Raw genomic sequence first — 288,358 nt, 5'->3', positions numbered from 1 at the left:
GTTTGTTTTTTTTAAAAAAAAATGAGTCCTCAACTGCACACTTGTGTTAAATGTTTGTCCCATGTCTTATTGAAGACCGTTTGTCCCATGTCTTATTGAAGACTTATTGAAGACTGCTGGCTTTTACAATAATCTTAGTGTCTTTTACCCTTAATATTCCAGACCAGAGGCTATGTTCACCTCTTCCAACCTCATCTCTTGCTAAATAAAGCACAGAATTGCACCAGAGAAGCCTGTGATGTTTGTGCTGACTTGCATACAGGTGGCTGTAGTAGTTCATAGTGTTCAAACCTTTTTTGGGGAGTTCCCTGCCGCCTTAATGACAATGGCGATAGATTTTGCACATGCACAGATCCAAGTTAGGACTCCTCTCTTCCACGCCAACAGGTGCTTTGTCAAGGCTCCCCTAACACATACTCAGGACAGAGGAAAAACTGCAAAACGTCCCAGCCTTGCTCCGGGGTGGAGAGAGACGCGCGCCCGCGAGAGCGCGGTCTGAGGCTGCGAGCGGAACCAGGAGCGAAGGAGGCAGCGGCAGGGAAACAGGCGCCGCTTCCTCGATCATTTTTTAAAAGAGGGCTTCCCCCCTCGCCCGCCACCCGCCGCCCCTGGCCCAGCCCGCAGCTGCCTACCTCGTCGTCGCCTCAACGCAGCAGCCAGCAGCCTTCCGAGAGGAACCGCGGCCAGCCCTCCCCCGCGGTCCCACGACCCAGCCGAGGAGTCCTGGCCTCCAGTGCCCGTGCGGGGACGCGTCTGAAGGCCCCCTTCCTGCCCCCATCCCGTCCCGCCTCCCAGCTGCCTCTGGATGCCGCGGGGTCCCACATACCCGCCGACCCCGGAGCTCCCCTGTCCGCCCCAAGGCCGCCTCCCACGCTAGGAAGACCCCCGGAGCTGGGCAGGGTTGGTCCCGCCAGGCAGGCTCGGGGGGCGGCCTCTCCCATGGGCGCCTGCTTCAGAGGCGGAGGCGGGGTCTTCAAAGTTCCCCCTCCCGCTCGCCCAGCTCCATCTCTTCCCGAAGGAGCGTGCGCGCCTCAGGCGCACTCCCCGCCAGAGCCCTCGGCTGAGCTGCGCCACCTCTACTGCGTCCCCACCGCCTCTGAGCCCCGCTATTCAAGGCCAGGTGATCCTGGGTACGCCCCTGAGCAGCGCCCTCAGCCTCCGGAGGGCGGGCCGCCGGCCAGCTGGAGAGCGGTCGCTGCCAGCTGGATAAGTGGGCGGGCGTATCCGCCCCGGAGCCGCGGCAGCCGTGTAAAAGAGCCGCATGCGGCTCCGGAGCCGCAGGTTGCTGACCCCCGGTCTAGACAATGCTAAATAATGTCAAATAGGAGATTCCCATTCATGAAGAAATGCAGCTGTATTTCTGCTTTCTTCAAACAAGCAAATGAAAAGGTGGATGGAAGTCTTGAAGCGGATTCTCCTTCGCCTTAAATGATCGGCTCTGTTTAACTATTCAGGACTATCCATTTCAACACTTCATACATTTTCAGGGTTTTACATATATAGGAGTTAGGTTTGCTTGAAATAGAGATCGGCCCCTGCTAGGAGAAGGGACGCTCTCCCCAAGGAGGCAGTTTCTGTGTTCAGCAGCACAAGGGGACCCTGGAAGGGTCATTGTCTGAGTCTGCTTGCTTTGTGCCTGCTGAACCCAAACAGGAGGAGCTGGGGAACATTTTGCCTCCGCAGATGCATGATGTCCACGGCCGGTGCAGGAAACACTGATGAAATGAAGACAGGAGACTGGCATTGGGATGGACTAGGCCACACCTTTCTGGATTGCTGGTAAGGGTGGGTTTGGCTAAGGCACTGGGTATGTATCCAGCATCAGACAGCCTGCCTGCTACTTCAAAGGACACCTGGCCGCCCTCTTCAACATGGCAGGTGTGGGCCCCCTTGCCTCTGCCTCGATTGGCTTTGTGGGCGATGGCCGCCCCAAATGGAGGGTCTGGCACGGCCAAAAGTGGGTGTTGCCAATTGCCCATCCCCTCCCCTGGCCACACAGGAAGATGGCAGCCCCCAAGACCAGCTGCAGCCATTTCATGTGGCAATCACCACTCCCCCAGAGCCCCAGGTGAGCAGATATTATAATGTTAATTTGCATGCATGCAAATGTCAGGTTGCAATCCTATAAAGAGTCACTTACTGAAGAAATGGGACTTCCTTCTGAGCAAGTTTGATTTAGGGTTGCACAGTTAGAGTATCCATACTAAGGGAAGGAAAGGAATGTAAGTGCAGAAATGAAAAATAGCAGACAACTTGAAAACAGAAAAAGAATGTTAAAAAAAACGGGGGGGGGGGGAGAGAATCAGCAAAAAAAAAATACCGTAGATAAAGAAAAGGAGAAATCTTGCATTCCAGAAAGAATAGATGAAATATAGAAATGCTCCACTTCCCCAATGTGAGGGGTTCAAAGGGTTCTATTCAATATGGCAAAGAAAAGGTTGTGTAACTTGAGACATACTTAATAAATGTTAAACATTCATTTCTGCTTTAATTTTAATAATTATTTCACTGAATGGGTTTTGTCTGATGACAGGATAACAAGAAAGAGCTACAGAAGTAGTGGCACAATGCAAGAAATGCTAGTCTTTAGCATGCCCTAAAATGTTAGGGTCAAACAGGAACCAAAATTTAATGGCACAGCTGAATCATTAGAGATTCAGAATGAACAGTTATGCAACTATTAAAAACTAGGCCATTCTTAGTCAAGAATGTTTGACCTAACATTCATTTATAGTGGGGAAGATTGCCTGCTCTGCCCTGGGATTTGCTTGCAACAGAATGTAAGATTCTTAGAATTTAAAGGACCCCAAGAATATAGACCTTGCTGATTTGCAGACTCTCTGCGATTAACATTTTCATTCATTTGACATCAGCCTGATTCAAAACATCCCATGTGTTCATTTCTGTACTTGGTCAGGCTAGACATGGCCAATAAATATTGCTTCTTGGTGAATAAAGGCTGACTCAAAACAGCAGAGGTCAGGTGATAGCCTACTCCAAAACAGAAACACTCTACTTGCTGTGTCTCTGTTGATGCTTAGCTTGATCTGGTTTGGCATGGTTGGCAGGAGACAGATTTTGTACTGATTTAAACATAAATTATATAGGTTGCCACAGTACCTTAAACTGAAGACGCAAGATCATACTGAGAAACTTCAGAGCAGGAAGGGCAGGGGCTTAATTCTTGCTGGTGTAGAGAATGAGTCTGGATCTTGTCTCTTCTGTGTGCTTTTGTGATGGAACCCAAACCCTCGTGTAATATGTGAGTTACCTGTATACAAATGTGTGTTTAATAATAATGATAATGATAATGATAATGATAATGATAATGATAATAATTTATATGCCACCCATCTGACTGGGTTGCCCCAGCCACTCTGGGCAGCTTCCAACAAATTAAAATATCAAGCACAGTAAAGCACCAAACATTAAAAACTTCCTTACACAGGGCTGCTTTCAAGTGTCTTCTAAAAGTCAGGTGGTTGTTTATCTCCTTGACATCTGTTGGGAGAGTGTTCCACAGGGCTGGCGCCACCACCAAGAAGGCCCTCCACCTGGTTTCCTATAACCTCACTTCTTGCAGGGAGGAAACTGTCACAAGCCCCTCAGAGCTGAATTATGGGGGTGGGGACACCAGACCCTCCAAGTGTCCCTATTTTCCAGGGATAGTCCTGGATTTACAGAAGTCATCCCAGTTTCTGATTTGATCCTAGAGTGCCCCGCTTTTTCTTAGGATGTCTCCATTTTCATTGGAGAAATGTTAGCAGGTATGGAATTGTGTGACTCCCGAGTCAAGTAGATAAGTAACCATACAACCTTTAGAAGACATCTGAATGCAGCCCTGTAAAGGGAAGTTTTTTAAAAAATGTTTAATGCTTTATTATGTTTTTATGTTGTTAGTTGTCCAGAGTGGCTGAGGCAACCCATTCAGTTGGGTGAGGAATAATAATGGAATAGGAGGTCCCTATTGGAGAAATGTTGGGAGGTATGAGACCTTCCTTCAGGTAGCACAACAGTGCTCTTCTTCCGATTCTTGTTCTTTGTTGGGTGCCATCCAGGAGCCTCAAGCACGTGTGCTGCTTATAAACCCAAGTCAGAATTTCAGGAATGTCCCGGATAGTCACAGGCTAGCCTATCCCAGGATTAAGAGGGGATTTTAGGAATATTGGAGAGTCTAGTTGTGGAGACAGAAACTGAGCAATACTTTCTGCATCTGTTAAGCCTATTCTTCACCTTTATTCCAATCACTGAGAGCCTCATCCCCTCTGTCTTCTGCAACTGATGGCAGGAAGCAGAAGAGACAACCCAAGATCACGAGAACTTAACCTCCTCCCTTTCTCTGCTCCCTTTCCTGGCTGTTTCCACACAGTGGCTCCTAGCATTTGTTTTCCATTGTAAGCTAGAAATATTGCATCAGGCGCATTGCACTTTTTCTGTGCGTACATCCCTCTCAGTGGTCTCTGTTGAGCTAGATGGGCCAGTGGTCTGGCACAACTGGGATATTGATATTATTCTTTTGTATAGTTATGTTAGTTCTTATTATGATTTATGTGGAAATTATTCAATTTTGTTGTGTACTTTTTGATGTTTTATTTATTGTTTATGACTACTTTTGGTTATGTTTGTTATTACGTAATTTTTTTCTTGTAAGCTGCCTTACGCGTGGTTTGAAATATGGAAAGGTGACATGCAAATAAAATGATATATTTATGTATGTAGAAAGCAACTTACACATAGATTGTAAATAGATTTGCTCATGTATTTCCTACAACATGAGACAGAGCATTTGGTCCCAGTCCTTTTGCAGCTATTTAAGAAAAACATTTTCATTCAAACTGCTGACATTCCTAACTACTTGCATAACTTTACTCTATGAGCTGCTAGATAACTAAGCAAATATGATTCCTATGATGAAGAGCAGTTAAAGATAGAAAGGGGTTGTGTGTGTTGGGGGGAGAAATATGTGAAACTAGTGCAAGACTTGCAGGTTAAAGATGGGAGAGGTTAGCAAAATATTATCCAGGTAATGCAGTAAGACATGGAAGATTTCTTGAGTGGAAGAAGGAACATTTGGCTGCGTTACTAAATATTACATGTAACAACCTAAAAAAAATTGTTCTGGCTTGAACATAGGCAGGAAAATTAGATGTTAGGCACGAACTAACCTCTCCCATAACATAACTGTTTCTTTAGCTCAGTTTGTGTAGAACAAAGGGCTGGAACCAAGGTCCCTGGTGTCTTCCCAGTGTAGAAGCACAATTCTCATTGATAAGCCAAAAATGCTAATTCTTTGTCAGACATGTTTCCTCCTATTAGACTGAAGCTTAGCTGAGCATCCTGCAGGCCAGTCTCACTTCCTGACAAAGAGGTGCAAGGCTTTGGACATGGAGGTGCCAGTGGTGTTTTGGGGTTAGGAGAAGCAGTCATTTGCGTGCAAGAACTGCTGCGGAGGGGAGGAAATAGTAATTAAAAAGTTGAATAGTATATACATCCAACTATATCAAAATCCTATAGGGAAACAAGACAGCTTCACTCTTTGTGATCAGAGACGCCTTCAAAGTTCCATGAATTTGTAGTCCTGTTGCTCTTCTTACATTATCTGTGGAGTGGCATGGAAGAGGCAGGTGCCTAAGACACTCTGGCACGCCCCACAATGCCCTCACCTCCACTCCTTGGGGAGCAGCAGTGGCACTTCAAACAGATTTCTCCCCCTGCAACGCCAACTTGTTCCAGGTTTCCACCCCCAGACTCTCTTCTCCACCTTTTCACCTCACACTTGGATGCGCTTTGTCTTTGGCGAAGGCCAAGATTTCGCTCCATCAACTTCACCGCACAAGTTTCTCCGTGGTGTTCTCCACAGCCACCCAATGTCTTTCCCCCACTAGACAGAGTCCCATAATTGTGGTCCTCCTCACAGCCTTCTTCCTCTGTCACCGTGGTCTCTACCGGAGTCATCCTTCTCTTTTCCTTTCTTCATGGTGGGTGGCAACCGCTGCAGGTGCTGTCAGAGATCCTCACTTAGAGAGCAGCTCAACAAAGGATTGATTTAAATAAGGCTCACACATACGATCTCCGCCTCCAGCTCTTCCCTATCGGTTAGTGCAAGTCCCCTTTGAAACAACAGATTCAAAGTAAGTACCTAATCTGCCTTATCCTAGGCCTAGCTAGGATATTAAATTGTACTTTCCATGTTCCCTGGGCAAGAAAATCCATCTACTTTACTCCTTTTGAATGGTTCTGATTACTGCCTTATTGATTCTGAATTTTTGTTGGTCCCTTCCCCTGGAGGCAACCTTGCAAAATCAGCTAATTAGTGGGGGGGGGGGATAAAGCATACTTTAAAAGTTATGCCTTTTAACATAATTCCATCTCTGTTTTCAATTAAAGGTGAGCGGGTCAGACCTTAAGAGAAGATAGCTATGAAAATACAAGAGGCAAATCCAATTCTGAGCAGCTTTCTGAAGCCGCAGCCATCTCCCTTCCCCTGCAGTGTTTCTATTGCTGCAGCTCTGGAGCCAAGGAAATCTGGTCCTGTGTGATTATTCTACACACCTACCGTGAAAGTGCCAGGACCAGCCCTTGCCATTCGTCTATCTATTTTGTATCCAGAAATGCAACTAAGCACCTATGGCTCTTTTGGTATAGAGCTGAGCTTGGAAAGTTTATTTTAAGAAGGAACAAGTACCAGTTCAGTATGTCCCAAAAGGAACTAATTCCAGCTCAGTTCACTTTTTTACAAAACAAAGTAGCTCAATTCAAGTCCATCCAAATGATTAATGGCAAAAAACAGCATTCAGAATATTACAATCTGCTACGCTGAAGTAAAAAAATATATACTTAAGAAGACTAAGAAAACATCAAAGCACAGACACAGCATCTTTATCCCAGTGTTCAGCCAAAAATATTTCAAGAGCTGCTGAGAGAAGAAGGGAAGGTATTTTTATTGTATTGCTTGGCTCTCTGCTTTTCTTTGCAATAGGCAACACTATGTAATTGTTGTGCTGCTACAGAATCATTCCCCCTCCCTCCCTCCCCCCCCTCTCTCATACAGCCACTGCTACCCTGCACAGAAGAGGTACCTGCCCTGAAAAGGGTTTTGTGTTTTGCCAGGGAAGGGGGGGGGAAGCAAATGGCATATTTTGTTGGTGAATCGAAGAAGGGTAAAACATTAGGATAAGAGGCCATCTTCTCACTCTTTTTCTCTCCCAGGTTCTCCCTACCACCACTTGATAGTAAATAATTAGAGGCGCTCACATTTGTTAGCATTCTCTCTTGTGCTGTCCCTACTGGCATTTTCAGGAAGGACACTACAAGCAAGTTAAGCACAGAGGTGTGTGGGGTCAGTGGTGGATGCAGTGCTGGCCTGGTCTGTATGTGAGCATCAGGCAAACTGTTTCAAAGAAAAGAACCAACACACCAATCTGCTCTTCAATGCAGACAGCATTTAAACATCCTCACTTCTTGCAAAGCGCATGGGCCAGAGACATGGAATCAGTGATACAGTGACAGAATATGGACAAACCAAATAAGTCTTTATCCCCCCCCCCCATTTAGTTTGTTGCACTTTGTTCCTGAGAAGCTTATTCCACATTTCTGGGGCCACCACAGAAAATGTCCTGCTCCTAATAGATGACAGCTTCACCTCCTGAGAGGACACAACCTGAAGCAAGAACTCATTGAGGATTTTGCTTTGTTTTTACAATCAAGTGGTGTATAGATTTTATGAAATAAATAAATTGGCAAATCTTAAAAATCTTAAATCTTAAAGGAGACATACTGCACTCTCAATGAGAGGCAGAAGCCTGAGAGGCTCCAAGCTGCTCCTGCCCTGATGGAGCAGCACCTGTCTCCCTCACAGCTGCAGCAGAGCCCTGCAGTTCCAGATGAGCACAGGGCAAGTGGCAGCGTCTGTATCGAGGGATGGGGCTTCTGGGTCAGCAGAGCTAGAGGGGGTTGACCTTCCTCCCTTGATCTGCTCCAGGGCCCACCTGGCCCCCACCAAAGCGGGAACTGTACCTGAGGCACAAAGCAGCCACACTCCTGCATCACAGGGGGTTGGACTAGAGGACCCTCAGGGCTCCTTAGAGCAGTGTTTTTCAACCACTGTTCCGCGGCACACTAGTGTGCCGCGAGATGTTGCCTGGTGTGCTGTGGGAAATTACTTTATATATAGTCAATATAGGCACAGAGTTAAATTTTTTTTAACATTTTCTAATGGTGGTGTGCCTCGTGATTTTTTTCATGAAACAAGTGTGCCTTTGCCCAAAAAAGGTTGAAAAACACTGCCTTAGAGCTCTACAATTCTAGGAATCTGCAGTTCTACCATACTGGACTGCAGTTCTCTGCAGCACCTCTGAAGGAACACCTGTGTGAAGCATCCTTCTGGTAAAGCAGTCATCCATGGATATATTCTCTTACTTGCTTTTGTTTGTGGTGACCCTTTCCTGGAAACTGGCTCTCCTCTGTGTGAATCAAATGATCTTCTTCCTTCAAATTCTTGTGAGGTGCCATAAAGACCAGTTCCAGAAGACTTCCCAGGCTCCCTTGTGGCCTCCCTTCTCATATGGTGTGCCTGGAGACTTTGGCAAATGCTACCTCACAATAGCAACCTACTGGTACTTAAAAGCTTGCACTGGCTGCCCATAAATTGCTGGAATAAGTTCTTGTATTAATTTGCAAGGACCTTAACAACGTGGCTGCAGGATACTTTAAAGGGCCGCCTGAGTCTCTGTTACTGTTCCTCCGTGGTTCAGATGCAGGGCTCTTAGCCACCAGAAACCATGCAGTGCGCCCGATTCTGTGGAACTACCTGCCACCTGAGATTAGACACACCCTCTCCCTATTGAATTTCCGGTGCTTGACAAAGACCTTTCTATCCCAGCAGGCAATTTAATGAAGATTTCTGTTATTGGGATTGATTTTAATTGAATTTATCCATTGTATGTTTTGTGTGATTTTTAGATAAACCGCTTAGAGATTTTGGTTATTAAGTGGTATATAATTAACATACATACATACTTAACAACATTCCCGAAACCTTTAGGTATTACAGTAGATGGAGAACTGATGGCTGAGATGCTATACACAATGCAACATATTTTTTTAATTGCTCTAGGCTCAACCCACTTTTCACTATATCAAAGGGAGGACTATTGTTAAAGGATATGGTACTGTTTGGAGCTGAAAAGATCATGCTTTAAGTGTAGAATGGTAAAAGCTCTTAGGCCATTCATGTTGTTGTTGTTGTTGTTAACTGAATTTACCTGCCTATACCTGCACGTCTCAGGGTGGTTCACAGAATAAAATCAGAATATAAAACCACAAAATGCATAATCAAAATAAAAGCAACAACAACCCAATAACCCCCCCCCCCGACACATTTTAAAAGGGCACAGGAACTCACCTGAACTCAGTTCTGGCACCTCTCATGGGGGCACCATTGCCGTTATAAGAGAACAAGGGAGGTGTTCATGGTGAATTCCGGCACCTCTTGTGCTAGAAAAATAGCAGTGTTTATATCTGATGATGGTACTGGGTTTCTTACTGAGTTTGTTCCAGTTAATTGCTTTGATTACAACAAAGACAAAGTAGTTGTAACTGTAGTCAGAAAACTCTGGGATTTTAGGCAAGCTTTGAATCTGCATATGGCAGGCAGCTGCCCATTAACAGCTGAAAAAATAGCCTGCGGTGTTAATGAGAGAAAATCTACTATGCTCACATTCCAAATTGTTTCCATTCATTTTTCAAAGAGTTTAATTGGTGGTGTATTAGAAGAAAGGCAGAAAGATGACATGGGGGAGAAAAGACACACAGCAAGTAAATTAATCTATTCCAAATAATTGGGGGGCATCCCCCATTTTTTTCAAGGCACTTCTATTTTTATTTCTCCCACATTGTCTTTCATTTCCCAGATTTTCTTTGCCATGTTGCATTTGGGGTTAAAAGTGAGTCTTTGGTCTGAAAAGTCTGGAGATACTTAGATTACAAAAGAAGCTTGATCTCCATAGCGCCTTTCTAGGGAGATTCTGACTCGGTTACAGACTGAGACCTAATGCAGCTGCTGGGTGACCTTGGGCTAGTCACACTTCTCTGAAGTCTCCCAGCCCCACTCACCTCACAGAGGAAGGGGAAGGAGAATGTGAGCCGCTTTGAGACTCCTTCGAGTAGTGATAAAGCGGGATATCAAATCCAAATTCCTCTTCTTCTTCTTCTTCTTCTTCTTCTTCTTCTTCTTCTTCTTCTTCTTCTTCTTCTTCTTCTTCTTCTTCTGTCTGCTCCTACATGGTACAGAAACCCAGCCCTAGGGGGAATATGGGGCTTTCCTGCCATAAATCCATGTTTAGGCTTAATCTCAAATTACTATAAATCATTTGATTGGAATTAGGGTGAAGGGTTACTTTGGGCAGATTTATTGTGGCCATTGGGGGTTGTCTTACAATAACAGCTCTGATGCATGATTATAAAATGCTGCCATTTGTATTCCAATCCTAAGTGGGGAATTTGTCATAATGTGTTTCCCAGGTAATGCTAACAATGGTGCTGATATTCATGCATAACAGGACTGGCATTTTCCCTGGCCTTAGAAGAGAGGCCAGACAATGACAAAAGAGAAATGCAGCTGTTAAATGCTGTGTGGCAGTTCTAAGACAAGGTCACAGAGCAAGTAACCACCTCAATGACACCGCAATAAAGAAACAAGATTTCTGAGTCACAAAGGTCTGGGAAATTAGACATTGCAGAGAGTGCGCATTGAATGTGCCCTTTTTCATTACTTTCAGAATCTCTTTTCTGCTGGAACTATCACTGGAAGTGTAGCGTTATCATTTTCCCAGGCTGGAAATAGATAATAGTTTTTCAGAGAGCTGAAACTAGGGTGAATGAGGCATTGCTTCCCACGGAGCACACACACTCCTTTCTTCCTGCCCTACTGTCATCTCTGGCCAACAGCTTTTGCAGGTTTTTGAAGAACAAAACTCTTGTGAACCCAAGTGCCATCACATCACATCACTTTCAAAATTCAGGTGCTCCTCCTGGCTTGGCTCCAGATGTCCCACGATGAAGCATTGCTGCTCCTTCAGGGCCCCCTATTCCCTCCCTCCCTGATGGAAGCCCCTTCAGCCCACAGGAAAGTGGCTTGGCAAGGTCAGCGGACCCAGCAAGGAAGCCTTTCCAAGCCCTGGGCAGAGGGAGTAAAAGTCCCCTCGGCTTGTGCAGCAAGATCTTCACATCCAAGCCAGTGAAACTGGAACTAAAAATGCTGTGTTTCAATTTCAGAATTAACATAATCATTTAAAATTCACCTATTTTTATTGCTTAACCTGCCGTCGGGGGTCTGTGAACGGCGCACAAAAATGTTTTTTCCAATGCAATAAAATAATTTTTACACTACATTTTGTGTATATATGTTTTGTGCATTTTTCTGGGGAGGGTGTCAGATTCTCAAAGGCATCCATATAAATCAAGGGTCCCATTCAAGTTTAGCCAGCCTTCCAAGGGCTGTGTGCCAGCCATGGTTGTGGCACATCAACACACATTGGCTGTGCATACAGGCCAAACACATGCAGACACACAGCACATAGTCTCTCTCACATAAACATTCTGGCGCACACAACACCCAGCTTTTTGTGTTTGGGCTATCGTGGTTCTATGCAAATTTGTATTTATCATTTATATATGGATGAGTTTCTGCATTTTTAAAACTTTTATTATTAAAAAGTACATCTTGGCTTATAACTCTACAGGATTTTTACAATTTTGAACTGCCTCAGACAGTGGGGCAGGTATCAAATATGCACCGTTACAATTTGCCAATATTTACTGGTTATATGTAGTGCTCCTCTATGTCAGCTGTCCTATATTGACTGTCCTGGCCCCATGGTAGTATGGACATGCTGTATGGACAGTACATTCGTGGTGCAGCCCCTGATATTTCCAGGGAAATGAACTGCAGGCTGTAAGTAGGGCAGAGAAAGACCAGTGGCTGGGGGGGGGGGAGGCGGGCAAAATGGACAGAAGCAAGAGAAAACAAGCTCACACCCTTTTCCATGTGGCAGCCATTCAGATATTTAAAGATGGTCATCAAGCGCTCCTCATAAGGCTTAGTTTTCAGACCCTTGATCATCTTGATCATCACTGTCCTCTGTGGCACTCAGAACTGGACACAGTATTCCAGGTGTGGTCTGACGTGGCAGCAGGGCCGGCACGTCCATTTAGGCGAACTAGGCAATTGCCTAGGGCGCCAAAATGGAGGGGGTGCTGGCCAGGCTTGGGGGGGCCGGGCTAGCAGCAGCTTCTCTGCTACAGCGGAGAAACTGCTGCTTGCCTCTCCACCCCCCCCCCCAGCTCCCGCTAAAGCAGGCTTTGGTGGGGGGCGGGGGGGGCGGCAGAAGGTGGTTCGCCTAGGGCGCAAGAAGCCCTGGCACCGGTCCTGCATGGCAGAATAGAGTGGTACTATGACTTCCCTTGATCTGGACACTAAACTTCTGTTGAAGCAGCCTAGATTAGCATTAGCTTTTTTCTCTCTTTTTTGCTGCTGCTGCATCATACAGTGGACTCATGTTAAGCCTGTGATCTACTAAGACTCAGATCTTTTTTCACGTGTACTACTGGCAGTTCAGGTGTCCCCCATCCTATATTTGTGCAGCTGGTTCTTACTGCCTAAGTGTGGGACCTTACATTTGTCCGTACTGAAATTCATTTTGTTAGTTTGGTTTCTAGACCTTTTATCTTGGTCACCCTAGAACAGCATTAACTTTTTTTGCTGCTGACTCATGTTAAGCTTGCACTGGAGGTGTCCTCCAGCTGGTTCTTCCTACCTAAGTGCAGAATTTTACATTTGTCCCTACTGAAATTCATTTTGTTAGCTCAGGCCCAGCTCTCCAATCTGTTCAGGTCATCTTGAATCCCGGTTCTATCTTCTGGGGCATTGGTCTCCCTTTCCTGTTTGCAAATTTGAGGAGGATCCCCTCAGTTCCTTAATCCAAGTTGTTTATAAAGATGTTAAACAACAAGGGGTCTAGTACAGAACCCTGTAGCACCCAGTTTGTCACAAGGACCTCACCTGTTTTCCAGGAATTCTCAAAGATTATAGACAAAGGCTCTGAGATTACACCTGCAAGCTCCTTTGTAACCCTTGGATGCAGCTCATCAGACCTTGGAGATTTGAAATTTGCTACATGATCTTGCAAAATCTTCAGTTAAAAATAAGTGCACCAGCATTTAAAAAGCAATTGCCATAGAACAGGGATGTCCACCAAGTACACTTCCACTCATGCAGTGGGCCCTCCCTTCCCCACCCCTTCCGACTGCTTCATCCTCTTGCATAGCCCTATATGGGGGGGGGGGGGTCGTGTGGGAGTGGCCACTGTGCGGGGAATCGTGGAAACCAGAGAAGCTCCCTTCACGCAAGGGTCTCTGTGGAGCCCAGCCATTATCTGCACAGAAGGCGGCTGGCTCTTTCACAGCTCTAAGCTGCTAGCAAATGGAAATATTTGCAGCAAAACAGCTACCACAAGATATTAAAAGCAGCTTCTTGGGTTTATTAATTGTGGGGAGTTCCACATGACCTCACATTGGGTTCACTGTGAAAACTCCTGGAGGGAAATGGAAAAGGACTTTTCTGGAATAAAATGCTTCAAACATCTCTGTCAAACTCATGCTGGGGAAATACAGGGGTCTTATGTTTTATAAAATGTACTTTTATTTGCAGCCTATGGCTTGCGGCCCTTGACACCATTCATTGTATGGTTTACTTTTAAGCAGTCCTGTAAGCCATAATGGAATAAAATGAAGCTGCTGAGAACCTATCTTACATCCACTGCTTCGTATTCAATTGACAGAACTGCAAGTTGGTTGGACTATTTAAAGGAATTCTGTTTTTTCCACTTACAACACCACTGATTATAATCAGCAAAAGTGAGCTGACATCAGAATGAAAACATACTCGGTCAAATGAATATATCAGGTTGCTGCTATTGTTTTGACTAGATGTGACTCAGCCTGAATATGGTGAATAATTAAGATCTAAGAAAAGAAATAATTTAAACTTATTTATTTAAATGTTGCCTCACTTACAAGAGAAGCCATGAAGGTTAGGGGAGATGTAGCACAAGGGTGGGAAGAATGCCAGGAGCTTCTGTCTATTGGATCTTCACCAGCTGGTTGACAGGATTCTTGCAAACTGCTGTGCGCTGCTAGGTGTACTCCGTTGTGTTCACGTTGAAAGGCACTTCTTATTGCAGATGGTAATATTGTGCAACTTGAAGCAGCAGGGTGAATAAAAACTGACTCCTCTTGGAATAAAAATTGTCCACACCCAAAATATGATTTCAAAGCTTTACTAACAACCTCACAGGCCAAATGGGGAGGCCTGGTGGGCCTAATTTTGATGAGTGTTGAAGGTTTCCCACCTTGTACTTTGTAAATTTAAAACACATCACAGGACCACAGCAATTCTAGCAAAATGAAACAACAACCCCCCTCCAAAGTAGCCCAAACAAAACTGATATATTTATATAATAAATAGTGCCAGATTTTGACTAGGGAGTCAAGGTTTTGAGTCCCTGGTCAGGCATGAGGCTTGGTCAGTGACCTGGGGCCAGTCATATATTTTCTCAGCCTAATTTTCTGCTCAGAGATATTTAGAAGAAGAAATGATGGGGGGATGAGGGGGGGGAACATATCCACTGCTTCCAGGAAGGGTGGTCCTGTGCTTCTTATATTTAAATAGATAATGCTACCTATGGGGGAGCACCAGTGTTAAATCAGATTCATCAGCTCAATTGACTTTACTGCTGAAAAACTCCCATTTCATTGAGATCCCATGGTTATAAATATTCTCAGATGATGACCATCAAACATATTCTGGGAAATATGGAACCTACCATCTGCACAGATTTATTTATTTTTAATCCCTTTTCATTGAAAACACTGTTTTCTTGCTCTGGTTGAAAAAACAATGGGGGGTGGGCAGGAATGCCAACAATATGCAGATTTCTTAGAGGTCACTGCTTCTAATGAATTCTGACCTACTTTTCTGCATACCTAAGATTGTGATCTTATTTGCTTGCTCTCTCCTCCCAAGGTTAAAAAGAGGTATGTCAAGCCTCAAGATCTCCTCATCATTCTTCACTCTCAGATCACTCCAACTTTAGAAATGAGAGTGAGTGAAGAAGCTGCTATTTCCTAGGTACAACCTCTCCCTAGGTAAAAATACTTTGCTTCCTCACACTCTTAACTCACTAATTTAAGAAGTGACAGAGAAGCCCGGAAATTATTTCAGAAGCCAGCAACCAGAAATAAGAGGTGTTGGATAAACACTTGTACTGTGCTTCTACAATACAGTAATACCATTTTGGACACACAGAGGTTTCCCAGCAACCCAGCCCTGAGTGTTAGATCCTGCAGAAATCTCCATAGCTGTCGGGATAACCAGTCGCTGGAGAGCCTGCTCCCACTGGTTATGAGGGTTCTTGAAGGTCGTGAGGAGTTTTAGGAATAGTTGAAGGGCTGAAGAAGATAGCGATAGGCAGCCAGGAAAGCAAAAGGAGTGGCCGAAGAAGCAGAAGGAGGCCAAAATAAATCAGACTGCAGTCAGTTGTTGAAGTGCACTCACTGAATGCGAGCGAGCTCTCCGTCGCCTCAAACTGAGGCAGGGGCTATTTATTGAGAAATTATACAGCGTCACCAACTCAGCATAAACCAATCAAAACTTATCAATAACGAGCCCTTCCGGGCGGGAAACCAACATTGCAGCCATTAGCAGGAGGCTTCCTGGCGTGCTTTTGGGAGCGCGGAGGGATCCCGGCTCTAACTCCAGCCGGATCTTCTTCTCCTTCTGCGCGTTAGTGCGGAAGGATCGGTGCAGCGGCTATCGCGCGTGGGAGAAACCAAAAACATATTCCCACACATAGCTGATTTCTTGGTGTAAAATACCAGAACCACACCTGGAGAACTGCTGAGGGACCTGCTTCCCAGCTCCCAGCTCCACCAGGCCAAAGCCTTGTCTTTCTGAAACTGCAGTAAGAATCTTCCTTTTCCCACTTAGGTAGTACTGTACATTTTTCAACATTTAAAAAATAGACATCGTATCATGTGTCCTGCATGCCTGGGACTTGGTTAGACCTTTGTGCTCCAAAATTTGTTTTCATTGTGGCATTTCCTCCTGCACACATTTCTTCACTGTTGGATATACTGTAAGCTCCCTCCCTCATCTTGCAGGCCTGCAGCTTTGCAGTCAGCCTGCAAACCTTCCTTCTGCATCCAAGCAGTCATAAAAACCATAGGCTCTTCCTCTCTAGCCCCAAGGAGACCCACCCTTTCCTTTCCTTAGGTTCTGCAGTCCTTGTCAATGCTGTGGCAGACCACTACAGTACATACCTCCCGGCTGGCTTTCCAATTTGTTGCATTTCTTTCCCCCCTCAGTCTATAACAGTTCTGCTAAACCATTTGTTTTGTTGCTATGGCTAGTGAAGGGCACAGGGCTTGGGGGCACTTCTGGATCCATCATTGTGGCTTGATGGTCAAGAGGTTTTGGTGGTGCGAAGTGCCTTAAATCAGCTTTTGCTATGGACTGGCTGGATGCAGAGAAGAGTTGGGAGGCACCAGCTGGGGAAGCCCCAAGGGAAGAAGGCTCAGAGCCCGGGAATGCTGGTGGGATGACAAGTGGTCAGAGGCAGCAGACTGGGAGGAGGAGGAGGAGGAGGTGTTGGAAGCTGAAGAGATAACAGGGTTTAGTGAGCACAAAGAGGCTGTGGCAGAGGGCAGCCTGGAACCAGAGGAGGCTGCAGAGGAGAGGGATCAAGAGGCAAAGTGGAGGAGGCAGGCTGCTCAAGAAGCCAGGAAGTCTCCCCCTCCTACTGTGACCAGCTCTCCTCTCTCAGGTCTCCCAGAACATTCAGAGAATGAACAGGGTGGAGCAAAGAGAGACAAGACGATGAGCCTTAGGCTGCTGGGGAAGGAACCAGGGGAGGAGCTTCAGAGAGGGTGGGAAGGCAATTTCAGTCCTCACAAGTACTGTAAATAGGTCTTGGGGCAAGACTTGTGGGAAAGAGTTGCTGTGATCACTAGGCCTGCACTGTTTTGGTTTCTTTGAATAAATAGTTAATTTCCCTGACCCTGGTGTTTTTTATTGCTGACTTTGGCTCCTGACAGTTTTGCCTGGGGGCTGAGCTGCACTTACGTCTGGACTGGGATAGCCTAACTTCTGTTGTCTACACTCTTGCAGGTGCAGAATTCCTGGTTTGGGCTGCAGCTTTGGAACCAAATTTCCAGGAAAGAACCTGGATGCAAAGAAAAGCATCTGGTCAAACTACACACAACATTATTCATGACTTTTTAAAAGCATGTTTTTGCTGGCTACTTTCATTTGAAAGGAAAAGCCACTGCCTGAGCCCCAGTCCAGAATGTGCTCCTGATGCAGATCAAGGTCTCTCACCAGTTTCTCACCAAAAATTGCCCCGCTTCTGCCGTTGTTTGCCCCCCAAAGTACTGTTTCCTCTCCCCACCTTGCCCCAACTCAGATCAAGAGTGTGTTCCGTATCTGAATCTTGCACAGTTGCATCTCCTTCAAAATAAAAGTGGCCAGCCTGAGCATGCTTTCAAAACAAAACAAAACAAAAGCCATGAATCATGTAATGTGCAGTTTGGGTCTGCCATTTTTTTATTTTTATTTCCCTGTGCTTTTAAAAATGGTTTTAAATTTTATGCATCTGCCTTCTGTTTTCATTCATTCTGTTCTCAGCTGTTTTATAGTTTGACTTATAACAATTCAATTATTTAATATTTACAAAACCTTAAAGAAAAGTGATCAATACATTTTAACAACAGCAACAGCAAAAGAAAACCTCTGGCCTTTCTCTCACCCTTGTTTATAGTACATAGAAATACTTAATAGTAGCAACTGAATGAGCATATCCGAAATCTCTGTAACAGAATGTGTTCTGTACAGCCAACTTGTTTTCTCCTCGACACTCAAGGACACTGCATTCTCATGAATGTTTTACATGCCTTCTAGCAATGCACTAAAAACGATCAATTTTAAGTATGACTAATGCCTTATTTTACCCAGCTTTCAGCAGATAAAGACAATGCCATCAGACAATTAGTAGTCTGGGAAAGTTTGACTTGCCTTGATTTTGCCTGATTTTGTTTGTTTAGAGAGCACTTGAAAAAGCCCTCCACTATTTTAATGACTCCCAAATCGCTACTGAAACAAATGAAACAAACTCATTCCAGCAAATTAGTAGTAAAACAAATATTGCTCTTTTAATCATGGGAATTAATGGGAAAATGCAACTTTCCCTCCCTGCACAACTCTGAGGGTCATTTGCCAGTGCTCTCTGTATCCTGGCTATTGCAGAAAAGGCAGGTGGAAACAGGCAGGGATCATTTTCAGCCATGGTGCCATTTGTGGGGCTCTTTCATGCAGGAGCTACTCTTGCATCCTTACTTCTTCAGGGCATTGAATGTGAACTCAAACCACTTTGACCACACTTGCAGTGTATGCCCGGCATCGGCTCCAGATACAGTCCTACAACTTTGCTTCCAGCAAAGCGCTCTATAAACACTGAATTGCAGCTCTTTTCTTTTGCAAAGTGCTAAGAGGCAGCTTTCTATTCAAAGGACAAGCAACTCTTGGACTAGATAGAAATGCAGTCAAAACTGGTGGAATGCAGGTCGCTGCCTCTCAGGTGCTTAACTCTTATCTGGGCTTCGTATCAAAGTTAGATAGCAAGTCAATGAATTTCTTAATTTCTTAATGTACTTACTTTAACATGCATGCCCCACCAATTATGTCTCACGTAGACCTGAAGGTGGCTGGAGCTTCAGAAGCTCCTTCAGAACTAGCCAGACCATTGGTCCGTCCAGCTAGCTCAGTATTGTTTAAGCCAGCCGTGAGGAAATTTTCCCAGCCCAAGGGCCACATTTCCTTTTGGGCAACTGCTCACGGGCCACATGCCCTTGGTGAGTGGGGTCACAATTTTAAATTTTACTTCTGTTTTGGTGCTGCAAATGCAGCAAAATCAATCAGGGAGGCAGCGGTTTTGAGTTCTAAGCTCAACCTGATTGGGATAAGGTACAAGCGCTACAGGTTTCCTTCGTTGGTGGGAGAGATCATTGTGTGGCCAGGGGCGTACGAAGGAGGGTGCGGGGGTGTGTGGTCTGACCCAGGTGTCACCCTGATGGGGGGTGACAAAATGGCGGGTGGCACTCATCACTGTGAGGCCTGCAGCATGCATGAGCCACGCATCTCGGCGCCCACAGGTACTGCACTGTCCGCCTGCTGCCTCTCCCCCAGCAGTAGGGTGGCTGAGGCCCCGCTGTGTGCCCGTCCCTATGGGCACCACACATCCCGTCTTGTCCTTATGGGCACCGCGTGTCCGGTGGCGTGCGGCACACATAAGGACAGAGTGTGTGGCACGCATGGGGACGGCGCAGCATGGGCCGCACAATGTCCATAGGGACGGGGCGCACTGCAGCACCCATAGGGATGACACAGGATGCCGCACACCCTGTTCTGTTCCTATGGGCGCTGTGTGCCCTGCTGCATGGGCAGTTTGCCCCACCCCTGGCCAAGCCACCCGAGGTGCCTGAGAGCCTTCCTTCGCCGCTGTCTGCAGCCACAGCAGGTGCTGTAACCTTCCAACCGTTTGGCTTCACCCTTGAAGGCACACTCCTCCATTGTCTCCTGAGACAGACGGATGCCAGCTTTTGCACAGGGGGCAAGTTTCTATCCTTCATCCAGGCAAGTGGGAAGCACTATCAGAGTTCAAGGACACATTCCATCCAGGCAAAAACACATTTTTTGTCAGGGGGATGCCACAGGGCCAGTGTGGGGTGTGGCCTAGGAAGAATTCCAAGAGAGAGAGAGAGAGAGAGAGAGAGAGAGAGAGAGAGAGAGAGAGAGAGAGAGACCTGGAGGGCCTAAGGCTCCCTAACCCTGATGGGTGCTGATTGGCAGTGGCCCTTCAGGGTTTCCAGCAGGAGTTCTTCTCAGCCCTGTCTGGAGATAACAGAACTGAACCTGGAGCCATTTTCCTGCAAAGCAATTGTCACTGAGCTGGGCCCTTCCCCGTAGGTTCCTGCCAAGGGCAGTTGAACACATGCTGAGCACGATACAGTAAGCCCAGCCTGCTTTTGAAGTGGTGGTGGTCAAGTGACAAAAGCTGATCTGTGTCAACTTCTGCATTTGAGGTTGGCAGTTACACGAGCAGCTTAGTCTCTGGCAGAGTGGATGAATATCAGCACAGGCAAATAAAAAATGGGCTGTTGCTGGCTGAAAGGCTTGTGCAATTGACCCCAAGTCCTCCCATTAGTTGAAGAATCTGTTCCTGTACAAAACTATCTGCCAAAAAAAGCTACAGACTTAATTCAGTTGTGTCTCAACTACCATGGCTATCTTGTTCCCTCTCTGAGAGATTAATTGGAAATAAAATGCACTTGCAGATAAGGCTCTCCCATGTAATATAAATCATTAAGGTTGTCATTTAGAAGTGTGTCCACTCCTTGAATTGGAATTGGTGTGGGAGTCTCGAAGTAGCATCAGAATGAAAAGGGGACATGTTCAAAGTGATCAGGAGGAATGTTTCATTAAATTCTTGTACAAGTTGAACCTGGTTCAAGAAGAGGGCAATCAGTGGAACAGTACCAAATACAGGAGAAAATGGAGCATTTGCATGTAGAAGCCAATCTGAAGTCAACGAAGATGAGCACAGGAGAGTTTTCAGACAAGGTGCCCCAAGCTGAAGGGCACAGGGAAGAAATCTCACTGAAATGGAAAGGGAGAAATGGAGGCTTGCAGGGCATCAAATCTACTCCTGGAATTAAAGCCTCGGTCAAGGTCTCGCTGTGCCTTGAGGCTTTCCTCACATGGGTGGAGGACTGAGTAAAGGACAGGCAGCCTGGATGCCGGGCACCACTCTCAAGGAGGTGTGGGGCGCAGGGAATGGAATGCCTGGCAAGCTAGTCAAATACCGGTACTTCACTGCAGACGCCACATGCAAGACTTTTCCTAAATCCTGTTGATGAGCTTTCCCTCTCAATATGCCAGTGAGAATATACAGGCTACAACAAGAATGGTTAAACTGATGTATCACACTCCAAGGAAAACACATGCATTGCCCCCCCTCCCATTTTGCAATTACTTTATAAACCTGTACTTGATGAATTAATGTTGACTTCAGAAATCTGAAGGAGTCCAATGCACAGGTGAAAATATGCTGGGCACCTCATTCTCGGCCACATAGATTCTGGTAGCAAACGCAAAGCATATGCATGGCACTGCTAGCAGTTGCGTCTCTTTTAAGGAGCAGCATGGTGTTGCTTGAATTTATGACGAGACGCGAAACAGAGCTTACTGCACATGCTCTATGGCCGTCTTCAGTGTGCTTCCACATATTCTCCAAGGAACCCATATATGGCAACCAAGGTCCAATTGAGCAAACTCGAGAATGTGCAGAAGAGGCTTGGTGTTCCCACACTTCATCCCTCAACATACCTGCCAGTTAATTTCAAGGGACTGTGGCAGACTTGGGAAAACTACAGCCTGTAGAAATGCATACACTGACTTTCTGAGGGAGATGCTTGAAAAAAAACTTATTGTGGCACTCTCAGAGTCAAGCTTTAAGCTTTAAGAAATTATTTGAAACCTAAACACATGAAATATTAGGCTTAAGCTATAACTAATTAGCAGCAACAAATCACAAGGTGTACAAAGCAGGACTGTTGTTAAGGTATGCAGTCAAAAAAAAGGATAACAAAAGTGGGCTGTGTGGCCCTTATCCTTAAACCACTTCCTCTGGAGTATAAGGAAAATCAGTGGAACTGAAGTGTATGAGTGAAAGACAATCTGCTCTTCCCAGTTATTTTAAACAGTCAGAGTTGAAGTGTCACTCATCATTATCATCTCATTAGGAGAAGGGGTACTTACGAGACTCAACATTTTCTTATTTTTACGGAAGAAATTTGATGGTTAGCAATAGCATATTAAATGCCATAAAATGGAGAGTTCCTGCAGGAAATGAATTGTTATGAGCTTATCTTTCAAAATAGAAAGTTACAGCAAACCTTGTGTCGTCTCTTGCAGTTGTGCGGTCTAAATGTTGTACACTTCAGAAGCTAACATGCTACAATATATTCAAAGCAAAGGTAGTTACATTGGCACAAATAAAGAAAGTTCTAAAATTCACATTAGGGTTATTTTGGCACTGGAATTGGAATTTTAAATTTACAGTGAGATCTTCAATCTTATAATTCTGTAGAGTTTTATGGTACGTAAAAGACACTCTGTGATGCACAATGTAAAAGAACATTCATAAGAATCTATACATCTGATCATCTTGAACTCTTTATAAAAATGTTTGTGGTAAAGTCATGACTGTAGTGTAACATATTATTTCTCTGAGTGGTTAGGTTCCACCCCACTCATTTTGCACTGGTAAAGCTCAACAGAACAGAGAATCTCAACCTGTGTTGTTTTAACCCCATTCTAAGAGGCAAAACTCATGCAGGGATATGGCAATTTCATGGTTCAGAAATACAAGTTCTGCGTGGAAAATTGAGTTCAAGCCAGCCGCCGTAAGGTGTTTCCTCTGGAATGCTGATCTCTTCCCCTTTGGAGGGGTCCATATTTCTCCAAAGGGCAGCCTATGGAGCCCTGCTTGTCAGGGTCATGCTCTACATACGAGGAGAGGAAGGGGCTTGGGAAAGTTTTACATCCTACCACAGGAAGCGATCAGGAGATAGGAGGCAAAATATGAAAAATTCATCGCAGGGGTGTGTTTGTTGAAGCAAAAGGCTGGACCTAACTGCTTGCTAGCCTTTTTCTCCATGGGATGCACTGGATTGATTAAAGAGTGTTTCTCAATGTTTCTCTTGCTTTATATCCATCTCACTTCCCTTTTAGGAACCACCTTAACTGGCATTTACTTGACAATGGCCCGGAAATGTCTTTTTAAAAGCCTGGCTTCCTTTCACAACACTATCTGCAAGAACCTTTCCATTTGTCTCATTAGGTTAACTTCCCACACCCTTGCAAGTGCACAGTTTATCCTTATACAGTAACCACAAAGGAACCAGGTCTTTAATTTTTGCTAAAGAGGCCCACAGCAGGTATTGCTGGTTTTTTTTAAAAAATACAATTCAGAATTCTTACTAGGAATCTTTACTGTAATCCCTTTAAAGAGACCCCTAAGCTATACATTAGAGACTGGGTTCTCTGTCAGACGCAGATTCCCCACCACATGGGAACAAAAAGGGCAATCCTTCAGGTCTACCAGACCCAAGACTTTTAAGGCTTACCTAGGCCATTTACAGTGTAATACTTTTGGTGCCAGCAGAAACATACTTGTTTTTCTAGGCTTTTAATAGATCCATCCACAGCAGTTGTTAGTTTTATGACACTTTATGGTCCACAAATCACCATTATTTAGCTCTTAATCCACTTTCTCATCATTTGTATTAGACCAGACGCCCCCCGCCCCATATACTGAGGGGAAAGTCCCTTTTGTCCCTGCTTTCTAATTTGTTGATTCTGTTATGCCAATTTAGTACCCACCAGGCATGGATGAGCACACTTTGGGTTTTTTGTTTGTTTTTGTTTTTTAAAATGCCCCCTCCCCACTAATGTGCCCTTAATAACAGGCTGGAAAAGAAATTAAAGCAATTATAAAGTCTCATCATACACTTTTTGGATTGTTGCCCAATATATCTGGGTTTAGGCAGATGTGGTTTGCTTGTGGAGTTTTCTGGTTTTGTACAAATCTGAGGGATCATATGAATATATATATATACACACACACACACACACACACACACACACTCATCCTGGAGTGCACCGGAGATACAGGTGAAACTCGAAAAATTAGAATATCGTGGAAAGGTTCATTTCTTTCAGTAATTCAACTTAAAAGGTGAAACTAATATATGAGATAGACTCATGACATGCAAAGCGAGATATGTCAAGCCTTTATTTGTTATAATTGTGATGATTATGGCGTACAGCTGAGAACCCCAAATTAACAATTTCAACTTTGGGGTTCTCATCAGCTGTGCGCCATAATCATCACAATCATAACAAATAAAGGCTTGACATGTCATGAGTCTATCTCATATATTAAAATCCAGTAGCTAATGAAAACAATTGCTTACATAAATGGGACTTTTCCACCATATTCTAATTTTTCGAGTTTCACCTGTATTTACAAGGACAACCAGGAATGAAATAAAAGCATTTCTTGGTCTTGATTGTAAGAAAAAACCTCAAAGCATAAAAAGAGGTGCATCAGAAAATGACAACTGATCCACTCACCCCTCAAACACCAAAACAAATAATCTGAAAACCTGAGTGGAATGGTTTGGAACACAATTTCCCCCTATTTATCAGATTATCCCCATATCAGGTAAACCTGAATCGACGGTGGGGAAGCATTGAGGTTGCTGTTGTTTGAGGGTAACATCATGTGGACTACTCAAATTAAATGGGAACACAAATAGCTGCACACTCCCAGTAAACTCCAGTGTGGGGAAGCCCCTAATTCATTTCAGTGATGGTTTATCTGTTCTTACTGATGCTGATATGTATTGCATTTATATGCTTGCAACCCAGCCTGGGATCAAGAATGATCAAATCAATGATACTCTTAATATTTCTTGTAAGCTGCTTAGAGGTTTTATTAGAATCAGACAGTATATTTTTGTTGTTGTTCAGTCGTTCAGTCGTGTCCGACTCTTCGTGACCCCATGGACCAGAGCACGCCAGGCACGCCTATCCTTCACTGCCTCTCGCAGTTTGGCCAAACTCATGCCAGTAGCTTCGAGAACACTGTCCAACCATCTCATCCTCTGTCGTCCCCTTCTAATTTCATGACTGCTGTCACCATCTGCAGTGATCATGGAACCCAAGAAAGTGAAATCTCTCACTGCCTCCATTTCTTCCCCTTCTATTTGCCAGGAGGTATAAATTTTGCTAAATAAAATAAAATAAATATTTCCTAAACAAATTAACAATAAAACAAGTAATATGCTTTCCCCTTCTGTTGAAGAGCAAGTTCTTGAGGTCTTTAGTTGTGATTAGGCATAAAACACAGTTCGCCCAACAACAGTGACTTACAGAACAGGGATGCTGTGGGGGGGTCCTTGTGCCAGAGTTTTACATTCAAGTCTGCACATAGCTCTGCCACAGAATAGAGGTTTACATATATTTAACAAATTAGCCAAGAACATATGCAAAACAACAAAAACCCCAGAAGTTTCACAGTTTGCTATGATATTCTTCAAGAGGATGCTTTTTGTTCAACCAGTTAAGTAACTAGAAATTTATTTGAATTTTAAACCTTCACATTTTGAGAAGGTTTTACACAGCAAATTTGTTACTCGTTGCAATACAACCTGTTGAATATGAGGCATGTTCCACAATCTGGGCTGAGAGTTCATTTTTTGGAATCTGAAAATTCCAAAATAATATCATATCTCATATTTAAGAGATCTGTTCTGGCAGGACTTCAATGGCATACAATAGTCACACCTCCTTTGCAAATGGGCCCCTTTTGTTAGGATTAATACCATTTCCTTTCTTGTAATGTTTCAGTTATGTCCAAAGATTGCCTGTTTACTTAAGGAAAGTAGCCTTCAGATTGTGACCTCAGCCCATATTTATGTCTAAGTAATAAAGCACAGGAACTGGACCATCCAAACCATGACCTCATGTGTATCCAGAGATGGAAACTTCAGTGAAGTACACAATATACCACACTGAAACTTTGTTCCAAGTACTGTAGCTACTGAATACACTGGTGTGGAAGCCATGGCAAAGACAGCTCCCCTCTGTTGTAAGTTCCCTGTGCAGCCACTGTACTGTACTTCTATGTTGGGCGGTGGGATAAACGTTTAGTTGGAGCTGGGGATCAGTTTAATTTTAGTTTTTTGTTTTGTTTTGTTTTTGTTTAGTTGCCACTGTTTATATTGGTGTATTATATAATTTATATTTTGTTCTTAAGGGGAGAGTGTCAGGGCTGCCTGGGAGTGGGCCCCAGCAGGCCCGTCTTAGAGGGATCAGCCGCCCTAGCGCAGCGATCCCTCGGCGCCCCCAGCCTGCCGCCTCTCCGCCCGCCTCCCTCCCGCGTTGGCCGCCCCTCGGGAGGGGGGTGGGCGAGCGGGGGATGAGGGGCGTGGCGTTGGAGCGGGCGCTTGCGCGCCGGTGGGCGGAGGATGAGGGGCGGGCGGACGGGCGCTCGCGCACCGGCGGGCGGGTGGGCGGGCTGCAAGCCGGCCGCCCTCGCCTCCCAGAGCCCCAGCTGGAGTGCTGGAAGGTCGCGCAAAGCCCCGCACCGCTCCAGCGCTCCAGCTGGGGCTCCGGGAGGCGAGGGCGGGCAGCTTACAGCCCGCCCGTCGGCGCGCGAGTGCCCGCCTGCCCGTGGGGACGGGGGCGGGTTGGGGAGGGGGAGCCCGGTATGCCGGCGGGCTCGTGGGGGCGCCCCTGGGGTGCCTGGCGCCCTGGTGTGCCGCGCCACCGGCCTCTATGGATGAGACGGCTCTGGGCCCCAGCAACAGAAAGGCTGGGGCAGGTTCTACCGGGGGGGGTGTGTGTGCACTGAGACGCCCGATCGCAGTGATCACAGGTAGAAGGAGGAGTTACACTAAGACCAGACCATGTCATTACCGAGGAGGCAGGTTTAGTCGCTGTTTGAGGACTATTCCTGCTTCTGGGTCTGGTCTTGACTGGAAGGATACTGGAATCAACAAGGGATACCCACATGACCTGAAGGTGCTGCTGTGTAATGCCAGGTCAATGATTCATAAAACCACTGCCATCCATTACTTGATCGTGGATGGAGGGCTTTATTTATTTATTTATTTATTTATTTATTTGTACCTCACCCATCCTGCTGGGTTTCCCCAGCCACTCTGGGTGGCTTCTAACCAAGATTAAAATACATAAAAATGTCACTCATTAAAAACTTCCCTAAACAGGGCTGCCTTCAGATGTCTTCTAAAAGTCAGATAGTTGTTTATCTCTTTGACATCTGATGGGAGGGCGTTCCACAGAGCGGGTGCCACTACCAAGAAGTCCTTCTGCCTGGTTCCCTGTAGCTTTGCTTCTTGCAGTGAGGGAACTGCCAGAAGGCCCTCGGCGCTGGACCTTAGTGTCCGGGCAGAATGATGGGGGTGGAGACACTTCTTCAGGTATACTGGGCCGAGGCCATTTAGGGCTTTAAAGGTCAGCACCAGCACTTTGAATTGTGCTCAGAAATGTACTGGGAGCCAATGTAGGTCTTTCAGGACCGGTGTTATGTGGTCTCGGCGGTTGCTCCCCGTCACCAGTCTAGCTGCCGCATTCTGGATTAGTTGTAGTTTCAGGGTCACCTTCAAAGGTAGCCCCATGTAGAGCACTTTGCAGTAGTCCAAGCAGGAGATAACTAGAGCATGACCTGGCATGTGTGACAGAGACTTGGTTAGATGAAGCAATTGGGTCTGTTTTTGCCGCTGCCTGTCCAGCAGGTTTCTCTTACACACAGCTACCCAGGTCATATTGGGGGGGGGGGGTTGCAGTGATTTTTAGGAAGTCATTAGTTTGCACCAGGCTTCCTATTGGGAAGACCCAGTTTTCTGAGTGCATGTTCTGGAAGTTGGGCTATAGGGGCAGTACAGGATTCCTTTTGGTGTACCGACCTCTCTGCTGCACCAAGGATTCCCTGCCCAAATTCCTTCAGGTCGTGGCAGATGTTCTCCTGGAGACACCTAGGTTGGTTGTCCTGGGGGATTTTAACATCCATGCCAAAATGACCTTACAAGAGGCCACTCAGGACTTTGTGAAAAGCATGTCCCCGAATAAGTTTGGCCCAACACATAGTCGCGGACATGCCTTAGACCTGGTGTTCACCTCTATGGATGTGGGTGATCTGACACTAAGTAAACGCGAAACAAAAGAAGTGCCATGGTCAGATCATTACCAAGTGGTGACGGCGACGGTGAAGAGGACCTTCTTCATCACCTCTATTGCATCTGCAGAAAACAGCAGAAGGACACTCTTTCAGGTGGTTCACAATTTAACAGAATCATCTGCACCCCTGAAAGACCAGATGCGCAGCCTGGGAGTCATTTTGGACTCACAGCTGTCCATGGAGGCACAGGTTAATTCTGTGTCCAGGTCAGCTGCCTACTAGCTCCATCTGGCACACAGGCTGAAACCCTCCCTGCCCGTGGACTGTCTCACCAGAGTGGTGCATGTTCTAGTTATCTCCTGCTTGGACTACTGCAAAGTGCTCTACGTGGGACTACCTTTGAAGGTGACCTGGAAACTACAACTAATCCAGAATGTGGCAGTTAGACTGGTTATTGGGAGTGGCCGCTGAGACCATATTACACTGGTCCTAAAAGACCTACATTGGTTCCCAGTACATTTCCGAGCACAATTCAAAGTGTTTCTTGCTGACCTTTAAAGCCCTAAAAGGCCTTGGCCCAGTATAACTGAAGCAGCATCTCCACCAACATTGTTCAGCCCAAACACTGAGATCCAGCACCGAGGGCCTTCTGGTGGTTCCCTCACTGTGAGAAGTGAGGTTTCAGGGAACCAGGCAGAAGGCCTTCTCGATAGTGGCGCCCACCCTGTGGAACGCTCTCCCATCAGGTGTAATGGGTGGGGTATAAATACTGAAATTATTATTTTTTATTATTAGACATGATTGATTTAGCAACATCCAGTTGTTACTCTTCTGCTTCAAACTGCATGCAGAATGCTATTTGCAAAGGGAAAGCTTGAGGTGACAAGAGTTCGTGGCTAGAGATGAGAGGTAGACCGCAAATGGCTACAGCAATCTACCTTGGACATGAGATGCCAAGAAGACAGCTGCACCCGCCCTGCATCTGGGGAAGCTGCACTGCTGGTTTGCTGTGTGTGCTTCCACATGCTTTAAAAAATAAATAAAGCTAAAATGGGGAAAGGTGGGAGGAGAATAAGATACTCCATCAACCAAGGCTATTCAGCAATAAATGTTCAGGGTAGAAATAGGTGTCATCTTCATTTCCTGCCTCTCACATCTTTGAAATGGAAGTAACAATGCTCATCTACCTCACACGGCTGTTGCAATGGCTGCAAGATAATGTATGCAAAGTGTTCTGAATTCTGTTTAAAAATTAAGGAATAACAGTATTTTGCTGTATAAAAGTAAAGTAATTTTAATCTGCATGCTGTGTAAACAACAAGTTATAAGCCATCAATAAGAATGTTCCAATGCCATGGACATGACAGTTATCCATCTCTCTGTCATATTGGCAACTTATAGACTGCATGCAACCCTTGACAGCTTTCTGTGCAGCCCACAGCCCCCTTCCCCACCCCTGCCCTTGCTGCCCTGTTGCTTGGGGCTGGAAACAGTTGAAGAGCAGATCCATTGGAGGTCCTTGGCTGCTTCTATATAGCTGTATGACCAGAAGTTACCTCTTCAATGGACTGAAGACTGACTTTTCTGGTTATTTTTTCCTTCTTGTCTTTCTTGCATGTAATCTTCTTGTTGTTGTTGTTCAGTCGTTCAGTCGTGTCCGACTCTTCGTGACCCCATGGACCAGAGCACGCCAGGCACGCCTATCCTTCACTGCTTCTCGTAGTTTGGCCAAACTCATGTTAGTAGCTTCGAGAACACTGTCCAACCATCTCATCCTCTGTCGTCCCCTTCTCCTTGTGCCCTCCATCTTTCCCAACATCAGGGTCTTTTCTAGGGAGTCTTCTCTTCTCATGAGGTGGCCAAAGTACTGGAGCCTCAACTTCAGGATCTGTCCTTCTAGTGAGCACTCAGGGCTGATTTCTTTGAGAATGGATAGGTTTGATCTTCTTGCAGTCCATGGGACTCTCAAGAGTCTCCTCCAGCACCATAATTCAAAAGCATCAATTCTTCGGCGATCAGCCTTCTTGATGGTCCAGCTCTCACTTCCGTACATTACTACTGGGAAAACCATAGCTTTAACTATACAGACCTTTGTCGGCAAGGTGATGTAATCTTCTTAGGGTGTGTTAAGTGAACAGGTATATTCAACATGCTTGCAGTGCTAAAGGAGATTTAAAGATCTGAAACTGTGCCATGATGATTTTCCTACTGTACCTTGCCTTATTCTTAAAAATGCATTTCTGTCTGGTACTGATAAGAAACTTCCTGTCTTTCATGTCATTTCCAGATGCTTTGGGAGGTTTCCTTTTATGTGGCATTTAAAAGGCACCCAGGGCCTCCCACCCCTTTTCTTGATCCTGCTTTACAGATAAAGGATAAAGGAAGGTCTGTCATGTGGCACCCATGGGACAGTAAGTGAACAAGCCACACGTGCAATGCCCTCATGGCAAGACATTTGCAGACCCAGGACACTGAGGGCAGCCTCCCATGTCTGTGCATCACCTCTCCAAGCGCTTCCTGCAGATGGCCACAGGCCCAGGTCCTGCCAGCAGCACCATACATTTGAAGTACCGGTACATGGCTTTTCCACAACCCTTGGCAAGTGACAGTCCTCGGGATTCTTTAGGAGAAGCCATGTGCTTCGTGGCTTTATGGTGCTTTGCACAGCTCCAGTGAACTGCCTGCTCACAACTGCTTTTCACCTGAGTATGTCTTGAAGTATGTAAACAGGGCCAACCAAATGGAGGCGGGAGCCTGCCCAGTTTATTATTGCTTGTTATTTTGATGTGGAGTTGAGAGACAATGGCTTGTCCAGAGTCATTCAGTCACCTACATGTCTACCTGTGGGATTTAATTGCCCTACAACCTTCTGTGCTGTTGCTCTTCCATGACAGTGGCTGTGGTTCGCTTACTCAGGGGAAAGCTGTCTCTCAGAGCTTCTCTGCCTCTGCAGAACATCAGCCCTCTGATTTGAACTTGACTAGCTGATTTCTCTAGCAACCCTAGAGGAATTTTATTTACAGTTTCAATAACTCAGAAACAGGGGAGCCTATTACATTTCTTCAGTTGTTTTTTACGCTAAGGGTTTCTGGAAAAAGAAAAAGTGAGAATAGTTTATTTCCTCAGGATTGGCCAGTGCTTTATTCATATTCAATCGAATTAATTGTCCTCTATCATGTTCAACAAATCCCAAAGCAATCAAATAATGCTTAGCCCACTTCTTAGAGCTCTCCATTTCTGAAAGCCTTGTTTAGCTCTTGTTAAACTGAACAAGGCACGGTGGGGAGGACCTGGAACAGTTCAACTGGTTTATGTAAAATGAGCTTTGATTTTCGGGAAGGAAGTCATTTGTGTGCTTTGCTTGAGAGCAGGCACAATCAGTACAAACCCAAGATTCTCAGGAGATATGGAAGGGTGTGGGGAATTTTTACCTTGGCTTTCTGTCAATATTCTGCTTACTTGGTGAGTTAAAAGTACATTTCCCATTATTGTGCATGGTGTTCAATTTTGGCTTTCCTGCAAAGTCCCCTCCCCCCCCTTGACATAAGGCTTTTAAGGAGTTCACCTAAGCCTTAGATCAGGGGTGGAGGGCCTGTGCTATAGGTTACTTCGGGGGGGGGGTACATCCAACGATATTCCTAACCATCTCCTATGAGCCAATCTGAGTACAGGTGATGCTGTGGAGACAACCAAACTCATATTAGAGCACATAACTAGCCTTACTGCATGGCAGTGAAAGCAGCAATGAGGGCCTGATTTGCTGCTTCCAATTGATCCTCAAGTGATCTCCCAGCAGAACTCTTCAAGGCTATCTGTAGGCTGTGGACACTTGCATTAGTAGGTGAACCCTGGGGGACCCCAGAGACCCTCTGTGATTTGCTTGCTGGGCACTTTGAGGATCAAGTTGTTCACCTCTGTGGTGAGCCAAACACCACAACGGATGCAGCTCTGAGTCAAGTTTTCGATGCTCCACTGAGCCCTGCTTTGTGGGATCAGTTTCACTTTTTGCCCCCTGATGACCCTGGCAAGACGCTTGTGAGAACGTGGCGCCCACTGGTGTGCCCTCTTGACCCTTTCCCTTCACGGCTGATCAAAGATGGCCAGGAGGTCCAAGGTGTGGTGACTGCATTGGGGGAGGGGGCCTGCTACCTTTAAGGAGGTGGCAGGGCAGGCGCTCCTTTAAAAAACCACCACCTTGGACCTGATGGCATTGAACAACTACTGCCCAGTTGCAACAAAACAACTCTTTTTTTGGACAAGGCTTTCCAGAGGATTGTGGCAGAGCAGTTGCCGGCATTCTTGGAGGAAACTGATTATTTAGACCTATTCCAATCTGGGTTCGGGCCAAGATCTGAGACTGAATCCACCTTGGTTGCCCTGGTGGATGGATAGAGCCTCGTCCTTTTCAGGAAGGGGCGGGGGAGTGTGACCATGCTGCTGCTGCTTGATCTCTCACCGGCTATTGATTCCATGCAGGATGGTATCCTCCGGGACCATCTATGAGTCTCAGCAGGTGCTGTCTTCTGTTTCTGAAGGTAGCATCAGATTAATGTTTTTTGGCCCCTTGGCTCTTAAGCTAAGGGGTGCTGCAGGGAACGATATCATCTCCAATTCTATTTAACATCCATATGAAACTGTTGAGAGCTGTTGCCACAGGAGTTTTGGAGCCAGGTGTCACCAGCATGCTGCACCATCTGAATCAGGAATGGCTGTGCAGGCTCTTGACTGATGCTGTCCAGATGCAGGGGTTGGGTGGGTAAGACTAATAAGCTGTCTGGATCTGCTGTCTGTGGGTGACAGGTGTGGGGGTCCAGGAACTTGGTACAATGCCTGCCCTGGAGGACACATAGCCTGAAGGGGCGCTCCTCGGTCCATCGTTGTCACTGGAGGCACAGGTAACTGGAGGGGTGGCTAGGAGTGCCTCTTACCAGCTTTGGTTGCTAAGACAGCTATGTAGGGCTGTTCCTGGATCAGGGCAGCTTGGCCAGTTGCCCATGCATTGGTAACCTCAGTGCTGGATTGCTGCAATGTGCTCTATGTGACAGAACATGCTGGCTAGGTTGCTTGTGGGGAGGAAACTTCTGCTAGCACAGCTTCAGCACTGGCCTGGTGGAATGGGTGATGGAGTCTCATGACCAAAAGTTACCTTCACCATTTGCACTGGGCTGTTGCTGTGTTTGGATTCAGACATTTACACACACAGTGGGCATAAATATTTAACATAGAGTGCAAAATAAAAAGCAGTCTATTTCATAGTGAAATCGCAGGAATGAACACCTTGTCTGGCTCCAATGTCTACCAGGCTGTTCTTTTTCTGACATGCCCATGGGCTCTAGCTAGCTCACCCATTTGAACTTCAGCATAACGAATTGGCTTATAGCAAACAAAGCTACCCTTTGAGCTTTTTAGTATTGGTGAGATGGTCACCCTCTCAAATGTCTTGATAGAGAAAGGGGAAAGAATAAAACAGATCTATGTCAAAGTGACCAAACTGCAGGAGGCAGTGGAAGACAGGAGTGCCTGGCATGCTCTGGTCCATGGGGTCACGAAGAGTCTGACACGAATAAACAACAACAATGCCAAAGTTACACCACTATGGACAGAGAGGAAAATTCAATGTTGGCTCTTGAGTGAGAAATAATGGCAGCCCTAGGTGAGGGTTCACAGTTGGCAGTGCAGCAGCACCACCACCTGGAGGAAAAAGGAAATGCAGGCCAAGCGGGGCTGAACTACGCTCCAATCCCTCCTGTGGCAAATAAACCTGATTAACTGCTAGTAATTCAAAATGACACAGACCCATGCAGAGCCCGTCTACCTGTTCTCACATTTAAGCATTTAATGCAGATTCAGCATCTTCCGAAATTAGATGCAATCCTGTATATTATTAATAATAATTTTATTATTTATACCATGCCAATCTGGCTGGGTTTCCCCAGCCACTCTGGGCGGCATCCACTACATATAAAAACATAATTGCAACTTTCATTGTTAGAAGGGATTTGTTAACTGCTGCGAAAGAGTGATCTTAGACTATAACTGCTCCATCAATGAGAATTAGCTGGACTTTAGTGGTGGGATTAAACTCTGCACCATGCTGAATGTTCCACCTGCACAAATATATCTGGGGAGACCCGGCCAGATGGGTGGGGTATAAATAAATTATTATTATTATTATTATTATTATTATCAGCTTGTCAGGCAGAACAACCCCCTTCCCACCCATGCACTGGTCTGGGGGTCCTGACACACACACCCCAGCCAATTAATGGGAAGTGGGGGGGAGCCCCATTGCACAAGCAGAAGCCCTTCTGATAGGGTTCATTACATGAATCCTGCCCAAGTTTTTTTTAACTGATGATAAGGGGCTTGTGAGTGAGAGCAAGGCTTGCCTGAGAAGGTGGAGCTGTTTTTTGGTAATATTTGCACATTATCAGAAGAAGCATTGAATTCACAAATGTGTGCCTGGCAGAGTGTGTCACACATTCAAAGCCAGGGCATCTTTACTATGGTAAATGTACATGGAAATCTACCTAACTCATGCATCACCAAGGCCACCTGAGCCTCCGGGGACAGTGTAGAGTCCAGGATTCACCCCCAAATTGTGAGCAATCCTATCCGGGACAGGCTGTCTCCCCACCTCCGGAACATGAGGACTTGTCTTTTCAGGATTCAACATTATTGGTTGAATCCAGCCATGGGCATAGCCAGGATTTTGTGTGGGGGGGGGGCAGAACCTTAGATTTGTATTGATTTAGGGGGCAGCTGTCCCCCTTAGCTACGGCCATGCATCCAGCCCCTCACCACCTCCGAGCAGTAGTCTAAAACCTCAGTTTCCTCTCCTGATTCAGTTTGCACAGAGATGGAGCTGGTTGTCACCAGCATTTTGACAACACTTCACTCCAAATCTCCTAATGGCAGCTCCCAGAGGCTTCCTTTGGATGTTACCTAGCAAGGGAGCCAAGATGGAGCCCTGTGGGACACCCCAGGATAATTCCCAGGAGCCCTTTCTGGAAACAGCCCTGGAGGTAGGAGCAGGAGGACTGAAGGACAGTACCCCCATCCACACCTCCCTGAGATGCCACTGAAGTATCCTTCAGTTGCCCACAGTTCCCAAAGCTGCAGAGAGATCTAGGAGAATGAGCAGGGCTGCACTCCCCTTAACTTTCTCCTGACAAATGTCCTCTTTTTGAAATAATTTTTATTGAGTTTTTGATAATTTTATACATATAAAGCAAACCATTTCAAACATTAAAATACAAGGGTCTGGTGACTTCTGTTTCACTGTGTCTGAAGAAGTGTGCATGCACACGAAAGCTCATACCAAGAACAAACTTAGTTGGTCTCTAAGGTGCTACTGGAAGGAATTTTTAAAATTTGTTTCCAAATAATCCGTTTTCCTCAGACATGCCTGAAGCTGGGGCGCCACCACCTTCTCAAGCACCTTGCCCAGAAAGGGGATATTTGCCACTGGGTTGAACACCTCCGAGTCCAGGGAAGTCTTCTTAAGGAGGGGGCTCCCTGCCATCTCTTTCAGGGCAGACGGTGCTCCCCCCCCCCCCGCAATCCACTGAGGCATCAACCACTCCCCAGACCCACCCAGCCAACCCCCTATGGCTAGCTCTAAGAAGCCAAGATGGCTAATGAATAATAAGGATCAATTTATACCCCACCCATCTGGGCGGCTTCCAACAAAATATTAAAAATACAATAAACCCCCGAACATTCCCTAAACTTCCCTAACCAGGGCAGGTGCTCAGAGCCCCCTTCTTCCAGCTGCCTCTTGTCCGCCCTCCTCAGGCTGCAAACCAAAGGAAACAGGCCGCGCCCCGCCACTCCCGCGGCACTTGCTCTAACGGTGGCCTCCCAATTTTGTCCCTAAAGGCCTCACAAAGTTGCCATAGCGGCCTTCCAAGGATGTCGGGAATTCTGCATGGCCCCTCTTGACTTTCTGTGGCTGGAACCGGTGACCAGGGACTACAGCTCCCGTCATCCCCAGGCGAGGAGAGCCGCCAGCTGGGGATGATGGGAGTTGTAGGCTGCGAGAGGCTATCTCTGTGGCGTCTTTCCCCCTTCGGCGCGGGTGACGTCAATCCTGTGGGCCGGAAGCGGAAGCCGAGGGAGAGCGGCGAGAGCGCCCGCCTGCGCGCCTTGGAGGACCCGTCCCACCGCCCGCCCGCCCGCCTGCCTGCCTGCCGGCCTGGGTTGGAGCCGGCGCCGGGCGCGAAGATGCCAGTGGCGGTGATGGCGGCGGCGGCGGGGGCGGCGAGCGGCGCCCAGGGCTACCGAAAGCTGCTGGAGCAGTGCGAGACTCAGGAGCTGGAGGTGTGTGGGGTGAGGCTTGAGGGCGGCGGCGGGGGCGGGGGGCGGGGGGGGGCGGGTTGCCTGAGGCCGCGCGCGCCCCCTCCTCTCCCGGCGGGCCTGCTTCCCCCCTCTCGGCCTTCGGGGGCTCCTTGGCGAGGAGGCCTCTCTCTGCTGAAGCTGCGCTGCCCAGGCGGAGGTGACGCTCCTCTTGGCGCTACTTGGCGGGACGGCAAAGATCCCGAGACATGAACTGGTTAAAATAGAGGCGGCCGCCGGGATCAAGGGATTATAAAACAGCCTCCCGTGCTGGGGGCGGTGATGGAAGGAATAGATGCTCTTCTTCCTATGATGTAATCACTCAGTTGCCTTTAATTCAGCAAATCGCTTTTATTTTTATTTTTTAGGCCCCTGGAGGAATAGCAACACCGCCTGTTTATGCGCAACTCCTAGCTTTGTACCTTTTACATAATGACATGTAAGTAAAAATTATTTTAAATATACCTCTAATACCTGGACTTGAGAAGAAGTGTGTCTTCGAAAGCAGCAGCTGCTAGAGGGTCAGCTCAGAGCTTTACTTATTTATTTAATTCTTCAGTACTTTCATATGGCAGGTGGAGATGGTAACGCTTGTGAAATTGGAAGAGTTTACAGAACCAGGCGCACAAAAGGAGGCTTATTTGTTTTGTTTCTCTCTCACGCACCCTTCCTCCCAAAGGAACACATGGCAACAATCATCAGAACTGTTGAAACAATACAATTTAAAATAACAAAAATACATCTAAAGGCAATCACATACTAATTCCAAGTTTGCCACTGCCAATATCTTTCAGTCCTCAAATGCCTGGGTATACAGAAAATTTTACTTGACATTCTTTATTGATACTGTTTTAAACAAGAGTGTGGCACAGCAATAGTTAAGCACTTCAAAGTTATCTTGTTTTCAGTGAGGGAATTGCACATGTTTTAACTTTTCCCTTCAGAATCAGTGGGAATTTTGGAAGGGTGATCATTTTGATCATGGCTATTTTGTCTGAGCGAGTGAAGTTGGTGTTGTTCCACCTCTTTAGGTCTTTGCTGATTTGTCACCACAAGGGGTTGTAGTTGTGGAGGTATAATTGTCTAGGTATCTGAACTTGGTGTGGCAAAGTTTTATCTTGTTGATGTTGGCGAATTCTTTTTGGGTGTGAGGGGGCGTGTTGAAGCACATAGGTTCCAACTTTGCAAAATTTACCCATAGGCCCGACCCCACTCACACATGAAAACAAAGTTCACCACAGCCAGTCACAAACAAGCAACCACACCCTAAGTCAACCCCAACCTCTCTCACCACCAAAGGAACACAAGTGAATAGTAAAGAGAACCTGCACAAGCGACGCTGACACAAAAACCCACACATACATTAAGTAAAATACAAACATCGCCACCCGACCCCACCTCCACTCACCATGCCCCCCTCCACTTCTTTCCCCCTTTTCTTCCTAATGTAGCACTAATGTCTCAACAAATGAAACCAATTTGTAGAAAATGTAACTTGGAAGAAGAGACATTGCACATACTTTGGTAAACAGAAATCTTTAATAAAAATATGTTTTTTAAAAAAAAATAGTGGGATTTTAAAATACTGCACTTTTAAAATTGAATTTTGCAGATCCTTAATGGACAAGATTGTTAAGTCAGATACAAAGCGAGTGTGATCCCCCCCCCCCCAAGCTCACTTTACTAAACATCAGCTCAGGACAAATCAGTACGTGAACTGACTCACCCTTGCTTTTTGACCTTCATAGTTGTCAGTCACAATCCTTCAGAGGCAACAGAAGCAACGCTTGGCAGGATTCCCCTGTCAATGTTTCAGCTCTAGACCTAGTTACCATAAGCTTCCTTGCTCATACCCTCCAGCCCTCTCAATGTTTCCTGCTCCTTCCCATTGCACACAGCTGCATCTGTGTACTTTTGCCCATCTTCTGCTTTCTACAGATTCATGTCTCCTGCAGCTGTGCTCTGCCCACTGTCTGCATTTCAGGCCCCTGACTACTTTGAACACTTCTTGAGACACCTTGTTTCTCAAGAAGCTTCTCTCTATCTTCTCTTCTGACCCAGCTTACAGCCTTTCCTGATCTGAACCATTTTAGACCTTCCTCAGAGGCTCCTCTTCAATGAACTCTCAGTTCAGTTTGCTGCCTCCTTGCTTTTTTCTTTGGGCCTCATTGTCTACCTATCAGTCCGTCAGGTTTGTCTGTCTCAGTCCACCCCTTAACCCAGCCTCTGCCTTCAGCTTCCTTGTCTCTGGGTGTTACCACCCCTTCTCTTCATTTCTTTGCTCTTTCCAGTCTTGGCCAGTCCCTGTGTGAGGTTATAATCCCAGCCAAACAGGTGACTTTCACGTTACAGAAACTGGGCTACACATTATTTTAACTACCTGAGCAACAGAACATTCTGTGCTACCGCAGCTTAGCCTATGCACACACGTGTGGCTTACAGGAAGTATCAAGTGTGCAGAAGATGTGTTCCAAACCTTGTACTTGATGTTAGAAGTGAACCTTTATATGCTAAAATGTTTTTTTCTTGTACATACAGTGGTACCCCAGGTTACATACTTAATCCATTCCAGGTTACAGTACGTAACCCGAAAAGGACATAACCCAAACAATTTGTTCTGCGCATGCACAGACTGAAAAACACTCTGCGCATGTGCAAATTGCGTGCGCGCCGGGCCCCGCTTCCGTGTTAGCAGAGTTCGTAACCTGAAAAGTACACAACCTGGAGCGCACGTAACCTGAGGTACGACTGTAGTACAGACTGCATGAGGGCTAAACATGCCCATATGTGATCATGCTGCTAGATAAAAAAAAAAGAAAATTTGTGAAATCTTGCATTGTTTGGAATATGTTTCTTGCTTCTCTTTGAATTGTTTCCTCTTTTAATAGTCTTCTAGTAGTAAGCACTTGTTTTTAGTTAATGTCATTTTAAAAATACTTTAAATTGACACTTTTATGTTATTAGGAACAATGCACGGTATTTGTGGAAAAGAATCCCTCCTGCAATTAAGTCTGTAAGTACTTTTCAATACTTTAAAGGACAGAGGTGTCATGCATAGCTTTAGGGTTGTGTTTTCAAAAGTGAAAACTAAAAAGCAACACCTTTGCTGGTTGCTGAATAAATGTTCTATTGCTGTTGAGGTTGCTGAGGTTGTGTTTTGCTATTGTTTAATAGATACTTGCTGTATTTTATAGATTTGTATTTTCTCTCTATAAGTTTGCACATCTCAGATGCTCCATGCAGAGTATTTCATGTCTGAGTTCAGACTCATTTTCCACAGCAGCTTCTTAAACTATAGAGCACATGAGGAATTTTGCTTTTGCTTGGTAGGAATTGAAGAGATACTAGATTCTAAGCATGCTTTTAGCACATGAAAATTCAGTGTGGCTGACAGAACTTGGGAGTGATGTTGAATGTTAACAACCTTAGGATGGGCACTCCACAAAGAAATAACAATTGCAGTAGAACCATTTTACTTTAGAGCCAAACTCTTCACAAATTGCATACAAGTGGAATCACTTTAACTGATTGAGTGGCCTAGAGAGTCTTGCATGTTGGGCTTTAATTAATTTTGGGAGGATAGTGGCAAGAGAGTTGGTGCAATACATATTATCTCCCGACCCCCCCCCCCCCGATTTTCTGGAGTGGGATGTTGAGAGGCCAGTTGGAGGGCACTGTGCCTCACTTGATGCTTAATGTGGGAAGTGAGAGGGCTGGGGAAGGAACTAGAGGAGGATTCTACTGAAGATACACAAAAAGCAGCAGCCGTCAAAATCAAGCACAGAAGTAGGTGCTGGAGCAGATGGGAAGAAAAGAGGCTTAAAAATGCTGCTTCCTGCTCAAGTGCATGGTAGGGCAGAGTTTGTGACACAACAGCAGAGGCAACCTAATTCAGTTGCTAATAGGGGAACGGGCTGATTTATGGCTCATGGCCACCACAGCTGAGGTCTTGGTCTCTCCAGTTACCATAGTTGTGGACTTCTTCCTTTCCCTCTACATCTGCTGATCGATGGCTTGTCTGTCTAAATAGTTTTCCTTCCTTTCTTTGTAGGCGAACCCTGAACTTGGTGCAATTTGGTCAGTGGGGCAGAGAATCTGGCAAAGAGATTTCCCTGGAATTTATACAACAATTGGTGCACATCAGTGGTCTGAATCTATTCAGCCAATCATGGAAGCACTTAGAGGTACATCTTTCTAAAACCCTAGTCATCTTCACTTGGTGTGGAAAGTGTGCTCTTTTCAAATGGTTGCTCAAAATAAGCACAACATTTATAATGGCTGTTTTGTCCTGTTCAAATACAGATTCAAAATCTTTGACTGTTAGTGTATGCATAATCGCTGTGAAAAAAGAGAGTTTGCATGAACTTTACAGCATTTCCTTAAAGATTTTGCTGGTTTGTGTTTCTTTTAATTTTAATGCCTGGTGATTTGTCTCCTGTACAGGTTTGATGTAACACAGTACTTGGGGTTGGCTTTTATATGGCCATGTGATAATTAATGATGAAGCAGTTTGACTTATTTTGGGAGTTTCAAAGGGGTGGGATTGATGCTATCTGTGGATGGAAGTCTGCCCTGAAAAGCTCTTTCTGAGAACTGGGAGACTCCCCAGAACAGCGTGGGAAGTGGCAGAGGGGAAGGAACAATTAGTGACAATCTCCCCTCTCCCTTCTCCAGTGATGACCCATAAACAGAAGGAGACCTGTCTGAATATAACTCAGAGTTTACAAAGCAGCAAAACTTGAAGTTGTCAGAGGAGTTGCGTTTGTCTCTACAGAAGATGCCTGAAGGCTGCAGTTCTATGCATGTCTACCTAATTGAAGTTCCACTGATCTCAGTATTTTCCCCCCCCCCCTCAAATAAAGGTGCTCAGGATCACCTGCTACTCTACTTGTTGCCAAGTTCTTGGCAGGTTGTTTTGAAATGAAGAATGGGAAAAGCCCACTGCATCTCAGGCAACATACATGTTTGGATTGCGTTGTTTTGTTGTGGTCATATTTGGCAAATTCTTACTTGTATTGTATGATCATCATCTGTAAATTAAGGTAGCACAACTTGTCTGTATTCCCATTGAAGCCTCAGAATGGTATCAAAGTCAAACTCTCAATAGAGGGGTTGTACTTGATAAAATCTTACTCATGGTAGTCCCATTGAAATCAGTGGACTTATATTAGTCGTAATTATGCCATAGGTAGATTTAACCCAGAGGGCTGGGCAGTATCTGGTTTTCAGCATCGTAATATATCACAAGCTAGACCTGTCTGAAATAAGGATGGAGCTATGGAGAGGCATTGGCTGGCTTCACAGTTTTTCCCGCATTGTGATTTTTGATGGTGCCTGTTCTTGTGATTCTCTGCTGCCTGCAGGAGGCAGGGGAGAGCTGAGCCAACAGAGTTATCAGGGGCTGCAGGAGTTGAGAGAAGAATTGACTGACACTGTGATTTTTCCCAAATTGTGATTTTTGCATAGGGCAACGCATACACACACATGCACATCATGATTTGTGATATATTGCCAGGTCAAAAATTATGAAATTGATACCATGATATGGATTTGAAACCGGTTTTGGACCCAGAGTCCTTCTAAAATACTGAAAAGTGCAAAATGTTTTAGCTGAAGGCAGGTTTCTTCAGGGGCACTTAGTTTTCTTATTGTTGCATCTTCACCAGTTTTCCTGTGTGCAACAGTTGTTTTGGGGTACAGTGGTACCTCTGGTTACGAACTTAATTAATTCTGGAGGTCCGTTCTTAACCTGAAACTGTTCTTAACCTGAGGTACCACTTTAGCTAATGGGACCTCCCGCTGCCGCCATGCCACTGGCGCGTGAATTCTGTTCTCATCCTGAGGTAAAGTTCTTAACCCGAGGTACTACTTCCGGGTTAGCGGAGTCTGTAACCCGAAGTGTTTGTAACCCGAGGTACCACTGTACATTGAAAATGCCTTTGTATAGCCACTTTCCCATGGGGATATGCTTTTGTCATATGCATTAAGCTCTTTAAAAACCCCAATTTATTTGTTCCATATCATGCAAAACATTTTTTTTACATCTGATTCTCAACACTCTTCCCAATTATCTCTCTAATAGATGCAACTAGGCGGCGAGCATTTGGACTGGTCTCTCAAGCATATACCTCAATAAGTGCAGATGACTTTGCAGCCTTTGTTGGGCTTCCTATAGAAGAAGCAGTGAAAGGTACGTGTGTGTGCGTGTGTGTGTAAAAACGCTTTATTAAACTTGGTGTTTCGCACCCTGGAGTAACCTTGTATTGGTCTACTATAGATAGGTTGTGGTTACCAGGTTTTGTTGAATGCCTTCACCTGCAGCCTAGAAAAGTGAAGAAAGACTATTTGCCCAGTAGTAATACTGGAGCACCCTTAGTCTCATCATGAATCTTCAGAGGTTGGCTGCTTTTGAGAAGTCTTTGAATAAAGGATGCTGGGGGTATGCATTGAAATTGCAGTTCAAGACTTGTATCAGATTTCAAAATACTTTACTGTTGATAATAATAATAATAATAATAATTTATTTGTACCCCGCCCATCTGGCTGAGCTTCCCCAGCCACTCTGGGCGGCTCCCAAACAAATGTTAAAACAATACAGCGTTAGATATTAAAAACGTCCCTAAACAGGGCTGCCTTCAGGTGTCTCTTAAAAATAGGATAGCTGCTTATTTCTTTGACATCTGATGGAAGCGTGTTCCACAGGGCAGGCGCCACTACCGAAAAGGCCCTCTGTCTGGTTCCCTGTAACCTCACGTCTCACAGTGAGGGAACCGCCAGAAGGCCCTCAGCGCTGGATCTCAGTGTCCGGGCTGAACGATGGGGGTGGAGACCCGTTACGTAGAACCGTTACATAGAATATGCATTCCTTACTCACAATAGACATTCTGATGAACAAATTTTAATACAAATGTGAGTTGCATATACCTCAGAGTATGGGAGGGAGGGAGTGTTTGTGTTTTCTTTTAACTAAATTTTTGCGTGCATGCATACTTTGAGAGTGTGCTTATGAATTCACAGGATGCATAAGAGTTTGAAATTGAATTTGACACCATAGGAAGCCACCTTATGCAGAGTCAGACCCCTGGTCCATCTCGCTCTGCATTGTCTGCACTGACTGGCAGCAGCGCTCCAAGGTTTCTGTAAGGGAGACTTAACTTTCGTGATACAGAACAAAGAAGTGTCACAGTTGCCTTTATGTCATATGATGAAAGAGCTTCAAAATAAAAGTAAAACTTGTAGGTTTTCAGAGAGTGATGCCCAACTAAGTCACACTCAGGGTGGACCGATTGAAATTAATGGGCTTAATTACTGTTTAATGTCATCTGACTGCTGAACAGATATTATTCCTTTTGGCTTTCAAGTGGATTTTTATTTGCTCTCATTATGGCAAAAAGTATATGGGGGCATAGTAAAATAAGAATGCTTTTTGCACAGAAGGTAAGTGCATTTTTGGAACAGAGTTTACTTTGTTGAAGGTTCTGGGTGGCGTTGATGATTTTGCATCTTCTCATTTTAATCGTTTTAGGTGTTCTTGATCAGGGATGGCAAGCAGATTCATCCACTCGCATGGTTATGCCTAAAAAGCCAGGTAGGGGGAGCTCTTGATCCATTAAGACATTGGGTCTGGGTGGGTGGGTACATTTTTTGTTGCTTGCCTTTGCAAATGAACTTAAGGATAATTAACATTTGCACGCCAGTACTTAATTCAAAGTTAAAAAACAGCAAGGGGTATTCCTGCAACATAATGTCAGAAATATGGCTTGGTGTATTTCTCATGGGCACAGACAGCTTTAATTAAGCAAGTGGGTGTAAAGCTCTTAGGCAAAGGAAAACAGAATGCGCCTTAATTTCTCTCGGCTAGCCTTGGCTTTGGAGACTCGGTTGAATATGTTCGTCAATTTACTTTAACTTACGTGTGTGATGCAAATAAAGTGTAGTGAAAACTTACTGTAGTTGCCATTTTGAAATTACAACTAACTTGGGTGTGAGTTTGTAATTTGGTTGCTGAATCTAATGTTCTGCATTAATGGAATAAAGAACAAACAGGGCATGTTGTGAGGTTTGTTCAGTTGCTAAATACTGTGTGTACTCCAAGCCATCTAAAATTTCTCTAAGGTTTGTTTGCTGTCTCTTTAACTAGTTCTTAACCTTTATAATACATACTTAACTCAGTTTGGGCTTTTTATTGGTGAACTAGTGCTTTAAACCCATTAAATTAACGGGCGCTAGAACATATGTGATGAAACATTTTTAAAAACAGACTGCTCGCCCGCCGCCACTTGTAACAGCCGCTGCCGCTTAGAGGTACGTCCACGCGAGCGCGCACCCGCCGCTTCAACAGTTTTGCCCGGTGACCCGAAGTGTCTCTGCGTTCCAAGTCCCAATGGCTGTCCGTGGGGCACATGCGCAGTAGCGCAATCCCACGGACACGGGGACTGGACGCAGAGACACTTGCACTTTATTAGTATAGATAGTTTTTTGGGATACGGGAATAATCTTACAGAACTGCTCTTTTTTAAGTTTTAGCTTCTTTTAACAGCAGCAGGAATTCCTTTAGGTGAATTCCCCACAGAACAAAGGAACCTACAACTGTTTTATATGGCAGAGATGGAGCATAGCTGTAGAACAGTTAATTATTACAGTGTTCTTTTCAGCTGATGTTGGCTCCTGTAGTGATACTAACACCACACAAAATCTTAAGCAAGTATGTAACAAAAATTAATTAACAGCAAATAAGCCAGTCCTCCAACACACACAGGCTTGGGTTTACAATCGCTCTCTTACAAATGGAAGAGCTGGCTATCCAATAGAGATTCCTGCATTACCCCTCATTCCATTCCAGAGCATCTCTCAACCCTCAGGAGGTGGTTTGGGGGAAATCTGTTAAAATTCCTCATTTCCTGTGAATATAACTCCATTTACTAGTTCTCTGGATGCGGCCCAAAGAGAATTTTGAGGAGCAGCAAGTAAAACAACTTTGCAGCCCTCGCAATACCCCCAGTGCCGCCCTTCTCCAGGCTCTTTGTGGGAGGCAGCAGTGGGAAGTCGTCGGGAGGGGGGCCTCCGTGTTCCAAGTCCTCACCCCAGACTTCCTGGCATTCAAGCCTCTGCTGTTACTCCCCCACGGCCACACAGGCACAGACATACCAGAAATAGGCGGCCAGGCTGAGCTGGTTGTTTGTGCCCCACAGGGTGACACCTCCGCTCACCTGGGCTAGGATAGTCCCAACTCTGTATGGTGATGTATTAAATGACAACAACAGTGCTTTGAAAATAATGTAAAGGGCAGAATTATTGGATATAATGTTCAAATATATATTAGTAACATAGCTCTTGGTTTCAAAGCAATGTTAGTTTGTTAATTTCTTTTTAAAATCATTTCCATTTTTTAAAATAAAGGAGTATAGATGAATCACTCTTTTTGTATCTTGAAAGTGGGAAAGAGATGGAGTGAGCAACTGAGAACAGAATAAATGTCCATTTCTTATCACCTGCAGCATTTTTAGTAGCTGGCTTTTCATAGTCTTAGACATCATTTCTGACCAGCACTTAATTAATGTTGTGAATGCCTCAATGACCCAGTGCTTGGGGTTTTTCCAAATTGTAGAACAAACACCTCGATTTGATTTTTAGTATCTTCCAGTCATGCCAGGTGTGGTACATGCCATACTTGAGTTCAGGGTAGACTCTGCTTCACCTGGTATAGTCAGTTACTGAGAAAGAACGCCTTAATGAGAAGTTTGAAAGGATTCACTGAATGCAGTGCTTTTAGTGCAAAGCAAGTAAAATCTCTGTAGCAAATAAGCAACTTAGTAATGGATAGCTCTAGAAAAGATTAGGTACATCTAAAAACTCATACTTGGTGCAGTGATCCTTGAACAATTTATAAATGTCATTTTGTATCTGTTTCAGGTCCCCAGGAGCCTTCATTTAACAGATTTCACCCGTTATCAGGTATGTGTTCATTCATGAGTTATGTCTAGAGGGTGGTAGTCTGCCATGGCAAAACAGCACAGTTAAAAGGTATGGGTTGGATCCAGCGTTGTTCCTATCCAGAGTAGGCCCATGGAAATTACTGGGCACAGCTAATTTAGGTCTGTTAATTTTTATTTTTTTAATTAACTTTTAATATATTTTTATTGAAAAAATTAATATTAAAACATAAATTGCATCCAGCTAAATTATACTCCAACAAATTTATTATGGCATATTCTTTCAGATGCACGAAGTATAATCCTGTATTGGCAAGCATGTATGCATATATTTGTAAGACAAGTATAGGAAAGTGAGGCTGGGAAATGAAATGCAAAAGCAGGGGCAATAATTGCACTAGCCAGTTAACAAGGTATTGTTGTCGATAACACAAAGTTGTGTAATCACCAACACTGCCGTGTTGATGACTAGTTTATTTTGCTTTTAGGTAATCATTGCAATTTGTCCTTAGATTTTAATTCTCTCTGGCCTCACTCCCCTCTGCCTGCCGATGAAGTGCTTGCTGACGGAGTGGACTGTGGTCCACTAAAGCATATGCCACAATAGATGTGTTTGGGTGGCCTTCTGCTTCCTCATCTGGTCAGTGCAAGGACTGCCAAAAGTGCAACAGGACTTTCCCCCCACCCATCCCGTGACCTCCCCAGATCTGCTGCAGATGGTTGGGTGAACAGATTTGGGAGGGGGACATTCCATTGCAGGAGCAAGAAATCCTTTTCGTTTGCAGAACTAATTACTTAGTGCTATGTTGAATACAACTGTTAGTCTTCAAGGCGCCACACCAGTTGGTTTTATATCTACACCATCTAATTGATGTACTAGTATTGTGTCAGAACCTATGTAAAATCAGGTAAGACTTGGGCACAAGAATAGAACTTGAACTTGGGCCATGATTTCCATGTGGGAGTGAATCCCCCAACAGGGCAAATAGATCCTTTCCCTCCCACTCTCCAGATGACCCTTCAAGAGGAAACCCATTGCACTTGGCAGTTCACAAGCAGTGCCTCCTAACTGAATATGGGTCAGACCTCAGATGTAACTTCTCTGAGCTTTTCAGTGGCGGGGAGGGGGGTATTACTGAGTTTCCCTTCCCATTTCTTCTAATTTTCATCCCATTTTGTGCCTTATTTTCAGAACCTGCTTCAGTCCCACCAATTCCTAATGAACAGCAGTTGGCTCGGTTAACTGACTATGTGGCTTTCCTGGAAAACTGATAACTCCAGTCACTCATTCATTGCATCCTGTGTACTTCTAGACCTTTCAACATTATGTTTGTCCTGTTGAATGTTGCAATATATGTACTATTATGGAATATGCTGGTAAAACATAGTTTTGCATTTCATCTTTATGTGTATTTTGCTGGAGCAAGGGTTTAGATCACTTGATTCCCCCTCATTATCAACCTCATTATATGCACAGCAGCATCATATATTCAGTTTTAAACTCTTGTGCTTTATTGTGAGGAGAAGGCAGCTTCTCTCCAATGGTAATGTCTTGTAAATGCAGCAGTGGAGAAAAGTGTCATCCGTTGCCGTGGGTGGAACAGAAACTGAACTCCGAAAGGACATGGAAGGATTGTACCCAGATCAGGGAACAAGGTGTAGTCTATACCTAGGAGGGTCAGTCTTTGCAGTGTCTTTCCATAGAAAGTGGGGTCTGATACTACACGCTAAAGATTACACTCTTGTTCCTTTGTAATGAGGGTCTGAAGTTGCTTTTTCTGTTTTTAATTACCTGAAGTCTCCTTACTCAAGGCAGTTTTTGACTGCTGTATGCAGTGTGTCCTTTTCTCTCTAAAAGAAAACTAAGCAGAGTGACCATTTTAAAAGCATATTTGAGCACCCATTAGGTCTTCTGGGGGAAGGTGGAAAAATATTGGGGTGTAGTTTTCAGAGAGCTTCATCTGGCTTCAGTTAGCTAGAGGATAGTCTCATTGGTGCTTAGTTTCTTTCAATTCGATTGACAGCCTCTCTCGCAATTCTGGAGCATGTTTGCCATCACTGAAAAAATAGTTCTGTGGTTGATGTAAATGGATGAAATTATGCTGCAACTTTGGATGAACATTTCTGAATTGGAATCCTGATTGTATTGATTGGTACCTTCAGTACTATCTGGAAGGAAGCAGCTTGCTCTTGCCACTCCCTTGTCTGTAATGCTTCCATTTAAAATGCAGCCCTCATCCAGAGTCTCATTCTTTTTCTCTCTTCATTTGTTCCCCTCTTCAGGTGTTGGTCACCATCATTTCATAGCTTGTCTCTGAAATGGGTAGTGTCTGTCCTTTTGTTCTCCCAATGCACGATTACTGTGCATTCTGACTGTGTTTTGGATGTTTTTGGGTGCAAGAAGGTCCCAGTATGTACACAGTTAGTTTAAGAGGCTCTTTGTGAGTGTAACCATTGATCTCAAACTATTATTTATTGTGGGGGGGGGGGGAGCCTCCGCTCTTGAAATTGTTGTTGGAAGTTAATTTTGGTAATATTAAAGTGTGCTTACAACAGACCAGAATTTTACTTTTGTAAGGTTTTCTTCTAGCGATGCCTTTAGTATTAACATTATTTCAGCACTTAGATCAACATTATCTAGCAATGTCCATTCTAGGACATAGATCTTGTGTAGAATGTAGATTAAACAGTTCCTTCTCAATGGACTTCACAAATGTACTTTCAAGTAAATTTCTTCAGGAATGCAGTGCAAGTATTGCGCAATGGAGGAGCAGGATGGGGAATGTAGCAGAGAGCATCAGTTTCTGGAGGACTAGAGAATATGCTTTTGAGGAAGAATTTTAGGTGCTGAGAATTAGACAGGGAAAGGGGCTTGAAATCATATGGAGAGGTGTGGAAAGAGCATGAAAGGCAGCTGAAAAGAAAAAAAATTGCCAAGCAAGCCAGTAAGTAGATGAACATGTCAAGTAAAATGGGATAAGAGACAAAGGGACTCCCCAATCATTTACTAAACTATTTGCTTTTATTGACACAAACATTTGCAGTTTTACAGACATGCACATGCAGTTGCTGAACAGAAGATAGTGAGGCTTTCTGTGCAGTTGCTTCCCTTGATAGAGAGAGAGTTTCACAGATTGGATGACTGAATCCCTCTCAGGTAACCAGCTATTTACACCAGGCGTCTGTGGGCTATGGTTTGAATTGCATGTGTGTGATCCGCGGAGCGGCATGGAAGAAGCTGTTCAGATTGTATCACTGAAAGCATTTCCATCTTCCCTCAACTTCTCCCCCACCCTGAAATCATCCATAGAAATGCTGAACTCCGAAAATCCAACATGTCCCTCCTGTGCTGGCCTCCTGGGCCCAGGTGGGATGAGCATCACCAACTAGCAGCAAGAACTTGTTGCTTCCTAGGAAATTCTGAAATATTTGTGCTCCTGGAAAAGCCTTCCGTTTTCACGTTCTTGCCTCTAGCTCATCAGTGCATCACTGAAGATACTCTCAGCATTCCCTGCTAAGGCTTGTATTTACACATCAACACCTTTCACTCTTTTTCCTTTGTACTGAACTTGCCAGGACTGCGAAATACCTCTAAAGTGCCTTTTGTTTTCTTGCGGGCTTTTCTTTCTCCTCCTCCTCCCACCCCCCACTCCTGTTTGTGGAGGACCTCCCATGGACTTCTGGTCAGAGTCCAGCCACGTGCATCTCCCCCTTTCCTCCTGACCCCTCAATTTCCTCTGTGTGCGTCCACATGATTGTCAGCAGACTGTTGAATGAATTTCAGTAATGGCCATTCCCCACATCAAATGAGGGGTGACGTTTGCGTGGTCGCGCGCAGCCCCCTGGATTCCAGTGCGACTCCTGGCAGTTTGGGCTGGCATCACCTTCCCCCAGGTGGGATACCTGGGGTCTCCGCCTACCTCAGTTAACCGCCCAATCCCACCTGGGGAGGCATTGCCAGGGGATTGGCCAGGTAAGGGGAGAGACCACCCAGCCCACACAATAGAAGGTGTAGCCTACCTGGGAAGCGGCAGTCAGGCTCCAGAGCTTCTCCCACCCTCCACTCCCTCAACGCTTATTTTTGCAGGTTAACCTCTTCTCCAACAGGTACACAGGTGCTGCTACGTCAGAGTTGCTGTTGAAGGGCTGGAAAGGAATTTCCCTGCATTGGCAGGTTTTGCCTTTCCCGTATTCTGGATAAACCCTGAAGTTTCCCAGATCCCCGGCTGGAGACTGGGAAGGATAAACACCCCATGCCTGAGCCAAGGTCTCCCTTCATCTTAATAAAGTTGTGGCCATTTTAATCCCATAGCATGTTGTCTTGTGTCATTATTCCACTCAGGGGTCAGCTGGGGTTTTGGGGACTCCGCCTGTCCATGCAAAAGCAGGAGGGGAGAGACTGGTATGAGTGCTTAAAATCAATTCATTGATATGATTTATTGTTAAATCAATGTATATTGATTTAAACTGATTTCAGTTGGCCAATGAATTGTTTTAAAATTGGTTTGCAGTGATTGTTTCTTGGATGCATTTTGTTTAGCTGTTTTGCCTCTTTTGTGATCCCTCCTGTAATTAATTCTTGCTTCCACCATCACAGATGGCCAGCCTCCTCTCCTTCCCACTGTTACACCAGCCACCACAGTTGAGTCCTGCAGCCTGTATATAGGCAGAGACCATGGGGGAGGCACCAAAACACCTGGTTGCCATTCTGGTGGCAGTTACAACTTCAGTGGCAAGGGCTGGGCTGGTGCCCTTCTTCCTCTGGCGCACGCCCACCCCTAGCCATGCCACTGTTCTCACCTAGGTTAAAATAGGCAAAATAGCCATGAGTGGTGGTGGCTTTCTTGGCTTGGAGGTCTTTATTATTAGTTTTTCCTGAATATTTTTGTTATCTGTGTTCAAAATTAGTTTGGGTATCGATGCTGCCATTAAAGTGACATTTGTTCACTTAGAAAGTAAGGACATGGCATTTCTCTGAGGCATCATTTGTAAAAGTTAGAATAGTGATTCACTTTTATTGTAGCTCTTGCGTAACCTGCAACCTAGTATTTCCGATTAAACCAGGAGGAATGGAAATAATAAGTCAAATCAGATGTTTTATGACAAGTGATGTCTGAAATCCCATAATGGCAACAGTACACCATTGTTTCTGACTTTATCTGCTCCGAAAGGGTGTGAAAGGGTATTAGCACCTCTTTATTTTAGTTGTCCATTGTGGAGCCACAGGTTCAGAAATGCATGGGTGGGTCAGTATCTTATGATAGGAGGGATGTTATAATACTGCTGCCAGAATTCTACACATCATCAGGGCTTGCAAATGGCAGGAAGATGTCAGCAGTATGCTTTATGTTTAGGAAACTCTTGTGGAAAAGTTTTAAAACCTTTACCCATTCTTGCACTCCAACATACAGAGGAGATGTTTATTAACATTAACAGCATCTGCTTTGAGGCAATTTAAGTGCATGATAACGATGAATCACTGACTTTAATAGGACTGTTGCCTAACTAACATATGTTAAGGCCACATAAGTCATAAAGCTGCTGTTGCCACGGTGCTCCCCATAAAACAAGAACTATGGAATATATCTTCTTGAGAAAGTTCCTTGTGCTCAAAAGTTTCAGCATTTTCAGTGTATACAATCAAAACACAATTTTGTCTTTTATTTTTATCGACTTCCCACCCCGTTTTCCATGGAGTAGTTTCTCCCCTTCTGCTGCACCTATCTGCTATCTATTAAATTGTAACCACAATATTATAATTAATTACTTCTGTACTCATAGCTCCAGTCTTTAGGGGTGTCAAGGGCTCTGCCCCGTAAAGCATTTTAGAATGTGAAGCGCATGGGAGGGGGTAGCAAAGTTGTTATAGCTTGTAGAGGAGGGGGGGGCACTAATGCTTGAAATGTGATGTGATACTCCTGTTTGGTTGTCCAATACAACCATTCACGATATCTACTAGTTTCCAGCATTCTGTCACCCTGTTGTATGGCCTAGAAACAGATATTAATAGGCCTGAGTCTGAGCATCTATTCAAAGGACCAAACTTGCAGCTGAAAAGGCATTAAGAGCATGTGCTAGCTGAACATCCCTGGGAGAACATTCCATATGTAGTGTACCACAATTGAAAATACTTTTTGTCCAGTTGCAACCCTGCTAACCTCTGCAGGCCAGAAAAACACCTAGAGAAAAATCTCAACCTTAATAAGCAGGCAGGATACCTTGTTCTGGTGTCATAAAGCTGTAAAGGATTTTAATGATAAACACCACCATTTAGAATTTCGCTTCAAAATGGATTGGCAGACTGTGAAGATGCTCAAGGGCTGGTGAGAGGTTTCCTTTAGCAAGCAAGTCCCAGTCAACATTCTACCAGCAGAATTTGGGATCAATTAAAATCAGCAAAATGGACCCCATGTGGCATGCATCGCAGTTGTCTGATTTGGAGTTACCAGTATAGATACAGCCTTACATTGGGTTAGTCTATTTATTACCGAGCCCAGCAGCTCTTCAGGGCCACATATTACCGGTAAATCTGGGTTCCTCCATTTGCAAAACTTGTGATCCACCACTCTCCTGCAACTTGTCCACCCTCAATTCTGGGAGGGATCATAGGTGATTTACCTATGTAAATTATAAGACCCAGCATGTGTTTCTCAAAAACAAGTCATGCCAGTCAAATCTAATTTTTTTTTATAGAGTTGCAAGCTTGGTAAATTGGGGGAATGCTATGGATGTAGTGTATCTTGACTTCAGTAAGGCTTCAGTAACAAAGCCTCCCATGATATTCTTGCAGAGAAGCAGCTGAAATGTAGACTGGATGAGGTAACTGCTATGTGGATTTGTAGCTGGTTGAATGACCAAACCCAAAGTGGGCTCACTAATGGTTCCTTGTCATCCTGGAAAAAGTGACAAGTGGGGTGCTGCAGGGTTCAGTCCTGGACCTGTTGTTCAACATCTTTATAAACGCCTTGGATGAAGGAATTGAGGGGATGCATATCAAATTTGCAGGTGATAGCAAACTGGCAGGGGGAGCTAATACTACAGAAGACAGAATTGGGATTCAAGATGCCATGAAGGACTGGCCACTAGTATGGACGGTGAACACAGAGAGATTTAGGAGGTAAAAACTTGAAAGCACTCATGTGCAAATGAAGGTGCACAAGCATACATGTGGAAGGAGTGCATGAGTGCCCAAGGGGAGCACAGCCGGTTTGTTGAAAGCTGCCCTTGAGTACAGTGCTTTTAAAATCATTTTGCTTTCAGTCTGGATATATATTCATCTTGGATTCATTCAAAACTGTTTTGCCATCTTCCTCTCAGATTGGATTTCAGACTCTAAAATGCTTTAAATATGGCATCATAGCCACACATACAGCCACTTACAAAGTACCGGAGAAGTGGGTATAAAATTGTAATGTCCCGGTCAGCGGCAAGCATAATTTTGCCAGTGCCCTCTCCCATGGTTCTCTGATCAGATACATGTGCAGTAAAAACTGTGTGCAGTTTCACACTTGGTGGTTGGTCTCCCACCATGCTACGTTCCTACTTGGATAATGCCCCCTGCACATTTGCTGGATTGTTTCTTGCCAAGACGCACAGCTGTGTGTCACAGCCTCCAACAAAAAGGCTGCAACTCAGCTGAGGTAAGTTCAAACTTCAGGCCACCTGGATTCAATTTATTATACAACTTATACCATGCAATATTTGTTGTTGTTGTTGTTGTTCAGTCGTTCAGTCGTGTCCGACTCTTCGTGACCCCATAGACCAGAGCACTGCCTCTCGCAGTTTGGATGCCATATTTACCTCGGGTGTAAAGCTCTTGCTGTCAGCTGTCTGAGTTCTAACAGTGTTAGACAACACCTTTCAATTCTGTGCATCAGATTGCTGGGCAGGTCCTATGTGGAGGGAGCTTATCAGGAACGCAGCCAGCAGTGCATGGGGAAACTACTCTCTGGGGGAGTCTAGGGCCTCTGGGGGGCCACTGGGCTTCCCACCCCTGCTTAGGCCTTTTTCTGTCCACTGTGGGGGTGAACCTGTGCCTGGGCTGTAGTGCTTCAGGTGGGGGCTTCCATGATGGAATGCTTTCTTTTCCCCACATAGAAAAGAAGGCTAAAAATTCTAGCCCAACCTTGACATGCCAGTTTTTTTGTTGTTTCTGTGTACCGGTGAGCCTTCCATCTGAAATAGTAGTCCAGCATGACTGGATTCCCCCCCCCCCCTCAGTGACACCTTGGCCTTTGACTGAAGGGACTGGAGATTTCTACTGGGGAGGGCAAAGCTGCAGTCCATTCTGTTTAAACAGCCTAATAGCTGAGAATTGTTGGTTAACAATTCAGCAATGCATTGCTCTCAGAGCTTGGAAAGGCAGCATTTTCCCAGCTAAGGGAAGAGGCAGGTGTCTGAAGAGATTGTGGGAAGAAAATACTGCTTTCTCTTTTGTTCTCATAAAAAGACCCTTAAAGCATACAGTTTCCTGCAAGAATATTCTTGATGGATCATTCATAGGAGCATCTGCTCAGAAATATATTTCCAAATATGCTGTGTACATTTACTCTGATATTCCCATAGATCTTATAAAATATGCTGCCCCTTGCACATAGTCCAAGAGGTGGGGGGCAATTTGTTTGCTAGAAGTGGTCATGTGGCTAGTGGATGATAATTGAAAGTACAATGAAAAACTGGTTGCGGAAATTTACACACATGCACGTCTAAAATTTGCTTTGTGCCCAGGACACGACCTTAAGAAGGGAGTGTGTGCAGAGCTAAATGTGAGCAGCGAAGCAGAGGCGTTCATTGGGGAACAGTTTGCTCCAAGAATGTGGGGTCCAGATGTTTGAAGAGTTTATGAGGAAGAAAACAGCTTTTGTGCAGCTGCATCTCTAAAGCTCTGTGAGGTTTTTCTTTAAAAGACTTTGTATAAATGGCAGTAGAAGGTCATTTGTTCAATGGCCCCACGGTTCCATTTTTATTGACTACCACTGGTTTTTCCCGTGTTGCATCTGATACTTGATTCCTAAATAATATTTGAATCTTGGCAGATGATCCTGGGCACTCTCCCATTTCAGTTTCCCTTGGTATTACTTGGAAATAAATTTCCACATGAATCCCGCTGGATCTGTTATTTGCTTGGAGATTTATTACCACTTCCTCTGAAGACTTGAATGTGCAGCAGGATGAGCACCCACTCTAAAGCAAGTGAAGGTCTACTGGGTTGAGAAGCATTTTTAAAATTATCTTAATCACCAATTAACTGCTAGGCGTTTTTTGCTGCTGAGAGAGAACAGTTCAGATTGTGGTTTGGATGACAATGTGGTTCCAGTTTTGTTTTACAAAACAAAATAAATCATGGTTATCTGTCTGGCACGCCAAATTCATGCAAAATTAATGGTGTTAGGGATGTGAATAGATTCTAGGAGAGGATATATTTATTAAATATTATCCTTCCTTTGCGTTTGTGATTGCATTCCTTTGCAGATCAAGAGGAAGCTTAGACAGGCTAGTTTTAGGCTTCTAGTTAAGTAATGCAGGATGCTTTAGGGCAGACTGGTGTCCCCTGCTATTTCCCCCTTTTCTCCCCTTTAAAACAACAATCACACACAGTCTTGTGAAAAGTAAAAAATAACCTTTACTCAGAATACTTGTTGAAGAGTAACAGATACAGCAGCTTTGTTCAGGCAGGCTTAGAATGGTAATTCAGTTACATGCTTAAGTCTATTTTGAAATGGTGCCTTAGCACTGGAGCTCAGATACAGCAGAAGTTCTTACATCGCTGGCTTGATGGAAAGTGGCGAAAAACGGAGTGTGTGCCCAGGCAGGTCAGGAGAATATTTATATGGCTTTGCCCCGGAAAAACTGTCAGAGGACAAACGCCGGCTCCTCGGCCTATAGAGCGAGATGAGCGCCACAACCCCAGAGTCGTCCGCGACTGGACTTAACTGTCAGGGGTCCTTTACCTCTTTTTCCCCCTCCCCTGTCAGGGCACAATGGGAGTGTTTACAGGAAAACGCCGTGAGCTTCTGATCAAATTCCTGGAATTGCAGATCATTGAAGTTAAGGACCCAAGAAGTCTTCAGGTTTTCCTGAAGAAAAATACAATGGTGATGCATTCTTATTAATGCAACAAAGATACCGGTAAATGTCCTACTTTGTGGCTTATCTGGCTAATTAGCTTGGCCTAATGAAGGATATGGTATACTTAATATCTAGCTATTTAAAAAAAAAACAACTTCAAAGGAAGGCTATTGTTTTCAGTTTCCCTTAGAACAGGTGTGGGGAATCTTTGGCAGCTCCCTGGGGAGTGTTGTAGTTGAGCTCCCCTTAGTGCCCGTGGGTGATATTTTTGTTTTGTTTGATTTAAATAAATGTATATACATTAACAGGGAAGCAAGTGGCACTGTGATCTAAACCACAGAGCCTAGGGCTTGCCGATCAGAAGGTTGGCGGTTCGAATCCCTGTGACGGAGTGAGCTCCCGTTGCTCGGTCCCTGCTCCTGCCCACTTAGCAGTTCAAAAGCATGTCAAAGTGCAAGTAGATAAATGGGTACCGCTCCGGTGGGAAGGTAAATGGTGTTTCCATGCACAAATATTCTGGGATTTTTTTTTAATGAAACAATAAAATACTAAGTACATAGATACATAAAACAGTTAAAGCAATGATGGAAAAAATAAAAGCAGAGTAAAACAAGCACAGATAAAACTGCGAGTAAAGAGACCTGAGAAAATAAAAATAAGATCTTCACCTGCTTAAACAAAACAAAACCATCAGTGGGAGCCAGGTGAGAAGCACCCCTAGTTCCCTGCTTCTGCTGAAGTGAGGCATCCATTAGCATCCCACCCCCCTCACAAGCCAGGATAGGAAACCCATGTATTTGTACCATTACATTTGGTTCCAAGTTAACCATCACTCAAGAAAGAAAGAATCATAGACACATTGAATTTGTTTCAGTGACCGTTGAAAATGAAACCATGTATGGAACATCACTTCTTTTCAAAGTAAAAGTGCTTTTACAAAGAAGCAGTTAGACCCCTTCACAAAAATGTTCAAAACCTTTTCTGAACGCAACATTCAAACTTTTTAAAAGAATTGCATTCCTTTGCCCCATCCCCTTGGACGGGCAGAAATGGTGGCAGGGCAGTGGTGCTGTGCTTGGCCGGAAAGAGCTCATCATGCACTCTGCTTGTGAATGCCTCCCTTGGCACAGTTGGGGCCCCTTGCAGAGGCTGCCTGCCTTTCCTGCCTGCTCCATTGCCTGGTGCAGCAGCAATTTGTCATCCATTGCCTGTTTTCAAATGCATGACATCTAGGACTAGAAATGCACCTTTTCGTAACAAAGGCTTAATTCCTGATTCTGCTCAAGCATCTATGCAAGAGAGATAATTAACCTTGCTTATATCTCACTGACAAAGGACATCACATTTCACTGATAAATATTGTGCTTTGGCCAAACCAGGAAGGGCTTGTGAGACTTACACAAGTTGCCAGAGCAGCTTGTGCTAAAAGAGTAATGATTGGGCTATTGACTCCAAAAGCAAACTAGCAAAGCTCCCAGAGCTCACTGTTAGCAGAGAACAATGTGTCCTGGCCTGGTTGTTTATACTTGGTAGCCTTTGCCATGTTCTGCTTCCTCTCGAACACACATGCCAGCCAGACTCCTTCTGTGACTCCTCCACATGACCCTGGAAGCCACTGGATGGAACCCAGTTTGCTTGAAGTGGTTAAACAAACAGTTGTGTTTGATTCATCTGAGGAGAGACTGGTGGGAAAATGAGTGTGGGATTTGTTGCCAAAGCCATGATGAGTATACTCTTTCCATCTGGGAAGACTGAGTCATCTTGGGGAAGAAAAGTGCTTGCCTTTCTTGGGAATGAAAGAAAACAAGATTAAGAGTCTCCAGCACATCAGCAGCAACTAGGCCCCTGACAACCTTCGAAAACCTCATCCTAACGACAAAGGGACACGGCAGAGGGATGGTATCCGCAATATACAAAATACTACTCAAGAATCCCACGTGCTCCCTAGACACAATAAAAAAAAACTGGGAGGATGACATAGGATATGAAATCAACCCCACCCAATGGACCAGAATGTGGTCTAAACCCCCCTTTAAATCCATATCAATGAAAAGAAAAGAACTCACCCTGAAACTCACCTAGAGGTGGTACCTAACGCCAAGAAAACTAGCGCTAACATGCCCAAGAACCTCACCAAAATGCTGGAGAGGGTGCACCTCCACAGGCACATACCTACACATGTAGTGGGAGTGCCCCAAAATCCAACTATTCTGGACAACAACCATACAAGAAATATGTAAAATAACCAAGCAAGTATTAGAAATCATCCCATAATTGGCCTTACTAAACATCTTCCAAGACAATAATTCCCACTTACCCCACAAAGAACTCATATCCACCTACTTTCAGCAGCCAGAAACATAACCAGACACTGGAGAGACCTGTCAGGAGTAAGCATGGACCAATGGTACCAAATAGTATGGGAAACAGCCTTACCAGAAAAATTAACCAATAAACTGAAACTGACATGGGGACAAATAGAAGAAGACGCCTTCACCCCGGTATGGCTCCCCTTTATCACACACACAGCCCAACAAGCCAATGACAAAAATCCGCCAACAGCATACAAATCAATATGGCTAACCTGATCCAAAACACCCACCCACCCCACTCACACATGAAAACAAAGACCATCACAGCCAACCACAAATGAACAACCACACCCTATGCCAACCCTGACCTCTCTCACCACCAAAGAAACACAAGTGAACAGCAGAGAATCTGCACAAGCAACGCTGACACCAAACCCTTCCTAATGTCTCAACAAATGAAACTGATTTGTAAAAATGTTACATGGGGAAAAAAATACGAGAGAGAGAGATTGCACATACTTTTGTAAATCAAGAAAATCTTTAATAAAAATGCTCCAGCACAGAGATGCACGTGCATCCAGGTTCCCTCCAGCGAGTCCTGGGTCTGAGTTTGGGGAACTCAGCTTCATTAAGTACATCCCATTGAAGAAAGTCCACTGCCATCTTGGACAGGAATGCTGCATGTTTCCATGGGAGTGCCAGTTGTGTGAAGACTTCCCACAGGTATCTGGTGGGCCACTAGGACAACAATGCTTTGCAAGAGGTTGGACTAGATGACCCTTTGGGTCACTTTCAACTCTCCAATTCTATGACTAGGTGAGCCTTTGGCCTAATCTAGCTGGGCTCTTAGAATCATAGAATCATAGAGTTGGAAGAGACCACAAGGGCCATCCAGTCCAACCCCCTGCCAAGCAGGAAACACCATCAAAGCATTCCTGACCATCAAAGCATTCCTGACCATCAAAGCATTCTTCTCCTGATCACAGGTTCAAATTTTGTGTTTGTTGGTTTCTGCAGGGCAGAATGTGTAAAATAGGGTGGCCAGCTCACAGCCTGGGAGCCTGATCTGCCATTCCCCACTCCCCACCCCTGACAACCCCACCAATTTTGGCAGTGCCAGCAATAATAAAATATTTTTTTAAAAAAATAGACACGGCACACCAGTGGCATGTGGTTCCCAGAGGGCTGGTCAAGCAGAAATACAGCCTTCAGGCCAAAAAAGGTTTCCCACCCTCGGCTAAATTGCTCAGCATGGAAATCTCTTCTTCTTGTCTGAGTGGTGCATGCTCTGGTTATCTCCCGCTTGGACTACTGCAATGCGCTCTACGTGGGGCTACCTTTGAAGGTGACCCGGAAACTGCAATTAATCCAGAATGCGGCAGCTAGACTGGTGACTGGGAGTGGCCGCCGGGACCACATAACACCGGTCCTGAGAGATCTGCATTGGCTCCCAGTACGTTTCCGAGCACAATTCAAAGTGTTGGTGTTGACCTTTAAAGCCCTAAACGGCCTCGGTCCTGTATACCTGAAGGAGCGTCTCCACCCCCATCATTCAGCCCGGACACTGAGATCCAGCGCCGAGGGCCTTCTGGCGGTTCCCTCACTGCGAGAAGCAAAACTACAGGGAACCAGGCAGAGGGCCTTCTCGGTAGTGGCGCCTGCCCTGTGGAACGCCCTCCCGTCAGAAGTCAAGGGAATAAACAACTACCTGACATTCAGAAAACACCTAAAGGCAGCCCTGTTTAGGGAAGTTTTTAATTTGTGACTCTGTATTGTATTTTGATATTTGTTGGAGGCCGCCCAGAGTGGCTGGGGAGACCCGGCCAGATGGGCGGGGTATAAATAATAAATTATTATTATTATTATTATTATTCTTTGGTGATCACTTGTAGTCAAGTAAGATGGTCTTCCATGAACACGGTCTTAATACCACATGCAACCCCATATCATTTGGCATGAGATTAGGAAACAGAATAAGCATTGATGACACTTGCTTTCTCTTCCTCACTCCACTGGGCATTGTGCAAAGTAGGAAGGCATGTACACCTCTTGTAGTGATGAGAAATGCATGTCTCTGCCTTCACACTGGCAGAGAGTGGTGGGAGGAAACAAGGGTCACTCACAGTTTTGCTTGTGTGACAAGCAGAGGCAGTTGTGGGCACTGCCCAAGGAGCTCTGCCAAAGAAGTCCTAAGGATGGTGCATAATCTAAGCCAACACTGGAGGGTAATTTTGCCTAAAGTTTCATTTGAAAATGTCTCTATTTTGAAACTCAAAATCTCATGTCAAAACTTAAAGCATGAGTGCTGGAATTCTGTAAACTAAACCTAATTTTCTTTCATGTTCAGTGACCCAGACCTGCGATTTAGGGAGTGCAAAAAGTGCACATCTGTCAATCATCTATCAATCTATATCTATCATCTATCATCAATCTATCATATATCTCTGTTTATTTTAAATGTACATTTCAAAAGACACATCTGGAATGGGAAATGTGGAAAATCTAAATTTATGCTGCATCTTTCAGGGTGGTTTAAACAAAACATTGCTTTGCAATTTTGGATAGTTAACAAGACATTTTGTGTCAATAGAGCTCAACATGCAAGGCTCTGCCCAAACTACAACTGGATAATTGATTTTTACAGGCCCATCAATTGCAGTCAGTGTAGCATTTTTCACACTTCCTTTGTTCCTTAGATAATCACAAAGCACTGGGGTTTTCTGAATACCTAAATTATTGTGTTGCAGTTATGGGGTTGGTTTTTGTACACTAGGAGAAGGTTCAGGGGAGGGGAAAGTCAACAATATCTGAACTGCTGCAGTCCTGTTCTAACCCCAATTTACATTGCAAGCCACCCCTAACCTGACCCAAAGTGCAATGGCCACTTGAGGCAGCAGACTCAGAGCGGACAGAAAAATCCAAATTCTGCCCCTCATCTTGCTCACTAAAATGGCAGGGAGTTCTCCTGCGCAGCTTCTACTGAAGGAAAGCGACCTTGCAAGGCTGCATCACTGAGCCTCATGCAAGGAAGATTGTTCTACACACCTGAATTAGTAAAAGAAGGGTGGTGTGCCATTTGAACTTCCTGGTGCAACCTTAAAACTGCCCCAAGCTGGCCAACCCTTCATTTGTCAAGGCAAAACTCTCACATTTCTGTTCCTTTACTTGCAATTCAAAGGTAATAGCAGTTATTACCTTGCTCACTCTGGATTTTTGTAAAATCCAGATCACACTAACAGCAATGCCCCCTTCCTTCCCCATTCAGCCCTTCACCTGACAACCCATCCCACTCAGGAGAGGCTTCAGGAGACCCAGAACAGGAGTTGGGGAGGGGCACTTTGGGGGATTCAGGCCCCTGCATGTAGAAAAATAGTGCATCAGAGTTGAGGCTAAATTAGACCATTTCTCCCTGAACTCTAGTTTTGATTTTGATGGAGAAGTAGCAATCAATCAGTACGTGCGTTGAGAGGTACTTGATACCTGTGATTATGGTTTCTGCTGAGTCTTATAAAAATCCATTTAACTGTCTTCTTCATTAGACGTATATTAATTATTTGTTCAGTAATTTGTTCATGTAAGCCAGTCTGAGAACCCAGACACAGGTTCACCAGTGCATGGAAACAAACCCTCAGAAAGCAGCACTATAAACCGGTAGTTATTAATTTGCATCCCTGTTGCTGCTGGAGCCATTTCCCCGTGGAGATAATTTGCCTCTTTCCTATAAAAACACAGGCACATTTTTGAAAGCAAATTCTTAAGAGAAAGACAAGACAATAGCACTTCCTTGATGTTATTCTGATATGGTAATTTGTTATTGCAAGTCTGTCATTTATGGCTATTTCACCTAGTGAAGAGGAAGGAGAGCTGTGTCCCAGCTCTGGGTCATGAGCAGCATGTTGTTTTGAAAGAAGCAAACTGTGTTTTCAGCCAGCTTCTTCAAGCTGAAGGTGCTGAAATCTTTTGTCCCCAAAGGATAATTTCCAAATTCCATGGCACAGTAGTTACCCAGTTTCCATCTACTGTGCCCAGTTGACTAACTTATTGGCTGTATCTATCATCAGATTAATTCAGAGTCCCATGATGTTCCATCTGCTCTGTCTCTTCCCTCTAACTGAAATGAGCAATACAGTAGCAGCAGCAGCAGCAAAAGAGGCTGAGATTCACACCACCACCGACAGAACTGGTAGGGATCTTAACGCCAGTTGACAGGTGTTTAGTCCTACAAATACTCTCCTTGCTTAGTCAGATAAAAGAGGTCAGGAAACAACACACACACACACCACACCCTGCACACACCAAGTTGGAAGAATAAACAGGGAAGAAACCTATAGTGTTTGCTAAATAAGGGAGACAGACACTGTGAGCACCCAGAGGGCCCCCTTTTGCACATTGCCTTGCTAGGTGGGTGGGGCCCCAGGAGTGGCCTCTCATAATGTCCTTGGTGGAGTACATGACACACCCGTCACATATCACATTTAGATGCATGGGGAGGGGGAGGAGAAGAGTCAGGAACACTGGTCCCACTCCATACGCATTGACATCAAGATGTGTATGGAGTGAGCTGAGGTGCCTACAAATTCTACACAGGTAGGCTTTATCCTGAGGCTGTTGATCATGGGGATGGCACCTAAGGACATAAGTTTAGCCAGCATCCACAAGAGGAGTAGTACCACTTCCCACTGTGGGTGCCCTCGATTAAAGTGTGTAAGGGACTGGCATGGGCAGGAAATTCCTCTCCCTTTGCTGAACAGGAAAAAAATGTCTAGACCATTCCATCTTCTAGATCGACTGAGGATCCCTCTGCTACTCAGCAGGTAGCTCAGAGGACAGGGCTCTTGATGGCCTCCTGCTCTGCAGGGAAACCCAGGTAGCAAAAGGGGCTTGCTTTTCAGTTTCTGTTGCATTTGGATGTCAGAGCTTAAAGGTTTTTCCACACTTACCTTTTGCCCCACTCCTTCCAGGCAGATGCCCAGTGCCCACACTTCAGCGTTCCGTGTCTGAGTGTGGGGTTAGTTTTTTTTTTTCTCCCCCCAAAACTTTCTCAGTGAAAATCTGTTCTTCAAAGTTGAATCAGAACAAATGTTAATTCAGTTCTTTTGCAGACTGACATTTGCTCCAATTTTTGCGTGGGGAAAGCTCCCAAGCAAAAAAAGGTGTGTTGGGGGGGGGGACACACTCTGACTGTGCCTGGAAAGACCAGAGGAAAGGTAAGTGTGGATAAGACCAACCTAAGGCCTTTTTCATTTCACTTTTATCCTGTTTGTCATCCAAAGATCTGAAGTGGCATTGCATGGTTCATCCCTTCCACTTTTATCCTTGCAGCAGCCCTGTGCAGTTAGGCTTAGTGGCTTGCCAACAGTCACCCAAAGAACAATGGTTGAATTGGGATTTTAACCTGCCTTGTCTCTGTTCTAGCATCTTATCTGCCTTGCCACACAGAGATATGAATCCAGTGCTGCCCAGCTGCACTCCTATCTGGACAGGGGTAGCCCAACTTCTGTTGTCCGTGCTCTGGTAACCTTTAGGTTGGATTCCTGCAACGTGTTATATGTAGGGCTGCCTCTGAAGACAGTTCAGAAGCTTCAGCTGGTGCAGAATTTGGCGCCCAGGTTGCTCACTGGGGCAAGGCGGTTTGAGCAGATCACACTGATCCAGTACTGGCTGCCAATGAGCTTCCAGGCTCAATTCCGAGTGACTCAGGACCACGATACCTCAAGGACCGCCTTTCCCCATAGGAGCTGACCGGGACTCTGTGACCATCATCTGAGGACCTTCCTCATGTGCCACAAGAGGCCCCTCTTTGTTCAGCACTTCCACGTGAGGTCCGGGGAGTGGCAACACAAGAAGGGGCCTTCTTTGCTATGGCTCCCCATTTGTGGAATGCTCTCCCTGGGGAGGCTTGCCTGGCACCTCCATAATACACCTTTAGGCGCCAGAGAAAAACATTCCTCTTCAACTAGGCCTTTGGCTGTTAACATTCTGCAACCTATTAAATGTGTTTTGGAGGAGAGGGTTTTGCTTTGTTGCTTCTAGCTTAACTAATTACTTGTGCTTCTATCCTGTATTTTTATCTTGTGAATCACCCTGAGATCTTCTGATGAAGGGCAGTATATGAATCCAATAAAATTAAAATAAAATAATAGCCAAACTTTTAATAAACTGTGATGATTAATTTGGTTTTTAATTTGATACTGAAATTCTGTTAAGCAGTGAAATAATGTTATGGTTATCTAGTCAAGATTTCAAACTTTACTCTAAAACCCCTGCGAAACAACCTATAAAACCTGGCATTGTGTCTGCACAACCAAATCCTCATTCTAACCTTGATGGAATTTAAAACTCCTGAAAATTGCAGGTTGTTCTGTTCTTGTAATCTCACTAGGTGGCCTTGGCTAAGCCATGGGAAAATCATTCTGAACAACTTTACAGGATTATTAGAGAGATAATAATGTGCAACTGGCTTCAGCATGAGGGAGAAATGCTAAATAAATAGTAATTTATATGTCCGAACTCAGCCTAAGATGGCAAGCAAAACCAGGAGTCCCCCACTGCTCCAAGGTGCCAGAAGAGGGCAGCTGCATCTGCCCCTGCAAGGATGACCAGCCCTGAAAGCCTCCTCTCCCTCCAGACCGATGCATGGAAAATCCAGCTACATTAGCTTTGGCTGGAACATCAGGCTATTTTAGGAAACTTTATAAACAGCCAAGAGTGTGTGCCTCTCACAAATCTTAATTTGCTCAGAAAACAACTTTTACATGGCTTAAACTGACTTTTAACAGAGTGGCAAGTTCTGCCATTAAGAAGCACCAGGAGTTATTCTGCTGTACCCCCAGTGTAGCCTTCTCACATATAGCATATGTCCCTAATTTAAAGAAGTTGCAAAAAGACAGTCCCAGGAGAGAAGATAAACTATGTTCCTGGCCTGTTCATCCCAGTGTTTTCCATCCTACTCCTGGAGGCAGTGAGAGTCCAAAACTGAAGTTTTAGGTCCAACTCTGATCTGGCAAGACTGTCTGGAAGGACACCTGAGGACAGGGCATGGCAGGAAGTCTCTACTGGGCCCTTGCCACCCATGGAAGTGAGGGGCGCCTTCTTTCAAATATGAGAAGTTTGGCAAACTATTCCCAAGCTATATGGTGAGAGAAGAGGAGTCTGGAGCCCTCAGTTAAATGTGAGATCATCTGAAAAGAAGATGGACATCATGTACAGATTAGTTCTTCAGCTGCGTCCAAGTACAGTTGGTGCAGAACATGTGAGTCACGGCCCTGGCAGAAGGAAGCTGAAACAGAAGCTGAAGGCTTGTCAGGTGTCCAGGGCCCTCAAGACTCAGTGGCTGCCACTGGGAGGAGGAGAATGTTGAACAAGGTCACATGTGAGATGTTTGTCGCATCTGGGCACCGTAGGCTGCCGGGGGGGGGGGGAGAGAAGAAGGCTGAGCAGGGCCTCTAAGAAATGCAGGACTTTCTAAAATCAAAACCAGACAGCTAAAGATCCTGATTGCTAGGGCTGCCATACGTCCAGGTTTTCCCAGACATAACCGGGATTTCCAAAAGGTGGCGCTTTGTCCTGCATCTTAGGCAAGTCAATCGAAAAAGTATGGGGTTTCTTTGCAAAAAATAAAATAAAAAGCTCAATAACTTTTGGGGTGTCCTGTTTTTTTTAATTTTTGAAAAAGGCAACCCTATGATTGCAAGCTGAAAATAATAATACTGTTGCACCCACAATGCAGAACCAATAACATTTGTGTTAGAAAGAGTACAGCCAGCAGCTCCTTCCTCTGAAGCAGAGAAAGAATTTTGATAGGGGGCATTTTAGGCTCTACCTATTTAAATGAAGCAGCAGATGAAAACAGGCAGCTCTCCAAAGGAGTAAAAACTAGGACTCTGCACACACACACACACACACCAAATCCACCTTGTGGTCCCAATTTGTGGTCCCCAGATTGGGTCAATTTTCCCACCCCAGGGAGTATATAAAGCTAAAACGGGGTTTTTAAAGTAAAGGAGAAACAGTTATGAACATGTACCTGTAAATCAGGTGATATGAGCAAGTTGAGGCGGGCTGTCAAAATGGAAGCCTTGCTTAGCTTAGTTGGCACAGCATGAGACTTGGGTTCAGAGCCCCACCTTGGGCAGAAGATTCCTGCATTGCAGGGGGTGGACTAGATGACGCTTGTGGTCCCTTCCAACTCTGCTGGGGCCTCATGGTGTCATTGTCTTCCAGCAACAACTCACAGAATTCTTGCAATATCCTGTATGAGCTTTGTGAGATCTCGCCAGAAGCTGCAACCGCAGCGGCAAGGGTTGTTGGGGTACCTCCCGGGGCCCCACCTTGTGGGATGCCACTGCCCGGGGGGGGGGGCTGCTTCAGTGCGCCTCCTGGGATAGCTGACCCTGTGTGCAAGCACAGGAGATGCTTCTTTGTTTTGACTGCTGTGAACACAGGAACAGGCATATGCAGCCACGAGGACTTTCCTAGCCCTGCTACCTGAGGTCCTTGTAGGGGGAGATTCCAGCAAGTGTTCCTGGCAATGCTGTGCCCTGGCTGCTCTCCTGCTGGGCCTTGGGATTGCCCAGGATTTCAGAGGAAGCCGCTGGGAAAGCAGGGTGTCTCCTCTTGCCCTCACTAGATGTCACTGTTGTTCTCTGTGCAACATTTTCTCTGGCTGCAAAAGCAGAAGGGAGGGGAGGGAAGCCACTGAAATGCGGCCAGTTCAGAATCAGCTACTTCATGATACAAAAGTTTTCAACAGAACCCTGAAGATGTTTTCTTCTGTATCCTTTATTCTCCAGTGCCGCCCCCATAAGAAAACTGCCTCAACAAGCAAATTAAGAAAGACACGTAATTTGACTGGACTTCATATAAAAGTGCAAGTGATTTTGCAGTATGCCATAAATGGAATGATTTCCAGTGCATTGAGACAAATGACAGGCAGAGCTTTCCCACCCCTTTGCTCTTAAAGGCGGGAAGCGGGGGGGGGGGGGGCAGGATCCAGACCATATCTTGCACCTTGTACTAGATTAAAGAGACCCAGCAGAAAGACTGTTTTAATTATACTTATTGGAAACAACTGGCACATTGGGAGAATTACCATCATCTTCTGCCAAGTATGCCATCAAATGACCCCCTGAAAGGGAATATTTGCAAACCACAATGACTAACCTGTTATTATGGGATATATTAACAAAAGCAAACAAGAGAGAGGAGAGACACTGGTGAAGACAGGAATTTGAGGATCATTTAATTTTTGCCAAAGGAAATAAAGAATGCAGCCCTCCAACATCTTACTCAAAGTAGGTAGGTCCCACAGAGGCTTCTCCAGAATAAACAAACTGAAAAGTGGTGAGGAAGAAAGAAAGAAAGCACAGCACCAGAGCAAATTGGGGCTTCCTAACTTCTCAGTGCAATCTGTGGGCAGGAAAATCAAATATGATTTCACTGATTATTATTTTTGGGGCATTTTGCTGAATATTATTTGGGGGAGGACTCCCAACAGCTCAAGAAGAACTTGACTTTTAAAAAATAGTTTTTCTCTCCTAAGAAATTTATTTAATAGGTGCTGCAATCAAAATACAGTCCCCTGCAAAAAACAAGGGGGTGGGGGTGGCATCCCATAGTACCACTCCTCGCCCGTCCTCCCATAAAATGCTCAGGGTGCCTGTTCTAGCTACTCTGTGGGTGGGTCTGCCTCACAGTGACTGGTGGCAAGTTGCATCTGCAGCAGATGGTGGAATGAATGGGGCAGAAAGAGTTTCACTACGCATTAGGCATGAGAGATTTATTAATGAATAGTTTAGTGCGGCAGGGGTTGCCCTGCTGGAAAATGAGCCACAGAACATGTGAATCATCACTAGGATCCACAGCGGCAGACATGAATACAGCTTTGGAAATTACCGGTAAGTCGATTGGGAAGTCAGGTGTCATTCTGGCAAGAAGGTAGAACATTCCTTTTTGGCACCTTAACTTGTTGACTGTATTGTTGCTGTGCGATCATCTTGTCGCTGTGCCAGTTTGTGTGTTAGTGACTCCCCCTGTTCCACAGAAGACCCCTGAAGAAAGTGTGTCACAACACTGCAGTGCAGATTTGGAAACAGCTCAGCCAAGGAGCTGAAGGTGCTGAATTTTGTGGGAGAACTACAGGTATTTCCTGAACAAAGATAAAAAGTCTTACTGGCAGGATTCCAATTTAAAATGGTTGAGAAGCACTCCCCCCCCCCCCCGCCAGTACTTTGTACTAATATGGAGGGTCAGGTATTAAATGAGCAAAGTTGAATACAGAAACCTCAAGCCAGTAGGAAAGAAACATGAAAAATGAGTCTCTGAAGGTACAAACAGCAGTACATTGTTTATTGGTGCCTGTTCCATCCACCTTGTGTGCAGCTATACCAATATAATTTGTCACATTTTTATTTATTTATAGGGTCAATCCAAGAAGATTGCTGTGGGTGCCTTGTTAACCAAGAATCATACTTTTGAAGTGCACTATTACCAGCAATGTGACCCCAGTATTACACAAAAGTCACAAGCAGAGACCCCCCCCCCATCTCAGAGTTCCCACAGTGTGGCCTTTAAGCTCTCAAAACACCCCTCCTTCAAAGTGGGGGTGCACCACTGAGGTTTGATTTTCATTCCATCTCTTTTGAAATCACATTGTTTGTTTCTTAAATGTTGCTCGAGAACCAAAGACCAAAGGATTTGCACACTTCTTCCATAATGTTCCATTTAGCAAGTGATAACATGCTGTAGGATTATTCTAAAAGCTCCTAATTTTTAAAGTGCTATGTTTTGCATTTGTTTGTTTGTTTGCTTGCTTGCTTGCTTGCTTGCAAAAGTACTGTTATTTCTATCCAGCTTGCTGGATCCACAGTGGAGCCTCCCTGCCTGCCCTGCCCTTGCCCTTAAATTTGTATTGTTTAAAAACTGCAAAGAGAGAACACAAATAAATATTTTTTTAAAAAAAAAAGAACAGCAGTAGGATCCTCATAAAAGAAAGGAAACCAAGTAGAGAACAGATAGCTGAAAAACACCTGAGGTAATCAATCAAACCACAATTTATAAATAACTTAAAATTTGCACCTAAAACAACCCAGGTTTGGGCTGCTACCTAAAGGTGCCCAGATGCAGGTGGCGCTGTGGGTTAAATCACAGAGCCTAGGGCTTGCCCATCAGAAGGTCAATGGTTCGAATCCCTGTGACGGGGTGAGCTCCTGTTGCTTGGTCCCAGCTCCTGCCCACCTACCAGTTTGAAAGCATGTCAAAGTGCAAGTAGATAAATAGGAACCGCTCCGGCGGGAAGGTAAACGACGTTTCCATGTGCTGCTCTGGTTTGCCAGAAGCGGCTTAGTCATGCTGGCCACATGACCCGGAAGCTGTACGTCGGCTCCCTTGGCCAGTAAAACGAGATGAGCGCCACAACCCCAGAGTCATCTGCGACTGGACGTAATGGTCAGGGGTCCCTTTACCTTTTAAAGGTGCCCAGAGGGCAGGGTGTGTGTGTGTGTGTGTGTGTGTGTGTGTGTGTGTGTGACAGCCACCTTGCAGCCAGTTGTCTCAAGAGACAATGGAGTGTGCTTCTGGGCGTGAAGCAGCACCAAAGCAACCTCTCTGGGGTGCAAGCCTGGGCTGTGTGTGTGTGGCAGTCCTGCCCGGCTAGACAACAAGACTCAGGCTCACTGGAAAGCAGAGCAACACCTTGGCCACACTGGAAGAAGGAGTACAAGGCGCTGTCCAGCTGTCTTAGGGACTCCACTCCAGATTTGTGTAGGATTTGCTCCTTAGCCTTTTCTTCTCCCACAAGTCAGAAGAGGTTTAAAATCAGAGTTTTCCTTCTTCTAGAGGACTACTTTCCCATGTTGATGAGCCACATGTGCCCCTCACTTCCCTCTATGGCACATGCAGAAACCACCTTCCTGACCATTGGGTCCACTATTGGTCTCGTCTGCTCAATGCACCAGATCCTCTCTTGGCATGTGGCAGAAGTTCCTAATGCACTGAGGGTTTGAGATGCATCAGCCACCCTCACCTGGTTTAGCCGGCCAGACAAAGGCATTTCCTGGGGTGTGGCTGCTGCCACAGGTGAGAGCTGAGTGCTCCTGAGGGTGGGGGCAAAAGGTGGACAAACTACCCCAGAAGGAGCACATGTTCCCCACCAGTGGTAGTACTCCTTCCCTAACACCCCACACACCCCAGGATCCATTCCCATTGGGGTAGGATCACACCTGCCACTCCCATTTTGCACCATGAGCCATGCTGGTGGGTTGACAGAAAACAAACCCTCAGTGCTCTCTGCATTTTACATGCACTACACACATGCTGGAGCCTCCACAGCCTGAAATGATGCTCCCAAGGGTGTTACAGTGGTACCTCTGGTTACGAACGGGATCCGTTCCGGAGCCCCGTTCGTAACCTGAAAGGTGCGCAGCCTGAAGCGCCGCATCTGCGCATGTGTGTGACGTCATTTTGTGCTTCTGTGCATGTGTGAACCACCAAACCCGGAAGTAACCCATTCTGGTACTTCCGGGTTTGGCGTGTTCGTAACCCGTGACGAACGCAACACGCAGTGTACATAACACGAGGTACGACTGTGCATAATGGGGCCTAGAAGCCACCAAACTTCTTTCGTTTCTTATGGTGCTGTTTTGGCAATCACCACTGCTGCCCCCCTCCCCTCACAGAGACGGGGAGAGCTTAGAATCATATAATTGTAGAGTTGGAAGGGACCATGAGGATCATCTAGTCCAACCTCTGCAAAGCAGGAATATTCTGCCCAAACTGGGCATTGAACCCACAATCCTGAGACTAAGTCTCCTGCTCTACTGACTGAGTTATCACAGCCAAGTGTCTTTGGTCTCCTTCTCTCCCCCATTTTGAAGTCTGCAGCTGTGTGTCAAAATGGGGTTGCAAAGATGGAGCTATGCAATATGTTTAAAAGTCAAAGTTTATTTTGAATAAATTCTGACTTTAAATTTGGTGCTGTATAGAATATGCCAAAGCTTCTCAAACTTCAGCAAACAACAACTTAGCCAGAACTGAAACTGTTGGATGTGGACCAGGAGATAGAAGCAAAGGGGAAAGGGAGAGATCAGAAACATCTGGATTCACAGCAGGATCAAAAGTTAAGACTCTGAAGAAACAACTTGATGGATTTTTTAAGCCTGGAAAAAAGATGGGGTTGAGCTTTCAATACTGTTGTTGTCATTGTCGTTGTTGTTGTCGTTGTTGTTGTTTTGATTTCTTGCCCAACATTTACCATAATGTCTGGGGCAGGTTTTATTTTTGTTGTTTAGTCGTTTAGTCATGTCCAACTCTTCATGACGCCAGGCACTCCTGTCTTCCACTGCCTCCTACAATTTGGTCACTCATGTTAGTAGCTTCGAGAACACTGTCCAACCATCTCGTCCTCTGTTGTCACCTTCTCCTTGTGCCCTCAATCTTTCCCAACATTAGGGTCTTTTCCAGGGAGTCTTCTCTTCTCATGAGGTGGCTAAAGTATTGGAGCCTCAGCTTCAGGATCTGTCCTTGCAGTGATCACTCAGGCCTGATTTCGTTAAGAATGGATAGGTTTGATCTTCTTGCAGTCCATGGGACTGAAAATTTCTGAAAAATAAGTAATGTCAGACCAATCTGATCTCATTTTTTGACAGAATTACAAGCCTGGTAGATGAAGGGAATGCTGTGGATATAGCCTAGCTTGATTTCAGCAAGGCCTTTGACAAGGTGCCCCATGATATTCTTGTAAAGAAGCTGGTAAAATGTGGGCTAGACAATGCTACCATTCAGTGGATTTGTAACTGGCTGACTGACCGAACCCAAAGGGTGCTCATCAATGGCTCCTCTTCATCCTGGAGAGAACTGACTAGTGGGGTGCCACAGGGTTCTGTCTTGGGCCCAGTCTTATTCAACATCTTCATCAATGACTTGGATGATGGACTTGAGGGCATCCTGATCAAGTTTGCAGATGACACCAAATTGGGAGGGGTGGCTAATACCCCAGAGGACAGGATCACACTTCAAAATGACCTTAACAGATTAGAGAACTGGGCCAAAGCAAACAAGATGAATTTTAACAGGGAAAAATGTAAAGTACTACACTTGGGCAAAAAAAATGAAAGGCACAAATACAGGATGGGTGACACCTGGCTTGAGAGCAGTACATGTGAAAAGGATCTAGGAGTCTTGGTAGACCATAAACTTGACATGAGTCAACAGTGTGATGCAGCAGCTAAAAAAGCCAATGCAATTCTGGGCTGCATCAATAGGAGTATAGCGTCTAGATCAAGGGAAGTAATAGTACCACTGTATTCTGCTCTGGTCAGACCTCACCTGGAATACTGTTTCCAGTTCTGGGCACCACAGTTCAAGAAGGATACTGACAAGCTGGAACGTGTCCAGAGGAGGGCAACCAAAATGGTCAAAGGCCTGGAAACGATGCCTTATGAGGAACGGCTTAGGGAGCTGGGTATGTTTAGCCTGGAGAAGAGGAGGTTAAAGGGTGATATGATAGACATGTTCAAATATATAAAAGGAAGTCATATAGAGGAGGGAGAAAGGTTGTTTTCTGCTGCTCCAGAGAAGCGGACACGGGGCAATGGATTCAAACTACAAGAAAGAAGATTCCATCTAAACATTAGGAAGAACTTCCTGACAGTAAGAGCCGTTTGACAATGGAATTTGCTGCCAAGGAGTGTGGTGGAGTCTCCTTCTTTGGAGGTCTTTAAGTGGAGGCTTGACAGCCATCTGTCAGGAATGCTTTGATGGTGTTTCCTGCTTGGCAGGGGGTTGGACTGGATGGCCCTTGTGGTCTCTTCCAACTCTATGACTCTATGATTCTACATACCAGCCATTGAGAATCCTATTCTGGATGCTGGATGGCAAGTGCGCACTGGGGATAATATCCCTGACCTCACTGGTTGAGACTTTAACATCCTTGACCGGTTCGCCATTAATGCATTCGAGGGGAAGGCCGTACCTAGCCCTGTGCGTATTGGCCCTACGCTGCCAAGCCCACCTGGGAAGGCCCAAAGCCCCTTCACCATGGCCCCAGTAAAGACCCAGCACCACGTCTGACTCATCATCAGAGGTCTGAGAAGACGTACCAGTAGAAGAGGAGGAATCGCCATCTCTGCGCCTCTTGGTCCTGCGTTTGGAGCGACGACTCTTCTGCCACTTGCCACCAGATGAAGGGGCCCTGGGCACTGGGAGATCCTCCTCTGAGGACTGGGTGCTGAGTGCCTCCCTCGAATGAGCTGACTGTACCTGAACAAAACTAAAAACTAAAAACATGTGAGGTGCTTGGCTGAGAAGAAGTCCCTCTTCCCATGAGCTGCACTGCTGGAACCCCTGAACTCCCAAAACCCCGAACGTGGCAGTCCAGACCAAAAGGCCTGCTGAACCGTGACACCCATACTCCTGGGCTAGCTGGGACTGGGATCCTGGAAAACTGTCATTGGGAAAACAAAGCCCCAGAAGGATCCAAAGCCTCACTCCCTTCACTTGCATCCGAGGGGCCATGGGCCTCATAAACACTAAAAGAAGAGGAGGGGCCAGGCTGGGAATCAGGCTGCCTCCCAAACTGCTGAGCCAATGACTCAAGTTCCGAATGAAATCTTGTCAGCCGCAGGATCTGAACCAATATTGGCCATGATAGCACCCAAGCAATTCAGCATTCGCTGAGGAACTGCTGGGAGCTGCACTGAGCGCAGTGACTGAGACGGGCCTCTAATCACCCTTTTCAAAGGGAGAGCGGGACTAGGATTCCTTTTAAGAGGCTCTTACAAATGGGATACCAAAGGAGACACACTCAAAGCACTTAGGCTATTAAAAATGGCACTCCTGCCCACTACCAGGCTAAAATTTGGCTACCGGGCAAGGGGGGGGCGGATCTTCCCAGTCCTAAGAAATCTCCCCCAGAGGCCTGAAACAATAAGGGGGATTAAGAACTCGCCAAGCCAGAGAGAGGGAACTCTCGCTATAAAATTCGGCTAGAGAGAACAAATGAAATAGACTCAAAAATGCCCCAACCAAGCCTGAACTCAAGGCACAAGAAACTGCAGCCGCAACAAAAACCGACAGCAAAGCTGCTGCCCAAAAAGCCCCCCCCCCCGGGGGGGGGAAGCGGGAAACTCCACAGAGCGGGACGCAGAGGCAGAAGCCCCCTGGGGTAACGTCCCTCTAAGGCAAACATAAAAGTTGCTGCTCTGGAAGCCCAGATATTATATAATAAACTGCCCACAGCAGGCACCACGAACCGTGAGCGCTCGGGGGGGGGGGGCAACCCCATGGGCGAAGGCCCTATTAGAGTGTCAAATTAAAGACAACAAACAACAAAATATTTTAAAAGCTGCTGCACAGCAAGAAGACAGGGCACTGGGAAGCTCCACAACAGGAGCACTCAGGGGGCCGAAGGCCACGTGGGGCAAAAGCCCCTCTAGGGGGAAGGGAGGGGAGGAAGGGAAAGGGGGGAATTCAACACAAAGGGGGAAAGCAAGAAATTAACAAAAGCAGTTTGGGAAAGAAGGGAAAGCGGAAAGGTATCACCAGGACAATCATTGAAGGCAAATCTCCTCTCTCTCTCTCCAGCACAGAGGAGACACTGTTGGTGTTCCAGATGCATGCGCTGAAAAAGGAAGCTCTGGGTCACGTGCATGGGTGTATATAGGTCCCTTGATCCATTTGGACTGCGCCCCACTGGCCCAATTGAACCCAGCTTCGAGGGACCTTCCAGTTGGGTGTTGTGGCTGACCAATCGAACCCACCCACAACACAGGGTGTAGGTTTCCAGGTCTCCCTCTTTGAGGGAGGACCCCATTTACCAGTTGTTGGCGTTTATACTACATTTTTTTTTTAGATCATGTACCCTGAGTTCACAAGGACATAGTTTCAGGTAAAGGGTAGATATTGTGGCAGGCAGCTGAAAGCAGTTGAATTTTGGTCTCACTGAACTCAACAAAATGTGCTAAGTCAGTCATTACAAGAGCCACTTCTTTCAATATTTATTTTCACTAAATTGAACTGGTCTTTGACCATAATAATATTTTTTTTAAAAAAAACAACCTAGTTTAAAACTTTCATTTAAAAATAAATAAATCCAAGTGTGATGTGACCCTTTTAAGGCTTTCAAAATGGCCTTCTATGAGAAGTGGCAGCTAAAACTACAAAGGCAGAGATGGGAAGATGGAACTCCCAGGTGCCTTTCCCTTTCTTTCCCTTTCTACAGTAGTAAAGGGAACATGTGTTTGCACTCAGAACCAATACTATTAAAGGACCAGTTAAGCAGACACAAGCATTTGAAAGGGAAATCTCTACATTTCAAATGAAAAAAGTACTTTGTCATATTGCTTTATAAATCTGTGTCTCCTGATTTTATTTTTTCCTTTGCTAGACAAAACTGTGCCTGTGAGTCTGCTGTGTGAGCGCTGGTCCCCCTGGACCCCTGGGTGACTGCTAATAGAACTGGGCACGTGCTTTTGCACAGGTGTTGCAAATTTTGTTGGTTTTTATAAGCAGGGCAAAAACATCTGGCTTTCCAGATCCTCTGGCTCTGAAGTCACTAATTGCTTCCAGTTGCCAGGAAATAAAAGAATATTTCTGCCACGAATGAGCTTTTGTGGGAGTAGGATAAGAAAGAAAGAGGGAGGGAGGGCAAGAGAGACTTACAAAGCAGAAGAGGGTGTAATATTTTATGAAACTTTACAGCTAAGTGTCTTCCAGAGGTTTTTCATTATGAGATGGTTTAGCAGATGCCTGAGCACTTGGGGGTGTAATTTGAATTTACATGACAACAGGGAAAGCAACCCAAGCCCCTGTATTATTCTTGGTTTGTACTTCACGTTGGGTTTCCGATCCACTTTTATGTCCATGCAGATGAATGAAATGCCTCCTGTCAGCAGGTGCTCACCTAGAAGCAATGTAAAAGCCACAAGTTTAACTTTTCCATTCAGCTCCATCTTAAATCGGACGACACTATGGGTGGGTTTCAGACTCCAAGGAATGGCCTGTTAAACTGGGATTACCAGTTCAGACCACACAGGGGTTGGCAATGTAACCACCTGGTGTTTCTGTGCACCCCTGCATTGGGATGTATCACAGCCCATCTGGGCTTCAGGCATCTCTCACATCTGGATTGTGTTATTCTATTTGTATCTGCAGCTGAGCTGTTTAATCGATATGATGCTTCTGCTGGCGGTTCATGTGTTGGCTCCTTGTTTGGTGCGGCTGGGCTTCAGGGCCCTTGTGGGTGAATAGATTCGCCAATGATTGTCTACTATCTGCTATTCTAGAAAGACAGGATGTTTCAGGTAGAGTGATGTGCTGTTTCCTTCTCAACCTGATTGTATCATCATCACTATCATCACCATTTTACTCAGAAGTCAGTTTCATTGGGCTTCTTTGCATAAAACATGTGCGTGTGAGAGAAAGATGAGGCAGAAGGTGGGTCCTGTGAGGGGAAACCAATGGGGAGCGTGCATGTTGTGTATGTGTGTGAGAGAGACACAATGAGAGATATAAAAAATTGGCTCTGTCTCATCCCTGCTTTGTCTGATGAAGGCTGATTTTGGTCAAATTTGTGGGGAGAAGAAAACCTTGATTCTAAATTAGAGTTTAGAGACTGAATAGACTTGCCCCCAATGCTACAGAAGGCCATGGAAAGATTCTCACAAGCTTTTCTGGCCTTTGGCTCAAGCTCTTAGGCTCATGGTGTACAGTCCCCTTAAGGAATGGGCAGTTTGTGGCCCTCCAGATGTTGCTGAACTACAACTCCCATAATCTGGTCATCGTTCATGCAGGCTGAGCATGAGGGAAGCTGGAATCCAACAACATCTGGAGGGTCACAGGTTCCCTAATCCAGACCTAGAAAATGTCTATCTTAAGAGGCTTGCAATGGGCTTAGTAGTAGCAGTATTTGTATCCTCCTCCTCCTCAAAATTTATATCCCACCCTTCCACCAAAAGAAGCCCCGAGTGGCAAACAATGATTAAAACATCTAAAGACAATTCCAGTACAGCAGTAGACTCTACTTGTATATAGCTCTGTTTAATCAACCTGCTACATTATTTTTGGGTGGCACTGTGGGTTAAACCACAGAGCCTAGGGCTTGCTGATCAGAAGGTTGATGGTTTGAATACCCGTGACGGGGTGAGCTCCCGTTGCTCGGTCCCAGCTCCTGCCCACCTAGCAGTTCGAAAGCAGGTCAAAGTGCAAGTAGATAAATAGGTACTGCTCTGGCGGGAAGGTAAACTGGGTTTCCGTGCGCTGCTCTCGTTCGCCAGAAGTGGCTTGACCCGGAAGCTGTACGCCGGCTCCCTCGGCCAGTAAAGCGAGATGAGCGCCGCAACCCCAGAGTCGGCCACGACTGGACCTGATGGTCAGGGGTCCCTTTACCTTTTACATTATTTTTGTGGGACCAGAGTTAAACAAATGGCCTAGGTCTGGCAACACAGCCTCCAAAGCAGCTTATTTTCTGATGTACACTGAACCAAAGGACAGAGGTATTGGCAGAGCATGGGGCTGCTGGAATCCAAGCACAAATGCTTCCATACAAAGCACACTTTTCCATGAAAGATACCTAGGCCCAGCTGAAATAATTCAGCTGCAATTGTTAATGCAGAATTGCGCACAATTGGGATAAGGATGATTATACAGTACAGGAACAGGGTGTTTTCGTAGGCTCTAACTTTAAAGCAGTACAAGAGAAACTACTAATGAAGGATGAATCAACCCTAGGCAGGGTTACTTAAGGTGGCCACTTACACTTACACTTCACCAGAAAATAGGAAATGCATCACAAAGGACAAAAGAGGACACAGATTTCCATGCTCTAACTTAAAAGAATGGGTGCAAATTTGAAAATTATCACCATAAATTAAATAGAAATACAACTGGCAGTATCCAGCAAAGTAGTTCTGTTAGACCAGGGGCCAGCAAATTTTTTCAGCAGGGGGCCGGTCCACTGTCCCTCAGACCTTGTGGGGGGCCGGACTATATTTTTGAGGGGGAAATGAATGAATTCCTATGCCCCACAAATAACCCAGAGATGCATTTTAAATAAAAGGACACATTCTACTCATGTAAAAACACAATGATTCCCAGACGGTCTGTGGGCCGGATTGAGAAGGCAATTGGGCCACATCCAGCCCCCAGGCCTTAGTTTGCCTACCCATGTGTTTTATACCAAGCACTTCTGGTTGTGCAATGGAAGTTCCCCTCCCTCTCTTCGCATGGGTTGTTCCTTGCAACCCCTCTCCAATCTGTGCCAGGGCTTCCCCTAAGCCTGTGGTGTGGATTCGGGGAGGGGAGGGGAAGCCCTGCTGTGCAAAAGAAATCCTTGCACCAATGGAACAGCTTTGCTGCACCCTGCCCAAAACATCTCATCCTAGCAGTGAAAAGTGTGACCAGGCGACCTCTGTGTTTGCACAGTCTGTGTTTTGAAGTCTGAAGTTTCCCTCACAGAAGACCCCCCACAAGATAGTCTGTGGTAAATTGCAGAAATACATTCAACTGGCATATCATGTTGTGGGTCTGCTCTATTTAACTGGGGGCAGTTAAGGGGGTGAGTCCGCTACAGGTCTTTCAGCCATTCACAACACAGGAAGCACATAAACAATGTTTCTCTGTCCCTTAACTCTGTGAAGGAACTTCTTTTCTTTGGCATTGTCATGTTGATTTTAAAAATATTTTAAAGTGCTGTTGCAGAATACAAGAACATAGAACACATGTGAACACTTTTGTAAATGTGTGCAATGCACTTAGGAATCTCTTTTATTTAACTTTATAGTTTCCATAGTTGTGTGTCTGGTGGGGTGTGGGTGGCAGCTGCAAACATGTTGGACAAACTGGAAAAGATTTGTACAAAAATTCTGGTTTCCTGTATGTGGATTTTCTACAAGTCTTTGCACATGAAGTTCAATCTATGAGCTGATTTTGCAGACCTGTGAAATCTTCTATGAGTTCTAATCCATCTTTTTGGATTCCAACAACAACAACAAAAGCTGAAATGGAAAAAAGGCTTGGTTTAAGCACTCCAGAAGAATGACGTATTTATGCACACACAAAATCTGTCATCCCAATTACACAGTGGGTTGAAATAACTAAATAATTTTAAAAGAATGTGTATTCAATAAGTCAACTGAGTATTCGGTACTTCACCCTCAAGTAATTTATTTTCTATTTATTGGCAGCAGTCTGAATGACAGAACTGAAAGGAAATAAATTTGGGGAAGTCAGAGGTAACAAATTATGTTTAACCATGTTTATTAAATTATGTTTCTTGGATTAGCAGTGATATGTTTGGTTCCAAATTCACATTTAAAAATTCTGGAATTGCTGAAAACAATGGAAAGCCAAACAAGCAGATATAGAAGCTGAATCCAGAAAACATTGGCTGTCCGATCAAGTCAACTGGTGTACTGACCCTATTGCCACACTAGAATCAATTTAAGACCTGAGGCAAAGGCATGCCTGGTTCCATCACAGAATGATAGAAACATAGGATAGTGAAGTTGGAAGGGACCCCGGGTCATCTAGTCCAACCCCCTGCAATGCAGGAATCTCAACTAGATCATACAGGACAAGTGGCCATCCAAGGAAGGAGAGTCCACCTTTCAATGTCAAATGGCTCTTGTTGTCAGAAAGTTCTTCCTGAGGTTTAGTCCGAATCTCCTTTCTTGTAACTTGAAGCCATTGGTTTGAGTTCTCCCATCCAGAGCAGGAGAAAACAAGCTTGCTCCATTCTCCATGTGACACCACACTCATGAGCAGTACTAAGAGCATGAACAACAACTGCCACAAAGCCTTCACACTCACACCCATACTATTGGAACTCAAGGACAGTCAATGACATGGATTGGCAGTAGGTTAAAGGCAGACCAAAGGAAAGACTTCTGCACAGAACATACGCTTAAATGTGTAGAGGTTGCCACCACAAAAGAATGTGTCATAGAGAATTAGGTGTATCAACAGCTATTACTTCTGTTGGTTCAATGGAGTCTCCATGCATAGAGACAGTATGTACCTTGTTTCAGGTTCCGAGATGGTAACTTTTGATGTCCCTCTCCTGCTTTGAGCTTTCTGGGGAAATATATGCCTGACCTTAATTGGAGAAAGAATGTGGATTCGATGGGCCTCTAATGGGCCTCAACACACAGATCAGAAATGGCAAAACTTTTGTGGTGTTGCCTGTTTACATTCTATGTTCCCTGAGGAAATGTCCTTTGCTAATTGTGCCTGTGCTTCCTGGTGTTAACAGGTCAGCATTCCCTCTGCGGTCTTTCATAGCAGCTGTCTAAACTGCATTACTACATCTCTTAGCTGTGCTTTTACAGTGCTTTCTAGGGCCAGACAGTAAAAGCAGCTGCAGTAAATAGTCGGCTGTAGTTTTCTTTCTTCATCTGCTGTGCCAGGATTACCATAAACGCACAGACCCCCCATTAACAAAGTTCCAGTAAGGCATCCTTCTCACCATGCATGGGGTAGAGCAGAGGGAACCCTCCGGTGCCGAAGGCGAGCAAGGCAGGGTGTTCCTCCCTCCTTTCCTTTGTAAGGAGCAGCTTGTTCTCTTCCAGCCAGCCAAGAAAAGAAAAGAAAAGAAAGAGGGAGGTGATAGCATTCTTCTGCTGTTCTATAACATATAATAGTTGAGGTTCTGTGTTGCTGCTGCTGGCCCAGCTCCACCCTCTGGGGCCAGATTAGCAGCAGCACAGTAGCCTTTGCAGCAATGCACTTCATCACTGCAATTGCCCAAAGCATAATTCGCTCATTGCAACAAACCTCACGTCAAATAATCTGAGAACATTATAAAATCACTTCAAATTAACTATAGCCAGCTTAGCATTGACATTCGCTGTAAATCTGTCTCCCGCTTACTACAGTATCGGGGTTTCTGTCAATGCCAGCTCCATCTGGTAACTGAACAAATACACTCGGGAGTTCTCAAAGTGTCCTCTTTTAAATTTACAGTTTAAAATGAATGAGAACATAACCTCTGGGGCAGGCAGGAGGAAAGTGGGGGGTGCAAGTCCAGGCTCTCTGGACTCCTTGATGTGAGGGTCTCCTGGCACAATTTGTTTGGGGTCTGGTTCACTACTTTCAAGGTGCCAAGGCACTGGAGGAACCCTTGCCTGGTAAATACTCTTTTATCTCCCTGCACCTTGTCTTCCAGGAGCACATGCCTTGCCCTATTGGCAAAGGTAGGCACTGGGGGGGGGGGGCAAACAGACATTCCTACAAATATAGGTGGATCAGTACATGCCATGTACATTTGTGGTCATGTAACTCCACCCAGGCAAATGTATAATCTAGCCCTCTTCAGGTGTTCCCAGTTCATCCAAACCTGCTTAGAACCCCCTTCAGACCTTCTCTCACAACATGGAAAGGTCTGAAGTGCAGCTGGCACCTGTCTTGGGGTGGGACTTGCACCCACAGCCCTGCTCCTTCCCAACTTTTAGCCCATATCCTTCCAGGTGAACTCCTGAAGAGGGATACACCAACTAGTCAGAGGCATATGATCCTACAGTAAGCATGGGTTTATTCAAATTATGAATCGCTTCCCACAACCCAAAGTATAAAATAATAAAATACAGTAATAAAAAAGCATCCAATTGCAGGTGCTGCCCAAGTGCCCCCCCCCCAAATGAAAGTCATATTTCCTATTGGAAAACAATGGCAGAATTAGCACCTAGCAGGCTTCCTTGGGGAGAGCGTCCCTTAGTATAAGGTCTGTTTGACCTTATACTCAGCCAAGAGCACAAGGTTGAACAGACTCCTCACTGGCCTTGCAGACAATTTCATTGTCCAGAAAGTGGGAGAAGCAACAAGAGGATCAGCCATTTTAGATCTGGTCCTAACCAATAGTGATGACCTGGTTAGTGGGGTAGAAGGGGCAGGATCATTAGGTGGGAGTGACCATGCTCTACTGGAATTTATTATACAGCGGAAAGGAGCAACCAAGCATACTAAGACTCAAATTCTAGACTTTAAGAAAGCCGACTTCAGAAAACTTAGGGAAATGCTGGGTGAAATCCCATGGACAGAAATACTAAAAGGGAAGGGAGTTCATGATGGTTGGGAGCTTGTTAAAAGGGAGATATTAAAAGCACAACTTCAAGCAATACCAGTGAGACGGAAATATGGAAGGTGCCTAAAGAAGCCAGGGTGGCTATCTAAAGAACTTTTAATTGAGTTAAGATTTAAAAGGGATATGTACAAAAAATGGAAAAAGGGGGAAACCACCAGAGAGGAATTCAAACAAATAGCCAGCACGTGTAGAGACAAAGTCAGAAAAGCTAAAGCACAGAATGAACTCAGGCTTGCTAGAGAGGTTAAAAGCAACAAAAAGGGCTTTTATGGGTATGTCCGTAGCAAAAGGAAGAACAAGGAAACAGTGGGGTCACTTAGAGGAGAAGATGGTGAAATGCGAACAGGGGACAGAGAAAGGGCAGAACTCCTCAATGCCTTCTTTGCCTCAGTCTTCTCCAAGAAAGAAAACAATGCCCGACCTGAAGAATATGGAGCAGATGATTCAGCAGCGGAAACACAGCCCAGAATAAGTAAGGAGGTAGTACAGGAATACTTGGCTAATTTAGATGTATTCAAGTCTCCAGGGCCAGATGAACTACATCCAAGAGTATTAAAAGAACTGGCAGAGGTGATTTCAGAACCACTGGCAGCAATCTTTGAGAATTCCTGGAGAACAGGCGAAGTGCCAGCAGACTGGAGGAGGGCAAATGTTGTCCCTATTTTCAAAAAGGGGAAAAGAGAGGACCCAAACAATTACCGCCCAGTCAGCCTGACATCAATACCAGGAAAGATTCTAGAGCAGATCATTAAGCAAACGGTCTGTGAGCACCTAGAAAGGAACGCTGTGATCACTAAAAGTCAGCATGGGTTTCTGAAAAATAAGTCATGTCAGACTAACCTGATCTCATTTTTTGACAGAATTACAAGTCTGGTAGATGAAGGGAATGCTGTGGATATAGCCTATCTTGATTTCAGCAAGGCCTTTGACAAGGTGCCCCATGATATTCTTGTAAAGAAGCTGGTAAAATGTGGGCTAGATAATGCTACCATTCAGTGGATTTGTAACTGGCTGACTGACCGAACCCAAAGGGTGCACATCAATGGCTCCTCTTCATCCTGGAGAGATGTGACTAGTGGGGTGCCACAGGGTTCTGTCTTGGGCCCAGTCTTATTCAACATCTTCATCAATGACTTGGATGATGGGCTTGAGGGCATCCTGATCAAGTTTGCAGATGACACCAAATTAGGAGGGGTGGCTAATACCCCAGAGGACAGGATCACACTTCAAAATGACCTTGACAGATTAGAGAACTGGGCCAGAGCAAACAAGATGAATTTTAACAGGGAGAAATGCAAAGTACTACACTTGGGCAAAAAAAATGAAAGGCACAAATACAGGATGGGTGACACCTGGCTTGAGAGCAGTACATGTGAAAAGGATCTAGGAGTCTTGGTAGACCACAAACTTGACATGGGTCAACAGTGTGATGCAGCAGCTAAAAAAGCCAATGCAATTCTGGGCTGCATCAATAGGAGTATAGCGTCTAGATCAAGGGAAGTAATAGTACCACTGTATTCCGCTCTGGTCAGACCTCACCTGGAATACTGTGTCCAGTTCTGGGCACCACAGTTCAAGAAGGATTCTGACAAGCTGGAACGTGTCCAGAGGAGGGCAACCAAAATGGTCAAAGGCCTGGAAACGATGCCTTATGAGGAACGGCTTAGGGAGCTGGCTATGTTTAGCCTGGAGAAGAGAAGGTTAAGGGGTGATATGATAGCCATGTTCAAATATATAAAAGGAAGTCATATAGAGGAGGGTGAAAGGTTGTTTTCTGCTGCTCCAGAGAAGCGGACACGGGGCAATGGATTCAAACTACAAGAAAGAAGATTCCACCTAAACATTAGGAAGAACTTCCTGACAGTAAGAGCTGTTCGGCAGTGGAATTTGCTACCAAGGAGTGTGGTGGAGTCTCCTTCTTTGGAGGTCTTTAAGCGGAGGCTTGACAGCCATCTGTCAGGAATGCTTTGATGGTGTTTCCTGCTTGGCAGGGGGTTGGACTGGATGGCCCTTGGGGTCTCTTCCAACTCTATGATTCTATGATTCTAGACAAGGTGCTGCAGCAGAAAGTGCCGCCTCTGGGCCTCCCTCAGAGCTGGCATGAAGGGGAAGACCTCAGGAATGGTCTCCAGGTCAGGGCAGGTTCAGGTGGACAACGGTGGTTGTTTAGGTATAAGGCTTTCATGGTCAAAACCATCACTTTGAATTGGGCCCAGAAACTAACTGGCAGCCAAGGCAGTCGGGCCAATTGCGTGTTATATGACCATGCCTTCTTGTTCCAGCCAACTGTCTAGGCGCCACATCCTGCACTAGCCGTAGTGTTCAAACTGTTTTCAAATGTAGCCTCACGTTCTGCAGTAGTCCAACCTGAAGGCTACCAGAGCATAGGCATTAAAGCAAAACTATCCCCTCCAGATGAGCCTCCAACAGCAATGTTGGCTCCAAGAGCACCCCCAGGCTATGCAGCACCTGCTCTTGGTTATGCTGCAGGATGTGGTGGGGAGAATGAGAAGGTGCGTAACTGCTGTCTGGAAGGCAGCCTAGTTCCTTTCACACAGTGTGCATGCAGACTCCCTGTTTGCTTGGTCAATAATCACAGTCTCCTGTGCACTGAGAAATGCAATGACAAGGTTCCATGGGAGTAAAGAACCCAGCAGTGGCTGCTGGCGTGGTTCTCCTGGCTTCTCACAAGGAAGTGGGGAGCTTGGCACGGTGTGGCGGCATGGGGTTGGCTCTGTTGCGCTGCCCACACTGCGCTGACCTCCCCAGTGCCTTGTCCTGCCACACTCTCAGTAAGTATACAACCAAGTAAGTGGCAGTGATGCCCAGTGTTGCGTAGCCAGGAGAGCAACGCCCCCCCCCCCGGTGCAGCCTCCGTGGCTCCTTCAGGCCTCACCGAGGAGGGCCTCAACTATATTTTGTCTACAGAGAGATAATTTAAAAGAACAAAACTGATGTTCCAACTGAGAGTTTGGAACTATTACAACAGAAACAAGCAATAATTTTTTTTTATTTATTACATTTGATACTCTGCTCCTCCTCCTCCTCAGTCTCAATGCGGCAGTAAACCTCTGGCATTGCCACTTCACTCACAGATCAAACTCTCCTGCCCAATAGCCTTCTGTGACGTGCCCTTTCAGTGTCCCACCAAGAGCACTCACAACTGTAAAACGTTTCCCCTGACTGTGTCTCTCCCTAGGGTTCACCGACGACTAAAATGAATCCCCACAATGATGTTATGAGAGAAGTCCTCGGGGTACCTCAGTTCTCCACGTTCTTAAAGTGAAACTCCTGCCACTTTGGGATTCTCCCACCCTGGGTTCCCAAACTGCTGCAGCTTGCCCTTTCCTTCTGGCAACTGCGTGGCACCGTTGGCTTCCCTGCCCAGTCCTCTGTGTGTTAGGGAAAATAAGCCACCCGTCCCCTTTCCTCAAGGAAACCTCTATGTGCTTTTCCCCTCAACCACACCTCTAGAGGTACTGACGCACTGCCAGAGTCCACGAACGTTTGAACAAACAAAATATGTTTATTGAGGTAACATTAATATCAAGGAAGTTAAGGTAGAATGCGGTTACAATGTTTTTTCTATTTGGTACATAAGCTTGGTTACAACATGAAATCGGGATAACAACTTTCCTTTCCTAACCTAAGCCTAACCTCCAACCCGCTCACCCTCACTCCCTGACCCACAACCCACAACAACCGCCCCAACTGCCATTCTCCCCTTTTAAAAGGTGGAAAAGACCCGCCTCTGCGATTGTGCTGCCAGTCATCTAGAGTGGGTGTTAACTCTTCGAGTGCTGGGCACCTGCTCACACCCAGGCACAGGGTTGGTCCGTTACATTTCTCCCCACCTCTGAGAATTTGCATAGGCATTCACTACCTAAAGGATAGTAATGCCGGTGCAAAGAGTCACAATAATAGGGTTACTTTAATAACACAATAGAAACAAACGTTTCACCTTAGGCTTTGCCCTCTTTATACCAGCAAAGGATCAAAATACCTGTTTTATATTTGATATATACACAAACAAATAACCTTCTTCTTTAAAAGAAACGGGATAATGCATCTGCGATTACATTAATTATTTAAATACCTCTGTTAAATGCATTAAATAAGCATACTATTAATAAACAATTTATTAATGCACCAACAGTCTTCTTCCTCTGGTCTCCTGGACAAAGTAACAGCCACGATGTTCAAGGTCCCTTTTACTATCTTTAACCGCCACAAGAAGTGTCTTTCTCTGGGCACCAGTCTTTTCTCTGCCACACGTGATGGGATGTAGGTTGTCTTCCACTGCCGGATGACACAGTCCAAATCCGGTCCCTGCAGTCGACACGTCTGTAACGATTGTGGATTCCAAGCTGTGTAGAGTCTTTGTTTCTCTGGGTCGAAAGTTCTCTTGGATCCACCTCTCCCTCTTTCAGGATCTCTGTTACGTGCTCAAGCTCGATGCCTTGCACCAACATCTCCATGTCATCAAAAGCTGCATAAGAACTGGTTGTCTGGCTTTTGAATTCATTGGGAACTGCTTTCACAAGTTTGTGGATAGCTGCCTTTTTAGTCAGCTTGCTGAAGCTTTTTGGACAACCGGGTTTACTTAATGAAAGTAGACTAAAAAGCTTTGATTGCCTATTGCTGTTAGCAATCTCCCTTGCTGTCAGTCCATATTTGGTCTGTGTTGAATTATCAGTTCCCACTTCAAGCAATTTGAAGATGACTGTTTTATGTCTTTGATGTGGTGGCCACATTAATGCTGTGCAACCACGTTCATCTTGGGCATTTATTTGTGTTGCATGGTACCCATTTTCCCACCACACAACCTCCAGTGTAGGAAAGTCTCTCACTTTCATAGAAAGTTGACGGGACACCAAGGCAACTATAACTATCAGTATGTTTTTCTTTCTATATTTCCAACTGATAAATGGTTTATCATAACTTTGAATAGTTGTTCTAACTGATCTCACAGATAGTTCACTTTCTAAAACAACTCTGACTCCTCTTGAATGGGCGTAACCCATAAGCTCTGGGTCATATTTTCCAAAAATCGCCACTGTGGTGATATGTGACCAGTCATAAACTATCCAGGCCTGCCCCTCAATGTCAAATATAAAAACCTTGTATTCCAAACATGGGGCTTCCCGTTCCTCATCCCACAGGATCCCGGAATTAAAACTGCTTACTAAATCCATATACTCCCCAGTTATTCGATAGGGGTTTATTATTATTGGCTTGGCCTCTCCAGTGTCTATACAACGCACCACCCTCATGGCTTTTCCTGGGGGTTTACTGAAAGTTCGGGCATATTCTTGCAGGATTGTAAATGCCTCTTCCTGCTGCTGTTGGGTTAGGGTAGGAGCCATTTTTATTTCCTGAATGGTACATTGCTGCTTCCCTGTCACCTCCCAACATTTTATCTCAGACTCTTCCTCATCTTCCTTTAAACCATTTCCCCTCTGTGGTGCTTTAGACAGGGGTCCAAGTATGTCCACTGCCAAACGCGAATAAGGTTCCTGTATTACAGGTATGGGTTGCAACAAACCCTTTGTCTTATCACCTCTCTTCCCAGCTAGTTGACAGTTCAAACAGGACCTGCAATATTCTTTGATATTCTTTCCCATCCGAGGCCAATAAAATCTTGCCTGGATTCAATCTCGGGTCTTGTTTATGCCCAAATGAGCCGCGGTAGGTGCATCATGCGCCATCTGAAGTACCTGCATCCTGTACTTCATGGGCAACACTAATTGTTTTTGCTCCTCCCACCTAGCAGTTGATTTCCTTCGTTTGGCTACCCTATAAAGCTTGTCCTCAATAATTTTAAAAACACAGGGGTTTTCAATGGATACTTCTGTGTCTGAGGTTTGGGCTTTCTCCCATAATTCTTTAAGGGTAACATCCTCTTTCTGCTCCTCTAAGAACTTGGCACTGTGTTCTTGAGCAATGGGTATCTCAAATAGCATGTCACTCTCCTCAGCAATCAGAGGTGTCTCAGAACAGGCAGGTGTTTGATTAGCCATTTCCTGAGCTTGTGCTCTTGTAATGACCTTAACTTGTGGTGCGGGGTTTGCCAGATCGTTCCCAATCAAAACTGGATTTTCCAAACGATCCCATACACCCACTTTCCACTTGCCCTGATAATTCTTGTATTGAACTAAAACCTCTGCTGTGGGGACTTCGAACTCAGGACCCCATATTCCTCTCAGACTGAAAGTTTGTCCTGGTAAGTACTGATGAGGTTCAATAAATTGGGATTTGACAAGAGAAACCTGCGCTCCAGTATCTCTTAACCCAAACATATCTTTGCCATTCAATCGTATAGGCTCCAAATAATCTGGAGTTGTGGTTGGCTCGGCGCTCCAGACCTGCATGACTCTGGAGGCGGACTCCGACAAGTTATTCGCCTCCTCTGAAACGGACTGAGGGCCATTTCCAGGCTCTGCCTGCATTAACAATTTCACTGGCTTTGCTGTAGATGGTGTACTTTGCGCTTTGGCCAGTAGAGGGCATTTGGAGCGAATGTGCCCCTCCCTGTTGCACTGATAGCAAACGATTTTTTTGTTCCCTGTCTGGTCAACACCAACTTCTCTGACAGGAAAATTTTCTGGTTTATTTTTGCCTTCACCAGATTTCCACGGTTTGAACTTCTGAGGTGATTTTGTGTAAGGTATTTCATTAAAATCAACCTCTAGTTCATCTAGAACCTCGGCAGCTTGAGAGACCGTTCGTAACTTCTTGTCCCTCAAAAACCAACGTAAATTGGCGGGAACTTGTTTAAAAAATTGTTCTAAGCCAATTAACTGCCTGAGCTCCTCAAACTTTGTTACTCCACTCCCCTGGATCCACCTTTCCAGTAATCTATCAAGCCGGCTGGCTAACTGGGAGAATGTTTCCTTAGGGTTGCGTTTTACCTCACGAAACGCCCTTCGGCTCTGTTCGGCCGTTAACCCACATCTCACTTTTACCAATTGCTTAAACTTCTCATAGTCAGATAACTCATCTTCCCTCATGTCAGAGTAGATTTCACTTAGAATCCCACATAATTGTGGTCTGAGGTACATCATCCAGTTATTTTCACTAATCTTGAACTCAGCACACACTCTTTCAAAACTAAAAAGAAAGGCTTCGACATCGTCTCCTTTCACAAACTTAGGAAAACGTTTCTGGTTAACCGAAGCAACGTCAGTTGAGGCTTGACTTTGAGGCAATTCTGACCTCACTCTCAATTCCTCAACCTGCAATCTACGTAACTGAAGTTCTCTTTCGGCATCAATTTTAAATTTCTCTGACTGCATTCGTTCCTCAGCTGCCAATTTCTCTTTTTCAGCTTCTAATTTAAATTTCTCTGACTGCATTCGTTCCTCAGCAGTAGCCCTCTCTTTTTCCTTTTCGGCCTCTACTTTAGCTAATTGTACCCGTTCTTCTGAAGCGATTCGTTCCTTTTCAGCTTCTAATTTATTTTTCTCTTTTTCGGCTTCAATTCTGGCCATCTCTAATTTCATTTTCATCATCTCTAACTCTGCGTTAGGATTCTCTCTGGTTTCTGCCTCATCGGCTCTCTCATCACCCTTAGCTTCCCTAGCTTTCCTTAGGTGAGCCATTTTTCTGACAGAAAAAACACAGTCGTCTGATTCTTAACTAAACAGGCGTGTGGGTGTTGAATTCGAATCACGACGCTGCCACCAATTAATTGGTGGCATGCCCTTTCAGTGTCCCACCAAGAGCACTCACAACTGTAAAACGTTTCCCCTGACTGTGTCTCTCCCTAGGGTTCACCGACGACTAAAATGAATCCCCACAATGATGTTATGAGAGAAGTCCTCGGGGTACCTCAGTTCTCCACGTTCTTAAAGTGAAACTCCTGCCACTTTGGGATTCTCCCACCCTGGGTTCCCAAACTGCTGCAGCTTGCCCTTTCCTTCTGGCAACTGCGTGGCACCTTTGGCTTCCCTGCCCAGTCCTCTGTGTGTTAGGGAAAATAAGCCACCCGTCCCCTTTCCTCAAGGAAACCTCTATGTGCTTTTCCCCTCAACCACACCTCTAGAGGTACTGACGCACTGCCAGAGTCCACGAACGTTTGAACAAACAAAATATGTTTATTGAGGTAACATTAATATCAAGGAAGTTAAGGTAGAATGCGGTTACAATGTTTTTTCCATTTGGTACATAAGCTTGGTTACAACATGAAATCGGGATAACAACTTTCCTTTCCTAACCTAAGCCTAACCTCCAACCCGCTCACCCTCTCACCCTCACTCCCTGACCCACAACCCACAACAACCGCCCCAACTGCCATTCTCCCCTTTTAAAAGGTGGAAAAGACCCGCCTCTGCGATTGTGCTGCCAGTCATCTAGAGTGGGTGTTAACTCTTCGAGTGCTGGGCACCTGCTCACACCCAGGCACAGGGTTGGTCCGTTACACCTTCCACACAGAAAATTCGCATGCAATTGGAGAAAACATTCAGCCCTAATCTTCTTGACAAACCAGTTTTCTGTATTTAGATATGCATTTTAAAAAATAAAGGGAGAAGTATTGAGCTGCATGATCCCTCACCTAAGGTCTGAAGAGACGAAGGTTCACCACCTCCTGAAAACTAGGCCATGGTTACTCCGTGCCTCATTGCACCCAAGTGCAAGCAATTCTGCAGGTTGCATTTTCCACACCACATGAAAATTGTTTTGCTTTGTTGTTAGGACCTGTAAATTACTATAGCAGAGATCTGTCTGGTGCAGAAAGCCTGCAGCTCTGGAACCTTTTCCCAGCAGGGCCCTTTCAGATGACAATGCTTCCGACCTTTAGGAACAAGCTCATAATCCCCCTGTTCCCCCTGGCTTTTTCTTGAAAGGCTGCTGGTGGCAGCAATTTGTTGTGCTTTTGCTGTTGTTGGCTCTGAGGATTTTAGCTTCCCTTAGCGGGGGGGGGGGAGGCAGCAAGGAATAGCAGCAGTATGTGGCAAGCTGCTGAGTGTTTTGTCACAAAATGTGTGAACTCTCACATGTGAAGCTGGTGAGAGTGGAATGGCCAAGTTATAAGACATTTTAGCCTTTATTGCCTGGTGCAAAGCATTGTAGCAACCCCATTAGGAAAATGAGGTGTTTCACTTCCATCGAATTAATTTTTGGTTTGAGGCCATTGTATTTTCTTAGCAGTTGCTAAACCTTTTTCATAAGGAAACCAAAACCTCTACCCTTAAGGATCTAGACTGGCTTTCTCTGACTAACCTGCCCATTTCCCTGTCATTGTGCCTTTTTCTCCTCCGCCTTCTGTGGAAAGGCAGAGTATGATGTTTGTTTTGCAATGGTGGCCATGACAGTTGGCCTCCTCTTGCAAAAACCATATTTCAGTTGGCAGTGTAAAGGCTGAGTGAACCATATGCCAGTCACATGGAGGTTTGGCTTGCTTCAGCCTGAATGCTTCCACTGTATTCATCATCAATTCCATTCAATCTGACTGGTTTAATCTCATTTAGAACGTTGGGCCTGGAATAAACTCATCCCAAATTGGCAGCACACACACTTGAGTTTCTATGTTGCTTACCACATTGCCCTGTGACCAAAAGAGAAATGTATTCAAGCAGTGAGAGGCAGATGTACAATAAGCACAAACAAATCACCATATTTTTCGCTCCATAAGACGCACTTTTTCCCTCCTAAAAAGGAAGGAGAAATGTTGGTGCGTCTTATGGAGCAAAGGCTCCCCGTCAATCAAGCAGGGGGGGCGGCAGCGGGGATATTGCTGGACCCTCCCCACACCTCGGTTTGCAGAAACATGCTTGTTTTTGCAAACGGAGGCTGCGGGAAGGATCCAGCAGCATCTGCTCTGCTCCCCGCTGCCTCCCCCGCCCCTGCCGACACCGGTGAAAGTGGGGGGGGGGAGAGAAAGGGGAAGCCCGGTAGAGATGCTGTTGGGCTTCCACTTTCTCCGCCGCTGCTGCCTCCTCCACTCCCCCTCCAGCGCCCCCCTCCCAGCCTGGTTTTCTGGTTTTCTGCCTCTAAAAACTAAGTGCGTCTTGTGGTCCGGTGCGTGTTATGGACTGAAAAATACGGTATATTATCTGAAATTCAAGTGTCTTCATTGACTTCTTGTGGGCTTTTCCCTCTTCAATTAACTGTTTAAGCACCAGGGCATAAAAATATAATAGCTCTTTGGACTTGCCTACACACCCATCTGCAAGATTGTAGTATAGCAGCCAGTGGTTTAATGAAAAAGTGAAAAAACTAATGCTGCAATCTAGTACATACTTAATTGGCACTGAGGGCCCTACTGCATATAATGTTAATCATTATAATGTTAATCATTAAGTGCACATCTATTAAGTGTGAATCCAAGAACCACATGAAAGAACAAAACTCCTTGCCTCCAGTTCATCAGGTGATCTCAGAAACCAATAGCAGTGGTTCATAGAATTGTAAGGGATCTTATAAGGTCATATTGTCCAATCCCTGTAATGCAGGAATCTCAACAAATGGCCACCCAACCTCGGCTTAAAAACCTCCAAGGAAGGAGAGTCCACCACCTTCCATTGTCAAATGGCTCTTACTGTCAGAAAGTTCTTCCTGGAGTTTAGTTGGAATCTCCTTTCTTGTAACGTGAAGCCATTGGTTCATGTCCTACTCTCCAGAGCAGGAGAAAACAAGCTTGCTCCATCTTCCATGAGACAACCCTTGAGATATTGGAAGATGGATATCATATCTTTCTCTCAGTCTCCTCTTTTCTAGGCTAAACATATTCAGGTCCCTCAACCATTCTTCAAAAGGCTTGATTTCCAGACCCTTGATCATCTCGGTTGCCCTTCTGTCTCAACGACACCTACAATGGCTTGGTCATGTCCACAAAATGGAAGATGGCAGGATCCCCAATGACATGCTCTACGAGGAGCTGGCTTCAGGCACCAGGTCCATTGGTAGACAAACTCTGTGTTATAAAGATGTCTGCAAGTGTGACATGAAGGCTGGCAACATTAGCCCCGCCATGTGGGAATCCCTCGCAGACAACCGCAGCACCTGGAGACAGGTTGTGTATCCGCAAGTGACCAAAGGAGGAATGACGGCTGGGAGGGGCACAGAGAGAAGGACACCATGGTGCACCTGCAGCAATGAAACGGGACACCTTCCTCTGCCCCAGCTGCAACAAAACATGTCTCTCCCATATCAGTCTCTGCAGCCACAGCAGGCAGGCCCTGTAACTCTCCAACTGTTTGACTCCACCCTCAATGGCACACTCTTCCGTTGTCTTTCGAGACAATGCAGGACCTTTTCAAAGAACACCATTTCTGTCGTGGGAGACTTAGAGGACATGCCAGCCAGGAAACTGCACAAGAGCCTTATTGTCTCTCTTAAACAAAGATAGAGCAGCAACCAAAATCTCCTGGAACCACCAAGATTCAACTAAGCCTAGTGCCCACTTAGTGACTAAACTATTTAATGACAATATCCACAGATTTGCCTACTACTTCCCTCTATGCATGCTGTGGTTGTTGAAAGCAAGTACATGATTTCTTTGGTACTGGCAGTCCTCCTCCTGCCGACCAGTGTCTCTATTGTATATTTTGGCAGAAAGGAAAACCACGCTTGGCCAGTGTAGCTGAAATATGTATCAATGTGAGTCAGGATTAAATGCATCTGTTTTCTGTATTTTCTCAGATTAGCATCTTGCTGCCTACTCTAAAAGCAAGCAGAAGTGCCCTCAATGTAATGTTTGATTCAGCTTAAAACCGGATTTCATTTTACTATTTTATCATTTTTAACCAAATATCTCAATCAAAGCGGCTTGTTCATATGTGACAAATTCAGTATTTTATAAATAGGGAGGAAGAGTGAAACCTGGTCATATGTGTGATGCACACAGTGCATTTTCTTTTAAATGCATCTTACATCCCACAGCTTGGGGAGTGGAGGAACCACATGGACTAGAGCAACCCCACTAGGTGGGTCTGAGTCTGACCAGCAGGTGGGAGCCCTTGGAAGGCCACCTGGGAAGGCAGGCAGGAAATAAGCAGAAAGAAAGAAGTGGCTGCAGGTTTCTGTTGAGTCCCTCTGATACAACCAGGTGCGGAGGCACCTGTGGGAGGCCAATCTGGGAGAGGAGAAGCCCCATGGCAGTTGGTTCTGGCTGAACTGATGAAAGGGGGTTGGCTGTGTCAGCCAGCTCTCCCCCTGAAGCAGCCAAGTGAAATGGCTGCTGTCCAGGCAACACAGAGGCTGAAAATTAGAAATATGTCAATGCATCTTGTGGCATCTGTTGGTATTGCCTTTTATTGTTGTTGTTGTTTAGTTGTGTCCGACTCTTCGTGACCCCATGGACCAGAGCATGCCAGGCACTCCTGTCTTCCACTGCTTCCCGCAGTTTGGCCAAACTCATGCCAGTCACTTCGAGAACACTGTCCAACAATCTCATCCTCTGTCATCCCCTTCTCCTTGTGCCCTCCATCTTTCCCAACATCAGGGTCTTTTCCAGGGAGTCTTCTCTTCTCATGAGGTGGCCAAAGTATTGGAGCCTCAGCTTCAGGATCTGTCCTTCCAGTGAGCACTCAGGGCTGATTTCCTTAAGAATGGATAGGTTTGATCCAGCATCATAATTCAAAAGTATCAATTCTTCGGTGATCAGCCTTCTTTATGATCCAGCTCTCACTTCCATACACCACTACTGGGAAAACCATAGCTTTAACTATACAGACGTTTGTCGGCAAGGTGATTCTCTGTTTTTTAAGATGCTGTCTAGGTTTGTCATCGCTTTTCTCCCAAGAAGCAGGTGTCTTTTAATTTCGTGACTGCTGTCACCATCTGCAGTGATCATGGAACCCAAGAAAGTAAAATCTCTCGCTGCCTCCATTTCTTCCCCTTCCATTTGCCAGGAGGTGATGGGACCAGTGGCCATGATTTTGGTTTTTTTGATGTTGAGCTTCATATTTTGCACTCTCGTCTTTCACCCTCATTAAGAGGTTCTTTAATTCCTCCTCACTTTCTACCATCAAAGTTGTGTCATCTGCATATCTGAGGTTGTTGATATCTCTTCCGGCAATCTTAATTCCGGCTTGGGATTCATCCAGTCCAGCCTTTCCCATGATGAATTCTGCATATAAGTTAAATAAGCAGGGAGACAACATACAGCCTTGTCGTACTCCTTTCCCAATTTTGAACCAATCAGTTATTCCATATTCAGTTCTAACTGTAGCTTCTTGTCCCACTTTTCAGGAGACAAATGAGGCAATCAGGTAATCACATTTCTGTGGTCAACACAGTCAAAGGCTTTTGCGTAATCAATGAAGCAGAAGTAGATGTTTTTCTGGATCTCTCTAGCTTTCACCATAATCCAGCGCATTTTTGCAATTTGGTCTCTGCTTCCTCTGCCTCTTCGAAATCCAGCTTGCACTTCTGGGCGTTCTCAGTCCACATACTGCTTAAACTTGCCTTGTAGAATTTTAACCTTGCTAGCATGTGAAATGAGCGCAATTGTGCGGTAGTTGGAGCATTCTTTGGCACTGCCCTTCTTTGAAGAGTGTGAGAGGCATTCCATGCATGAAGAGTTGGCTAGCATGGCTAATCAGCCTTTCAGGCAAGATCATGACCGTTTTGCAGAACCATTCTGCTGTCCATGAATATGAATTCTACAAACGATCTCTCCCTTCTTAAACACTTTTATAAAGTACTATGCATGTTGACTGTAACGCCTGCAGAGCTGCAGTTCACAAACACATTCCTCTTGTGGAGCTGGTTTGAAGCTATTCTGCTCACATTGGCACAAATGTGTGTAACGGGATCACCTTCTCCCACCTAAGTGGCTTGAGGAATAGATTGCTCCTTATGAAGTTATCAAGGATGACGCATCTCTTGCTGATGAAGAAATCCAAGGGTGCTCTAAGACAAAATATTAAACAGTTCCCTGGAGTCAAATTCCCAGACAACAACCCCATATATTTTGAAAGACCTCTTGTCAGATCTTCTGTCTAGTCCTTTTTACTAGGATATGGTCCTGGTCATCTGGCATCATCTAACGGAGCATGTTCCAGGCAGGGTTCCATGGAGCCTTTCCAAAACAATGGGCTGCCTCTCTGACACAGCTTGTGTGCGCAAAGGTCCTTCTTAGCTCATGTCTAGGGCAGGGGTTCTCAAATACTGTCACATGAACCTTGCTAAGCAAAGAAAGGAAGACTGAGTCTCTTCAAGTCAATCTAACTTAAAACAAACACAGGCAGCTCATCAGGCAGTATGCTGGCTCCAGGAGATTGGACTCTTCCAGGCTGCCTTAACCTGGAAGAGGCAGGCTGTACGAAATAATAAGAATGGTTGCATGTGATCCAGAGCATTGGCTGTTCTGTGCACAGGGAGAACAGTGGTGTTTTTAAAGCAGTGGGCCCTTAGGATATGTCTGATCTTGCTATAGCTTGCTGTGCTCCAGAGCCAGACTTTGCTGGCCTCATTCTTCAGGAACAGAGGGCAAGTACATGAAAAAGATGATTTCATGGCAAAGGAAGCCCCTGATCTGGCTGCAAGAAAGACAGCAGACAGGTGGGGGCTTTCAGAGGTCACTGAGGTTGGTGGGACAGAGCCCCATTTGTCTAATGAACCAGCCTCCATTGTAATTATTCCACACTATTTAGAACTCAGCTGCTTCCATGCCCTGCTCCAGGTTCTGCACTTTATAAAGGAGCTAGACCAGCCTTTCTCAACCTTGCCACCATCCCTGGCTAGCAGGACCAGTGGTCAGGGATGATGGGAGTTGTAGTCCAACAGCATCTGGGGAACCAAAGTTGATAAAGGCTGGTCTAGACAAATTGGAAGAGGTTCAAAGGAGGGTGATGAAGATGCTCAGTAGTATAAGAAGCCCTAGGAGGAAAATATGGAGGAACTTGACAAAAGGAGGGACACGATGGCACTCTTGAAATATTATCAGGCCGTCACACAGAAGAGGGCCAAGGTATGCACTCTGCTGCCCTAGGAACAAAACTAGAACTAATGGGCTTAAGGTACAGGAGGGTAGAATTTGGCATTATGTGAACCTTCTTTGTGATATTATTATTATTATTATTATTATTATTATTAGACTCACCTCCTTGGAGGTGCTTAAGCAGAGGCTGAACAATGGTCACACAATGGACTGGATGAGAGCCAACAAACTGAAACTCAATCCAGATAAGACTGAGGCATTTGTAATATGATGAATAATGTATAAAATTTGAAATTATTGTGAACTGAAGATATTAAGGATGTGCATTTACAAATGTAAAACAAAAGAACCAAGAAAGGCAGGACCAGGCTGGCCTCAAGAGGAAGTTAGTTGGTGTTATTCCCAGTAGTTATTCCCACTCCCTGCTAAATCCAGGCATTTGTGAGTTTGCTCAGTTTCTGACCCTTCGTTGAATGTAGAAATTATGGGGAGTCTGCCTCCCCAATTTGTAATAGTATCCTTATTCAGCATGACAAGGCATTGATGTAGAATCACATACCTATTGTTTCTCCTAGCACAGGTGGTCTGTTTCAGTCTGGTCCAATCATGGCAGTTAAATTTTCCTTAACTTTATGTTCAGACTATGAGCTATCCTGGCTTAAGAAATCTTGAATTTTGAAGACTTCCAAATCTATAGCTTAGAATAAATACCTATCAATCCATTCTTGGCAATGTCATATGTGACATCTGTTGATTCAGCTCTTTCTGGATAAAAGAATCACAAGTCTTACGTTCAGAACAAGTGTTCCAATATTCAAACCCCAGACACTCAATCAAAATTATATGTTAATAATTGTTCTAAATCATACCCTCTGAGAGTTGAGTTCATAGCCTACTCAGATTCTGATTTTATAAATAAACAACTGCTTTCTTTAACTAATGTGCATTTCATTCAGTTAAGATAATATTGAAGCTGGAAGATACAATGTTTCGTTCCTTAAATAGAGCTATATGTTGAAATTTGAAAGGAACTTCATGCAGATTACTGTAGAAACTGGTGCTGGATCTATGTCTTCAAACATCAAAGTGCAAGAATTGTATGGAAGTATTATCAAATAGAGACTTTGAGTTAGATTCTGCATGATATTCTCAAATTCTCATGTCTGAAGTTTGGTTCATCAATAATGTGTGTATCTTGTTTTATTCAGACTTGGACTTGCTTTTCAAAGATAAGTTGTCAGCAGCTAAATACTGCAAATCTTTAAGCCCCCATTTCTTCAAAACCCTTAAATATTACCTGCAGCCTCTGTAATGTAAGATTGCAGGGGTAGTGCCTCTATGATTGAATGTTACTCCTCTTTTTTTTAAAAAAAAATCGATTCAGAAAACTAAATTCAGGAAGAAAGATACTAGTCAAACTTTCTAGTAACAATTAAATTACTGGCAATTTATCTTAAATGATTTCCAAATAACATCCAATAATCTCACCCAAGAACAACTAACAGCACATTTACTGAAGCAAAGGTTTAAGACTATTTAGCCCCTTCTGTTCATTTAGCAGTGAGATGAACCCGTCTGTCTTGGGAGACAATGGCAGAGTGCAATGAGATGAACAGGGTAGCCTTTACTTGCCAAACATCCTGTGAAGAAGAAAACACTGGAGACTTATGACACCTTTTGCTTATCTACAAATCTCTCAGTCAGGCGGATATCATGAAGATACTGAATCAATCAAACCATTGCAACATCCAAATTAAAATCAAAAGTATTTTTAAAAATTCTTTCACATCCCCCTCCTGGCAAACCCACTTTCAGCCTTCACTGTGCAAAGTCAAGTGTATTTTGTCAATGCTCAGAACAAGAATTTCCTGCTGCAATGAGCTGCATAGTTATATCATGGTCTCCCTTTAATGACAAGGCCTGACTTAAACAGAGAGCTCCCCACTATTTTAATCACCATCATAATCAGATATGCTGGAATATAGGGGTGAATTACTTTAAACAAAGAGAGCTTTTAATATGTTTACTTATTTTATTAAGATGATACGGACACTTCACCTACTTTGGTGCCTATAGTGCAAGCACAGAAGTTGGGATCTCTTATACACTGCATATTGGTTTTATTTTTTATTTTTAAATCAGAACTACTGCATTTGCAATGATTACATTATTTAAAGCTTTTAATAATGGTAGATAAGACATGAAAGGGATTGGTTAATTCATGACACATGTTTTGATGACCTTCCTCTCATCCAAATATAATGGTGAAGAGTGATCCTGGCCCCAAATCCCCAAAGCCCAGACTAATGGCTGCTGAAGTAATCTGATAGTGTTCTTTTAAAAGTAGCCCAAATTGCAATCTAGAAATTGTGTCTCTTTCACATCCCATCAATGAGGGAAACTAGCTGAGTAAATTAGGTCCTGGAGAAGCTGAAATGTTTACACAGAAGGATGCAAGTCCAAGCAGGTGCTATGTCCGAATTCCTCACTGGGTTGCCTGGCATCTTTCCTGCTCTTTGGTTATTTTAAATTCAAAGTCCTCTCTGACTTTCCAAATACATTCAGAATATCTATCTGTCTATCTAGCCATTGGTCTTGATGGTGCTCAGGGAAACAAACAAAACATCCAACAAATAAAAAAGTAAATCCTACAAAACGAGAAAAAGTAGCAAGAAAACAGAACAACAAACAGCAAACAGAAATACTACCCAGAAGAACAAGTAAATCTATGCCTTCTCCTAGCCATGGAATTGGTGCCTTTTCTGCCCTCTCCTGTGGGTTGCCTGAGTTCCTGTCGGCTTTGCTCTCATTCTTTTGCACACACCCATTCTGCTTCCTCCTCCCTCCAGTCCTGCCTTTCCCTCTCCTTTTAGATCTCATTACCCCTCCTGTCTCCTTTTTCCTAGCCAAGGTTCAATACCTCCCACTTTGCACTGGGCCATGCCTCCAGTCACTTCCCTGTAGTGCTCCGGAAACTTCAGCCAGTTTCTGGCTTGGGCTCACGGACACCCAGCACCCGCTCATGACATCACTCACAGGCAACAGAGTCAGTGGCCACCCTGGGGTGGCACATTCAGGTCATGGGGCTGCTGTGCTCTAAGCCTCTGCAGCATCTGACAATGAGGGAAATCTGACAAGCTACATCTTGACTGTGTTTGGTAATACCACCTTGTTTTTCAAAGAAAGCTACCTCACTGTTATAATTACAGGTAGGTAGCCGTATTGGTCTGCCATAGTCAAAACAAAATAAAAAAATTCCTTCCAGTAGCACCTTAGAGACCAACTAAGTTTGTTCTTGGTATGAGCTTTCGTGTGCATGCACACTTCTTCAGATACAAAATGCACACGAAAGCTCATACCAAGAACAAACTTAGTTGGTCTCTAAGGTGCTACTGGAAGGAATTTTTTTAATTTGTTTTCACTGTTATAAAATAGCTTCCTTTTTTTTTTAAAGGAGCACTAGCCAAGGGAATCTGACTGGACTCTTGAAGCCTATGGCTTCAAGTCAGCCTCTCAGGTTCACCCAGCTGCAACAATGGATTCAATATGTCAATCTGTTTGCTCTAGAGGTTTCCAAGTCTGCTGGACGCAACATGTCTTGCATTGCTTTTGTATAGCTGAGACCATGAAAATGGGTGTGCCTTAGCCTCATTGGCTGGAAAGTTTAGATTACTGCAGAAGCTTTCCAATGAAAGGAAACCAAGGCCATCAAGAAACACTGTGTAGAAGATGATTGGCAAATGATTAGTCATGTCAGAAAACAGTGTCTGTTGAATTAGTTTATTTACTTTTTAAACTGCAGCCAGTTCTCATGACCTTCATAGCAGTCTGAGCTGCTGGGATTTTGCTGCATTAGAATATTAGTCTAATAATGAGCAGGGAGACGTCAAAGCAGCAAACGTATGCTTCTGAACTCTTGCTTCCTGTGGATGGGTGATGGTGTTATATCTTTGTCAAAAGGGTAAGTTCATACGTGACCCAGCACTGCTTTGCTCTGATGACCTGGCAGAGTCATACAATCATACACTCCCAATTAGCATTGATACAGGCAGCACTTGATCATGCTCAAAGCACTTCACCACACAAGTAAACCACATGGTAATCCCACAGGGCTGGACAAAGCCATTGTCCCCATGTTGCTGATAGGGGGCAGAAACCAAGAGCCACCTCCTCAAGGCTTGGGCAAGAGCAAAGCAAGGGGTGTCCTAGTTTACAGCTCAGCCTTTCCATCGCTGCATTACCATAACGTAAGTCTAGCATTATATCCAATAAATAAATAGTACTTTCAACATCTTGATTTAAGTGCAACCAGAACTCCCGCAGCTGATGTGTGGCCAGCTAGCGTCCATGTTGTCTATGATGATGATTGGCACACCCCCTCAGTGCACATCCAAAGGTAAAAAGCTGCCTGCATCTACATCAAAGCATTAGGCCAACTTGGAATGTCTTTGTGCCGTTCCTTTGGCATCATGTAGGAAACCATCCCTGGTCACCAGGCTCAAGGGCATTCTCTGCTGTGCAGTTCCAGGGTGAAGATTCTCAGTGCTACACCTGGCCTTTCTCATTTCCTTGTGGGCATGGAGAAGGGGAGTGCGCATTAGCATTCTCTGGGAGGGAAAAAGCTGTCCCTCAGCCTCTTGGCCTTCAACCAAGGAGAACTCAGCGTTCTTTCCCTTGTGACACACACTATCACTTCTGCAGGAGTATAGATTTGCTCCCTCCTCCTGTTCAATGGGAATTACTGAGTAAAATGAATTTTGACCAGCTGCTCCACACAATCTCATTCTAGAGAACGGGTAGTAGGTTTCATTCAGGTAGATGGGACTGCAATAAACATTAGGAAAGGATTCCTAACTCAAAATGCACTTCAGTAGTAGAACAAGCAGCCTAGAGAGGCCATGGGCAACATTTTCATGAGAAGTCTTCTCGAGTATCAGTCAGGGATGGTTTTGTTTGGTGCTGGTGGCTCACAAGAAGATTTTGGGCTAGAGCCCTATATACACGCTTTGGAGTAAGTTCATTGAACTAATTAAGGTTTACTTCTAAGTAATTATACATAGAATTGGGCTGTTACTCACGCCTCTCCAAGCCTCATGGAGGCAGGTCAATTAGGGCAAATAGGGGCACTGCCCCACCAACCTCAGACTTAATTCCTGTTTGTCAAATCATTGGGCAGTATATGAAAATTCATAGAATTGTAGAGTTGGAAGGGACTGAACTTAAAATGTTATCCTTAAGCTTCCACTCAGCTGCCTGACAAAAAATATTGCCCCCACCAAGCTACCCCTATCTTTAAAAAGCCCCCTAACCTGGTTGTCCTTGCTTTAGATATAAAGTACCCCACAGTCAGGCTTGGTCAAGATCCTTGGAATGTGACATTTTGTTCAAAACTTACACTTTAAAGATTGCTCAAGAAGCTACAACTAAGCAGGCATGAATAAAAATCTATCCCAGCATGCAGCTGAAACCACAACTGCTGCTGACTAAATGCTGTAGCCTAGATTCTGTGAGGTGGCCTTTTTCTGGTTAATCCAAAATCCAGGACAGAAATCTGGAGAGTTTCCCGGGACATTACAACTGGGAAATAGCAGCAATCTCATGAGAAAGACTTGGTGTCACAAGATTTCCAGAACGGTGTCCAGCTCCAGGAAGTTTGGCTATACATCAGATTTTTGAATGCTTTTTCCAAACCCAAAATCTCCTCACCTTTAGGGGGCAGATTGTGCCTTCCTGGACATTGTTTCTGTAAGTGCAGCCGGTTGAGCAAGAGTGTCACTGCTAAAAGTCCATCTGCGAAAAACTTTTTTGCAATCTTTGGACCAGAAATCTCAAGAATTTCCAGACACGTACTTGGCTAGAAGTGGAAGGAGGAAGAAAGGGAACAGCTTAGTAGACAGGATTTGTTTGCTAGAAAATCACTGCTTTCAGTCTGTGTCCAATGGAAGCAATATGGTTTCAATCTCAATCTTGAAAGTGGATCAGACTACAATAGAAGTACACATTCCATTTTCTCCTCCATGCCACTTGCTCAGTCTAGGTTGGTCAGAGCTAAAGTGACTTAAGGCCAGAGAAAACAAATGGCTCATTTAAACTGAAGTACCGGTATTAGCCACGGGAAGGTAAACGGCGTTTCCGTGCGCTGCTCTGGTTCGCCAGAAGCGGCTTAGTCATGCTGGCCACATGACCCGGAAGCTGTACGCTGGCTCTCTCGGCCAGTAAAGCGAGATGAGCACCACAAACCCAGAGTCATCCGCAACTGGACCTAATGGTCAGGGGTCCCTATTAGCTGCATCCGCAAAGTACTTGCAGAGTGCAAATGATATAAATGCTTGATCTATTGCTGTTAAGTGATTGGCTATTCTACAGTATCTTCACCTGCAGAGTATTCACATGTTGGAAGGGGGGGGGAGCGAAGAGACTGGTATCCCTTCCTCCAAGGGTGAGGGGAGTAGACATAGCTAAGGCTGACAGGACAGCTTACTCTATGGTCTTAACCCCTTCATGCATATTAAGCATGCTGACTGGCTGAGGCTGCATCTCCATCGGTGTCACTAATGCTGCTTTTGGAAGTATGGCTGTTCCTGCCATGTGGAGTATTACACCCTGAAAACTGGGATACTATAGTGACGAGGGAGGAAAGAAAGAAAGAAAGAAAGAAAGAAAGAAAGAAAGAAAGAAAGAAAGAAGAGGCAGAAACTGGAGGAAACAGGAATGGACTTTTTATATTAAAAAAGGTTTAGAACTGATATTATGAGCTTTCTGAACTAAGCCCTGGCACAAATGTAGCCCTGTGTGTGGGCAAAGTATGAAGAATTTGCCAGTTGGATGAGGACAAATCTTTATAAAGACAGAAAACCTTTCTGTGAGGATCTAATGAAAAATAGACAGGGTGGAAAACCAGGAAAAGTTTTTTGTGGAGACAGACCAGATTATTTGCGTCCACACGATGCAGGCAAAAAAAAGTGGGGGGGGGGGATTGGGTGCCAGGCCTACTTGGAAGTTATGACATGTTCACTGTAACCTTAATTCTGAGATGAGGAAAGGTATGAATAAGCTGCACCTGTTTAATTGTGAGGAAAATGCGCTTTAAACATGCTCACTTTCCCTCACACCACAAATTCCAGGAACCGGCCCTGGTATTAAAAACAGATTTTAGCGTTGACTCCTGATGAACTGTAGCACAAATGAAACAGGGAAGCATTTTCTCTGTGTCGTGGTTTTATTTTCTGCATGAAATAAATGAATATGTTCATTCAAAGAAGGTAAGAGACCTGGAAGCAAGCTGATGGCCAGAGAGAAATCAGGCTGGAGAAAACTACCCCATAGGCCAGAGAGTGAAGGCGCTGCCTTGATATCAGAGGAGTGATTTGGGTAAGCAATATATAATTTGGAGCTAGGGACGCCAGGGAGGTGGACAGGAGTCGGTGGGGATGAAATATAGATAATTTTGACCGGAATATCAGCCAACATTTTAGCTGCAAAGGAAGTAGAAATCAAATATTGTCTAGTTAGAAAAAGGAAATAAGAAGGAATAAACATGACACTCTTGTTCTTAGTTTATTTAGACATGAATACCAGGGAATCTATACACACACACACACACACATCATTGAGGAAGATCATTATTTGAAAGGAAACGGGGCAGAACCCACAAAACAGTGTTGACAGGCAACCACCACTTATTTCAAGAAAGATTTGTTTGATCTCTATCAGTGCTGCTTGAGATATTTTGCCCAATGTTCACATTCTGTGAAGGAATAATAGATTTTCATACATTTTCAGCATTTCAAGTGGAATATATTTTGAGACTGGATTCTGGTTAGTAGGTGATATAACTAACTCTTTTGTCAACATAAGCTTAAAATAATGGCTTCTCACACAATTGTACTACTAAGGCAGCTTTCTCTCTGCCCCCCCCCCTTGCCAGTTACTCCAAAATTGAATCTGACACTTTTTTTTAACGTTTCTTTTCATATTTCAGAAGCATTGAGCCTGTTCTTGCCAATTGGGTGATGTGGAATAAGATATACGAAATCTCTTTCCCAGGACTTCTTGGCACATTCCACAATGCCATTGAAAGACCTTCCTCCACCACTTGGGCAAATAATTGGGGCACTTGATGCCTTTGTGAATGTTGGTTGCTTTCCTGACTCACCATTTGAAAAGAGGGCGGGGGCACGGGAAAGGATTCCTTTAAAATACATTTCCCCTTCACCTTACAGAAGGTTACGCTTACTTCACCATTTGCCTTTAGAAACCTGGTTGTCTGCTTCTTGGTTCTATGATGGGCAAGATCTCCATCTGGCATCCTAACTTCCATACAGTTTTGCCAATTTATTGTTGCTACACTTGGATTTTGATATGTAGGAAAATGGTCTGATTCATGGGAAATTGTGGAAGGCGACACCTTGAAACGAAGAGAGCAGTAGGGAACCTAGACATTTTAAATTTAACAATTATTTTAAGGGTATAAATGATTCAGACTGTGGTATACAGGAACTCATGCTGCCTTCAAACTATTTTCCAGAATGTCAAATAAAAGTGTTGGTATGGATAATCTTCCACCTGCTCCCAGCTCATAGAATAGTCAATCCTTCTGTTCCATAGCTTCACTGATATCAATGGGACAGGCGATTCTGCCATTTCTACAGGGGCCTCTTGGCAAATAGGAGGCACTGGTGGTCTCCTCCCACCCCTAGGGAGGAAATGACAGGGGCTGCCCTCTGGGATTCCTGGACTCTGAACCTGCTCCGTGTGATTCAGAGTGCCCCCCCATGGCCTTTGATTCCTATTTCAACCACTGGGTAAAGTTTATTTGACACCCTCCCCATGTGTAGACCTTCATTCGCTCACTCTTCCCTGGCAGGAGGGGAACCATTTTGTGATTTGCCTCAGGGGCCAAAATGTCTTGCACCAGCCTTGCACAGAGCAGTCCAAAGTCTTAGGTAGTTTCAGACAGAGGCAGCAAGCCTATTGTTCCTTCAGTGAACACGGTGTGTGAAGAGGTCTGAGCCTGGAGCAACAAACCTGGCTTTCTACAAGCCATCCTTGTGTTCCTATACAAATAATTTAGGAACTTTCACCACTTGTGAACTAAGCTTCTCTGCCTGTGTTTTCTTATTGCTGTATGGAAATGCACATGAATCTGACCTTTGAAAAGTTTGTAAGTAAACCATTTTTAACTTACCAAATCTGTGGTCTTTTTATATGCTAGGGGAAGTAGGAAACTTTGGAAGGAACCTGGAAGGGCATGTTTTAAAGGTCTAACATCCTATATTTCCACACTGCATATTTTGTTATTTTAAATTTCTGTTGGGGCCGACTTACAAAAAAGTACTTGCCCCAAACCAGGATCTTGGCATCTATGGGACTCTCCTTTTATACCAATATTTTTTCTTGCCAACCAATAGAATCAAAAGCTTCATTGCTTTGGTACATGCAAAGCATTTTCTTGCATGCATATAACTAATGGCCGCTCACTGCCTTCCTGGGGGGTGACGTTTCTGGTCCCTTGCACTCCGACCTTGATCGCTGCCGCCTGGCCATGCTCACTTCCTGGCAGTTGCGGGGAAGTCCATGTTGCCTGGGGAGGTAGGGGTGGATTCCTGCTAAAAATGCCCATTCAATGCCCAATCAGTGGCTGTGCCAATAGGGTGGACCCTTGCTGGCTGGCCGGGCATTGGCTCTGGCCCTGCCTGGCCTGTCTGGGCAGCAACACTTAAAAGGGCCATCCACGTGGTGGAACTCTTCAGCTTGATGCAAAACACTCTCTTGCATGTATACAATTAACTGCTGCCCATTGGCCATCCTTGCAACTGGTAAGGATGCTTTCAACCAAGGGAGCCATTTTCATTTTTCCAAATGCACCAAAGAAACAGAAAAAAGCTGGCCACTTATGGTGTCAGAGCTCTGATTCTCCAGTCAGCTAAAATGATTTCTTCTCTCCTAAAAGAAACAGGAGCACTCAAACTGCAAATTTCAGTATGGGTGAAACATTTCCAAATTCCTGTTTGTGATTTCTTGCCAGCCCCATTGCCTCCACAATTCTGTTTGGCATCAGTTCCCACCACACTGGCCCTTCTCTGTCTCATCTCCCAGATTTCTCCCCATAGGAGCCCCTTTCAATTTCTCCTAAGTTTTACTAAGTTTTCATGAACTGCTAACCTCCATCTTAGCATTCCACCATCCTGCTGTGTACTGTCAGGCATAGAGAGTCCTCCCCTCCCTTTGATAACTTCACAGACAAGAATGAGCAGTTTATCTTTTATAGTACTTTTTATTCAATCATCTGGTTGCAAGCAAAAATCCACATCTCTCCACAAGGAAAGCAGTTGGCTACTCTAAATCCTCCCCCTTCCACCCCCAGCAACATCCTGGGCACCAATAGGGAGTTCCTCCTCCTCTCTGCATTTTTTGTTCTGTAATACAGAAGGATCTCCTAGTTATTGGGGAGGGAGGGTCCCTCACACTCACTCATGACGTCTCTGCTGGCTGTTCCCTTCCTTCTGCTTCTCTTTCCATCATCTCGTAGCTAGGCAACTCCTGTCTATCTGCCCAGTGTTTGTGTCTCCCTCTGCTTCAAAGAGGAGCTCATCTGCCTAAGAATGCATTTCCCAATCCTCTGATTCAGACCATTCCCTGACATCTACTCAGGAGTTCCTAGATGTTTGGGTCTTTATTTGACTGCCTTATTACCTTCCAGTTATCTAACACCTATACACACTAGATCTTGGGTCCCTTACAATGAAATGTGATGCATGTTTACTGTGAAGCTTGTTCCATGGCAGGAAACTGTGCTTAGGATTGGAACTAAGGGCTGCACATGGCCTGCATCAGACTGCCCTGTAAACATGGACTAATACTGCTCACCTCTTGCATTAGAATATCCAATATCCACCATCTCCAAGTATACTGCCTGCATGTGAGCTCTCATGTGAAGAAATGGGGTCGCCATAATGCTTGGTTAAGTTTTCTTTTTCACTCCCTTGAAACGTAGATCAGTATCTGGACTGCTGAAAAGGCTGCACTTGCCAAGGACCACTTTTCAAAAAGGAGCCGGGTGGGTGAGGCCGATATCATGTGCATGGCTGTTTCACTGAGAGAAACTACCTAATGGAACAATAAAGGCCTCTGAACTTTAAATTTTGGATGGCAGCACTTGATGAAGCCTGATGGCGCCTGCAAGTGTCTGTTGGGATCTGCGTATGGTATTTCAGCAGCAAGCAAAGGAGCTATAAAGAGAAATGAATGCACATCTGGGATGTCCATCATGCACAGGGCGCCACAGGGCAGCTGGCCAAGCAAAGAGCCTGAGCTGCAGGAGGTGAAGAGCAAAGGACTTGGAAGTCAACAAATAGTTCCTGGAGTCGTTTATTGTTTATTTTAGATGCTGTGTTTCTCTGGAACGTATATCCTCAGTTTTACTTTGGCAGTGCTTGATAACACCTAGCCTACAATCTCATGACAACTTTGCCCTTTATGCCTCTTGTTTTTAACTCTTTCTCTTTGCCTCTTTGGTCAGTTATCTGCTGCTGCTCATCTTCCATTGCTTGGATTTGAAGAGCAAAAGGTCTTGCCACTAGCAGGCACTGTCCATGCGAAATGGCTGAAGGAGAGGTTCTCAGAGCCCAACCAGACAGGTCAGAGCCACGTGTGTTGCTGTTCTTGTGCCTGCAGCATTCACACACAAAGTAAGGGGGGGGGGTTCCTTTCCTTTCCTTTTTGCAGCCAAATGAGTGTGTGTGAGGTGGGTTTTGATGAGTAGAAGAGGCTGTGTTAATTACAATTTATCCCTCCAGACTCCCACAGAGACTCTCATGGGAACTTAAGAAATTAGGGGGCAAAGGCTCCTTTTTTATCTAGTCCAGCTAAGGAAGTAAGCTGGCTTCCCCCTTCTTTACCCCACTTAGCAAAGAACAGGCAACAACTTGTAAAGCTGGTTTTAAAATTGTGTCTACTCACTCAATAGTCTTGTGCTGGTTCATGGCAAACGTAGCAGTAAAAATGATGCAGGTAAAAGACTTATTTACATGAGCCTGGAGTTGGAGCAAGCAGAAGCACGTGTCTGCTTCCATTGTTGGGCGAAGAAGAGAGTTGGGGGAGGAAACAGGAAGTTGCACCTGCTCCTTCCCTCAAAGGAGAGGAGGGGAAATGTCATCACACAGAGCCCTGTCTACCAATTGCGTTTTCTATGGTTTCAGTGCCTGCCTATCAGCAATACAGCTCTGTGGTCATTTGCCCCTAAACTTACGGACTAGCAAGAATTTGCATTTGTTGAATGTGACTGCAGTCCCCCACAGTGTAGTATTCTGTTCAAGACCACAACCTCCAGAGTGTTCTCAGCCCCTTGTACACCAGCTGGCAAAGCATCATTGGGGAAGGATTGGAGATAAGCTCTCCCTCCTCGCTCCTTCCTCCAAACATGCTACCTGTTCCACAGTCTTCTTCTGAGACTTCTTTCTGTCCCCCTCCCAAAATTCTTTCCCTGACACTTATTTCTGTTCATGATTAACAAAGAGCTGGGGGGGGGGGGGCTCAGCATCTCCTCCAGCCTCATCACACAGGGCATACGAGGAGTGTAGATCCTTCCCCCAAATTTCCGGGAAATGTGCCAGGTGTGCATAAAACTGTCTTTAGTGAGGGAATGGCAGCAGGTGTAGTGAGGAAGGGGGCTCGGCTCCCCCCACCCACACATCCCCCTTCACCCCCTGACACAGATTGCTGGACCCCCAGTTAGTCTTCTGCCATGGCTGCAAGCCCAGTAGCCCCTTGTGATTGCATTGCAGGGCCATTGCGGGATCTGCAACCATGTCCTTCCCTCCCCCCCCCTTTCTCCATCCAACTCAATGGGACAGGAAGCACTTGACCAATTTCCTCCCAATACCTGGGACCTGCCTCTTTAAATGGGCTTGTTATGCTGCTGAGGCTGCACCTCCTAAGACCCCTAAGTTCCCCACATACATAATGATAATAAATTATTTTGATAATGGGGTTATGTTATTTGGTGCTTCTTATGATATAAAACAGTTTTGAGAGGGAGATATTATGGGTAACAAAGCATTGTTGGTGTTGTTTCAGTATTGTTTTGTCATGATTTGTTGTGACTGCACTTGTTGTGACACCACTTTTCGGTAGACATTAAAGTGTCTGAGGCAATGATTTTCTTTGGTGATTAAACTTGGCCCCATCTTTATGAACTATCTGTTAGGATATTCATACAGACCGAGCTGCAAAAGCAGCAGTGAGGCTGGTATGACTTGTCTTTTTCCCATGAGAAAGACAGCTGTTTTGTCTGCTTTCTCAACCATGTGATGTTACTGTATATCTTTACTTTCACTTTCACTTCTGTCTCCAGAGAGATGCTAGATGCATTATGCACAGCTCTGACTTACTGAGCTGGCAAGCAGAGACACACTCTGCATCTTATCCACAATAAAATAGTTTAGCCTTAATGGCTTGTGTGTGTTGTTCTTCATGCTGGGGAACAATCGCATCTCAATGTGCCACTGGACTCGAGTAGCCAGGAGTGCACGCAGGCTTCGTCCCTATTTGGGGATCAGTCTCACAACTTGCCCCCGCGGGACATTAGCTAACACTATCTTCCATACAGGCTGGGTTTTCACCCCTCGGCTGGCTTTCTTAGGTCACATCCATTTAAAGCACACTTGTGCCACTTTAGCAGTCGTGGCTTCCCCCAAAGAATATTGGGGACTGTTATTTGTTAAGTGTGGGGGAACTGCAGCTCCCTCTTAGAAAAGCAATGGGAGAAAAATGGCACCCTGCCTGAGGGCAAGAGTCTGCCACCTTCATTCTGGCCCCTTGCCCAGAGATTTTCCTCTTTCCCCATGTGACTCTGCTAAGGAGGTCACTGCCCCAAATCTTCAAGTCTTCTGTGGCAACTGAGGGCTTCTGCCGTTTGCTCAAGACGCTCCAGGATCTGCCCCAGCTTGTCCTGTGTGACTGCGCCACCAGCAAGGATCACACTAGGGATGGGGCCACGTGGTGGGTCACAGTTTGCCTGCAGGCCACGTGGGGCTTAATTGTGCACAAATTCGATTAAGTAATCCCCACTTACTTAATAGGCCCCATGTTGCTCCAGCAAAAGTGGCCTCTTGGGCCACACGTGGGTCAAATGTTGTGTAAAACTACCGTCTCACTTCCTTGCGTGGTGTAACATCCTCTACAGCAACAGCTGTGTGTACTAGAGATGTCCAAGATGTGAATGACCTTGAAATTTATGGGCTGGTCATATGTGGTATGCATTGTAAAGATGTATATATACAACACAAATTTATTGCAGGAATCCTGTAATCCCAGAATACCGAAAGAAGCCATGCTGAATGTGCAAAAAAATGAGCACATCTGTTCTTGCTGTCTAGCTGCATTCCCCATCTCCCATGCCCCCTCTTTATACTTTCAGTCGATACAATCTTTCACTGTCATGTAAAATTTACAAATATTTTAGTTAATTGATTAATGTGGCAAGCCAGAAGGGATACTGGAGAACAGAGAGAGTGTCAATATGTTTGTGTGGTTGAATGCAACTTTAAAAAACCAGTGACAAACATTTACCATTAGCATAAATTTCCATATTATTTTATTTGGTTTTAAAAATGCAAATCTTATCTACTATAGCTGAAGCTAGTTATACTACAGCTCAATCCTATGCAGTGGCGGAGCTTCATGCTCGGGCACTGGGGGCAGGAAGCAGGCGGGGCAGGGCTGGCGTGTGTTCTGGGGGCATGGCGCACCGCCCGCAGGGGCGTGGCACACGTTCTGGGGGCGTGGCGTGCCGAGATGGAACCCTATTGGGATCCCGCTGCCCGGGGTGCCCCGCCCCCTATGCTCCGCCCTTCCTACGCCAGTGATCCTATGCATGCAAGTAAACCACACTGTTGTTTATTAGAACAATTTATTTATACATCATCAGTGTACTATCAGAGGCAGGTCCCTGATTCTCTGCAGAGGGAAAGAGTGCAAAGAAGAAGGGGAGTTATGAGTACAGGGAGGAGTGAGGGCAAACACTATGACATCTGCTTGAAGACTGGTTATTTCCTTGATAGTGCAAATTCAGAGGAGAAAGCAAAGGCTATGCCAGAACAAAACAAAACCCCAAGTGTGGGGCTTGCAGTGAGAGTGTGGTGGCACCTTGTACATATTCTGGAGGAAGTTGCATGCAGAGGAGTCAGCCAGGGAGAAAGCCATTTCACAGGCAGGAGATTTTCAGGTGAACTGGGGTGGTAGAGATGGAAGGATGGAGGTCACAAGCTGGAAAATGATGAGAAAAGGGGGCTGAGGGCAAGGCAAGGAATGTGTGCTGGATATACTGGGGAAGGGCAGCCAGTGAAGGACTGTCACAGAAGGTGGACCAACTGCTTAGCATGTCCCACTGAAAGCAGTGAAATGGAGCAGCCACAAAACTAGGACTTGCGCATGAGTAATCTTTGGTAGTTTTTAGGGTCTGAATCTTCTCAACTATGGTGGATCAGTAAAGAGAAGGCAATATATGATGTTTTCATTAGCCTCCAACAGAACTGGACACCTGCAATATTCATCATTGTTTTGGAAGACTAGATTAGGAGTTTACCACTTTCATCTAGTCTTCCAGTACAATGATGAATTCATGTTGGAACTCCTCCTCATTCTTCTCCTGCGAGGCCAACTTCCTCTGATGCATGTTAATTGTTCTCAGAAGCACTCGGAGCTCCTTTATGCAACTGTGTTCATCAGCATTGGACAGTCATCCACATCCATCTGAGCTAGCCCCAACTTTCTGATCTTTTTGTACCAAAGATGTAAGAGGGAAAATGCATCTAGAATTCATAACTGCTACACAGAGCAAGGTGCAGAGGTTGGGGGAGGGAGGGACATTTTTAGCTTCTGATGCAGTTCAGGAGAGATGCATTTATGCTTATTTGCAGACACATTGCTTCAACACTGGAGAGAAAGAATGACATCTAGAAATGTAAGCTAAAACTACATGTTCTGTAGGCTAGACATGAGATGATGTCATGATTATATTACACTGAATGTTCAGTGTAGTGCTCTGGGAATAATCCAGCCAAATGAGTTCCACATTACAGAATTGTTGTTGTTGTTGTTGTTGTTGTTGTTGTTGTTGTTGTTGTTATATTTATACCCCACCTGATGGGACTCAAGACCGCTTACAGATAAAAACAAGAACCACTAAAACCAGAAAAATCAATAATAAAAATACATTTAAATCTGTTTAAACATACCAATAAATACAATGAAACCAGCACAACACCAGCCCCTTCTTTAAAAGCAGTCAGTTCCCCCAAAACCTGTTGGAACAAGAAAGCCTTCATCTGCTACCAGAAGGAAAGAAAGGAGGGAGCCAGTTTAGCTTCTCTAGAGAGGAATGTCTGGGAGCAGCCACCACCAAGAAGGCCCTCTCCCATGTCCCCACCAAGCTGAGAGGGTGGGGGGACCCAAAGAAGGGCCTCCCACTAAGTTCTCAAAGCCCAGGCAGGTTAGTATGGTTTTCCCAGTAGTGATGTATGGAAGTGAGAGCTGGACCATAAAGAAGGCTTATCACCAAAGAATGGATGCTTTTGAATTATGGTGGAGGAGACTCTTGAGAGTCCCACAGACTGCAAGAAGATCAAACCTATCCATTCTGTTTTTTTTTTTTATAAGATTTTATTATTTTCCAATAAAACACAGAAAAACAAAATACAACAATAACACAAAACATATTAAACAATATAAAAACAACAATAAAAACAATAACAGTAACAATAAACCTAAAAAGAAAAAAAAAAGAACATATACATACCTTGACCAATACCTATCTTTGTACTTTCCTTGTTTCTAACTTCTCTATTTGGGGACTTCCCCCATTCCCTCCACTGTCTTCAAAATCAAATACATCTTTAAGGTAGCTTTATATCTTGTTTAGTTTACATTTGCTCAAATTTTCAATATGCTTAACTTTACTCGGTCATATACTTAATCAACTATAAATCTTATCTTAATATCAAATCTTAACTCCTATTTAACAAAAAAAAATCATTCATACAAAAATTTTCTCTTGCCAATTTTATCTAACATAAACCTATTAAAGCCTCTATATATCTCTGCTCAAATATTCAATTTTGCTGATTTAACTAAATAGTCTTTAAATTTTTTCCAATCTCGTGACACCGTCTCCTCCCTCTGGTCCCGGATTCTGGCGGTCAGTTCTGCGAGTTCCATGTATTCCATCATCTTCATCTGCCATTCTTCCACCGTTGGTATCTCTTCCCCTTTCCATGTTCTTGCCAATAGGATTCTAGCTGCTGTTGTGGCATACATAAAAAACACTCTATCCTGACTGGGTATCTCTTCATTGGTTATGCTCAGAAGAAATGCCTCTGGTTTCTTACAAAAAGTAACTTTCATTACCTTCTTGAGCTCATTATAAATCTTATCCCAGAAAGCATTTACCGCTGGGCACAGCCACCACATATGATAAAAGGTACCTTTCGCATGTTTACATTTCCAACATACATCTGACATTTTGGTATTCATCTTAGCTATCTTAACTGGTGTCAAATACCATCTGTAAACCATTTTCATTATGTTTTCTCTTAAACTATGACAAGCAGTAAATTTGATACCTTTCTGCCACAGTCTCTCCCAGTCATCCATCATAATATTATGTCCTACATCTTTCGCCCAATCTATCATTGACGATTTAACCAGTTCATCTTTCGTATGCCACTCTAGCAAAAGATTATACATTTTGGAAAGGTTCTTAAAGTTCGATTCTATCAGTTCTGTTTCCAGTTTTGATTTTTCTACTTGAAAACCAACTTTTTTGTCCATTTTAAATGTTTCATATACCTGATGATAGTGCAGCCAGTCGGGGACCTGACTTTTCACCTGATCGTAGCTTTTTAGCTTAAAAGAGTCCCCTTCCTGCTGCAATATGTCCATATATCTTAACCAGATTGCAGACATGTTCGGTCTCTTATAGGCCTTGGCCTCCACTGGAGAGATCCATCTAGGGGTCTTTCTCTCTAACAAGTCTTTATATCTAGTCCAGACCTGATACAAGGATTTTCTAACTATATGAGACTTAAAAGTTCTGTGGATCTTAACCTTGTCATACCAAAGGTATGCATGCCAACCAAACATATTATCATGTCCTTCCAAGTCCAACACATCAACGTTCTCTAGCTTAAACCAATCCTTTAGCCAGCAAAAGGCCGCTGCTTCAAAATAAAGTCTTAAGTCCGGCAGGGCAAAGCCTCCTCTCTCTTTAGAGTCTGTTAAAATCTTAAACTTGATTCTTGGCTTTTTGCCCTGCCATATAAACTTTGATAAATCCTTTTGCCATTTCTTAAAGCAGTCCAATTTATCCAAAATTGGTATGGCTTGGAATAAAAACAGCATCCTTGGTAGGACATTCATTTTTATCACAGCTATTCTTCCCATTAACGACAGTTTTAATCTTGTCCATATTTCCATATCCTTCTTTATCTCAAACCTATCCATTCTGAAGGAAATCAGCCCTGAGTGCTCACTGGAAGGACAGATCCCGAAGCTGAGGCTCCAGTACTTTGGCCACCTCATGAGAAGAGAAGATTCCCTGGAAAAGACCCTGATGTTGGGAAAGATGGAGGGCAGAAGGAGAAGGGGACGACAGAGGATGAGATGGTTGGACAGTGTTCTCAAAGCTACCAACATGAGTCTGACCAAACTGCGGGAGGCAGTGGAAGACAGGAGTGCCTGGCATGGTCTAGTCCATGGGGACGAAGAGTTGGACACGACTAAGCGCCTAAACAACAACAAACCAGCACCATAACCATACAAATGGGTGCGTATTTCAGAGAAATTACTTCTGCATTTAGGACATCAATCAATGCAGACTCAGGAGTCCTTAAATCAAATAATTTCTGTTGGACTGTGCCCTTTCAATGCAAGCCTCATTATACTTACTAGGGAGTTCATACGATTGAACTTGAAGGGACTTATAGCTGGTAGTTGGTGTTAGAACTCAGTACCCCCATCCCACCCACCTCTCTCTCCCCCTTTCTTCCCAATGTCTCAACAAACGAAACTGATGTGTAAAAATGCCGCATGGAAAAATACGAGAGAGACATTGCATACACCTTTGTAAAACAATAAAATCCTTAATAATAATAATAATAATAAGAACTCAGTAAGAGGCGTTGGACTGAAATATTAGGAGTAGAGCACATTCACATAGTCTTCTACTCAGTTGCATCCTATCCTATTATACAGGTGTGTGGTGAAATGTGCAAACTTTCATGCAGGCTACCCTGGGGTTAAAGAATGGGGTTCACATCCAAATGCCCACCCCATTGGAAATAATGGACAGCATCTTTAGTAATAATATGGGCCATTGCTCTTTCTTACATTAATTTGAGAAATATTGTTAGTTCTGCTTCATTATATTCATTTATCCCCCTCCCCCAATCTTTTTAATGGTTCTATGCTTTATTTTGAATTTATTTTACTTATTTATTATAAGCCGCACAGAGAGCTTTGTATTATGTGGTGGCATACAAATGACATAAATAAATTGGCCATCAAGTACACATTCTGTTAAGCTTTCCAATGCACATCCAATTTTCACTTGCATTTCCTGAAAACAAGGATAGCCAAGATATTCCTTGGCTTTGGAGAGACCTGACAACTTGACAGTAGGAAGCAGGCCAAACAACAAAGGAGGCTAACAAAATAGGAGCTTTTGTGGAACAGAGGAAGCCAAAATGGGAGTAAGAGTTGCTGAGGAAGGCAGTATGAGCAGAGAAGGACCAGGCTAAGAACCTTCCTTGTCTTCCACTATCCAGATTCGTTGATTTAGTGTGAAGATCTCCAACTGGAAGTCCTGTTTGGGTGGTGCTAGCATCACCAATGCATTAAGTGGGTTTAAGCAAATTTGTATTGGGGGAGCAGGGTTCAGGACCGAGCAGGAGTGTTGATGCAAGGAGCCTTCCCCTTGCTGAAAGCAGTTTTGGGGTTCTCTCAACGGCTAGTTTCTGTGCATGAAGTTTTCCCCCACCTCTCTTCACCCACAGAAAGAAATCAGCTGTCTTAGAGAGCCAGCCTTTCTCAGGATTCATATGGACACAAAATGGTGACTTGGTCATGGTTTAGATATCCGTAATCTACTGGGCTCATCTTCAATGGCTGTCTCTTCGTTTCAGAGAGGTTGCTATAGCACCGGCTTTAAAAGCAAACTGTATAGCCTTGGCTCAAGAAAAGGTTCCTGGCTGGCTTCTCGCCTTTTCCTTCTAACAGAATTTGGAAGGCAGTTGCATTTCCATGAGCTTCAGCTGCTGCTTTCTCCTGCTCTGCTCCTTTTGTTTCTGCAGATATTGAGATAAAGGTTAGACATCTGTTTTGGATCTGCCCACGCTGTTTAACTCAAGCAGAGAAACTCGCTGTCCTTTTCTCATAAATCACTGTGCCTCTGGAACACAGTCATAGCTAATTGTGGGGATCGTTCACCCCATACAACTAATTTCAAAAAGATTGATTTCATTTCTCTCCAGTTGTGTTTTGCTTCTTCATGGAAGGAATGGTGATTGAAATGGTCTTACAAAGGGGGGATACCCACATTAGAATATTAATGATAAAAGCTCAATTATACCTCATGAACAAGACATTCCGCCCAAAATCTGCAAGCCACACACTCTTTCCTATCCCTCACACATTTTATACAGCCGTACCTTGAACATTCCAGCTCCCAAACGATTGGAAACCAGAAGTGAGTGTTCCGGTTGTTGAATGTTTTTTGGGAAGCCGAACATCCAGCATGGTTTCCGGTGCGCCTGCACAATCAGAAACCAATTGGAAGCCATGCCTTGGTTTCCAAATGTTTTGGTTCCATTCAACTTCCAAGGTACGACTGTACTTCCATTTGCACTGAGAGAAACTCCTGGAGACATTTTTGCCAATCTTCTGTTCTCTGGCCAATCAGCTCTCTGCACTACCCAGCCAATCTTAATTCAAAGATGTTACTATTGTAAAGAGGTCCCTCTCATGTGTTTCTGGGCAGAAAAAAATGTGAAACTTTAATATTAGGAGGTTGGTTGGCTATTCAGTCCCATTTGTACAGTTTCCCACTCCCTGAGTGGCTATGAGGGCAATGCAGTATTAGTCGCAGATCAGTATCGGACTAGGAAGGACAGTGTGAAGAACAGTTGTATGACTGAAGAATCATTCTGAGCATGCTCAAAGCTGTTTCTTTGAAGGACACACCTCCTCATGAATTTTAGCATGCCTTGGTAAACAGAGAAGTTACAGGGAATATTTTCTATTTTGAGGAGCTTTCTTTGTTTTGTTTTGTGCTTCTTTTGTGACCGAAAGAGCAAAAAGAAAACAAACAACAGTACACACCATGTGAGTTTCTTTATGTAATGAATATCTTTTTTTCCTTAATCATTTTGGATTTATTTTTGGAAATTGGGAAGAGAAATGGTGGATGGCTTGCATATATGTTCCAATAAAATCTGTATTATCCACTTTTCTACATTCAGTCCCTAAAAGCTTTGGCAGCTGATCTGAGCTATGTGTCATCCAGAGCATTTCCAGAAAAGGTGTGTGGATTGTCTTCCCACAAGCCTTTCTCCAAGCTTAAATTCAGAATTTCCTGGATTAAGAATGGAAATCCAAGGATTTAAAGTATGGGAGAGATATAAAGATTTAATAGAACAAAAAACACCATGGTGGATCTCCCCATTAGAAGCAATATCTTTAAAAAAGGTAAACATGAGGACTCAATGGCCAACCTATAGAGAGCTGTTAACAGAAGTGGACAACAAATTAAAGTTAAAAGACTTTGAGGAAATTAGAGAGAAGGCAACAGATTGGTTACAGTATTTTAAATTAAATGAAAAGTTTAAAAATGATCAGGGCTGTCTTAAGCCTATCTGGCACTGTGGTGCAGGGATCCCTCTGGCGCCCCCCACGCCCACCTTTCGCTCCGTGTGGATCCCTTCCACGGGGACCCCTCGGGCTCCTTCCTGGCCGCCCCGCGCCCTCCTCCAGTCCTGTGCAGTAGCAGGCTGGAGAAGTGCTCAGAGGAGGGGCGGCCGCCGGGGATCACGCCTGCCTCCCAGGGGATCACTCACACACTAGCCAAAGAGGGACGGACAGAGGGAGGGAGGCCTGGTCGCTGTGCGCCTGGCTCGCCGCCGCCGATTGCCTCCTCCTGCCTTCTCCCTGGCAGCTGGCAGGCTGCCGCCCCTACCGAGCTGCCGACATGGCCCCCGGACCTCTTCCCTGGCGCCCTCCAGAATGTGGCGCCGTGGTTCCCCGCAGCACTAGCCTCTATGGCTAAGACGCCCCTGAATATGGTAAAAAGAAAGGATTTAGTTATACAATATCAAGATTTCAAAGAGAAATTGTGGAAGATAATACAAAATTATTGTCAAAAATGTATAGTTTGTTGTTGGAATGGGAAACCAAAGAAGAAGAGGTTAAGTGTGCAATGATAAACTGGCCAAGCCACTTTTTAGGATGTGGGACATTATATACAAATGACAGATTGGGAAAGGCTCTGGAAAATGGATCTGAAATTTACTGCATGTTTCTCACTTAAAGAGAATTATATGAAAATGATGTACCAATGGTACTTAACACTGGTAAACTTGCCAAAATTTATAGAACAAGTTCTAACAAGTGTTGGATATGCAGAGAAAAAGAGGGTATGTTCTATCATATGTGGTGGGAATGTAAAAGCTTCTGGGAAATGATCTATAATGAATTAAAGAAAATGTTTAAAATAACTTTTGTAAAAAAAAACAACCCAGAAGCTTTCTTATTAGGATTGATAGGAACTGAACTCCCCAAAGAACAGAAGAAAATATTTATGTATGCTACAGTAGCCTCCCAAACACTGTTAGACCAAAGATGGAAGGAAGAAAAGACACCGAATAAAGAAGAATGTCAAATCAAGCTAATGGACTACGCAGAGATGGCAAAATTAACGATGAAGCTCAGAAACTATGACAATGAGAAGTTTAAAAAAGATTGGGAAACGTTTATTGTATATATGCAAAAACACTGTAAACAAGTTGATACATTGGCAAGATTTTAAGTAAACACATGCAACCAGCGGAAAATTAGATAAAATTTAGGGGAAATAATAATTGGATAGGTATAAGTATGGATATGCAGCAGAACTTTGTATATATAAGGAACCAGAAGAAGGTATGGAGGGAAATCTAGAGATTCAAAGAATCTCAAAGAGAAGGTTCTTGAACTTGTATCCATACATATCTAGATTTGATAGATTGTAAGTTAATTTTTGTTTTTAATTGTGAAAATTTATTTGTAAAAATTAATAAAAAATTTTTTACAAGAATGGAAATCCAAGGAAATCTGTGTCTCAGGAAACAAAGAGAGAGTTCACCTTTGGGGGTGAAATCAACCCCTTGCTGCTGGGGCTGTTGAGACTGATAAGACTGATAAGGGGGAGATGTGTCCAGCTCATTTCTCCCCTCAGGGAGCTGAGGACTTTGACGAACATGAACTGCACTTCCTGGATTAATACACAAATCAGAGCATAGTTGTCATCTGAGTAAAACTATCAAAATGCATTAAAACATGCACTTCAAGCGGGAAATGTTATTCCAGACAATTCCTATATTGGGGGGGGGAAGACAAGCTGAAAGAATGGCAGAGGGAAATTGCGAGATATATCTGGCAAGGTCAGAGACCAAGAATCAAACATCTAAATATGATTGACATCAAAACAAGAGGAGGACTGGCCTTGCCGGATATAATCCTGTATTATGATGCCGCCTGCCTTACCTGGCTAGCTGAATGGTGCCGACTAGAAGACCTGGAAGTGTTAGACCTAGAAGGTTTCAACCTGAGATTTGGATGGCATGCATATCTAAACTATGACAAACACAAGATTCATAAAGATTTCTCAAACCATATTATAAGAGGCTCCATAATGAAAGTTTGGCTAAAACACAAACACCTATTGGAACAACGTATGCCATGATGGAACTCCCCATTAGAGGCCCAAGAGAGAAGATGTGGGGCCCGAATGACCAAATGGCCAACTTACCTAGACCTGCTGGAAAGAAGAGACAAAAAACTAGAATTAAAATCATACGAAAATTTAAAGAATACAGTAAAGGATTGGTTTACCTACTACCAATTATTCGAGAGATACAAAGTTGATAGTAAAATAGGATTTGAAAAAGAACCTTCTAAATTTCACCTGGAAGTGGTAAACTCTAAAGCAAAAACTCTCTCAAAAGCATATAGGATATTGTTGGACTGGACGGTCATGGAGGAGCAAGTTAAAACCTCAATGACACACTGGGCCCAAGATGTAGGTCAGAACATTATGCTAACTAGATGGGAAAACCTATGGAAGGAGAACTGGAGCTTCACAGCCTGTAATTCAATCAGGGAAAACATGATTAAAATGTTTTATAGGTGGCATATCACTCCTTACAAACTTTCCAAAATGTACAGGAATGCAAGTAAAAACTGCTGGCGATGTGAAGAAGTAGGGAACTGGTATCATCTATGGTGGGAATGCAAAAAGATAGAGTCATTCTGGAGTGAGATTCATTTAGAAATTGAATTAATATGTAACATCAAATTTAAAAAATCACCGGAAGCCTACCTTATAGGCATAACAACGCCTGAAATCCCAAAGAGGGTGCGAAGTTTCTTTTTATATGCTTCAACAGCGGCTAAAAATTTAATTGGTACTAAGTGGAGAAGTGCGACTGTGCCAAGTAAAAAGGATTGGATCAATAAAACGCTAGAATATATAGAACTAGCGTACTTAACAGAGAAAATTAAAGACAACCCGAAGGGAAAATTTATAAAAGAGTGGAACGATTTTATACAATATCTAAAGAAAAGGTACAACACCAATACAGTGGTAATTATGGAATAGCCCCTGCTGTATTACAAAGCGGGTGAAAAAAAAAGGAAAAGGAAAAGGAAATAGAAACAAAAGACACTAAAAGAAAAACATTTGGGCTTAGTCATAAAAATACATATATTGAAAGCTTATGCAATAGTAATTTAATGAAGAGATAAAATGGGAAGCCCTAGGAAGGAGCTATGAATAATTTTAGCCTTACTGAAGTATTCAGGAGGCTAGAATAAGATATTATTTTTAGAGAATTTACTTAATTAAAATTATTCGGATTAAAATTACATGTACCGTATATACTCGAGTATAAGCCGACCCGAATATAAGCCGAGGCACCTAATTTTCCCACAAAAACCTGGGAAAGTTTATTGACTCGTGTATAAGCCGGTTCACCTTTGCTGCTGTGGAGGAGGAGGAACAAGCAGCCCGAAAGAAGCCCTTTGGGCTGCTCCTTCCTCTTCCTCCTTCGCCGCTGTGGAGCTCACCCCGTCGCGGGGATTCGAACCGCCATTCTTCTGATCGGCAAGCCCTAGGGCTCTGTGGTTTAACCCACAGCGCAATGTTCCCTTGTGTTATACAGAGAAGGCTGGGATCCTGTCCTGTTTAAGCAGGAGCCAGGGAAAGTGAGCACCTGTGGTGTTTTAATACTTCCTTAACTGATAGGCTTTCTGTCTTCTGGGGTCTAAAGTTTGCATTTATGTGAGCAGTTCAGGAATGGAACAAGCTGCCTGGGGAGAGTAAAGAACTGCCATTCTTGTACACTTCTTAAGGAATGGTTGACTGGGGTGAGTGGGCGACAGCGGCACGAGTGGAGAGAAAGGGCTTCTTTCTCGCCGCCCCCACCGCCTGCCTCACTCGAGTATAAGCCGAGGGCAGCTTTTTCAGCACAAAAAATGTGCTGAAAAACTAGGCTTATACTCAAGTATATATGGTAATTGCATTCTTTTGTGTAGGTATGTTTTTTGTGTATTTGTATTATGTATTTGTATGTATTTGTATATGTGTATGTGTATGTATATGTAAGTTTGTAATTTGTTTATTTAAAAAAAAAGAAAAAAGAAATGCATATTTTGTGGGAAATATGACCACCTGTGTGGATTACAAAGACAAACGCATCTCTGATTAATGTGGGAAGCGAAAGCCAACAGAGTAATGAATGAACAAATGCACAAGTGGCATGTCAAGGAGCAGGCGCAGACCGATCTGCATATCCCTCGCTTGAAGGGCAAAGGAGCTGGCCAGGGCTGCCCCAGCGCTGCCCGCACATCTAGAAAAGCAAATGCCGGAACAGTGGAGGGTGGTGCCTCAACGCCTGACGTTGCCAAGGGAGAGGCAGTAAATGAGGCACCGTGTGCTGAGCCAAAAGGGACTCCAGGAAGGAGCCAACGGCCAGGATGTAAAGAGATTCCCTTATTCAAAGTGAAATGAAGGATGTTTGAAAGACCAGCCATGCAGGAGGATGCCAGGGGTGGGGCGATGGTCACTCATGCGCCCTTCTAGATGGGATGCAGGCTGTGAATAAACTGCCTCCTAACCAAGTATCTGGACCCTTCATGCTCAGCAGTTGGCCATTCCTGCTGCTGCTGTCAGCTCCTCCTGCTGATTTCCATTACCTGAGTGCATGGCTTCTGTTCATGGGTGACAGGTTCCCATGCTGCTCTGGAATATATTGAATGGGAGGAGACGACACGGGAGAGTTCATATGATGTGGTTAGTCCCCATGCCAGCCCCAGCCCCTGGCAGAGCTGATGGGCTCAAACTGGGAATAACCACGGCATCGTGTGGTTTCTATAGGGTGGAAAGGGAAATTGTCACACAAGATGGTACTCAACTAAGTGTTGCTCAGGGTGGGAGCTGAAGGTCTGAAACAGGAATCCTTTCCTACTTGCAAGAGCTTCCCAGGCATTTTTGAACCCTGGAAAATCAGTTTTATAAACAACAATACCTGCAGGGACCGTCCCACTTCAAAAATTTTCCAATGGGAGGCAGAGCTAAGCGCTGCCATGCCCACTGACTGTGTCACATCAAACAGTAAAAGTTTGCAGTGTTTAAAGTTAACACTGCAAATATGGTCCATACTTTCAGTTTAACTTTAAAGCCTGGAACATTCGGTGGGGGGGGGGGTACCTGGAATGCAGTGTAAACTGGCTAGCTACAAGCAGGGCCAGCCCAAGACATTTTGGCCCCTGAGATGAACCACAAAATGTCCCTCCTGGCCAGAGAAGAAGGGGTGAGTGAATATCACAACATTGCCTAGGGGTTAGGGTGTCATTCCATGCTCCTTTCTAGCATATAGGATGAGTAGATGGAGTCATATTTGGCAATGTTATAAATTGTTATCCGTTGTCTTGAGCTTTGCAAGATGGCTGTTGGGGAATAATGTTTCCAAATCATGCATGCAGGGGTGGCAGCTGCCTGCTATCCTGACACAGGAGGGGCACCCAGCTTGCCAAATATGGTGCTCTGCTTATGTTGAAGAGCAGGATTCAGGTCCTGAGCTCTTCAGAGAGGAAGTTTCTTCAAACTAGGTGTTTCCATTCAGAGCTGCTGGAAGCACATTAAGACAGAAGGCTGGAGATCCCTGAGACTAGAGTGACTGTTTGCCCTTTAAAGAAAACGCTAGCAAGCGGCAGACAAAGCTGGGCTGCTTCTGCCTGCAGAGGGGCTCTGGCAAACTGCAGCGAGTTATTTTTGGTCTTCTGTCTCCAGCCACGCTGGCGGATGCTCTTCCAACTGAATGACAATTGTTTCCATGTATGCACTGGAACGCAGTTGCTGAACGTTCTCCAGCAACGTCACCTGCTTCCTTAAAAGGCCCAAGGAAACTGAGCTGCAAGTCCTGATACTTTGCAGGGCAGCAGAATGAAAATGGAGGCTTAGCAACCACTTATCACACGGGAAATGTTGCCACTTTCAGCAAATGGGAAGCTATCAAAGCATTGCACTTAAATAGCAGAAGGCGTAGAAAACCCCGTCTGAAATGGGACAATGCCACAGAGGAGGGAGAGCCTGTGCAAAGCCCCAAACCAGTCCCTGGAAGTATATGCTTTTCCAAAAGGGGTGTGTGTGTGTGTGTGTGTGTGTGTAACCTTTGGGAAACCTTTGGCCCGCCAGAAGTTGCTGAACTGCAATTCTAATCAGCCCCCACAAAGGAGGCCAGTGCGTTGGGAGTTGTAGTGTTGTAGTTCAGCAACATCAGTGTGTGCGTGGGCGGGGGGGGGTGTTCCCAGACTTGCTGCTGGGAACAGCAGATCATTCCCCCCCTCCCCCCCCTTGTGCTGGTACAGAGAGTTCCTACCCAAGCCCTGGCGACCGCAGGTTGGAGGGCCAGCTTGGAGGGATTCTGGTCTGTTTCCTGAGCTGCCCTTGTTATTTGGGGGCTTCCAGGAAACGGGTATGAACCGGGCTGCCTGCTGACCAGAGAACATGGTTTGGGTCAATCTTTATTGCCCTTTAGGCCAATGACCCGGATTTTTGCATCTGTATAAAATTTTTGGCTGGTTGCCGGAATCTGTGTAAATCTGGATTTGGTTCTGCTGCCAATGACAACAGGAGCCTTTCACTTTGTGTGCAAGCTTGACCTGTGTGGCCCATGCTCATGCACATGAAGGAGCCAGGATGCGGCACTCAGGCCTAGCAGACCATTGCACAGGGGCTGCTGTTGTGGCTGAACTCCCTCCATCGCTCCTGGCTTGGCTGTTCAGCTGGGGGATTGTGGTGGCCAAACAACAAGCCAGCTGGCCTATGGTAGTTGTGGGAAAATGGATCGCTACACCCACTTTCCTACACAGCAGTCTCACACGGCACAAGAGCACAGCCATATCTGCAAGCAGCAATGTGAGAAAGTGTGCACTGTTAATTCTGCTTCCACTGGAGTCACATCAGGTTTGGTCCAGACATGTCCCACAATCCGCCTCTAGCCCCAACTTTTCTGAAGCCACGTGGTGATTTTCCAAGGTGCAGAAAAGAGAGGATGAGGAGCAGCGGACTCCCACATGGCTTGGCCTATGGTGGCATGGCAGCAGCAGGACCAGGAGAAGAAGCACAGGAGCTGTGATTTCTCTGGGGACCCTCATAGGGCTGAGCACTGCATGTGAGCTGAGTAGGTTATCAGACCCACAGATCCCCTGAGTCAGGGGTCCTCAAAGGGTGTGGCAGGAGATGATGGCAAGTGTGGCAGGAAGGTTCAAGGGCAATCAAAGAAACATTTGCACATTTCAGTGTAGAATAGTATGGTATAGTATCAAAATAATATTTTTTATTTGCAGAATATGGATAGAGATCTTTTCAAAATTAAGCACTGCTGGGAGTTGTTTTGTTTTCCAGTGTATTTCTTATTTATATTAAAAAATGGTGTGGCACAAGTAAATTTTTATTCAGAAAGTATTCAGTTTGAGAACTGCTGCCCTAAGCTGAAAATGGGTGTCATCTTCTAAGGGAGGTTGACGAATTGCTTCAACTTTGAGCTGTAGCACCGGAAAGGAGAGACGTGCTGATTCTCCTTTTGGCAGTAAAGCCCATTGGTTGTGTTGTTGCCGTTCCAGATGCTGCTCTAAGTATAGCTTGGCCCCTTAAGTCCTCTGGTGGGCAGACCAGTGGTATGCCACTGGACTGACACCTGGTAATTGTTGTTTTTTTTAAGCACAATGAAAAGGGCATTTAACAAACAAATCAGTACTTTCTCCTCTGCTGACAATGGTCTCAGAGCTGATTCCAAATAGATATTCAGTTAATTAGTCTGGCTTCCAAGTCTAGAGAGCAGCCTGATCCTTCTCCTTTGCAATGCCAGAAGAGCTCTGCCAACACTGCCCAACATTTCTGAGCAGTGGCCCAATGTCAGTAAAATGGCAGGAGGAAAAGGAAGAAAGGGGAGTTCTGCCCAGCAGGATGAGACAAGCTCACAGCCTAAAACGCTGAGGTAAGGAAGGCTAACTCATGGTGCATGTTGCTGTTAGCTTAGAGCTAAATGTAGGAAGCTTGACATTTGTGTTACATATTAACAATATTTTTTAAATTAAAAAATTGATTTGTGTGTGTGTCAGTCACCACCCAGAATACTGGAAGGCAAGGGTCAGTTTGCTTCTTTACTGAGCAATTGGGTGGAGTGTGGCTCCACGTTTTTCTTTACATCCCCCCAAGTGGCAAGATGAGAGACGTATGGCATTGTTGTCACCATCAACAGGAAAGCTGAACATTTGGGAAAGGGTCCTTGTACCCTTGGAAGGAGCAGGCCCACACAGCTCCCCTGAAGCAACAGGTTTGAGGGGGACACTTGGCAGTATGGCCATTGGTGGGCTATTTCCAATCTCCATGAACCTTGGTGGGCTAACCTGCTGGCAAGCAGTGGTGGCGCACGGCAGCAACACTCCAACGCATGGCCTGTGGCTTGGCGTGGGTGCCATTTCTATTGCCCACAATGCTATGACAGGAGTGCTCCAGGGTAGTGTAGGAAATGGACATTCTGGTGGCTCCAAGCCACACTGGGGTTAATCCAGGCCATTTTGTTTCTCTGATGCTGGTTTAAATCAGACCTGAGTGATGTTTTCCGATTCAGTGTTACACTGCGTCACATGGCGGAGACTGAAGCCAAGGGAGAAACCTCGTGCTCTTCTAGACATGTCCAAGTAAGGACAAAGCCCATCTCTGTGCAGGATACACTTTTAAATTCCCCCCTTCAACAGTTAAATTCCTTCGTTATCCTATATTTTATGTGCTTGAAAGGTCTCTTGCTAATGTGGTTTTTGCAACATGTGAAACCTTTTGGATGAGCATAATCCCACTGCTCTTGTCCAAGAACTTTTATGAAAAACAGATACAAAAGCTGCATGAGTTACAAGCCTTTGTATCTTCCCTCGGGGTGGAGAGTCTGTTCTCAACAAAGACTCCCATTGCATCTTAAAGACTATTCTAATTTAATTTTAGATCCGTGGAGCCCACTTTCTCTCGTGCATTAGAATGGGTTAGATTTGTGTGGGAACCACAAGTGGGGAGAGCATTGCTGCACTCGAGTGAGCCCTGCTTGTGGGCTCCCCATGGGCATCTGGCTGGACATGGTGAGATCAGGATGCTGGACTAAAGAAGAGCCAAAGACTCTGCTTAAGTTTCTTTTCTTTGCATGGTGTATGAAGTATGTGAATAAATATATCAGCTCGGTCATTGTGCTGCTGTCATGCGCCTGTGGGGAGGAAGAGTGGGCTTGAGGCAAGGCATGCTTCCTCTCCTCTTCTGCTTCCTGTACATTTGTCTCCAACTCTGCACTGCCAAAGCACCATGGAATGGTCCACCCTCACACTGCGTCTGTTCCCAGCCTCCCTGCTCCTTTTTCTGGCATTGACATCAAATGTTTGTGTCCCCACTTCCTCCCCCTCCCCCGGTTGGAGTAATGTTGGAGTAATATGAGGGGTGGGCGAGAAATGCATGAAGGGAAAGGAGATGCACACATTGAGCAGCAGTGGAGTGGAGAAATGCACAAGACAAGCAGAGATCACGGGTGGAGCAATATTTGCAAGGCCACTTCATATGATTTTATAAGGTAGAGGGACCCCTGGCCATTAGGTCCAGTCGTGTCCGACTCTGGGGTTGCGGCGCTCATCTCGCGTTACTGGCCGAGGGAACCGGCGCACAGCTTCCGGGTCATGTGGCCAGCACGACTAAGCCGCTCCTGGCGAACCAGAACAGCGCACAGAAACGCTGTTTACCTTCCCGCCAGAGCAGTACCTATTTATCTGCTTGCACTTTGAAGTGCTTTCAAACTGCTAGGTTGGCAGGAGCTGGGACCGAGCAACGGGAGCTCACCCCGACGTGGGGATTCGAACTGCCAACCTTCTGATCAGCAAGCCCTAGGCTCAGTGGTTTAACCCACAGCGCCACCCGTGTCCGTCATATGATTTTAGGGTGGGAATTAAAGATGGGGCAAAGTAATTAATACTGTTCTAAAGATACATTTCTTTTCACATTTATTTGCTCAGTTCCTATGGCCCAAGGCAAGCAACAACACATTTTTCTTACTTTGCTTTGTATGGAAAACCTCCCTGTCATTTAAAGCATCAGCAGTATCTCTCCTGAAAAGTGGAGTGGTTGTGAGATTCAAGCAAGTACAGCCCTTGAAAACTGTAGGAATCTTCTTTTCCAACACCAGGAGGGGATGCAGGGTTGATGCAGAGCAACTTTTCCAATCAAGTGCCATCCAGATGTTGCTGGACTCTGACACCCATCACCCACAACCCACGGCCAGGAATGATGGGAGGTCATAGAGCTGTAAACTGGAATGTCACCTCCTGCAATCTCACCTCCTACAATGCAGGAATATGCAGCTGTCCCATACAGGGACTGAACCTGTGTGTGAGTCTCAATTTATGATATGGTTTATCTCTGTAGATCATGGCTTAAGTATAAGATTGACATAACTCTTAATATGGCATAAGACCCTCCATGATTAGCTTTGGTGACTATGGGACCAGCCAAATCCCAGCCCCCTGCTGAAAGGTATTTGGGCATATCCTGAGTTCACCCACATCTGACCTAAAAGATTAACACATGCAAATTTAGTTGTCTAGTACAGAATACTCAACCTCTGTTGGGATCCACCCATACAATGGTAAAAAAACAAGCAAAGACAGAGATGGCTGGTTCAGGTAACTGCTCACTATCACAAGTCTTTCACCTTTTGTTAAACAAACAGGAACAGGATGACCAAAGATGGGCAAAGTGAGAATTAGGCAGGAAATTCCAGAAGTAACTATAGAAAATTTGAGAATCACTCATTTCTCAGCCCCCCTCCCCTATCCACTGGCATGCCTTGGCAAAATGTGTAAAAAAAAAAAATAGATGCAAAGGTTCCTTAGCTCTCACAGCTCCACCAGCACAGCCCTTAACCCACTTAGCTCCCTAGGACTGCATGTCTGCTTCAGTTTAAGGACAGGCATACTTTCCTTCCCCGCCTTCCTCCCCATTTCTGGTTGCTTCTCCTGCTTCTGTAGGCTCGTAGAAAAGTTGGGGGAACTTTTGTTCATTAATCAAAGTGTGCATGTACTGTAATTTGCAGCGGAGGTTCAGGATCAGAGTTTTCCTTCCCAGGTGGACGAGCCCCATCTGCCCTTCATCTTTGTACTATGTTGCTTTTATTGAATAATAAGAGAAAACACAAAACAGTATAAAACTCCGAAATTCTCAAAACCACAATTAAACTTTATTTAAAAGTTCTTTCGTATAGATTTCCTAAAAACAAAATCATAATAAAAATAAAATTCCCACCCCCTGCCAAAAAATACTTTTTTCAATAGAACACACAACATTAGAGGATTGCCAAAAAAACAAAAACAAAAAACATTCTACACCATGTTTTAAAAATTCTTTAACTCAGTCGTTGGTCCCAGCAGTGCATCTGTACTAAGAAATTCGCATTTTTTCTTTGATCACATATGCATAAAAAGAATTAGTATAACCCAGCAAGAGTAAAACAGAATGAAAAGTTGGACTGCTTGTGTTTCAGAACTGGCTACTCCTTCTGCATATGGCTTTCAATCTAAAGTTATGCTCAGTTATGGAAACGAAAGAAGCAAGTACATAACAGCTGCAGTGATTTCCTTCCCACATTATTTTCTAGTCTTTACCTTGCCTAAAACAGGCAGGATACTGGGATCCAAAGGAAACTGTAATTTGTTCAAACAACTAAGATCTGTGGTGGGTAAATATTACATAATGTTGAAATTATAGAGTATATCCCAGACATATTTAGCATTCAGTCCATGAACAGTTTAGCACCATATTGATAAAGTTGTGTAGCAAAACACTTTCTTGAAGCTTTGCTTTGAACGTAAAGCAAAAATAACACAGTGCAAGGTAGTCTATACCCTTAGCTTTTATGGGGTATGTTGGCAATGGCTGACTCCTGGTTCTCTTAGAGGTATATGTTGATGTTTCGCTGTGATTTAAGTTCCTATTGTCGTTACAACACCAGGATTGACAGGAGCTGAAAAAGCAACAATAGCTTATTATGATTTCACATCATAAAAAGACAAAGTTTCAATGAGAAAATGAGAGCAGGTAACAAAAAGTAAATTTCAGCATACTGGTGGACCTCCTACTACTCTCTGGTTGTGGGGACCTTAGAAAAAGGAGCAGGCAAGAGCGAAGCCAGCCTAACCCTTGCAGAATGTGAACAAGGGACGGGAGAGAAACATGCCAAACTCAAATTCTAAAGGAGGCTCACCTAATTCGACCCAGGCGGATCATGACTGGGACCACTTTGTTATTCCACTTCAGAATCCGCAGTTGAGCAGATTCATTTATGAGGTGATCAATGGGCTGCCTGTTCTTCTAAAAATGTTTCTTTTTAAAAAAATTAAAATTCAACTTTTCAAAGTAAACACTGGGAGCAGTTATGCTTTCCCCATACAATTCCCTCTGATAGCAACAGAACGTTATCCAGTCCAGTTGTTCTGATGGCTCTTGCACTCCTAGCATGTTGCTGTCAAGAGCCCTGTGCGCTGAGCTGCTGCTCCAGGCTGTGGGAGGCTGGGGGCCCTACTCAGAAAAGTTTAGAGGAATAAACCGCCACCAAAGTGCTGCTTCTTTTTTTTAAGGTGTGAGTTTCCAGGCAGATTTTAATAGATACTTCATTTAAAAATCTGCCTGGATACAGGACAGGGCGGATTTAGTGCCATCTCCATTTGATACTGGATTTGTCAATTCCTAGGTTAGCCCAATTAGGACATACAGTGGCCTGCAAGAAAGCAGAAGCCAGCAAATAATGATTTCATCCTCCTCCCTTTACCATATTTGAATGATGCTCTGCTGCTTTGCTTTTTCTTTTATAGCTTTTCCTAGGGCTATGTAATCAGTTTTTAAAATAAATCATGAAAACAAAGTTATACTCAGTAGGCACATTTACATCTGCACAGTTGTTGTTGTTGTTTTGGTTTGGCACAGCAGGCAAACAATCCTAACTAGAAATAGTTGTGCTACTGTTTTTAATATGTCAATGCAACTTCAATGGGATCTGTTGATGAAAGTCAACACGGCAGCATGGCACAGCAGGGTGAGAATTTGGCCCAATTGTTTAGGTGCTCTTCTAGTGTCAACAGTTTCACGGACGATCCCCGTTCGTTGCTTACTCTTTTCAAATAAAGGCAAGCGGCAAAAGTAGAGGTCATCCCTTACCTGAAATGCAGACTTTTTCACAGTCTCTCTGTGTGTCAAATCTGTTTTCGTTTCCACCACAGCCACCGTACCAGAATCTAGCACAACTTTTGGTATTTACATCAAAATACCACTTGAGGGTAAAGTTCCTGCAGGGCCCATCTTCTTTTTTCAGTTGACAGATATCTGTGGCTGGAAATCAGTAGACAAATAAATAATCAATGTATTGGCCAGTGCAAAGATTCGCATGCTTCCTGTGAATATCTTCTACTTTGCGTGTTCACAGATACTCAGCGGAACAAGAAGATGAAGCATCCCCTCTGCTGATGAGCATGCGGAAGGGACAGGGACAAACATGGGAAATTTTATCCATCTCCAATATGTATGGCATGCAAGATGAAGCGACAACAGAAGACCATGTCGGCAACAAAGAGATGACCAAGAACGCCTATCTGCCACAGGAACAAGGAATGCAGAAGTCATGGGGTGCCTGGAACACAACTGATTTAGGACTTCCGATACTGCACCACTGACCTAGCTTTAAATGAGGACACAATATATTGAGAACCTCTTGTTATAAGGGAGCAAGGGAAGAAAGGATCTAAACTATTCCAAAGTCCTGCTTTTCGGGCAGTCTTACAAAGTAAGTATGCACACACTGAACTTACAGGTGAATGAGATTTATTGATTATTTATCTGATAACATTTTAATACCAACTGATTGTTAAATAAGGGGGGGGGGGCTCAAAGCAGTTTCCATATGTTGGGAATATAAAGTGTTATTCTGCTGGGTGACCAAAAAACTGAGCCATGTTTGGTCACAATTAATAATTAAAACAAAACACCACATTTATCCCACCCTTATAAAGTGTACAGATGCCCCATTTTTACTGCCTCCCACCTTCCAGATATTGTGGGAGGGTTGTAATGTGTGGGGCATCTGCAAGCACAGAGGCATTTGCATGTGATTATACCAGCAGCCACAACAAGGAAAGAGAATTCAATGTTGCTAGCTCTTGTCTCTTGAACAGAATGAAAGACCTGACTCCTTCAGTTATCATTCAGATAATGAGGAGTTAACACATAAGCACAACAGATTCAGTGTATGATTTTGGAAATGTCTGCCACAAACAGAAGCACACAGGATTCTATTGCCCCAGTCCAGAAATCTATGATAGCGAGAACTGCCATGCACCATTTCAGAGCCCTTGGAGTCTATTTTTTCTGGACTTTTGGCTCACTGATAACCTCTTCAGGCTCTGGGGTGGGTGGGTGGGTCTCCTCATGAGCCACAAGGTCTTTCCAGCTCTCTCCCGCCATTTCAGGTGAGAATTATTTCTTTCTTTTCTGGCATATACATGGTTGTGCACAAATCGATTGCACATAAGTGGGGAGATGTCTGCATTACTTTCAGGTCTTGCAATGGGAACATGGTCTCCATGTCAGTAACTTATCAGAGGATAAAGAGAAGGCTAGATGGACCCTTCTCTGTGATGCAATAGGTTTTTGATATGGGGTTGATTTCAAACAAGACCTTTCCCATAAAACGCTAGAGGGGACATGCCCTACATGACATTGCTTTCATCTCAATTATGCACATTTAAATAAGCTCCAAAGCCAAATGTAAACTGGATCCCAGGTGAGCAAGAATAACTGAATGGTGCAAATGTCTCCTTTCAACTATACTATCTGACCTGTACCTGCACAGTGAGAGATCACTCCATGGACCCAAAGGCCAGCCAGGAGCTGCCTTGCTTTTCTCACACGGCATGCATGGTGGCGGAGGGTCTGGTTTAAAGGAGACACTGGCCATGGCTCAATGCCACATGTGTCACATTTCAGTAGGGTGTATTGATGAATATGATGCATCTCTGATTTACCCTGAACACTGTAAAGTAAAGGAGGGGAAGAAAAAGTCCCTAGAGAGATATCCCCAGACTCGTAATCTGGGGAACCGGGTTCGCATCTCCACTCCTCCACATGCAGCTGCTGGGTGCCCTTGGGCCAGTCACACTTCTTTGAAGCCTCTCAGCCTCACTCACCTCCCAGTGTTTGTTGTGGGGAAGGAAGGGAAAGGAGAATGTTAGCCACTTTGAGACTCCTTTGGGTAGTGATAAAGTGGGATATCAAATCCAAACTCTTCTTCTTCTGTCAGCTGCCTGAGGGAAGAAGCTTGTGGCAAGAAGAGATCTGCCTGCTTGGCCTGGAAAGGGACAGCTGCCCTGCTCCCAGGTTTGATCCGAGGGGAGGGCTTGCCAGGAGCCCATCTTCTCTGAGGAGGCCAGAATCTCCATTGTTAGACCTGTGGGTTGTAGGTCACTCTCAAGTAGAGCCAATGAATTTAATGGATCTAAATTCATCCAATGCCCATTTATTCCAAAGGAGCTACACTGGATACAACCCTGGTGCCTGATGTTGCTTTCCCCTCCTAATCCACCCATTTCCCCTTGTGCATCATGTATTTTGCACTGTCAGCTTAAGGGCATGGACTGCCTTCCTGCAGATGTTGGTAAGCCAGATGCAGAGAGAGTCCTTTGGCTGAGGAGAAGATCATATGCTTTGAATGAATGAATGAATGAATGACATCTTCTGAGAATTCTGCCTTGGGATCTACAAGGAACCAGGAATGGCGTGCATTTGTTTCTCATCCACATCTCTCTCTCTCTCTCCCTCTCCCTCTCCCTCTCCCTCTCCCTCTCCCTCTCTCTCTCTCTCTCTCTCTCACACACACACACACACACAGAGAGAGAGAGAGAGAGAGAGAGAGCTATCCAGTAAAGTGATGGAGGGAAGGAGTGAAATCAGATATTCTAAATGAAGCAATATTTTCCACAGAAACATACTTTTAGGCAACAGATTCACCATGTGTTTATATACTTTAAAACAGCTGCATCATGTTAATAAATGCTTTCCAGAGCTTGAACTGACATTTAGAAAGTATGCTGCTGATATGAAAATAGACAAAATGTACTTTTAATCCATTCCTATGCATTCATGTATGAAATGTGTGCAGTCCAGCAGTGGGTGTGGTGTTTGTGTTGACCAAAGTGACAAGTATCTGCCAATTGTGGGTTTATTCTCCCTGGGATGAAGTACTGACCTGGGTACAAAGTCCATGGGTGAAAACAGCCTGTGTGAAATTTTGGCACATGTCTCTTTTAAAATGTAGGAAGCAACTGCTAGAAAAAGAGCAGGCCATTGCTATTGAATCTAATCTGGTCCAACTATTCTCATCAAATTTAGAGAAGTCCAGTATAAAAGTAGTCAAATTCACCTGTCATCCCATCATGTTCATATTGCATCCTTCCCCTCCCTATTTCATGAGTTTCTTGATCAAGTACGAGTTTTCTCGAGGAACTTAGGAAGCTATCAGAGCATCTATTGTCTGATAATGATCCTTGTTACATAACCTGGAACAACCACAGAGTTGCAATCCATCCCTATTTTACATCTTTAAAATTCTGGATTGCTCAGTGATGAAAAAACTAGTGTTCATTCTCTTTACTTTGTTCTTTATAGTGAACGAATAATTGACTTAGCCAAGTATTAAATCCAGAATAACCTACTGCTCTTAATGAAGCAACATTTCACTGGCACTGTGGGAGTTTCACTTGGGAATCCTTGGGATTCCATTGGGATCCACTTCCATGGGAGATGCTTGAACACTTCTCTCCGCAGACAAACTAAAGAATCCGCATCTATTGATCCCATACCTTCCTGTTTCAGGGCAAATTTTGCCTTGTGTTGTTTTCTATTTTCTCATGTAAGTCATGGTTTCTGAACTCTGGTCTGTTCTGAGGGATGACCTCTGACCACACGAAGGTGCCTCAGACCCGTGGACCCTCCTCTCTTGACTTGCCTTCCTCACACAGCTCTTTCCCAGCCCTGCTGCCTGAGTGCCAGGAGGACAGGGACTGAAGCTGCCGGCAAAGCAGGTGCTCTGACCCGGAGGAAATTTTCCCCTTTGTCTTTCTGCTTTATTTCTTCCCCCTGTTGCTTTTCAGTACATATACTTCCCTCAATCCAGTTAACTTCTGGTTTCTTTTTCTCATACCTGCTCTTGCTACCTTTTTTGCTCTGCTTTCCAATTTCCTTCTGGGTAATTTCCTCCGTAACTTCTTCTTGTGCACTTTCTGTCCTGTAAATGTCGAGACCAGTTATTTTACTATGGGTGGGGAGCCTAGGAGTGAGGCTGAGAATGGAGTGCAATTCAGCTGAGCGCTGAGTGGAGTCTGTGTGAAGGGAACAAGCTCTGCTTGCACAACAGGACTCGCCCCTCCCCCCCACACACACCTTCCTGCTGCCCCACTAAATTCAACCCACTGCTTAATTGTTTTGTTTCCTTGAAAAGGAATTGTGTTGAGTCTGTGCCTCATTTTTCCTCAGCACAATTGAAATAACTCATGCAGCCTATACAAATAGAAAGCTTTACTGAAAGGACATTAAGTATCTCAAGCAACGAGCTGGGAAAAGATTAATTCTTCATCATTTTAAGTATATTATTTTTCTGCTGCTGGTTAAATCAGCATTCTTCATCCTATTCAACTGTCTGGACATCAGTTTATACTTTATGCCTATCAGGTTTGAAGTAACAGCGAGGGATGGGGACGTTCCATTATTTCGCCAGTTCCACTCAATATCATTGCACATCTCCATTCACCACACCCATTTCCCAAGCAGAGGCTGGCCTGAATCTTGGGGTGAAGAATTGTGCTACTTAATTTCCCACTCTCTGAATTGATATCCTTGAATTTATATTTGTCAGAAAAAGGACTCTATGGAGTCTTTACAAAATGTTCTTGGTGTGTTCAGCCCTTCGGCTGGATAGAAAACCTTGGTTTATGCTTCTCAGTGTGTTTCACAGAGTTTAACAAATGAAGTGAACTTTCTTTACATTCTCCACATCTATCTATCAATCTAATCTACCTACACAAGAATGGTTCCAAGAGTGGCCACTTAACTTGCAGTGTGGCGTTGTGTACATTTCAGTTATTTTAAAATTAATCTTCTCACTATTAATTAATGCTCTTATTGCCACAAGTAATGACTTGTTTGCATTTCCAACACTTTAGGCTGCAATCTCATGAGAGAGGGTCTGGTAAGCCCACAGACTATGCTGCTCTAAAATTCCTGCCCTGATTCCATCCCCAACTGTCAGTTTCAAATGGAAGGGATTTTTTTTTTTTAAGTCATAAAATGGACAAAGGAACACCTGAGTGTTCCTGTACTGTCACACCTGCCCTGCCACCTTTGGAAAAGATAGTTCAACCCCCTTTGGACTGCAGCCGTAGTGAATTACAGTGGTGCCTTGGTTCTCAAATGCCTTGGTACTCAAACAGCTTGGAACCCAAACACTGCAAACCCGGAACTGTTCCAGTTTGCAAACTCTTTTCAGAAGCCGAACATGCTCCGTTTTGAGTGTTAGACTTGAGTGCAACACTTCTGTTTTGAGTGTGACGCTGAGGTCTGCCTGCTTTTGCTATTTATTTTGCATTTTTGTGGCTTTTTTGTCTTTGTGGCTGTGTGGAACCCAGTTCAGCTACTGACTGATTGATTGTGACTGCAGTACATTGTTTATCGCTTTCATTTTACAGATCAATGGTCTCGTTAGATAGTAAAATTCATGTTAAAATGCTGTTTTAGGGGTTGTTTTTAAAAGTCTGGAATGGATTAATCCATTTTGCATTACTTTCTATGGGACAGCCTGCCTTGGTTTGGAATGCTTTGGTTTTGGAACGGACTTCCGGAACGGATTAAGTTTGAGAACCAAGGTACCACTGTAATTTGCTGGTGATACATTAGACTCCTCTGCTGTTTTAGCTGCTCCTATCATTTAAAATAGTTTTTATGGTTTAGTATTTTGTTTTGTATGATTTTATGTATTTTTTACTCTACTCTGGGATCCACTGACGTGAAGGGTTGGCTATAAATAGTATTAATAAATAAGAAACCAAAATTAAAGTTGGCTCAGAACCAGTGTTCTTTATCCAAAGCATTCAACAGGGCTTGAAGTCGAGAGCCAAAAGGTAAAATTAGCATATAATCCTCATCTTGTAAGATGATCCAAACTGTTGAAATCTAGATCTCAGTAACTCAGATGCTGCTGCTCTCATTTCAGATTGAACTCTTAACTAATGCTAGGGACACCTATGGTTGCGAACGGGATCTGTTCCGGAGCCCTGTTCGCAACATGAGCAACACGTAACATGAAGTGCCGAATCTGCGCGTGTGCGCAACACGCCGAACCAAGAAGTAACTCGTTCCGGTACTTCCGGGTTCGCCACATTCGTAATCTGTGCCGAACGCAACCTGCAGCTATCGAAACCCAAGGTATGACTGTATGTGTTTTTAGAGGCTATGGGCAAGGGAAGATGGACTCAAGAAGCTTCAGCAACAGACCCTGCTCCTTCCTGTCTTGGTGCCTTGGGAAGACCTTTCTTCTGCCCCTTGCTGCTGCTGCTGCGCTAGCTCAATAGTCAACTACTCAGCTCTTTCTTTCACTTGCAATCCATCACAAAATTTATTTCAGAAGATTCCAGGATTTCCACTATGTGATGCGAGGAAGGGCTTGTGCACACTTACATTTATTTCACTTTTTCCAAGCATGGGCCACAATTTGAAGCTCCATGTCCCAGTGCCCTCCCCCCCCCACCGGAGCTTTAGTTGTGAAAACCTGTTCTTTAAAGCTCAACTGGAGCAAACATAAATGAAAACCTGAACTGACATTTGTTCTAATTCAGCTTTAAAGAGCGGCTTTTGTGGGGTGGGGGGTGGGGGTGGCACACAGTCAGAAACCAAGCATTAAAGTATGAACCTCTGCCTGGAAAAAGCAGGGCAAAAGCTAAGTGTAGCCAAGCCCTAACTGAGGGTCCCTCTGCCTTCCCAACAAAAGTGGAAGGGATGCAATGGATGTCCCTGGCCTCAGTTCAGAATCTGAAGTTGATGGTCGAGGGGGGGGGCACAGCTGGAGCTTATGGCTCAGCTTCAGCACTCCTTGGGATGGGAGAGAGAAAGCCTCACTCTGGCTGGCACTGAGTCATGTCAGTAGCACATGCAGGGCAAGGCAGAGAGCGATGGGGGAAGGTTCCTTTTTACCAGTCCTCTTCTTCAGGAATAAAAAGGGGGGTGTATCCTGATGGTGCAGCTCAATTTAACGCTGTCTCACCACAACTGCAGCCTGCCCAACAGGATATGCCACCCCAAGATATCACTACACTTTTCAAATATTTAAACAGGAAGCATTAAGCGCTATATCTGCGGAGAATTGGCTAAGGAGCCATGGGTAAAAATGACTAGATGTTGGTTAACCGATGAATGTAAAAGAAACACAGCAATGAAACAGAGTCAGACTATAAATCTTTACACACTTAGCCGGGAGAAATCTTACTCTTCTTTCTGCATGCATAGGATTGGCTGGACAGAGGGCTGTAGAAGCCTTTTTGTTGGAGATTTCTGAGAAATCAGAGAGAGGCATCTCTTATGGGATACTCTAGGGATGTGCATGTTGCCTTTGTGCATGAAACCCAGCAAAAGATGATGTAGCACTTTGGGGTTTTCTTTGAGTCTGCTGTTCCCAATCTGAAGCCTGCTATACCCTCCAGGGTTTCCCACAGTGGTCTTAGCAGTGCTTTGTCGGGAAGGGGCTCCTATCTCAAAGGAGAGCGCTGGAGCAGAAGGCCATGATGAAAAGGACACAGACACTGGACAATACAGCATGAGTGGTGAAGTTTACATGCTCACCAGAGAAAGGGACATCTTATTTTAAGTTCTGGTTCTTGTGTCTCCTGCAGGGGGTGGGGTGGGGTGGGGTCTCACCTTCCAGGACAGCATCACTTCCTGGTGAGGAGCTGGGGGTCAATTTCTGACTCTACCAAGGGGAGGGGCTCCCTGACTTCCCAAACCTGAACTGGAAAAGAAGATGTCCCTTGACTCCTATAACATGACTCAACATGGAAATAAAAATATTTATCTAAGGGCAAAGCACAAAAATGCCGTTGGATAAACACAAAAGAGGCAGACAAGGTCTTCGCTAGATGTCCAAGAGTAAGACTCAAACCAAAATGCTCTCAAGGTGAGAGGTCAAGTAGCCTTCCCTTTGGACACATTTGAAAAATGAAAATTTGTCTCTCATACCCAGTGGCATCTCCTTGGGTGGATCTGATAGAAACACCCATGCATTGCAAAATTAGGGCAAGCTGCAGAGCGGCTTAGGCAAGTATTAAGATCTTCAAGGGAGACCCTCCTCTGCCTTTCAGGGGCTGCAGACAGGATTACAAACTCCTCGTTAGGGAGGCCAGTCCAGCTCCATTTCTGATGGTCCTTTTGCCAACAGGCCAAGGCTTCAACCAACAGGGTTCCAGCTGAATGATTTGTTGGCTCTCTTCTCTGTTGCACTGTTAAATTTTGCTCATTTTTAGTTTTCAGGGAGCTGCTAGTTTTTATTTCTGATCTTTTATCTTTCCTTTTAAAAACTAATAATACTGTTTCATTGTGTTTTGTGGTCTTAATGCTGTTAGTTGCAATGGGCATCAGGTATGGGAAGGTGGCACAAATCACAATACCAGAGCATGTTTCTGAAAAGCATGGCTGAAAGGGCCACTCAGTTTGGTGTCCTCTTTGCTGCCTTTCCCCCTCCCTTGGAGGATGCAGACTGACAAGTGTCTGAGCAAGATGACTTGGAAGCGCCCTCCCAGTTCTTGAAGCCCCTTGGTTGTGGGCCAACTCTCCCAACCTAGTGCCCTCCAGATGTTGTTGGAATCCCTGCAGACCCAGCTGGCACAGCCAATAGTCAAGGTGATGGTTGTCCAACAACATCTGGATGGCAACAGAGCTGGGTAAGGCTGGTCTAGGCCCTGAGACCCAAAGAGGCTGGATGTTGCAGAGTCTTCTTCTGCTCCCTTTTGTTTTAGTTTTTATCCTTCATCTCTCTGAAAACTGCTTACAGCTCCCCTTCCAAAAACAGATCTGGAAGCTGAAGGAGGAGAAGTTGACCAACCATGACTAGATTCCTAGGTCCACAATCCAGGTCCAAAGCCAAAGGTTCTGATGTGCCAACGTACTAGAGGTGCTCAGCTGAGTGCAAAATCTCACCACATCCACAGGATGGGTGGCTAGCAGAGACAGGGGAAGGGGCTTCCCTCATTCCATCCTGTTAGAGGAGCCCCTCTCCTGGTGGAGTCAAAGCTGGCACTGCCCACCAGATGGATGAGGCGGCTCCATCCCAGTTAATGAGATTGCCCTCTGGATGCAGGAGACAGAAGAAAGTGCAATATATTTACACCAACGTTGCTTTTCTAGGTCTGATGGGAGGCATGCAGACAGAGATGGAGAAGTATGGGGCACTGACAGCAAGGCAGGGAAGCAGCAGCAAGGAGGTACATGGGTTACATTGGGCGAGAGGCCATGGCAAAGCACCCAAAAGATGCATCCAGTATAATGACACATAACTAAACGCATAATCCTCTCCATTCCTGATTTTACCTGATAAGGGACTTTTCTCAAGGACAGGCAGCTGCATGACTCTTTCATCTGCTGTAGAGAAAAAGTGTGTGGAATTTGTTTTTAAACTTTTATCCCCTTCCGCTCTGAAACTTTGCTTGACAATGTTTAAAAGTGCAAAATGGGTTAACCCTCTGTGGGTACTTACATGGCTTCAAGCATCTGCTAATGCAGTCAGCTTCTGTCTCAAATCTATTGGCGTTACCGCCACACCCACCATACCAAACCTGGGTGCAGATCTTGTTTTTGAAGTCAAAGAACCACTTAACCTGATACTCCTTGCACTGCGTGCCCATGTCAAGGTCCAGCAAGCAAGGATCTGTCAAATTTGAATTTCAAAATGTGCAAATGTTAAATGATTCTGAAAAGGTTAAAAGCTGCAAAAAGGCACAGGAAGCAAGAGGGGGCGGGGAGAAGCCGTTTTCAACAGCACAAATGAAAGGGAGCTTGATCTGAACTACTATCCTTCTCCTAATATCTTCCTTTACAGAAACAACCTGGGAAATAATAATGTTGTGCCCATTCCTAGTGAAATCACAAACATGCCAAGCGGCCACTGCATGCAGCTCAATGTTTTATTCTGCTTTAATTTTATTTTCTGGCATGGAATTGCTGTAAAAGCTGATAGGCTCGTACATGCCTCTGCAAGTCCTTAGCCACATCCAGTGCAGTGTCAGAGTAGTCAGAGGCATCAAAAAAGCAGAGTGGAGAAATGCAAGAATGGTGCAATGGTCAAGTGTTACAACCCAAGTGACGTTCATGAGTGGTTCCCCAAATCACAAAGACAACGTTGTTCCAAGTTGGCCACCCATGAGCACCTGTATCCCAGGTGCAGACCATGGCTACGATAAATATGGTTTTTCCCATCAGCTAACGGGTACACACAACTGAGAAACTTGGCTTCCCATTCAGCCTCTAGCCTGCTTCCCACCCAGCTGATATATACTTGCTGAGCTCCTCAGTCCAGGCGCAGTGAGGTGAGCTGGCTATCTTGAAGGAGCTGGCATGCTTGAAGCTTGGAAGTCTAAGACAAGGAAGTGGGCTCTTAAGCAGCTTCCGCAGCCAGCAGGCACACCGGCTTTGCCTGTCAGCTAGTGGGCCCCGGGTGTGCACAGCATCACAGCACAGCTGACCAGTTGAGGATAGATTCGCACATTAGGAAGGAACTTATTTCCTGCTATAACCGTGCTTTCTTTTGAGACAGAATCAAACCCAGAGGTACATTTCAGCCTCCATGAGTACCTTCTGCCCTTCATGGCTTGGGGAGTCTAATGCTGCCAGGCTCTCCTTGGCACATGACAACATGGGAAGCAAAGAGCAGGGAGTAGATGGAGGCTTTGAGCCAGGCTGGGGCCGCTTGGACAAGGGCATTCATGAGCATGGGCAGAAAAGGTAAAGTTGGGCACTTCAATAGGGGCAAATATATTATAGGGCACCCATTTGGGCTAGAGTTTTTCATTCCATGACCCCCGTTGCCTTCACTGTGAGTCATGGCTTCCCTTCCTCTCCTTATGCTCTCCTGTGTTAAACCTGAGACTGCAAGCTCCTTGGAGTGTTGGTACTTTCACCCTCCCATTGTGAGAATCTCCTGGTGTGATGTCATGAGAGGGAGGGGGCGGGAACTGCTTTAATTGCTCTTCCATCCCAGCCTGACTCAGCATGTGGGCGTGTCTGAGAGTGTTTGTAGTAGAGATAAGATGGCAGAGTGAGAAGCTGAAATAGTTTATTTAGTTTGTTGTAGCTACTAGAAATAAAAGATGATATGCTTCAACTAACACCGCTTGCTTCCGCGTGTTTATGCGTTATGCTGCTAGAGTCTGGTGCTCACAATGAGCCAGTGTGAGCCCAGTGCACCCAGGACCTGTTTTCCAGGATTGGAAGGTCGCAGAAGGTGCTCCAGTCGCCTAAGCCCACTCGGGGCAGAGCCAGGTGCCACACATCGCTCCAAGGGCGTACTGACAGGGAGCAGAAATGTACTCTGTTGTTTGTTGCCAACCACTATACCACTCAGAGTGGCGGGGGCAACCCAGGCAGATGGGTGGGGCACAATATTATTATTATTATTATTATTATTATTATTATTATTATTATTATTATTATTATTAAAATTGTGGCTTGCTCGCTTTATTACTGCTATTTATGCTCATTCATGGGCCATCTCTTTTTAACTCTGCACACCCATGTTGCTCTCATCTTTAAGCTCAGACAATATTCTGCCGTACCTATACTGCTGACCTCTTAATACCACAGTAAAATACCACTATTTTAATACATAAAAAACAATTGCACTACCCATGTAATGGGCAGAGGGACTCAATGTGTAGACCGTCCACCTCAGATACCTTGCAGTAGGTATCCAAGCTCATGAGCATTTTTGTACGTGGCAGTAATGACAACACTCTTGCACTACTGGTAACTGTAGGTGGAAGCAAGACAGGCAGAAGCACTCTGCTATTCAATCAAATTTACACCCCAGCTAAGGAGAAAAAGAGAGCTTCACATGTGAAAGCAGCCCCTGAAGACAGAAGTGTGTTGATTTGATAATTCTTGATATTCTTCTGCATTATCCTTCCTATGCTTGCAGCTTTTACTATGCACTTTGTGAGGTGTTACCGTGGCTCATAGATTTGTGTTAGGTGTCCTGTGGCTCAATTACAAAAACAAAACAAAAGTTAATAAAACGTTAAAACATCTAGACAAGGACAAGTGCCTTCCAAGAATCTGCTCAGTGCTACGCCAGGTGTGTCATACAAGGTGGAAATTGGTGACAAAAAAGGACCAAGTGCAGTTATACACGTAAACGGAAGGTGAGCATGACACAGAGGGAGATGAAGAAACACAGAAGAGATGAATCTAGCACCACGCCCTGGAGCGCTAGACTTCAGCAACAGAACAAGCAACATACAATCTCAGCATCACCACAGAACATCCAGGGAACAGGCTTTCAGACAGCAAGGTAACTTATTTGGGCCCAGCTCTCTCAAAATCTCTGGAATTCTTAATTATTTCCGGGGGTGCCTTTTTTGTTTTGTTTAGGTATATGGAACAGCATATTCAACACAGGCCAACTTGTCTGAAGACAGTTATATGTAGCACTCAGGGTGCACGAGAGGAAAAGCTACTGAATTTCTTCTTACAGGTGTTCTTCATATCAGCTTGTAGTCTTCAAAAAATTTAACAACAAGCACTCAATTCTGAATCCAAGAAAACTGACCAAGGAAATTAGGAACTTGTGTAAGACAGCTGAGGCAAGAACTGCTTAATGTGCAACAGACTGCCCAATCCATGGTTTCCCAAACTTCGGTCTCCAGCTGTTTTTGGACTACAACTCCCATCATCCCTAGCTAGCAAGACCAACGGTCAGCGATGATGGGAATTGCGATCCAAAAGCAGCTGGAGAAACCCTAAGTTTGGGAAACCCTGGCCCAAGCTATGAACTATATGGCTTGGAATTTGAAACAATTATGTGGCACATGAGATGTCTATTGTTGCAAGTGGCCAATGCATAATGAGCAGAGAGCTAGTGTCAACATGATAACCTCTAACATCACATTTAGAAAAACAAGCAGATTTGCCATCAATTATTTTTACCTTGCTTTTTGTGAAATAAATATGAGTAGGCAAATGAGGTTAGCATATATGCCTAACATATAACAGGCAGCAAAAGTTCTAACAGACGTTTCAGTCCAATAATTATGTGAGAATTGTGACTATTGGCATTCACACACACAGCAATTACACAGTCATAAAAAATGTTAATTATCCACATATTGTTAATCACTGAGTACAAGCTATGTTAATTGTTCATCAATGGTCAAGGCAAACAGACAAGCACAAGGACTTACAATGTGACACAAACTTTCATAATTGAATACTTTCCAATGAGCCACAGGAAAATAAATATTTTCAATATCCCTTGGTGATTTCTTATTGTTGGCTCCATGGTGGCCATGACATGGGAAGCTTAGCCCCTGCCTGCTCAAGGAAGAGAAGCCATGGCCAGAATGAACAGGATAGAGTTGTCTTACACAAAGGAGAGATGGCTCCATCCATCTCCATAGCAACTGCAGGTCTTCCTTCCACAAGTCAATGGGAAAACCAGTACAGCAAACCTCTCTAGCTACCACTGTTGAAATGGCTCATGAAAGAAGGACTCTGCTCCTTTCATTCAAACTCTACAGCAGCAGTGGGCGAAAACAGTGAACCTTCCTCCTTTCCCCCGCTTGAGGGCCCAGGCAATCTGTTGTTTGTTTTGGATTTTCCCCAACCATGAAGCTTGCTTATTACTCAGTTAATTAGATGGTCAGGGTTTTGAGGGAAACTCTTTCAAGGTAGGTAGATAATGTGGGGTATCCAGCCTCAGACAACCAACATGCTAAGCTCCAAACAATGCATGAAGAGGTTAAGAACACAGAGTAAGCTGTCCTGCCCCTCTGTTCTCCCATTCCATCATGCCAACCCTCCCAGTAAGGCGGTCTGAGCTGGATGCTCCAAGCTTAGACTGTGTGGCTTAAGCAAGCCATCTTTGTGTTTCTATATAAATAATTTAGAAACATTTACCATTTTGGAACCTAAGTTAGACTGCTGGTTTTTTCTTGCTGCGGTATGCAAAAGCGCATGAATCTGACCTTTTTAAATTCCCAAACATTTGGTCCCTTTCTATGCTAAGGGGAAGTGGGCAACTTTGGAAGTAACTTAGAACAGGGTATGTTAGAGATCTAACAGTATGTATTTCCACTCCTGGCTTTGCTGTTTTAAACGTCAGCTGGGGCTCTCTCAACCAAAGAGGACTTGCCCCAAACCTAGATCTAGGCATCTGGGGAATTCTTTTTTTTAAAAAATTACCTAGTATTTTCCCCTTTATCCAAATTAGCCAGCAGATAGCTGATAACAGATTAAATAAAAATACACCTTTGTTCAATACCCGTGAAAGAATAAAACCCAATATTTTGTGTGGCCTGGGATCTGGGGATCCATTCTCTGATACAGAGTGTGCTGCCCTTCTAAGGATGCAAGCCTAAACATGTCTACTCAGAAGTAAGTGCCATTGAATTCAGTGGACCATACTTCTAAGCTGACACGACTGGGATTGCACTATTAAGCATTAAGTCTTGTGATGCTGAAGGAGGGTCTAATGGGACACATGTCCCCTCAGAAGGATTTCAGCACAGCGCTGGTATGAAATGAACTGTCCACACTGAAACTGCTGGCATTTCTTCCTGGGTGATTTTTCTAGGGATGCAGACAGTGCGTTTCAGTCACTAGTATGACAGAAACTATGGATATTCAAATTGCAGGTGTTTTCATAGAATCATAGAGTTGGAAGAGATCCAGTCCAACCCCCTGCCAAGCAGGAAACACCATCAAAGCATTCCTGACAGATGGCCGTCAAGCCTCTGCTTAAAGACCTCCAAAGAAGGAGACTCAAGCGACTACTCCATCAGCAGGCTCCCCTTTTCCCTGTGTTTTCAGTGCAGTGTTCAAAACGGCAGAGCCAGAATCATTTGAAGGCCATGCATCTCGCAACTAAAGAAAAGCACCCTGTTGGCTTTTCTTTGAACATCCGAAACACCTGCTGAATGCACTGCTTTTCTGCAAAGCCCACTTTTCCCTCCTCTTTACAAAATTAATATGCTCTACATTCTTGGCTTGGTTGGCGGAGCATCACTGAACATCAATTATAATGGCACTACTTGTTGGCTCTCCCTAGCATATGATTATGCATGCCGGGTGCTCCAAATGTTAATGGACCCCCTTTAATATTTGCCTCTTATTTGGGAACATCAAGATGCTATGAAACATTATGTGCATCTTTTATGTGCATCCTCTCTACAGAAATTATTTGTCCTTATTTCAGAAAACATGCCACCTAAGTGTCCCTGACTTTAAAAGAAAAGCCTGTCGGAGCCCAGCTGAAAACAGGACACCACTTTGATACCTCAGGAGGCCTGGACTCACCTGTTTCCGGTCCTTCCAATGGCTCAGTGTTCACCATCAGATTGGCTGTAGCTGCTGCAGGTAGCTTGGGCAATGGCATGCTCTCTGCAAAGGGAAAGTGAAGGAATTGCGGAGCGTGAGGGGCGGACTACCTCAGAGAGAGTAACCTCCTAAGCAACACCTTGTGTACGTTTCGATTTATATCAAAGCCACCCACAGAAATCTCTAGCTGGGAACTAGAGGTGTCATTTTTTAACAGAGGAAGAAGAGATCTCTTTTTTATAAACCACTGAATTAAGCTTGGTAAATAATAGTTGGGAGGGACATCATTCAACATGAAGCACAAGGCTTTGAAATGAGTATTGGTTTCCACTGGGGACATTAGTAACAGATGTTTGATTAACTGACTATATAGATGAATTTCTCCAGCTGCTAAACCCCCCCCCCCAGTCAATATTTTCCAATCTAGTTCTCTTCAGGAGACAATTCTTACCCTGAAGTGCTAGAAATAATCAGATCCAGTTCACTCTCTTTTGGAAAACTGAAGCCTTTACAAAGAAAAAAATTCACAGCCATTCATCAACATTTTCAGCTTCTAGAATGCCAATTTTTGTGCATTGTCTGAGCATGAGTCAACATTATTAATGCAATGTTAATTTCCTCCCTGTTCTTAATATTTCTAACACCTGAAAGCGAGTGAATTCAATCCCAAGAAACAAGGCAAACTTACTTGTGCTAAATGTTCCTCTGTAGGTTGCTTTGGCCTGTGCATTGTGGTAGCCGGTCACAAAGACATTGTATTTCTGCCCACTCCCAAGGCCTCCAATGACCCGTTCAGTGCCCGTTAAATTGAGCTTCAGGACTAGAGAGTGGTCGTGTGCAGAGGTGATTGTGATGTCATAGGCAAAGACATGTTGAGGTTCAGGGTTCACCCAGTGCAGTTTAGCGCTGTTTTCTGTGATATCAGTTATTTGGACTTCACCTGTGTGCTTAACCACTGTCAAAAAGAGAAGCTGGCATAAGGTTTCAAAGAAGAAAGCAACTAGATTGCATTTTTAAAAGAATTAATTTCTGAGAATGATTTAAAATAGGGAAAGAGATCGGCCATAAAAGCCCAAGAGACCTCAAATAAGTGCACCCCAAATATAGCATTCCCTTTGTATGGCTGATTTAATTTCAAAACAACTCCAATTTCCACTTATGAGCTGGCGCTTAACCTGGATGGTCAATTATCCCCTCTGTTTCCAATGTTCAAAGACAGCTACCAGTACTCATGTATTGAAAATGGCACCATTCTAACACATCAAGGGAGGTCTCAGCAGACTTGGGCAAGGTTTGCAGAAGCCAAAAAATCTAGTTAGAAACCCCTAAGAGGGGGAAGCCCTTTAAAAACAGGCCAGTGTCCAGATCAAGGGAAGCAATAGTCCACTCTATTCTGCCTTGGTGAGACCACACCTGGAATACTGTGTCTAGTTCTGGGCACCACAATTTAAGAAGGATATTGACAAACTGGAACGTGTGCAGAGGAGGGCAACCGAGATTATCAAGGGTCTGGAAACCAAACCTTATGAGGAGTGGTTGAAGGAGCTGGGTATGTTTGGCCTAGGAAAGAGGAGACTGTGAAGAGATATGATCACCATCTTCAAATATCTCGAGGGCTGTCGCATGGAAGAGGGAGCATGCTTGTTTTCTCCTGCTCTGGAGGGTAGGACTCGAACCAATGGCATCAAGTTACAAGAAGGGAGATTCTGACTAAATATTTGGAAAAACTTTGACAGTAAGAGTTGTTCAGCAGTGGAACACAGAGCTTTCCAAACTGTGTGTCACGACATGTTAGTGTGTCAGCTGCAGTGTGTAGGTGTGTCACATGATCTCTCCCCACCCTCCTCCCGGGGCTGGAAAGGGATTAATTTAACCTCCGGTTTGCTAGTAAAATGGAATTAATGTGTTGTGAAATGATGCATGTCTAAAAAGTGTGTCACCAACATGAAAAGTGTGGAAAGTTGTGTTTAACACATGTAGTGTGCCAGCTTGGGATATTTCTGTAAGTGGGTATTTGGGGGGGTTTTCTGTCTATTTAGGCCCAGTTCTCATAAAGAGCAGCTGAGGGCCCAACCTGGGTCTGAGCTCTATCACATTAACCACCTCAAGAAAACCAGCAGGTCAGCGAGAGAGCTGGGCTAGAACACTTCTCCCCGATACGCTGGTTTTCTATGGGCAGGAAATGATGCAGGAGAATTCCAGTCAACACTGATGCAGCCTAGAAGCAGGCTATCATACTAGCTCAACTACTATTTGTACAACTTAGGTTCTAGTTTTGCACCTATGTTGTAGAAATTAATTTCGCTTGCCTGCCTGCCTGCTTAGGGAGTCTGCAGAATGTGAAACGTCCCACTGATAAAGACTTGGGGTGACACTGGTGAGACCCCTGTCTCTATCTTCACTTGTTAGTGAAATTTGTTCTAATGAACTTGTTTGAATTATCCACCGTATTATAAAGATCTTACTGCTCCATGGTTTGTTTGTTTTTAAATGAAAGTCTACTGTATAGTGAGGTTTTTTGGAATTAATTTTATTAGTCTTCAGGCTGAAAAACAACCTATGTAGAACAAGAGATCTCCTGATTTGTTATGGTCCATGGAAACAAGTTAATAAAAGTCAGATGACACATGCATGTTTAAATTACTAGAAAGAAGAATTTGGTAGAGGAACACATATTAATGCAACAGCATTAGTCTGAGTATGGGACTGGTTTTTTAACCAATCTCCACAAAATATTTATTTATTTAACATACATGCACACATTAAAATCACAAAATATTTAAATCTATCCACATTGATGGAAGATGAAGTTATTTATCTTCCTCTACCAAGATTATTTTTTCTAACAATTTAACATAAATGTGCCACTTGACTTTAATTAATCTGTTTATGTGGAACATAATGATTTGGGAGCTCTCCTGCTAACAGCACATGGTATGAATCTTTTACAATATGCATTGCAACACAAGGAGACAATGTGTTTTTGAAGTGGCATTGGCTTATTTGGTCCAAATGACAATGTTCCCAGTTAGATGATTGAAATGGGCTGACTTGACTGTGAGATTAACCAAAAAAGTGTAATACAGTGGAAAACAATAGGCATAAAACAAACCCAGCACACAGCTAAGAAATTCAATGTCCTTAACTGCATCATGGTTGTCATTCAGCTCAATGAGTAAATAGATTTATTTACACAAACATCACATGGAATTTCATCAGAAGAACTCAATCAGGGCAAAATGTTCCGATCATTTAATTTTTGTCCATCTTTTAGTGCAGACCAATCTTCTGGGAGCACAGAATTTCAACAAAAGATCAGATTTTTGGTTGGAGTATATGGGATGAGGCTTCAGTTGAAACTAAGCTAACCTAGCAGCAAACTACAGGTGCTGTAACAAAACTCCAGTGGCTTGCATTCACCAAACTTCTTCCATTTGTGCAAGACCTGCCACTTGCATAACGAAACTTCCCCTCCCTCTCCCCTCTCCATGGCCCTCCAGTCTGCTCTTGAGGGTTGGGGGGACGCCTAGAATTTGCAGGCTGTGCAGGCAAGGTAAAGTTCTGCTGCCCAAGCAGAAGTCCTTGTGCGAACAGGACAGTAGTGTTAGATACAACTCAGTGGTTTCTGTTTTGTCTCTTTATTGAACAGTTCCACTGCTTGATTGTAACTGTGACTGGAGGAGCGGCAGAGAGAAAGGTGCTAAACTTTCCCACAGCTTCTGTTTTTCTGTTCCCAACTGCCCTCCCCCAGGTGTGTTTGCCAACCTTGGGTCTCCAGCTGTTTCTGGACTACAACTCCCATCATCCCTAGCTAGCAAGACCAGTGGTCAGGGATGATGGGAAACCCTGCCCTAGAGAACAGATACGCACCACTTGCCTTCGCGGCTCCTCCACTCAAGACTGCAGCCTCCTGAAGCTCCTTTCCCTTTCCTTTTTTCAAAAAGCCAAACACATTTGTGCATTTGTGTACAATGTGTAGTTTGTCCTTTACCAGAGAAAAGCTGTGGTCCTTAACTGCCGCAAAAGTGCAACATGTAAGGATCAAATATCCTAAGGATAAAATATGCTAAAGACATACTGTACATACCTTCCAGTTTTTCTTTTGTAGTAGTAGGTGTAGAGGTAACATTATTTGGAATATTTCTAATTGAAGAAACAGAAATTAGTTACGGATATGTGTGTATCCCCCCCCCCCCCGAGCAAAGTGCTTTACAGTTCTTACAAAGTTTCCTGATCCATTTAATCTTAAATTTAATGATGTTGCCATGATCCAATGTGCTTGCCGGAGGAATAGACTAACTAGAGTGGTACATGGAACTTCTCAGAGGCACCTTCCAATATCAATTTTTAGAATCTGGGGCACATTTCCCCATGCAGGAGGCTGGGAAGAATAGCTGTAAAAACAATCCCTTGTTCATTATGTTTTCTACACCCACTGTCAAGGTAAGTCTAATTTGCTGCCTTCAGTAGATCTCAATGTTAGCTTTGCAGACTGGCATGTATCTGTCTTTTCCTTCTATTCAGAATGCTAAAAACCCATTAGACTTACACTTCTTTCTGGCCAAATTTTTTGACTGGCTGATCACCTTGAAACCAATCACATTGTTTCCTGATGTCTGGAGACAGGTAAAAGGCATTTTCACCTAAAAATGCAAGCAGAATTTGAACAAAGCCATTCTCCCTGGCCAAACATACTATTTCAATTTAAACCATAATAAAAGTAGTGTAGTAAGTATGATAGGGGCCATATCTAAGCATACTTAGCATTTATTATATACATGGAAAAATAGTAATTTGCATAATCTCTTCTTCCTTTCTTCCCAATGAAAAATGGTTTCAGTCTTGCAAGTAATAAAACACAGCTCTCCATTCTTCTGCTTCTAATTACGATACAGTATAAGCAAAATATGTGGAGACTGTAATTCTGCCAGCAACTAAAGGAAGTTTTTTTTTGTTTTTTTTAGCTATAATGGGGGAGACTGTGCTTTAGACTTAAATATCTTATCGGTTGACCTAAAAAAAGGGGAAGAAACAAGAGACTTTACCAAATTAGGGTTCAAAGAGTTTTAAGCCTGCAACAGAAAGCTTGAAATTGTTGACAACTGAAAGGAGGACTATAAAGCTGTGATCCTAAATCCGGTACACACAAAATGGGTTTCCACAAAAAGTGTTTATGACTCCAACTTTACCAGTAATTACTAGAGTCTAGAACAGAAATTGAGGAATCCCTTAAGAGAAATGCACATCTCTTGGATTTTAGAATCACAGTATCGTGTTTTTTGTGAGAAAACTTTATATATGATCTTTTATGCATTTGGTTCAGCAGACCCATCTGTTTGGGGTCCTAAAATCAGTAGTCCCTGTGTAGCCTGGACTGTATGGCAGCCAAGCCTGAATAGTACCACTGTTTCTCAGCAGAATGAGAAAAACTTCACATAATATTCATGCAAGGTATGAGTTTTCTGGTAAAGCTACACGCCTGCCAACTGCATGTTTTGAAATCTGTCTTAAAACACTCTTCTTTGGGACTGCAGACCTGCACGCTAAGCTATGGAGAGCTTGGTATAGAGTAGGTCCCTTGGGGCCAGCATCGCCCCGCCCCCAACGGTGTGCCTGATGCGCTGTTGCTGCTGCTCTGCCACGGGTGCTGCAACTCAGAGGGGACCTTGCACTGCACCTCCTGGCAGCAGCCTGTTCCCCATGCCTCCGCAGGGCCTTCCTTGCATGTCATTCTCTTCCAGCCCCTTTGGAGAGCAAATGTGCACTTGGTGAAAGTTGCAGGAACGGCAGGTGATGGGACACAGCTGAGTTGGCGCTTTTGTGGGAGAGCAGCAGCGACTCTGAGGGGAGGGTTTACTAGAGCCGTGTGGGAGCTGCTTCATATCCTAGTTATGACCTATAAAGTTGGGGTCCAGGCTTTCTGAAGGACTGTCTCTCACAATAAAATCGAAAATTCTTTCTAGTAGCACCTTAGAGACCAACTGAGTTTGTTCCTGGTATGAGCTTTCGTGTGCATGCACACTTCTTTTGTTTTGACTATGGCAGACCAACACGGCTACCCACCTGTAACTGGAACTATGGAAGGTCTCTCACAATATGAGCCACCCAGAGTGGCTGGGGAAACCCAGCCGGATGGGCGGGGTACAAATAAATTATTATTATTATTAATTATTACGATTATAATTATAATTATTATTATGCCTGGCTTTTGAGATTTTCAGGGGCAGCCTCTCTCTTGGCCCCACCATCCTCACAGGCGCAAAAGGGCCTTCTTGGTAGCTGCTCCCAGACTCTGGAACTCCCTCTGACCACTAACTGGGTGTTGCAAACGGGTCTTTGAATGGTGGGCATTGCATATTTTCTTCTCCTTCAATGTTTTTAAATGTTTTCAACTTGTTTTTATTCAGTGTCACTTTTAAGAAGGCAACCTTTAAAAATATTTATACCTGATTGGTGTGTGTGTGTGTGTGTGTGTGTGTGTGTGTACACACACATGCTGTATCTGTTTTTAATGCAAGTCATGGGCTGTCTAAGGTCCTGCACTGAGGGAAAGGTGTGACATTAACTAAACAAGTACATCACCATCTTCTTCTTCTTACACAAATGAAGTATACTGCCCCGAGTCTGAGGTACTTGGCACAAGAGCAGCAGGGCCCCTTTAACCTGGCTCAAACGTCCATTTGGGGGGGGGCAATGCACACTTCACCCCCACCTCCCCTTGCACATTTCATGGTCAGCATCAGATTTCCCACTGCTGTGCCGCTGCATATACTTACTGCTAATAAAAGACGGCAAGAGGTTCCCAAAGCGCAGCAAAGCCTCTTCATGGAGCTCAGAGGGCTTATCGACATATTTGAAGAAGACATCGTTGGGCTCACTTGCCAGACTGTAGATGCTCTTGATGTTAACTTTCCTGCCAATGCCCACAATGACAAAGAAGTATCCTTTGCATTTCGCTTCTACAATAACTCTCTGAAGGTGTTCGAGTTCTTTGCTTTTAATCTCTCCAGTCATCATCAAGACTATGACTTTGAGATCTCTAGGATTTGGTGCACTCTCAAAGATGTGTTTTGTCGTATATTCAATTGCACTCGCCACAGCCCGTGTGCCATACAGTTGTGCCATTTGGTTGCTAATGAAATCCACCAGCTTGTCTTTGGATCCGTAATCTGTCAGCGACAACTCCACTTGGACGGGAGATGTGCTTGAGTTTGATTCAAACTCATAGGGAGCATGTTGGATGACAGCCACCCTGGCATGGTGCCGGGATACCTTGGGCTCAGAGCTTGTTTCCAGCTGGCTTACTACATATGAAATGTAGTTCTTCATCTCTCTGAATTGCAGATGGGTGGTGCTTTCAGAGCTATCTAGAATGAATGCTATATCAATGTCAACATCTGTAGGAGCAGCCCGTCTGTCTCTGGTAAAAGGTCTTGTGGGACCACAGCTAGAATCAGGATCACATACATCTAAAGGAATAAACATATCACAGTTAACTCGAACATCTGAAATCAACATCTTTCAGCATCACAGTAACAAGAGGGTGTAGGAACCTGAATTGGCATATTGCATCAGAATCACAGCTTCTGGTAGCTCCCAAATAATTTTGAGAATTTCAAGAGAAAGCAAATGTTTTTAAAATTCCCTCAAAATGTGTGTACAGTTTGGGCAAAAGATGAACATGTGACAGGTCCCCAGCAAAATGCTGCAATTACTACCAGTGAATTGGACAGCCATTCATGAAGTCATGGCATTGCTGCACTGGCTAAGTGAAGCCAGTTTTCAGACTTCAGTTTATAACTGCAGGACTCCTGCAGGGGCTAAACATCACAGGGTAGAATGAAGGCACTTGAACAGCACTGCTGCGAGCAGAAAGATGGCAAGACCACCAATGGTTCTTCTGCATGAGACGCAGGTGGAGCTGTGGTCTAAACCAATGAGCCTCTTGGGCTTGCCAATTATAAGGTTGGCAGTTTGAATCCTCGCAATGGGGTGAGCTCCCATTGCTCTGTCCCAGCTCCTGCCAACCTAGCAGTTCAAAAGCACACCAGCGCAAGTAGATAAATAGGTACCACTGCGGCAGGAAAGTAAACGGCGTTTCCGTGCACCCTGGCATCCATCACAGTGTTCTGTTGCGCCAGAAGCTGTTTAGTAATGCTGGCCACATAACCTGGAAAGCTGTCTGTGGAGAAACGCCACCTTCTTCAGCCTGAAAGCGGAGATGAGCGCCACACCCCATAGTTGAATTTGACTGGACCTAACCATCCAGGGGTCCTTTACCTTTTATCAGTCATGGCATATGTACTGTGACTGCCTCCAGAGGTTTGGGCAAGATAGGGCTTTTTACCTTTATCTGTATGGCACTAATTTAATGGCCCAGAAACAACTTAGCACATTTCCACAATAAGGGGCTTTGCAAACAAAAAGTGCTCTTTCAGTTAGATATAATATTCAGAATAAAATCACTATAAAATTAGTGCATTGTGCAACAAACAATGTGTGATGTGGGCACTTCCAACTGAAACACACTTTCATATTAGGGGTGGGCAGATTGAGATCTACTGAAAGATCTCTATTTGCAGTAGATCCAGAAGGATTTCTGTTTCCCACTTTGTTTAACAACAGCAACACAAAAAAGCTTCGCTGCCCCACTTTCCTAAATTGTGTTGCTTGAAAAGAACACTTTGAGGGGTGTGGTAAGCCAGGTGTGGATTTGGGGTCTTTTGCCGACTATGAATTCTTGGCTGACCATATGCTCAGGAGACCCTTTACCTTAATTAATAGCCTCTTTCTGCCTGGCTGAGCTACAGTTCTGTACCTGGTTTCAACTGGTAGACCTCCAGGAAAACAACAACTCCCAAGTAGATCCCGTAGACCCTTCTTATAAGCATATAGTGTATATTTGCACCTCACTAAGAAAAACAGGTATGGCACCTCACAAGGAATGGGTTTTAGGGGTCCAGCAGCTGCTCAAAGGTACAATGGATGGTTCTGCATTGGCACAGGGCCCTGACCCTGGCCTACAATGAAAAGGTACCTACACTTCAGTAGCAAAAGTAAATTTGAAGGTGCAGCTAAAGCTCCTAGAAACACCTCCTAGAAACTACCTTCAAATACTGGCTGAAAATTCTCTTTAACACAGAGCCAGAAAGTCTACTAACCTTTTTACTCAGAGACAAACATAACTTCACCTGGTTCTCGGACATTACCTCTAAACTTAGGCAAATAGGCCTCTTGGTGGATTCCCTTTTGTTACTTGAGGAATCACACATCTTTATGTTAATCAAGCAGAGGCTGCTAGACAGTGAATTCCAGAAATAACACCCTTTGCAGCCTTCCGTGTGCTCCTCTGCTTATCTGGGGCTGCAACCCCACCATGGAATGATGCCTAACTACCTTTATGATCTGGTCACTCCATTACACCGTAGAGTATTTACGCTGGTGCGTTTGAATGCCTTTCTGTCCGCAGTGTTATCTGGAAGGTTTAGAGGTATTCCCTTCCAGAACAGACTCTGCACCTGGGGTCAGAATGTACCTGACCCTATAGTCCATATGGTTCTGGATTGTCCTCTTTTCAATATCTTTCGCGAAGATCCCATGATGTCCTCTATATGGCCCAGGGTCCCCCATAATAAACAACTTGTAGCCCAGTTTTTGCTGAGGGATGATTCACCGGAAGTGACTAGAGTTATGGCACAATTTCTGACCAGGATTTCAGAAGTTAAGTCTGGGGAGCTCTGGCCTGTGCAATAGTGGGGATTCCCTTTCCCTTCTTTTATATTGTATGCTCTAGAATTTTAATATATACTGATGGTTTTATGCTTATTGTTTTATTTATGCCAATAAAGGTATTGTATTTGTATTTGTATTTATTTAAGGAAAGTCCTAGTACTGGCTGCAAAATGTACTGTCCTTGAAAAGTACAATATATAGGAAAGAAACCAAGAACCTTACCTAGACAAACATGGCACGTTATTACTCTCCTAATAATTTGGTTCAGTTGATCCCTGTTGCCAGAAAATACGACGGCTTGCCCACCAGTATTGTTGATCTGGTTTAGACGAAAAAGGAAACAGGCATCAAACATTGATTGGTGTAGACTGAGAGCCCATGAATAGCTGAGGCCAAACAGAAGACTTGGTTGACTTCTGAAAACTTTGAGCAGCTTATGCTTTTAAGACACGCCTTCAGACTATGCAGGAGATGATGGCTGAGAGCTAGAAACCAGGCAGTCAGTTTCATCATCCTTTTTTTACAGTGCATAAAAATGAAAACTGTTTCTTTTTCATATTCATAAATGCTTTAATACACATGCCACTTCTTTTTTTAAAAACCTGCAAGGCTTTCAAAGAGGACAATATGCCTGATGGCCACAGTCCCTGGAGAATGGCTGTGGCTTAATCCCACAAATACCCCTGGAGCAGAAGAAAGGTTGAAGGGATGCAAACCTGCAGTGCATTTATGAGGGCCCTGTCCTCTCTGGAGGTAAGGAACACAGGCACAACTCCCGCATCATATAATTTCATGACAGCATCGTTAAGTTGTGCAGATGCTCTTGTTGGCCCATTGCTGAAGAAAACAGCCACCTTCCGCATGAGGAACCCACTGCGGGCGCGTTTGAAGGTATTCCTGGCCACAAAAGACATGGCCGTTTCTAAGCTCCGCTGTTTTGATGTCTGTGGCATTTGGAGCTCTTGGATCTGTTTGATGAGATTTGCTTTCCTTCGGGAGTCAGCAAAACGGATCTCAGTGGTGACTTCGCTGTTATAGGTAACTAACGCAACCCGGGCACCCCTGGGACAGTTGCTTTCAGCAATTGTGAGATTGTTAACAATTGACAACACTGCTTGCTTTGTTCTGTTGAAAATGTCTGCGCTTCCCCCAGTGGCGGTATCTATAGCAAATGCCAGTTCCGTGGGGTAAACTGGACATTCCCTGGGACCTGCAGGTAGTGGATACACAAAGCAAGAAAGGAATTTGATCAGACACATTTGCTTCCAAAATAGCAAGGGACATATTCTGCAGCTACAAACCAGTCCGTTCCTTTGAAGCCACAGCTTGCATCCATTTTTGGTGCCAGAAATTGAGGAATCTAATATGGACTTACCATAACAGCAGGCTGTGAATAACAGAAAGAAAGAAAGAAAAAGAAAGAAAGAAAGTCAATGACTTCATAGTCTCCTCCAAAGCAAACTAAGCATTAGAGGCAAAAGAAACGGACTTACGGCATTTATCTTTGATGTTGCGTACAAGTGTGCATTGCTTTAAAAGGAAAGGGAAAGGCAAACAGTGAAAAAAGAGGAAGAAATACAAGAAGTTTGGTACCAGCACAAAAAATTACGGAATGAGAAGATGACTTACGTCTCTTGCTTCTCCTCTGTCACCCTTGAGTCCCTGAAAGAAAGGATTTTAAAATGCAACTGTTATTGTAGGACTTGGGTTTCAGAGTGCTTGTCTGATAGGAGCTTGGCAGATTTCAGTCAACTGAGTATCAGGGAGGAGGGGAAAGCCCCCGGAGGTGGGGGGGGGGAGTGAGAAGAGTCTTGCCAGGGAATGGAATAGGAAGGAAGCAATTACAATTTATTGTCATCAGATCCTGTTTGTTGACACTGTATTTTGCAGAATCCTGTATCACTTTTATTTTTGAAAATTAATAAAAAATATAAAGGGGGGGGGGAGAGAGAGAGTTTTGTGTGCATTCTTCCAAATAACTGTGTGCCTTGAATTCAAGCCAAAGCTTCATTGGGAGATCTTCTTAGCAAAAAATCTGAGCACCGCTATTTTGAGGGCTTTACCCATGAAATGTTTAGAAGGGTGCTTTGCCTGCCTTTCTACTGGGTTAAGCCTCAGTCAAGTCCTTGGCGCATTCTATGCTGTCCCCAAATCCTGCAGGCATAAGGTTGGCGCTGCAAGGAGTGGGGTAATTCTTCCACTCTTTCTGTAAAACAGCTGCCTCCTGTTTCAGAGGTTGTTCTGACCAGGAGCCTTGGGGGAAATTAAGCCTAGATCCTGAAAGGAGCGGGAAGAAACCAAGGAAATTAAGGGGAAAATAATTCCGGAGCTCTCTTTGTTACTCAAGATGGCGGAGAGTGGAAAACAGGGTTTCCATCTCTGAGGGGCCAAACCCTTCCCCCCCCTATTTTCAGGGAGGGGGTTGGTTCAAAGGAAAACGTTCAAAGAAGTAGAGGCCAAGCATGGAGCTGAGCGTGGCTTCAGTGGCCGGAGCAGGAAAGTAGCCCCTGGAGGAGGAGGAGGAGGAGGAGGAGCCACGGCCATGGGAGCAGGGCTGCTGATGCACGGCCACTGCACCCGCCCCCTCCCCCCACCCTGATGCCGCGTGGGTCACGCCATGCACCCCATGATGGCCCCCCTTCTCCTGCAGAAGTTGGTGCCTCTGGTGGAGAAGGGAATGATTTATGGCCTTTGGTCTCACCCAGCAGGGCTCCTCTTGCATTCCAATGGACTGAGGGGGTTCTTTGCTGCAGGGCAGAACCATGGATGCTGCTGCCCACCGCTTCTTCATTATTAGCAAGTAGGAGTTGAAAAGTTTATATAATAATCACTTATCCAAATGGCACAAGTATGGCGGGCATGAGGGTGGGTGACTCAAGCCTCGCAACATCACAAGCAAAGCCGGAAATGCACACAAAAACAGAAGCCTCTGCCTCAAAATTCAAAATTTGGAGTTCAAACTTTTAACGGTCCAAGAAATGATAATTTAAAATTGTCAATTTGGGTGTTTAATTTTTAGATTATATTGCATCTTCCAGTCTCATTTCAGATTAGAATAGGATTGATTAACATCTCCAGCTATTGTTTTACTAAAAGATGTAGAAATTAATATTCAGTTGTAAGGGTCATAGGACTGATGTTCACATCAGCTGGCAAGAGGCATTATCATTTCTTCTTGGAACTTTCTTTAAACTATGCACGTATGTGTTTATGTTGTGATTTTATCCTGTGAACCACTCTGAGACTTTCGGGTACAGGGCAGTATACAAATTTAATAAATAGTAAAATAAAAAATAAAAAATAAGACTTTCAAACAATACAAGGAAGCTTGAAATGTCCAGGGCAAGCATATACAAATAGCAATTTCTTCTTTACAATTCCTTAATCTCTCGCACACAATCTCACAGTTTTCCCTGTTTTTAGCAGTTCTTAATTTTATCTGTAAGCTGCCTTGAGTCCCGTCAGGGGAAAAAGCAGGGTATAAAAAGAACGAAATACAAGAAATAAAGGTTTATTCGAGATAACTCAGGATCGTTCTATTGGATTAATAGAGATGAAATATGGTAAGTGAGTTTAATAGTAAACTCAGCATAGAAAGAAATGTAAAAGTATTCTAGACTCTTCAGCAAAATCAACATGTCAGGCCAGTGATGTGTGTATTGCAAACCTACCTCTGGCCCTGAATATCCATTCTCTCCTTTTTGGCCTCGTATGCCAGGTGCTCCTGCACTTCCCTAAGCAGGAAAAAGCAAACAAGAGTAAACGTGCTTGACCCAAATCCCACACACCTGCCCTTTTAAGTTAATTGTATCTGCTGTGGGTTGTTTCCCTGGAGAGGTTCGAATTAATGCAAACAGAGCCAGCATGATTCTACCTGGCCTACCTGCAGGCCCCCCCCCTCCATTATTTCTGCCCTGCCGTGAGGTTTCTGAAATTCCTCACCCCACCCGCCTGCATGTTCAACAGAAATCCGCTCTCCAACAAGTTACCCAAACATTTCAGAGCATTTAATTTCATTTGGAAGTTTATGCTAGTTAACTGTTTTAGGGGCTCTTTTATTACCTGGTGATTTGGACTTACTTGCGCTGAAATGATCTTTAAATTATTTTAAGCAAGTGTTGTAAGCTGCCTTGAGGACCAGTTGGCAAAAAAAAGCATATAAATGGTTTAAATAACATTTTTGTTCATGTACACTATGCAAATTCCTGTGTGTTTGTGTAGAATAGGCTGGATCCATAAATGGTGTGTGAAAAACAAACAGCCAGTACTACTTGCAAATGTTTCTGCAGCGCAATAACAGGTAGCTTCAAATACAGCTTCGAATACAGCTTGCACAAGTTTTTGCACAAGCACGTGAACACTTATTTAGATTTAGGTTTGCTTTTATCACACAATGCTCTAGCATGAGCTGTAAAACAGCACTGCCATGAACAGAATGCACCACCCACAAGCAGGTGACGTTTGAGTCTAACTCTATGGCTGCAGTTGGCCCACTCAGAGTTGATTAGAGATCTCTTCTCTAGTAAGCTGCAAGTGGAAGCTGATCTTTGCCTTGGAACTGATCATTTTGACGGTCTGAGACCGATTTTGTGTTGGCACCTATGGAACTTTCATGAATATATGAGTACTGGGACTTCTTTTTTTGACCCCGAAAAGGCACTGAATACAACTATGCAAGTAGTTGCAACAGGATGAAACTGGGAGTAAAGGAAATGATTTGTAGAAGAACATGAACCAAGCAGGCTCTCCATTTAAACACAGGAAGCTGCATTACCCTGAGACCTCTGCTTCCTTTGGGGCCAGGATCTCCAACGCCACCGTTATCTCCAGGCGCACCCTGTTCAAAACAGAGCAAAGTGTTATCTCTCTGGCACATGTCACTCATGAGCTACTGTATTTTAGCATAAGGAACACAATTAAAATTCTTCCAAGTACCCTTATTCCTGGATATCCTGGGAAACCAGGCTCTCCCTGTGGAAATAAGAAACAGATTGTGAGTTCAATGAAGCAAAGGCAGCGCCCTTCCCTTGTCTGTTCCCATAAATAAAAGGGCTGTGCCAAACCAGACCTGAGGAGGCACCCAACAGGCACGCCGTGCCACTCAGCAGAAACAAACCACCTCCATAAATTCTGCTTTGAAATTGTGTCCCCAACCCCCTGTAAGGGCAAATTAACATTCCGGGGGGGGGGGGCAGGATTCATGCAACCTAAGCCTGATGTTGCCTGGATGCTCCCCACCCCCATGAATGCCTGAGACGCTGTAAATGATGGGAAGTAATTGGCTGGTGTATAAGTGTCCCAAGGAACCCCTTCCCACTGCCATGTGCTGCTTACAATGACTCTAGGTGTACTTGAAACGTTGCAGTTTCACAGGTGAAAACAGGCAACCCCCCCCCCCCAAAGGTTTGTGTGTGACCATTAGAGAAAGGAAAGGGACGAAAGGGGATGGATGCAGGGTTGAGCCAAAGGCAACGCAGACAAGGAAGGTTCTGAAGAAGGAGAGAGGTGGTGTCATGCCTGCCCTGAGGGCGGGAGATAGGGAGGGAAGAGGACAGGGGAGGGGCAAAGAGGCCTTGCGCTCCTTGATACACATTTTGCTTTCACCAAACTCAACTGCAAAGCTTGCATTAAGACGTGCCTTCATGTATCTATCGGATAAAGGCAAGCCCTGGGACTGTACACACCTTTCTGCCTTTAGCTCCTGCCCTGCCAACTCCATCTCGTCCATCATCTCCCTACAAGACATAAAAGTGCAGAACATGAATGCGCAACACATCCTGGAGTAGTTAGAGCCTTCTTCAGCCAGTGTACGTGATCCTCAAAATTAGACATGCCAGAAGGCCACGGTTAATGTGTTCAAAGAGAGTTCTTTGAAAGAGAGGATCGGGAGAGTTGAAACGGAGGCTCTGTGAAGTGGATTATGAGCCGCCAGTGCTGGCCTCGCTGGAGGGTTCAAGCTCTTCAGCCTCTCGGAAGCGAGCCTGTGGGGACTGGCTGTTCAGCAATGCCTGCAGCCTCCACGGAGCCACACTTACCGTCTCTCCTCGGGGCCCAGGGGGACCGTTGGGACCCTTTGGACCAGGATTGCCAGGTTCACCCTGTGTTAAAAATAAAAAATTTAACTTAGGATGCAAGCTAGTATAACACAGTATTTAAGGGACTCAGATATGAATCCTGGTTGGAATCGCTTCTGCCATAGACTCATGAGGTGACCTTAGGAAATCTGCCTCCTCTGCTTAAGCACTCCCATCTGAAATATGGGGGTAACAATACTAATCTCACATGCAGGAGAGCATGTAAATAAAGGGCTCTCAACACTTGAAGGAGCGTCTCCACCCCCCTTGTTCAGCCCGGACACTGAGGTCCAGCTCCAAGGGCCTTCTGGCGGGTCCCTCACTGTGAGAAGTCAGGTTACAGGGAACCAGGCAGAGGGCCTTCTCAGATGCCCTCCCATCAGATGTCAAGGAAATAAACAACTATCTGACTTTTAAAACAAAATATAAAATCAAAAAATCAAAAAAACTTTCCAGTAGCACCTTAGAGACCAACTAAGTTTGTTCTTGGTATGAGCTTTCATGTGCATGCACACGTCTGTATCTGAAGAAGTGTGCATGCACACGAAAGCTCATACCAAGAACAAACTTAGTTGGTCTCTAAGGTGCTACTGGAAGGATTTTTTGATTTTATATTTTGTTTTGACTATGGCAGACCAACATGGCTACCTACCAGTACCTATATCTGACTTGTAGAAGACATCTGAAGGCAGCTCTGTTTAGGGAAGTTTTCAGTGCTTGATGTTTTATTCTGTTTAATATTTGTTGGGAGCCGCCCAGAGTGGCTGGGGAGGCCCAGCCAGATGGGCAGGGTATAAATACTGAAATTATTATTATTATTATTATTATTATTATTATTATTATTATTACTACTACTACTTGTGTTTAGTGGATCACCCCCTTTCTCCTCCTAACGCAGGTGCTGTATCAGCAACAGAGGAGGAACAACTGGAGAGTTTTCCACAGCTGCAGCAAGGAGGCCTCTGTGGGCAGACCTTATACTCAGCCAGCAGAGATGAGAATCTCTGGGGATTTCCCTTCCAGAGACCCTAAGATTGTGCTTTTAATATTTGCTGCACTGTATTAAATTGGCTTAAAACGGCACCTATCTTCGTAGCCCACCCAACCACATTTACTGCAGGTTCTGTAAGTTCCCCTCGCCCCCGCCTATGCTGATAGTTAAACTTGAGACAAAAAAATTAAAATAAATCCCTTCTGGATACATCAGCATTCAAAGCATTTGACACATTTTCCGTAGGAATTGCAGCATTTGCTGCACTCTGTATATGTGCAGAATCTCATTTTTCATTTTGAGCTACAGAAGAACTTTGAGAGAAATAATAATGCTTGTTGTGTACTGCTTCCGAGCACGAAGCAACTTCACACTTCAAACTAGGCATTCACACATTCTGGCAACGTCACTAGAGCTGACCTCTTTTATTTATGGCTTTCAAAGTGACATTGTTAAAATGCATGCAGTCACAGAAGAAAGGGGCTGACTCCCCTTCATTACATGTTAACACCAACATTAGTTCCCCCCCCCCCCCAATCTCCAGCCGTTCTCTGTAATTTTGTCATTTACCTTTTTACCAAGAGGACCCAGCCGGCCGCGCTCCCCAGAGGTTCCCGGGGGGCCTCCACCGCCCTATGGAGACAAGGCCTGGAGGTTGGCAACAGGGCAATAGCGCAAACGTAACAACAGGAACAACATGAACAGAAACTCATATGGAAGGCGCAGGATTTAATCTATGTTCAGATATACTTGGACAGCATTTGGAATCAAGATGGTAGACTGAACCTTTCAAAACTACACTGATTCTAACCACTGATTTCAAACCTCAACTGATTTTTTGGTTTCTTCGAATTCCTGAGCAATGTTGGACATAAGGCAGCCATGAGAACCGGATTCTGCACTCATATAATCCCCAGATGAATTTGGGCAAATAAGTGCAGTTCCTTTAAAACCTAAATTTCAAACTTTTAAAATGCTGTACTCATATTTGGTAATTTTGTCAACTTTAGTTTCAATTCCAGTTTTTGGCAACATTGGAAATATCTGTGGAAGGAACTGCTACAATGAATTTCTGTGAATGCTGCTCAATTAACACCAAAGCAGCTTCATTATTATTATTACGGTATCTATTTGTTTATACTCCACCTTTTTCCCTGACAGGGAAAAATCTGCTGGACGGATTTTTGAATGAAACTTTTCAGACTAACAGAAACAAGGAGCATTTAAGAAGTTACAATTTGTGAAGGATCTTGACAAGCTGGAATGTGTGCAGAGAAGGGCAACCAAGATGATGAAAGGTCTTGAACCCAAGCCTTATGAGGAACGGTTGAAGGAGAAGGGAATGTTTAGCCTGGAAAAGAGGAGACTGAGAGGAGATATGATAGCCATCTTCAAATATCTGAAGGGTTGTCACATGGAAAATGGAGCAAGCTTGTTTCTCCTCCTCTGCAGGGTAGGACTCCAACCCATGGCTTCAAGTTACAAGAAAGGAGATTCCAGCTAAACATCAGGAAAAACTTTCTGACACTAAGAACTGTTGGCAGTGGAATGGATGACCTTGGGAGGTTGTGGATTCTCCTTCCTTGGAGGTTTCTAAGCAGAGGTTGGATGGCCATCTGTCATGGATGCTTTAGCTGAGATTCCTGCATTGCAGGGGGTTGGACTAGATGACCCTTGGGGTCCCCTCCAACTCTACAATTCTATGATTCTAAGAAAAATAAAAGAATGTTACCCTTGGACCAGGCAGGCCTTGCTCTCCTCGAAGACCTGGAGTTCCAATGGTGCCAGGCGCTCCCTGTACATAAGCAAAAGCAAATACTGAGGTAAAAGACATTCAATACAAAAATTGAATTTTGCCAAAACACAAACAAGCAGTATTTCTTCCCTGATATAAGTAAATCTCTGGAAATGACAAGAACTTACTTTCCTGTGTCATGACAACACAAAGTAATATTTAGAAGCTCTGTGCACACATTTCTTCAGTAAATAGATAATGGTCTGCACCAGGGCCATAGCTAGGGGGTGATGAGAAAGGCTCCTGCCAGGGGCACAGGTAAGGGGGGGCACAATTGGCTACAAATATAAAAATAAGGGGTGCAATCTGGACAGTTCTGCCAGGGGCGCAAGATCACCCAGCCACGGCTCTGGTCTGCACTGGACCTGTATTAAACCAGTATCCCATGCAGTAGGGTAAATATACAACATTAACTATTTAGTGATCCAGTGATGGTCTCTGTGAAATTCCACTGCTGGTACTTTTTCAATTCACACCCCCAGAAACTATGTAGAAAGATGAAGTTCACAGCATCATCTGTTGGTACTTTGCAGGGGGAAGAGAGAATCACCAGTTACTTACTACTGCATTGTTATGAATGGACAGATTTACCTTACCAGGCAGGCATATATTTGAGCTGTGACGTTTCCTGGCCTTTGGGCTCCTACTGTTTACTGCTTAACCCAGGAAAATGCTTCAGCTGCAGCCCACAAAGGCTCAAGGCACGTTAGTCTTCAAGGTGCCACAAGTCTCCTTTCTGTTCTCTATCGTGCAACAGACTAGCATGGCTCTGCCCTGGAGCGTCACCAAAAATGCCAGAAATAAGCTAGAGAATCTCCTCACCTGTGGTCCTCTTGGACCTGGTTCTCCCACAGATCCTGCTGTTCCTGGTGGACCTCTGTTTCCCTAAAATAGAAGAGTAATTGAGTAGACAGTGTAATGAAACTAGTGGGCTGTAGATTAAGGACAGACAAAAAGAAAAAAGCACTTCTTTACAACATGTGGAATTCACTACCCCTGGGGAGGTACTGAACAGAGTGTGGAGATTTTTCTGCTTCCCTCTGCCTTTGCTCCTCAAACCACGCATACATGGCCTACCCTGTGAATTCTGCTTCCTTTTTAATGAGAGCCTGTATGCCTAAAGTAGATCGGGCAAATTCATGGAGTTTCTGTCTTCAAACAGCAGGACTGGGCATCTCTTGCCTCCACGTCGTCTCTTTGTGGGCTTCTCAGAAATATCTGCACTGTCCACTGCTGGGAACAGGGTTCTGGGCTAGAGTCTAGCATTTAAAAGATGAAATGTAACTTTCCTAAATGTTGTCCAGTACCTACATGGAAAACTTCATTTTCCTCAAAGGTTTATTTCCATGAACCAGACTGGGTGGCTGTGGACCAGACATGACTGCTTAGCTTCATCTGACCTACCTTATAGGGTTGCTGCAAGGATAAAATGGTGGGGGTGGCAACACCAGACATGTGTGCATGGGGTGTGGCAGGTATAGCCAGGGACACCCTGAAGTTTCAGAAAACCAGGAATCGTGATGAGGAGGAGAGCACATAGTGCAACAACCTGGCTCCCTCAACTGCCACCATTTTCAGGGAAGCCGTGGGGAGGGCGAGAGACAAAGGCAGAAGGGGGAATGAGGGATGCAGAGAGAGATGCAGGCAGAATAAAAAGGCTGGATTGGCTTGTCCCCACATCAGTCTCTGGAAGCATCCCTGGGGTGACTGGCTCACGTGGTAGCAGTAAGGGAGGTTGGGGGGGGAGTCCTTCTCTAGGCCAGGAAGATGAAGAAAATTTGATCTGTTTTGGTCAATTTGGGTCAGCTCATTATCTGGTTAAGATAAAGATCATGAAAATTGAACATATATTTCTGCACGTCTGGTTAATACTACAATATAAATTTGGTATTTTGTATATCATTTTTAAGTTGTGTAAGTAAAGTTCAGTTGTCAATTTGAAAAGGTAAGTTTAGTTAAGCTTCAGTTTCTTTCGTTTTGTTGGATGAATAAAAATAATGCTATGATTGAGTATAAATGTTCATCTTTAAATAAATGAAAATTCCATGGGTGCACACCTGAACGAAATGTGCTGTGCATGCCTTTGGGGGACACCATGTAAACCTCACTGATTTCAGGTCTTATTACTAATAGGTTCACAATAAATGTTTTTCAGACCTGAGCCACCTGTGAAACATATTCATGTCTGCAAACATCATAACAATTGCCTTGTATAAATGAGCAGTGTACATGATTAGCTGATGCTAGGGCAAATGTTTCTCAAATGCATAGTTACCCCACAAATTTATATTTAATATCAGAATTGCAGGAATTCTCATTTGCATTCTTCAAATCTGATATACTGGTAACTTCTCCTGTCCTGCAACCCATATTCCCAATCATGGATCTTAAAAACGAAAGAAAGAATGGTGTAGAAGTATGATATTTTGCATGTAGATTGTTAGCACTTACTTTGATCCCTGGAGGTCCTCTTCTGCCCTGTTCTCCCTGCAAATCGATAAAAAGCACAGCCACAAACAGTAATGTGAAACTATCTCTAGCAACAACCTCTGTTCTGTTTTTGTCATTGCCTCTGCTTTGCAGTCTTCTTTCAGGGTTCCCTGATAGGAAACAGGCCACTTATTCTGAACTTCCTTTGTGGGAAGATCACAGCAGGGCTCAGTAACTAAACAAGCCTTATCCAACACCTCCTCTAGTTCAGCTTCTGGCCCTGAGTAAAGCTCTGAGCGCCCTCCCACCCCCCACCCCCCACACCCCCCAGGCAGGCAAACTCCTTTCCTTAAATGTTTCTTCCCCAATGCTGCCCACAATATGGCTTCCCCCCAGACAGCAGCCACATTCTCACTGCCCTCACCCAGTTCCCTTAGGAATACCCTGTTTCATAACACCAGGCAATATGTCTCCCACCCACCTCCTGGCAAGGAAGCTGGCACTCTTGTGATCAAACCATTCCCTGTAACAGGCAGGGCCATGCCTCCTTCATCATGCTAATGTGGCCTCCCGCCAAACCTCAGCTCTGGGGCCCATTGAGACTGAGAGTGTTCTATCCAGATCTTTGGATGAAGGTGTGTCAGTCCACATTTGCCATGTGTTCCTCCCAATATGTCCTCGCTCCAAAGCTGAATTGTATCAGGCAGCAACCAGCTCAAGGCAACTGAATGCAGGGAATCCATCCCTGATGATACTGCCATGGGAGCAGGAGAGCACGCAGGTGAGAGCAGGGAAATGGCTCACGCAACCAGGAGAGGCCAGGCATCCCTGAAGAAATATGGTGCTGCTTTCTTCACGGATAACGTCACAAATTTGCTGTTTGTTACACCTGGCTGTTTTCCCTAGTTTCTCTAATTGGTTTTGTAAATAACCAAATACTATAATCCCAACACATTAATTTCTAATAGTAGCATGAGCTTGACTGGAAGGCGCATGGTTCAGATGTTACTGAAGCTAAGCAAGTATGGAGCCAGTCACTGTCTGCATAGGAGACCCTGCTGGGAACCCTGCTGAATGTCAGCTTGAACTTCATGATGGAAGAAAGGTGGGCTCTAAATGTACCTAAATAAATAAATAAGAAAGAAAGAACCCACACTGGGGGGGTTGCACCAATCTGCACCCCCTTCAAATTGTTTTCAAGAAACAAATCTTGATGAAGGACAATATAAAAAATACTACAAATAACAGCTCGGTTCTCTGTCCTGGTGCATTGTTGATAGAGTGTAGCAAAGCTATTTCCTTCCATTACACACTAGGAACCGTTAGCCAGAAGCAAACTAAGCAGTAGGGGAAATGAACAATACTCACATTTCTTCCAGGTCCTCCTGGGGCACCCGCTGGTCCATCTCTTCCAGGTTCCCCCTGGGACAGACAAAGCACACATTCTGTTTATTGCTTTATAGGCAAAGAGTAATCAATATAACAGCATTTTGTTCAAATTATCAGTTTTTATTGCAGTGAAAATCCAATGAAATAAGCTTTACCGATTGTCCAAGTTCACCCTTTTGCCCTTTAGCTCCTGGCTGAATGACATCGGGTCCTGGGGTGCCCTGGAAGCAGCAGCAGAAAAAGTGAACAAGTCATTAGTGAGGTAGCATTTGCTTTAGTAACTTCCTGAGTAGCCATGACTTGTGTTTTGAAGCATGTGCTGCAAAATTAACATTTCTTGAGAACTCAGGTTGTTATGCTATATGTATTCCCCCTGCCTCAGCCCAGTGGAAGGGATTCAACTAGCAAAGGTTGATGCCTCAATTGCTTTGCTCTAGGAGCCCAAATTTCAGTCGCCTCAGAAGAGGTAGCTGCATCTACATGTTACGCTGCAGTATGGCGCACCCAGTACCCCAGGTGTTCCCGTTCCAGAGAGCCACCACTTGGCCAGTAGAAAAACCTAAATAAACTGAGACAGCTTGTGGCCCACTCCCAGGAACCATGTACACATTAGGGGCTGCTTGTATACAGTATGCAAGAGATGGGGAAGAACCAACATTGTGTACGTGTTTTAGTGATGCACAGCACTGGATATCAAGAGCCTTCTGCTTCACAGAGAAACTGCTCCGTGACACTTGCCCCAGTCTAAAGTCTGAAATAAAAACCCTTGAAATATGTTCAGCATATTTACCGAATCTCCTCGCAATCCACGGTCGCCACGCTCTCCTCTTTCTCCTTTGACTCCTTTGCCACCCTGCAAAGGTATATCCACATCAAAACCCAGCTGAAAGGCGCCCAACACAGCTATGGCTTTCTGTAGTCAATGTTTAAGTATGTTGTCTGACGATTGCTGATATTCCACAAAGAAAATACTAATGAAACAGAAAATGGACTGCATTCTTGCATCTATGTCAGGGCCTCTTTAATATAAAACATGACGACCCCGCCCCAGGCTGCATGTGTCTTTTCTGATGCAGAATCAGATGTGTTTGGTGCCTGTGTTGGACCCGCAGAGGTCTTGAGGTCGCAAGCATTTTGCTTTGGTTGTTTGGGTGCTGGCAACAGCTCTGGGATCACATTTGCCCTAGTGTGTTTTGAGTAGATAATATAAAACTTACCCGTCTGCCGGGGCCTCCCCTGTCCCCAGGAGAACCTGGATGGCCTCTGTCTCCCTGGCAAAAGCAATCACATTATTCACATCTATTAATGAAAGTTTGTTACATAAAACAAACATTTTCCAAAACAGAAAAGTTTCCTTTAAATGACCAAATGTTTCCCAGGCAACTTACTTCTTCCCCATCTATTCCATCGAGGCCAGCCTCACCCAATTCACCCTGCAGAAGGGAACGAAGCAGTTATTACAGCGCAAAACATCCAATTTACACAAAGGTGACAATGCATTGTTTTTAGGAGAAACACACACATATGTGGTAGACATCTTTTCCTTTCAATATTTCTAAATGGTTACATACCTTTTCCCCTTGAAATCCACGACTTCCCTAGAGAGATACGAGAAAAGGAAGTGTAAGCAAAACCTTGCTCCTCAGAAACCCAAATTAGATAAATAAATCAAATGAAAATGAAGGGCCGCCACACTTCAAAGCAGCAGATCATCTGAGTTCTATCAGCTTTTCCACTGACTTCAATAAGAGTTGGCCTGCTCTAAAAACTGCTTGATGCAAGAATGTTGTGGCTCAAGATGCCCCCAACTTACAAAAATAAAATGAAATTTAAAGGCTGAGATCCGATGCACATTTACCCCAGAGTGAGTTCTACTGAGGTCTTGGCATACTTTGATAGGAATGTGTTGGAGGGGCTGGGCATGAATTGTGCAGAAAGCCACAAAGCCCAGTGGATATTGCAGCATCAAGAAGAACCTGGTATTTTCTACCCTTTCTGTAAGTTCTTAAGGGCACAACGAAGATTCCAGTCCCTCGGAGGGCTCATGAGCATGGAACCAGAGCGCACAAACGAGAATAATCAGAAGAGTTGCAAGAGTTGCTGTAGCTCGAAAGATTAAAACTGCTGAAATAAATGCCTTTCTTTTCCTATATCTTGATCACTCTCTCTTCTGCCCACCCACTTTCCAACTCTTCTCAGACCCTTTGCTCAAAACAAGTATCTACAACAGGGTTTCCCAAACTTGGGTTCGCAGCTGTTGTTGGACTGTAAAAGGAAAAGGTAAAGGACCCCTAGACGGTTAAGTCCAGTCAAAGGTGACTATGGGGTTGCGGCACTCCTCTCGCTTTCAGGCTGAGGGAGCCACCATTTGTCCACAGACAGCTTCCAGGTCATGTGGCCAGCATGACTAAAACACTTCTGGTGCAATGGGACATCGTGATGGAAACCAGAGTGCACGGAAATGCTGTTTACCTTCCTGCCGCAGCAGTACCTATTTATCTACTTGCACTGGTGTGCTTCCGAACTGCTAGGTTGGCAGAAGCTGGGACAGAGCAACGGGAGCTCACCCCACCATGCGGATTCGAACCACCAACCTTCTGATCAGCAAGCCCAAGAGATTCAGTGGTTTAGACCACTGTAACTCCTATCATCCCTAACCAGCAGGACCAGTGGTCAAGGATGCCGGAAATTGTAGTTCCAAAACAGCTGGAGACCCAAGTTTGGGAAACTCTGCTCTAGAGAATAAGACAGGCATTCTAGGCCAGGAAAGTGGACCTTCAGGTCTGTGGCAGGGACAGAGGTCAAATGTGACTCTCCAGGCCTCTTTCTCCAGCTGCCAGAACTCTCTGGAGAGCACCTGCCCTCCCCCAGGCCACGGCCTCTCAGGGACTCCACTCTGCCCCTTCCTCAAGTGCTTCTCCCTGGCTGCACTGTGTCCTTGTACTGTGCCTCTTGCCTGCCTGGACAGAGGGTGGAGGTGGGAGAGAGTGGTTTTGTATGTGTAGAAACCTCTTCCCTTTGCACAGGGTGGAATGCAGTCTATTGCGCAAAGCTTGCCTGTAGCTTACTTGGGTCTGAGTTGATGCCATTTTGGGTTCCCTCCATTCTGCTAAACCTGTGTCTACATGCAAATAAATGAATTAGCTTGAAACTAACTTACTGTGGAAAGGTTGTATCCCCTGCTCTGCCTTCTGCTGCCTCTGGTCCCATCCACCCTGACATGTGGCCTGCAGAGGGCCGACCACTGAGCTGAAAGGGTGACCACCCCTGCCAGTCTGGGTTTAGGTGAGGGCACAACCAATTCCAGGTTTATGGAGCGGAGTTTCACAGCATAATCCTCTATGTGCCTGCCCCAAAGTAAATCCCACTGAGCTCAACAGGGTTACTCTCAAGTAAGTGGATATATGAGTGAAGCCTCCCAGGATAATCCTACAGATATCTGTTCAGAAGATGTTCAACTGAATTCAGTGGGGCTTCCTCCCCAGGAAAGTGGGGCGAGATCTGCAGCATCCATCACTGTCATTCATTTTCTGAGCTTGGGGGAAAGAAGACGAAGCAATGTGCTGAAAATACCCAATACTTATCACATGATAAATGTGGATGTTCACTGATCTGCTGCAAGAAACCAATACTTGATCTTCAGCTGGAGTGAACAGGGCCGGTGCCTATGGACAGATGTTCACCTGCTCTATCCTGTACTATCTGTAGTTGTTGCTTTTAATACCTTAGTTCCTCTTTCACCAGGACAACCTTGGAATCCTTGAGTTCCGTTTATACCTGGAGGCCCACGGTCACCCTGTGAGAAGAAAGGAATAATTCAACAATTTGCATTTATGTCCATTCTGCCATCGGTGGGCTGGGTATTATCTTGGCTATTGTGCCTTACCTAGAAAGCTGCTTATTTAAGCAGTTCTGCAATTAACACCTGGTTAATTGCAAATGGCTCTGAGTGGATCTCTAGTGACACTCCCCTTAAGGAGTCACATAGAAATTCCATCATGCTTTAATAAAACTATAAATGGGATTTGCCAGCGCCTCTCCCCAATATCATTTTAAATGGCAGATGAGAAAGACCAGTCTTCTGCGCTGTCTTGATCAGCCCACAGTACTCAACTACCATTGCTCGGCTCTTTGCAACTTACTTCTGCAACCACTTCCTTCCAGCCACACGACAACAAGATGAGGGGAAGGGCAGACACCCTTAAGGTTAAAGTCACTTTTGCCCTTCGTTTTCTTTTTCATTCTATAATTTCATTTCTAATTTGCATACCACCTTTTTACATAGCTGGGCACAAGGCAGGTTATAAGCCACAGAAACAACAAAAGATAGAACAAAGGTCACACATCCTCTAACAATCTGATCCAGTGGAAGTAAGTCGTGATGAAACAGATTCCTATAAAAACAAACAACTTAAATCAACTAAATAATCGATTTGAGAAGATTGGGCAACATATAAAACATTATTGCAAGAGGAAAATGGAGAATTGAAATTAAAAGATTATTCAGCAATTAAGGTTCATGTGTATGATTGGTTCCAGTATATACAAATTAAATATAGATTAGTGAAAGACAAAAAGATAGGATTCGAAAAAGAAATATCTAAATTTGGTAAATATTTGATTCAAGAAAGATCTAAAAACATATCCAAATTATATAATCTGATCCTGGAATGGGAAACAAAGGATGAAATAGTCAAAGCATCAATGATTAAAATGGGCACAAGATATTGGTAAAAAATATAATGTATGATCAATGGGAAAGATTATGGCAAAAGGATATGAAATTTACGATGTGTTATAAATTAAAAGAAAATTTTTTAAAGGTTTGACATAGATGGTATATAATGCCCAAAATAATTGCTAAAATGAATAAAAATTGTAGTAATATTTGTTGGTGATATAATTCGGCTATAGGCACCCTATTCCACATGTGGTGGAACTGCCCAGATATTAAACAATTCTGGGAGCTAATTTATAATGAAATGAAAAAAATGTTCAGATATTCTTTTAAAAAAACACCAGAGGGTTTTCTGCCGGATACTGTGCCTGAAAATATAAAGGAAGTAGATAGGGTGCTCTGTCTATAGGCAACAGTGGCCGCAAGGCTGCTCGTTGCAAAAAACTGGAAAAGTACTGAAATTCCTACAAAAACAGAATGGCTTGCCAAATTAATAGAGTATCATAATGTAATTAAGATAATGGGGAATATTGGAGAGATCTCAAAGGACAGGTTGGAAAAGGAATGGAAGGCCTTTAGGGGATATATACAAAATTATATTGAAAGACCTGAACTCCTATCAGAATGAAAAAAAGTTCCGTAAGAAAAATAAGTTAGAAGGAAATAATAGTATAATTAATTGTATATAAGAGAAATAATAGAAGATAGAAGATATTGCAGCTGAGAAGATTGGAAGCCCAGCACTGGGTGAGGTGGGGTGTGTGTGTGGAAAGGGTGGTTGAGGGGTGAGAAGGAATGTAAAATGTTATTTATAGGCATAACCAATTATTTTCTACACAATGTATGGGGAATATATGCATGTGTGTATGTATATTTGCATGTGTCTTTTAGTATGTTTTAATATTAAAAGTTTTTCAATAATAAATAAATAAATAAATAAATAATTGATTTAAAATATAATGTTTCAATTAAAAAACCTCAAAATCAGCAAATAACAATCAAACAGAAAATCAATCCCAACCATTACAGTAAATTGTTACTAGACTACAATCAATTAAAATAGCAGCAAAGTCACAACATACACAAAATTTCTCAGTCGAAATATATATATAAGAATAAAAAATTGCCCAGTAGCACCTTAGAGACCAACTAATTTCTCAGGGCAGATGAAAGAGTTTCTATTTCAAAAAGTTTACTCACTGGTCCGCCTTCATCTCCAGGATAGCCTCTGTAGCCATTTTCCCCTGAAACTCCCTTTAAAACACACAAAGACACAACACACATGGTTTGTATTTCCATCTATATACAGTACATGCACTCGGGCTCTCTCTTCTAATATCTAGCATTCATCCCCTTAATCTCAATTCAAAATCTATATGGGTTTCTACAAATAGAAGGTTTCTATTTTACTATTTATAGAAGTAAATAATTGCACTAAACAAGCAATCTGACTTGCAGGTCATCCTCAACAGCACTTGGTTCTGTACGTATATCGAATTTTACAGTCTTTCATGAATAGCAATGCTATCTTCTTTTTATGGCATTAGGGCTTGCAGTCAGAAGAAGATGGTATTTAGCTTATCTCTGCCACCTGAAGTTCTATTCCTGTCTCTCTAATGTGAACAGTGTTAAATTATTCCTTACTCTTTGCATTACATCTCAATGAGATGTTCAGAATTTGACCCACAGAGCAGAAGTCTTTGCCTATCCACGTTCAACTTGTCATCACCAGGCACTGACCCTGGGACTACAAACATGGTCCCCAGCACGGTCAAATTCTGAGCCAAAAGTAGAAGCTTTGTTTTTTATTAACCTAAGTAACAATGCTGAAATGAATTTTCACATCAACTCAGAATCTGGCAAATTTAAATGGACAGCGCTGAACCGATATCTGGAAGCACGATTCTTTCCAGACAAGGCTCCATGAGTACAATATACAGAATTTGCCATAATTCCATTCTGGCCCCTCTCAGGTGGGTGCCATTGCCATCCTAAGAGAACAAGGGAGGCATTCTAGAAAAACAGCACTGGCAATACATAGATCCTTGTCAGCCAAGGAGCTGCTTTAGGTGTGCCAGGGGTCCGGGCAATGTTTCTAGTGCAATTTTGGCCTCTTCCCCTTTGAACCGAAGAACTACCTTGCCTCCATCAAGGCCACATCACTGATAGCTCCCAGTTTCAGAACCATGCTGCTATTAGTCATGAGGCTGATATCCCCAGATCTAAATCCCCTTGGAAGTGTGGAACTAGTTATGTAGTACTTTGCATCCTGGTCAAAGACCAGAAAATTGGTTGCTGAATTTCCAATGGCTGAAATTCCAATGAGGCTGAAACATCTCACCTTTGGTCCAATAGACCCTGGCAGCCCTCTGTCTCCCCTCTGTCCTGAACATTTGCATGGGACACCACAGCACGCCTTTTCTGCAATGTTGTCCTGTAAGGAAAGTAAGTATTGCCATTAGTAAATTAGAACACAGATCAACTCATTTTTTAAAAAAAGACACATGAGCTACAAGTAAATTCCTTCTCCTCAATGGCCATGTTTGCAGTAGATTAGGGTGTGTTATTAGAGAATGAAAGGAGTTGAGGCACAGGCCCATGACACAAATGTAAATAACATTTGCATATGCTAATGTGCACCCAGCTGCCCTATAAACCAAAGTTCTTTTAAAAAAAGTTAAAAGAGGCTCCTTACAATATCTCACCATGAAGGCAAGTCCAATAACATGAAAGTGGGCAATTTATGTATGAATTGTCTAAATTTCTTTTGGCCAGTTTAGAAAATAATGTTTTAAAAACCGGCAACTAAATTTAAAATAGCTGAAAAAAGCAGGAAAGATGCTAAAAGTAGCAATGAGGGCAATACTCAGCTGACCTGGACCTACAGCTTGGAGAATATGTGTACACCTGTGAAAAGTGAATAGAGTCCAATGGACAATTACATAGTTTAACGTAGCAGCTAAGAGACACAGAAAGTTGCTAGCTGAAATGTCACCTCATAGTTAGGCGCAAAAAGAGTGCATTTCTGCAAAGAAGAAACCACAGGTGTGTAACAGGTGTTCAAACCTAAGTCCATAAAAATATACATCTAAAGCTACTCAGGCAAATTACAGATCTTAGTTATTTACTAGTTGCTCTGCCAGTTCAAAGTCTATATCCTGCAGATTCACTCGAAGAGGTCGATTATAAGTAAAACCACGCCCAAATTCCAGCTTCATCACATCATCGAAATTTGCTGCTCGCTCCAACCCAACAAAAATGAGAGCCTTGACACCTGGAGAATTGCAAGGAAAAGCCGTCAGCCACAAGCAATTGTTCACCAACTCTAAACAGCTCATTCTGTACGGCTCCGCAGGGGTGCTGCCTTGTTCTCTGGGGAGACACCACCTATATGCTGGTGGTGGCAGGCTAATGCTCTCCTTTCACTTGATCCAAACTCTCTGCTCTCAGTGCTTATTCTGCCTAGAAGCAAGTTGCACCAAATTACCGGTGCCACCTCAGGCATTTCAGAAATCCACAGCATCAGATTTTGGAAAACATTTCCCTGCTGTACTGTATTATTGTTCTTGCTATTCAGACACTGACTGGTCTCTGTTGAACCAGCCAGGCCCAGAAGTTAAGGAGCCCTTTAAAAATTGGAAAGAGGCAACTACAGGCCACTCCTCCCACAGCCCAACATTTTGTGAACCATTTCTTCCCCCCCCCCTAAAAAATCCCAATAATGGAGGATGGTGAGAGCCCCTTCCTCGATGCTGCCACACACATCTTCCTTGAATTGAAAAGACAGTACAGCAACACAGCTTCCCAAAAGGCTCTTTGGCTCATTCATTCTATAGGAATATGGTATCCCCCCTGGCTGCACTAGACTGCGAATGTAGCACTGAGCAAGAAACCCCAGGCTCTTTCTCCTTTTTTGTAATTGTCTGGGACAGGCCATACTATGTCAAATGGTATCACAAGCAAGTAATTAAATCTTCCTTGTGTTGCAGTGGTTAAAGAATGGCAAAAGAGAAGAAATCAGGGTAGTTTTAAAATGTCAGTCTTCCACCTTCATTCAAAATGGTGTCCAGTTGTATCCAAATGCAGACAAAATTCTGCTCTTCCATCTCAGGAACCATTGTGCAAAATTTGCTTATGAGATATAAAATTTGGATAAAACCGGCACAGAAATGTTTAGTCCACCATCTTGATTAAAAATGGCTTCCATTTGTATTCAAACACAGACAAAAACCGTCTCCCTCATGCAAAATTTGATTACAATGTCATAAGAGGTGTCCAAATGAAAAGGCAAAGAGACCTGCAACTTTCCAAAATATATTGTTGATAATACCTTCTCTCTTCAGATCATCAGACGCAGCTGCTAGCTGCCCTCTAGCACCATCGATGCCATCAGTTAAGTGTATTACAACCTGAGGAAGGAAATAAGTTATTATACATCAGTTGTGAAACACATTTATATGAAAAAACATCACTCTGATGTAATTTATTTTATTATCAGATTCATAAACCATCCTTCATCGTAAGATCTCAGGGCGGTGCACATAATGAAAGGTCTGCCATGAGAAACCTAACAACCATTCTGCTTCCAGGTGAATCCCCCTCATGGCTGGGTGCTGCTGCCATAGCTGCTTGAGCCATTTTTGCTATTATCTGCATTACAAGAATTCTGCGCAGCTAAAATGGAACCCGTTCTCGGGGAAGGGAGGCACTTCTGTGCACGTCCCTCTGCCATGGGCAACCTTGGGCCATGTAGTTCTCCCAAGGCGCCCTGGTCAGTTTTCAGAATGACATTCAGGAAATGGCCTGTGGTTCCAGAGCAGTCCAAGGATCTCTTCTGGGTATGCCCTGTGGCACAAGGGTATCTGAGGCCAACTGTCCTCCACACTCTTTGCCTTGGATGAGAGCAGGATGATGTAGAAGTTGGGAATAGCTCCTCCAGTCATGGCAGAGGGACACGGGTGGCCCTGTGGTCTAAACCACTGAGCCTCTTGGGCTTGCCAGTTGAAAGGCTGGCGGTTCAAATCCCCACGACAGGGTGAGCTCCCATTGCTCTGTCCCAGTTTCTGCCAACCTAGCAGTTCAAAATCATAGGTACCGCTGAGGCAGGAAATGTCCCATTGCACTGGAAGCTGTTTCGTCATGCTGGCCACATGACCCAAAAAGCTGAATGCAGACAAACACCAGCTCCCTCGGCCCGCACCCCACAGCCGCCTTGGACTGGACTTAACCTTCCAGGGGTCTGTACCTCTTACCACTCATGGCATATGTACTGTGACTGTCTCCAGAGGTTTGGGCAAGACAGGGCAAGGTTTGAAACGAACAAGGCTGCTTAGGGCAGAAGAGTGGCTTATAGGCCAACACAAGTTGGCTATCTCCACCAAAATTACATCTATAACTCCATACAGGCAAACAAAACTTATGAAGTGTTTAGCTCAAGACATTTTCCAGCATGAACTAAAGCTCTAACCCTACCATTCTTCCCCACACACTTAAAATTCAGAAACCAATTCATAGACCATATCTAATTCATATAAATCAGTCAAGATCAATGCTATACAGGAATACATTTGGGGTTTTTAAATCTTCACATTTAAGCATTTATTTGGCAAATCAGATTTTATCTAATTTTCCCAGCTAGTAGTGGATAGTGCTGTGGTAATAAAGCAAATAAGATTTTACAAATTCTTTCAAAGAGCAACTTGTTGCTTTGCGCCTGTAAAACAGTATTTGGCTGCAGCAAGAGATTAGGATCATAATCCACTAATATGGATTTAAAATAATGGGGGGGGGGGTTAATTTGCTTGCAGCAATTAAATAATATTTTTGCAAGAGCTTAATGAAACAGTTGGGAGAATTTTTTGCCAGAGCATGTCAAGAAGTTCCAGGATTATGGCTACTCAGCCTTCCAGGCTATGTGCTGGTTGTAAAACTGAAGAGCAGCACAGACCCAGAGTCCATCCCCTCGCCTCCAAAAAAAAGAGAGAATGGAGTCCAAACTTACCTTCACGGTTCCAGCAGGAGATGCTCTGAATTTGTTCTGGTAAGATTTGAGTGTCTCTGCAGTTAGGACATATGGACCACCACTGTGCAAAGCTTGGAACTTTTCAAACAACTCCGGCTGGTACTCAGAAAAGTCGAACGCTTCCACGACTCCAGAGCGTGTCTGCGCCAGGAGAGCCACCCGCGTCGAAGGGGCCTGGTTGGCAGTGCAGCTGATTTTCTGCAGCTGAGTAATCGTGTTCAGAATGTGATTGACCTTTGACTCCAGCACCTTCTGCGAAGCAAATATACTTTGCCCTGGTCCAACATCTGATACATCAAATCCGAGTATAACATCCAGATCACAATCTTGAGTAGACAAAAGCAGAATGGCATGTTACACCGCGTAGGGGAATATACATCCTATACAAATGTGTATAGGATTCTTCCATACAGAAAAAGGGATTTATATAGCAAGTACTCATAACCCATTGTCCTAGATGAGGTGCTTTCTTTCTGTTGTTCACGGGTAAATTGATAACAACAATATCTATAATTATTAAACTACAGTGCAGATACCGGTAAGCTTTCAGTAAAGATGTCCCTTACTAAAGCTTTTGACTCTGCTTCTCCCTTTCCCCCAAACTTGCACCATGACTAAACTTCCACCCCTAACATATTGGATACCCCCTGAGACAGGTGGCATGCTTGGTGTTGTTTAGCTTACTTTTTAAATTTCTGGCCCACAATGGACCAGTAATGCGCTTCCAGTACTTACAGAGGAAAAGAGGGCCATAAGCCCTGATAGCCAACGGGGGCCTCCATGTTGAAGGAGGAGGAGGAAGCAGAGGGAGTGGCTTCCAGCACAATATACAAAAACACAACGGAGCATCACACATTAAAAGCTTCCTGATACAGGGCTCCCTTCAGATGTCTTCTAAAAGTCAGAGAGTTGTTTATCTCCTTGACATCTGACGGGAGGGCGTTCCACAGGGTGGGTGCCACTACCAAGAAGGCCCTCTGCCTGGTTCCCTGTAACTTGGCTTCTCGCAGTGAGGCAACCACCATGGCTGTGAGAGCTATAAGCAGAACTTCATCTGCTTATCTTAATGCAGCTGAGGGAGCATTTTAAATCTTAGCTTTGCCTCATGCATGGTTTGAATTTTATCTCTGCCATTAACTCACTGGGTAGCTTTAGGCAAGCTTCTCCCTGTCTCTCTCTTTCAGTCCCCCACCCTGCCTTTGGGGTTGTAATAATCATGTAAGGTTGCAACACGGTGTAAGGCATAAGGAGCACTATAAAAAAAATCCAAGCTTTACTATTTTCATTCAAGACCAGCCAGATCCCTAACTCTCCTCAAGCTTCAAGGTCCTTCAAGAAAGTAGAGTTTGGGGCCTTGAGCCATTCACTGGCTTGACCTAAGAGACCACTGGTGGTGCATTCCCACATGCCTTGGTAAGTGTTGAAAATAAAGTAGGTTCTATTGTAGAGTGTAAGGAAGTCAACCGTTCTATGGAAGAAGCTACTGTACTTAAAAAAAATGCAGTATCAAAGAAGAGAAAGAAGCAAAAGCAAAGTTGTATACAATAATTACACCAATGCACAGAGCGTCAAGATGGAAAGTGGACACGAAAAAAGCAATGGAAACAACCCAAGTGTATTTAAAATGGCAGTCATTACCTTTTGAGACTGCCCCCACTGGTCTGCACAGCTGCTCTCTCATGGTATCACTCAACGTAACCAGCACAGCCTCATTCAACTCTGAGAGTTCCTGTGCCGTTGCTGCCCGGAAAGCTGTGGTGCCGTCACTGGAGAGTTTGGTAACTTCGCCAAGGTCAATGTTTTTGACTCCAACTGCAAACACCTTGACACCTGACCGTGCCAGTGCTAAGGAAGCTGCCTGCCCATCGTCTTCTGGCTTGCCTCCTGTTATAATAAATGCAATCTGAGGGACCTTCTGGTCTGCCCTGCTGCCAGCCTCCTTCACAAAATGTTTTGCTTGGATATGCTTGATGGCCGCTCCTGTATCAGCAACTCGGCCTCCTTTGTATGTTACTTTCTCGACAGCATCTAAGATCTGGTCTTTGCTGGAGAAATCCTTCAGAAAGAATTCGTCACTCACATCTGAGTTGTACTGCACTAAGGCAACATTAATGGAATCGCCTTCTTCATAAATAGCGTCAATGATGCCATATACAAAGTCAATCACTTGTTGGAAATTGTCTTTCCCAAAGTTGATGGAGCCATCCAGCAAAAAGACAACGTCTGCTTGTTTTTTGCCATCTGAAAGATGTAAATGGGTGGGGAGAAGTGTGAAGTAGGCTGAAGACCCCCTGCCCCAATCAGCAAGGCTGGAGATCTGCCTGATCTGCATAAGGGTCACCAGCAGAATCCATAAAATACAGATAAATGCATTATGGATACCTCCCCACATTTACTTTGTAAAGAACAGAAAGTGTCTTGAATTGATGGTTGTGAAGACAAACTTGAAAATAAGCAGGTGCTTAAATCTTACTTAAAATATTAGAGGGATTGAACTGAACAATAACATTTGAAGACACATTATTTCCTCTCACTAGACTACTATTGTTGCCCAAAGTTCCATGAATGGCAACTCACCCTTTGCCAGTGCTTATGGGAGGAAGAAAGGAAGTTGGGTAGCAAGTACCCATGTGGTTTAGACCACAGTGCCAGCCGTGTCCCCAAGTACCCCTGTAGGATAAGCTAAAACCAAATTCAGTAAATGGTGTTTTCGTGCGCTGCTCTGGTTTGCCAGAAGCGGCTTAGTCATCCTGGCCACATGACCCGGAAACTGTACGCCAGCTCCCTCGGCCAGTAAAGCAAGATGAGCGCCACAACCCCAGAGTCGTTTGCGACTGGACCTAACGGTCAGGGGTCCCTTTGCCTTTACCTGTGCCCCCTATGTGATAATTTTGTAGATGATTTTATTTTGTATCCTATTATTAAAATGTGGTGTCAAGATAATGAAGAATATGTTTTTTAAAGTTTTTTAGATTCTAAAAGAAGAAAATTATCACATGGAGAGCAAAAAAAGAAAAGAAAGAGCTGATTTAGGTGACTACCTTCTGCTTGAAGGATGAAAGTTTGGTATCTCTATCAAGCAAAACGGTAAAGGGCTTTGTGGTGTGAACATTTGCTCTCACCCCCATTAGTAGTATCCTGAAGTATCAGAAGGGTGGCGAAGGATCATTGGTATTGTGAGCAAAGACTGAAACACTGGAATGGCCTTTAGCTTGTATACCTTATTTAACATAGGAATCAATCCATTATCATTACACTCTGAAAGGTTCCTCTTCTGGAAACTATCAAATCTATTCTGATGCCCTGTAGCAGGGGTGGCCAACTCCAGAGAGACTGCCATCTGCTTTCAGAATTAAAATCTGGCAATGATCTACCGCCCTTTTGGGGGGGTTCAGGTCAAAGTTGTTGAGCTTTTTTTAGGGAGGAGGAAATGCAAATACTTTCTTAGGAGGGAAGTTCCATGGGGGAGGGGGATTTAAAGCCAAGGATCTAAGGGAGAAGGTCTCGCACAGTAATATCACTTTGAATGAAAAAAAGCTCCGTCTTCCCTTCCACTGATCACACAACAATGCAAGGTGGGCCAGGAGTCAGTTTCAATGACGCTGAGGAAAGGGAGCCAGAGATCGACCCGCGATCTACCTGTTGGACATCCATAGCCTATACCAAAGTAGCAGTGCTCCCCTGCAGTGCATGGATTTCTGCCAATCACATTCAAATTTATACGGGGTCAGTCAAAGGCCAGGCCAGCTTTTAAATCATGGGAGTGGACCTGAGTGAAGGCTCCCAGGGGTCAGTCTCAGGCCCCACCCACCCCTCAGTGGCCCCGCCCCCATGCTTGCCCATGACTGGATCAAGCAGCAGGCAGGAAATCAAATTCCAGTGAGCGGTGAGAGAGGAGAATACCGGTACATCTCCCTTCAGCCGCTGGAGTCAAGACACGCTGTGGCATGGGTGGATGGCTGCAGCGGAGACTCTAAGCCACAAACACCACATCACCATGGAAGGCGTGAGGGGACATTTCCTCCACTAAAGAACAGGCCCGCTTGATCTCTTTTGTGTGTGTGAAGTGAGAACGCAAAGGTCTGTCTGTGCACAATTCTCTCTCTCATGCACATACTGTTTCTTTAGATCCCCACCAACAGAAATTTCAAATACCAATAAAAATGCATTATTTCCCCATTACTACATTCAAAAATATTTGTTTTGAAATGAAAGACTAACCAGGGAAAACGTCAGGCGGCGTGAGTGTCGGTTCTTGAGGTGCCTCAAATGATGCATAAAACCTTGTCCTTATTGATGGGAGCTCAGTAAACTCTCTCACGAAAAATACAGTTCGGGGATCATTGGTAATTATTCGCAGTTCTTCATTGCCTGCATTCCCTGATCCTACACCCAGGCTTTTAATCCCAGATGTCTGCATCTTGGCAGCAGGTCTGCTGACATCATCCTCCGATCTCCCCCCAAGCAAAAGAACTAAATGCTGTGGGACTCCATCTTCTCTTCTACTGCCTGCAGATTTAACAAAGTAGTTCTTCATAACAAACTCCAAAGCTTTCCCAACATTCAGGGGAGCACCTCCTCTGTGCCGCAAGCGCCGAAGGTGGTCTATGACAGCACCTCTTGTTTTGTGATCTTTTAAGTAGAACTCAGGGAATACATCATTGCTGAACTGGACAACACCAACTCTTACTTTGCTTGGTGCAATTTCCAACATCTGGACAATCTGGATAATAAAGTCTCGAATGTGAGCAGCATCGTCCCGCTTGACATTGTTAGAAGTGTCGATGACAAAGACAATGTCCTTTGCTTCACTATCAATATCTGCAGGAAGGAAAAATGCAGCAAAGAGGAGTGTCACTGGCTTTCTTCTTACACTAATGCCAGGCCCAATTCCTGGCATTTCCAGTTAAAAGCAGCTTGGGTAGAAGTGGCTGGTGACAGAGATAGCCACTGCTAGCCGGAACAGACAATGTTGGGGAAGATGGACCAATGATGGAACTCTGTAAAAGGCAGTGTTACAAACACCAGGCAAACTAGTTTAGCTTTTTCTAAGCTGTAGGTGCTTTTTTCTATGTGCAGCATTTTTTAAAATGTGTTTGTGCAAATTTTCTGCCTTGCTGTACAAAATAGGCTTCTGAAGCTTGACTCCAGCTTTAAAACACATTTGTAATGTCAGTATCCTAACACCTAGTCTTAACCACAATGACTTGCAGGCAACATTAATGTCGGTGGATTTCATTTCCAAGAAACGCCTTTGGCTCAGTCCAGCAGGGCTCTCCGTATACCCTTATATTCACCAAATGACATTTTAATATTGTGTTCTAGAAGAAGATCACTTGTTGGAGCTGGCTCAAGTCATTTTGCCATGGGAAGTGGAACAGCAAATCCCTCCCTCAACAAGTGAAACTGCATATGAAAAGCCTGCTGGATCAGGCCAATGGTCAGGCCTGACTCGGGGGCTCCGGGGCACAAGTGCACTGCCTGGCAGCAGCACCCCCACCCCACCCCCCCCACCATGCAACAGGAGACACTACAGCCCTGATTCAACTTATGCTTTTGTGAGATGACAGTCAATGGGCACCACCATACACATAAACCAATTCTCTTGGTCTAGGCAAGAGGATTACAGATGCATTAATTGATCATAAGGAGATTGTTAATTGTCCTTAAAAAAAAAAAATGTTACCTGAAAATGCGGCAGCTCTGACTAGCAAAGAAAGCTAGCTCTTGCCCTCACCCACCCAAATACAGATTAAGAACCTTACATAGCATGTCAGGAATGAGGGGAAGCAAAGGATCTTCTATCCTACTTTTAGCACCATTCTGTGAACTCCCAAGAGGAACAGAAGCTAATGTGACCCCCTGCTAGTTATCGTAACAAGAGCCCCAGAACATTCTGCAAACTCTTTAGACTCCTAAGTCTTCATACTGGTGCAATTCTGCAGCTGTTGTTGTGACAGGTAAGAAGTTTCCCTAGAAGATGGAAGAGGTGGGTTATCTAATGGGAGATGAGAAAATGATTTACACAAACAAAAACGGACAGCATCCTTACCTATAGGACGACTTGTCTCACCAATAAGGCTTTGTATCTGCTGTGAAGTTAGTGTTGTAACAGGGGCCAGCAATTTCTGTTCCAGACTTGGAAGATCCTGATAGGTTGATACCTGGAACACATACTGAGGGCTAAGAGCTATTTTGACCATTTCCTCATAATCCATGTTCACTCCAATAGGAAATGGTGCCACACCAACACTCTTGACTTGGAGTACAGGATCCTCTAAATCATCATCAGATGGGTGGGAAAAGATAATTATTAAAAACTGAGGTGCACCCTCTTCTATGCGACTTCCCGAGGGCCTCGTAAATATGTTCTTTGACACATATTCTAGGGCAGATCCAAGGTTCACTTGCCTCCCTCCTTTGGGTTTGAGTCTTCTCACTGCAGCTTGTACCTCATCCTTGGTGGAATGTGCATTCAGCAGAAATTCAACCCTGGGGTCATTGCTGAACTGAATCACAGCCACCCGAGTAGCAGCAGAGCCCACATTCATGTTGCTTACAAGTCTCTCAATAAACTCAACAACTGAAGGAAATTCAGTAGCTGCAAACTGGGAGCCGTCAATCAGGAACACAACATCTCTCCTCTCATCCACTATGGAAAAAAGAAAGACTTTAGAAGACACTAGTACAAATAAATTATACAAGCAACACATTTGAAAGGCACAAATAGTAGTAATTTTAGACTACAGTCGACTTCCCAAGCGTGGCTTCTGATTGGCTGCAGGAAGCTCCTGCAGCCAATCGGAAGCCCCATCGGACATTCGGCTTCCAAAGAACGTTCAAAAACCGATACACTCACTTCCGGTTTTTGATCATTCGGGAGCTGGAACGTTAGACTCCCAAGGCATTCAGGAGCCAGGGTACAACTGTGTCAGTAATATGGCACTGAAGTAAAAGCTACACTTAGTAAAAGCTACACAAAGTGAGCTTGGCAAAGTTGATCAGTGTCTCTCTTGACAATTTTAGCTCACAATTTTAGTGATGGAAAACTATTGTTCTCTTATGATAATGGCACCTACCTGAGAGGGGCTGGAACTAAGTTCCAGTGAGTTCTGCATAAAGAAAAGCCCTGGGTATGCTAGTGGGAGACAGCACAAAAAGTCCTACTTGCACCACGGGATTTCCCTCTTCATTTCCTCCCCCCATGCCCTCCCCCCAATTGGCGTGGGGAAGGAGGGCAGAGAACTTTTTGACTGACAAGTAGAAATGCCAATGCTGACTCAGCAATCAAATTAGTGTGACATTGAATTCCTCTGTTAGAAACTATAGTATGAATTTTGCAAATCATGGTTTATGTTAATTATAGTCTGGCATGATATCTAAATAGGCAATCCACAGGGTGGTCATCACTACTCTGAAACTGAGAAGGCTGAGCTAATGTAAAATGAAAACAGAAAAAGCAGCATTAAGCCCTAGTTTGTCTGTTGCCCACCTGGAAGTATTTGGGGTTATGGCTAGTGCAAACCATAATTAGCCCTGATGTGAAGTGGGCACAACATGCAGTAGGATGGCCATTTTGCTTCTCTCCTACTGCACAAACCTTCACGGAGCCCACCAGCCCTGCTACTTTCTCTGCATCAGCCCAAGGCTGCGGCACAATAAATCTGGGTCACAGAAGATAATGTAGCCAGCAACACAATCAGAAAGCATAACCCAAGAGTAACCCCTGGAACCTTATAAATGCACACAAACATACACACAGGAAGTCCCCTGCCATCTGCAGATGAGACATTACCCATTGGTAATGTAACCATCCATTCTGGGTGCAGATAACAGTACCCAGACTTAGGGCTGCCATTTTGTGTGCAGTAATTCTGGCATCTCCCCCACCATACAGTTCTTGTGTAAAATGTTTTTGCGAGATTTTGTGTCTCTTTAAGCAGCCACTGGAGAAGCCAAAACAAGCCCTGGCAAATGTGATCAGTGCTGCTGCAATAGTGCCCATTTTGAACCAGATGCTGCAGAACAGGGCTCAACGTCCCCCGCTCCCTCCAACAACTTGGGCTGCTTCATGACCACAATGAGCGTTCCCCACATCAAATGGGGTGTGCATGTTGTGAGGTCGCAGGGAGACCCATTGGATCATGGTGGCAGCTCCTGGCAGTTGGTCTGGCTTGCCTTCCCCAGGTTGGGATACCTGTGGACTCCACCTACTCTAGCAGCCACCCAATCCCAGCTGGGGAGGTGTTGCCAGGGGGATTGGCCAGGTAGAAGGAGGGATTATACAGTACACACAATAGAGCTTGAGTCATACCTGGGAAGCGGCCGTTGGATTCAGAGCTTCCCCACCCTGCACTCCCTCAACTGACGTTTACTTTGCAGATTTAACCACCTTTTTTCCACAGCCACACAGCCACGCAGGCGCTGCTATGACAAGGTCGCTGTTAAAGGGCCGGAAAGGAATTTCCCTGCATTGGCAGGTTTCACCTTTCCCGTAACAATTTGTCACAACTTTGGCGGTTGCAGGCCTTGGGCGGAATCCTTTAGTCATTTACAGGATGGGGGGTGTGTGGGGCGGTGACCCCCGCCCCCATTGCTGTGGCGATAACAGGGTTCCCGTTAAAGGGGTCTCAGGGGGAGGCACTGACCAAACGCCCAGGGTCGTCACTGCCCTCCCCTCCCAGCGGCAGCGAACACAGGGAGGTGGGCTATCTGCTTGAACATATGTTCTCCAGACTAGCCCACTTCCCAGTCATGCTGGATAACCCTGAAGTTACCCAGAACCCCGGCTGGGGGGCTGGGAAGGATAAACGCCCAATGCCTGAGCCAAGGTCTTCCTACATCTGAAATATTAATAAAGTTGTGGCCAATTAATCCCATAGAACGTTGTCATGAGTCGTTATTTCCCTCAGGGGCTGCCCCGGGGTTCGGGGGGACTTTGCCTGGCCGCGCAATGTGTTTGTGTGTACTAGGAGCATAATTATAACACAGGTTCAATAGTTAAGAAGTTTCTTTTCACCTGGGCTAGGAAGTGCTGTGGCCAAAGCGGTTATTTTTGGCCCGGTCAACTCAGACACTGTTCGTGAAAGCGTTTGTTTGAAGGAGCCCAACTGAGCAACACCTGGGACAAGGGTCGCAAACTGAGGAACGAAAGAAATGGTCTGCAGCTCAGCAGGATCTGCATTTCTGATCCCAATGCCAAACGGCACTGCACCCCTCCTCTTGAGATCCACGGCAGGCCTTGTGACATCATCGCTTGACTTTTCCGCAGTCAGCAGGATCAATAACTGCGGGACCCCTTCAGACAACCTGCTTCCAGCCTGGCTGGTGAATACATTGCTCATCAGGTAGTTAAGGGCAGCCCCTGTATAAAGGGAAGGGCCTCCCATGGCAGACAATCTCTGGACGGCCCTGATCACGTCCGCCTTGTCTTGGTAGCGATTCAGAAGGAACTCCGGCTGCACACGATTGCTGTACTGGGCCACGGCCACCTGGACTTTGTCGGGACCAATGTCCAAAGTGTCGACCAAACCTTGCACAAAGGACTTCACCTCTGGGAAAATGCTTCGGATGCCATCTGAACCGTCTATCAGAAACACAACATCCTTCTTCTGAGTTTCATCAGCTGTTGAAGAAATGTGGGGGATATGAGAAAAAAGGAATACAATCAATTGTCACATAAAGAAAAAGGTAAGCTCCCATTTGCCTATTAAATTTTGCATGCTCTTGCTCCCAGGGTGAAAAGAAAACTGAGGGGGAGAAATGAGGGAAGGCACCAGCTCAGGGTACAGGAATTGGTTAAAAAGATCACCAGCTTAAGTAGTTTTACTGGTGAGAGCCAGTGAAAGTCAGAGTGGCTGTTTAAGCAGTTTTCCTGAAGAAGCAGGTGTGGTGTGATTGGGCCCGAGGAAGAGAGTCTTGATTTGAAATGCTTCAGGGGGGCATCAGAACCCAAGAGATTTCTGTGCACGGTGAAGTTTCATTTTCTCTCCGTTTCCTGCTCCTATCGTCATCTCAGTAGCAAATACTTCAAGGTTATCTCTTCCACACTCAGGGTCACTTCAAGGGCTCATCTACACATACTTTTGCTCCAGGCTTTCTAGACACAGCTCTGGGCTTTCCAGGTCTGTGTCCAAATGGGGGTTTTGTTTTTGTTTTGTCCTGGCACTCTCCCCAAGAAAACCCATGTTTTAACCACTGAATCAGAATAAACGACCATCTGTGGAAAACCCAACTGCTGTTTGCTACGTTTCAGCTGTAAAATGCAGGTTTCCCAGATTAAAGTGCAAGAAAAGAAAAGAAAAAGAAAAGAAAAGAAAAGAAAAAAGAAAAGAAAAGAAAAGAATGCTCATGGACCTGGAGAGCCCAGACCTGTCCCTGGAAAGGAGGGCATGTGAGTGGGCTCCTACTTAAATTACCCCTCGTTTACACTGGCTTTACCTTCCCACACATCAGGCTGAAAATGGCCATTGCAAGCAAATAAGCAGCTATAGGATGGAGAAACAGCATTTAATAATGAGAGAAATGAGCTTTTTCCAGGGCGAGTGCTTTACCTATAGTAAGCAGTTGTGAAAAAGCAAGAGACTACTATGCTGACAGGTAAAATATAACGGTTGCCTTCTGTTCTTTCTGATATGCTGTGTAGTCATCTATCATCTATCATACAGATTGGTGCTGGGCCCAGATTTCCAAACTGGGGAGCCTGTTTTCAAACTTCCCCCAACTCAAAGCCTGTTAGTATCACTACTGCACTTCATTATATATGGGAAGTACCTTATAGCTGCACACTCACTGGCGTTTGTATCTGGGAAAAGATGTGAATGAGGCCTCCCACATGCAAAGAGCAAGCTCAACACTCCCTGCACTTTATATGCATCAAGAATTGTCTATTTGAGACTTTTTCAAAGTAAACAGACTCTCCTAAATGCTTTGAGCAAATGGCAGCTAGCCAGCATTTTCTTATTTACATCTTCTTATGTAACCCGTTGGACGGTGCATGCTTCAGAGGCAAAGACGAAAACTGCAGAAATGAATACCTGATGGCTGAGATGGAATGGCTTTCAGCAGACTGCCTATTTGAAGCTGTAGGTCTCCAATTTTGGAAAGGGAGTCAGCAATTAGCACAAATTGAGGGTCGAAAGCTATCTTTTCTAATTCGCTACGATCTGCAGTCCTGGATTTGATAGCAAAAGGAATAATTCCAGTTTGTTTCAGAACATCAGCAGGGCGATCCACGTTATCACTTGATCTCCCAGCAGCAAGGAGCATAAGCAGCTGTGGCACTCCGTCCTCAATCCTGCTCCCAGCGCTCTTCACAAATATTTCCTTCGCGGCATAATCTAACGCAGCACCAATGTTGAGCAACCTCCCTGATTTCATCTTCATTCTTTTCACTTTCTGAAGGATGTCTTGCTTGTTTGGGATGTCTTCAAAGTTGAACTCAAGTTGCACGTTATCACTAAACTGAGCCACAGCTACACGTATGGCGTCAGGACCCACATTCAGGTCAGTAATAATCCGGTGCAAAAAGTCCCGGACAGCAACAAACTGACCCGCAATGTTGGCTGAGCCATCAATCAAGAACAAGATATCAAACTTGTTTTCTGGAATTAAGAGAAATGAAAATGTTTAATACACAAAAAGATCATTGCAGATTTAATTTGCAAACTAGGAGATGAGAAATCAGAGCGATCTTTATTATGTAAGAGGAAGAATTCAGGCTTTGGGCCTTTCTATAGCGCCTTTCCTTAAAAAAACCCAAATTGTGGAATCACTGGAAATCACTCTAGAACTTCCAGGAGAGGGAATCATTGGTACTTTTAATGTATTATGCATATTGAGGACTATATTGTTGAGATGTGCAATCAGTGAACCTAAAAACGAGGAAGTGGAAATGATTCCAGCTTCTTCCAAACGCCTAAAGCAGACCTTAGTACTTGCAGCTTTCTGTCATCAGGACGGGGGGGGGGGGGGGGGGCATTGCATCATCATAGATGCACGGGGCTACAGTCTTTAAGGCTCTGAAGAAGAGCGATGGTACAGAAGTGTGCCTGCTCCTATCATAGCCAGTGCTTTTTTTCTGGCAAGGAGTTCTTGAACCAAGTACTGTTGCTTGGGCTGCCACTGCTGCCTGCAAGCCTGAGTGCCTCCTTTTCCCCATGCTGGGGCTTACTTCTGACAAAGTTGGGGAGGGAAGGAAGGAGCATGTCCAGGTAGCTGCCTACTTTGTCCTATTCTAGCTGGGGGGCACGTGGGGAGGACATCCCCACAGGCTCAGGCTGCCACGGCCCACCACCCAGTGGCAGGCACCCCCTACATCCCATACAGTGCCTTGCTTTTCTTAAGGGGCTGGATAAAAGGAAGGAGCAGCAGCAGCAGGGGTATCGGCACAGGCTCAGGCAATGGCTGCCGTCCTGCTAGCCGGCGAGGGGAAGATTGTGGCTCTTCCTGATGGTACGAGCTGCTTGAAATGAAGTGGACTGCCCCGGAAGGTGGTAGACTCCCCTTTGCTGGGCATTTCTGAAACAGAGGGCAGGAGGGCCACCCATCAGTGGATCTCCCGCATTGGCAGCGCATAGGACTAACGGCCTCTGGAGAGCTTTACTCCTCTAGGATTCTGCCTGGGATACAGCAAGTCACTTCTGGTGTGTTTACAGGGCTTCTATTTTATTGTGTGCACATACAGTTAATCCTCCCCACCCCTTCAGAACAAAGAAAGGGGGGGATGAGGGTGAAGAGCACAGAAGCCGCACCCTCAGACACTGTTATAAATGTTGTGCACTTCTTTTCAAATGTATCATAGAGCAAACAGGAGTGAGATAGTTTGATTTAAAAAATAAAAGTAAAGTAAAGCTGTAGAAAGAAAAAAATGAGCACTCCTCATATATGGAAAATATTTGTCTATTTTGTCAACTGTAGGTTCTCAAGATATGTCCAAATGGTGAAATAAATGCACATGCAATCATTATGCAAAGCAGTGCACTTGGGTTCACACCAGCCAATCACATTTCTATTTATACCCTGTGCATAGATCTAGAACGTGGGAAACAGCCCTAAGGGCTTCTTCAGAAAATTCAAACATGGAAGGAACATGTTAGGGATGCTGCGGCAGTCACACGTGGCAGCCTTCATCCGTGATGCTCATTATGTGCATGGAAACATGTTCCCTACATGGATTTCGCAGTGTGTGCAATGCCTCTAAGACACAGCGGTGGCAAAATGTGTCATGCCATTTGAAACATACCTGCAAGATAAAACAAAATCATTCTTAAATCCATTTTGAATGAAGAAAGGAACAAATTACCTGCTGATTCTTCAACATAATATGTTGTTAATTGACCAATCATTTCCTGTGGTACGTTTGCCAGAGAACTGAATTCATCCTTAAGAAATACCATTTGTGGATTGTATGCAATCCGCTGAAGTTCTGTAAGATCAGCATCTTTAACACCAACGCAGAAGGTCATCACTCCTGCACGAGCTAAAGCATGGGCAGCCTGTTCGAATGAATCGACAGATCGCCCTGCCGCAAGGTAGACTAGAACCTGAGGAACGCTTTCATCTATCCTGCTCCCACCGGCTTCGGTGAAATGATTTTCACGAACAAAGTCTAGTGCAGCGCCAGTATTCAGTACTGATCCCCCATGGAGTCTCAACAGCCTTAGATGATTGAGTACCTCTGCCTTGGTTAGGAAAGTGTTTAAAAAGAATTCTGTTTTCGGATTCTCACTAAATTGCACTAGGCCGATTCGTATATCATCAATTCCAACATCAAGGGAGCCAACTAGGCTCATAACAAAGTCACGGACCAAGGGGAAGTTGGCATTTCCAACGCTGGCTGATCCATCCAAAAGAAAGATGATATCCCTTTTATTTAACAGAACTGCGGTAGAGCACAGAAAACAATGTGAGAAATCACAGAAAAACATACCAGAATTTGTCATGTGTGCATACAACATTTGCTGTACACACATGTTCACCTCGTGAGAGAGAAGGGAAACAGGACAGCCATGAAGAGATGGAAAGAAGAAATGAGTGAAATGTCATGATTCCACCCCCCACATGGGTCAAAGCACACCCTACTACATTTTAGGTTTTCTGTCTACAGGTGATGCAAGCAGGGACTTTTCGTGTTTAAAATTGCCAGTGTAAATGGATTTTTAAACTGGATCTGAAAGCTCAGAACAATTTTAAGTATCCAATTGATATTATTGGACATCAAAAATGGACTGGGAAGTTCCAAATGAGCCTGATCCTCAGCACTCACTTGACAATGTCTTTGGACCAGTGCCAGATCCTAAGAGGCCTTTATACTTGTCATAAATGTGTCAGCACATGTGCATAGGCCCACAGATGTCTCCACTGAAGCACCAGGGCACCTGCTAAATCCCCTCCTGGGGTGGATTGGGTCCTTTCTGTTCCCTCCCCAAATGAGTCTATGGGGCACCTGAAAAAGCATTGATCTGTATCTAGAAGGCATTCCATTCCCCCACATGACTAGAGCAGAGACACTCTCGCGAGACCCCACCCCTTGAGTCCTGTGCCCAGCCCTGCCACCTTCCATGCCTGACTGAGCTGGTCCACTTCAGCCCTGCTTTCTGCAACCGTGTCTTCACCTGCCTCACACCTGACATCACATATAACACCAGATGTGCTTGTTTAGGGCAGTGGTTCCTAACTGGTGGCCCACAGACCCCAGGGGGTCCACGTAAACCACCCAGGGTATGACTACTGCAACTGAGAGGATGAGTATGGGCACCCTCTACTTCTGCAGTTGCCTTATTGCCTATCTAGCATCTTTTATTTATACAGGTGAAACTCGAAAAATTAGAATATCGTGGAAAAGTCCATTTATGTAAGCAATTGTTTTCATTAGCTACTGGAGTTTAATATAGGAGATAGACTCATGACACTCAAAGCGAGATATGTCAAGCCTTTGTTTGTTATAATTGTGATGATTATGGCGTACAGCTGATGAAACCCCCAAAGTTGAGATTATGAATTTGGGGTTCTCATCAGCCGTACGCCATAATCATCACAATTATAACAAATAAAGGCTGGACATATCTCGCTTTGCATGTCACGAGTCCATCTCATCTATTAGTTTCACCTTTTAAGTTGAATTACTGAAAGAAATGAACCTTTCCGCAATATTCTAATTTTTCAAGTTTCACCTGTATATGAAGGTGCTTTTACCTTATGCTGGTCTATGACCATAGTAAAGATTTGGAAAACTACCATAGAGTTATCAGTATTTTCAAAAGAAGGGAGCCCATGGCTTGGCATTTGAACAACAAGGGATCTACAGTACTTAGCTAATTGGGAACCACTGGTTTAGGGAGAACAGCCTTGTGGGCCAAATTTGGAAGCTTAGCAGTCCAAATTTGGCCCTCAAGCCAGAGGTTCCCCGCCCCACACAGCTATTAAATGTGCAAATATGGCAATAGTTTGAAAGCCTAATTGGAATTATAAGATAGAAAGGGATATTTGTAATTTATGCCCTTATGCTAATACCTGCAGGAAATGAAACAGGGGCCAGGGAGAGAGAGAGAGAGAGAGAGAGAGAGAGAGAGAGAGAGAGAGAGAGAATATATATATATACATTAAAGTGTAAGAACATTTAGAACATTTTTAATTTATATTTTAAAATAAAAATGCCACTGTTTATATGCACCATGCAAGACTATATTAGTAAGAGACATACATTTTGAAAAAGCTTGTTAAGTGACAGATATTCCCGTGATATTCATCTTAATTTAGGATAAGGCTTCAAAATTTAGCAATTCTAGAATACTGAGCTGTGTATTGGGGGGGGGAATCAGGATTATTGTAAAAGCTCCTTAGAAAACTCAGGATCCTTAAAAGTGTTCACTGCAAAAGATTTATATTGCATAAGTGCAGTCTTTCTTGTCCTGGGTGCATTTGGCAGTCCAGCAGCTCCCTAGAGATGCAAGTGACGGAAGAAGACACAAGGCCTGTTTCAAGGGCTGGTTGCAGCAAACGAGGCCTGCCAAACAGACCCCTGCCCTGGAGAAATTTTAAGTGATGAATAAACCCATCGCTGTTTTTAAAACAGTATTATTCACAAAGGTCAAATGCATTTCAGAACTTAACAAGAACAGCGTTTACCTTTTCCACTTGGTGTTACTTCAATCCATCCGGAGAGTGTCTTTAGAGGTGACAAGATATCATTGAGAGTATTTACCAGGACAGGTGTGCGGAACTCGGGAGGATTGAATACCAGGGTTGGTTCGTAGGCAATTTGTTCTAGTTCTGCACGATCTGCTTTTCGGGACCCAACAGCAAGGATGAATATGCGATTCCTTTTCACTTCCTGTGCTGGTTCGGCAACATCGTCTTGGGACTTTCCGCCAGTAATAAGGACCAGCATTGATGGTATGCCTTCACTGATCCTGCTTCCAGCAGCGCTGGTGAATAAGTTGTCTTTCACATACCTGAGTGCAGAGCCTGTGTTGAGGGCAGCACCACCCATTGGCTTTATTTTCCTGACATTTGCAAGGACATCTTTTCTGTTCTGGAAGCTATTGAAATAGAACTCGGGTCTTACAGTATCTGCATATTGTGCCACTGCAACTTGAACAAGGTCCGGTCCAATTTCCAGTTTCTGGATGATTTTGGCCACAAAATCACGAATTGCATTAAAAGGGGCAGCTCCCAAGGCTGCTGTGCCATCGATCAGGAAGACTATGTCCCTCCTGTTGACTTCAACAACTGCAAGCAACAATATACAAACATATAATCAGTAGCATTACTTACTTAACTCGTTCAATCAATTGCTTATCTCTACATACCTTCTAGGGGCTACAACTTACAAAATGTCTTTCTTTTTGTCCCGTCCCCCCCCCCACATTTGTTTATGCTGAGTTATAGTGAACTGTTATTGTAATTCAAATGTACTAAATCCAGCTTGATCGTTTTTACACAAGGTTTTAATAGTGCTGCAGAAGATCCCTCTGCAATAGTCACACAGTCAGTTCAGGGCTCTGCACTGTGAAATAAGGATGCTAAGGAGAGCTCTGCTGTGTCAGACCAATGCGGGGGAGGGGAGGGGTCACTAGGCCTGCACCCTGTTCCCAGCAGAGGCCAATCTGATGCCTTTAGGAAGTTTGCAGGTAAGACATGAAGGCAATAAGCCTCTGGAGCAGAGGGTTCCCCCAGGTCTCCTCCCTTTTTGCTATGGAGCTGCCTTTCCTTTCCACAAACCAGTCTTCTCCCAACAATGTACCACCTGTGTTGCCTTTGCCCACCATCTGATATCAGACTCGCTGCCCACCCGTTCTTCTCAGGATGGACCACCACTTCCATTTATATACCTCCAGCCTCGATACATTGGCCCAGTAAACTGCCCCACCCCCCAAGCTCCCTCCCTGGCCCTCCCCCATCTTCTTCTTTAGCAGCCCTGATCCTACCCCCACCCCAGCACCAGGGAGACGAGGACATGAGCCCCTTGGCACCACATGGCTTCATAGCCAGAACTTCCATGTGCTCATCTGAACCACTTCTGGATTTGCTAACGCGGCTCAACTGGGCAATTGGATTCTATAATAGTAAAGTGACTAGAAGGGCCAGAATCTAGTCCAGGAAACTTTTAAAATAATAATAATAAATAAAGTTATTTCTTTGACCTTTTAATGTCCATGCTTCTTGTTTTTTAAATGGAATTAGTCTGTCTCCTAAAACTAATGTGGTAAAGACTTTACTACTCCTACAAAGCAAAATGAACTCAGCACTCAACAGGGAGAATGCTAGTATGGGGGTATACTATGGGTGGGCGGGCAGCTGTGGTTCAGTACTGTACAATGCACAACAAGACATAATGAATCAAAGTCTAATTAAGCCAGTAATAATTCTGAAGCTGTGAACAACAGGGCAGGAGGGTAGCTTGAATTCAGCTTTGAAATTCACAAAAATTCACTTTAGACCAGTTGCGGGGTCAAAATGTTTGGGGAAGAAAAAAAAGTGTACCATGTGAGACCAGAGAGTTCTGTTCCTAGACACAACCCATTTTCTACGTGACGGAGGAAGTGAAGGTTCTTCTCTTCCTTTCTTTCTCTCACTTCATTTCTCGCTATATAACTGACCAGGATGGACTTGACTAAAGTTGCTCCAAGTTCAGACTACATGTTTGAAACTATATGCTGTATTTTGCACAGAAGAGTAATTTACTTGTGTTCTCCTTGCTGCTGCATGGCATAATGCATGAACTAGACCTTTGGATTTAGTAAGCAAAACATCTGAAACTTACTTAAGAGTGCATGGTCTGTTCATTGCTGGGGGGTGGGGGTGGGAGAAGCTTTAAAGCAGACAAAATGTCAGAGACCAGACTGAGGATTACAACTCTGGTGAGGAATGGTGGGTACCTCCCCCGCTTCCTGCTCCTGACCAGGATCCTGAAGCTGCCCAGGAACAGTGGAGCAGTATAGATTTAGAGAATTGGTTTGCAGAGGGACATAGTTCAGAAAACAACAGGTGGGCAGAGCTGAGTGGGGAACAACTGGGAGAAGCAGAACAGGAAGAGATAACTGACTCCCCTTCACTAGAAAGCGTCCAGCCTTTATATCCAAGGGCAAGGAGAGCTGATGAGGTTGCTATGCAGAAGGCTCAGTGGTTGTGAGACCAGGTTGCAAGGAGGAGGAAGTGTTCTGCTGATACACAGCCGGGGGGGGGGGGGTGCGTTTCTCCGAAGCCTGACACTAAATGGGATATGCAAAAGGGTTTAACAACCTATATTCCATGCTATACCTTTTATTATCACAAAGGCTTTCAATCCAATTCCTGGAAAATGACTGGTAACTAGCAGAAAATACAATTTTAGCAAGTTATGTGACACTATGCCTAATGTAATATTAATTAGAGCAGGGAAGAAGAACTCGCTGTGATATGGTCAAGGTTCTAATATCAAGTGACAGTTCAGGATTTAAGGTTTGCTCAGGGTCTTCACTAACAACTGCAATGGATATAAAACATGGTTTGAATATCATTACAGGGTACCTAATGGCAACTTGCATTGTGAATCTACAGCAAATACATAGTATACCTGTGAATTTCGGGTGATTAGTCCTATGACTAGTGTTCACTGCAGACACAGAGAAAGACTGCAATATAAGCCTATGTTCCACATAGAAGAGTTTGCAGGATTATGACTAGTGTGCTTAGAGGACTAAAGTAGTGGAAAATCAGTTGTGTCTTTGCACTGTTTTAGTAATACTAGTTTTCTGTGAGGTAGAAAATTCAGTTTTCAGGCATTCTTGCAAAGGAACAATTTCCTTGACACAGAAAACTAGAAAAAATGCATTCTTGCAAAACCTTAAGAAGATGCCTTATGCTGAGGTACAACCACTATCTATCTATACAGCAGTGGTTTCAAACAGGCATCCTTCCTAGGCTTGCTTTGCTGTTGAATCTGGGCCCTTCTGCATGGAAAGAATATGCTCTACACTGATCATGTTAGAATCCCATGTTCTATGTATATGCAGGAAAGTTCTGCCATGTGAATCCTCACCTGCAGCCTGAAGTGGGCCATTTTTAGGTTTAGCATCTTTGTGAGAAAGAGACCATCTTTCTACTAGTTTACTTTTCAGTTTAAAAGCCCAGGAAGGGCTGATGGATCTATGCATGTTCCCTAAATGTGTGAAAACAAAATTGTGCCGTATACAAAGAAATCTTGAGTCTGAAGGCGGCTATCTCAGCATGATGGTCTGCCCAAGTTCCTCCTTGCCACTTATCATGGAACTCTGGGCTGAAGTCCGATCAACATGTAGACAACACTCAACTCTGCCTCTTGGTGCCACTGTCCAATCTCAGGCAGGCAGAGGAAGCTTTAACTTAATCCAGACAAGACAGAAGGGCTGTTGCTAGAGTACGGTACTAGCAGTCTAGATCAGGTGAATGGTCTCGTTCTAGATGGGGTGTCACTCCCCTTTGGGGTGCGGGGTCTCCTGGATCCATCTTTCTCTGGATGCCCAGATGGCAGTGATAGACTAGAGATTGTCACTGGAGGTCTTTTTCTTTTCTTTTGTTTTTTAAATCAGCTTCAACTCATTCAGCACCTGCAGACTTTCCACACCTGATGGAACTATGCATTTTAACTTCCACTGTATATTACTAGCTTCCTCTGCTTTGTCCTAATGGTTTATATAATTTCACTAAAAGACACAATCATATTCTATAAGGAAGCAGAACAGATTAATTATTCTTTGGGGGTAAATTTGTAATTCCAGTTTGTTTCTGGAATTATCTCTGCATTGCAAAGGCATTGTAAATTACACTAAACTATACTTTAAAAAACTTATTCTAGAAAGTTCTAACCTGATAAATTGATCCTTGAATTAGAATAATCTAGTCCATCAATATACAAAACCAGCATTTTTTAAACTGAAATCTCATCTCAAATACGCTTGAACACTTTGATTTGCAGAACTAACACTTTTCTAAGTGCCACATAATGTTTGTTCCACACTTTTAAGGAATCTAGAGATGGGAAGGCCTGGAAAAAAACCCAGAAAACTGGGGGGGGGGGTTCCTGTTTTTTTCCAAAGCCGGGTTTTGGGGGGGGCAGGAAAGTGTGTGGAATATTCAATCTATATCAGACTGGGTTTTGTTTTGTTTTTACAATTTTCTGGAAAAAACGGCTTTGGGGGAAAAACAGAAAAAAACCGTTTCCCCCCAATTTTCCCAGTTTTTTCCCCAGGCCTTGCCATCTCTAGAATTAACAGACTAAAATACACATTGCAAACAAAAATTACAGATTAAAATATATGTACACATTATATAAATTCAATAAATAAAAATAAATAAAATATGTCTGAATGGTGGAGTCGGAAGGGGCCCTGAGGATCACGCAGCCTCACCCCCTGCAGTGCAGGAACTGTCAGCACCAGGCTCTAACCAACTGGCTTGCTCTAACAAAATTGTTTTGGGCAGGTGCTGGAAGAAGTACATGGTGAAGTTTACTATATTTGTAGGAATTAGAAATTCTATATGGTGGGTGGTGCTGTTAGTGCTCTACTTTAATACTAATATAGACAGATGCTGGTATTAATACATTAATGGTAATGCTTAATAGCTAGCTGACTTTAAAATGGTTCACAAGGGCAAACAACCCACCTACAAGCATTTCAGGAGCATGGCGTGTTACTGCACTCCTGAAATCTGTTGCTGGTGGGGACCTGTGGGTTGTACACACAGCTGTCATTTCTATGACTGTAGCAACGTTTTGTCAAGCTGCTGCCTATCTGAATTTGATGTATACAACCATGTATACAGTCCTCACATGGAGATTCTACTTTATTTATATAGTAATTTAACTTGTGGCCCATTGGCACCTACATGCCAGCACTGCCAGCTGTGAGACCAAGGTGTTCGTACTTTGCAGTTTCATACATGCCATGGTTCTTGCTGTGCTTTCAAACACCAAAACCCTGGTTGATGCAGAGAAGCTATTTATACAGGGGTCCCTAACAACAACAACAACAACAACAACATTTTTTTAAATTTATACCCCATCCATCTGCCTGAGTTTCCCCAGACACTCTGGGCTGCTTCCAGCACATATAAAAACACCAAACATTAAAAACCTCCCAATACAGGGCTGCCTTCAGATGTCTTCTAAAAGTTGTGTCCTTGGCATTTGATGGGAGGGTGCCACTTCCAAGAAGGCCCTCTGCCTGGTTCCCTGTAGCTTCACTTCTTGCAGTGAGGGAATCGCCAGAAGGCCCTTGGATCTGGACCTCAGTGTGCGGGCCGAACGATGCAGGTGAAGATGCTCCTTCAGGTATACTGGGCCAAAGCCATTTAGGGCTTTAAAGGTCAGCACCAACACTTTGAATTGTGCTTTGAAACGTATTGGGTGCCAATGTAGGTCTTTCAGGACTGGTGTTATATGGTCTTGGCAGCCACTCTTAGTCACCAGTTTAGCTGCCGCATTCTGGATTAATTGTAGTTTCCGGGTCACCTTCAAAGGTAGCCCCACATACAGCGCATGGTAGTAGTCCAAGTGGGAGATAACCAGAGCATGCACCACTCTTGCGAGACAGTCCGCGGGCAGGTAGGGTCTCAGTCTTTGTACCAGATGGAGCTGGTAGACAGCTGCCCTGGACACAGAATTGACCTGCGCCTCTGTGAGTCCAACTGTGAGTCCAAAATTACTCCCAGGCTGCACACCTGCTCCTTCAGGGGCACAGTTGCCCCATTCAGGACCAGGGAGTCCCCCACACCCACCCGCCCCCTGTCCCCCCAAAACAGGACTTCTGTCTTGTCAGGATTCAGCCTCAATCTGTTAGCTGCCATCCATCCTCCAACCGCCTCCAGGCACTCACACAGGACATTCACCGTCTTCATGGAAGGGGCACCATAAGGATTCTGTTCTCCAAGTGCCAAAGATCTCGTAGGTCAGCTGTGGGGCTCAGAGATCTTGCCTCTTTCCCATCCCCCAGCCACACTTGACCACAGCGGCAATTGCTCCATCTGCACTTGTGCATTTTATATACAGTGGTATCTCGGGTTACAAACATTTCATGTTACAAACTCCGCTGACCCGGAAGTAGTACCTCGGACTGAGAACTTTGCCCCAGAATGAGAACGGAAATTGCACGCCGGTGGCACAGCAGCAGCGGGAGGCCCCATTAGCAAAAGCACACCTCAGGTTAAGAACGGTTTTGGGTTAAGAACAGACTTCTGGAACGAGTTAAGTTCATAACCCCCCGCCCCTGAGGTACCACTGTATTTAGATATATGTTTTCAAAGTTCTATATGCATTCGCTTCAGGAGCCTATGTAAAGCCATGCTGCACTCTGACTCCTCAGGCAATTAAGAGGGCTGTTTATAAGCTCCCATAAATGAGTATAAATAACTGAATGCAATACAATGGTTCATTAAAAAAAAATACATACCTTCTGTAAGCATGGTTGGGCCATCTAACAAAATGAGCCTCTGGGCCACTCCAACAATGTTTGGCAGTAAGAGATCTTGAAGTTCGCCAAGGTTACTTGTGTCCAGGGCAGTATACACGAAGCTTCCGTCAGTAGCAATTTGCTGAAGCTCTACATTGTCAGCATTCTCAACCCCAATGCTAAATGAAAATATACTTGCTTTCTTTATGGCCAAAATCCCCTCTCTAAGGTCATCGCTAGACTCACTGCCACTTATCAGCACTAAGATCTGCGGGACACCCTCCTCTATCCTGCTGCCTCCTGACCGGGTGAAGTGGTTCTGCACCACATGCTCAAGGGCTTCCCCGATATTCGTTTCCTGGCCACCCGGCAGGCTAAGGGCCTTCACTGCATTTAAAATGTCAGCTTTTTGGGTGTAGCTGTTCAAGAAGAATGCAGTTCTGGGTTGGTCACTATACGTCACTACCCCAACGCGTATGTGCTCAGCTCCAACTGAGAGTTTTTCAATAAAATTTGCAAGGAAATCACGAATGGCTGCGATAGCGACAGTGCCGATGTTGTTTGATCCGTCAATAAGGAAAATAATGTCAGCAGATTCTTGTGCTTAAAAAAAGAGAGAGAGAAATGCAACAGGTGAAAGCATTAAACAAAGTGATTCCATGCAAGTTGTTCTGACATGTTTCTTTGGAAACCAGCAAGAAACACGAATATGGAGGAACAAAACACAAGGTGGTCAAGATCAAATTGCCTGCTAGTTCTGCATTCTGATTGAATATGAATGACCAGCTCATATATATTAATTGCATAAGAACATTGGACCTGAAAGAATTCTCACGTAGGTCTACTTGAGGGTTGGGGTGGGGGGTGACATCTTTTCATTGTATAGTTTATATTACATTTTGCAATTGTGAGCAGATCACTCCCACCTCTTTGTGCACACTGATACATGAGGCTGTGCACTACAACGTCGCCTTCATGCTTAAGGCGTGTGGCCTTTATAGCCGCTATCTTCTGTGACCCATGCACAATATTTTCTCAGGCTGTGCTTTCAGGCATATTTGGCCAACAAATAACCACCCACACCTGCAAAAATGGGCCCAAGTGCAAATCTGAAGGCATAGCTTTAAATCTTCAAAATGCAAATCTGAAAAATGGGACTTTAATAATAAATTTTTATTGGGGGGGGGACAGTAAGACTTTCAAGGCTTCCTGTGCATACCCACGCAGCCAAATCTGTTCTGTTTCAAACCCTCCAGAGCAGATATGGGGAGGACAATGGGGTGGGCAGGGAGATGAGAGAGCAAGATGAAAGTCCCCCTTTGTAGGCAGAAATCCTTGCAGTAATGGGACAACTTTACAGGCCACAAAGCTTAAAGTACAAGTAAAATTGTTAAAATGTTAATGAAAATTATAAAGCAACTTTAGAGCTTCTTAGAGAAATCCTGGAAAGAAGGGAATTGTGTGTGTTTTCAAGGGTCAAGTAGGTACCACAGTATATTGACCACATATATGTTCTTTATATTTAAGGTATATTTGTCTACATGTTCACTAATGATATAACACTAATTTTTTTTTACTTATTTTATTTATTTATATCCCACCTTTTTCCTCAAAGGAGTAGAAAGAAAACCTATATAAATATGCTTGTAGACATGATTTATAGGAATACTGTCCAAAATTGCATTTCTAATGAAGACATTTCTGCTTTTATTCTTCATGTACCATATGACTACTGGATATTCAATCAAGTAATGCAGAATCATGTTAAAACAAGGTGATGAAGCCAGTCATAACACAATTATCCAACCTTATATGTGAGAATTCTTCCTGAATGATCAGCTGTTTTTGGATATAAGAAATGTATAATTACGTGGAACATCTCAATGGGAGGTAAGCTGGCACTGGATGTGCTTATCACAAATTAATTACCATAGGCATTAGTCAGGTGAAGTCACCCATTGCTTGCTATAATCTGCACTGTCCTAAACTAATCTAAGCAAAATCACTGTTTTTTAACAAATGACCCTTAACACATCAGTCTCCATATGTGGAGTTTTCTCGTAAAGCTGTTGATCTGGAACAGCGCCTGCTCTGGTTCTTTTATCCACAAGCAGCTGAATGTGGATCATGTTTAGCTTCACACAATAGACAAGCATCCTCTGCTCAGAGCAAAATTTAGTGCATCATTATAAAATGGCCAAAACTGATGACACAAGAATACAACAGTATTTCATGAATATTTAAATTCATCAAGATGATTAGAGGAAAAGCCACCAAACTCTGGTATTACATTATCTTTAAAGTATATTTAGATCAAATTTGGCCAGCATTTGCTCTTTTACAGTGACTATCTCACAGTTTATGCTACAAGTGGAGAGAACGATGGACTCGGACCACTGAGATTTTGGCCCAAAACTTTAAGCAAGTCACGATGGCTGATCCTAAACAACCTCACTTGTAACTTGATCTTCCATAACTCTCGCCCTCAGGCCCCTCAGGAAGGGACAGGACACATCTGTGATGAATAAATATACTGAACATTCTGGAATGCTTGAAGTTTTCTGTCTTGCCATTTTAACTACCACACTCTTTGTTGGCCACAAAAACCTAGTGTGCTGGTATTTACTACATGACCTGAAGGTCCCATAAACTGAAACACTGCTGATCTCAAAGAAATAGGGAGGAAGGATACATAACAGCTGGATAATTTGTCACCACTGAAATACCATTCTACTGAAGTACACAATGAAGGATTAGGCTGGTGGTGGAGGGCAAATTGAAGCATGCTTTGTTACACAACTGAGCAAAGGATTGTTGGCTTAGAAAGGAAGCAGTGACTTAGTCATGAATCATGATGCAGTAAAATATGTACAGTATCAGGACAACGACAAAAGTGAACTCTGAACTGGTCAAGTAATTCATTTCCAGCATGACCAAAATCTGTCCTTTAATACAACTTTGGGAACATATCATCATGACATTTAATATGTGGAGGCTGTAAAAAGCACCTGTTGGGTTTAACATTCTATCTCAGGTAAAAAGGTAATTGATTAAATATCATGTTATGCCTTGATATATATATATAGGCTTATTAAGCCAATTATATGTCCATATCTAGAAAAAGAAAATTACTTTTGGATGCCAGCAACTTTAGTAATATTTTTGAATAATACATTCTGTGAATAACTGGAATAGTCCTTGTGCACAGTTACCTTTAAGCACTGTTTAACTCGTATACCATTTGCAATATATATTTCACAAGCCAGCTCTCCACGCTGGGCTCTGCCTGACCATGAACTCATATGTACCATTGCATAAAGATGAACCAAGAATCTCGTGGTGATGTGAGAGCTAAATCAGAGCTTCTGCTCAGATAAGAGGATCCCACCATATTGGCTCCAGATATTTGATGAGTACAGATTAAGCTCTGGCAGAAGACTCTCAAAGAGACCCGGAGATGAATGCGTACTTTCCTAAACCCTTAGAGGTAAAGGGAAGATCCTACAATATGTGTTTCACATCTCTGCCTCCAACATGCTCAAGCTCTCTAGAGGACATTATGAAGATGTCTTGCCTTGAAATGACCTTTTTTACATGGTGAATCTTTACACCAAAATCTGGGAATCAGTTCCAATTCCTTTAAAGCCAGTGATGAAAGTCCTTCCTGGCAACAAAGATTACCATAGGTTTCTGATACGCTTTTTAAAATTTTACTTAAAAAATCATTTTGATATCTAAATGGCCAGCTCATCAGTGACCTCAATGAATCTGAATATTGCCCCATAAGATTTGCAGAAAAATGAGAGAAACATCTGTTTGCCTGTGTATCATGCAGCAATGCAATGGCGGATGATGGAGCACATAATGGAGCTAAAGGGAGGAGTTAATCAGACAAGACAAGATGAGTGTTATAACCTGCAAATTGCTGTCAACCTGCAACATTCAAAACATCCATTTCTCCTTTCATGCATCCCAGGGTATAAAAACAAAGGTCTGAGAAGTCCACATTGCGAAAGAATTGTTCTATCATATTAAACTCAATAGTTTTTCACATTCAGGATTCCCTTTAAAAAATCATTTTGTTCCCGTTTCCTTCCATTTAATGAGGAACAGGAAGATATGAAGTAAGAGGAAATCTTCCACTTTGCCTGACTTCCATTTCTCTCTCTTTCATCGTAGGAGTTTCCTTGATTAGACTTGCCAGGTGTGCTTTTCTCCCATCCCTTTTATATGCCCCCTCCCCTACCTCTAGTAGTGAGTAGTAAGGGGCGGGGTCATATAAAAGTGATGGGAGAAAAGCACGCGGCACCTGGAAAGATTAACAGGTAAAGGGGGATCTCCAGGTGGCCATCAAGGAAACTGGGCTTAAGAAAACTATAAGGAGCTCTTTGCCCAGCATCTCAAGCCCATATATAACCTGAGAACAGGAAGGAGGCCACACCTGATCTTGGGAAAGTCCTTGGGCACATACCCGTTGATACTTTTTTTCACATAAAGTGTAGCTCTAGGGAGGAACATCAGTGGAGGGGAGGAGCTTAAGTTTTGCAAGCAACATTCATTTAGTTCTAGTTCTGTATCTGCAGGTATACTGATGGAGTCTTGACAGATCTTCATTCAGGTGTTCTTGAACACACTTTTATCTTGGCTGCAGCAGCCTCCCTCGCATTGTTACAATAACAATCTTTTATGTCACATTTAAATGTACTTTAGTAATGACCACGGGATAAGGAAGCATCTTGGACTTCATTTCATGTGATTCTGCTTTAGAGCCTATAGCAAAAAATATGCCAAATTGAGCAGCCTTTGTTTTTAACCCCTCAGATGTGCAACTTAGGGCCTTTCCGGACAATTCTCAGCAGCTGAAAAGGAGAGGGACCAGGCATCTTGCTCTAACACAGCCCCCCCGTGTGTGTGCAGAGAATTTTTTTCCGGCACTCCCTTGAGTTACTGATCTCTTGCTGTAGTGAGATAAGCAACATTCCACCCATCTACATGACACTCTGTAAAATTTTAAAATACTTTATATAACTCATAACTGTATACATTTATTAGAGGTTAGGCACTCCCTGACCATAGCACTCAAGCACGGAATCCCTCATGCAGGGTGTATGCAGGGAGATCTGCAGCAGAACTTCACTATTTTGTTATTTCTTCCTCCCATCTTTTTAATTTAATTCCTAGGATTCTTTGAGTATCACCCCACCACGATACCACTCGTCTCGCCCACTTCAACAAAAAATGAAAGCAGAGAGTGTTATCTACCTGGCATCAGTAAAGCAATAAGAGTAACATGCCTGTGGCTACTGTTGCCGGGAAAGGCCCTTGGTCCACACATCCAAATGTTTAAAATGATGGGGAGATCACCAATTGCAACACCTCCCCTGAGTAGTACCAGTATTGCAATATCACACAGCAGAACAGCGTTACCTGTGGTGTCTTTAATCACTCCTTTTGCTCCAGCCATTTCTGGAGTCATAGATGAGCGAATACTTGCAACTAAGTCTCCTACAATGCCGTGGAGAGCAGTAAAGTTCGCTAGGTTGAACAAGTGCATGTCAAGGGGCTCGCTCGCTATTTCCTCCAGTTCCCCTTCCACTGCGTCCTGCACTCCAATGGCAAACATGTTTACATCGGCAGATTTAAGAACAGATGACGGCAGAGCCACGTCATCTTGGGACCGTCCATCCGTTAACACTATAATAACCTGGGGGGCGCCATCGCTCACCCTGCTTCCAGCAGCTTTGGAAAGATGGTTCCGAATTAGAAACTCTAATCCTTCTCCGGTCTTGGTTCCTCCCCCCATATAAGGCATGTGTGAAATATGGGAGAGGACATCTTGTACAGTATGGTATGTGTTTAACTGGAATTCTGTGTGTGGGTTTCCGCTGAACTGGACCAGACCAAACCGAAAATCGTTTCCACCCACATCTAATTGTTTTACAACATCATACAGAAACTCCCGAACAAGTTGGAAACGCTCCTTTCCAATGCTCCAAGAAGAATCCACTAGAAATATTATATCAGCAGCAGCACCGATTTTCACATCTTTAAAAAAAACACATGGATTTATGATTTTCTTGAGGCCACAGGCCAGGAGATGGGAGTCTTGTTCTAAAGTCATATACCCTGCTTGGCATAATTGGCAGGAACACAGAGCTTATGAACCCATAAACCCAATAAATGGGGGCAGGAGGAAGGGGGGGGAAAGCTCATTCCAACAGATCAGCTTGCTCGTGTTGAATATATGGTACATTGAATATATAATTTTATTCCTCGTAAACTTATGGCTGTTTCTTGCTACAGAAACTTCTTCCAAAGGAATATTCTCTAGATATGGGCTTCCTTTACCTAAGCCTGATGTGTTTATGTGTCTTCCTTTCCCAGTGACTGTAAGTCATACTCAAAACCTGTGGATCCAATCGTAGCAGCTCCTGAATAGGTCACTGAAGAATACAGTGGCAGTTTGGTTGTTGATTTTGTTGGCTGCATTTGTGGGAATTGAAGTTATTCCACTTGCAAGGTTAACAGCCTTATTGTAACACTGGCTGAATCAGCAAATAACTAGAGCAATAGAAAAGTCCACCCCACATGCTACGTTAGCACAGTGCTGAAAAATATCACACTGTAATGTGAAATGTAATAATGAAAAAATATCACACTAGTAATGGGTAGATTTTTTTGTACTGATTTAAAATGTCAACCCTTGAAATTATTTACATGCTTCTTACAGAAAAAAAAGAAACATTTGAACCATTTTCCTGAGTTTATCTGAAGACTTAGGAAGTGCCTCGTGAAGTGCCCTTTACTTGCCTATGAAGAGACAGTGGGAACAGGAGCTGTGTTTTCCTCCCACCTGCTGCCCACACTGCCTCTGCTTCCATCACCAGGCTGCTTAGGCTGCAAGGATCCTTGGGAGAACTACCTCTACCACGGCTGGGAGGTCAGTGCAGGGTGGGTCCACCACTGGAGTCCATTTGCCAGTGCACACAACCTGTGCCAACCTCTGCACTTTCCCTCCCTCTCACCTCCTCCAAGTAAGCAGCAGTGACTCTGCTGCCAGAAAGCTACCATTGTGCCTCTCCACCCCCTGCCCACCCAGGGAAAGCCACTTCTGCATGATGGGAAGCAGGGGTAGTGCCTGATGGACTGGGGTCTGGCACAGAGGGCTTTGGGCGACAGGGAAGTGTGGGAGCGTCAGGGAAATGTGGACATTATTTTCCAACTGGAATTTTGATCCGAGGCAGGAAAGAATTCTGGGGTTTTAAAAGCTCACTGGAATTGCATGCCAATAATTGGTAGAAAAAAGAATGCTATAAAGACTTACTGCAATAACCCTCAGATATTCTGTAATACTACTTAGCACATTAGAACATTAAAAAACTGATCTCAGACTAATTTTTGATCACTTTTGAAAGGGGGTGGGAATAGTTTACTCTTTTATATTGTAATAATGAGAATGAGGGTGGAAGGTGGAAGACTTCCATTGCCAAAAAATACCTGTATTTTTCCTGTGCTATGTATGTATACCAAGAGAGACACTGGCCGTGTTTGGATGTAACTTTAAACCATAGTTTAGCATAGTGAACCTTGGCAAGCCTCAAGATGACATATGCATCTCCTTCCCCTTCTTCCATTTCAGATTAAGCACAGTTAGTGAAAACAAAAGAAGCTGGTTTGAAGTTGGCTTGTTTCTACCAACCATAGTTAAAATGAACTACAGTTTGTCATGGCAAGCGGTGACTAAACTAAAACAGAGACAAAATTTTCTGTGGCTGTGCTGGAGGAGGAGAGAGCGCACAAGCCTAAGGCTTGTTTTGAAAATTAAACTTGGTATATCCAAATCAGCCTACTATTTCTACCAGTAAGCAAAGGCAATAGGTAAGGGGGAAAGAGGTAATGCAGGGGCAATGACTTAATTCACAGAGATCTGTCTCCAGTCTCTGTCATGGGGTCACTGCAATGAACGTGTTTATGGAAACGCAACAGAGTTTCAGGGATATGCAGCTGCAGTTGGTACAACTGAATTGAACAAATATTTGTTAGGGCCCAAAATACATGTCCTCACTCTCTGCCAACTTCAAGACATCAAAAGGCAAGTTACCTAGAGATAATGGCAACTTACCAGCTCCTTGCTGCTGGGCATCAGCATTATGGTAGCCTGAGAGTAAAAGACAAAAGATGGTTGCGAAAGGCAAATGCCGGTGTTTCCTCATTTTCTTTTTTAGGTGGGTTGGCTAGTTTCCCAAAGCACCCGTTCTTAGATCTGAAAAGAAACAGAGAGGCTGTCAGGAAAATTCCCACAGAACTTCAAATGGGAAATCTACATAACTCACTCATTCCACGAACCAAGCACACATACCATAATGATTTTGAGTTTGCTATTAATAACTGTTTTCAGTCATGTAACAAAAATGAGAACTAGGCCATCAGTATTTACTTACGGGGCACTCAGCCTACGTTTGTTACTGGCGCAAATAGATTCTGTCTTCTAGGAAGAGAAGGTCATTGGCTGAGCTGCCTTCCTGCCCAGGGGTGCTTGGGAGGGGGGAGCTACAGCACCTCAGAGCTCTGTTACCTCCCCAGCTGATAAAGTAAGACGCAAGGAAACCTCCCATGCCCTCCATTCTCCCAGGTTCCCTCTTCCTCTGAGGCGACGTGGCTGAGCTCCAAAGACTGCAGCCCACCGGTCATCATCCGGATTCATCCAGGCTATGCTGCCACGAGGTGTGTAATGCCAAGGTCTGAAACAGGGTTGAGCTCCTGCAACAGCATCTGTGCATGAAGTTTAAAGCGTTATCCCTGCCCCATGAAGATGGAGATGCCTCATTCCAATTAGCCAAAAGTGTTTCAGCGTCTCAACTTCTCTGCCAATTTAACTCAGCATGTGCAACACAACATGAAAGACAAGGAAGTCTGAGCTCATTAATGACAAGCAACATGTTTCTGTAACAAAAATAAACAACTGTCAAAAACAAACCAGTTGGAACTAAAAGAGTTCCAGATCACTTAAAATTTTGAAACTGTGCACTATCTTGTCAGTGAGAGCTGCTGAAGAGTAACTTGTAATTGGAAAACTTATATTACATAAGTTACATAAGACAACTGAAATTGCAGAGGGGCAGGAATCCCAGAAGTGCATCATGTGCCCCACCCCCCCACCCCCAATTCTGCCCTCACGTGTTCTTTGGCATGCCTGGACAGGCCTGCAGAGTGAGGAAAAAGTGGTGTAGAAGGGAGCTTCTGTGCAATCACTTGTGGCACCAGGAGAACTGGTCTCGAACAGTGCTTTGGAGATGTGTCCTGACTGTCACCTAGTTCACTGGTCAACTTGCATGTGGGCTATTCTGCTCCAAGCTGCAGATGAGAGGTGCCTCTACAAAACAAGGTTTTGCCCAGTGCACACCAGCAGCTCAAAAAGAATACTGAATGAGAACTTCTTTAGTTCTCTCTATGGAAGGATTTTCATAGGGTAGATCATTCTGTCTCATAAGCCTCTGCCTGTAGTCTGAAGTGCTACAGTCCATATATAGATTTACTACCCCAGTAAAGGAACAATAACTCAACTTATTTTCCTTTCTATTCTGAATTTCCCTAAAAGAACTCCTCACTCTCATACGTATTACAGAAACTGCTCTGCAAATGTAATTATTTCTTTTCCTCCCCTCCTACCTCACAAATATGGTATTCAGTCTCAGTTCTCATGATAAAACTATAGCCTCACAGAAACACAATTCATGTAAAAGAACACAAATTCTTTCTCAAAGCAATTTTCACATTCTTGAAACAGGCAATAAATTTCTTATCATTATTATTTATTAAATTTATATGCCACATTTCATTTGCAGATCTTAGGGCAGTCCCCAAGACAAAAATCACAAAATACATCAAAAGGACATATACACATACTTGACTTTCTACTTGCTTTCATAAGCACATAGACTGAGGGTTAAAGAATTTGGGTTGCAATCCAGGATACATTTACCTGTGAGTAAATCCCACTGGGCCAATTGGGGTAGGTACAATGGGCTGTCAGATTAGTTAGTTAGTTAGTTAGTTATTACATAGGATTCTATCCAAGGTTAGACCTACTCCAAGGTTAGACCACAGTTCAAGAAGGATACTGACAAGCTGGAACGTGTCCAGAGGAGGGCAACCAAAATGGTCAAAAGCCTGGAAACGATGCCTTATGAGGAACGGCTTAGGGAGCTGGGTATGTTTAGCCTGGAGAAGAGAAGGTGAAGGGGTGATATGATAGCCATGTTCAAATATATAAAAGGATGTCATATAGAGGAGGGAGAAAGGTTGTTTTCTGCTGCTCCAGAGAAGCGGACACGGGGCAATGGATTCAAACTACAAGAAAGAAGATTCCACCTAAACATTAGGAAGAACTTCCTGACAGTGAGAGCTGTTCGGCAGTGGAATTTGCTGCCAAGGAGTGTGGTGGAGTCTCCTTCTTTGGAGGTCTTTAAGCAGAGGCTTGACAGCCATCTGACGGGAATGCTTTGATGGTGTTTCCTGCTTGGCAGGGGGTTGGACTGGATGGTCCTTAGGGTCTCTTCCAACTCTAGGATTCTATACTCAAAGCAAGCCATCAACATTAATGGACATGACTAGGTTCATTGATTTCAATGGGTTTATTATGAGCAAAACTTAGTTGGATGCGACCCAAAGTCTAGAACAGGACCTGAGGCAGCTCAACTGCTTGGGGAAAGAGAAGTAACATATTCAGGAATAAAAACTCAAAGAGGAAAAGAAAATGAAATGCTTGAAGAAGTTCGTGTCCTCCAGATTGGTAAAAGGCTTCCTTTTGCCTTCCGTTTCCTCTTTCAAGCAGAGTAGGAATTATTTCTGATCTTGTTGTGTTCAGAGGCAAATCTGCTTGGCCCGCAGGCTCTCTTTTCTGTAGGCATTCTTCCTCTTCTCTCCATAAACGCTTGAAAGTATTTGCAGGCCAAGCCTGTTGGCTCTTTAATTATACAAATATGGCAATGAAGGCAGTTTTCTCCTTTGAAGGAGAATGCATATGCAGCTGTAGCTCATGTAATGCCATTCGTTCCCTCCGAAGAACAAAGTTTTAAGGGGGGGTGGGGTGGGGATGTTCTTCTCTTGTGATCCAAGAACACAGCTGAAGAATATATTACACAAACATGCGCTGATGCAGTGCCAATAAACTCAGATGTGAAAAGTGATGGATGTGGCGTTTCACAGGGAGGGAATGCTGCCATTCAGGTCACAGTCCATATGGTGGGGGCTACTCCAAAGCAAAAGGCCATAAGGACAGGAATTGCTGGGCAAGAGCCAGCCCAGGCCTCCTCCCAGTTGCTCTCCACTGTGCATACGCCACTGCAGCTGCACACTGCAAGCTGTGGGTGGGAAGGTTCGGCTAGAGCAGAAGTCATGCTGAGATCCAAAGAGAAGGGAGATCCGGACGGCACCCAGACCAGCTCTTCTCTCACATTTCAGCCCAGTTTAGTTTTGCTGCTCATTGTCTGGGTCTAGGTACTGTATACACTAAAAAGTACATTCTTTTCCTTAAAGAACTGGCACTGTAGTTTATCCCCCACAGAGTTATAATTCATCAACTCTTAGCAAACTACAGTGCCCAGAATTCTTTGAGGGGGAAAATGTCATGAGCCCCTTGGAGGTGACATGGAGGCGCTGGTCAGATCTCTAGGAGGAATGCAAAGACCTCAGAGATGGGGGAGGTAAATGGCACCCCAATAAGTCTCTGATCCTGGTGTTGTAAACAAAATCTGTTCTTTTTTCCAAGAGCCCATATAGAGTCCTTAAGTGGCTTCCCTATAGGTAGGAGAAAATAACAGAGGCCAACCAGAGAATATTGAGAAGCAAAGCAGCTAGTAAGCCTGATCTTTATTAAACTGTTGCAACAGGGAACAAGATTTGGGTTATGAAATCAAGTATAAAAAATGGGTGAAGTTCTGGACAAAAGATATTAATTTCACGGCATCATACCAATTAAAAGAAAACATTATGAAGTTACATCACAGATGGTACATGCCACCACAGGCTAGCTAAAATGAATAAATCTGAAAATGAAAAGTGTTAGAGATGCAATGAAAAGACGGGAACACTGTTTCATATGTGGTGGACGTGACCCGAAATTAAGAAATCTTGGAATATGATTCACGATGAAATTTTAAAAATAATTAAACATCACATAATAAAAGAGCAGAATCATACCTATTAGGAATAATGAATGGAGATATCCCAAAAGAGAAAGTAGATTTTTTTTTTATATGCAACAACGACAGCGAGAATATTAATAGCCCACAATTGGAAAGGCAATCACATTCCAACCAAAAAAGAATGGTTGAGTAAATTGTCTGAATACCTGGATTTGGCAAAGCTGACTTATTTGATAAGACAAAAACCAAAAAATACAATTCAAAAACAATGGAAATGTTTTAATGATTACTTAAGTAGACAAGGATTAAATGAAAGGCATTCGTTGTGTTTAGAGTAGATTTGTGATACTATCAGAAAATGGTGTCAGATGAAAGAGTTTAGTTATAGGAAGTGCAGTGTAGCGGTGGAAGTCAATCAATGTACCGGTAATTTTAAAACTGATTATGTATGGTGATAAATATAGTTAAGATTTGGAAGGATCCCTTCTGAATCCTTCCTTTCCTTTTTCTCTTTTTCTTTCTCGCTTTTCCCTTTTCCTTTCTTAATTAACTTTTTATTGATTTTAACATTATTGAAACACATAAAACATAATTTCCATAACAAAAAGATATATAACTCCTCACATAATACATATATAAACATCCTTACGGTATATCTTCTTACTCTGTTTCATGACTTCCTCAGATCCCTCTTTGCTGATTTCATTATATTACATCTTTAGCAGTCTTCCACTTCATTTTAAACATTCCTAATTCTAATCCTCAATTTATATATCTCATATCATTGTCTCACTTTTTATCTATTTTCTAATTATTTACCATTCTAAAACTAACCTAAGCCTCAGTTTCTTCCAAAAACTTTCCTCTTTACAAAATTATTACAATACTTTTTAAAATACACTTTAAAATTGTTCCAATCTTGGTCTAGCGTCTCCTCCTTCTGGTCGCGGATTCGTCCAGTCATTTCGGCCAGTTCCATATATTCCATCATCTTCATTTGCCATTCTTCTATTTTAGGTAAATCCTGCGTTTTCCGGTTTTTGGCAAGCAATATTCTAGCTGCTGTTGTGGCATACAAAAAGGATCTCCTATCTTTTTTGGGCACTTCATCTCCTACTATTCCAAGTAGAAAGGCTTCTGGTTTTTTAATAAAAGTATTTTTAAATACTTTTTTCAACTCATTATAAATCATGTCCCAGAAGTCTTTCACCCTTGGGCAAGTCCACCACATATGATAAAATGTTCCTTCTTTCTCTTTGCACCTTTTCCTTTCTTCCTTTCTCTGTTTTTTTCTTCGTTTTTTTTTCTTTTTTCTTTTTCAATAATGATTTGCATTCATGGAAATAAGGATGTATGTATGTACGCTTATGTTTATTTGTAATATTTTGTATATACTCCTGGGTCAGACCTGATCTGGGGGCGGAGTGGAGGAGAGTCGGCGGCCAAGAAATGCCACCCCTTTCCTCAGCTGGGCTGTGCCATGCACAGCTCTGCCACACTGGAGAGAGGCTGCAGCGCATGAGGAAGCTGCCACTTCCTTGAGCCTGGCCCAGCAGCTCTGGCGGAGAGAGAAGAATGGGTGGCAATGCTGCCGCCACTCTCCTGGACTGTGGCATCAGAATGCCCCACCTGCAACACTTTGCGAGGTCAGCCGTAGTGGGCCAGTGGTGGGTGAGACTCTGCTGCCCTCCTGCAGCTGCTGGAACCATAACTTGTCCCCCAATCTGGATCCCTTTGCTCCCCAGAAACCTTGGAATAAGGGGAAGCTTAAAAGCCTGAAGCCTCTTAAAGGCAAGGAGATTTTCTAGGCAAGCACCACCACACACATTTGTTCACAGAATTACTTGGGGCCTTTACTTAACGATGGCAATAGCTTTACTTCCCATTCATCACAAGGAGTAGTTTATTCAGTGCTAGGAGTAGGTTTCTGGAGGAGTTCTGGTCTGAGAAGGGATATTAATCTCAGGCTATAATGCAAATGTTTACTCACCTACTGCACACATTAGAAACTGTTCCTGATGCTACAGTGTTTGTGCAACTAGTATTTAACATGCTCAAACACAAAAGGTTGATTCTTTGTATGAGTGGGGACTCAGAATTTAGAAGAATAATGTGGGTGGGAATTCTGCAGTTAAAACTATGAAGCAAAACCTTTCATGAAATGCTGCAGGGCTGTTTTATTTCCCCCCTTCCTCATACATCTTTTTTATCTCTAAGATGGTTAACATGCGCCAGGGCTGTGAACATGTCAGTTGACACTGGGAGTGTGGGTGGTGCTCACATGAATGAATGCTCCTCCATACATTTCATTTATTTTAATTGGAAGGTGAGCCTTCCACCTGCAGTGGTTACAGAGGTGGTTCTAGATTAGGTTGCCATATTTCAAAAAGTGAAAATCCAGACAGCTTTTTTATAGTTTTGCCCAAATTTGCTGAGCTCTTTCTGAGGAAAATCAGCAAAAATGACAATGCTGCCATGGGCTGCCATAGGGCCAGATTTTCCCGGACATTTCTCCGATTTCCTCCTGGACACTGCTTGCGGCTGCAGTATTCCGGATATGTCCGGGAAATTACAGATCTAGATAGGCTGATATAATCAAGGGGGGTGGGGAGCCAAAATTTAAATTTTTCAAATCCACACAGTAGTTTGTGTGCAAGTTTTAGATGGTTAAATGCTTGACCAGCAATCTCCTCAGCCTGAAGTAACTGATTTCCTGTATGTTTGTCCACTGAGATCTGGATCATCTACACAAGGCCATCAAGGCACAATGCACAAGGCCATCAAGGGATCAGACCCATAGCTGTCAACCTTTCCCCTTTTTTATGGGAAATTCCCTTATTATAGCATTGGGAAACAGCAGGGAGGGTTGACAGCTATGATCAGACCCCCTCAGTCCACATAACAGCTTCTTGAATGCATAAAGATGACAGATGTTTCTCAGATAGTAGTAGATCAGTTTCAGTGGAAAAAGAAGTGTGCATCAGTTTCCCTGGCAAAGTTATGTAGCCTGGTGTGTGGATCCATTGTTTCTTTTTTGCATAAAACACTTACTTTGAATTGAGGCATAGAATGCTGGCAAGTGTCTAAGGATACTGATGCACAGAAGAGTAAGGAAAAATAAATAATTTGCTGATATCCCAGAGTATTACACCAAAACTTTCCTACAGCGCCATACACAGCATGATTGCGATTGGATATGGAATTACTGCAAACCTCAAATTTCACACTTTTTCTTTAAAACTGTGAGTTTCTAGGCACCACACTCTTTTAGATTACAGTGGAACACCAACCAGAAAAAGATCCATTAAGAACCTACACCAACCTGCCAAACACGGTTCACTTAGGATTGTGCAGATCCCACCCTAATCCAGATTTCCACAGGTCTGCTGCAAGAGGAACCATGCAGGAACAAAATCCACCAGCAGTAACTGCCTGATCACCAAGAACAGCTGTGCGAGGGTCCAAGCTTGGGACCTGTCCAATATCAGATCACTATGGGACCTAGTGAAGTATCACCGATCAATCATGGGCTACCCTCAGGACGGATACAGCTAATGCAATCCTGCTGTCCCCTCTGGTGCACAATATGGTAAGTGTATTGATGCAGCAAGCCCCCCCCCCCCCCCCCGCTCAACTTCCCTGGCTTGATCGCTGTGTCTCATAACCCAGGAGGAAAGGGGAATAAAATGTTGCAACATTCAAATTGCTCTTTGCACATATAGCACACTTCGTGCTGATTTTTTCTCTGCTCCAAAGAGATCACATGCTGCCCTACCCTTTGGATTTCTACCACAACTCCAGCTCAGGCTCAGGTCATTATTCATTTGTATGTTCCCTCTCGCAATCTTTGCGCAGAGCCCAGGTCAGCCACTGGGGACAATCGTAGTAGATCTCCAGAGAGGGTGAGGCTGAGGAAAGAGGTTTTATCCAAGTGGTCTCCATAGGCCTGCATCAAGGTACATTTAGCTAGAGCCCTCTGCTGTGAAAAACCAAAGCCCAGAGAACAAGGCTCTCTCTTCAACAATAATAAGAAAAATAACTCATTTCTGCAGCCTCACATGTTCCTTTCCCATCTCAAGCCACAAAGGCCAACACTTCCTGTCTCTAATGTCGCTTCTTGCAGTGCACTTCTCAGTGCTTCTGTGCACCAGAGGAGGGAGGAAGAAGGTCAAAGAAATAAAAGTGGCACTGTCATAAAGAAGACTTTTGTTTGTTTGTTTGTTTGTAAATGATATTTATAACTAGGCTTTGCCTGTTTTCTGCTTCTGGTGCTTTCAACGTAAACTAGTAAGGGGCAGGGAGGGGATTATTTATGGAAAAAAGCAAGAAACTCCCTAAAAACTCAAGAAGTCTTTGTATACAAGCCACATATTTTACCAACCACCCTCCCTCCACCCAAGCCACTCAGCATCTTAATGTGGAATACACAACATCAGGATCTGGAAAAAATGATGGCACTCCAAGGCTGGGCTTCTGAATCAGAAAGGAGAAAAACAGGTAACAGAGCTCGTTCAGTCCAGGAGAAAGCTTGTTGGAATTGGCAGATGCAGAACTAGATTCCTGCACAATCACGGGGCAAGAACATTGATGTGTGGCCCAGTCACACTTCTGCAAAATCCCCCTTGAAAAGCCTGTGAACGAGCTCAGACCCCTTCAGAAAAGGCGCTTCATTTCCTTGAGAGCACAACTCTATAATGTATCCCTTTGCCCCTTTCTGCAGTTTTTAGTGCTAAGTCAACTCAGATATTGCTTTCACTGATGTAGTAACTGGATTTGATGTTCATTATTAAATTCTATTTCAGTGATCTCCATAAGCTTTAAGGCAACTCCTGTCTACAAAGATTGTGACGGTTCTCTTAGAATCAAAGAGTTGGAGAAGGCCTAGTCGCAACCTCCTGCTTCGACACATGGGAAAGCCTTCAAGTCCCTGCTGGAAGATGCCAGGGGAGGGAGAGCCCACGGGGCCTCTCAGGAACTGGTTCATTTCTCCAATCTGCTTTCTTACAACTTAAACCCCTTTAATCTATTTCTGCCCTCTGAGGCAGCAGAGGATAAGTCTTTGGCCTCTTCTGTGTTACAGCCCTTCAGGACTCAGTGTTAGAAAGTCAGATACAGTATATAAGCTAGATGCCAAATGACTCCTTAAACCAAGGCCACAGTTGCCATTTGGGGACCAGACAGCTTGAAAGTCGTATTTTTCAAGACAACTTTCTGGTTCCTGAAATTCATTGTGATTGTGCCGATACCAGTACTAGATAAAATGGAACTATTACTTCCTGTGACTTGGAAATAATGCTTCTATTAATGGAACCAAAAAGCACATAAACCTTTCTCTTTTTTTGCAGGCACATCACAATGCTGCTATGTTCACTTAGCGAGATCATATCCACATGTATTGATGTTACCAAGGAAAGTACAACCCTATCCTATATCTGTGAGGTGTCTCTGCCTAAATGCAGAAGTTTGCATTGTCCTTCCTTAACTTCATACTGTAAATCTGCACCCTGATTTTCATCCTATCCATATTCATTTGTTTTATTTCTGCCTCCCAAGGTGTTGGCTGTCCTTCCCGGGCCTTTTACAAGTTTGACAAGTTTGCACTTCATCAAAGTCATTGATAAATAAATTGCAGAGAGGGGTTGCCAACCTTTTCGGACCTGTGGGCACATTTTGAATTTTGAGAAAGTGGTGTGGCCACCGGTCACAAAATGGCTTCCAAGGAGGAGGCAGGGCATTGCACCACAGAACACAGAGTCACCGCTGCTTCCTCACACACACACACCCCATGCCACCTCAGGCAGCCTTAGGCTTACCATGGGAAGTCAACTATGCCCAGCTGTCCTGACTGTGCCGATCACACCATATTGATTTCTCACATAAACACAGCCCAGTACCAGGGAAAATGTATAAGGGACCACCCCCCACTCCTTCCCTCACACACAGTAGGTGCACGCATACTGACGTGCATCTCTCACTTGCTCACTCACTCATTCCTGTATGTGCACTTCATTCACATGGCACTTCTCTCTCTCTCTCTCTCTCTCCCTCCCTCCCTCCCTCCCTCCCTCCCTCTCTCTCCCTCTAGCCCTTTCTCTTACAGACCACATATTCACACACAATCTTTCCTCACAGACCACACATACATAAGCAGCCACACCTCTCCCTTTTCCAGGCACATGGGCATCCACAGGATGGCAAAGAGATGTTCAGGTAAACACTGCTAACTGGTAAGTTTTGCCTCATAACTTAGATAATGATTCTAAAGATGCTAGCAACTTTCTTTTAGGAAGGAAGGAAGGAAGGTTATGGTTCATCCTGGGGGCAACACAGAAAGACTTTGCAGGTGCCATGGTACCTGCAGTCACCAGGCTGGCAACACTGTAGGGCACCAGGTCCAAGGCAGAGCCCCGTGGCCCCATTCTTGAAACCTCCCTTGCACTGGATCAGAATTTCCAACAAGCTGGGTCCACATGACAGTCCTGTATCTAGCCCACATTTAGTTGGTTCAATAACCAAAATATCATGGGGGGATATATTACCCTTTCAAAAAAAACTTGCAACAAATTTCAGAGCAGGAATTAGTTATGCAAAGGATATTATTAATTTGTTGTGTGGAAAAAGAGAAAGGTTCCAGAACCAGACCTGATTTCATGCACAGGTTTTGCCACTAATAAATCCAACAAAAAAGCAGTATATCTGCTTCCCTTCAAACACCAAAGCTCTATGGATGCAGAATGGATTGTAAGCAGCAACCAGGCCTTTGGGAACAAATATGTTTGTCAACCAGCCTAGGTTTAATTGGTCCACCACAACCAGAAAAGCCTGCCCTAATTTTTTGTTCACTGTTCAGTATATTCCCCCCAGTGTCTATTTGTGGCACCTTTGAATCTGCATTCTGCTGACGCACCACCTGACCCCTGCCCACCAAGACACATGCCCAGCCCCCCCCCCATGCAAAAGAGTGCCCTATTATCTTTTGCATGGTGTATCAGGGCATCTTCAGGCTCTAGGAGTTTGGGGAAGAAGAAAGTATTGACCAGTGCTGTCAAGTATCCCCCTTTCCCCGGGATTCTCCCTTATTTCAAGCAGTTTCCCGCTGCTCTCCCTTATTTTTTTATTTCCCTTAAATTTCCCTTAAATTTCCTCCCCTGCTGGCCAGGGAGTGGGTGGGAAGACCTCGCCTACTTGGAGAGAAAAGCCTCGGCCCTCAAAGCAAGTGGGAGCCGTTTCTCGTGCTTACAGGGGGGGGTGTATTCCTCCCCCTGCATCAGCCCCTGTCTGTTGCCACCGAGCCCCTCAGCTGGCCAAGAGGGTTAGCTGGCGGGCAGAGCCTGGCTGCCTTTGAGCAGCTGCTGCTTCCTGTCCTGTTTTGATGGGATCAGACAAGAAGACGATGGGGCTCCATCGCGCTGAGCAAATGGCTGGCCTCCTCTTTGCTCCGCTCTGAGCCCGCTTGGAGTTTACATTGCTGCTCCGCCCACTTTTGCTTCTGGCTCCGCCCACCACTGACATGTGACTGTCCCCGGGATAGGTGAGGCTGCTGATCCCTTATTTTCAGATCCAAAACTTGACAGCTAAGGTATTGACCCTCACCCACAACACTGGAGGGGCCTGAAGGGCAGAGTGTGCAAGCATGCTTTGGTACTGCTTGGGCCCCCCAATGTGGTGGTGGGGGCACCACTGTAATTGTTCACCTTTTCTCCTAAGAATGCATGGCAGTTGTGCGATTATATGTGTTAAAGTTAACCTCTGGGCCACCATTGGAATGGGGATTAAACAGACCCCTGCTAATCCCACAGAATCAGCAGAAAGAAGCCACTGAGAAGTGACTCAGCCCCCCTCTGGGTTTTGTTGGTTGGCCACATGGCTGGATTACAATGCTCATCTTCCCTGACCACTGGCCATGTTGAGAGTTAAGAGTCAAAAGCAGGCTTCCTCAACCATGGCCCTCCAGGTGTTTTTGGCCTACAACTCCCATGATCCCTAGCTAGTGTTCTTAAGCCACAGAGAAATCATTCCAAGAAAGTAAAGCAAAACAAGTAACAGGTGTGGCTGCTGTCATTGTTCAGGCCTCCATAAACCCACCCACCAACTCAACAGGATCAAGTGCCCCAGGTCCACTGGTGAAGAGCCTCTTCTGTCCCCATGAGAAGTTCCCACTCCCCTCTCCATAGCTGGGGAGCCCAGGGGGCCCCAACGCCCCCAAGTCCCTGGCACATGCAGAGGATTCAGGAGATGGGAAGCTCAGTGGGGAACACAAATTCAAGTCAAGCCAAAATCTCTGAATTGCCAATTAACACATGTCAGTTTATTTAATTTTGAACCAATTTAAAACCATAGACAGCCTGGTATTTCGACACTATAGAGCCCACACTTGAAGAAATAAAAATCTGACCAGAAAGCTAACAGAATAAATAATAATAATGCTCAGAGTAGTTTTAAAGTAACTCGGAAATAAAAAGAAACAAAAATGGTTCTTAAAACTTGGCCTGTAATCAATCCCAGCAAAAAGATTTTTAGAAATTTCCAGACGTGGGATAAGGACATCAGACCAAAAAATTGCAGCCCACAAACAAATAAGGTATGAATCAGCAAAGCCTGTGGGAAGAAGGCGGGGGAGAGGAAGGATTCCCTGGATCTTCACGCCCCGGAGACTCGGTCACAGAGCTTGGGGAGCCTTCCTTCCCTTCCCCTTGACTGTCAAGCAGCCGCTGGGGCTGCGATGGCCCAGAGGCCGGTGAGGAAAGGCAGGAGGGCAACTTGAAAGGCAAGAATGGCCGAGAGTTAGAGTAGTGCCTCTGGGGGTATCACAGGGGTCCCTGCAGCTAAGCGTATCATGTAAGGGGCCTATGAAACACCGCGGAGGGAAGAACCACAAAGAAACTGACAGAGCTTCTCTCCCAATGCCAGTGAAAGCGCTGGAACGAATGGGATCTGAGCCATTCCTGCCTTGGTCAGGAGGAGCATTAAGCTGAAGGTACAGGCAGGAAGCAGTCTTTGGCCAGGGATATCTTTCTCACCCAGGGAACTGATGAGGAAGGGAGTGCTACTTAGAGGAAACAGCATAGCCTTCTCAGAGATCAGTCATAACACAAATCTCCCAGCGCAGGAGCCCAGGTTTAGTTTTCATGCTCTTGGTTGGCAGTTAGGTACACAGTTATTGGTGACCTCCTCTCCACATGTTTCTGCAACGCTTTTGCAGCATTTGTATATTAGCCTACAGTCAAACCTTGGTTGTCAAACGTAATCCATTCCAGAAGTCCGTTTGGTTTCCGAAACATTCAACAACCAAGGTGTGGCTTCCAATTGGTTGCAAAAGCTTCCTGCACTCAGCTTCTGAAAAACGTTCAAAAACCGGAGCATTTACTTCCAGGTTTTCGGTGTTTGGGAGCCAAAACGTTCCAAAACGGAGCCATCTGGGAACCGAAATTTGACTGTATTACCGCTGCACTTCTTTTCTGGAACACACTGAGCTACTAAATATTTATATATATGGGTCAGATTCCATACTTCCTTCATAGCTGCCTCTATAAAACCAGTCACAGTTACACAAAGTAAACTGCTATCCATTCATATATGAGAAATAAAGGCTATTTTTTGCAGCTACTTCGGGCTGCGTTTGTTCTTTGGAGACTCTTCCCTTTATTTTCAACTGAAAAAAACCTGCAAATATGGCAGAACTGGATGCTCACAGTGGTGATGTTGCATTCATCACACGGGGGGGGGGGGGGCATACAGTAGCTTTTAACTGACAGGTCAGTCAGTCTACAGGGCCATGATAGTGTTGCCTTTGAATTATCTACAACCCATGGGAGCATGGGGGGGGCAGGGGTGGAGTGCAACATGAGCTCCCCGTGATTCTCTAGCTTCCTAATTGGGACAGGGCTCTGTCACTTTTAAACTTCCGCAATACCCGAAGACGCACTTTCCTCCAGCAGTATCATTATTTTCTCTACTATAAATGTGGCAACTGGGATCCCAGGGGTGACATCACTATTATGTAAATATCAAAAGCAAAAATAAGCACGCAAACTAATTTGTTGAAAGTTCCATTTTGCACACTGTATGCCACGCTCATTTACTTTGCAACCAAGGAATAGTTCCAAGAGAGGCACATCTCTCACGGTGCATTTGGAGCTGTGATCACACTCAGCATTTATAGAGCGATTCCAATGTCCAAAGTGCTTCTCATACAACCGCCATGTTAAGGCAGTGCCATATTACTCTTCCCATAATATATACTTCTGATTGTGGAGTGGGGACTGACAGAGAGAAAAGAAAACTTTCATAAGGTCACCTTGTGAGTTTGTGACTGAAGTGCAACTACAACGTGTGGATATCAAGAAATTGCTAACATTTTAAAGCAAGAGATCCAGATTCTGCATATTATACCTCAGCTCACTTATTCCGTTTGAACACAAGAGCAAAGTTTTAGGGTGGGAGTCATGGAACGAGCTCTGGAAGCGGAAGCCTTGCACAAGAGCTTCCGCTTGTAGGATGGGGCGTTCCCTCCTCTCCCCCCCCAACCCGCATGTCCTCCAAACCTCCAGAAGAGTGCAGGGGAGGGTGGGGGGGGGGTTGTTCCTTCTTATAAGCTGCAGCGCTTGCACAGACAGAACATCTGTAACAGCATGAGGTGGAATGTCGCTCTTAGTTTTGTTATATGCCAAGGCCTTATATTTGGCATCAAATTTTGGCAGAGTTTCAACATGCAGAAGTTTGCACCACCATTAAATTTTGATACCTTCATTCTGAAAAGGTTTGCAAAATATACATTAAGCTGGAAATCATGCATTCATACGCCTACAGATTTACTGTGCAATCTCTAGCCTCACTGTTTAAAGAGGAATCTACTCTCATGCTACTGTGCATGTATAAGATTGCAACCTTAAGGGGAATAATTTTGTAAAGTGGGTGGGCTCAGACCATAGCCTTGAATTTCACATTTTCAATTCATTTTAGCTCCATTGCAAACATTCCCAGAGAAGTACTTAGCTTAATTACGATTTCCAGCTTGAAGGAACCTTTAAGAGGAACAAAATGTCAGCAGATTCTTATCCCACTAACATGATTAGGTGTCAATAGGTAGATTTCTTCTTAATACTTGCAAAGCTACATGGTCCCAGAGCTCAGTTTGTAAGGAAAGAAGAGCAGTTGTATTTAGTCTTTGCACTGTTAACAGAGAAGACGTGTGACCATAGAATCTTAAGAGTTGGAGGGGACCCCAAGGGTCATCTGGCGTCTTCTTTTTAGCAGCCAAAGAGTATGTCCCTGTCGCACGATGAGACTTCCAAGTCCATTATGGAATATGATGATTATGCTGAACCCATGTGAGATCAGTGCCGTGGAGGGATGGTTCATTAGGGCTGAAGGCTGAGATAAAGGCAATTCTCCTAAAGTGCCAATCCTTTAGCTATCCCTCCTCGGCCCCAGAAGACCACACAGAGACCCAAACAGTTCCCTGATGCATTTTGCTTAGCTCTACTTTTTCTACACTTTTCCTACACTCCTTCTACACTGAAGAAGTGTGCATGCACACGAAAGCTCATAAATACCAAGAACAAACTTGGTTGGTCTCTAAGGTGCTACTGGAAGGAATATTTTTATTTTTTATTTTGTTTCTACTTTCCCCTCATCTTGTTGCTTCAGGCAGCCAGACAAGACACCATTTCTGCTCTGTGTACACTGTTTGTGCCTTCTCTGGCATCACACAGTCACTGGTGAAGGGATGCCCAGGCTCTGCCCTCTTTGGGCATCCATGCGGAGGCCAGCCCTAATAAATGCTTCCTAAAGGGCTCCGTCCTTCTGCCCACAAACCTTGGCTGCATCCTTGCTTCGTAAGATAGACCTTTTGAGTACTGAACCTGGCAGAGCCTCTTCTTGGGGAATCCTCTCCCGACTCAGGCAGAACAAGGCAACTGCATCAAACAGCAGTCACTTGTCTGTCCGTGTATTTGAGAAAATGCCAACATTCCTCACCCCTCACCCCTCAGCCCCTTCTCTCCTTCTGCAATCCAAATAAAGTTAGCATTATTCGAGACCCGGTTCGAATCTTCCAGGTTCGAATCCTCCACTCGGCTGGGAAGTTTGCTGTGGATGACCCTGGGCGGGCCTCTCAGCCTAAGCTACCTCACAGGGTTGTTGTAGGCATGAAATGAGGGGGGGGGGTGAGATTCATGTAAGTCACCTGGAGCTCCAAGGAGAAAAAGCTGGGCTATAAGTACCATCCATAAGAAAATAGGTAAGTAAACCAAGTAACTCACCAACCAACCAAGCTATGCAGGTCTTAAACCTAGAAAAAGCAGGCAGCAAACCCAGGGAGTCAAGGGCGGATCGGCTTGAAAACGGAAAGCAGCATCACCCGCGAGGCGCAACTTCCCAGAGCAAATCTGAGACAGTCCTAAAACTGGGAGATGCGTTGGAAGGGAGAAGGCGCGCGCCCGACCTGGAGGGGTGACTCTGGGGGCAGCCCGCTTCTCCTTCACACCCCGCCGCGGCTGCCTTGCTCGCCCCCCTCAACTCCCCCCGAGAGGGGAGCCCGAGCCTCCCGCGCTGCCCCTCCGCCCGAAACCCCCCGGGCCGGCGCTGCGGCTCCTTCGCCTCTCCCCACGACGGCGCTTGCTTACCCCGAGGAAGCTCGACGCGGGACTTGCAGGAGCGGAGCGGCCGTGTTGCGCGCCGGACTCAGCTCTCCCTCTGGCCGCCCCTTCCCTGCGCGGCGCGCTTCTCTCTCTCTCTCTCGTCTCGGCGGCGGAGCGCGAGGGCGGCGCTCGGAAAATCCTGCCGCGCGGGCGGCTCTCGGCGGCGGGGGGGGGGGGCGGGAGGGCGGGAGACGCGGCGGGGACGGCGCCGCCTCCAGCGATGCCAAAGGGGCGAGCAGCGGCCGGGCGGGGGGGGGGGCAGGCGGGGGGCCGGCCCCGGGTCGCGGCTGCCCAGAAGCGCCTCCGTCCGCGCCGCCCCGCGCGCGCTTCTCCTGTCAAGCTTTGGTTTCGGCGCCAACTTCTGAATTCGAGACTCGGTAAAAGGAGAACGTGAGAATGTGCCTGAGTGAGAAGAAGCCTTGAACTCTTAAGTTACCTTGGTTTTCTGTCAACGAATATTCCCGAGAACGTGGTTGGCGAGACCTCTCCGCCTGCGCGCCCAGGGCCATCAGTGCGCGGTGCGGAGACAGCAGACGGAGGAGAGCGAGGCAGCTCTGGCAAGAGGGCCCTCGTCGGGGGACTGCGCTGCAGGACACGGGCCCTTTCTGCTGCTTCTGATGGACATTGCTTCTAGAGACATTGCCTAAAAGTTTATACAATGAAAAGGGGGCAGGAAAGGGTCGGGCATCTGGGCAGGGGCGTAGCAAGGTAAATTGGTACCCGGGGGCAAAAAAAAAAAAAAAATTGTCACACACCCCCCCAGGCATGGGAAGGTCAGGTGGTACCCAATGCGGAAAATTTCTTGTCAATTGATTCCTCCCCCCCCCCCCGCAAAAATGGTTTTACTTTATTTCATATTTTCTTACAAAGGAATAATAACAAGTAATAATAAAAAACTTTTATTTATATCCCACCCTCCCCGGCCAAAGCCCCAGTGGCGTAGCGAGGGCGGGGCATAGGGGGTGAGGCGCCCCAGGTTCCAGGGGAGGGGGTGACACTTGGGCCCGCCCTGCCCCGCCCCGCCGGTGGGCCCCGAGCAAGCCGCGGAGTGAGGCAGCCTGCTTGCAAACCTGCTCGGCGGCCTGCAAGCAAGCTGTGGAGCGAGGCCACTCCGCCCCGCGGCCTGTCTGGGGCCCGCTTGCCAGCGCCGCTATGGGGCTGCCGCTCACGATCCGTGGCTCTTGGGCCGCCGCCGCCGCTCCCACGGCGACCTTGCAAGCTGCTAAGCAATCAGCGGTTCGTGGGGCTGCTGAGCGCGAGCGGCGGGCATAAGGCCATGCTGCTTTTCGTGCGCGGCAGCCCCACAAACCGCCGATCGCTCAGCGGCAGAGCGCGCATGTGCCGGATTTCACGCATGCACACTCTGTCCTGATGTTGTGTCATGACATCACGACGCAATGCCACGATGCCCTGCCCCCAGGGGGTGCCTCCGCTTGCCGCCCCGGGTAGCGAGGAGGCTTCCTCCGTGCCCCATCCAGAGCAGGCCCCGTCCCATCCATCTGGTCTAGAGAAGCGCCCGGTAACAGTGCCTCAGCCTTATCTGGATAGACTTCTAGTTCATTGGCTCTCACCTAATGCATTACAGAAGGAAAGGACTGCCTAATCCCAGTTCATAGGCCTGGTTGGGATGCATGGTCATTATGCAATCCAACACCTAATATTACAGTGGTAGAATTAGTACACAGAACAAATTATCAATTCAGCTCTTTTCAAAGACCTCTGTAAAGGTCAGCTAGCAGCAGAAAGTATGCAGCGCAGAGGGCAGAATGGCTTCTCTAGGGGGGAGGGCAGCCTGGAACAGGAGTGGGGAACCTTTGACCTCTAGATATTGCTGAGCTGCAACTTCCATCAGCCCCAGTAAGATGGCCAGTGGTCAGAGAGGATGAGAGATGCAGTTCGGCAGCATCTGAGGGGCTGAAAGTTCCCACACCTGCTCTAGAGTAGAGGCATTGAAACTGGCAGGGTCCCACTACACATGCATTCAGCTGGGGGACATAATGCAAGACTTGGAGCGGGTTTGGGTTTTTTTAAGAAAGATTTTATTAAGACTTTTATTAATGATACATTGCAATAAAAGAACAAACAAATCTAAACAAAAACAAAGAATCTAGGAGAAAGAAAGAAAAAGAATATAAAATTCTCCTTCACAGGGAGATCTTAGTTTGTCTCACACAGAGAAAGGTGAGCCCTCCCAGCTCTCACCTGGGAGCTTTCATTTCTGAGCCTCCCACCCTGAGCAATCTTCCCTTCCCTGCCTCTCACACAGGGTCCTTCATCAACTAACCATCACCTACACTTGCATGTTGAGCACTCCTTCACCCTGGGTTGGGAGCAAATGGTGGTGGCTGCCCTCTGGAGTCTCCTGGCCTCTGCACCCACCCAGCATGATTCAGAGTGAGCCCAGTTCCCTGTATGGTGGTCTCAGATTCCCACTTCAACTGATGGGTAAGGTTGTTTTGAGTCCCCCTCCCTTGTTCCCAATGTAGATCTTCACTCACCCTTCCTTCCCCGGTGGGGGGAGCCATTTTGTGGTTTACCTCAGGTCCCAAAATGTCTTGGGTCAGCCCTGCAGGGGCTAGAACACTGCTTGTCACCAACAGGTCCAGGAGGATCAAGAGGGATGTATCCAACTTCCTGCTCTCCTGGTGCAAGCCATGGGCCACCTGCAGCCCCTGACTTCCTTCTGTACAACCCCCATACTTCAGTGTCAACCATACTGCAATGCCAAACAGGAGCTAGCAGGACTGTCCAACTCGGTCACAAAGGATGGCACCTCAAGCATCATTCCTGTATCATTCACATGCGCTCTGTGGTTGAGTCGCAAAAGGGGACCATGTCACCCAGCCCCCGAGTGTGGTTCCTAGAATGGTGTCGGTTGAATCCCACATGCAGCTGGCTGTCTTCTTGTGGGCTCTTCTGAGTTTCCTCTTGGCTCTTCTCTTTCTCTATCCAGCAAAACAAATGAAGCTGGTTGGAGGTGGCCAAGAAACCACCACAGCAAGAAACAAGGCCAAGCTGAAAGGAATCCCAATACAGTGGTACCTCATGTTACAAACACTTTGGGTTACAAAAAATTTGGGTTACAAACTCCGCTAACCTGGAAGTAGTACCTCAGGTTGCGAACTTTGCCCCAGGATGAGAATGGAAATTGCGCGGCAGCAGTGGGAGGCCCCATTAGCAAGGTACCACTGTAATAAGTTTCATCATGCAGTAGTTGGACTGCCACAACAGCACAAGGACCTTTCCTAGAAAAAGCTGTGTTGGAGACGGGTTCAACAGCCAGAAAGGGACACCCTAGTACTTCTTGCTAGTTGGAACAAGGACCCCTCTCAAACAAGCATGAATAAACTCAGTTGCCAAGATAGATAACCTGGACCTGGGAAGAGTTGAACACACACACACACACACACACACACACACGGTTGATGCATTTCTCCAAGAATCCTGTTCATGTTGTCAGGCTGGACAAACTCAAAGGTAACCACAGAAACCTCATAAAAAGCTGTTATCAGTTCCTGAACAATTACTGTAACATGCTCCACATGGGGCTGCCTTTGAAAAGTGTTCATAAATGTCAACTGGCTCAAAGAGCTGCAGCCAGATGGTTGACCAGTGCTTGTCGTTGGAGCAGACGGCTCCCTTGTTACAACATCTCCACAGGCTACTGGTCTTTTTCTGGGCATAATTCAGAGGGCTGGTTATGACCTATAAAGCCTATGTTGCTTAGATCCAAGCTATCTGAAAGACTATTCCCTCATAGAGCCCCTCCCTGGGCTTTGATATTTTCATGGGAGGGCCTTCTTTAGGTCCCCCCACCCTCTCAGACACGCTTGGTGGGGGACGTGGGAGAGGGCCTTCTCGGTGGTGGCTGCTCCCAGACATTGGAACTTTCTCTCTAGAGAAGCTAGACTGACACCCTCCTTGCTGTCCTTCTGCTAGCAGATGAAGGCTTTCTTGTTCCAACAGGCTTTGGGGAACTGGTGGCTTTTAATGAAAGGACTGGTGCAGTGCTGTTTGTACTGTAATAATCTGCATGTTTTTAATATAGTTTAGATACATAGATGATTTTAATTCAATCAGTGTTCAGTTGTATTTTAATTATTGTTTCCCTCCTATGTTTTTAGCCATTCTTATTGTGTCTGTAAGCCACCTAGAGTCCCAGCCAGGGAAAGGGCAGGGTATAAATAAATAATAATAATAATAATAATAATAATAATAATAACAACAACAACAACAACAACGACATTCAGAAATGAGAGATATATTACTGACGGGAGACCTTCAACTTCCCCGATATCTGTTGGAACTCAAACTCCGCCAAGAATGTAAGGTCCAACAAATACCTCCCTTGCTTCTCTGACAATTTCATTTCCCAGAAGGTAGGAGAACCAACCAGGGGGTCATCTATCTTGGACCTGGTCCTCACCAACAGGGAGGAGACTGAGAGGAAATATGATAACCATCTTCAAATATCTCAAGGGCTGTCATATGCAAGAGGGAGCAAGCTTGTTTGCTACTGCTCTAGAGAGCAGGACTCAAACCAATGGCTTCAAAGACTTACAAGAAAGGAGATTCTGACTAAACACCAGGAAGAAATTTCTGGCAGTAAGAGCTGTTCAATAGTGGAACGGTCTCTCCCAGAAGGTGGCAGACTCTCCTTCCTTGGAGGTTTTGAAGCAGACGTTGGATGGCCATCTGTCATGGGTGCTTTAGCTGAGATTCCTGCATTGCAGGGGATTGGGCTAGGTGACCCTTGGGGTCCCCTCCAACTCTATGATTCTATGAACGTAGAACAACAACAATACTAGACTGCAGCCCAGGTCAGAACAGATACAATCCATCCATCCATTCATTCATTCTACTGCCCTTCATCACAAAACTCACATCGTGGACTTTTGGGGTCTCCACCATCACCCTCTGGACACCTAGCTGTAAAAGGTCCCTTGCCACTCAATTTGGCTCCACTCACCAGCTCTAGGCAGAAGCAACAGCAGCAGAAAAGCAAGATTTCATTGTCAGTAATACTGCCATTTGAGAGCTGGAAAGAGCAGCTAGCATCACAAGGCTATGCCAGCCACTGAGGGCCACCAGCAAATGTTCCCTAGACCTCCAGTTGTCTCCTTCACCATAGTTCAAAAAGAAATGCCAGTAGAGAGGTGTATAAACTTCTGACTTTGTGCAAGAGACATAGCTCTGGGTTTGCATAAAAATTGTACTGTATTGAATTTCTGTGTGTCCCATTTACTCATGATTGATAAACTATAGGTCAAAACATTTGGTTCTTCCTTTTTAATTGTATATGTAGAACCCTACACACCACATTCTTCTTTTGGCCAAATGATAATTAAAGGGAGCAAACCCACAAGATGACCAAAATAAATACGTTTCTTTAGACCAAAGCCATAATCAAAGCATTGCAACTGGGGGTCAGGGGAGCACTGGAAGCTGCCAGGTCAAAATGCACACAAGTTAATAGGGAGAAACTGAATGAAAGGTTTTGGGTATAGTTGTGCTATAACTTCACCACTTGTTTTCTGCTGAAGCAACCACAGGGGAGACAGAACTGCACTGCAGGGTATAACAATTTGGTAAACCCAGTAGGTATTGGTGGTTATAAGTCCCATTCGGGAACCCAATATTAAAGGGGTGACGAGGCCCAGAAATTGTTGGTTAGCCTCATTATGAAGCAGAGAAGCCATATTCATAACAGAAGAAGCAGCTTTAGGAGTTTGGAGGCTAGCAAACTAGCTATACTGTTACATTTCAACATGTGTTAATGCACTATAGACACTGCAGTTTTTCGACCCTCATGGCTTAGCTTTCATGACCACCCAATATTTTTTCCTTGCCTCCCTCAAAAAAAAAAAAGTCGTGAAATGATAAGGATTCCCTAGATTTCTCTACATGGCTACAGGAAGCCTGTGGAACCTGGTGAGAAGAGGGAAACCAACTCCTGTTGCTTGTCATAGAAAACACAGGCTGCCTCTTCCAGAAGACCATGCCTGGTGGACTTTTCTTTGCCAACCAAGTTTGTGCAGCGGCTGGGACGATGGAATAAAAACTTGCCCGCAATATCTTTGCTTAGATTTATTTTAAGTAATAATCAAACAGCTGGAAAACACCCCTTCTCACCACTACACACTCCCCCAGGCATTAAACAAATTCTTTCACACTACACTAGTCAATTAGTAAGTCAAACAGAGAGTAAGATAGCAAGATATGATACAAAGCATTTGGTCAACTTAAATACAGTATTCAAAATAATCAATTATCCTATCACACCGCTGCATTCAGTGCAGCAGGTAAACTCCCCCTGATCCAAAATTAGGATATTGGAGGGTAGGGGGTTCCCTGGAGAGGGGCTCCAAAAAGCACAATAGAGTCACATTGGACCACATCACTTCCGACAGTATTCCAGATGACCTGTGTGTTCTTAGGTGGATACACTTCTTCACTCAGCACATGGAATTCCCTTCCACAGGGTGTGATGTTGGCCACCAACTTAGATGCCTTTAAAACAGAATGAGTCAAAGTCATGATGGCCGTATCCTGCTACCTCCATGATCACACGCCTCATGTCTCAGAATACCAGCCACTGGGGAACAGCAGCTGGAGGAGGCCAGTGCACCCAGTCCCAGTGGGCTTCTAATGAAGGTCATGGGGAAAAGGGGGCTGGGCTGGACAGGCCTTTGCCCTGATCCGCCAGTGCTCTGTTCTCTCCTACCAGCTTCAGATGGACGCTTAACAAGAAAGGGGACAAGATGGAACCCTGTGGTTCCCAACTGGATAAATGCCTGTTTTGTTTTTTAAGACAAAATAAAGTAATGCTAATTTGAAAATCAGAAGTACGGTAATCAGAATGGAGTCTTTCTGAACATGTGCAGAGTACACCACTGAATAATGAGAAGAACTTCTGAGTCAGACCTGGGCGTTTGCATGCTTTTCTTAGGAGAAGGACAGGTTATAAACAAACAAACAATAGTCTTGGGTTTTGGCACCTCTAAGTATTCATTATAACTTGGAATGCTCTTTATTCTGAGAAATCCACATGAGACTTGAAGGCATTCTAGCTATGCAATTTCTGTTGGTTTCAGAGATAAGAGCTGCAATATCACACATGGAATATGCTTTTGAACAGTATATTTTGTTAGAAGGGAGTCTATGTAGATTTAACTGCTTCTAACAAACTCCAGAAGATTTCCTGAGATGACATCAATAGAATTGAATTAGACTCTCTCTACATGGTTCTGCAAAACGCTTGCTATCTGGGTTACAAATATGACTACAAATACCATTAAGAATGTAACATTTTTATCATTTCTTTAAATATTAATCTGTAAGTTGCAGTCTATTTTTCACAGAGACCGCAAAACCACCTCATAGCCTCTGAGTGTTGTGTGAGGATCCTGTCCAGTGGGGGAATAATGCCCTGTGCCAAAAGCGGAGAGGGATACTGACTACGTGTTCAGAATTTCCCATAGCATTACATCTTCATTGGAGGAACCATAATGTTTCACTCCAATTTTTATTTATTTAGTATTATATTACCATTATTTATATCCCACCTTTCAGGATAGACACAAATCCTTCCAAGGCAGTTGACAAGCAACATTAAAATTGGGGGTGTGTGTGCTTACAGTTTATTCCGTATTAAGAAATAAGAACTGGAGACAATTCCCTGTAGGGCAGTTTGCACTCATATCAGCACCCCCCTGTGATGGGCAGCTTCGGAAAAGAGATGTAGAGCCAACCCTTAAGTTCACAGTGGCCCTTGGGGAGGCTCACCTGGCCTGGCTGGGGTGATGCGCAAAGGGTGGATGTGCTTCTCAGAACAGAGCACAGCATCCTTGGCAACACATCAGGATTCTTCAGTAGGAAAAGGAAAGAGGAAAAGGTTGCCCCGGCGCCCCGTCTAAAAAGTTTGAAAACCACTGGAAGCTCCTTGGCAGACATATCAGAATCTCTAATATGGTGCCTGATTCAGGCATTAAAGGTAAAGGGTAAAGGGACCCCTGACCATTAGGTCCAGTCACAGACGACTGGGGTGGTGCTCATCTCGCTTTACTGACCGAGGAAGCCGGCGTCCAGCTTCCGGGTCATGTGGCCAGCATGACTAAGCCACTTCTGGCGAACCAGAGCAGCGCACGGAAACGCCATTTACCTTCCCGCCAGAGCGGTCCCTATTTATCTACTTGCACTTTGACGTGCTTTCAAACTGCTAGTTGGGCAGGAGCTGGGACCGAGCAACGGGAGCTCACCCCGTCGCGGGGATTTGAACTGCCGGCCTTCCAATAGACAAGCCCTGGGCTCTGTGGTTTAACCCACAGCACCACCCACGTCCCGGTTCGGGCATTAAGAACTACAGTTTTAACACTTCTGGTTTTCAGAACATAACCAGAATTTAGCGCTCTTCAAGCATTATTCATGTGAAGGGGCAACACAAATGGGAAACATGGCCGTGCCTTTGCCCCGTCATTGTGAGGCTTGTGATGGCTTCATGTGCTCAATTTGTGTGCCGCATGCTTTTTGTACTCGCATTGACTCTCTGCTGTCCACGGTACAACAGTGCCAGTCTGGAAAACCCTCTGACTGTTGCTGACGTATGAGCAGCCCTGTGAAAAAGTTCAAGCAGTTTAAAAAACCCATGATGTGGTTCTTGCGTTGTGAGACAGGGAGTATCTATAGCAGGGGTCAGCAAACTTTTTCAGTAGGGGGCCAGTCCACTGTCCCTCAGACCTGGTGAGGGGCCAGACTATATTTGGGGGGGGGGGAATGAACGAATTCCTGTGCCACACAAATAACCCAGAGATGCATTTTAAATAAAAGGACACATTCTACTCATGTAAAAACATGCTGATTCCTGGACCGTCTGTGGGTCGGATTTAGAAGGCGATTGGGCCGGATCCTTAGTTTGTCTACCCATGATCTATAGGATCTCTGAGCCTAACCCACATTCTCTTCAAATGGGAGCCTTTCCATTTCTTTTCATTGTGTACTTTAGGAAATGTATGTTTAATGCTTCCACCCATCAAAATAGGTTTAATCTGAACCTTCTAAATCAGCCTGGAAAAACAGCTCATGTGCAAAGTTCAGTTCTATAACCTTATTCCCTTTTAGCCTCTGTCTTCAGCTGCGTGTGGCTCTGTTATCACAGCTGTTGCTCGTGCTGAACAAGAAGACCTGCAATCGCCAGGGTCTCTGTGTGAGAATAGATGAGGCCAAGTGGAGGATTTTGGGTGGGGGCAGGAGTGACATTCTCTCCATCACAGTCATCTTTGTTTGTTTGTTTGTTGTTGTTGTTGTTCAGTCGTTCAGTCGTGTCCGACTCTTCGTGACCCCATGGACCAGAGCACGCCAGGCACGCCTATCCTTCACTGCCTCTCACAGTTTGGCCAAACTCATGCCAGTCGCTTCGAGAACACTGTCCAACCATCTCATCCTCTGTCGTCCCCTTCTCCTTGTGCCCTCCATCTTTCCCAACATCAGGGTCTTTTCTAGGGAGTCTTCTCTTCTCATGAGATGAGCTTTAACTATACGGACCTTTGTCGGCAAGGTGATGTCTTTGCTTTTTAAGATGTTGTCTAGGTTTGTCATTGCTTTTCTCCCAAGAAGCAGGCGTCTTCTAATTTCATGACTGCTGTCACCATCTGCAGTGATCATGGAACCCAAGAAAGTGAAATGTCTCACTGCCTCCATTTCTTCCACTTCTATTTGCCAGGAGGTGATGGGACCAGTGGCCATGATCTTAGTTTTTTTGATGTTGAGCTTCAGACCATATTTTGCACTCTCTTCTTTCACCTTCATTGAAAGGTTCTTTAATTCTTCCTCACTTTCTGCCATCAAGGTAGTATCTTTTTTTTTTTTAAATCACTTTACTAAGGCTTCTATATATTTTTCTTTTTTTCAAGTGTTTTTTATTGCTTTTGTTAGTTACATCAACGAATTCACATAAAGATAATAAAAATAATTCCATAACTTATTACAATCCATTATGTATTCAGACATTTTCTTTGTATATCCCTATACTCTGCCGAGTATTGTGACTTCCCTCCCTTCCATCCCTGGGTTTCAATCTTCTCATCCTTCTCTCGCTTTAATTATTGTCCATTCACCATTAATATGTACATTCTTAATTTATTCTTATATACATCTATTATCGAATATTCTCACATTGCAAGTATTTTGTTAAATCCTGTTGGTGTTATCATTTTATTACCAGACTTTTTAAAATACTCAATAAATTTACTCCAATCTGTTATGACCTTTTGATCTCTTTGGTTTCTTATCCTTCCTGTTAATCTAGCTAATTCCAAATATTCTACTAATTTATTCCGCCACTCTTCAATTGTAGGTAAGTCCGGTGTTTTCCATTTTTGGGCCAGCAGAATTCTGGCCGCCGTGGTGGCGTAAAGGAATATCTTCTGGTCGTTTTTTGTAATGTCACTTCCCATTAATCCTAATAAAAAGGCTTCAGGTATTTTGTGGAATGTATATTGCAACATCTTTTTTAACTCATTGTATATTGCTTCCCAGTATTGCTTTACTTTCTCGCACCCCCACCACATATGGAAAAAGTCCCCATCTTTCATCTTACACTTCCAACATTTCTTATTTCCTGTTCTGTACATTTTGGCTAATTTGGTTGGGGGTTTTTACCAACGGTATAACATTTTCATCAAATTCTCTTTTAATACTATACATGCCATAAATTTAATGTTGTGGTTCCATAATTTCTGCCATCTATCATACTGAATGTTATACCCCAAATCAACCGCCCATTTTATCATGGCCTCTTTCACAAGTTCATCCTTTGTGTACCACTCTAATAAATAATCATACATTTTGGTCAACAATTTCCCCTTCCCTTCCACAATTTCCATTTGAAATTTAGATTTGCTTTTTTCAAAACCGCCTTTTCTTTTATCCTCCTTGAATATTTCATTCACTTGGTGGTATTGTATCCATCCAGTCATTTTATCCATTACAGCCTCATAAGGTTTTAGCTTCCAACCTTTATCTGAATCTACCAATAGGTCTTCATACGTAATCCAGATCTCTGCCATATTTACTTTTTTCACCGTCAGGATCTCTGTTGGGGATAACCATTTTGGCGTCTTCCTTTCTAATAAATTTTTGTATCTTTCCCAGACTTCGTACAAGGATTTTTTAAATACATGTGTTAAAAATTCTTTGTGAACTTTCACTTTTCCCCTCCACAAATATGCATGCCACCCAAACCTGTTGTTAAACCCTTCTAAGTCCAATATGTCTGTATTTTCCAGTAAAATCCATTCTCTCAGCCATATTAGACATGAGGCTTCATAGTATATTTTCAGGTCTGGTAGCCCAAAGCCTCCTCGTTCTCTCCTGTCTACTAGTATTTTTTGTTTTATCCTAGGCCGTTTTCCTTGCCATATAAATGTGGATAGTATTTTTTGCCACTCTTTGAAAATTTTTGTACCTTTGATTACTGGTATCATTTGAAAAAAAAACAATAGTCTGGGTAACACACTCATTTTGATAGCTGCAATTCTTCCCCATAATGACAAATTCAATCTTCCCCACACCTCAATATCTCTTTTAATTTCTTTCCAAGTTGGTAAATAATTGTCATTGAATAAATTTATATTTTTCGCTGTTAAATTAATACCAAGGTATTTTATCTGTTTAACCACTGTGATGGGACCAGTGGCCATGATCTTAGTTTTTTTGATGTTGAGTTTCAGACCATATCTTGCGCTTTCCTCTTTCACCCTCATTAAAAGGTTCTTTAATTCCTCCTCGCTTTCTGCCATCAAGGTAGTATCATCAGCATATCTGGGGTTGTTGATATTTTTTCCAGCAATCTTAATTCCGGCTTGGGATTCATCCAGTCCAGCCTTTCGCATGATGAATTCTGCATATAAGTTAAATAAGCAGGGAAACAATATACAGCCTTGCCGTACTCCTTTCCCAATTTTGAACCAATCAGTTGTTCCATATCCAGTCCCACATAGAGATTTCTCAGGAGACAAATGAGGTGATCCAGCACTCCCATTTCTTTAAGAACTTGCCATAGTTTGCTGTGGTCAACACAGTCAAATGCTTTTGCATAGTCAATGAAGCAGAAGTAGATGTTTTTCTGGAACTCTCTAGCTTTCTCCATAAACCAGCGCATGTTTGCAATTTGGTCTCTGGTTCTTCTGCCCCTTTGAAATCCAGCTTGCACTTCTGGGAGTTCTCGGTCCACATACTGCTTAAGCCTGCCTTGTAGAATTTTAAGCATAACCTTGCTAGCGTGTGAAATGAGTGCAATTGTGCGGTAGTTGGAGCATTCTTTGGCACTGCCCTTCTTTGGGATTGGGATGTAGACTGATCTTCTCCAATCCTCTGGCCACTGCTGAGTTTTCCAAACTTGCTGGCATATTGAGTGTAGCACCTTAACAGCATCATCTTTTAAAATTTTAAACAGTTCAGCTGGAATATCATCACTTCCACTGGCCTTGTTGTTAGCAAGGCTTTCTAAGGCCCATTTGACTTCACTCTCCAGGATGTCTGGCTCAAGGTCAGCAACCACATTACCTGGGGTGTATGAGGCCTCCATATCTTTCTGGTATAATTCCTCTGTGTATTCTTGCCACCTCTTCTTGATGTCTTCTGCTTCTGTTAGGTCCTTTCCACTTTTGTCCTTAATTGTGGTAATCTTTGTACGAAATGTTCCTTTCATATCTCCAATTTTCTTGAACAAATCTCTGGTTTTCCCCATTCTGTTATTTTCCTCTATTTCTTTGCATTGCTCGTTTAGAAAGGCCCTCTTGTCTCTCCTTGCTATTCTTTGGAAATATGCATTCAATTTCCTGTATCTTTCACGATCTCCCTCGCATTTTGCTTGTCTTCTCTCCCCCGCTATTTGTAAGGCCTCATTGGACAGCCACTTTGCTTTCTTGCATTTCTTTTTCATTGGGATGGTTTTCGTTGCTGTCTCCTGTATAATGTTACGAGCCTCCATCCACAGTTCTTCAGGCACTCTATCCACGAAATCTAAATCCTTAAACCTGTTCTTCACTTCAACTGTGTATTCATAAGGAATTTGATTTAGATTGTATCTTACTGGCCCAGTGGTTTTTCCTACTTTCTTCAGTTTAAGCTGGAATTTTTCTATATGAAGCTGATGATCTGAGCCACAGTCAGCTCCAGGTCTTGTTTTTGCTGACTGTATAGAGCTTCTCCATCTTTGGCTGCAGAGAATATAATCAATCTGATTTCAATGTTGCCCATCTGGTGATGTCCATGTGTAGAGTCGTCTCTTGTGTTGTTGGAAAAGAGTGTTTGTGATGACCAGCTTGTTCTCTCGACAGAACTCTATTAGCCTTTGCCCTGCTTCATTTTGATCTCCAAGGCCAAACTTGCCAGTTGTTCCTTTTATCCTTTTTATTTGTTTGTTTAAGGGAAAGCAAATATGATAGTTCCAAGTCACCTGGAGTTGTTCCATTAACATCCTTAGCCCCATGCAGATGCCTCATCCAGGCATAGATTAACACGTGGAGGCTGAGGTGGGCATAGAATCATGCCTGCTGGCACCAACCTTAATAGAAAGGGCTTAGGTGAATGAGTCCAAATGTGCAATTTATTGCACAGTCCATAATTTGCACCAAAAAAAGAGAAATCACGCCTGCCTATGCACAAAGACCCTTCCACAAATAGAACTTACAACATGCAGGAGTCCAAGCTGAGGCCCCCCACTCCCCAATCCCATCTGTGTATGTATGTGTACACATCTGCCAATTTTGGTTCCTCTTGGCTTCTCAATTTTTCATTCTTAAGTTCATTTCCCAACATAAAATCATAGAACTGTACAGTTGGGAGGCACCAGAATCTTTTTGCCCATCACCCTGAGATTAATTATCTCATGCTCTACCAACTGGGCTTTTTAAAAAAAAAAAAATCCTTGTAAAAATTCAGCAGCATTTTAGTGCAGATTTATCCTAATTTACACATTTTATATACTGTTCCCTTATTATAATGTATTTGTGCATGCTATATTCAGTAATACATTCACTAGCAGTTTTAAGCAGAGGTTGGGTGGTCACCTGTCAGGGATGCTATAGTGGAGATTCCTGCATTGCAGGAGGTTGGACTAGAGGCAGTGGCATAGCAAGGAAAATTGGTAACTAGTTGCATTTTTTTTGTCACACCCCCCCCCATGTGGAGGCAAGGCTCCACCCAGCAGCCTTTCCTATTGGGCTTACTGGAACACTACACCAGGGCACTGCCCTTGGGGGGGGGGGCACCACATTTGGCACCTCCATCTAGAATCCTAAGCAAAGCCACAGCAAACCCAGTGGATGTAGGCTTGGGACTCACCACAGACCTGCTAAAGCACTAGCCATGCTTGCCTGACTGAGCTACCATCTGCCCACACCCCTTCAAGTCACAGCGAGCACAGACAGCGCTGCCCAAGGGCCCTATCCCCACTTCCCTTTGCTTGCCTGCAGTCTGGCATCATCCACCAGCCCAGCCTGAGGGTGCCCCAATCTTTCTGAGTGCCCCGCGTTGCCTGTTTTGCGCTCCCCCCCCCAATGCTCTGCGGCACCTCATTTGCATGCAGGAGTTCCATGATTCCCTTCCAACAGTTCCTCCACAGAGACGCTCTAGGAATACCCCTTGCTGCTCCAAGGCAACCTGAATGGAAAGGACGTTTGCCATGGTCCTTTGCCTTAAAAATTCTAATATTCTAATATTTGGAAGGAAACTGGAGTGATGGAATCTTCCCCACTCCTCCCCCCCCAAAAAAATGACAAAAGGCTCAAGAAAAAATTGGCAAAAGGCTCAAGAAAGTGGAGTCTAGGCTTAGACTGAGTGCACACCATAAAGCACCTAGAAAGAGCAGCGCCCAGGAAGCTGTAGTTTGTGAAGGGTGCTGGGAGTTATAATCTTTTCAAGAATTTATTTTAAAAAACCCTTTTTTGTTAAGCACCTTTCATCATCCTCAAGCACCAGCACCATCCAATAGTCATTTTAACCACCAATCAGAAAGAAGTCGCTCCAAAGCAGTGTTGTGGTGCAGAGACAGAAAGACAATTCTTTGGGAGCAACCAGATTTTTATGTGTCAAACAAAGCTCCATGCATTGCCCTAAAAGTCCTTTGGCATTGGCAGCATGAATGAGAATGGACAAAGGCTACTCTAGCTGTGCTGTATCACAGCCCTTGCATCACAAACATGTTCTTCTCTACCAAAGCAAAACACTGAGTCTCCTGAAAACATCCAGGGTCAGGCCACTGGCACCATCAGGACTTGATTGCCACCAGGCGCTACTGCGGAGCTACCCCAGTGTCCCTCTTAATCCACCTGCAGCCAAAGAAGGCCTACAGCACAAAGCAGAAAGTGTGGCCTGGAATCAACGCTGCCAGAACAGTCTAACCTGAACTTTGTGAACACTCCTTTGATTCTGCTGAACAAGCACTACTGAACTGCCCTGAGAGTAGACTCATTGAAGCCAGTGGGTAAGAATGAATTAAACCTGTTGATTTCAATTGGTCTCCTCTGATTATGTCTATGGCCACCAAGCAGAACCAGTCTTTATTAGGCTGAGGGTTCTTAAAATAAGTTGTTGGGTTTTTGTGTTTTTGTGTGTATTTCTGCAAACCACAGGATTTCCCCAAGGAAATGGATGCCTGCCTCTTGTTTCTCACTAACTGAGCTCTCTATTAGAAGTAGTGATATTGCTTAAAAATAACCACAAGTACAATTTTGCTTTTTTTTATTTGGCTTTGTATAGGTGTTGTTTTTATGCTGCATGTGGTGGGATTTCAGATGTGATCACCACAAGATTTATATTGTATTATTGTAATAAACTTTGGGTTTTGATTTTTAGCGCCAAGCTCTTTAAGATACGCTTGTCATTCAATGTTAATGTAATAATACTGTAATTGGGTTTTGCTGTTTGAAGCATCAACCCCTAGCTTCCGTTTGCACATGACAGTTCATCCCCAGTTATGGATGGGGTGATAGTGGTGGTTTATTTGTTTTGTTTTGTCTTGTTTTTGGTCCTACCACACGTACATACCCCTGGGTTTTTAAGGTTTTTAGCTAGAATGGGAGGGTCTTGCTGAGCACTAGGTGAATAAGCACATACCTTATAACTTGGGCTGGGGAAAATAGTGCTGAAGAATCCTGGGCCTTTCACCAGGAAACAGCACAACCCAATTAACTGTGAGCTCAGTTTAACGTCTGGTGACGAAGGAACATCGGAGCAAATGACATGGCCTGGCACATTCAGCTGGCCTCCCGCACAGGAATGTGACCGTTGCCCACGATGAACATCCAGATTTTTTGGAACATTCTAGGTGGAGTCAGCCAGGCTCCAGTTAACCACTTTATATGAAGGGTGTTGGTTTGTTTTTTGAGGTGTCCTCCGACATGCAAGATCGACCTGTTCTGAGAGAGGAAGAGGTGGGGCAGCCTTACATAGTTACTGTTACTGTTTTCCAACCTTTCCAACAGACGATGGCGAAGGCAGTGGAAAAAGGACTTCAGCTTTCCTTATAAAACACGGAGAAATCAAATTTGTGAGGCCGGCTAGTGTGCTGTCAAACATTTAATTCATTATGCAGCAAAGGAAACACTTGAAGGTGTGGCACCCACCCACCCGAATTATAACACTGTGCATTTGTGCCCTTGTCCTCATTACATGCATTTCAAGACACCCATATCCCAAATGGCAAGGATGACTCTCTGAAGAATTCAGGCAACACTCCCAGGGACTATAAATAACTGGCTGGGCCCATTTTGGCTACTGCTCCTTTCCTACTGGAATGGTGTGTCACCAGTGAATAATCTGGAGGGGGTCACCCCATAAACAGATTGGGAAATTTTTATTCTGCCCTCTCTTGCTGTGCGGGCAGGACATGGTCACCACAGATTCCTTCGCATGAGCTGTTGCTGTAGGGGGGGGGGGGTTCAGCATGTCCATCTCTTTGGCTTCAAGCTAAACTCTACCGGAGAAGGCAAAATAAATACCCCCCATGACTCTTTTCCTTACAAACTTTGTCCATGGCCCTGCCCTATCCATGCCTCAGTCCTCATTAGATGCCCCCTGGTGACCTCCTCTCCTCCAACCCCTTAACTTCCTGAAGGTGTCCAGCTTTTTATCCTTCTCCATCCCTTCTCCCATATGCATGGAGCTCCTACCTTGCTGACACAGCCATGCTGCTGCCTTTCTTCCTTTGGATTTTCCTCTTAGTCTTCATTCCAAACTACAGCCAACGGTCAAAGAAGGACTGTCCTGCAGGGGCTGGGCTGTGGGCAGCAATCCGGAGTGAGCCAGAACCAGGGGGCCATGGGGACCTGCCAGCACCAAAGACCAAGGCAGAAGAGTCAAGGTGCAATCCATCTGTCAGCACCAAAGGATAGCCAAGGCTGCAGAGACATGCCTCAAGTCAGGAAGATCTTGTTGCTTAAGCAAGGCAAGCAAAGCAATTTCTCCTTTCCCTCTCTCTGTTGTACATTTTAGATGTAAGAACCTCAGGGGAACGGACCTGCCTGAACTTTCCCTGTACGTCTGCTTGAAAGTACTGTACTGAATTCATGACACGGATGGGGAGCCAGTCAATAGATTTGCGGGGCGAGATTTGCATGGCCCAATGGTCAAAACAAATTATGGGCCCAACAGCATAATTGTTAAAGCCAATTATGGCACCAAAGAGAGGTCAAGAGGTGTTTTTTTTTTCATGTGGTGGAGGTGTAGGAAGGCTAAAGCATGCTCACAAATGGTAATAACAGTTATTAAGGAGTGTTCCAGGTTTAATACGCTCCCTATTTTGGGGGACTCCAATTTGAGAAAATGGGAAGAGATGGCCCAGAGTTGTTGAGCTTTGTGGGGGGGGGGTGAAAATCACTCACCAGACTGACAAACGCTGCCAATCGCACACGTCACAAAAGCCACAGAGTGTCTGCCCAACAGCAGCAAGCAGCCGGCAAGCGCAAGCACAATTGATGCAGGAGAAGCCAACCCACAGCAGCCCTTGACGCAGCCACCAATCCACCACCCCATCGCCACTGGCAACCTCCTGCTCGCGGCTGCAACCAATCGCCCGCCCCCCCCCCTCTGCACTATCTGTGTATTAAGAGAAGTCCCAATTTTAAACATTATTTTAGAGTAAAAAAACACACCTTGTCTTCTACTACTACTATGTTTTCTAAACAAGCCATAGGTGTATGACTTGCTTAGCTTTTAAATACAAAGTTTCCAGGTTCTCTTGTTAGTGGGTTTGAATGATGTTTTCACACCATGTGTGTCTTTCCCTTGCAATGTTCCACAAAAATGTGTTTTAAGGCAATCACACTCATGGGTGTGGCAGGATGGGAATGTATCTGAGTAGTAAAATTAATTAATTAATTAATTAATTAATTAATAATAGTGCTCTGTCTTCTCTGCCCCCTCTTCGCTGCCCCCATCCTCCCATCATCCTTTCGGCCCAAGCAATTTTCTCTGTGAGAACCCAAGCTAGGAAACTAGCGGTGTTGAAATGGGGGAAGAACTACAACATTGCCTGAGAGCCCCGTGAAGAAACAATGGGGAGAAAGGCAGACAAAGCCCCCCTCTGACTGCCCCCCCAGGCAAGGCAAATATCGGGAAACTTCAAACACAGTTACTGTATTTAGCAAGGATATCATTTGCCAAATCTTGGAAGCAGAGCCAGGTTCCAAGAAAGAAATAATTAATTAGAAAGATATGGAAACAGATGGAAAATTTGAAATTAACAGGGATGATACAATCATATAAAATTACATGGGAGAAAATGAATAAATGGAATCCAACATCATATACAGTAGGCATATGATTTTTGGATTCCATTTATCCACTTCCTTTCTTGTCATTCACACAGACACACACACGTGTAACAGATTTAAGGTCAGATGGCTTGCTACTATAAAGGAAATTAATTCCTGCATAGTCATACATACTGATATGTTGGAGATAATTTGTGTGTGTGTGTATTTGTTGTTCTTTAGTTGTTTAGTTGTGTCTGACTCTTCGTGACCCATGGACCATTGGACCAGAGCACGCCAGGCACTCCTGTCTTTCACTGCCTCCCGCAGTTTGGTCAGACTCATGTTGGCAGCCTCGAGAACACCGTCCAACCACCTCATCTTCTGTCATCCCCTTCTCCTTGTGCCCTCAATCTTTCCCAACACCAGGGTCTTTTCCAGGGAGTCTTCTCTTCTCATGAGGTGGCCAAAGTATTGGAGCTTCAGCTTCAGGATCTGTCCTTCCAGTGAGCACTCAGGGCTGATTTCCTTAAGAATGGATAGGTTTGATCTTCTTGCAGTCCATGGGACTCTCAGGAGTCTCCTCCAGCACCATAATTCAAAAGCATCAATTCTTCGATGATCAGCCTTCTTTATGGTCCAGCTCTCTCTTCCATACATCACTACTGGGAAAACCATAGCTTTATGTATACAGACTGCCTTGTCATGGCGAAGGGGCTTGAATAACTCAGAGAAGCTATGAGCTATGCTGTGCAGGGCCACCCAAGACGGACAGGTCATAGTGGAGAGTTTTGACTAAACGTGATCCACCTGGAGCAGGAACTGGCAAGCCACTCAGGTATCTCTGCCAAGAAAACTCCATGGACAAAAACAACAGGCGCGTGTACACACACACACACACACACACACACACTTAATATACAGGTGATAACCCTTTCGCATGGGGATTCCTTTTCTGGCCCTTGCATGTGTCGAAGAGTGTGTCCCCTTGTTCTGCCCTACTGTGACCTTCTTCTGTCTACTTCGGGGGCCAAAAGGACCATGCGTCGGTGGACACACTTCATGATCGCGCCTAAAATGGTAACCGCCTGTATGTATTTCATCTTTAATATACAACAGTGATATTAAAAGTTTTGTATTAAAGTATCATAGAAATATAGAAAGGTTTATATAGTAAGAGGTGTTGCATCATACACTATCCTTACTGATGCTGATATTGGCCTTAGAGTTTGTATGGCATGTGTAATGCCTATATTTGTGACACCAAATATTATTTTTTTAAAAGATGCTTTTAAAACAACAACAACACAGGGACAGATTTGGAGAGAAGACTAAGGTGTGAAATAGGAAGTGCAGAAGGAAGGAACTTGCTATACTCAAGTCCAGCATGGAGCAGCATTTTGGCTGCAGGGAGAGAGGGCAATGGGTCGGGTTTTGCTGTGTTGGTCTGTACTGAGAAAAGCAACATGGCAAGCGACTGAATGTGGGGAGCAAGGAGGAAGAGGCATCAAAGGTGCAGTCCACAGGGGGACTGATCATACGGTTGGTGGGCATGGGGGGCGTCATCCAGAGGAGGAAGAGGAAAGTCACACCCAGCTGACCGGGAGCCCAGAGCCCAGGGGGGCTCTGCTGGAGTCATGGCCTTCCAAGTGCCAGCGCCCACACAATCTCTGTAGATTCAGGTACACCCTATATTTTTAAATTCTAAAATATTTTAACTGAAACTCAGTTTAGAGCGGAGAGTAAGTGATTCATAATTTTTGAACATTTGTGGTGGAAATCCTGGTGTTATGGTTACTTTATTTCAAACAGAACCAGTTGCCATGGCCTATTGTATGACAGACTTTATATATGTCAGTTATCCCAATGACATTGCAGAGATTACTCATGAATAAATAGGTTTTCCAGGAACTGGGCTTTGTCCTTGGCAGGCCTTTGCCACATGCCCAATGTATAGGCCAAAGACTACCAGGCGGATTCCTGACTTTGGCCGCTGTGATCTCAAACGTCCAGAGGGCCGGAGAAACCGTGTTTGCATTGCTTTCTCTTCTGTGGCTGCAATAAGGCTTGGTTCCCACCTTAACAAGGCCCCTCTATCACTTTATTTTCTTAACATCTCACTTTATATTTTCATTTGCCCCAATTTTGAATTAATTTTTCAAACGTAACATGTTCAGATTTATTTTAAGAATCTTTGAGTACATTTCTGCCCCCCCCCCTTTTCTTGAAGCCATTTGTAGCTTTTATCTAAAATGTTGGAATGAGAGCTCCAGTGGTCTGAAGACATGATTGCCGCTAGGTAATTAAATGCCAATTAAGTGCCTGTGACAACCCCTAAGGGATCCCCTTTCTTCTGGTGTTTTTATCTGAGTAACATCCACTCTTTTTGAGTGATGCAAACATTTTACAAAAATGTGGGCCAAGCAAATACATACCCGGTATCTTTAAAGACCAATCCTTTTTATTCAGCACCCAACCTCATCCCCTATGCTGTACAATGGAAAAAAATGATGTTTTTTTCTTATGATAGATCCTTGAAATTGAGCAGTCCTTGACACTCAACTGAACCTGCTGGTGCAAAGATGCAGGAAAAACCTTAAGAATAAGCAAAATAAAATGCTTGAAACACCCTGAGAATAAGCACCAAAAGTAAGTGATGCAACTATGCACAGGTCCTATGGACAATGGGGTGTCCACAAGCTACAACCCCCATTTAACATATTAAAAATACTTTTCTTAATACAGATACAGGGGGAGGCACTTCTTCCATCTCTCCATTGTGAGAACGATCTAGTCCTACTCTCTGCTTCCTGATCTTTAACCAGTTGCTGATCTAGAAGAGGACCTACCTACTTATCCCATGACTGCTAAGTTTGCTCATGAGTAAAGTACACAATGCCTACTAGACACATGGTTGCCGACATCCTTAAAGAACTGAAAAAAGTTATTCGAGTATGACTCTAGAAACTAAAAATGTATTTCCATTAGCTTTCTGCAGACAGCTATACAGAGTGAATAGACGCATGGGTGGTGTGGGGCTTGCACCCACTGCTGCTTTGTTCTGGTCTGGGGAAGGAGCCCATGGAACAAGGTGCCAACTTGTTTCATCAAAGGCTAGTTCCCCTCTCCTCTGCCCTATCACCTTTGTGAGAATTTCTGCCCTTAAAGGGCCTGCAAATGGAAACCTTCTGTGCTCTTGGTGCTCCTGGTGTGGTCCGTGTGTTGTTGGATCTGTGATGCAGGCTGGGAGGCACTAAGCCCCTCAGGCCCAGGAGGAGACCCCAGTGAGGGCCCCAGTTCTAGGCAGAAGGGGATCTGGTCCAGGGGCTCCTGCCTGCCAGCTTTGGATTTAGTGCCCCTCTGGTCACCTGCAGCAGACTGAGTCAGAAACCAAATCTGGCTCCTTCAACAGTGACCCTGCAGCTTGTGACCAGCCCCTGAGAGGCTCTGGAGTCATTTGAACTGTCCTTCCCTGACCTGCCTCGATTGGCTCTTCTGCACAGTGATACATATATATATGATCTGTATGTACACAGGCTTTGTTTGCAGGATCTCTACCGTACATTTTTGAGGCTACAGACAATGTAAAGAGGTAAAGGCAATTGACCCCATATACAGATAATGCGTGCAGAGGCTATATATTGTAAATGCAGAAGCCTGTTCTTGAAACCTCTCCTCCTGCATTCACCCTCCATGCTTATGTTGGTTTGGAGTAATGTTTTCTATAGGAAACAGAGGCCTTTCCATTATCTCTGCTCTCTATGAAATGCTCAAGCTAGTGCCAGCAGAGCAACATCCAAGATGGGAACTTCTCTCCTGGTGTCCCACTGGTTTTTAAGCAGAAAGGAAAGAGAGTTCTCTGACTTGCTTGCAAATATCAGCCCTAGAAATTATAGTCCAAAGAACCTTTACTGAGACTCTTGGCCTTGAGCATTTCCTTCTCATTCTGCACCACCGGACTGAGTTCTCTTTTCTACTTTTTCTCATAGGATGTGATCCTGAACAGTTTCCTAGCTGCTCCCTAGTGTGCAGCATCCGAAATGTCCTTCTAACTGTGCTCCAGATGGTTTGATTTATGTAATAATCTAAAAGTTGTTTTTCAGAATATTAAGGAATTTCAGCTAGGCCGCAGTGTGCTGGATTAGTCATATTGAGAGTCTCATGAGGTTTATGACAGAATCTTTCCAGACTAAATGGTTTGTGAGTTTCAACCACCAAACCATGTTTGCATTGTATAGCTTAAATTAGTGGAAATGTTAATTTGTAGATAAATGTACCGGTATAGCATCTCATCGGGGAGCTTGAGGATTTTGTTCAGCCATAATTTAAAGTTAGCTGATCTGATTCACACTTCCCAGAATAATAGGAAGATTGCAGCACATTCTCCCAATATTTTGGTATGGGTCTTAGTGCAAAAAAGATACATATAAGAAACATAAAAAACAATGCAAAATGTTGTGCTTTCTTTTTTTCAAAGGCCTGCCGAATGATGTGGAAACAGGACAGAATTGGGCATAGCGTGCCCGACTGACACAACACAGATTCCCTCCGTTGCAGATAATGAAAACAGCTTTGCAAGAGAAGTTGAAAAGGCAAGAAATACACCTAGGCTAAAAGAAATCTGGTTTATTCCAAGCTCCCCTTTATAAAACAACCTCAGCATATCTGAAATTTGTATCTGAAAGATACAGGACAGAAATAAGAAGAAAGGAGAGCTTATGAATCCATTGAAATCTTGGCACTGCTCAGGCCAAGCTGCTATTTCTGTGTTAAGGGAAATGTAGTCTAGAACAGTGTTTTTCAACCTTTTTTGGGCAAAGGCACACTTCTTTCATAAAAAAAATCACGAGGCACACCACCATTAGAAAATGTTAAAAAAATTAACTCTGTGCCTATATTGACTACATATAAAGTAATTTTTCAATTTTTCCCACGGCACACCAGGCAACATCTCGCGGCACACTAGTGTGCCACGGAACAGTGGTTGAAAAACACTGGTCTAGAAGGGACAAATTAATGCAGTGCTTGAAATAAATTATTCCAAAGTTTCCTCTGTGAAATGTGTTTTTAAAAGATGACCTCATTCACTATGTGAGCTGGGTTCTCATATTGTGGGAGAAGTGTATTATTATGCTTTTAACTTTTAAGAGATATAAGTGCATATCTACATTAGAAGTGCATATCCGTTTAATGCAGAGTCCACAGAGTCCCTGGAACTGCTGTTTGATAAGGAGTGGTGGGAATTTCTTTTCAGACTCAACAGTTCTCATTATTCCCAGAGGAGAAGGAAGGATTACTAAAGCAGTTGGAGCCTGTGGTTAAAGTGTTAGAACAGAGCTCTGGAAATTTATTCCAACCCTTAGGCAAGCCACCCATACTTAAAAGGGACCCCAGCAAAGGCTGACTAAGGGTTTTTTATGGCAAGAGGTGGGGGCACAATCTCCCTTTACAAATTCTTCCACTACTAAATTGTTAATAATTTTCTTCCCACGATGCTTAACCTAAGTCTGCAGTCATGTAATTAAATTATATTGTTACTTGTTCTATCCCCAAAATATTTAGTGAATAATTGTTCTTGTTTAAGGAACTGGGGATGGCTGACACACACAAACAAACCACATTGGTTCAAATCCCAGCCTAGCTGTGGAAGCTCGCTGGGTGTCCTCGAGCCGGTCACCATTGGGACTGGTTGCAGACAATGTGGACAATGTGGCACCCTCCCATTCCATGTACGGAAGCCAAGGGGCAGGGGTGGCCTGTCCCATTTTGCCACCTGAGGTGAGGTGGGAAGGTGCTGCCACCCCACCCCTGGCAGGACACCAAGGAAGGGGGTGGTGGTCACTCAGATACATCAAATAAGTTTGGGTGGAAGAAAAAGGGAAACAAGGCAGAGGCACTGGGCTTCTTTGGGGACCCCACCAGACTGTGACTTTGGGGCTGCCCCCAGGTGTTCCAACCCTGGATCTTCTGCAGAGGGCAAAACCTGACTGTGCGGATTGACTTTGGACCTTGCTCATTGTATTGGTATTTGACCCTTTGGACGGTCTGCCTCCTCTCTAGTGTTGGCCTTGGGGCTATGAGCACCATCAGGATTTACCTCTGGGTATTACCAGGGTTGTGTGGTGATGGCTTCCAGCAAGATCTCTTGAGATCTCACAGAGTTCTTATGACATCTTGGCAGAAGCCGCTGCCCCACAGGATTCTGCCACCGAGGCGGCTGCTTCAGCCAGGTGGACAAGCAGCTGAATCTGACTTCAGCCAAGAGGTTGGGACAGGATGCTCCACTACACCTGAGCAAGGCAGGCTAGCTTAGAAGGGGAGGTTGGGCTGTGCGGCAGAGACAACGGTGATCTCCAGCAAAAGAGAAGTGTGTGGCTCAGGAGGAAAGGTGAGAGGCACTACGGCTTCAGTCTCACCTCCAACATCTGCTGCCTGAGGTGCCACCTCACTCTGCCTATTGGTAGGGCCAGTCACGGTCAATGGGCCAGATTCAATGGACTGGCTGCACTAGCCGGAGTCAGCGCAATGAGTCCCACTAGCAGGGGTCTGCAACCTTTAAGACACAAAGAGCCACTTGGACCCGTTTCCAAAGGGAAAAACAACAACTGGGAGCCGCAAAACCATTGCGACATTTAAAACAAATATAACGCTGCATATATTGTTTCTTACCTTAATGCAATAATAATAAATAACGTATAGGAGCCAATGCAAAGTATAATTAGTAAAAACAACAAGAATAAGTTATTACTTTTTTGCATTGACTCAGAGGCGTACCCAGGATCAAAACTAGGGGGGGGGGCAAGCCATGGTCGTTCAGGTTGTGACATTTCAGCACGGAAAGGCGAATGAAACCAAAATTTTAGGGAAATTATATATAATTATAGCAGTGCTTTATTACAGTAGTTATTACAATTATTTGCTTGGTTTTTTTAAATTTTTATTCTAGTTACATGTCTTATACCAGGGGTGGCCAACTCCCAAGAAACTGTGATCTACTTTCAGCAGTGATCTACCCCCGTTTTTTGGGGTTCAGCTCAAAGTTGTTTTGGGGGGGTGTGGTGGGTGGGAGAGAGGGCTTCCCCCTCTAAGATAGGTTGGCAAGCGAACTAATAAAGAAAGAAAAAGGGGGGGTGGGAATGGAAAAGTGGGGTGGAAAAATATAAATTGGGGGTGGGGTGGGGTGGGGAGAATATCTATTAAAAATATGTAGTAGTTTAAAAAATAAAAATAAAGGGGGAAAATCTTTTTCTTCTTTTTTCTTTTTTTGAAAACAAAAACAAAAGGGGAAGAGAAAAGAAAAAGGGGGGATAGAGGGAGAAAAGGGTAATAATAAAAATTCAAATAGAGTGGCTGCAGCAGCTGTGGGGGGTGTTTGTTTGTTTTTCGTTTGTTTTAAAAATGGGATTTCTCCCCTTGGATTAAAAAAGGAGGGGAGGAAGAAAAAGAGAGGGGGGTGGGAGAGCAAGGCAAAAAGCCAAAAAGCAAAAAACAGGTTTGGGGGGGGGAAATCACGCCAGGCACTGCAGCGCGCCGACCTCGGGGTTCCGGGCCCCCGTGCCGCCCTTGGGGCCGTCTTAAGCATGTACACCGCCCGCAGCAAGCGCTGGCGAAGCACCGGTTGGCGGAGGTTTCAGAAGCAGCCCGGACGTTTTCACCGCCCCCACCCAAAGCAGCTCTACTTCATCCTGTCGGCGACCATCACCGCCCTCCCGTCACGGCGACGCCTGGCCCGCCTGCTCCGCCCTCCGCGCAGCCGCTTTGAAAAGGATTCCGCCCGACAGGGGCCGCTCCAATCGCCGCCACCACCTCCCGCCGCCTTTATTATCCCGACTCTTTTCTCTCTCTCTCTCTCTCGATAACTCGCAAAGCTCAGCTCCTTCTTCTCCCCGCCCTAACGCCACCCTCATTGGCATGTTCCCCTCAAACAGGAACAGGCATCCCGGCGGCTCATTGGCCGGACAAAGCATCGCTCTCCCGTGCCCACCTCCCGCCTTCATCCTCAGTGGCTACCTCGGCAGTAAGGCCCCGGCTCCGAGCCTATGCGCCAAGGCGGGCGATCTGTCCTGCCAATCGGCACGCCGAGGTGGTAAAAGCTCAGCCCTCCCCACACGCTTATTGGTGTGAAGAATTCGCTTCCTCTCTCTGGGAGTGGTCAAGGTGGACATCAATCTTGGGTCTGTCCTCGGGAACCCCGAGAGGGCTGAGAAAGACCGCCCAGCTGTTCAACGTTGATGCGGATTATTCATGGGTTTTTTGGCCCTTTTTTTTTGCCGATAACCATTTAATTATTATTGAAAGAGCATTGAAAGGGGGCATGCCGGAGCCGCGGGAGACCTGTCAGAGAGCCGCATGCGGCTCCGGAGCCGCAGGTTGCTGACCCCCGCACTAGTGCAATGGTGCTTCCTCCCTGCAGTGCCCCCCATCAGCTCAGGTATGTGTGTTGAGAGAACCCCAAAACAGTAGGGGGAGCAAGGGTGTATCATTGCATCTGGCAAGCAGAAATGCCCGCCCTGGTGGAGCAACCTCCTTAGCTCTACCTGGAATTTCACCAAGTGTCTCTAAGCACCACCTGCTTTACAGTGGGGGGGGGGGGGGCAGCGGGTGGCAAAAGACCAAACTCTGAATTCCCTAGAAGGAGGGTGGGATGCAACAAGGAACTGTGCTGCAATTGCAGTTCAGAGTAATGCTCTCCCCCAACAAGCCATTTCTCTCATCCTCTAGAATCATAGAATCATAGAGTTGGAAGAGACCACAAGGGCCATCCAGTCCAACCCCCTGCCAAGCAGGAAACACCATCAAAGCATTCCTGACAGAGGGCTATCAAGCCTCCGCTTAAAGACCTCCAAAGAAGGAGACTCCACCACACTCCTTGGTAGCAAATTCCACTGCCGAACAGCTCTCACTGTCAGGAAGTTCTTCCTAATGTTTAGGTGGAATCTTCTTTCTTGTAGTTTGAATCCATTGCTCCGTGCCTGCTTCTCTGGAGCAGCAGAAAACAACCTTTCTCCCTTTCTCTAGATGACATCCTTTTATATATTTGAACATGGCTATCATATCACCCCTTAAACTTCTCTTCTCCAGGCTAAACATACCCAGCTCCCTAAGCCGTTCCTCATAAGGCATCATTTCCAGGCCTTGGACCATTTTGGTTGCCCTCCTCAGGACACATTCCAGCTTGTCAGTATCCTTCTTGAACTGTGGTGCCCAGAACTGGACACGGTATTCCAGGTGAGGTCTGACCAGAGCAGAATACAGTGGTACTATTACTTCCCTTGATCTAGATGCTATACTCCTATTGATGCAGCCCAGAATTGCATTGGCTTTTTTAGCTGCTGCATCACACTGTTGACTCATGTTAAGTTTGTGGTCTACCAAGACTCCTAGATCCTTTTCACGTGTACTGCTCTCAAACCAGGTGTCACCCATCCTGTATTTGTGCCTTTCATTATTTTTTTGCACAAGTGTAGTACTTTACATTTCTCCCTGTTAAAATTCATCTTGTTTGCTTTGGCCCAGTTCTCTAATCTGTTAAGGTCATTTTGAAGTGTGATCCTGTCCTCTGGGGTATTAGCCACCCCTCCCAATTTGGTGTCATCTGCAAACTTGATCAGGATGCTCTCAAGCCCATCATCCAAGTCATTGATAAAGATGTTGAATAAGACTGGGCCCAAGACAGAACCCTGTGGCACCCCACTAGTCACTTCTCTCCAGGATGAAGAGGAGCCATTGATGAGCACCCTTTTGCAAACTTGATCAGGATGCCCTCAAGCCCATCATCCAAGTCATTGATGAAGATATTGAATAAGACAGAACTTCTGCCAAAACATGTAATATACAGTAGATGTCTCCTGACCTCTTGCCTGAAAACTCCCCATTGTGTGTAAAGTAATATTAATAATTATTTATGCAGCTTATTTCAGATGACCCATATACATTATTTCAGCAATAACATTTGCATCACTTCTGTTAATTATTTGCTGTCAGAGCAGCTATGTAGCTCTATAATTGCAGCAGCATCTGGAACTGGCTTCTCCTTTGGGGCAGCTCACTGGACTGCATAGCAGCACATCCATGCCAGCCCCCCTGCCCCCCAGGAAAGGGCAACATGGACAGACCCATGTGAAAGCAGCTTTCAGTCATTGCTATCAATGTGTGACGTTGGCCACAGTCATGTTTCTTGAACATTCATCTTGAACATTCTTGAATTTTCTGCATGATGGCGCTGTACAAGTAAATAGGTGAAGAATTAAATTCATGATCTGAATTGCCCCGAAACTCACCTAAAGTAGTGTAACGACTGCAATTGACACACACGCTCAGCTTCATTCTTTGCTCCACAATTCTTTCCTTCTCTGGCAAGGAGAGCTTAGGACCTGGAAAGACTGGACCAGAAGATTATGCTTTCTCTTTCTAGAACTTGGGATGAAAGCAAAACTGCCATAACAACTACCCACCCGGCCTCTCACGCTGCAATGACTCAACGTAATATTTTCCACATATGATTGGGTTTGGTTTCTGTTGCTTCCTTTCCCATATATTGAAACCAATTTATGCGGTCCATATTTCCTTCTAAGAAATTCAGTGCCTTTGAAGATTTCCTTCCCCAGGCAGCAACAAATTTATTCCTTAAACCATCTGACTGAGTGGTCTTAAATTAGAAAACCAAAACCAGCACCACTCTCTGTTTGCATGTGTTTTCCTTTATGTGCTCCCCCATGCCATCTGTAACTTACAGTTAGATTCATTTGTCTTCTTGGTGCCTTCTTTTTAGCAAGCAAACGTGTTTCATTCTGGAGACAAGAAGGTGATAAATGTCACCCACCCACCCACCCACAATCCCCCTCATGCACTAGCAATGTCTGTTCCTCAAGCTTTAGCACTGGAGAGGGGTTCATGACATTGTTGCTCATGAGCTGAGTTGCTGTGATGGAGCCAGAGGAAAAGTGCCCCTCCAAGGGCAGCTGGCATGCGAAGTTGAGAGTACACCCTGGCCAACTTGGGTTCCCTTAGGAGGAGGACGTGTGGCTGGCAGATGCAGATGTGTTTACAGATGTGCTCCTGCTGCAACCCCTTCTGCCATTAATCCTCAGTAAATGTGCACAAGGGTGGTTGGGCCACTGCCATCCTGAACAGAACAGGAAAACCCAGAGTTGTCCCAATGGGTTTCCTTGACTAAAAAGATCCCAAGCCTTCACCATAACCTATTAAAAAGAAAAATTATAAAGCGCTGCACTCCCATCAAAAGGCAAGCCAGTTCCCATCTGCAGGGGGGTCACAGGAGGAGAAGCAGGGAGCCTGCACACCTGACGCTCAAGTCGGCTTGTTCCTGTCATGCTGCTCCGCGTCTAAGCAGGATGCCTGAGCTTGTTCCCCATGTCAGATGTGGCTGAGCTTTACTGCTGCTGTGTTTTAGTTTACTTCTGCGCTGCTAGTTACAACTTTCGGTGTTACAAAATTTAAATTTAATATAGTTTTATATTGTATTTGGACTTGGATTGTGTTTTGTAAATGTTGTGAGCTGCTTTTGGGTGCATGGTTCTCAAAATGTGGGTGATGCATCCTTTAAATAAATAAACCCATGCTAAATCATGTTTTTTGAGGTGCTGGCTTTGGTTGCACCCACTTTTTTGCCCAAATCTGCTGAATGATCCCGGAGTTTCACATACTGGTTTTGTCCTCATATCATTCAATTGTCACCCCTCAAAAGCTCACAGGGAGTTACAGTGAATTCCCCTCTAGGTCCCTGCATATTTTCCCAGTCCAAACTTGCTGCTATTTTTATTTTTATTTGTTAAATGTAACTCTTTATTAAAGGCTAGTCTTGATTGCATTCCAAGACCACACTTAGTATTATGGGTTTTGTTGTTGATAACCTGGATAAATCTTGTTGTCTTTTCGTTTCTAGAAAATGAAATAATCAGAAACAGAGAACTTTTTTTCTGGATGTGAGCTAAGATGTTGCATTAGAGCAGCAAAATTGTTGTTCCTGCTTGTTCCATCTGGGCACAATGAACGTGCAATAATGTAAATGGCAAAGTACATCCTGTTCAGTGCTTCTCTTACAGCTGTGCATCCTCTACACTACAGCTATATACTCTTAATTCCTTAGCTGATCTATATAGTTTATTAACATACCATTAACCAATGTCCCTTTTAGCTCTGCAGAAGTAAAAATGTCAACAGAAAACATCTGGACAGCCACCTCAGCCAAATAGCATTCCCTAGATAAAATATATGCACTGAGTGAAATATGTGAATGTATACTGTAGATTGAAGAAATCTCAGAAGAGCCGTGATTACATTTGGTGAGAGAATATTGCAAAATGTCTGATACAAGGGGGAGCCTGGGGGTGGGGGGGGGGGAGGGAGCCATGCAGCCAATGGCTAGGAGGACATGCTCCTCCTTGTTTTTCCACCACGTTGGCTTGGCATGGTTCTGTTTCTCCACAGGGTGATGCTGTCACTCTACCTTTCCATCCCATCCACTTCAGGATGATAATTCAAATGTCCCGGAGAAATGTCTTTTCAGCCATGTCCAAGAACTGTTCTGGACATAAATCTTGTTCATTTCCCCTAGTTTCTCAATTTGTCCTGGAAACTGGGATTTGTTTTTATCCTCAGTGGCATTCTAAATTCCTCCGCCCATAAGATGCCATTTAAACATGGTCCTGTAGCCTCCAGAGTTACTGTTACAGGGAGGAAGAAAGGGACATCTCTTGAAAGAGTTGCTTGGCCTGTTAAAGTGGGAAGAAGTTCAGTGGGTCAGTCGGTGCCAAGGTCTCTGTCTTGCCAGAAACCAAGGAGGGTGGAAGTGTGAGAGAGGTGCCAGTTCAATCATCTCCTTTTGAGCTTCCCTCCTTTCACCAGGGCCTGAGCCAGTGGGACAACTTGTCTCCAAGGGACTAACACACTGAATAAAATATAAAGCCGGGGGGGGGGGGAGAGCACTACTTGCTCACCTGCTTTGAGGTTAATTTATGGGGGCAGCATCATGACTGCAAAAAAGAGAGTGCTGTTATTATTCATTTTCTATGCATTTGTTACATTTTTATCCTGCCTGCCGACTCCAAAGAGCTGAGGGAGGCACACCTGTTTCTTCCACTCACTTTGGTGTACTTGCAGGCCACACCTGAAGAGTAAGAGGAGTAAGAATGGGTGGAGTCTGACATCCCGTTAAGATGATTGCTCTGTCAATGCAAGCAGAAATGCTTGCCAGCAGGGCATTTTTCACCTGAAACTCACCAGATCTCCGTTCTGGCCCCTCTCAGGTGGGCGCCATTGTCATTCTAAGAGAACGGGGGAGCTGTTCGTGGTGAGCTCCGGCACCTCTTTCCCTAGAAAAATAGCACTGCTTCTTGCCAAACAGAATAATCTGCCCTGTCCTCCCCCTTGTGCTGTTCCGGGGCTTCTCTTGACCCCCCCCCCAGGGTGGATTTGGGGAAGGAGGCAGGGAAAGTCCCATTGCACTGGTGGGCCTTGTTGCTCTAGCTCCTGCCGGTGCAGCTGTTCAGTTCCATCTGGCCCTGTATGTTTGCTACATGGTCACTTCCCTTCAGGCCGTTTGTGGGCGGTGACTACAGAAACAAAGTGGTGCCTTTTGCTTTCTGGTCACTTTTGGAACAGCAGAAACAGGCCCACCTGGTGGGTGGTGACACCCCAGCCTTTGCACCTCAATGGAATGGTTAGCCCCCATCACCCAAAGGGCACCAAAGAAAGCCAGTGAAAGGCTACCTGGAATGAGGTGGATTTGAACTCTGACCAACTCTGGACCATGTTTTGTTGGCAATAGGAAACAGCAATGGATCAGCATGTCATTCGTCCCACTTCCAATGGCCAGTGTGGTGTAGTGGTTCAGAGTGGTAAACTTGTAATCTGGGGAACCGGGTTCGTGTCTCCGCTCCTCCACACGCAGCTGCTGGGTGACCTTGGGCTAGTCACACTTCTTTGAAGTCTCTCAGCCCCACTCACCTCACAGAGTGTTTGTTGTGGGGGAGGAAGGGAAAGGAGAATGTTAGGCGCTTTGAGACTCCTTCGGGTAGTGAAAAGTGGGATATCAAATCCAAACTCTTCTTCTTCTTTCCAACTTGAGTTGCAAAGGTCAGAGAAACCCTGAGACTTGCTGGAAAATGCATTGCCATAGTGTTGGGGGCTAGCCGTTGCGCCTTCAGGAACGCCAGGTGCCCAATATCATGACTGTCTTTCAGGCTTTTGCTGAATGCACCAAACCCATTTCACCTGCAAACAGAAAGTTGTCCAGAGGGTGGGTCACCTGGAAGCTGCTTCCCTTTCTCCTTCTAGGAAAGTGCCCAACATCTCAAAGGCAGCACAAGAGTCAACACAGCTCATTGGCATGGACTTGTAAAGACCAACAAACTAAAGTCCTGCGGATGCACTGGCAACAGTCGAAAGGCAGACTGGATGTGAGGGCACCTGGGCTGCAGCCCCTGCACAGCTTTGCCAAAAGAAGCACAGCACACACCTAAGTTCCTGAAGGATTGCATCATGAACTGAGGAACACCTGGGATAGTTGGCCAGGCAAGGAGTACAATCCATAGGGGAGACACTTGGGGAATGGCCTGGATCCTCCACCTGGACACACTCCTCAGCTATTTTATCAGCTGCTGTAGCAAGGAGAGCTTTCTGAATCAGGGCATCTATTTTGCACATGTCCCAGTACAGCAAGCAAGAAACCCCTCCAAAACCACTTCAAGCATGAATCTACCATACCCATCCTTTGCCATTTCCCTGGTTCATTGTATCTCCATTCTATTTCCCCCTAACACATTGTCCTCACTCCTGCTTTCTCAGAAATTGGCCATGGCTGCTGTCAGGGTGACTGCCATGGATGAAAGCAACAGGTTAGGCCATAGCAGTTTGCGAGAAAATTTAAACACAAGTATTGTGACAGAACAGCAAATCAAGATGGGCTTCCTGCTTCCAAATCAGAAATATCTCTCAGCACATATTTCTGCCTGATCAATGGCAGTTAAAGAAGACGGAGAGGGTTATTTCACACAATGACCATTGATGAGCCTGCTCAACTCTTAGAAAACCAAAAACTGATTGTGTCAGTACATCCCTAATTAGAGTAATTAGGCTGCAGACAAATACAGGTAAAGTCAATGGAAGTGTGAAAGAGGTATTGCTTCCTAGAGTGTGCGCACATTCCTTTTGTCCCGCTGTCAAAGAGGTATCACAGTTTTACAGTAATAAAAACAGCAAGCAAATCACAATTTAGCACAGCTGAGTATGTGAAAATACAATCTCCTTTCATTCTAGTGGTTATAAGCTTTGAAAGTTACAAGCCTTGATACTTTATGAAGTTTTCTTTCAGATGCAGATGTTCTCAGCAAAAACAAAACAGAATTTGGAAGTTTGTAGAATTCCTTCCACTACATTCATCTGGTAAAAGGCTTCATGCTTTTGTTTCTCTGTTTCCTCCTCCTTCTGTGAGATTACCAGAGCTTCGGCACCCTGGTCTGATACCATATACAGTATACGTCAGCAGTAGCTGAAAGGAAAGGGGAATTTTGTCTGAAACATCCTTTCTGAGAAGGGCCTGCCTGCCTGCCTGCTTCTTGTGACTTTTCTGTTTCCAGGCCACAGATGGATAAAGTGCCCTATGATGCAGCAGCACAGTGAAAATGCTATCATGATCAAAATCAGATTTGTGTTGCTGGCAGCTGATAATGGACACATTTTGCATGCATTTTTTTTATCTGATTTACCAACAGTGAGCTTATGTTTGTGTGTAGCTTTGTTCATCTCAGACTGAAGCATCAAAGAATGTTCCTGTCATCAATGTTCTTTCCCACGACAGGAAATGGGGGGAGGGGATGATGTCATTAAAACATGACCTATTTGGAACTCAGTAAAATATCCATGAAAATAAAGGAGCCAGAGCCACTCCCAATATACAGTTCTACATGTTCCCTGTTTCTGACAAGTCCCTTGCAACTTTAGTTGAACTATATATGAAAGGATATTATGCAGAGACAATCTGTTTCAGTTGTCCAGTGCACCCATAGACCATATCGCTTGGAAATATGAAAAATTATACTCAGAGTTCATTAATACCCCCACCCCCAGTTCCAAGGCACCAGATCCCAAGTTGGAACAAGAGTGCAGACTGTGAGTATCCCACTTCCATAGTCTTTGGAGTTGTGGGCAGGAAGCTGACATGGAGACAGTGCGCCTTATTGCGCTCTTGAACAAGAACAGCCAGGCAATAGATGGCAGGAACTCAAACATGCCCAGTCTCCCAAAATCACCCTCCCTGAAGTGCTCCCCCCACCTCATTTTATGGTCCTATGGCTGCTTTCTGGTTCACTGCTGTATTTGTTGCAACATCTCTTGAAACAATTAAGCTTGAAGAATGATTTAAAAAACCACACACAACACCATGTGCCATAGCAAATATTCTCTCACACTGAAAATCAATATATAACAATTTGGACTGCGAGAGCCCTAGAGAAAACTACATCACTCATAGTCCCTTGTGCCCCAGAGCAAAATCAGACAACAAAATTGGGCAATGGAGAGGAGGGAGGGAGACGGGAAAACTCTTTTCCACACACACCTCTGAACCTGCTATTTCAGAGAGCCAGTTTCAATGTAAGGAGAGGGGAGGAGGTGTTTAGAGAGGCTGGGGAGCTGACAAGGGCAACAATTTTCTGACACCTGAATTCGTGTTCTGAGTTTTTCCAACCCCCCAACCCCCCCCCCCCCGTAAATGCAGGAAATATATGATCCAATCCAAGTAGAACAGAGAGCCTGGTCCTCTTCAAATTATGCCACCTTTAGCTTCACAATGAAAGAAGGATGGGCTATGCTAAATAAAAGGCATTTGCAAAGCCAAATATCTGCAAAAGTGGCATTGCAAAGATAATGTAGTAAAAAGCATCAACAACAAAGGGACACGGGAAGCTTCTTTATATTGATTCAGACCAGTCCATCCAGCTTAACATTCTCCAGGATGTCGTAGAATCTCAGAATTGTAGAGTTGGAAAGAACACCGAGGGTCATCCAGTCCAACCCCTGCATGGCAGGAGCCTCAGGACGGAGAGCCATCCAACTCCAAGGAGGGAGGCGGTTCAGGCAGCAGACATTCCCCAGTCCTATCTGGAGATGCTGGGGATTGAACCTGGGACCCTTCTGAGTGGGAAGCAGACGCTCTGTCACTGAGCAGCAGCCCAGAGGCTCCTGCTGGAATGCCGGAAGATTCAGGACTGAGAAAAGAAAGTCCTTTTCCATGCAGCACTTAGTTAAACTATGGCGCCCACTGCCACAGAATGCAGGGACAGCTTTATATAGCTTTAAAGGAGAATGGCACGAATTCGTAGAGGAGAGAGGGTTATGGAAGACTAGCAGACACAATGGCTAGTACCAAATACCAGTTGCTGGAAACTGCAGGAGGGGAGGGGACACTTGCGCTTGGATTCTGCTTGCTGGTTTCCTGCAGGCATCTAGTTGGCCACTCTGAGAACAGGAGGCTGGACTAGTTGGGTCCAGCAGGCTGTTCTTTGTGGGATGTGAAACACATAGCAGTCAAGTACAACATTCCTAGAGTGAACATTATTAAGTAGTGGGTGGACATAGCAGACCACACAGCGATTCTCCAAGCAGCTCTCTTCATTCTCAGGCTGGAACAGAACTGAACTGAAGGGCTGAGCCAGCCTGCTTATATAGTACTCAGTAACATGCAACAGTAACAACTCTCTCTAGCTACCCAATCTGTGAACGGCACTGTCAATCCTTCATTTGCATGTTGTGGACCTGAGTGAGAACTGCAGCCACGGTGGTCAGAGTGAAACTATATGCACAACACCCCTAGTGGCCTAGGGCGAGAACTTCAATACATAACAAACATGAAGAAGGATATTTGCACCAGCCTGTAGAAAACTTCCTGTTTCCTCCTGGGCTGGGACAAACTTCCTCTACACGTGACTAGAGATGGGCATTACCTTACCTGCCCAGGTGACAAAAGGACCTGGGACAGAGCCCCCCCCCTCTGACTCCATTCCTTGAAGAAAAAACATCTCTTTAGCTAGAGATGCCCTGTTGGCTTCCAGTCAGCAGAGCACAAAGGGACTGTCGAGATAGATTCCACGTGTATATACTTTTGTAACCTAAGCCTGCCTCCAGGGATCCATCTGAACTGAATGAATATGAGTAAACTACTTTTATACTTTTTACACAAGATTGTGTTGTGTCTATTCTTTTTAAGAGGGATATAAGGGAATTACCAGGAATCTTATATTGAAAGGCTTAAACTAGCCTGCAACAAGCTAGCCACTGTGCAGTTTAAAAAGTGGAATGTTAAAACTCTGCTAAGTTATAGAACTTGCTAACACAAGTTAGGAAGGATATTATTAAACAATATATCTTCTCCTGTCTTTCTGAACATTCCCACATTCTTATATTCTTATGACTGTTACCCCATAGACGTTTTGAAAAAGGTAAAAAAAAGAAAAGCTTGATATTGTGGACACAAATTCTTATGTTTTCAGTGCTTGAAACTGGGGTGATTTTTCTCTCTGCTTTTAGGTCTCAGCATATCCCCCATGAGCTAATTTTAAAAACACACTGAAGACTTTAGAAATGTAGCAATCCTGGGCATAATTTTTAAGATTTTAGAATGTGATTTTTCTTCCAGGGACTGTAAGCAAGTTTCAACCAACCAAAACTGTAAAGCATGGAACACATAAGTGTTAAACGTTCCTTTTTTAAGCAACAGAGAGTGTTCTCTTTTCCTTTGGCTCAGATCCCCTCTCCATCTCTGACAGGCTACTAAAAAGAGAAATGTAAGACCTATTTGAAAAATACTTCAGCATGGGCTGGTCGCTGTTTGTCCTAACTTGGGCGAGGTCTCTGTTGCTGCCCCTTCAGCAGCATCAGGAGGGAAATAACTTTCCATGCAGACAGAGTTCTGAAGTTGGTTGCCCAGTTCCAGGCTTCGTTTTGAACTCAGGGAACCAGCCTGGCTCCACATTTGGACATCCATGAAAACAGACACTCAGACGGGCAGCTTGCAGCTCTATTAGCCGTGCAGGTGCAAACTCCAGCAAACCTGTGCATAACGCATAGTGAAGCATTTACCCAAGGCATTCTAGTTAAGAAAGTGTTCTTTTAAAAAAAGCATCAAGCCACTTTTTGTGTAGTGACAAATGCCTGGTTCCCTCCGTCTGAAAATTTAATTAACAGCTGACCATGTAATGTGCACAATGCAGGACCTATGGTTCCCTGAGCTGAGAGGGGTTCCTGGGCTCGTCTGCCCGCCCCAGGTGAGCCATTGGCTCCTGCCAACCTGGAACAACTAGAGGCTTCGTAGAAAAGTCAAGCTGGGACTGTTGCCAGATAGCAATAGACTCTGATGTTTCTGGCTTTTGTACTGTGATTTCTGGCTGCTTTTGACTCGGCTCTAACATCTGTGGCCCAGTGAATCGAGGGAGCCTCAGGGTCTCACCCTCCTGCCTCTGGAGCAGCTGGGGGGGGGCTGTAGTTCTGTTTCTGTTGCTGCAGAACCATGAACAAGTAGTTGAGGTACAAAACAGCACACCCAAAAAACAGACCAAAAACTCCTTACTACGGATTTATACTGGTGGTGGAACCGAAAGGCAGGCTCAAATGTGATTTAAAAAAAAGAAGTTGAATATATTTTATGCTGATTAGGAGGAAGACAATTATTACTTTTAAAAACCCACAACACCTTGTTGTTCCTCCAAAGAGCTCAGGGTGGATTAGACAGGGGTGTAGCAAGGGGGGGCGGTCCGCCCCAAGTTCCATAATGGAGAGGGTGGCAAATTATCAAGGAACAAATTTTTTGGGGGGGGGAAATGATTTTTTTAATTTTTTTTAAAATGCCTGCTCCGAAGGTCTTATCTTACTATACTAGGGATTATATAGCTATATATGAAATTTCATGCATATCGGTTAATATCTTGACCCTCCTCCACCAAAATAGCTGTTCACTTGGCTGTTTTCCTATGTCATGAAGGCTGAAATTTCAGAGAACACTTACTGTTCCCAACCCTAACCCTGTGGAAAGCCATCTAATTAGACTTTAATTTGATTTTGAGATGTTTTTAGGCGGTAATTTAATTATTGGTTGATTTTATACCAATGTTATGTATCCTGATGTTAGCCACCCTGAGCCCGACTTCGGTCGGGAGGGCGGGATATGAATAAAAGTTTTTTTGTTATTATTACTTGTTATTATTCCGTTGTAAGAAAATATGAAATAACGTAAAACCATTTTTGCGGGGGGGGGGGATCAATGGGGGGGGGTTTGACAAGAAATTTTCCACACTGGGTACCACCCAACCTTCCCATGCCTGGGGGGGGGGGAATGACAAAAAAATTTTTGCCCCCGGGTACCAATTTACCTTGCTACGCCCCTGGGATGAGATGCTTCTTTACTCCACTTCCTCACCTGCTCCAGCCCATTTCATCCCCACAAGACCCCGTGGGCTACGACTAAGCTGAGAGGCAGCTGCTTGATTGACTGGAGAGCTGACAAACTCTTCCAGTTCTAGTCCAACCCTCTAACCATGGCCAGTTGAAGACATTTCTCTGCTGCTGCCGGCCCCCAGCCTCATCATCCACCCCTTGGTACTCACCTCCTCACCTGCCTGCCTCCCGCTGCCCCAGTCACGACTGCTTCCTCTGCTTCTGGCCCTCTCCCCTTCCACTGCTCAACGCTGTCGTGTCTCCTCCTCCAAGGCCACCCACAGCTGGAGGAGGAAAGCGGAGGCCAGCTGTGGAGGAGGAGGAAGGTGAGGCGAGCGCTGCAGAGAGGAGGCTGGATCTGCTGCCTGAGGCAACTGCCACACCTTGCCTTGTGGGTGGGCCGGATCTGCCTCTAACCACTGCACTTCACTGCCTTCATACCAAAAATGGAGTCTCCAAGCAGGTATCAAAGGCAACCCTACTGTCCATATTGCAATAAGGTTACTGAATGGTGTAAGGACATGAATGAATCTCCCCCAAAGTTTTTTGTCAGTCCTTGCCCCTGCCCAACAATTTTGTGCTACTTTTATATATTTTATGGTAACATTTGTACTACTGTATTTGCTTTAGTTGATATATGTCTTTTAATTACATAGATATGCCATTTTTGTATAACTTAGTTAAGGGAGGGAACTTAGAAGGGTGGTAGTAATAAGTTATAGAATTATAGAACTGTAGAGCTGAAAGGCACACCAAGGGGCATCCAGTCCAACCCCCAAAAGCATCCATGACAGATGACCATCCAAATTTTGCTTCAAACCCTCCAAGGAAAGAGAGTCCACAACCTCCCAAAGCAGACCGTTCCACAGTTGAATGGCTGTTACCATCAGAAAGTTATTCCTGAAGTTTATTTGGAATCTCCCTTCTTGTAACTTGAAGCCATGGGTTCGAGTCCTGCCCTCCAGAGCAGGAGAAAAGAAGGTTGCTCCCTCTTCCATGTGACAGCCCTTGAGATATTTGCAGATGGTGATCATATCTCCTCTCAGTCCCCTCTTTTCCAGGCTAAACATACCCAGCTCCTTCATACGCTCCTCGTAAGGCTTAGTTTCCCTTGAACATCTTGGTTGCCCTCCTCTGCACACCTTCCAGTTTGTCAATATCCTTCTTAAATTGTGGTGCCCAGAACTGGACACAGCATTCCAGGTGTGGTCTGACCAAGGCAGGATAGAGTGGGACTATTACTTCCCTTGATCACTTTACTTCTGTGGGTGCAGCCTAGAATAGCATTTGCTTCCCCCCCCCCCCGCAGCCACTCCAAGCTGCCAGAGAGAAGGCTGGCAGCGGTGGACATGGAGAGGCTGGAGGGGGAAAGCAGGACATGACTGGATCCAAACAGAAACTGGGAATGCTTCTGTGGACCTGGAGCAGTTGGAGAGGATGCTTGATGCACCGGCATGCATTTAAGCAAACTTAATTTTAGTAGATTTGAACATGCCCATCTGCGTCCTGGATGAGAACCAAAGCATTAATAATATTTTTTTTTACAAAGACATGTTCCTGCCCTTCAAAATCAATAGTAATTTTTATTTTCCATAGGGATTATGAATACAGTGACCCAAATTTTATCTTTGAATGCGTGTTTAACTTGAATTTTCTTGTGTTTTTTAAATTAAATAATTAAATAAATAAATAAAAAGTAATAATAATAATAATAAAATAATAGAAGCCTGTGCTCTGGATTACACCCACAGGTTCTACTAGAAGTGGCAGCTCTCCAAAGCATCATGAATGGTTGGATGTGAGATGACCATGCAACTTCCATCTGCAGGCAATCCCTTTTCTGAGGCTGTGGGTTAAAAGAGATCGAAAGAGAGCATACTTTGTGCGTTTGTCAGGGAGAGGAGGAGTTGCGTTTTGAGCTCTTTCAAAAGCAAAGTTTCCCATTGTTGAACTTTTATTAAATGAATGCCCCAAGGTCTGAGCAGCTGTCTTAGGAACATAGCCTAGATAAGTCCCCTCCAAAAGACCCAGAGGCTGGACACAGATGTTTCCCATTGTTCCCCACTGCTGGGACTCTAACATAACTCCCTCCCTGATCACACTGTTTATAAGAAAGCCATAGTTTTTTCTTGCTTTAATGGAGGGTTACACAACAAGTAATAAATGAAATTCCTCTTTCTGGCACCCCATCTTGCTGCTCTGGGTTTGGCAAGCTACATCTGGGTTGGGAGGAGTGACTATAACAGAATTCTCCTTTCAAGGCAGCAGCTGGGCCCATTTTGGTTGAGAAGATTTAAGTAGGAACAGCAATGCTTAGGGAGGAAAGATCTTGACCCTTTAGCTGAATATTGTTAATGCATGTTTGCAGCTGAAAAAATTGAGGTTTAGATTTGTTTCCCTTGATGCAGATTCTCCTTTTCAAGCATATGCAATTTGCAGAAGATGATTAATTATTGCTACATGCTCCCCAGTTCCCCAATCACCGAGAGCTTCCATGGGCAATGCTACAGGATTCCATTTCACTTGGATGTGAAATCACTAGAAACTTGTATCTTGGTAATATTTCTTCTGTTTACAAATATACAAGCAAAGCAGAGCAGAAGCAAGCAGACGATTCTACAATGGGCAGCAAATCCTTTAAACTTGCACCAGATTCCCAGCGATCAAATGCTACAGCCCACCGCGTTGCAAACAGGCTGAACTGAGCTTAGTCAGCTCCCTCTTGAAACTCCCAGCTGGCTTTCTCTTCTCTGTCTGTCTCTACATGTAAACTGGAAGTCCTGCTAACTTGGAGGATGACATTTTCTGAAGGCTGGGTTCAAGGCCGTCCAGAAAACCTGTTCTGCACTTGTTAAAGGCCACTGTGCTCCTTTCATTACAGTCCCTCACCACTCAAGACATCCCAACTCACCAAAAAATTATTGTCAAGGTGAGCTCGAAGTACAGAAATGTGCCATGCCAGGGTGTTGTGAGGGGTGGGTGAGGGCCCCTGATCAGGGGCGTAGGAAGGGGGGCAGTGGGGGCAGTCTGCCCCGTGTGTCATCCATGAGGAGAGTGACAAAAAGGCACACCTCAGGACCCCGCGCACGGTGGATCACCCTGCCGCCGCTGCTCACACACACACCCCGGGTGCACGGCGTGACTACTGCTGCAGGCGCCCATGCAGCTAACTCCGCCACTGTCCCTGATCCCCAGGTCTTTTGCTGTGGACTCTGACCTGTTCTTAAAAAAAAACAAAAAACTTTGCTTGTAGGCCAGCTGGGAACACAGCAAAGTCCTGGCTGCCCATCCCACTAACTTCCCAGAGGCATTGATACATATGAATTGTTTCTGCAGATTTTATGCAAATTTGTGCCGTGGTCCTGTGCTCAAGTCCTGTAAGAACCTAGCAGCACCTCCGGAGCAGTGATATGGCAAATCTTGAAGTGTTCGGAACAAAAGATACATGCTAAGCCAAGAGGTTGGTCCCTCTTGAATAACTTATCTATTGCACCTGGGCCTCACCAGAGCTTGGAACTTTTACAACTGGATGTTTAAACAACTATTCTCCTGTAGATTAGCTGTGGAAATAGTTAAACCTTTCCTTAATGCATTTAGGAAAAACACATCCACAGCTGCATAGCCTCAATTCAGGGGATAGCTGGGGAAGAAAGCCATAATAATTTATGATGTTAGTTTACAGGGCAGTATGATAATTAATCCAAGTTTGTTGGAACTGATGGGTCTTTCCTTTTTCTGGGCTTAAGATAAGGCCTCCATAAGAGCTGGGTCGTTAGAGTTCTGCTATAATTTATAGTGAGGAAGTCTGCTTGTGTAGGAAGAAATTTGAAGTGTCTGCATTTTAACAATGAAATGATTGCTCCACCCCACACCCCACCCCTTGCTACTATGGGGTACAGATGATATTTAGTTGGAATCTCCCTTCTTGTAACTTGAAGCCATGGGTTCAAGTCCTACCTTCCAAAGGAGGATAAAACAAGCTTGTTCCCTCTTCCATGTGACAGCCCTTGAGATATTTGAAGATGGCTCTCATATCTCCCCTAAGTCTTCTCTTCACCAGGCTAAACATACCCAGCTCTTTCCACCATTCCTCATAAGGCTTGGTTTCCAGTCCCTGGATCCTCTTGGTTGCCCTCCTCTGCACGTTCCAGCTTGTCAACATCCTTCTTAAATTGTGGTGTCCAGAATTGGACACAGTATTCCAGGTGTGGTCTGGCCAAGGCAGGATAGATGGTACTATTACTTCCCTTGATCTGGGACTTCTGTTGATGCCACTGAGAATAGCATTAGGTTGTTGTTGTTGTTGTTGTTGTTGTTGTTGTTGTTGTTGTTGTTGTTGTTTGCTGCTGCATCACACTGTTGACTCATGTGAAGCCTGCAGTCTAGCAAGACTCTGAGACCCTTTTCACGTGGACTACTGGCAATCCAGGTGTCCCCATCTTATATTTGTGCAGCTGGTTCTTTTAGGATATTGTGATTTAATCACACAATACAGTGATATTACAACAGCCTCCCACTCTGCCAAGATTAAACTCTGCAGAATAAAAGTAGAGTGTATTTTGGAGGCAAAGCAGTCGGGTATCAATCCTATTGCAGGGATGGGGAACCTATAGCCCTTCAGTTAATGTTGGACTCCAACTTTGATCAGCCCTGGCCAGCATGGAGTGACAGGAACATCTGGAGGACCATCATTTCCACACCCCTCTCTTATTGAGAGCAACAGAATTCAAGCACATGGTTTCATTTTGATGACATTTATGTGGACAGATTTGTACATGGAAGTTTGCATTGAACTTCCAGTGTTATGAGATGGGACAGGATTTCTTTCCATTTCCCTTCCCCAATAACAGGAACTCTTGAGAGAAATGCCTTTTGCTGGGTTGGCTAAGAAAACAACGGAAGCAACTTATACTTTACAAGTATACAGATGAAGAATACTGGATGGGAAGCCACCATAAGGGCCGTCCCACCTATGAGGCAAGGTGAGGCAACTACCTCAGGTGGCAAGATCCACAGCAGCAGCAGATCTGGCCTCCAAGAAATGCATTGTCTGCTGCTGCCACCGCCACAGTCGCTGTGACAGCTGTGGTGCACTCCTTGGAAGCTGGATCTGTCACCGTCCTGGTGGAACCCCAAAATGCTGCTTCTGTAGTGACCTCTTGGTGAATAGGAGGTGCTGCTGGTCCCACACCCCACCCACCTTGTTCCCAGTGTAGATCTTCACCCACCCCTTCTTCCCTGGTGGCAGGGGACACCATTTAGTGCCAAAATGCCGTGAGCCCCGTGTCTCTCATGGCTTCATAGGAGGTTTCTACTCCACCAAATGTTCTCCAGAGCTGGTTTGTGTTTTCCCTCGTAGGAAAATCCCTTCTATTCATATATCCTCAGAGCCCACACAGATGAGGAAACCATCCCGAGGAAGCAGGACAGAAGAGTCAGAGTTATCCTCAGGGATCTTGGTCATTCCATAAAATCATAGTACTGTGGAGGTGGAAGGGATCCCAAGGGTCACTTGTATTGCTCTGCCAAGTGATGGGAACAGGTTTATCACCCAGCAACAGCCGATGTGTTGTGAAATGTTTATATGGTTTGTCTGAGAGCTCTTCTGCACATCACTGTGGGTGTGTTCCCCCCCCCCCCAATGCTCTCCTGTGGAAGAAGCTCATCAGGAAACCCTTTCACCTGAAGTGGGTGCAGCAGGGAGGGGTTTTGCTTCCTTTGTCTGAAAGCCTTTTTAAAAAAGCCAACCTCCCCCTGGACTCTGAAAGTGAACAAGGCCCAAGAACTCCGGCATCTCACTCCACCACCTCCTGCGTCCTGCACAACTTGTCAAGCAGCTTGCAGAGTCCTGATTCCAAGGCCCCCCCCCCCACCCCTTTCCCTGGTGCTCAGAGACTGTCTATTTGCTCTTTTTAAAAAAATCAAAATGTTTCCAGTAGAATTTGTTTTAAGAAGAATAATCAGCAAGATGAAAGCTGCTGCATAGAAACATAAACTATAAAAAGTGAATCAAAGAGGGGAAGGCGCCCACATTCTGAAATAAAAGAGAGAGAACTGGACCTGCTGAGAATCATATCTGGTAAATTAGCAATGCGGTGAACAAGAGCAGTGACCGTTTGTTTCCTCATCTGAGTCCGATCTCTGGACACAAGCCACCAAGCCAGTTCCAGCAAGATCCGGGGAGGGATGCACATGCCAGTCCACATGCCGCTTGTTTGGAGCAAGATAAACGGAAACTCGTTGCAGGGCAGATCAATAATCAGCTGCCTGCACATTTGGAAAGACAAATTGGATTCTCCTTAGGTGGCCTTGCTGGAAGCATTTGCACTGATGCACCCAATACATTTCCCTCTGTGGATAATTATCAATGAAATGCATGTTATTCAGATTGTCATTGAACTTCATGCAAGCCTCCCTCTCCTCCCCATCCACATCTGTCCAGGTCCCCCCCCCCCAGTGGCGAAGCTACCTGCTCTGGCACCAGGAGCGGTGTACAATCCAGTCGTGGCATGCATTCCAAGGGGTGTGGTGCGCATCCTGGAGCGAGTGCTGAGCGTCCCGGGGGGGGGCAGCCATGATGTCATCCCCCAGGTGGCACCCGGGGCGGGCCGCCCCCCACACCTTTGTCCGCCAGTGCCCACACAGAGGGAACAGGCCAGCAACGTGTGATAATTTGATTATGGCTGAGAAGCTGCAGGAAGGGAGTCAAACATTTCACAGAGGGGGAAATGGCTGTTCTGTTGGTGGAAGTAAATTCATAATGGGGGAAATGCCAAAGGGGAAGGGAGCCATGTTGAAAATTGGGGGGGGGGGGCTGCACTTCCTTTAAAGGAAAAGCAGAAACATCTAGTGATCTGAAAACAGATCTCGCACATGTCACTTAATTTGGCCTTTTCATGGGCCTCTTTGTTGAGCAAAATCAGTTGAACCTGACTCCACTTATGGATGATAGTCTGCCCGGAAGAACAATGAATGACTTTGTTCAGAGCACACAAAATGAGAAGGCACTTTTTGGAGGAGGTCTTGTTTTGTATTTAACTGATGTGTACAACATAATTGTTTAGAATTTACATGTGATTTTAAAATTGCTGGAATCATGGAATTGTGTCATTAGAAGGGACCATGAGGGTCATCTAGTCTAACCCCCTGCAATGCAGGGATCTTTTGCCCAATGTGGGGATCTGAGGTGAAGAGTCTCTCTCTCTACTGACTGAGCTATCCTAGCATCTTCCACTTCTTGCAGTGACCACACAAGCAGCACAAAAAGAAAAGCAAAAGGTGTTTTCTGTGTCGTCCATGAGGGTCCCTTTGCGCTCGGGGGGGGGGGGGATACTCCAGAATGAATGCAGATGAATGCTAGACACAGGAATGCAAAAGAATACAGATGCAATTAAACTATTGTTGTCCCATATTGGAACAGATTGAAAAGGAGCCAGTTTGTACATATCCTGATAACATTGCAGTGATTAATAGAATGCAGCATGAATTTGTCAATAATAAATTTTGCTAGATTAGTCTCGTGCAAGAAGGCTGTGGCATTATTTATCTTAATTTCAGCAAAACATTTAATAACAATCCCTAATATTTTGGTTAGCAAACTGATTGAATACTGTCTAGACAATAATATTATCCAGTGGATTTACAGACTGTAATTTCAGACTGTAATCTTTGAATATTCTTGGAGAATGTGTAAAGTTCACACAGACTGGAGGTCGGCATATGTTGTCCCCACCTTCAGAAAGAGGGGGAAGGAAGATCCAGATAACTAGGGATGGCTCAGTCGGTACAGCATGAGACTCTTAACCTCAAGGTTGTGGATTCAATCCCCACTTTGGGCAAAATATTCCTGCTTTGCAGGGGTTGGACTAGATGGTCCTCATGGTCCCTTCCAACTCTACAATTCTACTCACTTGACCCATTGATATTAGAGCAGATAATTCAACAAGTCAGTCTGTGAGCACTTAGAAAAGGATGCTCTGAGTACTAAAAACCACTCAGCATGCATTTGTCAAAATCCATGCTGGGGTTCCTGCTGCCCTTTCAACTCTACCGTATCTCTTTAAAAACAAACCAACAAACAGATTCAGGTGGTTACCGGTAAATGTCCCTTTGCCACAGGAGAACACATCACCAGTGGGCTATTTTATAACTTTGCATATTTTATTAACCACATGTGAATAATAGTGGGATCCCTTTACATAAAAAATCAGGTTGACAGCAGTTTTAATTGATTATACCCAAGTCAGTTCAGTTGCCTGGCATTGAAAAGGTTGCAGAAACAATTGCCCACTAAGAGTGACCTGGGGAGTCACCCACAGGGCTAGTCTCCAGCACAGAGTTTTCTATTGACACAAAGCGCAACTCAGCACAAAGGAATTCAAAGTATGAATTCACTTTTCACATTTCGTTTGAACAGGGAGATCAGGTTTAGCTGATAAGGAGTGAAGAAAGTAACACAGCGGCTAAGAGCCTTATGCAGCCAGCCCATGAACGTGCACGAGTGGGCTCTTTGCAAAGGGGTGTTTGGGAAGGCCCACTGCCTGTGCTGCTCACACACATATCTGAAGAACAGGGCAGCAGCAGGCATTTCCCACTTTTGTCTCAGAAGATGGGAGAGCCTTGCTGAGTCTTGGATGGAACATCCTGCTTCCAACCGTGGGCAGCAGCAGCGGGATGATTCGAGAACAACAGTCTCCTCTGAAGACACAACTTTTCTCCTCCTCTGGATCTCAGTGCGTGTTGCTTTCCATTCGCCTCAGGCTTGATAGCTTACCGTTTTGTATATATGGTTTAATGGTTGCGTTGTTAACTCACTATGATTTCAGGAAAGGCGGCATTAAAATATTTCAGAGGAATAAATACAAGGGACAGGCTACTGCCTCTGCAAAATGAAGGTTCACCCAGCAGCCATCCTGGCCCATAGCCTTGCGCGACCCGATCTCGCAGTGGATTTGCTGAACCCGCTAACCTGCTTTTTATTGGTGCATTTTAAAAACAAACAAAAACCCTTGCTCTTTCAAGTCCTACTCAGATTTAAACCCCGACTGCCTGGGCCATTTATTCCCGCGCCCTGACCAAGTGCCTCACACGTGCCCCACAGGTAGCCCAAGCAATCTTTCCCTGGGTGCCAGCGGGTGCAGCTCTCCCGCCGCATGTCTTCTTCTTGTGCTGCTCCTCTTCTCCTTATCTTTTTAGCTGCTGCTGCTGCTGCCCAGGAAGTTGACTGGGAGGCCAGCGCTCGTGGGGCCATGTGATCGCTGCGCGCCGATTAGGTGGTTGGATCTGGTGAGCCCTGGGCGAGGGCAGAGGAGGATGGGAACCCAGCACTGGAAGCATGTGACAGCCACATAGTTTTGCACCACCTTCTAGGGCAGGATTTCCACCGAGAAGGAGACCAGAGAGAGGGCTGAGCAGCACCCAGGAAGCAGCAGCAGCAACAACAGCGCGTATTGCAAGGTAACCGCAGCTGCGCAAAGGGCGATCCCCAGGGGGAGAAGCGCAATTGCAACCTGCTGCTTGCCTTGGCAGGCTCCAGGGGGTTTGTTTGCCAGGGGCAAAGGCAGTGAGCAGCAGCCGAGCGAGGACCTTTGCAGGGCTGGCACCTGCCTGCCTGCCTGGCTGCCAGGTCGGGGGCCGAGGAAGGACTGGGAGCGAGGGGGGGGGGGGAGCGAGGTGAGCGCCGGCTGAAGGAGGAAAGGGCTGCGCATTAGCAGAAGGACGGAGCTGGATCTCCGCGCGCCTCTCTGCCCGCGCTGCGTGCATACTCGAATTGGCAGCAATATTTCTGTCACAGTTAAAGCAACCTAGAGGAGGGATGGGATGGAGAGTCTGCTGCTGCCCTGTGACACTGAATGCTCTCTGGCGCACAAAGAGCTTGTGACTTCCTGCTCATGGGGATGCCTCTTGGCCAGAGGCGCCCCGAGGCTGATGGAAGGTTAATTTGGGAAGCAAGAAGCGCCATGGCTGCACATGGCTGCAGATGACTCCACACGCGCCTTTTCTGGCAAAGCTGCCGACTGGGGCAAAAAGAGCAACTTCCTTGACTTCTTTCCTTCCGGAGATTTAAATGTGGGTTCATTTTTACTGTTGACATGTTGTAACTGGAAAGGCACATTTCTAATTTCTTACTGATTTGTTGAATGTAAACTATGGAAATAAAGCAATGCAAATCTATAAAAGGGTCGTGTCCCTCCCCCCCGAAACTTCCCTTTCAGTAACACTTTATTGAAATATTTATGAAAGTGCTTGAAATAGTTTTGTCCTACCGCGGATCTATCTTGTTTTTGATCAGGAGTCAGGTTTCAGCTCCATGGAAGTTGCAGCAGTAATGTATTTGGACCACTCCTTCTATTTATGGAAAGCTATAGAAGGCCAGTCTGACAAACAGACCCAAAGCCCCAGAATATGCACATCACTCCCAACTCCAGCCAAGGGGCTGCAGATCAGGTGATGCATCTGGAAACTGGTATGTGGCCAGCTGAGTGGAGTTGGGGCTGATTTGCATATTTGTTACTTGTTCTCAATAAATCTAGTCATTTGTCACCGCCAATAATAATAATAATAATAATAATTACCTTTTTACCTTTAATCACCACCATCATCACCTGTGGCTGTGGCCTTTTGCTTAGATTGATTATCTTTAGCATTTATTTTAGGTTTCAAATTATATTAACTAGAAGGCCAAGCTTAAGACACAGGTAAAGTTTATGCAGAATTTACCACCTGCAAATACAACCATATTCAGTGGTACCGGTAACTGAGGGTACCCTGAAATTGTGTAATATGCCGTGACTAGAATGATGGGACTGGGTGTCAGAAATCCACGATCATAGAACGACTTTGTTAGAAAGTTCATTGATATGAATTGGGGATCTTGACCTGATCTACCCATCAGGTTGTTGAGGTGCTAAATCACTGCTTTGAACTCCTCAGAAGTGTGGCTTTAAATTAAAATTGCACCTCACATCTGTGGGGATTGTAGCTTGCTAGGATTCCACGACCCCATTAGAAAAAGTGTCCTTCGCTGTCTGTTGCTGATGCTGAGGCTCAAAAATATATTACAAGTCCAAACTACTGCCCCCCCCCTTTTAGGGTGTGATTTCAGGATAACAGCAAAAAATGGGAGGTGGGTTGCGATTTCTCACAACTTCTGTGTGCCCAATGCACCATTTTATAGACAAGGAGCCAGCATAACCGCCGTCACTGTGCAGGTGGACGGAGTCATATTTGACAGAAGCACGTCTGGCCTCTTTCAAAATCACTCCGCAGACCCACCCTCTAGTAGCCGGTCTATAGTCAGCACCCATATCTTTAGGAAGAGGTTTTTGGACTGTAGTTATGGTTTAGCCCGGGGTGTGTGTGTGGGTGTGTGTGGAGCTACTCTGTTAACATCTAGAGGTTGTTTGGCTCCCAACTCCCATCAGTCCTGGCCAGCACAGCATGCTGGGAGTTGGACTCCCAACAATTTCTGGACTCCCCCTGGTTTCCCCATGTCCGATCCTAGCAACATGGAATTTCAACGGAATTTCCCACTAAGTCTTATTTTTGTTCTTTAAGGAGGCATGCCATAACGGTTGAGGTCCCCTTTGAATGATCACTGTTCTGTTGGAGGGATTTGGTCTCACACCAGCCCAGTTAAAGTGGATTTAAAGCACTGTTGGGCAACAAACTAACTTTAAAAAAAAACCATTATTTTTATTATAAGGAAAGTGATGTTCTAGACAGTGAGGGATAATGCTTAATGGAAAGTGATATACTCTCCACAAAAACAATAAACAGATTGCCTGGAAATGGCCCAAGACAGGGGTCCCCAAACTAAGGCCCGCGGGCCGAATGCGGCCCAATCGCCTTCTCAATCCGGCCCGTGGATGGTCTGGGAATCAGCATTTTTTTACCTGAGTAGAATGTGTCCTTTTATTTAAAATGCATCTCTGGGTTATTTGTGGGGCCTGCCTGGTATTTTTACATGAGTAGAATGTGTCCTTTTATTTAAAATGCACCTCTTGGTTATTTGTGGGGCATAGGAATGCGTTCATATTTTTTTTCAAAATATAGTCCGGCCCCTCACAAGGTCTGAGGGACAGTGGACCGGCCCCTGCTGAAAAAGTTTGCTGACCCCTGGCCTAAGAGACAGAGCGACAAATCCAGAGGTTCCTGTTCAGATATCAGCTCTGCCACCTTTTCTAACCCCCATAACACGGGGGTGATACGGACCTACCTTACAGGATTGGTGTAAGAATGAAGTACTTTGAATGTTCTAAAGCACTGTTTAAAAGTGAAGTAGTATTATTCGCTATCCTCCATGCTTAAGCAAGTAACAAAATGACTGACTTGACCAGGTTTCCAAATATGGGGTGCATTAACTTGTGGAGCTTATAGTGGTAGAGAGAAATTGCAGCTGCCTGCTTTCCTTCTGGTGATCTCCAACTTTTCTCATTATTTTGCTTCCTGTACCTTGCGCTGCTGAGAGTGGCATGATTATTAATTTGAGTCACGGGAGAGAGAAAGAGAGAGAGCTTAGATTGATGGGAGGCATTGGCAGCAGCGATCCGGAGTCTCCAGTCTCCTCTAGGTTGACCTTGTTCCACCTTTGCAGCTCTACTGCAGGACGGAGGCCTTTCTGGCAGGGCCAGGTGACCTGGGTGAGCTGGGGATGCCTTGCACAGCTGCCCTTCCACCTGGAGGCCGCTTGAGTGTCCCCCCCCCCCTCTGACCCTCGCTGGGCTCCTTCCTCTGTGTTAATAGAAGCCACTTCTGAGACCCTTCTCTCTCCACCTCCCTTCTCTTTTAAAGTTCATCACTTTATATCAAGTTTCAGGATCCGTTTGTCCATTGCAGTTTCTTTAGAATTGTGTAGAAAACTCTTGTTAAGTCAGAAAGCAACAAGGCATAAATATTAGGCCAAGTCTGCAGAATGTAGGAAGCAATACTTTCTCTTATGTGTGGCTGTTAGATCACCGAGGGTGGGGTGGGGCGGTTCACTCTATTTTGCCTTTGTGAGACCCTGTCTGGAGTCCTGTGTCCAGCTCTGGGCACCACAATTAAAGGAGGATATTGACAAGCTGGAAAGATTTCAGAGAAAGGAGGCAATACCAGGAGAATCCATCTGGGATTATTTTAACTAAAAGGCTAAAACTAGTCTATCAAAGCTTCTCTATAAATTGCAAAGGGAGGGCACTCTGCTCACATGTGGAAGGAAGGATAAATCGGGTTCTACCATGAGTAAGAGCACGTGTTGCGATCGGGACCTGGCAAGACTCATCCCTTCCTGTGGGGGTGGGGCCGGTAGCCGGCCTTAGCAGCTATAGGGCAGAGAGGAGTTACTGGGCGAAAGTAAATGTTGCAACTTGTGATGGACAGCTTAGTATCCTATTTATTCCTCTGCACGCAGGGTGATCCTTCTCTTGGCTTCGGCTGCTGATCACCCATCCCGCCCCCCCTCTTTTTCTTAGGCCTCTGCGCTTGACCTTGCAACTGCCTGTCATGGGGTCGTCTGCTTTGGGGCAGAGGCCCAGTAGGAATTTGTCCATCTGGCTGATTGGCTGTTGCCATTTGGTTTCACCTACTGCAGTAGCAACTTGTCACAACTTGTAAGGTTGGCGGTTAGGCATTGGTTCCTGTGTGGATTGCTGGATTGGGCGGTGCCCATCCAGAATCATGATGATGCTGGGAATTCCGTTAAAGGAATCCGGCGACTCTTATACTTTGTCCGAAGCCCCCGGTAGGGGTTAGGGCCGTGGCCGAGTCCCCGGGACCTCTGGGGAGAGGGTCGCATTGTATCCCCCCGCTCCTTAACTCTCCTCAGTTGCAATTTCCCAATCGCTGCTTCTAGGCCAGCCTCTGCCGGTAGGACAGTAGTCTGAACCAATGCCTATGCCAGTGTTTTTCAACCTTTTTTGGGCAAAGGCACACTTGTTTCATGAAAAAAATCACGAGGCACACCGCCATTAGAAAATGTTTAAAAAAATTGACTCTGTGCCTATATTGACTATATATAAAGCAATTTTCTTGAATTTTTCAATTTTTCCCGCGGCACACCAGGCAACATCTCGCGGCACACTAGTGTGCCGCGGAACAGTGGTTGAAAAACACTGGCCTATGCAACCACTCACCGAATTTGTATTTAAATAAAGTTGTGGCCTAAATTATTGCCAAAAACCCAAACAAAAATTATGTCTCCTGTGTCAAGTCAATGGGGGGGGGGGCTTGAGGTCCTCGATACGCAATAATATCTAATAAATATAACCTCTCCTAGCATGCAGTTCACATCCCAACATAGGTTATAGGCCCAGATTAGATTATTTTTGAAATATTTTGGAGAATGCAGCTGAATTCTTTTAAGAAAGAAGAGAGGTCAGAAGCAGAACTCTTTCTTTTGTTTCTTGGTGAGCATATGGTGACTCCATTGTCTCCACTGTGAAGAGAGATTAGCCCCCGCTTCCCTCACAGAGCAGTAGCTAGGTAGTGAGGATTTTTGATCTTAAATTTCCTTTTGGAGACTTTGTTCTGGTTTTGGATTTGGCACATTTTCCTCCAATTTTTTAGTTTTGGACATTTCCCCCATTTTTGAAATGGCCAGTGAGATTTATTTCAGTGATGCAAGCCTCAAAATGCCCAGATTAACATCCTTATTCAATGGGAAAAGCATCTGATGTTAATAGCAAAGAAATACTAGGTGGGATTAAAAGTCAAAGGCCTACAGGCAATAACAAAGACTCTAGAGCTCCAATCAATGTATGAGAACGGCAGAATAAGCAAGCAAGAGCCACAACTTTAAATGGCATTTCAGATGCCCAGATTGTGGATATTTAAGAGACTGATACTGCAGTCCAGATACTTGAGGCTCTGGAACTTTCATATGGATTTACAAGCAAAACATTCCATAGAAAATGGATGTGAGATTTGCTGAGGCTCAGGTTGAATTCTAAGGCAGATTGTCCCAAACATGTGACTGAGGTCTTAACAGTTCTGGAGAGTAAAATATCTGCTATTTCCTAGGGTCACTAGGACCCAAATTTCAGACTTTTGCAACTCTAATGGATGGGAAAGAGGACTTGACTTAACTTTCAAAAGATTAATTGCCTGTTTAAGAGAGGGATGTGTACAAAGGAGAGAAGAGTCTCCAGTCAGGAATGCAAAAGCCAATGATTCTAGTTATGTGTCTAAATGTCAAATGAAGGGCAAAGCCATATCTATGAAAGTTGTGTGTTTTAATTGTAACAAAGAAGGACACATAGCAGAAGCAGGGCAATCAAGGTTCTGGAAACCAAGCCTTATGAGGAACGGTTGAGGGAGTTTGGTTTGTTTAGCCTGGGAAGGAGGAGACTGAGAGGAGGTCTTCAAGTATCTCAAGGGCCATGTAAGTCCTAACCAGATTAATTATTACACTTGCTGAAGCAGGAGGCTCATATTTAACCCCTTTAACTCCTAATGCTCAAAACCTGGAGGTAATGCTAGTTTGTGGGTGGGGGTGGGGGGGACAACAATCCAAAAGTGGATGTAGATAATTTTATTCATGTATTAGAACCGTGGTGCTTACATTGTTTTTGTTTTCAGATGCACATTTATGTTTGTTCAATTGAATTGAATCAAAATCTTTTGACATTTCCATTTGTGGCACTTGTTTCACAGCACACTGAAATTATTGGCCATAAGCAGATGGATGAAGGGGTGGAGCACTGAAGGTTCCTTGGCCTTTAGAGCCACCCCTTTCACCTGCAGACATGTGAGAACAGACTGATAGGTATCTACCATATATGAAGCGCTTTCCAGAACAGACACTGCATCTGTCTGCTAGACTAAAAAAACCAACAACCCCAAGTCTAAAAACCCTCTGACTACTCGAGAGTAACCCCATCATATTCAGCAAGGCTTACTTCTGAGTAGACCTACATAGATTTGAGCATTCTAACTAGAATTGAGGCAGAGCATTCTTTATTCTGGACGAGTTAATCCAGAACGCTCTCAGCTCTGACTCTGCCAACTGGCAGCGTCATCCTGAGGGAATGAGTCTCTCAACAAAAAAGTTTTCCTGTCCCTTGATTCGAGGGGAATGGACAACCAGAAGCAACGTCAGCCCAACAGACACTTGTGTTCACCTAAAACAAAATCGAAAATTCTTTCTAGTAGCACCTTAGAGACCAACTGAGTTTGTTCCTGGTATGAGCTTTCGTGTGCATGCACACTTCTTCAGATACAGACGTGTGCATGCACATGAAAGCTCATACCAGGAACAAACTCAGTTGGTCTCTAAGGTGCTACTAGAAAGAATTTTCGATTTTGTTTTGACTATGGCAGACCAACACGGCTACCCACCTGTAACTTGTGTTCACCTAGTATTCATGCCATGCCTCCAGAGAAGTGCCAGACTGCTCCTGCCCCCGCCTGGAAGCTTCTTAGCTTCTCCCTATCATTGGTGATACTGAAGAGCACCCCAAAGATCAGGGACCCCCAGAGCACCATCTGTTGTGTCACAAGAAGCTGCTTCACTTTGACAGTGCATGGAACTTTTCTGGAGACAAGCCATTGAACACAGACCCACATTGCCTATATCTGTGACTCTATGGCTAAGTGCTTGGCAAGGCTCTTCCCACATCACAAAGCACAAAAATGTCGATGGGAAGCAAAACAGAGGAGGCAAACACATGTGATATGAATTCACATTGCAAATGTTCTGCACACATAGGTGGCATGCATGAGGGGAGGGCCGCAGATCAGCAGTAGAGCATCTGCCTTGCATGCAGAAGGTCCCAGGTTCAATCCCCAGCAGGGGAGAGCCACTGCCAGTCAGTGTAGACATTACTGAGCTAGGTAGAACAAAGGTCTGACTCAGTTTTATGTTCCTATAGGTGGTGTAGTGGCATTGTAATATATATGGCAGAGATCTGTAATGTCATCCTTAAGAAGACTTCCCTGGACTCGGAGGTGTTCAACCCAGTGGCAAATATCCCCTTTCTGGGCAAGGTGCTTGAGAAGGTGGTGGCGCCCCAGCTTCAGGCATGTCTGACGAAAACGGATTATTTGGATCCACTCTGTTACAGTCTGGTTTCAGGCCTGGTCACACCACTGAAATTGCCTTAGTCACCCTGATTGAGGACATTTGTCAGGAGAAGGTTAAGGGGAGTGCAGCCCTGCTCGTTCTCCTAGATCTCTGCAGCTTTGGAAACTGTGGGCAACAGAAGTATCCTTCAGTGGCATCTCAGGGAGGTGTGGATGGGGGTACTGTCCTTCAGTCCTCCTGCTCCTACCTCCAGGGCTGTTTCCAGAAAGGGCTCCTGGGAATTATCCTGGGGTGTCCCACAGGGCTCCATCTTGGCCCCTTTGCTAGGTAACATCCAAAGGAAGCCTCTGGGAGCTGTCATTGGGAGATTTGAAGTGAAGTGTTGTCAAAATGCTGGTGACAACCAGCTCCATCTCTCTGTTCAAGCTGAATCAGGAGAGACAACGGAGGCTTTAGACCACTGCTTGGAGGTGGTGAGGGGCTGGATGTGGGCCAGTAAATTGAGGCTGAATCCTGGAGAGACAGAAGTATCCCAACTCCTCATGTCTGTGAGGTGTGGAAGCGGCCTATCCTGGATAGGTTAGCACTCTTCTGGAAGGAGGCTCAGGTAGCCTTGATGGCTTGGAGTGCCTTAGAATCCTAGAGTTGGAAGAGACCCCAAGGGCCATCCAGTCCAACCCCCTGCCAAGCAGGAAACACCACCAAAGCATTCCTGACAGATGGCTGTCAAGCCTCCACTTAAAGACCTCCAAAGAAGGAGACTCCACCACACTCCTTGGCAGCAAATTCCACTGTCGAACAGCTCTTACTGTCAGGAAGTTCTTCCTAATGTTCAGGTGGAATCTTCTTTCTTGTAGTTTGAATCCACTGCTCCGTGTCCGCTTCTCTGGAGCAGCCTTCTTTGGGCTCCAGCTGGTTCGCTAGTTATAACCCCTTTTTAACAGAGATTACTTGGCCACTGTACTCCCTGCTCTGGTAACTTCCAGATGGGATTATTAGAAGGTCCTCTATGTGGTGTTGCTCTTGACTTGGAAACTTTGGTTCATCCGAAATGCATTGAGCAGACCAAACTGGGGTGGGATAAGGAGAGAGGGAAAGTTCACTATGGGTAACATTCTTGGATATTTATACAGTAAACTGAATATAAGGTGACTGAGCAGCCGCCCCCTCTCTCACAGGATGATTTACCAGTGTGTACAGTATGTTGCACAGTCTCTCTTGAAGCAGAAAGCACAGCAGTGTGCAATATACAGGCCTTCACTTTGCTTAACAACCATCAAAACAGTGGTCATTTTGCTAGGTTAACATAAATATAATCTGATCTTGATTACATTACTTCTGCAAATAAGTTGTGTGCTGGCTTGTTTACTGGAGAGAGGAAAATGGCAGAAAAACAGCTGACAGTCATGCTGAATTCATTTTACCTCTCACAATAGGGAACAGTCTTATACTTACTTGGGTGTTGGCTGAGTGATCCAGTTGTGCAGCCCTGTAAGATCCCACTAATGGACTCTAAATCTCATAACCAGGTCATCTTGTCTATGTAAAAATATACAGAGTCCATGTTTAAATACTTCAGATGCCCAGTGTTGTGTGAGAAATGCATTGTCTAAGTATGACTTGCACAAATAACATTTATTGGCAAGTAAATTGACCGCTTACCAGTATCAGCTGGGAGTAGGGATTGCAGCTGAGTGGGGCCACCAAAGGTCTGGGGGGCCTTTGGCTTCCTGCATCGCCAATGGATGACGTCAGCTCCTCCATCAGCCACTAGGGCGGTTGTGTCCCCCCACAAATTTTGAGTTTAAATTGGTTTATCAGGGCAAAGCAAGCAGGCAGTTTCACAAGGGTGACTTCAGTCAGGTCCACCAACTGACCATAAACACAGGCTGTGCTGGTACTCTGTGGATCATCTAGTCCAACCCCCTGCAATACAGGAATTTCAACCAAAGCATCCATGAGAGATGGCCATCCATCTTCTGCTTCAAAACCTCCAATGAAGGAGAATCCACCAACTCCCAGTCTTTTCCACTGTCAAACAGCCCTAGATGTTTAGTCAGAATCTACTTTCTTGTAACTTGAAACCATTGGTTAAGGTCCTTCTTTCCAGAGCAGGAGAAAGCAAGCTTACTTCATCTTCCATGTGGCAGCCCTTCAGATATTTGAAGATGGCTATCATATCTCCCCTAAGTCTTCTCTTCACCAGGCTAAACATACCCAGCTCTTTCCACCATTCCTCATAATGCTTGGTTTCCAGACCATTAATCATCTTGATTGCCCTCTTGTGCACATGTTACAACTTGTCAACAGCCTTCTTAAATTGGGGGTGCCCAGAATTGGATGCACTATTCCGGGTGTGGTCTGACCAAGGCAGAATAGATCAGTACTATGCCTTCCCTTGATCAGGACACTCGATTTCTGTTGATGCAGCCTAGAATAGCATTCACTTTTTTCTTTGCTGCTGCTGCATCAAACTGTTGACTCATCTCAAGGTTGTGATCCAACAAGGCAACTAGATCCTTTCCACATGTTCTGCTAGTAAGCCAGATGTCCCTAATCTTATATTTGTGAAGCTGGTTCTTCCTGCCTTAAGTGTAGAACCTTACATTTGTCCCTATTGAATTTCATTTTGTAAGCTTGGGCCCAGGTATCCAATCAGCTAAGGCCATCTTGAATCCTGATTCTGTCTTCTGCAGCATTAGCTACCCCTCCCAGTTTGGTGTCATCTGCAAATTGGAGATGAGCACCCCCTCAATTCCTTCATCCAAGACATTTATAAAGATGTTGAACAATGGTCCCAGGACAGAACCCTGCAGCACCCCACTTGTCACTTTCCCCCAGGATGACGAGGAACCATTAATGAGTTTGGTCAGTTAACCAGCTGCAAATCCACCTAACAGTTACCTCAACCAACCCACATTTTACCAACTTCCTCACAAGAATATCATGGGGGACTTCGTCAAAAGCCTCACTGAAATCAAGATACACTATGTCCACAGCATTCCCCTGATCCACCAAACTTGTGACTCCATAAAAAAAAGACATGAGATTTGTCCCGCATGAATTGTTTTTGAGAAACCCATGCTGGGTTTTAGTAATCACAGCATCCTTTTCTAAGTGATCACAGACGGGCTGTTAAATTATCTGTTTCAGGACCTTTCCTGATATTAATGTCAAGCTGACTGGTCAGTAGTTGGCTGGGTCTTTCTTTCCCCCACTTTTTGAAGATGGGGACAACATTTGCCTGCCTCCAGTCTGCAGGGACGTGTCACCCTGTTCTCCAAGATTTTTCAAAGGTCATAGGCTCTGAAATTACCATATTTTTCTGTCTATAAGATGCCCCCATGTATAAGATGTCTCC

At 44.7% G+C, this 288,358-nt stretch overlaps 2 protein-coding genes across 4 annotated transcripts; one reads left to right on the top strand and one right to left on the bottom strand.

The window, feature by feature from the left end:
* The first annotated feature begins 36,073 nt into the window (after window positions 1–36,073).
* Window positions 36,074–47,547, top strand: COPS8 (COP9 signalosome subunit 8). Its single transcript, XM_033172324.1, has 8 exons — window positions 36,074–36,200; window positions 36,584–36,654; window positions 39,180–39,228; window positions 40,267–40,399; window positions 42,298–42,405; window positions 43,741–43,803; window positions 46,128–46,169; window positions 47,340–47,547. Exons 1-8 carry the CDS (start codon window positions 36,105–36,107, stop codon window positions 47,417–47,419), a joined length of 642 nt encoding a protein of 213 aa, XP_033028215.1. The 5' UTR covers window positions 36,074–36,104; the 3' UTR covers window positions 47,420–47,547.
* An 82,990-nt stretch (window positions 47,548–130,537) lies between these two features.
* On the bottom strand, window positions 130,538–228,892 carry COL6A3 (collagen type VI alpha 3 chain). Of its 3 annotated transcripts, XM_033172295.1 has the most exons (47): window positions 228,784–228,892; window positions 212,134–212,274; window positions 209,439–210,056; window positions 204,012–204,614; window positions 197,230–197,832; window positions 194,405–194,983; window positions 192,138–192,704; window positions 190,121–190,726; window positions 187,154–187,753; window positions 185,323–185,922; window positions 182,740–183,342; window positions 181,081–181,427; window positions 179,410–179,488; window positions 178,208–178,353; window positions 177,421–177,513; window positions 176,280–176,333; window positions 174,126–174,197; window positions 171,973–171,999; window positions 171,790–171,834; window positions 171,619–171,672; window positions 171,192–171,254; window positions 170,557–170,622; window positions 170,381–170,434; window positions 169,034–169,069; window positions 167,405–167,467; window positions 166,520–166,582; window positions 165,358–165,420; window positions 163,758–163,820; window positions 163,407–163,457; window positions 162,658–162,693; window positions 162,497–162,559; window positions 161,394–161,456; window positions 159,352–159,384; window positions 159,216–159,252; window positions 159,098–159,109; window positions 158,439–158,932; window positions 157,945–158,041; window positions 154,767–155,459; window positions 152,540–152,633; window positions 152,078–152,133; window positions 148,679–148,945; window positions 147,970–148,053; window positions 142,160–142,330; window positions 141,994–142,044; window positions 136,568–136,651; window positions 132,535–132,705; window positions 130,538–131,344 (listed from the first exon to the last, which is right to left on the bottom strand). In XM_033172295.1, exons 2-47 carry the CDS (start codon window positions 212,222–212,224, stop codon window positions 131,304–131,306), a joined length of 9,456 nt encoding a protein of 3,151 aa, XP_033028186.1. In that variant the 5' UTR covers window positions 212,225–212,274; window positions 228,784–228,892; the 3' UTR covers window positions 130,538–131,303. The 3 variants fall into 3 exon arrangements, with proteins under 3 accessions (XP_033028186.1, XP_033028193.1, XP_033028202.1); XM_033172302.1 differs by lacking the exon at window positions 194,405–194,983; XM_033172311.1 differs by lacking the exons at window positions 194,405–194,983; window positions 204,012–204,614; window positions 209,439–210,056.
* Window positions 228,893–288,358: the final 59,466 nt, after the last annotated feature.

Source organism: Lacerta agilis, chromosome 1 (assembly GCF_009819535.1).
Source record: "Lacerta agilis isolate rLacAgi1 chromosome 1, rLacAgi1.pri, whole genome shotgun sequence".
NCBI lineage: Eukaryota > Metazoa > Chordata > Lepidosauria > Squamata > Lacertidae > Lacerta > Lacerta agilis.
This window is presented reverse-complemented; position numbering and strand designations above follow the sequence as displayed.

Coding starts and splice junctions, on each gene's coding strand:
- COPS8 (XM_033172324.1), top strand. CDS start 36,105: ATGCCAGTGGCGGTGATGGCGGCGGCGGCGGGGGCGGCGAGCGGCGCC. Junction 42,406..43,740: donor TATAGAAGAAGCAGTGAAAG/GTACGTGTGTGT, acceptor TAATCGTTTTAG/GTGTTCTTGATCAGGGATGG. Junction 46,170..47,339: donor CAGATTTCACCCGTTATCAG/GTATGTGTTCAT, acceptor CCTTATTTTCAG/AACCTGCTTCAGTCCCACCA.
- COL6A3 (XM_033172295.1), bottom strand. CDS start 212,224: ATGAGGAAACACCGGCATTTGCCTTTCGCAACCATCTTTTGTCTTTTA. Junction 174,198..176,279: donor CTGGAGATGAAGGCGGACCA/GTGAGTAAACTT, acceptor TTCTTCTCACAG/GGTGACCGTGGGCCTCCAGG. Junction 171,835..171,972: donor GTGGATTTCAAGGGGAAAAG/GTATGTAACCAT, acceptor TCCCTTCTGCAG/GGTGAATTGGGTGAGGCTGG.